At 40.8% G+C, this 209,542-nt stretch overlaps 3 protein-coding genes and 1 pseudogene across 5 annotated transcripts; 3 read left to right on the top strand and 1 right to left on the bottom strand.

Annotated features, from left to right (window-relative positions):
• The first annotated feature begins 7,189 nt into the window (after positions 1-7,189).
• Positions 7,190-7,573, top strand: SMIM28 (small integral membrane protein 28). The gene has a single exon (XM_064486424.1). It carries the CDS (start codon positions 7,190-7,192, stop codon positions 7,571-7,573), a length of 384 nt encoding a protein of 127 aa, XP_064342494.1.
• Positions 7,574-13,904: 6,331 nt separating this feature from the next.
• On the top strand, positions 13,905-14,137 carry LOC116154260 (ATP synthase membrane subunit K, mitochondrial-like; annotated as a pseudogene).
• Positions 14,138-19,285: 5,148 nt separating this feature from the next.
• Positions 19,286-25,309, top strand: HEBP2 (heme binding protein 2). Its single transcript, XM_031456426.2, has 4 exons — positions 19,286-19,474; positions 20,037-20,172; positions 20,875-21,055; positions 24,769-25,309. The coding sequence occupies exons 1-4, from the start codon at positions 19,373-19,375 to the stop codon at positions 24,965-24,967; spliced, it is 618 nt and encodes a 205-aa protein (XP_031312286.1). The 5' UTR covers positions 19,286-19,372; the 3' UTR covers positions 24,968-25,309.
• Positions 25,310-32,730: 7,421 nt separating this feature from the next.
• On the bottom strand, positions 32,731-152,683 carry NHSL1 (NHS like 1). 3 transcript variants are annotated; one of them, XM_031456428.2, is made up of 8 exons: positions 151,588-152,683; positions 87,140-87,292; positions 68,356-68,483; positions 52,711-52,903; positions 48,363-48,494; positions 39,644-42,856; positions 38,985-39,117; positions 32,731-34,760 (listed from the first exon to the last, which is right to left on the bottom strand). In XM_031456428.2, the coding sequence occupies exons 1-8, from the start codon at positions 151,787-151,789 to the stop codon at positions 34,025-34,027; spliced, it is 4,890 nt and encodes a 1,629-aa protein (XP_031312288.1). In that variant the 5' UTR covers positions 151,790-152,683; the 3' UTR covers positions 32,731-34,024. The 3 variants fall into 3 exon arrangements, with proteins under 3 accessions (XP_031312288.1, XP_031312292.1, XP_031312290.1); XM_031456432.2 differs by lacking the exon at positions 151,588-152,683 and adding an exon at positions 128,479-129,233; XM_031456430.2 differs by lacking the exon at positions 48,363-48,494 and having other exon boundaries at positions 151,588-152,682.
• Between the last annotated feature and the right edge of the window lie 56,859 nt (positions 152,684-209,542).

The raw sequence follows: 209,542 nt of genomic DNA, 5'->3' as shown, positions 1-209,542 counted from the left end.
TGGCCTTTTAGTGTGGAGGGAAAAAAAATGGAAAAGATTATCTACTATGGAGGCCTAAAAAAAAAAAAAAAGACTTTGATTGTTAAAATCCACACAGGGATGACTTTCTAGAGTTGAAACATTACAGCATTTCTGTAAGCAGTTACAGAAAATTCAGGCTATTGGCATGACAGACTAAGCACATCCTAGTAAGCTGAAAGCCACACCAGGGATCATTATTCATACAACTCTTCAATGAGTTTTTTTCTGCGTCAACTAACAATCCCCTAACTTATTTTTGACCTAATACAAAACTGACTTAAATAAGTGTTATAATATTGGAATAACTAACATGCTGTGGGACTTCAGAGAAAACTGGGATTCATTCCTAATTCAGGTGGAGGGCGGGAAACTGCGGAGTATTACAACAGGGTGGCTTTTATGTGAGCCTTCAAAGAAGGACAGATCTTGGACATTATTTGTGTTGATCACAGGACACATATTCATGAAAAATTACAAAATTTTGATCAGCAAAAGGAAGAAAACTAGTTCCACAAGAAACAACTCAAAATCTCACTAATTGGAAGAATTACGATTGTGAACATTGACTTTTTTCTATAAGCAAGACATGAAGACTTATTATAATAAACATATAGCTTCTGGCACGCTTCTCTTAATATGTGGTAAGCATGTTTACATCTTCCTGGTATTTATTTTCAGGTAATAATATCTCTTCATCTGTGTATATATTAATTTATTAACCAATTATTTTGTGAAATTTTTAAAATTTCCAATTGTTAATACAGACATCTTGGAGTAGGCAACAGATTATTTATGAAAAATTCCTACAGGTGGAATTACTGACATACTGATATGATTTTTCCTCTATTTGTTAACTTGCTCTGTTTTACTATATAACTCCCTTGACTCTACTTCTCTGTCCAACTACTGCATCATTTCTTTGATCCCCTTTCAAGCAAAATAACTCAAGAGCTCTTTATATTCTCTACATCAGTTCTTCTCCTTCCTTTTCTCCCTTATAACCAATCAGTGTCTTCCCCAACCAGTCCACCAAAACTGCTCTTGTCCGAACAACCAGTGACACTCCTTCTCTCCCATTTTGTTAAATCCCACGGCAAATATCATCCATCTCCTTACCTGATCATATAGTAGCTTGTGAGATAATCATTCTCTCCTAGAAACGTTTTCTTCCCTTGGATTCCAGGACACCACACACTCTTGGTTTCTCTTCTACCTCATCGGCCACTCAGTCTCCCCATTCTATGGACACTCATTCTCCTGGTGATCTCATCACATTTTGTAGCTTTAAATACCATCTTCCTGCCAATGAGTTCCAACAATTATCTGTGGTCTAGTTCTCCCTCCTAAATTCCAAAGTCAAATACCCAAAATCACAAACATGGCAAACTTAACACGTCCAAAATTCAACTCCTGCTTTTTACTCCCCTTGCTTCAAAAACAAAGCAACCCGTCCCATCCAGTCTTTCCCCTCAAATGGTCATCCTTCCCGTTGCTCAAGCCTAAAACAATCCTTCTTGATCTTTTTTCAATCTTCACCACTTTTAGTTCAAGAAATCTTGTTGATCCTATCTCTAAAATGTATCTAGAATTTCACCACCCCCACTTCTATGACTCAGATCCATTATTTCTCCCCTGAATTATTTGAAGAGCCCCCACTATTCTCCTTGCTTTTGCCCTTAATCCCTGTATTTATTTCCCACACAGAGGCCAGAGTGATTCTTTTAAAATGGAAGTCAGATCTTGTCATTCCTCAGCTCAAAACTACATGGCCTTTCCATTTTTGCTTGAGTAAAAGCCAAAATTCTTACAACGCTTTGTACATCCTGCACTCTGTGCAGCCCAGCCACGTCCCATGTATCCTCTCTGACCTTGTCTTCTAGTTTTTTCCTAGCTTTCCACTCCAGCCACCCTGGCCTACTATCCCTCTGAGAACTTATCAGGCATGTGATCGCCTCAGGGCCTTTGCATTGGCTATTCCATTCATTTGCCATGCTCTTCCCTTTGATTTCTTCATGGCTCAGTCCCTTAAGTCCATCAGCTTTTTACAGAAATATCACTTTCCCTGTGAGGTCCTAATTGACTTCCCCTTTTGAAAGTGTCCCCACCCCATTTAGGAATTTACTTCTTCTCTACTTTTCTCCACAGCATTTATCAACTTTTGATGTAGTGTATATGTTATTTGTGTAATATGTTTGTTTCTCTTGGTCCCCCCCAAAATCTATCTATAAAAGGAGGAATTTTTTTCTCATTCATCCAGTGCTAAAGGAGGGTCAGCATAACAGGTTCATATTTATGCTTTTGATCTAGACTTTCAATTTGCTTATTTGCTTCTCAAGAAATGAAGGTATTTAAATAAGTAGATATGCTGGAGAAGCAATTAAAGGCATACTATTGGCAAAACCACTGACAGGTAAAAAAGGCAAAACAGTGTACTGGTCACCAAGGTGCTCCTGATGTATCAATGTAGAGATACAGGACTGACTTAAAATAGGAACACATCAATGGAACAAGGAACATTTTAACCAAAAGCACAAAATCAACTTACTCCACAGTAAGAAAGGAAAGGATGAAGTTACAAAGGCATTCTACACTAGGATACTGATTGAGACGCTAGGCAACTTGGTGAAAACTCATCACAATTAACTTTGAGAAAGTGTCAAAGTATATTGGGGAAGGCAGCTGTCTTTGAAAAGGTAACAAAATCTATGGAGGCTCCCAAGAAAATAAGATGTATCTAAAAGTTTACAGAGTTCACTACCCTCCTAAAAACCTATCCACAGACGACCATGAGCCAGAGATTGAGAATCCTAAGTAAGAAAAAACCACCCCACTTAAATATTATTTCAGCATCATGACAACCACTTGGATGAAAATGATGCCTAGATGAGAAAGTAGGTAGTTGCAATATTGAGTTATAATATTTTGAATGAATATAAAGTTGAAGTTTACTCCACTAGAAGAAAGAGAATCCAACTGCTATGTCTTAAATGTTAAATTCTTAATAAGTATGTAGAATTATGCATCCCAAAGTTACCTCGGTGAATGTTTAAATTGAAAGTTTCTTATCTGAACTTAGTGTAAATAATTTTATATCAAGTTTAAATATCAGAAGGAAGACTATTTAGGTATTGGTAATTTGACTTCTTGTTTTTCTAAATTGAAACCAGCACACATTCCATCCAAACAATCTGAGCTATTGTCTCTGGCTTCTGTACAACTTTATCATTAGCATCTTTCATATAAATAATTCACCAAAATGTCATTAATGAGTCTTGCTTCTCTACCAAATGCCCATTCTCTCTCTACCTCAGAATCCAGAAATAATTAAAGGAAATTCAGCTTGGGTAGTTTTTCTCACTCAGCTATATCGCTGGAGAAGGATGTGGTAAGGGAAGGGAGAGGGTCTTATTTACATCTAAATATAAACAGCTCTTTATTCACTGAGACCACTCACTGCACTGTAAGAATGCTAGTGCAGAGAGCATCTCTGTTTAAAATCTTCTCCATACCTGATATCTGATGCCAATCCTTAGAGTGATAAAAGGCCACAAAAGCAAATCCAGAGGCACAGAATTTAAATATAGTCAGTCCCGAAAGGTCTCTCTGGTTGTTCTCTGTTCCCCGTTGCCACTCATCAGAGAACGAATTTACCAACAGCCATCAACCAAGCACATCCAAGCTGGATGCAGGCCAAGAACAAGCACTGTTGTTGAAATCTGGGCAGCGAGGTGGAAGGGTGACCGGTGCACCAGTCGGATGAAAACATGCGGGGACTCTTGAGCAGCAGCTGGAGGAAGTTTGGACATGCTGGCCGGGGGACGTACGAGTGGTTAACTAGCGAACCAAGCCTACCTCTTCCAGAAACTCAGCTGCAGGTCTGTACCTCCGACTTATGCCTTTTCTTCCCAGAGTATCTTTGTTAGCTTTAAAGCCAACGATGCCTTTATTTTTAGGAAAACTCAGTGGCATCATTTTGCATTACAGGTGTGACAAAAATGACTTCACTGAGTGGCATGGTCTAAGGAGGCAACTTAAAAGAATACAGCAAAAGTTGTATTCTTTTGACAATGATAAATTCAAGTAAAAGTTGCCACAAATATATTCTAAGAATATCTAGTATATCAAATATAATCAAAGAACACCTAAAACTAGGAGTCAACAAATTTTTATACTTTGGGGTTACAAATTTGTTCTCTGCTCAGGAAGCAATGTCTACATATACAAAAAGGAGAAACTCCCTGGGGCTCTCCAGCTGTTTCTAAGAGTTTGCAGAAGCCAAGGACCTTACTTTAGGAAGGGCAGCAGAGGGTTAAGGAGGTTTTGCCTCTCGCTAACAAATGCAGCTGCTGCTTTGCTTTGTCTGGGAAATCACCAAAGAAGTCACAATCTATGGCAGCATTAAAGAGAAATATTTGTAAAAACGTAAAAACTCAGTTTTATGATCAGCAAGGAAATGAGTGATACTGCTGTCCTTACAAGAAAGAGGGAAACAACCCTATGTTCTTGTTTTCTGGAAAATCAAGTGGTATTTAAGTTCTCTAAGACCACGTTTTACAGAAAAAAAATTATACACACTTAACGTATATATATAATGAGTAGTTAGTTACATTTTTAGTTGGATATTTCTTTAAAGTATTCCCTGAACAGCAAAGTCCTTGAGTTAATATACACATCAGAGAAACACTAAAAGTGAAAAAAAAAAACACTTTGAGAGTTGTGAACAAATTGGAATATTTGACTAAAAAAGACATCCTTTCTGCATTAAAAAAAAAAATCCATTAGCAATTTGAACCAATTTATCATGAATCATTAAATAAACAGATTAAGGATACCATCATAAATTTGCTCTAGAGCTCTGTGATCTCCTAACTAGAAAAAAAGAAGAGTTCTTTATCCCCCCAAATTGTCCTAATCTGCTGGGTTAGGTAAGGCTTTTAGTGCCACTCGACACTTGGCCAAATGGAACTCAACCAATGGAAGTGTCGATCACAGAAGGGGACTGTAGCATCTCCACTTTCACAAATTTTGCAATTAACACCGTTAGTCGCATAACTGTAAACAAGAAGGTCTATTACATAAAAACTTTTAAATAGAATATTAAGTTTCTTTACATTCTCTGCATATCGAACTTATGAGTATAATAAAACATTTAAAATTTGATGCCCACCATTGTTTATAAATGATTATCATCCACATTATTGAAGGAGAATGAGGGAAAAAAAGCTATGCAAAATGATCCGTGTTTATCAAGCCTGAAGAGTGACTGTTTAAAGTATTAAGAGATAATAACTCTAACATTTTAAATAATTCATCTAAGGGGAGAAAATTCACACAGTTAAATTGCTTTTTGACTCCGACTTGATTTTGTAATAATTGTAGTAACTTTATTTACGAGTTCATCTATTCTTATAGATTTTATAATCAGGATCTGTTACATCACAACAGATTAAGAGTTCTGATAAACCAGATTATGCATAAGAAACAGAATTCATAGTTCATTGATTCATTTAAGTCTCATGCCAATGCTCCAAAAAAAGATGTTCTCATTTCCATTTCATAGAGAAGAAAACCCAGACCCTTAGGGCCAAGTGAATGGTCCATGGTCATGCAGGTATCAGAATGTCATATTGGAATCCAAGGTCAGAGCTGTCAAACCCCAAAGATGATGCTCTGCTTCCCAAGAAAATCCTTAATTTTTATGCACTTTAAACTAAAACATATTTTTTTTTCCACTGGAGGTTATAAGGATTGAACCCAGGACTTCGTACATGCTACGCACACATTCTACCACTGAGCTATACCTTCCCCTCTCCACAAGCTAAAATAACTTAACTCATATCTTACCAAAGACAAAATATCTGGCAGTGTAAATATTAAATAAACCATTTAATTTTGAGTCAAATTAACACACCTAGTTCTAAATTCTTTGGGATTAAAAAAGATTATAAAACAACACTAGATAAGCCATTCTCTTAAGAAGTCAAGACCAGCAAAACATTTGTTTTTTCGACCAAAATCAAGGCAAAATCCTAAGCTCTCATAGGTTTATTATTTTAAGTTTTATCTTAAATCCTTAGATAAAGAACTTACTATGTTGTTTTTTAAAAACCATTATAAGACTTTGCACTGTTTCCTTTTCCTCCGTAGTAGTGGGAACTAACATTCACACTGTTGCTGTGTGTAGTATATAACAGAAAAGCTTTTCAATACTTCATTACTTTTTAGCTTTATTTAAGGCAATGTCAAAGCAATTTGGAACAGGACTTATTTTTTCATATGAATTTTCTACCTTGCTGTTGAAGTATTTATTGTTTCATGCCTATTGTATTATTTACTCCATCAAGAACCATCATCATTCTTGTAAGCTGATACTATAAAATCATATCTTTTTTAAAAAAAAGAAAGAAAAAATCTTTTAAGTTGCTTAAGAAATTATCTGCAATTCTTTTTCTTGAGAGTTCAAAATTCCCATATTTATCCTACCAATATTGCAAAAACAAACTGAGGGAATTTCAAAATCTCAGTCATTATAAGCATTGGCTATCAGTGGGGAGGGTATAGTTCAAATGGTAGAGCACATGCTTAGCATGCACAAGGTCCTGGGTTCAATCCCCAGTACCTCCTCCAAACAGAAATAAAATAAATCTAATTACCTCCCCCTCATAAAAAATGAACAAAAGCAAAATAAAGCATCAACATTAAAAAAAAAATAAGCATTGGCTAGTTGGCCATCAAATCAAATTTCAAATGTTATTTATATGAGATATGAGCAAATAACAATGTCAGATTTTGCTCCAGAATTAAAGAAGTAATTTCCGTATGATCCTTCTGTGGCAATAAAACCTTATTCTAATGTTTATTTCTAAATGTCTAATTCTAAATAAAATAAGGACATAAACAGTAAGAGTTCTCATTCAAAGAATGAGTGATGAGCCTGCCAACTAAAACTTATTCTCGAATTTTTATTTCAGGGAAATATTGTAAGGTATCCTGGTGTATTTTGACATTCTGAATTCGTACTTTATCATGTAAATGCACTTTATTTCATGTAGGCTCAAGTTCGTTGGCATCGATGAGTGATTAGAGTGATTTTTAGAGTGAGTAATGATGGTGAGAAGAATGCACGGTGAAGACAAAGACTTAGAAACACAGAGGTCTTCCTTCCCCCATGTCCTCATTCAGTTTCCTTCGCAACCTCCAGGGCACCCGGAAGATAAGTTCCACCAGGGAAGATGTGGAGCCCTTCCTGTGCATCCTTCTTCCAGCCACCATCCTGCTCTTCCTGGCCTTTCTGCTGCTTTTCCTGTACCGCCGCTGCCAAGCTCCTCGGCCCCAGGGGCAGGTGTCAGGCATCGACCTCCCAGAGCAGCCACCTGCCAGGGAGGGGACCGACTTCCTGCCGGGCTTACCGTGGAGCAGTGAGCAGGACTTCCCCTACTCCCCGCTGCCCCGGGGGGCAGCCCTCCTCCCTGCATGTTCACCGCCTTCCTATGAAGAGGCCACCAGGGACACCTCTGGGGGAGGAGGCCCCGGATGCCGGCCCTCAGCGTGAAGAGGGTTCACCTGGCCTGCATGAGCAAATGTAAACTGCTCTTGGAAACCACTGAAAACCCAGCCCTCAGTCCCTCGCAGAGCCCACCTGAGAAGGGGGACCAGGGCCTCTGGACCTAAAATGCGGCTATTCACTGGCGGACACCTGGATGAAGAGGCAAATGTCAATCTCGTTCATAAATTTTCAAGTTCTTTAGGGAAAAAAATCTCCCCAGGTTGTTGTAAAGATTTCTATTAACATATAACACCCCTGAGAAAAACGAGAAAGTTCTATGAGTTGAGGGAAAGAAAAAAAAATTACTAGTGAGCATAAGAACCAACTCTGAAGACAAAGAAAACAGAAGAATGTAGATAAGCCAAAGATAATTGCTTTTGCCACCAAATAAAACTTTCTTCCTTCACGAGTTTTTCAGGGCTTCATCATTTCACTTCTGTGTGAGGGCTTCAAGATGCACAGAGAGTTCTAGAAGGCGGGAAAACCACCTGTAGAGCTGCCGTGGTCAATGGTGGTGTTGTAAATAATGGCGAAATATGTTTCAATATTAATAATGAAAGAACAGACATTTGCAAACACTTTCGTTAAAAAAAAAATAAAGCTCTCCAAAAGTATCTCCTTTGGAGTGTCGCTCTTGCTTATTGTCTTCTGATTTGCTTCCTAGAAAGGGACAAGGATTTGGCTTAGTCATATGGGAATGTCTCACCCCAGAACATTGTGGGTTGTCTGACCGGCGGGACAGAGTGGCTGCTCTGACATGTTATTTTAGGGGACACTGTGACAACATGTGCCTTCACCAAGCAGCAGGAACAGAGTAGAAATCAGTTTTACGACGGAAAGTAAAGGTCAAAATCTTGGATCGCACGGTAAAGACAAGCACAGAGAAGCTCTAACGGGGATCTTATAAATCACAAAGTTCAAACTCTTGCTTAGCAGATGTCAAAACTTGAGCTCAGAGAGGTTAAGTAACTTGTCTGCTGTTAAATACCTCAAGAGAGGCAGAGCTGGAGCCGGAAGCCTGGCCTCTCTGTCCTGGGCTAGAGCCCCTTCCACGGTGCCAGACGGTCTCCCAAGAAAACTGGGAATGTGGAATTTCAGTCCCCACTCCTGACTGGGAGTCAGGGCTCTCCGAAGAACGGCACAGCTGAGTTTGGAACGGTTACAAATCTCCCTCTGTGATTTTCAAGTGGGCACATAGAGGTGGGTCACACACTACTTGGAGGGGGTCTATCAGGTTACCCACGGGGTCAGGAGGAGGCAGGAGGGTGACACACATGGTTCTTAAACTCTCGCTCAATGCTATAATTTTGGGGGGAAAACTATTGTTTTCACAGTACAAAATGCAAAACTAAACCTTTTGATGGTCCAAAATGAACCAAAAAAATGAAGACTCTTTTTAAACCTTTTTGACATGAACATTTTTATGCTAGATATGCAATGGGATACTGTTTTAGAAAAATAACAAAGTAAGCCAAAAGAGGATATGTTACTTTCTAAATGTAATCCGATAGAAATAATAGTAATATATTTGAGGACTGAAGCAAAATACAAACTATTTGAGTGAAAACCAATAAAATTTCTTTCAGGAAAACTGTGCTGAACAATTCTCTAATGGTCTTTAAGGGAAGTAAATAAATGGAAATGAGAAACTAAGCAGACAGCCTTCTTTTTTTAACCCTAAGAATCTAATTCTGTGTGAGACATGTTGATTCTTTCCCGACTGCCATTTCTTCCTTTTCCCTTGCTAGCAGAACCTAGACTTAGTTCTGGGAACCTGGGGCCACCTTTGAAAGGCAGATCAGATCCTTCCTGACACCAGGGGATGTGTCATGATTGTTAATCATAGTGATCTCAATTCCTTCACCAAGGGATGATTTGGTCTTTGAGCCCTAAAGGGGAGATCTACACAGGAGGAGAGGCTTGGTTCCAAAAAAGACTGCCTCATATTAAAAATAAATGCAAAATAAATACTCTCCCTCTTTGCTGGATGTCATGCATCTGCATGTGATACCTTGGGCTGCTACAGCCATCTTGTGACCATGAGGCAACATATCAGCCAGGACTAGTATTTGAGCGTGGGAGAGTAGAAAGATGGAAAACACCTGGGTTGATGACATTGCCGAGCAGCTGAATAACCTGCAACTGTTTCTATTCTAATGAGAGAATACCTTTCCTACGGTCTGAAGCCATTTTTAAGCCATGCTTGTTACTTCTAGACAAAAGCATCCCAATTGCCACAATTTCAAAGGCTATTAAGGAAATGCATTGCCATGTTTAAAAATATTCTGGTAGACTTACTTCAAATAAGTATTCAACGCTAGGATTCAGTTAAGATGTTATCAGTGATGTCACTAAGGAAACACTTACTCTAATGGAACCAGATGAAGCAGTGAAGAAAATAAACTATTAACCAGGGACTGCCAAACTACAGCCCCCAGGCCAGATGCCACTTGCAACCTGTTACAGTACATCCTGTGGGCAAAGACTGATTTTCAGATTTTGTTAATAGTTGAAAAAAATCGAATGAATAATATTTCACGACATGAAAATTATATAAATTTGAATTTGAGTGTCTAGAAATAAAGTTGGAGCACAGCCACGCCCACTTGCCTACAGCTGTCACATCAAAGTCAAGCAGTCACAACAGAGACTGTATGATTTTCAAAGGCTAAAATATTTACTATACAGTGCTTTAAAAAAAAAAGTTTGCTGACCTTGCTACAGACCAGCAAACTTCAACGCTATTTGCATGGTAGAATTACCTGAGGAACCTTTAGAAATACTGATATAAGAATCCATCTAGACCAATTAAATAGAATTTAATAGACCAGGTGATTCTAATATAAAGGCAAGCCTGAAAGCCATTTCTCTAGGTCATGTGAGTGGGTACAAAATAAAGGCGAGCATCAGCATAAACAGATGGAAGGTAATAGGTTTAGAGAAAACTCAATCTGTAAAGCTAGCTTTGAGCCATCATTTATAACCCAACATTCCCTGTAAACTCTTCCCCAAAACCAGCAGCCTAATGTGCGTCTGACGCCAATTCAATTCACGAAGCAGGATTTGCAAGCAGCATATTAGAGCAGTGTAAACAGTACATCCCTGTTTAAATGTTGACACAGTCGGCGCACACGGGTAGTCCTGTTGTTAGCACTCCAAGACAGACAGCGAAACTGAAGAAAATCCACAAATGAAAGAACCAGACTGTTAACAGCTAAAAAGTATCTGGGGAAGCAATCACTGTAGCCAGAAAAGATTGAGAATGGGAGGGGGTATAATAGGAATGGTGATTAGAATGTAGACATTTTTACTAAGTTCTGCAGTGGACCAGAAAATACCACTCAGGCATCATTTTATACAAAGGAAAAGGAGTGCAGTTTCCAGTCTGGCATGTAAGGAGCGTGAAAGTCATTCCTCCATCTTAACAACAAGAAAAATCCAAACAAATTGAAAAGCCAACTCTTTTTAAATCTATCAGAGAACTGAGGTCACAGGGCAAACCACCGGCCCCTAAATTAGAGAGACAGACAGGTACAGAGAGTCATGACTTACTGGAGCAGAAATTCACGAGCAGGAACCTCCTCAGGACCCAGCGGCGGGTGGGGAAAGCCGACCTGTAAGTGGGTTGCTGGAGCTCAGAGTAGACACTTCTGAGGCCTAAAAACTCCAGAGAGACCCCACATTTTGTGAGTTTTGCCTCTAGGAGCCCTACCAGATGCTGACCGCGGAGATCTGGGAGAAAATCTTCTCACGCTTCCAGCGGGAGGGGAAGAGGAGCCATTTTGAAATGTGCCAGAGCTTTCTGTTCTTAACAAGGTCTGCCCACAGGTGAAGCTGTTTTACCAGGGCCCTGCCTGCTGGGGTCTCATCAGGGCCTGACCTGGGGAAAGGAAATTCTCAGCTCCAGCTGCCTCTGGTCTTATACTGGGGGACGGAAATACCCACCTCCAGCCCCTTGAGCCATCTCCTTCCAATTAAGGGGGTGGGGGGAGAAAAAAAAAAAAAGGCAGAGAAGCACTTGTGAAGTTCACAGCCCAGGAGCACAGGCTCACTCAAGACTGAGACCCAATCATGAAACAATGAAGCATTTTCCCTTCCCCCACACCTAACCATCACATTATTAAAGGCCTATTTACTGCCTCTACATCAAGTTTACTTTTCAAGAAAAAATTGTAAAGCATACGAAAAGGCAAAAACTACAGTTTGAAGAGACAGAGCAAGCATTAGAAACAGATTCACATTTGGCAGGAATGTTTTGGGAATTACCTGACCAGGAATGTAAAATAAATATGATTAATAGGCAAAGGGCTGTAATGGAAAAAACAAAAAAACAAAAAAAACAAAAAAACAGACCACATGCAAGCACAGACAGGCAATGCCTGCAGAGAAATGGAAATTCTAAGAAAACACCAAAAAAACAAAAAACAAAACACCCACAAATGCTAGAGACCCGAAACATTGTAACAGAAATGAAGAATGCTTTGATGGGCTTACCAGTAGACTGGACACAGCTGAGGAGAGAATCTCTGAGCTTAAGGAAATACTAATAAAACTTCCAAAACGGAAAAGTAAAGAGGAAAAAACTGGGGGTGGGGGGTGGGGAGACTATCCAAGAAATGAGACGACTATAAATGGGGTTACATACGTGTAATGCAAATACCAGAAAAAGAAGAGGAAGAGGAAGGAACAGAAGAAATATTTGAAGCAACAATGACAGCAAATTCTCCCTAAATTAACGTCAAACCACAGATCCAGGAAACTCAGAGAACACCAAGAAAGAATAATGCCAAAAAACACTACCCCAGGCGTATCATACTCAAACTGCAGAAAATCAAAAATAAAGAAGAAATCTTGAAAGAAGTCACAGGAGGGGAAGAAAAGCCTGACCTATAGAAGAGAAAGATGAGAATTACGTGCGTCTCAGAAACCACATAAGCAAGTGGAGCAGAGTGAAATTTAAACGTTCAGAGCTAAAAACACCAACCTGAATTCTGTACCCTGCAATATTATTCTTCAGAAGTGAAGGATAAATATAAGCTTTCTTAGACAAACAAAAACGGAGGGGATTTGCTGCCAAAAGACCTGCCTTGAAAGACATGTTAAAAGAAGTTTTTCAGAGACAAGGAAAATGATATGGGTCAGAAACTTGAATAAGAAAGGAAGAGGATTAGAAAAGGAATAAGTGGAGGTAAAAGAATCATCTTTTTTTATTATTCTTAATTAATCTAGCAGATAACAATTTGTTCAAAATAATAATAGCAAAAATATGTTTGATTATAGTTTATGTTTAAGTGAAATGAATGACAGCAATGACACAAGGTACAGGAGGGAGAAATTAAGAATATTTTGTTATTATAAGGTACTTGCACTATCCATGAAGCAGCACAGGGTTATTGGAAAGTGGACTTAGATTAGTTGTAAATGTATATTGCAAACTCTAGGGCAACCACCTTAAAAGGGTTTTTAAAAAGTGTAATTGATGTGCTAAGAAATGAGAGAAAATGGACTCTTATAAAATGCTCAATTAAAACCACAAAAGCAGGAAAAGAGTGGAAGACAAAAATAGGAACAAAGAACAAGGACAATGACTAGAAAACAGTAAAAAAAAAAAAAAAACCCAAAACACAGTAGCTATTAATAATCATTTTGAACTTCAGTTGTCTAAATACACTAATTAAAAGACTTTGTCAGAGTGTATTAAAAAACAAGACCCAACTACATTTTATCTACAAGAAACCCATTAAAAATATGAAGACACACATAAATTAAAAATAAACGCATGGGGAAAAATATGTCAGCTAACACTAATTGAAAGAAAGCAGGACTAGCTCTATCAGTTTTAGACAGAGTAGATTTCTGAGCAAGAAAAACTTATCATACATAAAGATGGGGAGAGGGGGAAAGAATTATAAACCATGGCCAAGTAGGATGTGTGTTCAATGAGCAGGGGACCAGGTGAATTCAAGGAACCAGTATCAGTTCCTAATGAAATGATCCGGAGTTTTTATTCATTAAAGACTGCTCTAAAAGCTATCATTTATCAGCATACAACATGAAAAGCACTGGGTAAAGAGACAACCAGGCATTACCTCTTAGAATCCTTAAAATCGTATCAAGTACCATATGTTTGTAAAAACAAAGAAACAGATTCAGTAAGGCTGAATCACATGTCCAAGGTCACATAACCAGAAAGTAGGAGAGTTGGGATGGAAAGCCAGACTCCTAAATTTGGGTTTAAGCCTTGAAGGGGGTACCTTCTTCTGACCTGGCAGAGGGGTGGCTTTGTATGTGGAAGAACGTAGACTACAGAATTTGTGACTATGGCAGGATTAAAGCCATGGTAGGTCCAGAAACTAATGCCCAATTCCAGTTCACTGGTATTAAAAAAATTTCACCTTTTATACTCTCACAAGTAAAATGAATCATGTACTGGCCACATACAGAGGCGTTGCTATGATTGTCCTGTACTTCAAGTGCAAGTCCAAAAGAATTCCAGCTATAAAAGCAACATTAATGGATTCCAACCTGTCTCTACCTCATCTGTTAAGTTCTCATGCCTGGAAAAGCTAATGTCAACTCATCAAAAAATATTCGATTTGTACAATAAATATGAACCTGGAAAAAAAAACCCCATATTCCTAAAACATTAAATAAACAAATACATAAAAAACAATCTAAAGCAAAAATTTATAGAATGTATTTAAATATGAATTTACATTACTATAAAACCTATATTTATATAAATATAAATATAAGAATATAGAATAAATATATATATAAATAATATAATATGCAAATAATCTTTCTTAAGTGTAAATATAAGCCAGTGATCCACAAAGTCAACCCCAGGGGTAAGTAAGGAAGAATGGGTGTGAGACCCTAAAACAGGTTAGGGGACTGGGAAGTCCATCTAAATAAATGTTCTTCAAAGCATGATCTATGCAGTAGTCCTGGCTTACAAACTATTTGCTGCCAGTCTGAGTTAAGATAATTAAAGAAATTGACATAAATGTTTAGAAATATCATAGGAGTCTAACATTTTTACAAAGTCCATGCACATGATCAGTGGACTCATCTCACTGAGCATAGTATAGACCAGTTAAATAATTGTTGAACTTGTGGGTTAAGAAGCATGTAGTGAGCTAAACCAAGTCATGGGCAGGAGAATCACATATTGGTTTATGATGAACCAGAATTTTTTTTTTTAAGGGAGAGGGTCCCCCATCACAGATAGTTTGAGAAGCACTGATCTAGAAGGTGAGAAGTCCCAGGCATTACTGTTCAACTTTTCCTCGATCTTGGAGTCAATTCTTAATCTGCCACTGAGCCCTCCCATGCTTGGAACTCATCATGAACATTCAGACCCAGACAAACTCAGGTGTAGAACTGCCTGGGGTGACCAGTACTCGCGGCCCACAGACATGCTGAGAACTGACTGGTTCGCAGGTATATGCTCACAACTAGGGCAAAGTGGCTCCTCTTCTCAGAAGTGGGAGCATTGAAACACTAACACCTCTGTTCTAAAAAAGTCATTAGGGTGTTGAGTCCAATTCCTATCAATTCTTTAGTCTGTCCTAATCAATAAATAATGTAATAATTTAAGACAACAGCAAAAGTCCCATACACAAGAGTTAAAGGGACCATCTTAACTGTCCCAAGTTTTTAGGAAATGGTCCTTCAAGTGATATATTAGAAGCATTTCCCCTTAGCCACATCAAGGATTTAGTTTAAGAGGTTTTTGAGAATGTGAGCTACCTAGTTGTGGTGTATTTGGTTATCTACTTTTACTTCAAAGCGTAAACCTTTTAAAATCAGTGTGGATATCCCTGTCTGCTTTTATAAACACTCGCCACAGTCTCAGAAGTTCTATCAGCCCCATATTGATTAGAATTGATGTTTTAATTTTTAAAAACATTCCCAGCTTTAGACTTTAGCTTTCTTATCATCAGCCCCACATTCAATAAACGAATCTTCTTTTTCTGTGGCCCATGAGAAGGGTAGGTCACAGGTGCTTCTAAAAACACTTAATCACTATCCATGTGTCTGACAGATTCTGACTGGCATTCATTCAACATTTATCAAGCAATTATATGTCAGGCACTGAGCCAAGTGCTTAGTGTAAATGGGGCTTCATAGGTTGTTTTGTGTCTAAATAATGGATGAGTATTAAAATTCTCACCAAAAACCAAAGGAGAAACCAGGCAAAAGAAAAGATTACATTTTCTGTTAGAAAACCCAGTTGCTACCCATTTTATACTTATCATATGTGAGATAGTGGTAACTATAAAAAGACCAATATTTAATTACATCGTGAGTACAAGAGTGACCTCAGAGTAAATGACCTGATGTATGTAAATGACTATAAAATATGTGAAGACTGAGACCAAATTTTATACATTACTGAAGCCCACCAACACCTACTGAAGCACTATATGTAGATGATTTATCAGTAACTCTTCCAGTTATTATTCCTGAAAAAAAAATCACCTCAATTGAGTGGCACAAAAAAACAACTATTTTATTACATGTACAGATTCTGTGGTACTGAAGAGACAGCTTATGTCTATCCCATGACCTCTGGGGCCTCAGCTTGGAAGCACTGAGGATATCTAGAGGTGACTCAGTGGCAGTGGGCTGGAGTCGTCTGAGCCCCTTGTCACTCACATGCGTGGTGGTTCATGCCAAGCTGTCTTTGGAACATGGTATATTACTTAACAGTCATGAACTCATTTGGAAGAACAGGGAGTCTCTAGTGAAAATCTGACATGAAATGAGGACTAATGGTCCCCAAAAAGGAGGTGGCACTAAGTAAAATGGGTTGGACAATACTGGTGCGTCTGGTCCCTGCTGCCTAAAGCCCCAGGAACAAACTGGCCTTGGAGTAACCACATCTTTGCTGCTGCCTGGGTGACACCCAGCATCTAGCTTTCCCAGTATTTTAAACTACATCCCCAGTACATGTCTCATTAGAAAGTGAATTTTTTTGTGAAATAAAGATTTATGTCTCATTTGTAAAAAAGAAAAAAAAAAAGGTTTCCCCTCAGAAAGCATTGATACTGTAAAAGGTATGCTACAGATGAAAAGAACAACTGATTTCTTAAACAACAATGTAAATTATTTCCTTTTCCTCTTTTAAAAAAAACCTTTCTGTAAGGTAAAATTGTATTCTCAACTTTGCAAAGTTACCTAAGCAACAGATCACATCTCTTACATAAGTTAAAATAAACAGGCTATTTAAAAAAAATAAGTCAAAATTCATTATTTAGCTTTCACTAAATAATTCAAACTTAATTCAGCATAATAATAGATTTTCTATAAACACTAGAAAGTGTCATGTATCCGCAGGCCACTGCACACCTGTTTGGGCTGGGAAGGGGAAGGACAAGAGAAGGCATCAATTGCTTTAAAAGCACTAGGCCCATACAACAGGGTATCATTCAGCAATAAAAAGGAATGAAGTACTGATATGTGCTACAACATGGATGAATCCTGAAAACATTACACTGAGCGAAAGAATCCAGTTATCAAAGGTCACGTATTACATAGCTCCATTTATACGAAATGTCCAGAACTGGCAAACGAATAGAGACAGAAGGCAGATTAGTGGTCATGAGGGGCTGGGAGGTTGAGAGTGCCTGCTAAATTGTGCAGGGCTTCTGGAGTGATGGAATGTCCTTAGATGCTGATGATCGTTGTATAACAGGGAACATATAAAAATCACTGAATTGTATACTTTAAAACAGTGACTTTTGTGTGAATTATATATCAAAATAAAAGTTGTTAAAGCACTAGGCACACCCACTCGGATGGCTACAGTAAAAAGGTCAGATAGTAACAAGTGCTGGTGAGGATGTGGAGGAACAGAATGCTGAGACCCCACTGGTGAAAATCTAAAATAATGCAACCACTTGAAAAAAAGTCTGGCAGTTCCTCAAAAAGTTAAATATAGAGTTACCATGTGACCCAGCAATTCCACTCCTATGTATTTACCCAAGAGAAATAAAAACATACATCCATACAGAAGCCTATACACAAATGTTTATAGCAGCATTACTGTTTATGATAGCCAAAAGTTTGAAACAACTCAAATGTCCATTGACTGATGAATTAATAAACAAAGTATTTACTCAACTGAATATTTTTCAGCCATTAAAAGACATGAAGTACTGATACAGGCCACAGTGTGGATGAACCTTGAAAACATCTGCTAAATGAAAGTAGCTAGTCATAAAGGGCCATATTTTATACACTAAGGTCTACATATTTGTATCCCCCCAAATTCATATGTTGAAACTCTGATGTGATGGCATTAAAGAGGTGTGGCCTTTGGGAGGCAATTAGGTCATGAGGGCAGACCCCTCATGAATGGGATTAGTGCCCTTATAAAAGAGACTAGGGAAAGCTCCCTTGCCCCTTCCACCAAGTGAGGGTACCATAAGCAGTCTGCCACCAGGCAGAAGCCCTCCTCTCACCTTGCTGGCTGGCACCCTGACCTCAGACTTCCAGCCTCCAAAACTGTAAGAAATAAATTTCCGTTGTTTACAAGCTGCCCAGTCTGTGGTATATTGTTACAGCAGCCCCAGTGTACTAAGACACTGTACGATCCCATTTATAGCAAATGTCCAGAATAGGCAAACCTATAGAGACAAAGAGCAGATTAGTAGTTGCCTAGGACTGGGGGATGGGGAATTGGAGAGTGATGGCCAGGAGGTTTCAGTGCGGTTTCTTTTTTGGTGGCGGAGGGGGGATGATGACAATGTTCTAAACTTCACTGGTGTGATGGTTGCACAGCTGTGAATATATGTTAAAAACTGTCGCATGGTATGCTTTAAATGGGTGAATTGTATGATATGTGAATTATATTTCGATAAATCTCTTTAAAAAATGAAGAATAAATCTAACTGAAAACATTTAAAACCAGTAGGTCTGGCCACTCACTGTCACCACTCTCTCCCACTGCACCTTCCCAGCCAGTAAGGGCTGGTGCGATGACTCAGGTTTGGGGCTCATTTCGGTTCCCTGAACTGTCGAGAAACCAGGATAGTTCACGACTTTCTCCAGGGATGACTGTACCCCACCAACTTCCTCCCCTTAGGGTCCCTGACCGCAGTTTGGGATTGAAGCCGCCCTCTAGGCATGAATGCAGCCCCTCGCCCCTGGCTGGGTCCTGGGACCAGCCCCTGCATGGAGCACTCGGCCCACAGGGCTGTGGACAGGGTCAGATTCGGCAGGATAGTGCACCCCACCCCGGCCCCGCCCCGCCCCGCCCTCCTGCCTTTCACTCAAGGCACCCACGAGGGCGGGCCGCGGTCACGTCCCTCCCCTGGAGTAGACCTGTCAGCAGAACCGGCTCCCCGCACGGGTGGGGCCGCGGGAGAGGTACCCGGACCGGTTACACCAGAAACCCCAGCAGCCAGTTGTTCGGTCCCCCTCCGCCCCTGGCTCCTACGGTAGACGTCTCTGTGTGCCTGTTAATTAAGGGCAGGGGCAGGAGAGACCCCTAAAGAAAGCCGGCTCAAACGGGCCCTGCCGACCTGTCTCCAGGGGATACCCGCAGGGGAGCTGGCGGCCGGAGCTGCCCAGGTCGGGATCGCAGTCGCAGCGCCCCCTCCCGGCCCGGGCCGGGCGGTGTCCCGCGAACTTGGGGTTCCACTGCGGGGAGCGGGGCACTGCGGGGAGCGGGGCCGCACGTCCGCGGGGCGGGGACTCGGGGACACGCAGGCTGGGCGGCCCCGAGTGGCCCGGGCTCAGCCTCCTTCCCGGCGCAGCTCGCCAGGCTCTTTCCCCGGAGCGTCGGTGCCGCCCATGGCCGACGTGCCGGAGACGGACCCCGGGGCAGCCGAGGCCTCGGAGGCCCCTGCCGTGGAGACGCCGGGCTGGGAGGTCCCGGAGAACGCGGGCCCCCAGGTAGGCGCCGCACCGGGGCGCGGAGGGTGCGGGCTGAGGGGGTGGGGAGCGCGGAGCTGTCTTCGGGCTGATTTGCAATGAGGCCGAAGAGTCCCATAGATCGAGGTAAAAAATACAATTTTTAAAAATGCTCCGAGTCCCTGGCCGCATTGCTGCACAAACGGGACAGTTCGACCGGTGAGCTATAACTCCAGGTCTTGGCCACGTCTCAGTTTCTTTTCGGGGGGTGGGGGGGATCGATCACGTCCCAAAACAGTCCCGGCAGAGGAGGCTGAACAGTTGCTTGCTTTTAGCCCGAATTGAACCAACTCCCCCCATTCCTGCATGTGGGACGGAGGCCGCCGGCGTCTCTAATCCCAAGACCAGAGTGGCGCGGGAAGGGCCCTGCCCGGCGCGCGCCCTGCCCAGCGCTAAGAAACCAGAACCTCAGGCCCGACCCCAGGGGGACGCAAACCCTGGACAGGCCTTCCCAGGAGAACCCGACACAAGGCACCTGTACTGTTGCTTCTCACGTTATGCCTCCTTAGAATTGTTTCCCCAAGTTTTCCCTGTTCCATCCTAGCCCGGAAGTTATGAGATCCGACATTATGGACCAGCCAAGTGGGTCAGCACTTCGGTTGAGTCTATGGACTGGGATTCAGCCATCCAGACTGGCTTTACAAGGCTGAACAGCTACATTGAAGGCAAAAACGAGAAAGGTGAAGGCAATTTACCTTGTAATTATATATACTGTGTTGTGCTTGAATCCTCTGGCTTACTGAGTTTTCGCTTACTGAAGAAATACATTTTAGAATAGAAAAATAACCAGATCGTCAAAGACTTACTGTTTGAAGACGAGGACACAGCTCAAGACCCTTAGCAGCGTCTAGAGGAGGGTTAAGTACTGGGTAGTGCTTTTCAGCCTCTCGTCTCTGTGATTCTGCTGGATGAAGTGGGCCTCTGTGTAACCAGCATTAAGGCCTTTTCATGGCTAAGGCTTTAAGCTCATTTGCTGACTAGTGAGGTAAGAGACATCAGGAGGCAGGAAGGGCCAAAGAACACAAGATCCAGTCTCAAGATCTATCTTCTGGTCTGGCTCTGATGCTGCTTATATTTTAACAGGTCACCTGGCCAATCGGATGTCAATTTCTGAATTGTAAAAATAATGAACTGGACTATGGAATTTATTAATGAGACTTATGAATAGCACAGAAAGTGTTTAATGTAGGCAGTGGAGAATTGCCATTTTGCCCTTAATTTTTTTAAGATGAAAATTATCTTAAAGGTACATATTTATGTTGAGTAAATCAGGAAACTCAAATCAAAAAAATAATAGATTAAGTTTTTAAATGTAGTCATAAATACATTAAATCTGCTTCCATGGTCTCCTTTGCATTTAAATATATATTTTTACGGCACAGAGATGAAAATAAAGATGACAGCTCCAGTGACAAGCTACGTGGAGCCCGGTTCAGGTCCTTTTAGTGAGTCTACCATTACCATTTCCCTGTATATCCCCTCTGAACAGCAATCTGATCCGCCCAGACCTTCAGAGTCAGATGTCTTCATTGAAGACAGAGCTGAAATGACGGTGTTTGTACGGTAAGTGGCAGATAATTTATAGCCCTGCTGACTGCTGGTTTTACTTGCCGGCCCTCACAGTTTAGCTTCTATGCAATTTAGCTTCCATGCTTTTCACGCTTCCATAAAAACAGAGCTAATGCATTTTCTGGTGTTTTCCTAGTAGCTTAGTTTTACTTGTTACTAAGTGTCTGTTTCAAGGAATAACTAATTCATTCAATGAGAAGTTTCTGCATGCCTGCCACAAATAAGATGCAACATAAAATTATACCCTACCCAACCCCCTAAAAACCGTGAGACTCCCCCTACCTGTTATCTAGTTAAATCTGGAGAAAAAATACCTTAAAATTGTGAATGGTACCCTCCTCCCAACTTCTAGGTTCTGCTAACCCCTCACTTTTCCCTTTACTCTGCCAGCCCACAGGATGGTGGCTGCTTCCTGCAGTGATTGCCTCTGTTGGTTTACTGGTTCCTTTTTAGTTTTTCAGATCTCCAATACTTGTTCAACTCATTCCTTATATTAAATCCTCTCAGTTGGTATTAAAAAAAAAAAACAAAACCTCGCACAGTACATGATAATAGTCTCGCACATTAGAGCCCCTTTAGTCCTCTCTTTCTCACCCTCTCTTCACCACCAACCTGTTATAAGACTCTCTACTGCCTCGACTCTCACTACTCGTCCAACCCCCGCAGCTTGGGACCGCCGCCCCGCGCCTGCGCTGTCTCCCTCCGCAGGGCCCTTGCCCTTGTCACTCTAGGGCAGTGCTTTCCCATGTGACCCCCGCAGCGGCCGAGTGCTGCGCAGTCTGTTCCCTTGAGCCTTGTTCATCCTCTGACTCTCAGCATGTCACTCTCCCGTCAGGCCCCTCCTCCCGCTGCTCTCCCTTCAGCGGCGCCTCATCGACTCCACACCCCGGGGAATAGCGGTTGATGCCCGCACTGACTCACCCTCGCGTCATAGCAGACCTGCTCTGGGCGATCTGCTCACAGCGCTGCAACTATCTGTGGCCAGTGACTCTCAAATTTTGTCTCCAACCCTGATTTCCCTGCTTGTTGGGGATGGGGGCGGGGACAGCGGATAAAACTCCACAGCTCTCAGAATGAGCCTTCCCCCAGTTCCGAAACTTTCTCTGGTCTTACAGAACCTGTCTCGGTAAAGGGCCTCATCAACCTGACAGCCTGCCCAGCAAGGACCTTCGCGGTCAGCAACATCAAACACACCCTTTCCTGACAGCCAGTCCCTGGGTCCGGCCCATTCCGCTCAGAAATGATGGTGATTCTGTTCCCTCCATCCCCACCGTTACCCTCACCTGGTGGGGCCGCACCTGTCATCTTTGCTAGCCCGGTGCCGGGCACAGTGCCTGACACTCACTAGATGCTCCGACGTTTATCGATCTCATATCTTGACGTTCCCGCTTCAAGAGCCTCCCAGCTGTTCTCTCTGCCCACTGGTCTCCCCCTCTACCCCGCCCTCCACTCTGGAACCCCTGACCCTTCCTACAAGAATAGCACCAACCCCCACCCCCTTCAACCTGCTACTCCATTTACAAATCTCTGTTTGTTCCCCCTTGCTTCAGTGTGACATTCGGACTATTCACCTTGTACACGTGCCTTCAGAATGTGACCCAAACTGTCTCCCTGTGGACTGTGCTCTCCTGACCTCCAGCCCTCAATGTACAGCCCGCGTTCTTCTACACTTCTTTACCTTTGACCTCAGGCAGGTTACTCAGACTTCCCTTGCCAAAAATCTCATCTGTAAAATATGTGTGATCATAGTACCTACGTCTCTCATAGGGTTGCCATGAGGATCACATGAGTTAATTTATGCAAAATACTTGAACATGGTATTACTACCAGCTCTAGCCCCCTCTTTTTTCTCTTTCTGGAGAGCCCATTTTCATCCTTCAGGACTTAGATCCAATGGCACCATGTCTGTGATGCCTTCCTCGGTTTCACCAGTCAGCCAGCCACTCTGTCCTATTATTTAAATTCTAATGACCTATTTATAGGCTGTAACTTCCCCAGGAATATAGCAACATGTTACTCTGTCCACATCATTCAGCTCCTAGCGTGCAGAGAGGGAGGCTCAACATGTTTGTATCCTGAAAAAAAGCCATGGAGAGATCATTGCAGAACAACATGTATTCAGAGGACAAAGATGATTTCTAAGTAGGAGGCTTAGTATTTGATTTCAGGGAAGAAGTGGGGTCTGAAACAGATTTCCTTTAGGCAGAACATACTAAGAGTTGGCTATTCCTTAAGGACATAAATAATAAATTTGGAAGCCAAAATGTTTCTTAACATGTGGTTCAGAATTATCATTATCAGTCAACATGATGAAAATTACAGAACGGTTTTGTCCACTTATCTTCAACGTTTTACTTTATATACATAGTACCCTATACTGATTCAACTGGGATTTAAAAGGCTCTGCATTCCAGGAATGATTCTAGATGTCTGGGAGACGTTGAATAGAAGAGGCATGATGGTTTGTACCTTTGGGAGCTTACATCTTCTCTGAAGAATGGTAGGAATGATCTTGTCCTTTGGCACATTGATAATAAATCTTGTGCTAAAGAAGGCATATTAGGAATGTTTCTGTTTCTGTTTTTCCTGTTCTTAATCTTCAAATTCATCATGTTTACATGTGAGCAACTCAGATAAGTCAGTGTGCTGTCATGATTTAATCTCGGGGTATTTTTGTTTATCTTCCTTAAAATCTATACTTAAACTTTTATTTTCCCACTTTTTATTTAAATCTTTTGACTATCTTTTCATCCCCAGCCTTGTAGTAACTTGTTAACTGGCTCCTTCTCTCTGCAAACTAGTTCCCATCTCTCTGCCTGTATTTTTACTCAAAACTGATTGAGTTACTTTTCTGCTCAACATCCTTTGGAATAATCTCAAAAGGCCTTAGGATGATATATAAGGTTCTTCCATCCGGCTGTGACTCACCTTTCTGACCTCATTTACACCTCACTGTGAAATGCTTTGTATTTTTAGACTTCTGTTCTTTTCTTATCCCCCCAACCCCACTTTCTCTGTCCAGCAAAACCATCCTCTACTCCAGACCCAACTCAAAGACACACCTTACTCCCGATTTACTCATATCCTCAGTGTTCCCAAGCACTTTGCTTCTGCCTCTGTTAAAACTCTTCTCAGGCTGTCTAGAGAATATCCATCTCTTCCATTAGACTGTAAGTTCATAGGGCCAAAACTATGTTACATTCACCTGTAATACAGTGCCTATCCTTTCTCCAAGGAGAATAAGAAAAGGGGAAATATTCGATACAGAATGAAAAATCTGGAAGGGAGGCTGCTAAGGGAGTTTTCATGTGGTCCTCTGACCAAGAGCATCAGCATTATCCAGAGATTGTTAGAAATGAAGGCTCTCAGGCCCCAGCCCAGACCTCCTGAATCAGCATTTTAGCAAATTCCCAGGTGACTCGTGTGCACATTAGAGTTTGAGAAGCACAGAGTTAGAGCACGAGATGGTGGAAATTCCAAATCTACCCAACAGATGGGACGTACGCCTCCTCCTGGGTCCCCCCAGTGTGTGTGAGATCACACTAAGCCTGGGACCCAGAGGAAGGGAATGGTCAGTTCAGCTGTCAAGAGGGAGGAGCTTTGAAACGGCGCTCCTTCCAGGTTTCGTTGTATCAGCTCTTGTTTTTCTTCTTAGACAGACGTTCCGTATGAAACTCACTCATGGTCACTTACTTTCTCCTTTGTAGGTCTTTCGATGGATTCTCTAGTGGCCAAAAGAATCAAGAACAGCTCTTGACATTAGCAAGCATTTTGCGGGAAGAAGGAAAAGTTTTCGATGAGAAGGTTTACTACACTGCAGGCTACAACAGTCCTTTCAAATTGCTTGATAGAAATAATGAAGTATGGCTGATTCAGAAAAATGAACCCTCCAAAGAAAAGGAATGAGAAAATGAGAGGAAGGTTAATCGCAAAACTTCTGTTTAAGATAGACATCAACGTTACCTAGAAGCGAAATGTGTCTGGCATCTCTACCCGAGAGTACTGCTATGAATTAAGCTTATCTCCATTGTGCCTTTTTAATGCTTGAAGCTTTAGATACACAGATAACAGGGACAGTATTCTATAAACATGTAAGTCGGTCTTTATTTCTATGAGGCTCCAGGGAAACACATTACTTCCCGTTTCTTCACTGTATCACAATCATGTTGCCTTTTCTCTGCTTGGATTTGTGTCAGTTGGATGTTACCCACCTCAGGATATTATCAATAAAAATGTTAAAGATTTATCTCCCAATACCCAAGAGTGTTGACAATATTTCATGACAAGGAATACATTTATGAAGTTAGGGACTTCCTACTTTGTTTTGACACTCAAGAAAGACATTTTTTTCCCCAAAGAAATGTATACAAACAATCAACTTTAAAATTCACTTGAATTTTTAAAGTATTGTATGCAGTGTTTCTGTAGGTCATATAAAAATGATTAGTTATTCAAAGAGAGGGTTGCTGCAAAATCAAGGTGCTTGAAATGCTGACCCAATTGTATTGGAACGCACCTGTGCTGGAGAGGACAACATCACGATGGTGCCTGCAAGCCTGTCATGGGCAGGACCTGAGCTTTATTGTGGGCTCCTAAGGGGATGGCGGTTGTAGGTACAGAGGAGAAAAGCAGGTTGGAGCTTAGTAACTTCCCAACAGGCAAAGCTGCCCACGAATGACACTACTTCCCTTTCCCATCATTGTGTGTGTTCAAGCAGGGACCACATGATCACTTACATGGGAGATTTGAATATCCAGTGGATGAAAGGATGGGGCCAGATGATGCTCAAGGTCCTTTTAGTCCTGACGTTATATGGTATCTATTAAAATTAATCTCCCTAACCTGGACACAACAGACCAAAATACCTACAGTTAGTGGTTTCCATAGCTCACATGGATGGGTTGACTTCTGGGTGCACCCTTCTGAGCATTTCACCTGAATTCCCACATTCAACCCTCAGAACAATGCTCTGTGCCACCTTGTGTCATCTCCATCTTACAGAGTTTACATTCTAGAGAGTAAGAGGGTGCAAACACCAATGAAACAGGGCAATGAGGTAGACTGCGGCTGGGCAGAGTGTGGTGGACGTCACATCACATGGGGGGTCAGGCAAGTCCTCCCTGAGGAAGAGACATTTGAGACCTGAGTGCTGAGAAGGAGCCACTCAGATGACAGCCTGGGGGTGGGGGAAGCATTCTGAGCAGGGGTGACAGCGTCAAAGGAAGAGGCCACCTTCAGTATCGAGAACAAAGCTGCATGGACTGTTTGCTGAGCCAGGAGAGCTGCGCTTGCAGGACACAGTCTCTCTGGACAAAGAGAACGGCTGACCTTACACAGGGTTTAAGGAAGCACAAGGTTCAAGGATTAGCGGACTTTCAGGGTCACTTAGAAACTGATGGCGCTTTAGTTGAGGAGGTGAGGTTACCAGAGCAAGGCCGCTGCTGATGAGCATGATTTAGACGCCTGGTTTGGAGGCGAGGTTACTGAAGCGAAGTGGTCACGAATCACTTCTGGCACTTATTTGTGATTGTGGCCAAAGAATGGTCATATCTTTTCTGGGCTTTGGAGTCATGGCAGGCAAGCATGGAGGCGTGCCACTCAGATCCACCTTCACGAGAGGACCGCTGCCCAGCTGTGAGGGGTGGAGGTAGCTGAAGTCTGCAGCTGGTACTTTCTGCAGGATCCACTGCAGACTTCGAGATGAAGACACACTATTCTCAGAGGGTCCCTAGGTTACGACAGAGGGAGGCAGTGGAAGTGGACAGTGTGCTTTGTTTTGGCATCTGCAAGCCAAAGACTGAGCAAGGTGATGGCACAAGGACTTAGCCATTTCTGTCTGACTCAGGATCCTTCTTATAAACAGTCGTGGCTCTGGAGCTCCCTGGTGCGCTGGCAGAGGCTTTATCAGATCTGTGTTGCCATCCAATAGCTACCCTGCCCAATCCCTTTTCCTTTCAGAGGTGTGACTTCACCAGACATCTTTTGTACTCCCAACTCTGTCTCAGCATTGAACTGGCACAACTGGTATCAGAGTGGCCCAAGATCGTGGGTGGTAAGACAGCATTTTGGAACTGGGTCAGTCACTCACTGCCTGGCTGGTTAGGAAGCCCCTGTCCCTGGTGGACAGGTCATGTGTAGACAGCTCCTGGCACAAGTAGGCTGTCTAGTTATTAAAACTTTAGTCGAAACAGCAACTTAGAAGGAATGCGATGACTGGTGAATGATTCAGGTGTTCTAAAAATTGGGTGCGGTGGATGAGTACAAGGACAGTGGACTTGCATGGTTATTACTTAGCTGGATTGTTGTCCTGCAGGTGGATAATGAAAAAAAAAAGCTAAGGTCAATTAACAAAGAATTTTAAACTAATTGTGAGGGCAAGAGCCTCTTGGGTAGCTTCCTAGGAAGTCCTCACCTCATGCAGAAGGCAAGCACAGGACTGGAAGGGAAAAGTAATAACCAAGAACAAAGATTCAGCCAAGCCTGATTTGTCATGTCAAGGTCAGGACCAAACCTGGAACAGGAAATGGGGACATGTAGTGGATGCCCTCAACAGTTTTGACTGCCTAGAAGTTTCTGAACATTCTGGGCCTGCATCCTCCCCCCGTTAAGAAATGGACGATGTACCAAGGTTGCAGCCTAGCCAACATGTACCGGCAGGGGCCGGGAGAGGACCCTTGGGACTCCGTTCTGAAGGTGCTCAGTCATAGGCGCCAGGACACAAGCCTGGATAAAGGAAAGTTTATTGACTTGGGGATATTGCTCAGGATACAGGATTTAACACCCTTAGGGATGAAAGGGAGAGAAACCCCAGGGGATGCTTAGGGATGCTCCTAGTAGTCTGAAAAAATGTGATAGAAATATTGAAATGCCTGAAATGTTGGGAGAGGAAATAGAGGAAGGAAGGAAAAGGCGGGTGGAGGGGCGTGCTGGAGTAACTCTGTCACATGAGGCAGGAAGGCCCCTCAGGGGATTTTTGACTTAGTCCTTTGGGGCTGCTGTAACAGAAGACCAGCCTGTGTGGCTTAGACCACAGACATTTATTTCTCACAGTTCTGGAGGCTGGGAACTCTAAGATCAAGATGCTGGCCGAGTCAGTACCTGAGGAGGTCTACCTCCTGTGTCCTCACATGACGGAGAGGGAGAGAGAGCGCTGGTCTCTTTCTTCTTGTAAGGACACTGCTCCCATCTTGGAGACTCCACTCTCATAAACCAAATTACTTACCAAAGGCCCCGTCTCCAAATACCATCATCTTGGGTGCTAGGGCTTCAACATATAGATTTGGGGTGGGGGGCACAGTTCAGTTCAGGGGTGCCCTTTGTACTCCTTGCTCAATTGTAACTTGAATGGACAAGTATAGCAGCCCTGGTCTGAGAAGGGTTCAGCTCCTAGGATCTCAGGCCCCTCAGGAACAAGAGCTTGGTTCACACCATCAGGAAAGCCCTTAAGACCAGCAGAGATGCAAGGTGAGGGTGAAAGGAATTTAGAGTGGAGGAGGTGGCTGAGGAGGACTGGCTGTGTCCTGGAGACTACGTTCAGGAAGGTGCTGTAGTTGGTCCCACCAAACTCTTCATTTACAACTTCTGCTCAGGAAGAGAAGTCCACCAGGGCCCTTGGAGGAGTTGCTTTCCACATGTTTATGGGGGAGCAGATCTGTACAGTGCAAGGGGTGGAGTGTGGCAGGCATGGGGATGTGCCACTTAGATCCCCCTTTGAGAAAAGACTTGCCATGCAGCTGCAGGAAGTGTGCTGAGCTGACAGCCTCTAACTGTTGGCTTTCCCAGGGTCCACCTTAGCTTTCAAGCTGAGACCACCCTATACTTAAGGCAGGAAGGGTTGGTGGCCAATGACTTCGCTAAGCTATGAAACTGAGGGCATGCTCTTCTCAGGGTGGCCTCTTGACAAAAGCCAAGCAAGGCCTGGGAAAGGATCGAGCTGTTTCTGTCCAACACAGGACTTCTCTAAGGAGTGATCTTTTCCCCAGAGTTCCCCAGCAGGTGGACTCAGATCAGCACTGCAGGGTGAGCACTCTCCCTGACCCACCCTCCATCCTTTCTTCCTTTTCAAATGTGTTACAGTGTCTCCTTCCTGAGGAACCTAAACCAGCATAGAAATACGGGCACCTTCCTTCTTAATATCTAAAATAAGGCTCTAAGGCCTAAAGTAACATCTGTCCAGGGACAGAAGGAAGGAGAATGAGGCCAAATCTTGAGTGAGAGGGAATAGTGGCAGATCTTAAAGGCCACAACAAGGAGTTAGAATCCTATTCCAATGGTCACATCGTCTTTGGAGGGTTTCAAGTAGGGACGTGCTATGAATTGTTTCTAAAGCTGCCTTTGTACGGCGAAGTGAGGGTGGTTTAAGATGCACAGTAAATGCAAGAAGACCAGCTGGGAGGCCTCTACAGTGGTCTGGTCAAGAGATAACAGTCTGGACCTGAGAGGGAGCATTGGAGCTGGTGAGAAGTAACTGGATTTGTGATACATTTTGGCAACATCGTTGCCGTGACTAGCTTTTGGTTTCGATGTGGGGGTGAAAAGAGACCACAAGGATGAGCCTGGTCTTGGAGCCTGAGCCCTTGCGTGAATGGTAACACCCACTGATAAGGTAAAGAATTGGATACGTTTAAGTTTAAAACACCTCTAAATGCAGATTCTGAGTAGGCAGTTGATATACTAATCTGGGGTTCATGGATGAAGTCAGGACAGGAGACACTTGGGAATTACCAGAATATATAATATTAATGTCATGCTATGGGATTAGAAGCAGTCACCAAGGGAGAGGGTAGCTTGAGAAGAAGGCTAAGAACCAAGCCAGGTCACATCAGTAAAACCTTCCTTGTTTCCTAATACTACAAAGCAAACCCCAAATTGCTTGGGACGACATTCCGGGTCTTCTACATTCCTGCCCGAGACGACCTTTCCAGTCTCAGTCCCCACTATGTTTTTCTAGAGACTTCCTAGTTTAACTCCTTGGTTTCCTCTTGACACTTTGCTTCTGTGCCTTTGCTCATGCAATTCCCTGTTTGGAATGCCTGTCGTTTGCCAGCTTCCCTTGCCTGGCAAAACCCTCCTCGTCTGCACAGTTGGCTCAGGTTCACCACAGCCAACCCCTCTCTTACCTTCCTCTGACACCTCCATCACCCAACTGCAAAGCAGGTGAAAACGACTTACCCAGTGGGTCTGGAGGTAGACAGCCCAAGGCTGGGGCAGTGACTCCATGCTATCAGTGGATCAGGCTCCTTTCTCCTCTGCCTTCCACAACGTGTGGCTTCCATCCTTACTGGTGCCTCAAAGGGTACGAGGGTACTATTCCTCCTCCGGCCTCCCATCCATTCTACAGATACAAGGAGGAAGGGGATGGCACCCATATAAGGAAAGCAACGTTCCTGGAAATTCCCAGACTACTGCCCATGTCTCATTGGCCAAAACTGCCACACACACAGCCCTTGACTATGGTGGGTGGGGATGGGGGGTAAGAGATGTGGTCTAGTGTTTTAGTTGGTGCTTTACCAGCCTGAATCAATTCCAGGTGTTCTGTTGGTAAAGGAGAACTTGATTAGGGGTGGGTGGGGAGCAGGGTCTGCCGTGTTCTTCCTTTTCTCTACTCTGATGCTGCTATATGTCTTATAGGCTAGTTCACTGTAAGTCTTTTTCACTAGGTTTCAGGCACTTTAGTGATCTCTCGTCCACATTTTTCTGTCTTGGAACTCTCTTATCCTTACCTAGCACGTAAGAAGTATTTAATAAAGGGCTTTCTTTCAATGCTGAACAAATGACTAGAGATTGCTCTAGTCCTTGTTCTGGGAATAAAGGCTGGCCTGTGTGGAAGGTAGTTTAGAGCAGATCACTGAAACAAACTATGTTACAGTAACTGAATAAGGACCTCAAGCATCGGGTCCATGTTTTATTCCAAAGACCCTCCTTCCCTGCCCTCCCCACCCCCAAACAATATCCTAATGTCTATGAAAGTAAATTATCCTATGGCGCTCATTTCATGATGGAATCTCAGCAGTATAAACAATGACTCACCTACAATTAATGCGCTGGAAATACATTAAGGCAGAACCCATGAAGCCAATCCTGTTTCCTCTGTCCTCCTGGGATGTCCACCCCAGAGCTGGGCATGGTGTTGGACAGGGAATAAGATGGAGATACAGAAATGCCTCCTTTTCTTTCTTTGTCATTGAGTCCCCAAACAAATACACTCTCATCCCCACATGAGAAGCAACAGTTTCAATCAACAGTCTTCAAAAATAGGAGAGCAGGAATCAGATGAGTTGAGGCTGTTTTCCAACGGACAGACCAAATGGTCCTGTTTCTTGCCCAACTCTTAGAAAAAATAAGGTGGAACTAACTTAGCCCTGGGGCTTCTGTCTATGACTCTCTGGTGCCTAATGTCTCAGGGTATAAGGAAGGGTCATTGAGTCTACACTCACTGAGTTTTTAAATATCATTTGGTTCTTAAACAGTAGCAAGCCCCACAGAAGAATAAAGTAGCAAATCTGAAGATGCGATGTGGTTCAGGGATGAGTCTAGATTCTTGTCTCCCTGTATTTCATCCATGCTGTGAAATGTTCTTGCATCTCTCCACATGTCACATCATCTGAACTCTCAGTCAATACGTTATTGGGATTTTATTCAAAAGTCCATAGGACATTATATAGAGTTGCTTTTCCGTATGTCCTTTTAGACGGCACCATCCACAAAGTCTGTGATGTTCTATCTCCTCTCTGTTGGGTCCCCACCTCCCACAGGCACCTTCTGGTCATCACTGCTGTTCTGTTTGTATCCAGGAAAACATTCAACAGTTCTGTACAAGACCTATCTCATCATTCAGAAATGCATGTACAAACAACAACAGAAATGGTTCAAATGTTTCCTTTACAACTGTTTTATTCAAAGCAAATTTAAAACCCTAATATATTTTTTCCTTTAAAAAATGGAGATTTTAAAAAAAGTTTTATAATTAGTTTTGAGGGTGCATATCTTATCTTCAAAATAAACGATTTATATATTAAATTTGATATCCACGTACATTCTAATCTTTTTTAGGTAGCCATGGTAAGATTTCATATTCAAAAGCCAACACCACTTTTTCTAAAATTTAGAAAAAAAGCTTCTTGTGCCCAATGTAGCAGGCACTTGCTCCAAATGGTAAAGTCCTTTTGCCCTTGGCCAAATGGCAGGTCTTGATCTCTGGTTGTGTGAAAAGACATGATTTGTTTTCTTCAGAGAATGGAAGGAGTCTTAATTCCTTAGGTTTGTTTTTGTCTCAAAGATGTGTCTAAAATGAGTATCTAATGTTTTATTGTATAAACCTTATGATGATTGCACCTGTGCAGTCCAACTTATAGATATTTTCATACCAGAAAAGATGACAATTGGCAGCTGCATTGGGTTTAGGCCAATAATCTCAGTATTCTCATCTTAGGTCCTTCTGATGGAGGAGACAAAATTCTGATTTTATTTAACCAACAAATGAGAGTCTATGTACATGGCAGTTGGGAGGAAGTGGGGGAAGGGGGTCACAAGAATATCACATAAAAATAAATACTTTACACACTTTTCTTCCATGTCTAAAAGTGTTAAAATTCTAATTGGCTAAGATTAGAAGGTAATTAGCCAATTCAATTATTTATAAAAAAAAATATAAAAACACACAAACCAAATGATGCAAAAAAAAAATCTTTTTAATCTAAAAACTCATTTCCCAGGGCTAATTAATAGTGAAGCCCTGCCAGTTTTTGTTTATTTGACTAATAAGAGCTATTCAGTATTTTCTTCAAAGTAAGAGAATATATAATAGATTTTGATAGACCTTTCTAAATGAGGACATGATACTGCAGGCAGTTCAAGGAAAAATAGCCATAATTTTTTCTTTGGTATAACCAAAAGGATATCCAAAAGTTAGCAAATGTTGACATTTCAAGTGATGAGAAATTGCCAAATGGAAGTTTAAACTCTAGTTTAAAAAAAAAAAAGGTGTAAAAGGAAAAGCTCAACCCACAGTTCTGTAGTGCAAGTTTTTAAATTTAATTCTGAAAATAATTTTATTTAATAAGCAGGAGACAAATTCCAGCAGTGTATCACTCAGTCCTCTCCCCTGCTCTCTCCTCTCTTACCCTCTCTGTATGTGCACACCGGCATTTCAGTTCTCAAAGGAGGTCTCAGCTGCTACTCCTGGAGGAAAGTCATGAAAAAAAATTACCCACATTTCTACAGATCAGGCTGAAAGTTGTGTGTCTGTGGCTGCACAGCAGCGGACTCCGTCACAGCATTGCCACCGCCACATGTCTGTCATTTTCACAAAAAAGAAACAAAGCCTTTTTTCCCCAGAAAAAAGTACCTGAACCAACTAGTCACTTAGCCCTTTCCCAGCTTTTGGGGTTCACCACACGGCTCACCTCGAAAGCACACCTGTACATATCTGCATGTGTTCTGTGCGTTCAGAACCAGCAAATCAACCACCTCTTTCTTATAAGTAATGGTCCTCTCCCTTCTGGAACTCACTAATTCCCATAAACATAATACTTTTAAAGCAATTACCACTTCATCCAGAAGATCCCATTACTCTCCCTAGTTTAACTCTGTCTCTCGTTTCTGTACATGCTGTTTGTGTGTATGTGTGTATTTTTTTTTTTTTACATAAAAAGCGTTCCAAATGCACACACACACACCCTCCACGCCCACCCAGCATTTAGCAAAAAAAAAAAAAAAAAAAAAAAAAATCTTCCCCAGGAAGCACCTTCAGAAGTTAAGCTTCTACTTGCTTTTTAGCCACAGGGCAAGTGCCGAGTTAAGTCCTAAGCCCTCCCCTTCCGCCGCAGGGCTGGCCGAGCCCGGCCCACAGCGCAAACCCTGCGCAGGAACCACGGACAGGGCAGCGCAGGGTACCTGCCAGGCTTCCTACAGCCATGTGCTGCACATCTCCCCACATCACCTGGGAGGTTCCCATTCTTGCCCCTAACTCCCTTCCCTTGGAGGACCTCCACGTTGTTCTGAGAGATCCCTCCCCGCGGCACTGGCCGGCCCCTCCATGGGGCCAGGAGCCTGTGCCCCCAGCGAGGCAGCGGGCTCCACGCCACAGAACAGGCTGCTCTCATCCATTTCATACCCCGGCAGTCCATCCAGCGAACATCCCCTTTCAGCGCCCGGGGCCCGGGGAGCTCTGCTGTCTACGGCCTCCGTGGTTTCCCCTTCGCCCTCTGAGATCACCGTCATGGGGCTGCTCTGGATCCGGTTCCGCACGCTGTACCTGCTGCTGGCAGCAGAAGGCGGCGTTCGACTGCGGCCATACCTGGGGCCGGAAAAGGACAGACTCCGAGGCATCAAGCCTTCGTTCTTGGCCCACTCCTCCTGGGCCCTTCTGTTCTTGCTTGGGGAGCAGCTTGATGGACTCTCGGGGGTGTCTGGCCCCGGCTCCGACCTTGACCTCTGGAACCTAGGGTCTGTGTTCTTGAGCATCTCCGCTGCGGACATGCGGGCACTAGTGTCTGACCGACTCCCCTTTTTCAGCAGCAGGGCTTTAAAGTTGTCACTGCTGGTGCTGCTTTTCCGGACGCTTCTCTGAATGGATCCCACTTGTTTCTGGGAGGCCAGGCTGGGGGCAGCACCAGTGGGTGTCACTGGTGGGGAGGGAGAATGATTTCGGGAGTGGTCATCCTCTGAATCTTTACGGCCAAGGACTTTCCTCTTGGACCTGAGATTTAATAACATTAAGATAAAGGTTAATTCCCAGTGGGTCGCTGGATGTCAGCCACAACCACTCTGCTTCTCTTATCCCATACTCTGCTCACCGTCTATTATTTTTACTATGGAAAGTTCCAAACACTCAGGCAAAAAGAATAGTTCATTGTATTACCATGTGTGCCTGTGACCCAGCTACGATAATCATTAACTTATGGCCACCCTTCTTTCATTTCCACCCTCAATGGATTATTTTCAAGCAAATCTCAGCCATCACATTATTTTCCTTTGGATAGGGCAATTTCCAAAGTTTTAATAATTACCACTTATCATTTACCTTTCCTATACTGGACTGATCTGGAGTGAATTTCCCGATGCTGGCCATCCTTTCTTTCTACTCTTCCATTTCTTGTTTGGTGCCAGCACTTGACTGGGCCTAACAGACAAGCCAACTCCTAGAATACCCGCTCTGCTGAGACAGGCCCCTGTCTCAGGTTCCAGAACAACTCCACAACTCTACGTTCTCAGTCATTCTAGAGCTTGGCATAAAACCAGCCTTCCTTGGCTCTTATTGGACCATATGTCAACTCCTAGAAATCCAATTTTCTGGAAGACAAGAGTGAACCCTCCACACCAGGTCCTGTTCCCTGATTGACTTCAGAGAACCTCTAACTGATCGAGAAAATGTGAGGGGTGCGGGTAGAGTGTGAAACAGGGGAGGGGCCTTCAAGGAAAGTTAAAATTGTCTTGGGGCTATTTCTTGCCCTCATTCTCTAAGAATCTCCCCTAATGTGTTTCCTACTGAGAGTGAATCAGAGCAAATAAAGCAGATGAGCCAAGGGGCCCCTTGCTGGCCTCTTCATGATAACTCAGTGTGTGAGGAATCTCTCAGCTAAGTGTAGGTGGACTTGCTCTGTGGAAACTTGATATATTTAATAAAATAAAGATGTGGGCCTAGCTCCTTTTCTGCTAGGAAATTCTAGAATACACAACAAGTAAAGGTTGAGACGATGCTATCTAAACATAGAGATTGAGAGCTGAATCTGAGCATGACCAGCTTCTAGCTGTGTGACCTGGGACCAGTGACTTATCTATGCTGCGCCTCAGTTTTCCTACTTGTAAAATGGGAGCGATGATGCCAACCTCACAGGTTTGTGAGGATTCAGTGAGACAGATGACCTCTGGAGCCATGCTGACCTGGGTTAAACCCCACTGCTAAAGCTTCCTTGTTCTGTGACCTTAGGCACGTTAAAGTTTCTGATCCTGTTTCCTGTCTGGTAAAGGGGAATAACAGTAAACAGCTTGTACTTGTTAACAAAGGTAAACGTAGAAGCAGCCATAAAGTGTCAGGCGTAGAGCAGGTGCTTAACCATCCTCTGAGTGTCATTTAGGGAGAGATCACTCTCCCTTCCTGCCACTAGGCCAGGCTTCAGCACTGGTTTACACGCCCTGCACAGCTAGGCACGGGGAGGGCGGGCCCACGGTGGCTGCCCCAGGCTTGGTGCTCCCAGGGCTCTCTCCACGCTTCTGGCCAAAAAGAAGCCACCAAAATGGAAGCCAGGAAGTGGTAAAAACCCAATTAAGAGGCTGAATGGTGGCCAGAGCTGACACGGTGCCAGCCCCCTTGGGAGTGCAGGGACTGGCCTGCGGTTCTCTGGTTGTCAAAGAGTGGATACCAGAGAAGGTATCACATGGCGCAATACAAGAAGCAGGAGCTGATGGAGTGTGTTTCCATGTACAGCATGTGTCTTCACAGTTTATACTGTTTCCGCAGGCAGAGCTGCTCTTCTGACTCCTGCAGGTATTGGTTTGTGGTATAATTTTTTTTTTTTTTTGGCTTTTAAATGGAGAGGGTGTGCTGAGCTCCATCTAATAAGCCACAGCTATACCTGGTTAAAGCTATGGCCTTTAACTGTAGATTCAGAATAAAGAGAGGAGATGGGGATTTATAAAAGCATTGTTGTTTCTCAAGAGCAACTGCCCCCTTAAATGAGAATTAAATCTAAATAGGTAAATTCTCTGCATATAAGTATATATGTATATACACACATATACACTATACATATATACATATAAATATATATGTATAATATATATATTTACACAAATACATATATATATATATATATATATACACATAAAATATGTGTATTCCTAAGGAAGATGGCTAGGAAAAGTGCTTAAACAGTTAACACTGGCTTAAAAACTAATTATTTCAATAAATATAAAAACTTCACACCTCAACTGGTGTTCCACATTTTCCATCTGGCTTTAAATCTGAAGTGAATTAATTTGCATTATAAAATTTAAAAGCTGTTTCAATTTAGATATTCTTTCCATTAAGTTATTAGCTTAGGTGCTGAAGGATATAAAATAAAGCCCTAAAAATCACAGATCTTAGATGGGTTCCTATTATGCTTGCTAATATATTATCTAAAACTATATAACTATGTACCCAAACAGAAGTCAGCCTGTGTCCTTGCTCTCTCTCTGCAATCCATACCCTGCTCAGTCTTTACTTGTATCATGTGTATGCAGAACAATACAGACTGGCCAATTTCTACATCTGCAGTGGAAATTTTTTAGTGCCTCAAGAAGGTTGTCAAAATAAAATATAGAAGAGAACTTCAGCATTTTTTTTAGGAAATGTAGTAATTTGGCCCCACAACAGTTGGGTTTCTCCCTGAGACCAAGTATTTAGTACACAGAGCCACTAGGCAACACATCTTCTCTGGATGCTATTTTAGATATATATGCCTGCATGTTTAGCACCTGGCACATACCAGACCAAATGAAAGACATTGAGCCTTGGAAGGATTTTTTAACAGTTAAATTCCAATTGGTTCAGCTTAATTCAGAAAATACATATGGAGTGCTTATTAGGGTTCCAGCAGGATTAATGTTAGAAACATCTGTGTAAACCTCTAGAAATGCACTGAAGTTGGTTTCAAAGGATGTGACATTTTTCACTTCCTTGTTTGGAGGAATAACTTGATATCTAGCTACATTTTTATTTCTAATGAGAGCAAAGGGACCAGTCAATGTTGAAGAGGCAGTCTTTAGGGTCTGTTGGGCCATTATACCAATACTGGAGCAAAGAGATAAAGAATATAATTCTTGACAAACACCTTAATTCACCTGCTGGTTTTCCCCCACCCACCCAGGTCAGATGTTTACATGGAATCTCAGGTAGGGACTGGCACAGCCAGTGCTGTCCATGTCACGCAATAACAGTCTTTCTAGTTAGATTCCAAGAATTGGTAAAACATTCCTGACACAAGGTTACTCACTAAGAGAATCAAATGATTTTATAGATGTTTAGTTTCAGGAGGGAAAAAAGGCACCTTGATTCAGGGCAATATAAGGCCTTGGCAGCATGGGGGCATTCATCTGAGTTATCTGAAAACACTGTGTTAAAGAATCTTAGAAGGCAGCAAAGGGCTTACATAGCACATAGTTTAAAAAGTACTTGTGCAAATACAATCTTACCCGTTTTTACAATGACACTGTTGTGGGAGTGCTCGTAGCCAGAAAAAGGAGGCAATAAATAAAAGTTTAGGGCTAAATCATGTTCACTCTTCAAGGTGATCACATGTAAAAAGTGTAACAGTTCAGGCAGTTAATTTACTGTTTTGTTTTGTTTTAAACTGAATAATTTTGGATGCCAGTAGATGGCACTAGCAGTATAGAGTAACAAGCGGATTTATTTCCTCTTGCTCCTGCTTAAAAAAGATGTACTCTTTTACTGAAACATTTAAGTGGCCAAAGAAATTACACTATAAGATTCTAGTTTTTCTGTAAAATGAAAATGATAATAGCAAACAAATAAAACACTGTTAGGAAAGAAGAAGTCCTGTAGAGCTAGTCTGTGCATCTTAAGTCCACAGAACACAGCCTCCTTCATCCTGGACTCGACCACTGGCCACTCTAGCCCAACTCTTGTAAATACCCTGTCATATGACGGACACTGCATTTCCTGCTACTAAGAGCAGTGCTGACCAAAATCCATCAGCATATTACGCCTCTCTCTCCCACATTATCATAAACATTATTGGAACAAAGGAAAACAGAAATTGGAGTCAATGAAAATAAAACTATAGAAACACTAAAAAAATCCACAATTAAGTTAATGAAGCCTAATTGGGGGGCAGAAGAAACCTCAAGAAAGAAAAATACATTGAGAAAGGGTTTGGAAAGGGGGACTCATAAAGCAGATTCAAGTAAGGAGTCTGAATACCTGTGAATAGCTGCAAAAAGGTCTTCTGTGGTCCGGGGTCTACTGGGGGTCATCACCTCATCACTCCCGTCTTCCTTAAGGAAGTCACAGGCCTCCGAGGAAGAACCGACTGTGTCCGTCTCCCGCACCCCAGCTATGAAGCAAGCAGGCAGACGTGAGATGCATGAGCGGTTTGAATTTCAGTCTTTAGCCAAGCTCCCAAATATGCTTCCCTGTCATTCTTGACAACGTGAGAACCACAGGGAGAGGCAGTGGGGTCTGTAGTTTGATATTTCACAAAGGTGGGGAAAATGACATGAGCATGACAGTCAAAGCTCATGCTCTGCTGTTAAAGTCTAGATGAACTCTGACTAAAATCTCTCAAATGTTGTTGTTACAGTTCTTTGCATCTCTCCAGGAGATTACTCACTGATATTTAATACCGAGCCTGCTGCCGATCACCCTCCCCATCACCACCCCACCTCTATTGTCTGCCCTTTTGTAAGCCCTGCCCTTAGATCTAGATTTTTAAAACAATTTTCATACAAATGTCAAGTTGGTAACCTAAGTGCCAGGCAGCACAGGGAGCCCACATATTGCTGGCTTGAATGTGAACAAGCACCAGCGCTATTCGCCTCAGCTGCATACGGTCAGGGGGAACAAGAGAAAACCATACTCACGTCCTGGGTCCTGCAGGGACAGATCGCTCTCCACGCTGCCCCCGGTGCCCGGCTCCTCCTGCGTGGGGGCTGGCAAGGCATCAGGCTGCACCATGGGGACATTGGCTTCCACTCTGCCCAGGGACTTGGATCCTACAGCTCCTCCGGCAAGAACCGAGCTGCCAGAGTCGGACTCATCGGAACCTGCCCCGTCTGCACAACTCTCTTGTGCCTCTCCTCTCGTGGGGCTGGGTGATACTTCGCTCACGTTTTCTGCGGGCTCCACCGTGAAATCTCTCTGCGGAGGTGGCACCAAGAGGAATAGTTTGGGCTTCTTGGAAATGGGGGGCGGCTTCCTGCTGGGCGATGGGCCGGGAGGCTCATGGGGCGGGGTGGGCCCGGGCCCGGGTCCAGCCTCTGCATTCCCGGCGCGGCTTGGGCCGTGGCTTTGGAGGCTGCGCTCGGCCGCACTGTCCTGGTGACCCTGAGTAGAGCTCTTGGCAGGAGACAGGAGAGAGCTTGTTGCGGAGGCAGGCTGGCTTTCACTCTCCATTTCATTTGTGCTATTTCGGGACTTCAGGAAAGCAGATGGCTTTAAATGATACTGGGGAATGACTGGAGTTGGTTTTTCCTGAGATGCGTGTTCATGAAACAGTGCTCCTTCGGTTCCTGAGTTCTTCTTCACTGGCCTCAACTGCACCATCTGCAGTGCTTCTGTGGTGACCAGTGGCATGGGGGGTCTGCTGCCCTCCTCCTTGGTGGAAGGCTGCCTGCAAGCCTCCTGGGAGGGCTCTGGCTGGCCAGATTTTTTGAAAGGCCTGGCATCTTTCATCAATTTGGGGTCAAGGGGTGGGGCAGGTGGAGGCACTGAGGAGGGTAAGGCAGGTGGTGGAGGTGGCAGAGAAGCAGATGAATCCAGAACAAGGGGGCTAAGTGCCGTGGGGGGCGGAGGAAAGCAGGCATCGGTTTGGGGACAGAGGGGAGTAAGAACTTCTGGGGGTGGAGGGGGAAAGAGGGGGGAGCGAGGCAGAGGGGAGCCCTCAGGGGAATCTGCCACAGGAAGAGGAGGAGGGAGGAAAGGAGACTTGTCAGCAGGACGAGGAGATGGAAGAGAGGGCAGAGGAGGAGCGGCAAGGGGAGACACCAACACCGAATCCAGCTTCTTCATAGTTCCGCTTCCTTCTGTAGAAGTGTTCGAGGAAAGAGACGTGGAGGAGGAAGAGATGGATACTGAAGATACCAGAGAAGACTTCCTTTCTGGTACCTTGGGCTTGGGTTTCCCCTTCCCATTGGCTGGTGACATTGATTTTAAAAACACAGGCACAGGGGTGAGTGTGGTGGGTGTGTTCGACTGGCTGGAATACCCACTGGACGGAGAAGTGACTCTGTGCGACTTCTCCGGCGATGTGATCTTTGGTTTGACTGTGCCACCGGGCACTTGGGGTATCGCGGCCCTGGACCCCTCTGGGAGCTGGTGGCCAGGCCCGTTTCCAGGTGGCGCCGCAGTGCTGTTTGAACCTCCCCGACCTGGGTTCCTGGGGTCTTCCTGCACGCCCGTATAGTCTATGTAGTAACCCCACGGGTCTGTGTACTCGGACCTGACGCTGCTCGTGTCGCTCTGTGCCGGTGTGACCCCGCTCAGGGAGTAGATGTTGGGGGTGGTGGCGGAGGTCAGGCTGCTGCCCGCGCTCACTGTGCTCTGGCTGCGGGAGCGAGGCAGCCAGGGCTCTTCGAAGTCGCTGCAGGGGCTCTGGGAGGGCGAGGTGCCGCCCTTGTCGGGGAGGTTCAGCTGCAGCGAGTGCTGGAGCGAGGCGATCAGGCTCTCGTTTAGCACCTGCCCGTGAGACTGGACGCTCTTCTTGGGAATCCTGCGCAGAGAGTCGGTCCGAGAGGGCGGCAGGGGAGGCTTCTTCGCTTTCTTCAAAGAAATGCTTCGCGAAAGGGATTTGTCTTGGTAATTTGCCCGGTCCCCTGGGTTCTTCTGAGTTCTTCCATCAAAAACATTAACCACGCTGTGCCTGGGGTTCCCCAGGCCGTCGCTGCCACTGCACAGGTTCCCAGAGTCGGTGTGCAGAGACGGGCAGTAGCCATCGTGGTCCTCTGAATACACAGACGGGGCGTCATCTCTGTTGGACGTCTGGTCCAAACTGCAGCTGCTCATGTTACTCCCAGGAGTGCAGTAACCGGGAGTCGCCACACGTGGCTTCAGTGGAGACGCCCGCCCATTCCCCAAGGCGTGGTACTCCCAGGGCTCCGAGCTGCGGAGCCCCCTGCCGCCTGAGTAACTGGACTCGCTCCTGCCATCCACGTCCTGCGGGTGGGCGGGGAAGCTCAGGCTGTTTCTACAGTTATAGGCCATGGCCTGGGACCCATTTTCCCGATTTCCAGCATTGAGAGAGACCGTGGAATCACAGAGGGACAGCAGTGCGCTTGCACTGGAGGAATGGGGATCCGAGGCCTGTGAAAAAATGGTGGTGTGCCCCTCAGTCCAGTTACCACTGGGAGAATGATGAGCTTCTCTGTGCCTGGAGAGGGGGTGGTCCCTGGATTTGATCTTTGTGTACGAAGATGAGCTGGTAATCTGACCGTCCAGCTGCCCTGAACTCTGAGCAGTGTGAATCACAATAACCTCGGAAGAGGAAGAGAGTGTGGCATTTGGGATGATGCTGGTGGAGTAGGTGGCGTGAGGAGAAACCACACACGCCGGGCTTGTCATGTTCTCAGCCTCAAAGTGCCTCAGCTCCTGGGATTTGGGTCTCAAAGGTGTCCCAGTCCTTGAGGCACCTCCTGGATGCCCTAAGTCTTCATCTACATGTGGGTGACCCTGCTGGTAGGGGGAAGTGCCGTCCACGTCTTCTGCAGAGCCCAGGTCGCCCAGCCGTGGCTCGAGGGACTGAACGTTTGCCCTCGCTCCAGACCGCGGAAGACTGTGGAAACCAGAGTCACTGTTGAGGCGAGAAGGGAACACGATGCCCGCAGAGTCGCTCAGCACAGACATGTTCCCAGAGGAGCCTGAGAAGTGGCTCATCTGGGCGGCAATGCCTTGCCCCTTCTGTGCTCGGATTCTCCTCATTGAAGGTGGTACCACTTTCACTTCCTCAGTCTGACAGCTGGAATCCCTGGTTTCTGAGCGCTGCCCGGCAGCTCGACAGCTGCCAAGCCTTCCTAGTGTAGAGTAGTGGTCTGGGGTGAACACTGAGTGACCACCATCATCTTGGCCAGTGCCCCCAGAAGCTGGAGATAAAGCAGAAAGAGGCTTGTTACCTAAAAAGAAAAATCAGTGTCTTGGTTCATTACCTTGATCCCTTGCCCTCTTCTGACTCTGCTCTGTTGTACTTAAATCTTTTCTATTTGATCTAATTTCTTTTTTCCTGTAAGCATGTAATTAAGTAGTTACAATAGCTCCCAAAATGAAAATTCTTATTATCAATTTCATGTACTTCTCTAAATGTGTTCTTCAAATCCAGCTACAGATTAAGCGCTGCATATAGAATTCCCAGGTACTTCCTTTGAGATCAAGGCTGAGTGTTCCTTGGAAGATTTACTTTTTAAATAACCTCCTTTTGGTAAAGATATGAAGGTAGCCTCTCACCCACCAGATGACTGCACACAACATCTGTCAAGCGGTGACTGTCTTTCCCAAAGACAGATGAATGCAGCAGTTCAACAATAGGGCTACAGAGATACCATTTATAAGGGGTACTGATGTAAAACAGTGTTAATTACATTTTTTTTTTAATGTCAGAAGGAAATCCTAAGAAAAAGAAAGATGATTTACATGTCCATCTGTGTTTCAAACATTTCATTATCCATCTTAAGCCATTATCATCTGTCTGTTGGTGACATTCAAAATTCAATAGCAATCTGTTGTGTTCTGGTGGGGAAAAAGCAGCAGGAACCAATCCAGTGAACATTTCCTCAGATTAGGGTTATTCATTTCTTGGAGCTTTACAACCAGAGAGAATAGTATGTTTGAAAAAAAAGAAGAAGAAAAGAAGAAGAAGAAGCACGAGGCAGGGTGCACAGGGAGGGAGGGTAGTGGATGAGAAAAATCCTTAAGTGTAGGTGAAGATTTCAAGCTACCTAGGAAAGAAGAGAAGCTTAAAGAAAAAAAAAAAAAATGAAGCCAAGAACTTACCCAAGTGTATACAGGAAAAAAAATCAATCCATGCATAGTAATCATTAGGACAAATCCAATTTTGAAAAAATAGTAGCAAAACAATAACTCTTTCTATGTTGTCATTATCCAACAAGGACCTGAAAATATCTCAATCACAGGCTTCGGTGAGGCATGAGAATTGAGCACCCACTGGCATCCCTGTTCACCTGGTGGTGGGTGGGATTCCTGAGATCTCCCTCCCTGCCCCGCTTAAATTAACCATCACATGGCACATGTCTCTGACTGGATAGAACAGCTCAGCCAAATAGCAAATGGCGGCAATGTTCTTGTATCAACCGCACAGGAGATGTCGCCCTACAAGGAAGGCTGCCCAGCATAAGGCCCTTTCCCTTACTGTGGTGATGGAGAATCATTTTTGTATTTGCATCTTTGGTAGAGAGGATCTATTTCTTCCTCCTCCCCTCTGCTAAGCACGCTTACTGCACATAGACACTCACACGTGTACCTATGATGTTCTCCCTCAGAAAGAGGGGAAGTGGGCAAAAGGGTAGAAACAGAAGAAAAATCTACTTTAAGGTAAATAAAAGGTATGAGTTTTGCAGTTTAGTATTTTAGAAGGTGGGGGGTTGATCTGTAAGACTGTATCAGTTTGCAGCAGCTCAATTCCAAACATTCAAGATATCTTATTCCATTCTGAGATAGATTTTGATATCTTTTTCTTTCAAAATTATAGCAATTTGTACATGGGGTCAGTGGTAGATTATTAAATGTCTTTAAGGGCCATAAACAAAGTCGTGAGTCTCTTAGGTAACAATTTTGTGTGTGAAACCATTCTAGGCTTCTGAAAATGGGAATACAGCCATTTCTTCATCAGCCATTTCTTCACCCAATAAAACTTTCTTATTAAAATAGCAATGTTTTTCTAAAGACCTTAAAAATACATAAAAAAACCCTCATGTATTATTTATTGTAGGGACCATCATCAAAGTTCTGTTCCCAAAACAGATCCTCCAATATTTTCACAGTACAAAAAGTGTGACAATATTACAGGACAGAGATAAATGCTATCCTGATTAAACAACAAGAATTGCAAAAATGGAATTACTAACAAATATAGACCACTCAGGTCACTGTTAAAAACCTTGATGGGATTTACCCTATTTTAAAATAATTACATATTTTTTCTTTTACTTATTATGTAATACTATAAGGGATGTCCAATTAAAAAAATAGTATGTAATCAAAAAGGACAGAAACCTACAAGTTAGCTTTATTTAAAGTTTAGTGTATGAATTTTTTAAATGTCTTGTCAGGTCTAAAGTAGTGTTCTTAGTACAAACCAGCAAAAATTATTCAGAAGGGAATTCCTTCAAATAAGGCCTTATCTGCTTGGGGAGTACATACTAGAATAAGTTCCAAGTATCCAAACTACTCAGTAGCCAAACATAATTATATACCAACAAAATAATTCCATCTAAAAGATAGGATTCTAAAACATGAAACCTCGTAACAGGTTGTTCAAATACATTTCTACGTACACTTAAGATGAGAGTAAAGTAAAATTCAGAAATTTTGCCTGAGTTATTTAAATGGAAGGCAACACAACATTGTAAAATGATTATAAATCAATAAAAAATGTTAAAAAAAATAAATGGAAGGCAACAAATTATAAGCCGTAAATATGCTTTAAACAGAAAATATCATACCTTGATTTTAAAAAATTATATATTGACTAGTCTCTGGAGTCCACTACAGATTTTGAAGTAAAAACTGCATACAATTAAGCACAATTAACTGTCGAATTCTGGAAGCATCCCTGGCTAGATTTTAAAAATCCAAATCCAAAGCCCCAGCAACTTGGGCAGTGTTCAGTGGACAGGTTGCATCTTTCCTAGTGAATATCTTCCATATAATCATATTGTTTAAAATTGAATTTGTCTGACACAGCCATCCTCCCCTATGCTTTAAATCTAAAGACTAATTTTTAAGGAAAATATGAAGGTCTGTTTTTGATCATCCTTCATTAGGTTGTACAGAGCTTTCAAATCAGACACCTTACATATAAGTATAAAATATCAGGAGAAAGGACAAGGTCAAGCCCTGCCCAAGTGAACAGAGGAAGAAAAGATATGATCCAATTTTTTTTTGCTAAGTGTTACTGCATTCAAATACTACTTTCCCTTACTCTGTGCACTAGTCCTTCCCACTAGCCCATCTGTGAAACTAGAGTGGTTGTCTAATTGTCTTTGAAAAACCAAAACAAAACAACTTAGGTAGCTGTTAGTTACAGCCACTTGGATTGCTACAGATGTTAGCTGGCTGTGTCTAACTTGGATAGTAACTTGGCTGTGTCTCAGTTGACCTCCAGTGGTGACCCAGGTCGTGTCACCGACTGTGCAGTGACATCAACGGTCTCCCATCTGGCAATCCTCCCAACACAGACGACGTGGGGAAAGCGACTTTCCTCTGTTACGGGTGAAAGAGAAATGAATGTGGGCCCAGAGACTCTACCACTGGTTTTAAAAATATTAAAATTACAGAAGATATGATTCACCTAGCTGGTCACAGCATTCCAGTAAGGTCAAAGAGGCAACTGAGTTACTGGCTCCATACTGGTTGGGTTCAGTCATAAAAGTGGTAAAAGTTCCTAATTCTGAGGTTCTAGAAGTCATATTACATACAGACAGATAGATAATTCATATTTAATACTTATGTGTATGTCTATTTTTATCTAGGTCAAACTATTAGACCCTTTGCACAAAGCCATCCCAAACCTACCCATTTTGATTGGAAAGCCACTTAAATGTTTGAAACACCAACCTTGTTATCTTACAAAGGGCTGCCTTTAAAGTCACTTTTTTAGGTTAAGGCACATCTCCTAAAAAGATCAGTTAAAATATAAATGTTATGTGAGTAATGTAAGAAATTAGCCCATTAACATCTACTGAATGTTCTAGTACAGATTATTTTTTCTCAAATTAGTTAGCTGTCACCTAAAGGAAAGAGAGAGAAAAAAAAAAGAGTCTGAAAGAATGAAATACAGGATACAGAAGCCTGGTCCACTAAAAAAAGCAGCTGTGAGGGCATGAACGAAAGGCTAACTTCATAAACCCTGTGGATGTAATCTTGCTTTTGTTTGTAATAAACCCCTATGTCACGGGAAATGATGAGCACCTGTCTGTCATCTGGGTCACTGGAGTTACCTAGAGCAGAGGAAAGGTGTCGCTATTCTTGTCCCATTGTTGTTACAGTCTGGAAGGCAGAGAACACATACTGTAGGGCTGGATGGTGGTAAGAAAGAAAATGCCAGGTAAAGAAGAGTGAGCCTTGCCTCCTTAATACAGAGCATGTAGGTAGGGATGCTGGGGGACAAAAAAACACATAGGAACAATATCTGTAGCTTCTGGAAACTGAAATGCTACCTCAAAGCGCTGTAACAGATACATCACTGTTGCTAGGATAAACTTATTCTGCCTAAGAGACTAATAGGCAAATCTAGAAATAATGATTTTGAGTTTCTAGAGTATAGCCCTCAACAGCAAACACTAAAAAGGTCAGGTGAAGTAATTATAAGGAATTAAGTCCACAGGTTGGCCAAAGAGAAAAAAGGCAGGTTTTGAGAGATGTACTATTAATTTCCATACAATAATTATAACAGCAGCTATTATGTTTATAGTAGTACCAGGCACCAAGTGCTTCACCTGTAAAAATTTATTAAGTCCTCAAACAACCCTATGAGGTAGGTTCTATTAATATCACCAGCCACAGGTTTTCAAATGAAAAAGGAGACTGAGAGAGGTGAAGAAACCAGCAGGAGGCCACCCAGGGCATAAGTGGCAGGGCCAGGGTTCAGATCCAGACAGCTTGGCACCAGAGTCCCTGCTCTTGGCCTCGGCAGACATTCCTGACAGGCCACGAAGAAACAGGGAGAGGAAGTGAATGTAGACAGAGAAGAAAGAAAGGATCATCAAAAGCATATATAAAGATAGGCAGAAACAAAATGGATGTGTGAATAATGAAGTAAATAACCCTCTCCACCAGCCAAAAGAAATTTTTTGGTTGTTTTCTGTTTTTATCACAGGTTGCAAAATACTGAATCAAAAAGCTGTGGACTAGTTTCACTGGAAGTACCACTGAGGCGTTATCCATCACTGATCACCATTTCCTGCTGTCCTGGTATTTACTAGCTATGCTCCATTGCTGTCTCTTCGATGACAGAATGCCATCAATATTGTCAGTATAACTAACGAAGTCCACATTTATAATCTGAAGTCCTAGAGTGAGCTTTCGGTTTTAAGAAATCTTAAACTGTAAATTTAATTGTGGAGATGCCCACTGTGCAAGGTACACAGAGATGATGACATTATTGTAAATTTCTACCATCCCCGTTGATAGTTTTCATATACACTCTTCCCTTTACCTTCCCATCCAAATTCAATACATCATCTGCTTGGGGTATTAAGATCTGTACCCAATGCCACATTCAGGAAAGAAGCTGGCCCTCTGGGGCACCAAAAGGCTATCAGAATGTATCGATTTTATAAGCACCACCGATGAGGTTAGCGTAGTACTGGTGAGTAGCAATGAGGGGCAACAGAATACAGTTCTGATGAGCCATACCTAGCTCCTTCTGTATGCTGTCAGGGACTCCTGTAATAGTCTTTCTCCTTTTGACTTTCTTCGGTCGTCTTACCAGAGTGTCTGTGTAAATTAGAGACCGCCGAAGGCTGGCCTGGCGATCGAAATTCTCCCCTAATGTAGAGTAGCAGAACAAGCAAAGCAATGTTATTCTCAAGCAAGCTGACACCATGCACTTTCTTCCAGCAGCTCGTTGTAAAATGATAAGAAGGTATTAATAATGATGTTAGCCAGTCAAACGATGATGAATGAATGCTGAAGGGCAAAAAAGGAAGGAAAGCACATTATCGTCATAAGGCTGTTTTCCAATTTCTCTGCATGTGTGTCCTTCCAAAGGAAGCACCTGGAGCTCATTTTCAAATGCAAACTGGTGACTAACACGCTGGGAGAGTGATTTTATGTAATTTAAAAATGGATCCTTTTGGAAATGTTTCACAAAGGTCTTCTGGTCACCAAAATCACGCTTTGTATCAGCGTGTATGCAGTGCCGTCAGTGAATATATTTGATTCATCCGGTCATCTCCAGAGATGTAATGCCTTGTCCTATGGGATGAAACAAATAATCAAGAATTCTTGCATGAAGAGCTCTTTCTTCAGTCAAGGAGGCTGATAATTTGGATAGACTGTGGTAGTTGCTATGGTGTGAGATACAACGATCATGAAAAAGGAAAAGCCTTATAATGATAAAGTACTTTTATCACAATGAGACCCAGTAGTACTGCTGTTGTTAAAGCTGAACTGCTTCTCGTTGCTTTGTAATCACTTTTTAAAGCTGATCTGAATTCAGACATTTCAGGTAATGTTGCAATCAAACCGAGAATACCACATCCACAGGGCTTTTTGTTTCTTTCTAGTGTATAAGCTGTGTGATTAACACACCATGAGAAACCATAAAATAATAACGTATTGGTTATTGACTGGTCTGCTTTAAATTACTTGCCAGTTTAGTTAAAGAACGTTTTATAGCATCGACCTTGTTAAATGGTTCTTCTCCTCCAAAAGAGATTTTAAAAATACATACATACACACAAAATACATACTTTTATGTTGTAAGAAAAGTATAAAAATTATTTATTCTTTTTAGCAATATTAACACACATTCAAAGTGGGTATATTGTGAACAGTGTATCTTCTATTTTAATAGGGAAAATTGTGACTAGAACCGATAAGGCTCTAACCAAAAACAGGAGAAAAGTGCTGAATGATCAAAACACATTTCACCTACAAAGCAACAAACTTAAATAAATGCTTGCCAGCTTTTAAATGCTTGCAACTTTGTTCCTAATGGAGAAAAACTGAAATGATTTAGAGAAGACACTGAAACACCAGAAGGTACCATCACTGTGACAAAGGGGTCACCATGTACAACAGCATATATGGCTCTTATAAGGGGCAAGTCAGGACTTCAATGGTCTGTTAGTTCCCTGTAGCAGAGGAGAAACATTTTCTTGTATCAAGCCATCAAGAATGGACAAAATATTAATAGACAGTTGCATTTAGTCTTCAGTTTTGCTTTCTAAACAAAAACAAAAGATAAACCACCCAACCTCCAAGGAAATTAAGAAACAAACCGTGAGGATGGACAACTAAGAAACACACCACTAGTGGTGCCGATCTTTCCATCCTGCACTGTGACCTAGAAGGACTGTCACCCCTGTCAGACTATATGTTTTTGGAGGGTAGGGATCATGATCATGTACCTTAGTGTCACCTGTGGCATGCAGCTCAATGCTTGACACAAAGCAGTTATTCAGTAAATATCTATTGAATTGAGAGGAACTGAATTATTCCCCTGCATTGAAAAGTGGCATTAGTCAGTCATGGTTACTACTAAGAAATCCATTTAGCTAGCTCAAACATCAGTACAAAGGCAGTCTGTAAGAACTGTTAAAGTATGTTTACTCTTTCTATTTATCTTCCAGGTGGAAGAGTTGTTATCCCACATGACAGATTATGGAATATACTCATATTTACATTTTATATTAAACGTTTTTTCCTCTCCAACTCTGAGAACATGGTAAGTCCCCACAGGACTATGACTAAAGGGATTAACTCCATTTTCAAGCCAGTGGCTCATTGTGCTAATGTTCTACCTCTATGCCTGGTGAGCATTTCTCTGGATTTGAAATAATATATTCATCAGAATTCTTCCCCCTGCCAAACTGTACTGAAAACCAGAGGACCAGTGTTCATTCAAATACATGAGCACATGACAATGCCCTACAGGAAGCTGCGCTGTTATGTCGAAAGGTCTTCTAGGGCTTTAGAAACGTGTCATTTAAAGAGCAGGAAACGGTATAACCTATGTCAGTTCAACCACTAAAAGTAAACATTTTAATTTAATGCCTCTTTATACCAGAATATTAGAAAAAGTACTTCTTTATGAAATATACGTGTGTATATGTCAACACACAGATCCAGAAAATGGATCAATAAATATGTAGTTAGGTATTAGATTTGCTTTCTACATGTCTGAAAATGTTAATCACTCAATTAAAAGTAAATTGCACTTTGTCATAACTTATATTGCTCATTTCTTTATTGTCATTCACCCTCTCTGTGTGGCATTTTCAAGATCTCCTTTTAAACTCCATGTAATTCATATCCACTTAGTCATCAAACAGGAGAGAATGAAGCTTGAAGAGACTGACGCTGTCTGCTGTTGTGACAATGAATTTCACTGCAAATTATTCTTTATTCCTAAAGCTCTAGTTACTCTGCTTCAAATTGCCTAATCTCATGATAAGGCATTTTACCCTAATTCCATTAAAGACTGTCACATTTCATAGCATGATCTTCTTATCTTACAATATTATTTCAGAGGCATTTAATCATATATAATGTAATTACATTTCTACTGCATTTAATCAATCAAGTCATCTAATGCATTTTCTTGCAGAAAATATGCACCCCTGTAGTTCACTGAGCATTAAGTCTTAAACTTTATTCTGTAACATAGCTACTTAGAAAAAGAATCTTTAAAAAAAACATGAGAATCACATTCAGAAAAATCAACAGTGTTATTTGCAAAGAAAATAGAATAAAATGCCATGCTATTTCTTTAAGGCTTAATTATCAGAAATGTGGGGGAAATGTACATGGAATTTAAAATAATTCATGTACATACTTATTAAACTTCTTCAGGAATTCAAAATAGAGTTTTAAGTGTAATTTTCAAATATCCTGTAAGGTTTTTAAAAAGTCTTCAATAACTACGCAAATGTTTTTAGTCCCTTACAAGTTTCCCAGTGCCATGGCAGAAAGCTTTCTAAACAGCAGCCAAGAGCAATAGCCTAAGAAACATAGCAAAGGTGCTGTGGGTTTTCATCCTAATTTTTTATGAAAACTTATTTTTACTGATCACCTGATTTTTTGGTTTTTTTTGGTTTCAGCCCTATAGGCCATGCTTTGTATGGGCTGATTATCAGTCATAACTATCATCATCTATTTCTCTTGAACACACAGTCTAATGGCAGAAGCTATTAACTCTCTACACATCTATTTTGCATTTTGTACACTCCCTGAACCACTGACCTATCTTCTCTGCAGGCTATGGAAGCAGAACATTTTTGCTCTCTCAACAGCTCTTCTAAGTTTGTGAAATACTGTCTTTGAGCTTTAATTATCATAAATATAATATTCTGAATATAATATTCTGAAAGAACCTGAGTTTCACATTGGGCAATTAGTAATCATATTCCAGCTTAATGTAACATGTTCTAAAATTTTTATACTCAGAAGGAACGGACTATTATTTGATACTTGCAGAATTCAATTTATGGAGATTAAGATGTAATTTTACTGCCCTATCACATTTTTAAAAAGATATAGTTATTATTAATTCACTTGGTATTTTTATTTCCAGTAATTTCTCCCCTTTTCTACTTGAGAAAACAAGAAGGTAAGAAAATCTATCATTCAGAAATATCACAAAACTGTTACTTCTTCTCTTCTATAAATATGAGTTAAAATAGACTTTTAGAAGGAAAACCTAATATTTTCTTATCCAAGATCACATCTAGAGAATGTTCCCATACAGCCAAAATATTTCAAAAAGGCAATTCAATTAAAAAAGAGACACTTTTGATGAATAGCTGGACCACTGACATCACCCTTTGGTGATGCAGTCTTCTAATCTAAAAGCAACAGCTATTTGACATGCACACACACACATATATATGTTTCAGTATTCTCTTCATTAAGCAAAGAACAGGAAGTCAGACCACAGCTATTTCCCTCTGATGTATAAACGACATGCTAAGAGCACATAACAAAAAACCACAGTCACTCTCCCAGGACATTTTGAACCTGTCTGCAGAGCAAAGCATACCGGTTATATTAATAGGAACCACATCAGCCTGGACTGTTTGGGCCTGCTGTCGCATCTTCTCTTCTGGTGTTGGCAAGGGAAGTGACTTGGTCCAGTTGGTTTGAGTATTAAGGTCAGAGAAGTCACTTGAGGTTGGCGTTTTAGGTCTCCTGGTGGAAATAAGTCTTTCCTCTTCCGACGAAGAGACAGAACACTGCAGGGGAAAAAAGTAAGAGAAAGTCATAGTGTGTAAATGCTGGCAGAAACATTTAAAAATATGTTTCGGTTTTTTTAAATTAAAATGATTTGAAGCAAGTTTAAAAAAAATTGATCACATTTAGGAACAGAAGCAATGGTTTGCAAGAGAACTAACTGCTCATCATCTTGAGTGTGACCCGTAATATATGTGATTCACAGAGGCCTTAGTCTCTGAGCCATGAGGACTGCTAAAGGTTTTGCTGACCCACAAAAATCTTTTAAGTTCTTCTTCCTTTTTCTATATTTACTATGATCAGGAAGCTTATGGATTTAGTTTAACATTAGACACCCAGAGAAACACCATGGGTTTGGCCATCAGTTTCTATTTTTATTAAGATTTAGTTTCGCTCAAAGTAATTTCCAGCTTCAATCTCCTTTCCTTTAGGCTCTGACCTCAAGGAACATTTTGAAAATGACAGAGCTATTGTTGTTCAACTATTTGTGCTCTTCTGAAACCATTTATATGGAAAAAAAATCAGTGTGAAATTGTTAAATTATGAGAAGCTGACTGAAGCGCTGCTCCAAGCCTTATCAGAATCCCATGAAAACATTTCTAGCAGTGTCTGTTTTGATACAGATTAACATCCTAACTGGGGAGCCCTCTTCAATTCTTTTCTTCCCATACCATCTTAAACAGCGCAAGGAAGAAGGTTGTTTGGGCAAGCATTTTATGATGAACTTCACCATGGCTTTACGGCAGCTGGTTCTATGATGAGGAAAACTCCAAGAAATCAAAAGAAATGCACTGGTTTCAGGAAAAACAACAAAAAAGGCTAAATGACTTTTGTTGGGAAATGACAGTTTATAATAAACAGAGAGGAATTGCTCAAGTCAAAAGCATTTAAACTACCACCTAAGGTGTTTAAGACAAGTTTAACTTGAGAATGAAAAGTCGATAAACCTTCTGAAGAGGGTACCTGTGTAACTAGCACCCAGGTTAGTTCAACAACCCCCAACCACACACCCCTCAAAAGGGTAACTGCTGCCCTGACTTCTAACATCACAACTTCATTTGTCTGTATTTGGATTTCCTCTAAGGGGCATCATACTGTATTTTCTTTTACTTCTTTCATTCAACATTATGCTTGTGAAGATTTATCTATTGCTAAAAAACAGGTGTCAATGTCTTCCTGGATTTAATGCAAGTTTCTAAAAGGACATTAGTAAGACATCTACAGAAATGCACCAGTAAGATATCTCAAACACTTTCATCACTATTTACTGCTATTGAATTAACCTTCCTGCAAAATATCTGCATTTATTGTACAACTACTAGCACTCCACCAAAATAAAAAACAATATTTTTTAAATGACTATACAAGAGCTAATGAAAATGGTTTTGGTGTGGGGATAGGGTCTGAAGCTCAGTCCAAAGGCCTGAGTCTATTCACTATATACTTGACAGTTTCATGACCTTGGAGCTATTCCTAAACATTGGTGTTTCCTTGGCTGTAAAATAGGGCTATACTCCCTACCTTCCACATCCTACTCTTGAACTTAATGAGATGACAGTTGTCAAAATGTCTACAACTATTAAACGTCACCGATGTGAAAGTGTTGATCACATAAAATGCGACTTCAGGAAAACAGAATTGTGAATTGCCAAGTACCCATTTTTTTTCTTTTATTGCAAGAAGATTAACAAAAATAGAAGCATTGCAGAAATAAAAACATAAAATAAATCATATAACTAGACATCTCAATATTTTAGACTTTATATTATTAGTACATAAAATGTGTAAAATGGTAATCTAGTTTCACTGCCACCTAAGGAAAATGTGAAATGTTTGTAATTAAACTGACAAATAAATAGACTCAATTCAGAAGAAGCATATGCTACTGACATCCTATTATGATCCTAAATTGCATTGTATCCATTCATGTTTGATCTGACACTGGTTAAAGTGGTCACAATCCCTATAGATCCCTGAAGGACAAGCAAAGGAATTTTTGAGTCAGCAACAGCTGCTAAGCCATACTGATGTAAATCAATTATTTCCACCCTTTCTGCAGTTGTAACACTTGCATGAGACTTGATTTATAATACATATTATCTACCCTCATGCTGAAGATACACACACACACAAATTAAAATTTATTTTATTTGAGAATTTCATGACAGTATGTGTCAAGGTCACATGCCTGAAGTTGAATCTCAGCCTAGTAAGTTAGTAGGTTACCCTAATTCCCGATGTATACACATAGAAATAATTTTTCAGGCAATCTTGAAATGTAGCACAAATTTCAAAGGCCATACGAAGCAATTCCTAACCAAAAAAGTTTAAAAGAAAAGTAAAGCTTCAGCTTGATGGAGAATAAATAGCAGGGCGACACCCTCAGGGAGGGTTCCCTTTTCCGTGTGACGTCTGCAGAGGGAGACGACAAAGCACTGTTCTATGGTCTGTATCCATCTCAGTGGTGCTCATCAGCCCTTGTAACCTACTTAGCTTCTAGTTAACTGGGAGTGTCAGAATCGATAACTGTCATAATGAAACAGTGCTTCAGCTTAGCCTTGTTGCCACGGGACAATCACCAGGGATTGCTCCAGTATGACAACTGACAATGGTAATCTATTTTATAAAGTGCTCCCTTTATTTGCAAGACAATTTCTCAGACAAGCAGGGCACAGATAAAGTTATACACAAATGGGACTGTTATACAGTGCCACAATCTGCTAAAATTTTGTTTTAAAGTACAGGATGGTATGACTTCCAGAATGATCTGACTCCCATCCCTCTCAGTATTTATAAATACAGCCAGGGCAGAGGGAATAACCTCATGCATCTCAGTGGCAGAACATATCAAAATTACTCCATTAAGATGGATACTCCAATGCTCTGGATTTTTATGTTAGCCTCTTAACTGGTCTCCATGCTTCTGACCTTGTTGTCTACCCTTCCCTCCCTCCATTAATAGTCTACTGTTCAACAAAGAAGCCAGAGGGATTCTTTTAAAATATAAGTCAGATCATGTTACTCCTCTGCACCCTTACCATGACTTACAAGACCCTACATGACCTATGAATGTCCACTGCTATCTCTGACCTCATCACCTATCATTCTATTCCTTATTTATTCTACTCCAGCCACACCATTCTCCATCCAGTCCCTTGCACAAACCATGCACACTCCTGCCTCAGGGCCTTTGCACTTGCTGCTCCCACCACCTGAAATGCTCTTCCCTTAGACATCGTCACAGATAGCACTTTCTTATTCTTCAGGTGTTTAGTCAAGAGTCCTCTTGTTGAGGCCTCACCTGTTCACCCTACCTAAAATTTCAACTCCTCCCCAATATTTTATATTCCCTTCTCTACTTTCTTTTTCCTATTTAGTACATATAACTAGTATATATATTTTAGTTATTTATCTTGTTTTCTCTCCCATGAGAATGTAAGTTCCAGGAGGCTTTAAATGAGAACTACATAGAGAGCTATTTCATAATTTTAGCTAAAAAGGGGTCACCATTTAGTAACTGATTGCTCAGTGCCTTGCCCTGGGTCACAAGCTTTATAGGAATTGGTACCTCATTTAATCTTCACATTAGCTTCATTTTATGAATAAGGAAATGGAGTAAAGCAACTTTACTTTCGGAAAGTTCACAAGTGGGCAACTGGGATTAGAACCCACAGCTGACCCCAAAGCTTCTGCTGTTAAATGGTATAAAATAACAACTTGGCAATATCTTCAATAAGTTACTAAGTTTTCCAATCTGAAAACAAAATCTCCATTTATATCTCTAAGTAAGAGCAAAACCTTTAGAAAATCTACAATAAAGTCATCAGTGTGGTGTAGTGGATGGAACAGTATACTCTGGAGTGAAAAAACAAGAAGTGTCAGCATCCTGGTTCTGTCATTTACCAGCTGGACATTTTGAGCAACTCAAGCTAACCCTAACTTAAATAGTATTATGTTAATGGATCTCTTAATATAGGGTGAATTATTTTTTTCAAATATTGAGTTTAAAGTTGCCTTGCTTTCAGAACTTCAGTGTAGTTTTTAAACCTGTAAACTGGTCAAGAGTGTTCATTAACACCCCATATGCTTGTCCTGGAAGGAATGGACAGTCACAAATGCGACTTAAGAGACCACGATTCCTTGTGTCAAATCACTTAATGTAGAAAGAGAGATCACCTGCCACACCAGCAGTTGTCTTGTGGATTTTGGATGCTAGAAGACCTGCATTTCAGACACTACTAGGTCCTGTCTGGAAATCAGACAAGCTCCCACCAGATGGACTGCGGGGCCTGAAACATGGTCTCTTTGGCAGACAGCCAAGTTACCAAAGAGTGGGTTTAACTGTGAAATACATTTGCTCAGGCTGTTTTTTAAAATTTGCTATGCTTTAAAAAATTAGAAAACCTAATTACAGCCAGAGCTAAACTTGGCATTCATTTACCAATTATTACATAAAAATAGATACAGAACAGGTGAAACTATATAGAGCACCATTCACAAGGAAATCCCCATACATTCCAGTGCTTTTTACAGGACACTTACTTAGTCTGTGGTGTTTTTCTCTCAAGAATTAAGACTCTCATGGGTTGACTCTTGTTTTTTAAAGATTCTAGATAAGTTTCATAAGGTTCCAAAACTTTTGCAGTCTTTTCTGACTATACACTCCTTCTACCTTTATTATACTTAGACAAGAGAGATACTGACTTAATTCTGTTCTCTCCTTAATCCTTTTTTCTCTCTGAACCCAACCACCACCACAAGAACTAGGGGTGGTGGTTTTTACATCCACATTGTTCAATAATTTCACCTTTTCCTTCTCTCCTATTCAGTGTATTACCAACAACCTAGCCTCTTCATCAAGGGCTCTAAACTTTCTTACCACACATTGAATTTTAAAATATTTTGGACGTAAATGATCACATATGAAGTGAACATAAATGTTCAAAGTGATTATGTAATTTCTTATTTTTAATGATATTTTTATTACAATAAATCATATATACAAAGTACATAACATAACATAATGAATATTTAAGAACCCACTACTCAACCCACGACTTAAAAGATTACCAATAATTGCATCTCCCTCCATACTCTTCCCTGCTTCCCCTGAGGTAACCACTCTCCTGAATTTCATGTTAATAATTCCCTTACTTTTTGTTATATGTGTGTATAAATATGTCTAAATTACATATTTAACTTGCTTTGTCTTTATAAAAATGCTACTATTCTCTTTCTAGTGTTATTTACTTACCGTTATGTTTCTAAGACACATCCATGTTGTTGTGTGAGCCTATAATTAATCCGTTTCACTGAAGCATACATTCCATTCCAATACATTCATTTATCCACTTTTTTATTGATGGATGATGGGTTGAAAAAGATGTTCTTTCTATGATCTCAACAATTCAAAACTCCCCTAAGAGACTGGGTAGGAGGAAGGCGCTGTAGCTAAGGCTCAATTCCCCATACACTCACTGTTGGAGAGAAAACTGGGGCGCTGGAATCGCAGATCTGGATTTAAATCCTAGCTCACTTTTTGTGGTGATGGGTGTGTTCACCATTTTTCTTGATTGTGGTGATGGTCCCATGTCTATCTACTTGTATGTCAAAACTTTAAATATGTGTAGTTTACTTAATGTAAATTATACCTCATAATGCTCTTTTGAAAAAGAGACAGCAAGCTCAGTTTCAGGATTTAAAAGCCATGTGATCTTAAGCAAGTGATATAATCTCTCCAAGATACACCTGTGACCTGGGCACAATCCAAGCGACTCACAGAGAGCACTGAGCCCAGCCTCTGGCCCCTGAGCTTTTCCAGGTGCCGGGTGGTTGGCACCATGCTGGGACTACAGAGATCAACATAGTGGGATGCTATCTCTCCACCTAGAAGGGAAGGCAGGCGGGAAGACAGGCTCTTTCAGTGTCACGGGATGTATACAACAAGAGAAACTGTAACAAGTTACTAGAGCCACCCTCACTGTCTGAATGCACAAAGGCCTGGAAATGACAAGACCCCAATCTTCTCACCTTGCCTGCAAGAGTAGAGTAACAAGCACCACAAATCACAGAGCAGCGAGCACAGGGAGCCACTACTAACTTCTGTGTGTTTCCACTGTGTCCTGAAATTACTCACCTGGAGAGACCCAGTAAGAAATGACTGGGTCATTTATGAGTCATCATAAATGTTTTCTAGACTGAAAGCTACCCTAGGCCAGGGGCTCTGTCTGATACTGAGACTAAGCAGGACTTATATGGCTTTTTTTTTTAAAAATAGCATGAATGAATGAATACCAGGTAAGTCAAAGTCAGAATGAAAAATGGCAACAGCAGGCATCCTGTGAAGGAATTTGGGTAATTTAGCAATCTTGCCCTTTTATTTCACCAATATGGTGCAATGAAAATAAATGAACTAGAAGGTGAGAAGTTCTGTGTTCATGTCCTCCCTGGTGCATTCTGGCTCTGTGATCTTGGGAAAGTAATTTCATGTATCCGAGTCTCAGTTTCCAGATCGTTAGAATGATAGTAATAATTATTACAATATGTATTTCATGGGAATCCTTGTGAGAATGAGACATAATTTGTGAGAAAGTCCTAAAGTGTTTTACTATTATTATAAAATTAGTATCAGTATGACCACTGGTAGTTCTACACGTAGATAATCTATGAAGACATAACAATTAGAAAAATTTTAGTAATTGCTGAAACCTCTCAAATTCATTGCCTTAGGCAGGAAATTCTATGTGGGTGGAATAAAAGACCTAGAATGATTGGAAGAGTGGCTAAATTTTCATAAAACCAGACACTGCATTGAGTTAACTTCTTTGAAGCCTGGTTTGAAAAACCAAGCAGTTTAAAAAAACACTAGTCATCATCATTTGAGCCTCCGCTATACTCCAGGCAGCACACTAAGAATGTTACAAATATCACTTCACTTCAGCCTCACAACCATCCTCAAGGTGGGTAAGGTAATCATGCAATTTATTATCAAAACAGGAGCACCTCTGACAGTGAAAGGGGTGCTTTAAATAATTACACAGGATAGCGGCTGTAAACCAGGACTGTCTTGAGCCAGGCCAGAGCATGTGGTTTATAATTCTTTATAGTTGAGGAAACTGAAGCTCACAGAGGGAAGCAATTTACCCAAGGCCACCAGCTTGACAGGTGGAAAGGCTGCCCCAGACCGGTGCTCTCAAACATCACGTTCTACAAGCCTCCTACACCTGTAATTCTAGAGGAAGGCTACTGTCCTTCTGTCATGTTAAAAGTCCTCCTTCGATTTAAATATCTCTTATCAGGGAAGACTAAAACAGAACCCAATATGCCAGTTCAAAGGAAAACAGAAACTAGAAAAGAAAATTTCAGTTTCTATCAATATCGTTAAAGCCGACCGTTTATTGCCATAATCTCGTCTAATTTACCTGTTTGGGGGTGAATTTTACGCAAGAGATTGAGTAACTCATGACTGACATCCTTTCTGTTGAGACAGTGGGGCCTCTGTGAATGTTTCCCCAATTCAGTGAACAGATCATCAAACGTAACCTCGAACAATGGCAGCTGAAGAGATGGCCTCTCAACTCACAGGAAGTATTTTGTCATCTATAACTGAATTTCCTTCAAATACCTGAATAACCCCTTTGGTAGTCCCTGGTACACACTGAAAGCTGAAAGAACAAAGAAATGTCAAGACCGGAACAATACCAAAGCGATGACTTATTCTTTGTTTTCGCAGTTGAATAGAAAGGTATTTTCTGAGATTTCTGGATCCCTTTGCAGCAGCATTTTCATGCAGCATGTTTAATATTTAGATGATATACATGACATATATAGTTGGAAATATTTCAAGTATTTTTTTTTCTTGCTACACCATATCACTACTTTGAAAGATATATGTGGACATCACTAGCAAAACACCTTTCCTTATACCATAAGCACAAGTCCTACTTGGGAAATGTTTTGCATCAGGAAAATTATTCTGGAATGCTTAGCCAGAATAAATAACTAGAAAAGACATCCCCTAGGTTCTCTGTTCTAATTTATATGTCCTTAGCCTTTGCCTTATTAGCAACTCTCATTTTAGGAAAGCTTTTATCCTAAGCGCAAAATAGATGCTTAATATTTGCTGAATGCAACTAGGTGTTTTCTTCCTAAATAGCTCTTTTGATGTCCAAGCATTTGTTCCTAAGCATTTGTTAACTTACCTGTCCCTTCTACACAGTTCACTGTGCTCCTCACCATAGCCCTTCCTCCACTGGAAATACAAAGTAAGGAGTCTTCCTAGCAGAATTTCCCCTCTTATTTGACCTCTATATACTCCGTATTTAAAATGACCCCAACTGTTAGAGTGACGTTTAAGTGAATGCAGGTAGGGGTCTTGATCTTAATATGGAGACCATAAACTGTCAGCCTGGAGCCCCATGTACAGTTAATGAATTCCCATCTGATCTGAAATGCTATCTTGATCATGCGCTAAATCCCTGAAGAGTTAGATCTATTCCTGGACTTTGTATTCTGTTTTTAACATCCTGTCCTACTGGTCTGTACAGTCAGGTGCCACACTGGAGTGATTTCTGACTCTTCATGTTTTAATACCTGGTCACTGGTTCTCCTTCCTCATTCCTCTTGTATTTTACAGCTTTCCCAGGCAGGAACCTTAGACTCAGCATCTCCAGTCCTCTCCCTCCTCTTCCCATCCACCCAGATAACACCAAACTAAAACAGAATAATACTACGTAACATTTTTTGGTGTTATGTTATTTTTTAAAATTAACTTGGGCAGAACTTACAGATTTTTGATACTGAGGCCTCTAATCTAAGAGCATGGTATGTCTTTTCATTTATTCAAATCTTAGTTCTATTCTTCAACAGTATTTTAAAGTTTTTTCATATAGATCTTGTATTTTTCTTATTAAATGTACCTCTAGTTACTTTGTCTGCTATATCTATTTTAAAAAGATTTTTTTTTCTATGTAAATTGGTACAGCCACTATGGAAAACAGTATGGAGATTCCTTTAAAAACTAAAAATAGAGTTACCACATGATCTAGCAATCCCACTCCTGGGCACATATCTAGAGAAAACTCTAATTTGAAAAGGTACATGCACTCCAATGTTCATAGCAGCACTATTTACAATAGCCAAGACATGGAAGCAACCTAAATGGCATTGACATCTGAATGGATAAATAAATTGTGATGTGTGTATATATAGATATATATATACACACACACACACACACAATGGAATACTAGTCAGCCATAAAAAGAATAAAATAATGCCATTTGCAGCAACATGGTTGGACCTAGAGATTATTATACTAAGTGAAGTAAGTCAGAAAGAGGAAGACAAATATCATATGATATCACACATGGAATCTAAAATGTGATAAAAATGAGCTTATTTACAAAACAGAAACAGACTCATAGACGTTGAAAACAAACTTATGATTACCAAAGGGGAAAGGGGGTGGAAGAGGGATAAATTAGGAGTTTGGGACTAGCAGATACAAACTACCATATATAAAATAAACAACATCCTACTGTATAGCACAGAGAACTATATTCAATACCTTATAATAAACCGTAATGGAAAAGAATATGAAAAAGTATATGTGTGTGTGTGTGCATGTGTGTGTATCTCAAACTGAATCACTTTGCTGTACACCAGAAACTAACACAACAATGTAAATCAACTATACTTCAATAAAAGAAGAAAAGAAAAATAGATTTTTTCTATTATATCTTCTAACTTGCCTTTGTAGATATGAAAGTTATTGATTTCTATACATTAATTTTATGCCATATATATATATATATATATATATATATATATATACACTATTCTGTCATTAAATTCTGTTATTGATAGCTGTTTTAAACTTTGATTTTACTGGATTCACCAAGAATACAAACTTAGCACAGATGAATGATAACATAATCTCAGTCTTTCCTATTTTGAATTTTTTTATTCTACAGCTTTTCTAATTGTGCTGGCTAGTTCTTCTCATAAAATGTAGTAACAGTGACTGTGAATGTCCATCTTATGCCTCATTGTAAAGAGAACAGTCCATTAAAAATTATGTTGGACTTGATGACAAGGCAGATACATTTCGTTAAGTTATGAGTATCCACTTGTTCCCATATTATTGAGTGTTCTGATCAAGAATGGTTGTTAAATTGTATCAAATACCTTGTCAGTATCTATGGTTTTGATACGATTTTTCTCCTCAAACCAATTAGTACAATTAATGTATGACTGAATTACCTAATACTGAATATCCTTACTTTACTACTGAAATAAATTCAGGTTGATTTTGAAATATTCACCTTGTAATGAGATACTAGATTATATTTGCTAATAAGTTATTTATAATTTCTAATGCCTATATTCATGAGTGAGATTGGCCAGTTCATCTTCTGCTTTGTGCAGTCAGGTTTTAGCATCAGTGTTAAACTAATTTATTATTTTTAAAAATCCTAACTTTTCCTTCTTTTTCTTTGCTCCGGGATAGTTTCAAGCATTGGATAACCTACTCTTTAAAATCTTTAGTAAAACCCTCTTTGTGAAACCATCTGGGCTTGGAGTTCTTTTTCAATTTGGTTCAACTTTTTTTTTTCTTTTACGCATTCATTTTTCTCCAGCTTTGAGATATAATTGACATATAACATTGTGTACGTTTAAGGTATACAATGTGCTAACTTGATAGATGTATGTATTGTGAAACAGTTACTACAATAAGGTGAATCAATACCTTCATCACCTCACATAATTACCATTTTTAGGGACCATTTGATGCAGTATTTGATAAAACTTCTCTTTGTTTTTTTTACATGGAAATCATTCTGTTAAATATTCCCTCTCTAGAAGTCCTAGAGTCAGACTTGACACTTTAAATAAATTAGAAAGGCAGTTTCAACATTAGCTATATATCCTCCATCTAAACAGAAGATGATATATAATTTTTATTCCTAATCATTAAATCTTCTGCTTAAAAAATGTTAGTGATTTCCTATTAATTAGCTACACAACAAAAGCTAACTCTCACTTGGTACTGCCCCTCTGTAATCTTACCTCAACCTTCCTCCCCCACTACTCCAGTTATCACTCTTGGTGAACTTAATACCCCCTGAGCTGTTTCATCTAACACCTGCTCTGGTCCTCACCTCCAACATGCCACAGCCACCATCTCAGGGATATACATGGGACTTAATCATTACATAACGCCTGCATTGAGGTTTTAAAGCTGGTTCAATAATTGGTAATCCTACAGAATTTGCTGAAGATGTGAGAAAACGAAAAAGAATCAGGAATGTGATCAATGGTTTTGACTTAAGCAACTGGTAGAATGGAGTTGTGATTTACCAAGGTGGGGAAAAGCATAAAAGAACCAGGTATTTTGGGGGGAAGAGGGATGCGAGAATCACAAATTTGGATTTGGATAAGTTTGAGATAGCTGTAAGACAGTACGTAGAGATGGTTAGTAAGCAGATAAATGCCTGGATCTGAACTAGAGGTATGCATTTAGAAAATTTCAATACATGGAATTTAAAACCATGGAATTCAATGAAATCGTCCAAAGAGGGAATCTCTTGCTGAGCAGCAGAAGTATCAGGTCTGAGCCCTGCGGTTACACTAACATTTGGGAGAAGAACGTCCAAAAAATGACTGAGAAGCAATGGCTAATGAGGAAGAAGGAAAATCAGGACTGCGTGGTGTCATGAAAGTCACAGAAAGAAAGTATGCTAAGAAGAAAAGAATAATAAACTATGTCAAGTGCTGCTGAGAGCCTGAGTAAGTAAGATGAGGCCTGAGATTAACTGTTAGATCTGGCAAGGGAGAGGGGATGGATGGACTTAACACAAGTAGTTTGAGTAGCATGCTGGGGGTACAAGTTTGTATGGAGGGGGTTCAAAGGACATTGTAAGGAAAAGCAATCTACATAGTTCTTTGGGAAGTTATATTATAAACAAAAACTAGAAAATGTAGCCGAATTTGGAAGAGGATAAAAGGTCAAAGGAGGGTTTCTTCAAGATGAAAGAAAATACAGCATGTTTGGCTAATGATGGTTATGATGCAATAAAGAGAGAAAATGGAGTCGGCAAAAGAGGGAGGGGGAAGTGGCAGTTAAGAAGTCCTTGAGAGGCTGGCATTATTCATTCTGCTGGGAAAATACTGAGTGCCAGGCCCCGATCTAGGCATCTGGGAGGCAGCAGGGCACAAAAGAAGCCAGGACTGTCCACCCACAGTGATGGCAGGAAAGGGTGAGCAGATGTCAGAAGAGACGCAAGCAATCTGATGGGCTTGGGTATGAAAGGACAAGTCTTTTGATTGTCGTTGTTATTTTCAAGGACAGTAACTGAGAGTGAAGTAGAGAAAATGGTGTTTGGAGATTTGAGAAGGTGTGAAGCTGGGAGAGGGGAAGAGTGAAGTTATGAGTTAATGTGGCAGGATTGCTGGGCAGCCCTGGATGTTGGAGGTCCTACATTTATAGTGAGACTGGCTAATATAACCTGGTGTTTTTCTCCAGCCTTGTTTAGCTAATGAGGCTTTAGTGCAGACCAGGGGGAGAGCTGGATCAAACTAGGGGCTAGGATTTCTGTGGAAAACTGGCAGGAGTGAGGGGTCAGCAGAGGTGAATGTGTGTGCAAAGAAGTGAATATAATGGTGGCCCTGGTAACATAAACTGGGAAAGGATGACATCACATGAAAAGGGTAGGGCCAACAGCTTAGAATTCCTCACGGGGTCAAGTAATTTTTGTAATGGGATTCTAGAGGGATTAAGCTGGAAAGATAGTAAAGGGAGTCCCCCTTGACTCTCCTTTTTCTCAAACTTCAGCAAATTCTGTCAGATCCACTTTCAAAATAAACCTAGAATCTCCACCACTGCCCTCCTGGTCCCAGTCCCCATCACCTATCTCCTGCCGGCATTACTGCACTAGCCTATTGACTTGCCTTTCTGCCTCCAGCTTCAACTCTCTATGGTTTTATCTCCATACAGTGCCCACACCAATGGCATTGAATCAGATCATGCTACTTTCTTCCTCATTTCCTCCCCTGCCTCCCCATCTCACCAAGGAATAACAAATCCAAAGTCCTTACCATGGCCAACTAGGTCCTATGTGATCTGGTCCTTGGTTATCTCCTACAGTCATTATTACCTCCCTCTCCTTGCTCACTGCCCGCACTCTGGTCTCTGGCTAGTCCCCCTACAGGATAACGTATTACTCTCCCCAGGCCTCTGCACTTTTCTTTCCTTAGAAAGCTCTTTCCACAGATGCTCACCTGCAGCATCCCTACAGTCCATTCTGAGGTGGCTCTGATGACCATCTGACAGCCCTTCTTGCACAATCAATCTAAAACAGCAGCCTTGTCACTCTAAAAGTCTCCTCATCATTGCTTTACTTTTCTTCATAACACTCATCACCACTTGATATTGTATTTTACTTGTTTGTTTAGCGTTCCCCTCTGATGGCATGGACTTTATCTTTTTCACTCGATGGGTCCTGAGAACCTACAACAATGCTTGACATAGCGGACATGCTGGGTAAACATTTACTGAGTAAATGAATGAATGAACAGGCTGTCCAAAAAGATCTCAGAGAACAACCTTATTCCAGTCCCCACTTTACAGATAAAGAAAGTAATGCCTTGAAGGCCCAAGTGATGCATCCAAAGAAACACAGCTCATGGCAGAGCTGAGACAAAATCTGTCTCCTGACTCTGAGCATACCACCATCTCTTAACTTTATCTCCTGTCTCCCCTCCGTTCCTCACCATGCACACATCCACTCTTTGGATCTCTTGGTCCTTAGTACATCCTGCCTGTTGCAATAGTCCTACAACTATTCTTCTTATACACCATGTCCTTTGCCAACCCCTCCCCCATTCCCTCACTGCCCAAGTCAGAATTTCTTTTTCAAATGTTACTATATGACAAACACTTATTGTAGCATATAATATATATAAAACTTTTTATTCTGGTGAATTCTCTGTACCAGAGAACTATAAGTTCCTTGAGGGAAGTAGGGATATCTTATTAATTTTTGAATTTTGCAGTATCAGATGCATGCTATATACATTAAACATTTATTCTTCCTGGGGTGTTCCTCTCCAAGACTTCCGCCTGGCTCACTCTTTTAATCCCAGTCACCTCTTTGCCCAGGAAGCCTACCCCCTTTAATTTAAAATTGCGGCCTCTTGTTCTGCTTTATTTTACTCCTGAGCACATGTCACTCATGCAGCATCATTGCTTATTTGTTTTCAGTGTCTCACCATCAAATCAAAGCACCATCAAGGCCAAGGATTTCTTTTACTTGCTTCATTGTTACATTGTCAGCACCTAGAATAGTCCCTGGCACACAGGAGATGCTTAATAACTACTTGTTTTAAAAATGAATTATAATTCTGTGTTTAAAGTAGCTCTGAACACACTGAGGAGGGCCAAAGGAACATGTCAGGGTCCACACGATTACTGTTCTGGATGGACAGCCAGGAAGCATCAGCACATCACTGTGATGTGGTGAGTGGTGGCGAGTGTCACAGAGATTAATAAAGACTTCTGATTCGTGGTGAATATTTACTTAGTCGTAATCGCTGAGTAAATGATTCTAGAACAAACGAGCCAGCTAAGCAGCCTATCATGCACTAAACACTGCGTGGGGTGCAAATGAATAACCCTCACTCTGACCTGAAGGTACTTGAACACCAGGTAAGGTGAGGGACCCGTAGGAAGTGGGAGCAAAAGCACAGGACGTACAAAGGTAGCTTCCATACTAAATTCAGAAACTTTGTCACTGAAATTTTCCTCACTCATGCCAATAAGAGAAGAGTAGGTTATTAGAATTATAGACCAGATCAATTTTGAAATAGCTGCTTTTCCTATTGTAATAAAAAGACCTTTGTATAGCTCTTTCTCAACTTACGATAAGGTTTTCTCTGATAAATCCATCATAAGTTGAAAACGCTGTAAGTTGAAAATGCATTTAATACACTAACCTAGCAAACATAGCTTAGCCCAGCCTACCTTAAACATGCTCAGAACACTTAACATTAGCCTACAGTTAGTAAAATCATCTACCAGAAAGCCTATTTTATAATAAAGTGTTTAATAGCTCATGTAACTGATTGAATACTGTACTGAAATCAATACATTGATTGTATCCCTTTAGTGAATTCTTTGGATCCCGAACTTAACTTTCTTTAGAATAATTTTAGACTTAGAGAAACATTGCAAAGACAGTACTGAGACTTCCTTGTGTACCCTTCACCCAGTGTTCCCTAACGTTGACATACTACATAATCACGATGTATTTGCCAAAACCAAGAAATTAACGCAGGATAATACTATTAACTAAATAACTGACTTCAGGCTGATCTCACCAATTATTCCAATTTATATCCTTTTTCTGTTCTGGGATCCAAATCCAGGATCCCATGCTGAATTTAGAAGCCTTACCTTTTGATCTGTTTCTTCATCCTCGTCTTGATAATCATCACAGAGTGGACCGGAGCTGGCTGCAAAGGTGGGTCCCTGGGAGTAGTACTGAGAACTCCGGTAGCCATCCCGCCGCAACTTATCACATTCTGCAGAGGGTACGGGACAGGGAGGGGACAGAGGGCATTAAGAACCAGAATTTGCTTTCTCCTCTTTATTTATCTTTTCTAGTAATACTTCTCTAGGCATAATAAGATTCCAAAATAATAATAATAATAATTAATAATAATAAATGATAAAAAAGGGCTATGAATTAGTAAAGCAGCTACCACACACATGCCATGTTAATATACTTTGAAGGGATCACCTCTACATCGTACAACAACCCTCTGAGGCAACTTTAACGCAATTAAATTATTTACTTTGTAATGTTATGCAAGCAAGTTGTGGACTCAGAATTTGAACCTAGGTTCTTACTATAATTTCTGACACCTAACAGTTGATTATGTAATTCCATATCAAAAAAACACCAGCAATTCTCATGCGAGCTTTGTTTCCTAGACTGAGCAGCTGAAAGTGTCAAGAGAAATCATGGATTACAATGCTCTCATTTTGTTTTTACTTCTCAATTTAACTTTGATGCCAAACAGCCTATAATCACTGTGTGTAATTTAGCACGAAGCCGGGTGGCAGTCTGAGCTGCCTTCCAGTCCACGGAGGAATGGCTGGCACCGCCAAGTGGAAGGTAAGAAGCGGGCCCTGGAACCCAGGGGCACGGGGGCCACTGGCCACTCAGAGACCAGGGGTTCTCCTCAAGGAGGAGCCACTGTCCTGGTAACTCCTATCCGTGGGGGGGTGCGCAGCAAGAAGAGCTCTAATGGATATTTAAAGGCTCTGGACGGAGCTTTCCTGTTACCCAGACACCCCAGAGGAGCACCTGCCTTACAAAAGAATTTGCCACAGGGTTCCTTTAAATATCCAGCTTGCTAAAGGAGGGTGAAACATGTTTGGTTTGGGGAAAGTTTCCTCTTTGTACAGCTTTACTAAACCATGCACCTAATGGCACAGAACTAAAGTAGAACATCCTCAGAGTTCTCTCCTAACACTAGGATCTGTGCTTCTTCAAAGAGGAGAGGAGCAGTCGCTTTGGTGGAGATATAACAATTCTACAACTAGAGGATTAAAAAGATCCTCGCTCTCCTTTGCTACCTCACAGTGGGTGTGGAGAGAGAAAGTTTCCAACCCAGAACTAGAAATCAGATTTTTTTAAAAATCTCATGGAAATAGTCACGAGGATTTTTTAGAATCCAAACTAACTAAAAAATGTAGAAGTAATCAGAAGATAGCTAAACATGACTACTTCAGTTATTTATGGGCTAATTAATGTGTGGGCTGGGCTGGCAACCGCTCTTAATATTCAGTAAAATAAAAAATTAAAATTTCTGAAACTTCCAGAGCACATGTTTTAAAATGAGAATTTACTAACACTAACCCTTTTCAGTGAGAAGTATTTTCACATTTTTCTCAATATTTGACAATTTCTCTACAAAAATAAATGGTACAACTAGACCCTATACTCTCATTCTACAGAGATATTTTACATAAAGCATGATGACTAGTTTTCAAATGGTGTTCTATGCAGAGTTCTGGGATTCTGTAAATATTTGATTTTATTTTCTTTATCTTAAAGCTAACATAAAAAAATAACACTCAACTTCATGGTTTTACATGTCATTAACTTGTACTGCTAAGTTAATTTTTCCGTGGTCTAAAAAACTGAAGTCTCCTAAGGGTTCAGGGTGGACCTTGTAAAACAAACCAATAAAAACTATTACTACCTGCAACTACTTACCATGTAATTCAGTGCTTTCCAACAGCTATCAAACAAAACAAAATACAAAGTGAAGGCCAAGGCCCTTTTAAACTAAATCCTTTACTTGTTCAAAATAGTATTTTTCCCTCTTATTAACTGACCCTATGATAAGTACAAGTCTGAAATAATAAAATTTTATAATTTAAAAAAATGTGTTTTATGTATCAGGTACCATGTAAGACTGCATTTGAAAAAGATTCCTCTGCAAGGGACTGCTAAGCTAGAGCATCTAAAAAGGTGGTATTAGCTCTGATATTCTTGGCAATAATATTAAAAACATCCAAAATGCTATCATCAAAAAGACAACAAATAACAAGTACTGGCAAAGATGTAAGGAAAAGGGAACCCCCATGCATTGTTGGTGGGAATGTAAGTTGGTGCAGCCACTATGGAAAACAGTATGAAGGATCCTCAAAAAATTAAAAATAGAACTATTATACAATCCAGCAATTCCACTTCTGAGTATTTATCTGAAGAAAATAAAAACACCACTTCTAAAAGATATATGCACTCCAATGTTCACTACGGCATTATTTATAATAACCAAGATATGGAAGCAGTCTAATTACCCACTAATAGATGAATGGATAGAGAAGATAGCTCACACACTCATACACACATAGGAATATTACTCAGCCATGAAGAAGAATGAAATCTTGCCATTTGCAATAACACGGATAGTCCTAGAGAATATTATGCTGAGTGAAGTAAGTCAGACAGAGAAACACAAATACTGTATGATTTCACTTACATGTGGAATCCAAAAAACAAAACAGACCAGAAACAGACTTATAGTTACAGAGAGCAAATGGATGGTTGCCAGAGGGGGGGAGGTGGGGGTTGGGCAAAACAGGTGAAGGGGATTAAGAGATACAACCTTCCAGTTATAAAATAAGTAAGTCACAGAGATGTAATACACAGCATAAGGGATATAGACAATAATGCTGTAATAATTTTGTATGGTGACAGTTACTAGACTTATTGTGTTCATTTTGTAATATATTTAAATGTTGATTCAGTATGTTGCACACCTGAAACTACATTGCATCAACTATACTTCAATTAAAATTTTTTTAATTAAAAAGAAATTAAAATAGCCAAATGACTTGATAACTGTTAAATCTTAAAAGACCAAAATACTGCAAAATTATTATTCATATGCTAAAAGCATGAAAGGCTGGCAATTATCACCTTTTATGTGTATCACCTTTTATGTCTAGTGTAAAAGACAATGCCATTTTCGCCCATGATTAAGTTCATGTCACAAAAACGTTCAAATAGTAGTATAACAAACAGCCTATCAAACGAAACATGAGGCTGGACCTAAGATTAAATGAAGCCATATAAATTTATGGCAGATGACCAACTTTTTTAAACTCTTACCAAATTTCTGAAATCTAGTAAACTCATCAAGTTCCATTGTCATTTATCTCATTCCAACTCGAGGGGAAATCTAGGAAAATTTCCTCTTGTCAAGTTGCAACGACTCTCGGTTTCTAAAACCATGGCTTTGTTCATTAAAAACTGAGTTTATTGTCTGTAGAGTGAGATGTAAGTGAGTACAGCCATCAATAAACAAAGACTTTTCAAACACTCAACTGACGGTAACAGCAAGGCAAAGCATAACTTAAAGCCAGGTTACACCAGCAACCACAGGCGGGAAACGAGATACTAAATGTAATAGAACCTCTTTCTTTAACACACACTCCTCTTGCAACAGAAATTTAGAGTAAAACCATGTTATTGTTCCCACAGTACTGCTTGGATAAAGGTGTCACTGTTTGTTGTATCCTCTGGTTTCCCAGCTACAAATTTCCTCCTCCTTCCTTTCTTGTCAAACTATTTTCTTTACTGCAAGAACAATGGGCAAACGTCTTGGGAGACCAAAGTTTTAAATATAGAAGCAAAAGAAAAAAAACCAAAAAGACCCAGTGTCAGAGAACTACATGGTCATCTAACCAATTTAACCATCTTGTGAATTTAATACTGCTTTGGCCTCCAAATCTTCATATATTAAACCATTCTTTAGACTTTCTGTTTTAATCTTTTAGATATGTTGAGACGGTCTGCTGCAAGAAGATTCAGAGTTATTGTCAAAATAATTTGCCCTACTAGAAATCCTTGATGAATTTCCACTCTCTGTTTTGTTCCAAAATGTACTGAATCAGTCACAATGAGCTAGAACATACAGTGGTCACAAACAGTTTCAAAATATCAGTGGCTTAATGTATAACGAGAAGATTCTTTCCTTCACAGTCATGCTGGGACCAGACAGAGGGAAATTCCTCCCCAACTTGGACTTGAACCATCACACAGCAGGGCGATGAGGATGTGGTGTGCTTCACACTGGCTCTTAGAACTTCTGCCAGGAGTAACCAAGGGTCACCTTGGCCAAAGGCGAGATGTGATAACAACTCTCAGCAGAGCTGTTGCAACTCTGCATATCAATGACATTAACTTTGATGGAGGGCTCCCTATGAATAAGCCACTGTTCTAAGCACTTTACACACAGTAAATCATCCACTCTTCACGCTGTCCCTAAGAGATGGGGATAATAATTATCCACATCCGACACATGAAAACCTAGAGACACAAGAAGAAACTTGCTCCAAATGGTGGAGCCAACATTAGAATCCAGACGCTCTGGCCCCAAAGCGGGTGTCCTTTCCTGTGAGTAACTGGCTTATGGTGAGAAACTGCCCTCCTCCATATCTCTCTGTACCACACTTAACAATGTACAAAATAACACTAGCCTTTATCTACCAAATCAGTGCATTCATTTCTGGGCTTTAGTACCCTTAAGCCCCTTCCTAGAAAGAAAAGATGTTAAACAAGTTCTATTATAGTTATTTTTCCTACACTTACGTTTTCATAGTAACAACAAAAACACTATGAGTGCAAAAATGAAATAAGTAAATGTTCATTCCAAAGAATGTTGGTATTTAAGGTCTACTAAAATTAATGTCAGAGATGGACTCTTAACTCTTCCTCAAAGGGAAAGCAGGTCTGTAGGTAAAAACACTACACATCTCATGCAGGCAATAAAAATATAGTAGACTCAGCATTTTAAGATGGAAAAGAAAATCCTTTGATCCCTTCTGGAAATTACTTTATAAATTCTTACATTAAAAAAAAATAAATTCTTAAATTTATACTAATTGTACATCTTAATATATAATGGATATTACCAACACCAGTTCCCCAATGCTCTTACAGATGATGGCAGCCCGGGGTTACTGGCCAGCACTGGCAGCCACCACGCTTGCAGGGAACCCCACTCACCGTGCTACTTCAGGACAGCTTAACCAACATGCATCCTTCCTCTGAGGTTCACTTCAAATCCTCTTCTCCACAAAGCTGTCTCTAGTAACTCCAACCTTCTACGCTAGGCTGAACTCTTTAATATTATAAAACGTATCGCATACTTCTCAGATCCTCTGCTGTGTCTCACAGAGTACAAAGGTTCAACTGATGTTTTTAATGAAAGAATAGCAAAGAAAAAAGGAGTAAGGAGGTATAGTTGCAACTACTGCCAAAGAAGTAGGATCATAGTTGCAAGAAGTCATCAGCCCCTAAGAGAATTCTCTTTTCTCCGTTCCTCGTATATTACAGCCCCAAAGCAAAGCACTTATCTGTCAAGTAAGAAGAGAAAGGAATGATAAAGGAAGCATTTAAAACAAGCACTGTTGCAGTAAAAGCCAGAGGGACCAGCTAAGAAGGCTGCTTTGTCATTTTTCGGGTTGTGCTGAGAGTGGTGGTGTAGACCAGGGGGGGTTGCTGGGAAGGCTTTGGAACTTTCAGGTCAAACGCACCATGCTGGTGTTTCACAGCAGTGCAGCATTTTAGATGCACCCTATTTTCCAATCTGAATGTGGTTTCTTTTTAACAGTATTAAATCTTCCATAATCCTTGTCCTACAATTCAAGGGCACAACAATTGGGAGGACTCCAGTTCCAAAGTCAATTATAACTAATGGTCATGATGTACTGCTTCAGTGAGGATGTCCTGTGATGAACCACAGCCTAAAAAACTCTTTTTTCAGATCACTGATTTTTAAAGCCATTGCTCCTGACACTTAATAAACATTATTTCCTAAACTGAAAGCCCTTGGCTGTCATGATTTGACTTGTGTTTAAAATATCTCGGTGGGAATTGAAGGAAAGCAGATATTGTACCTGTCTTCTGGATTATGAAACACAAGTGTTTAAGTTTCTGGTAGACCCAGGTTCCCATACTTCTATCCCAGGTTTTTATCATCAGATTATCAACAGCAGGGTCAAAAGCCAGTTCTGTTATGTATCTTTGCCCAGTACCAGAGGACTAAGAACCCAGGAGACGATAAATATGTTTAAAAGAAAATCAATAATCAGTTTCAATTCAGCAACTGCATCAGGTATTATGTAGCTAAAGAACCCAGTTTGAGCTTTCAAGCAACAAGCATGCAGGAAAAATTTACTGCACTCAAATACTATACTTTGTAAACATTACAGAACTTATTTTCTTAATGAATATTAAGCCAAAATGCATTTTAAAACAGAAGGGATTTGTCTTCTAGTACATTAATTTACTGGGTTTGGCAAAACTGAACAAGAAATCCATACTGATACTGCAGTTAAGATTGTTCCTTGCCAGTCATGTAGACTGGATTTTCCAAACTTATATTTGGATTTTCAGTAAATTCTTCAAAATAGTTGTACTTGGATTTATTTAAATTGTCTTCAAGAATCAACAACTTAGAACATAATTAAGAGACTATAGATGGTCAAATGTTTTTTAAGTTATTCAATTACTTGTAGCATACCAAGTGAGTTGAAAATTTATGTTAAATCTTAGACACCATGGGTTTTAATGGACACCATATTTTCAATGGATATTGTCCTAGATAATTTGATAGCAACTTTAAGTGACAGACTCCAAATACATATGCCCTTCTGGTTTAGTATACTGCCTTAGTGATTCATTCTTTTCTCCCCTCTCCCCTGAAGAGTAAGAGCTCGTATGCAGTTAGCTATACAGGAACACTTACAATGACGTTATTATATATGAAGTATTAAATCCAAATTTATCTTCCAATAAATGCATATTTGAGTCCGTAAGACTACCTCTTTAACAATCATCATGTCAATGAAACTTTGCACCCAGAGCACCATAAAATATAAAAAGATAAGGAGAAAATATATGGCTTTAATGATTATGCCCTGCCTCTCTAAAACTTCTGAGAGTACATATCTCCACTCTTAATGGTGCACAGAAGACAAACTGTTCCAGGTGCTACAGTATAACCTACTTAACAGCGGGTAAGAAGGAAGAGAGGGCCAATCAGAAAATATGCCAACCACCACCCACGTGTAAAGGAAAAGGAAGCTTCCCTGAAGGGAATGAGTCAATTTGTTCAAGTAACCTGCAAACAGCCAGGGAGAGGAATGGCGGTCATCAAGAACTCACACTCTGAGGGTGAAGAGCTGTGTGTTCCAATCCCGGCTTGCAATGAGTTGAAGGTGAAGTTGAAGGGTACGTCCCAACTTTCAAGGTGCTTACAGTTTGGCTGACTGATTAAACAAGTTCACAAGACAGTCTAGAAGCTCTGATTCAGTGGGTCTGGAGTGCGGGCCCCGAGAGCTTGCACTTCTAAGTTCCCGAGTGGAGCCCTTGCTGGTCTGAGAGCCACACCATGAGAAAAAACGTCTCAGAGTCCAGTAAGCAGCCACAGAGAAGCAGAAATAATATGAAAGGTGGTGGACATGAAAGCCATTTGGGGTAGGCATGGAAGTCAAAGAGGAAAAGTCCTCCACTCAGAGGAGGTATTCGGTGAGGCTCCCGAGGAGGGAAATGGAATTTTCATAGTTTGAGATTTCCTACATATTCCTGAAGTGAGAAATGCTAAAAGACCCGAGGGGACAAGAGGATTAATCTGTTTCTTCTATTATGTCACAAAGGGTCCACACTCACCAACAGAATAACTTGAGAGGAAGACAGGATATAAGGAATGAAGAAGAATTTAGCTGAGAGGGTACAGATCACCGATGGAGGGGGAGAAATGCTACAGCCAGTATCTACTTTTGGTTCCTAAAGAATACTGTTTTGTTTCAGAAGCAGCTTTAATTTTGCTACTGTAGAAGTACCTGGTGTCAAGATTCCCTTCAAAAGCTTGAAGAGTTCTTGCTTTTATTTGAATGTCCTAATTCAGCTCAGCTTCCAAGAATGCTTCCTGCTTCAGGCCCCTTCCACCTCTCACCTGATTCCTGCGGTCATCTCCACCCAGTCTCCTGCTCACCTTTGATTCCTTTACTGTAAACTTTTAACACAGAACCAGACTGAACCATTTAAAAACAATGAGTCAGATCATGTCACTCCTGAGCTCAAACCTTTCCACTGGCCTCCCACGCCCTGAAAGTAAAAGCCAGCATCCTCCTAATGGTGCCAAAGCCTGACACAATTTACTCAGTGTGGGTGGTGAGCAGGTGCTCAGGGAGTTCACTGAATGAATGAACGATCAGTACTTGAAAGGGTACTGTGATTACATGATCGAGGGGCTGTTTCCATTCCTCATCCAGATGCATTTTATCCTTGACCACATTTTCCATTTTAATGAACGCAAGGCATGTGACCTGCCTTCTATCTGGCACACCAGCCATGTCATCAGTGTTTATTAAGCACAACTGGAGGGTATGGGTTGGGGCCAACGTCAATATAGAATTTATTCAGGGAGGAGACCCAATCATATGTTCAGGAAAAAGAGGGTGAGGGGGGAGCAGGTAGGGAGAGGATGAGACAGGGAAGATGATGTTCAGTGCTCTAGCAGGGTTATCTCTCCAAAAACACTTGGTCTCAGTAGAATTTCATGGACATGGACCAAATCCAGTGTTAAAAAACTAACTGCATCATGGGCAACTCTAGTCGGATGGAACAGATGTCAGAGGAAAGCTTCATCTTCAGAGAAAGCTCCCAGAAAAGTTTTGGGAAGGAGTGAGATGGAAGAGGGATGGTGAGAAGTGCTGCTTCTGAAATGGAGGGGTTTTGTCAAGGGACGGAGAAAACTGACTGGCCAAGTGCCCAATTCATAGGCCTGCAACTGACCATAGCACTCTTCCAAGTGACTCTCATTTCAATGGACTTCGTGTGTTTGGAAATAAAGTGGTCAGGATGGGGAAGGTGGAGTCCCATGGGAGAAAGTACACCGTAAATTGTGTCATCAGCTCAGCAGTCACACAGGAAATGACTCTGCTGACTAATATACTGAAAAGGCATTGAAAAGATTCTTTTCCCTCCATATCCTGGGACCAGGATCTCCTGCACCGACATTAAACACCATAGGCAATCTCATTTATGCACACAGGCACCCCCCAAAAAGGTCATTCTGATTGATATTCTCTCTCTATGATTAATTCCTATTAGAGTGGAATAAAAACCTCCCAAAAAACCTTAGGAATTAAATACTAAAACTTACCCCATTGGTCACTATATATAAAAATGGATTTTAAAAAAAGTTTCTTCTGTATAGCACAGGGAACTATGTTCACTATCTTGTAATAATCTTCAATGAAAAAGAATATGAAAAGAAATATATGTAAGCATATGCGTGATATGCGTGACTGGGACACTGTGCTGTACACCAGAGACTGACACATTATAACCGACAGTACTTCAATTAAAAAAAAAAAAAGAAAACTTACCCCATTGGATAAAACTATTTGCTAGCTTTATTTTTCATGGCCAACCATGGAAGGAATTATTCCTCAAATGTTATTTACCCATTGCAGAAAACTGGTTTTTGACATTTCTTCCCTTCACATCCCCAAATTCACTTGAGGAGACTTGAAGAACTAAAGCTGATTTAAATTAAGATGAAAGCTTTGGATGCCCACGATTAAGGTGAGTGTACTATGAGTGTGCAAGCTCGAGATGAGCACCAGCAGGGCACCGCCAAATAGGAGGTGATCTCTCGTCACTTTAGAAAGAAAGAGCCCTCTCCCTGGCAGTGGTGAAGCAGCACCAAGGTGATTCAGTACCAAATAGCCTGCAAAGGTTCTACACCAGCACCAGGGACTTCAGTTGTACAGTGAATGGTAACAAGCCTTCTCCACAGTACTTTCAATGTAGCAGCTTTATGCAGCCCCAGGCAAAATACAGCAGCCACTCAAGTTACTCACTTTAGCAGGAATTGAAGTGGAATTGCTGAAAAGGCAGCCTGGCCATGGACACAAAAGCAAAACAAAAAGCCTTTTGTTTAAACAATCCGCGGTGCTTTGTGAAGACCTGGATCATTTATTGACTGTCTTTGCTATTCTATCTTTTGTGTGTTGCTTACTGTTAAAAAAAAAAAAAGGCAACATGTCTCTTTATCTGCTAAAAAAGCAATGATTGTTGCTTCTTCCTTTGCTATTGCATCTGACTTCCCTCTCTCAGGTCAACTACTCTTTCAAGGTTGCCATACTCAGAGTAGTCAGTATTATAAAAAATGTCGTGCGCCATCAAATCCAGTAAGAGAAGTTAAACCTCCCCTTTTGTAAATCATTCCATTCTGTTAATTCCTTATTTTTGTCTTTGCTCTTCTCTTTTCTCAATAGAGAATTTAATCCATTGTTTCATCAGGTTGGGTAACTTTCCTTAAGGACAAAAATTCCAAAAGAAACCTAATTAAATGCCAAACATTACAGTAAGTCTTTAATAACATTAGCAGTTGTCTTTGAAAAGTCAACCTAGTTAAATTCACAAACACTGAACAAGAGAGCTCCAAAGGAACTCATCCTTCTCCCCAAAGCACTAGCACCATAGTGGGGGCCACATTTCTATCAAGCCTCCAAAATCCTCTAGGAAGCAACTTCAAGGTTTCTTTTGCTCCATCTCCAAATCTGTGTCTAGGAGTTGCAAGTTGAGACCTGACCTCTGCCTGAGCCCAAGTTCACTGCCTGCTGCCTCCTCCGGGGACGTGCTCTCATTCTCTCTTCATTTCTACACTCTTTTCTCCTCCTGTGGGCTCTTTTGTCTACAATTGTGTTTTAATCCACTCTAGTTTGTAAAATAAGTAATAATACTACCTCTAGCCTGCCACCACCTCAAAATACTGTCCTTGATCTCCTTGCTTTGTTGACATCATTTACTCTATTTCTTAAAAAGATTACTTGTATTATTTTTCTGCTTATAAAAATAATTCTTATCTTGTGAAATCTGGCTTCTTAAATCCAGAGACCTCCTTGAAACTGCCCACCGCTAGCTGCCCAATGACCAATTCCGTAGCCTTTCTTGCAACTCCCTGCCCATCCGAGAGGACCCTGAGGACTGCTCCATCCCGATTTATTTTCTTCTTCCACAGCTACTCTTTTACTGACTTCTTCCCGGCCCCCAAAGTTAAAGCCTTCCAGGCTCAACCTTCACGACTCCCCTCCCTGCGTTCTCTGCACCTCAATCTCCTCACCCCCGCTTTGACTGATCTTCCTCGTGGGTTCTAGATGAACTTTCTAGGACCTCCACAAACACAACAGTATCTACAGCTCCCCACACTGGGGTCACACAAATGACAAGCAAAGGTCCTGCTCCCTAGGACCTTACTGTCAGGTGGGGAGGTAACCGTGTGAACACAATGACACAGCGTATCATGAGCAGTTTAAGGGAGGCAGCTGAGGTTCTGTGGGGACGTGTGGAAAAGTGGGGAAGGGATGGCCAGGTCTGCCCTGAGGAGTCCAGGAAAGCTTTGTGGGAACCCGAGTATCCACCAGATGACCCTTACAAGGGGTCAGGAGTTGGGCGGTGAGAGGTTGTGGTTCAGAAGGGAGAGGAGGGTAGACTGGGACATGCAGTGGAGAGAAAGGGAAGGCAAGTCCAGCTGCATTCCAACGGAAGGACTTTATTCCTGCATAAGGGCACAAGGTCAGGACCATGCGCAGAGGAGCAGAGAAGCATGGGGGAGAAATGATTCGGCCGGTGAGGCTGGACTGACAGGGTAAGGTCATGAAGGTTCTCAGATGCTAAGGAGATGAGATTTCATCCTGCCAGTGATAGGAAGCTGGTAAAGAATTTTTAATGAGAGGCATGATCAGATTTATGTCTTAAAGACAACACCCAGGGACAAGGGTGAGGCTCGATGATACCACCACTAACAGTCTTGTTAGTCAGTTATTCATACTCATCTCTTGGACTAGGTTAAACTGGGAGGGCAGCCACGTCACTCAGCTCTGACTGGGCTGTAATGCCCAGCCCAGTGCCTCACTTGCTGGATGCTCTTAGACATTTTTATGCCAACACGAACTTAAATTTTAGACAACTCAGTTTGTCAGGACTTGGGTTCAGCTGTAAATTATATCTCTGTGTCAATAAACTTCACACATGTCACCCTTAAACAGTTAGGCACCAAGAGGCCAATCAGAATTTTGGAGCTTAGAAGGGAACTTGGAGATCACAAGTTGTTTTCCGCAGGAGGAAGCTAAGTAGAGGAATGGGATGTGATTTTCCAGCGTTCTCAGGCAGCACTGGAATCAGAAGTCTGGTCTCCCATCTCATTTTTCAGAATAGTTGATGACAACAGAACAAGAAGTCAATGCCCCGGTGGTTTAGGAAAGACAATTACACATCCTATCTCTGTTCAGAGGCTTTTCCAGAATAATGAACCACTCCCCTTCCGCTGTCCTCAATTCTATGCCTATTTTTGTTTAAACTAGAAAATAAGTTAAAATTCTCTATGAATGAGTGTAAGTTAATGTTTCTTACTTATACAAAAATTAAAGATAATCTTTCTTTAACCACTGGCATTCCTTCACCTCCTTTTACATATTTTATCAAAGGATTCTTCAAGAAGAATGCAAGTAAAGAACTAAGAAAAGGGTAAACTGGCTGCAAGTGCTAAATCATTGGTATGTTTAATATTTCTAAGCCCTTATCTTTCTTTTTCCTCTGTCCCTTTTGTGACCTGTGTCTTATTACTATTATTTTTTAAGTCTATTGAGGTATTAATGACCTGTTTTAGCCCTAAAAATATGCACAAATGCTGGAAGGATGAAACAATGGTTACAGATACTAGTTACACATGATATCTCATGATAAAGCTTCCTTTCTTTTCTCTCCTACACATATTTGAATTTTAATGAAATCCGGGATGAGTGAAGAGACGATTTCATGAGCAAGAGGGAAGCCAACGACTTGAGGCATCCATGAGCTACTGTGCATTCCCTCATTGGCTGAAGAAACAAAGTCTGCCTTGAGCCCTTCGATGCCCAGAGTAAGCCCTGTCCCAGTGACCTTGCTGCAAGTTGAAGGCAGTTGAAGAGGCGTAGAGATGGGCCCTCAGGCTCTGAGGTCAAAACTGGCCAGCATGGGCAGAGCAGGAAACCCGAGTTTGAGTCCTGGCAGAGTCATCTATCAACTGCAAAGTCACTATAAACTAATCCCTCAGGTTTGCCTGGCCTTGGCTTACTTACCTACAAAATGAAGAAGGACTTTATTCACCAGAGGAACAGGGAGGGCCCTTCTGGCTCCAGCATACTGAGAGTCTTTCAGAGGTTGATGGGGAGGGGGAAGAAAGACATCTTGCTCACGTGGAAGAAACGAACCTGTCACGTGTCTGTGGCTGTCACTGCCATCTGAGGATGTCCCGTTCTGGTCCTCTCTCCCTCCTCCCCACTTTATGTCTCCGGGGCATAAGGGCTGGGAGGGAAAGTGCCACTTACATCATGACAGCCACTTGGGAAAGAGAGCTGACATTTCTACCTGTAATCCACAGCACTTAAAATGCACCCTTCCCTCCAAACACCTACTGCTTCCACATTGAGGGGCAGGTACTTTGAGATACTTTATATAAATAAGTTCATTTTATTCCCGTGAAAAAAGATATTACGATCTTTACAGATGAGAAAACAAACTCAAATTGTCAAAGAGACAAACTCAAAATTAAGCTCAAATATTATATTCCTAGTACATACCAGAGCCAGATTGTGAACCTAGATGTGACCCGTGCACTTTTCATGAAACCTGGCCTTTTCCTATTAGAAAGCAAGAACAACAGGAGGTTTCAGAGAAAACTGGCTGGAGCTACTTGGAAACCTTGTCCATAATTTTGAGATACAGACCATTCTTTAACATTAAACAGGTTAGTCTGTACATATACACTCTATTGTTTTAAATCACTTTGTACAAATAGTCATTTCTTCACAATGTAAATCCTCAATTCCAATCCCTCCAGATATAATACATTTAACCTCCTGACTTTGAATTAACACAGGCCAGATCCAAAGCACTCCTCCCTGTGCTCACACCTCTAATTCTAGAGCTACAGAGCGGGCTGACCTAGTAAAATGTATTTCTTCAGGAAAGAGAGCTGTGACTAGAGAATATTTCTAATATCAACAACAGATGCTCTGTGAACTAACTCAGGCAGGAGTTACATAGATACAGTAACCAAACTGCACAGTAAATGTACTGTGAGAAATTATGTTTCTCTCCCAAGTTGGGCTTTTTGGGGATGAAGCCTTAAAAATAACATGTCATTATTTCAGCCTGTAATATGCTTATAATTGTCAAATGAGGCCAACAGGTTGTAAAGAAATAAAGCCTGAACCTTTCACTGAGCCTGAGCACACCTACCCCATCCCACAGGTTCCCTTTTCCCATCGAACTGGGGTCCTTTTAACACAGCTAAAAACTATCCAGATAAAAATTTAGTCAGATAAGGTTATTCGTCATCACAACTAACGCTGATGAGGTTCATGAAGGGTTCGAACAACTATGGAAATTAAAACAGTAGAATTTTCCTGGAAATTCAGTAAAAAGCTGAGTGAATTCTTTATGGATCCATCTTCAGAAATTCACTGCTCATTTCTGCCAGATTTCCTGTGGAGCCAGTTATCAAAATACCCTTTTTAACTCTTGGAACATGTTTGTATTGCTGTTAGCAGTAAATTATTACCTAAATCTCTAGCAACCAAAAAAAAAAAAAAAAAAAATCAACAAAACCAAATCATTTGATCTAGGAGCATGGCTACCAAATTCTATCAAATTCTCCAGAGACTTGCCCCCTACAACAAATACAAAAGATCTCTGCTTCGTTTGGACCAGAATGGAAGCCACCGGCTCTGGGCACTCCACAGGCCACTTTATACACTGTGAGAGCCCGCCGCCCCTCCAGTGGGGGATGGGAGAGCGGGGCTCTCCCAGTCCTTTTCTTTTCTGGCTGACTGAGCTCTCCCCCACGTGCCCAGTGTACCTCATACACATCTCCACTACACTACTGTCTGTTTACTTCAGTCCTGACAAAGACAGCAAGCTCAGCTCTTTAATGTTACGGACCCACAACCTTTAGTCCATTCATTTATAAACTGCCATCACACAGAATTGATTCTTAAATATGTATTAAGTTCTGTCTATTACCGACCTTTATATATTCACTCAAGCTTAGCTTTTTCATAAAAATATTTTCAGTAAACCCATGCCTTCCTCAACCACTCTACTGACTCATAAACATTTCTGCATTACTTTAAAACAAGCAAATGTTTACAACACTTAGCTATTAATTTATTAGTACTCACTGTATCATTCACCTCTGCATGCAGCCACTATGGAAAACAGTATAGAGATTCCCTAAAAACTAAAAATAGAGTTACCATATGATCTATCAATCCCACCCCTAGGCATATATCTGGAGAAAATTCTAATTCAAAAAGATACATGCGCCCCAATGTTCACAGCAGCACTATTTACAATAGCTAAGACATGGAAGCAACTTAAATGTCCATCAACAGATGACTAGATAAGGAAGATGTGAGATATATAGACACACACACACACACACACACACACACACACACACACACACACACACACAGAGGAATACTACTCAGCCATAAAGAGAGAAATAATGCCATTGCAGCAACATGGATGGACCTAGAGATTATCATACTAAGTGAAGTAAGTCAGACAGAGAAAGACATATACTATCACTTATAATGTGGAATCTAAAATATGACATAAATGAACCTATTTACAAAACAGAAACAGACTCATAGACATAGAAAACAATCTTATTCATTTCCTAAGGGGGGAAGGGGGTCGGGGAGGGATAAATTAGGAGTTTGGGATTAGCAGATACAAACTACTATATGTAAAATAGATAAACAACAAGGTCCTACTGTGTAGCACAGGGAACTATATTTAATATCCTGTAATAAACCATAATGGAAAAGAATATAAAAAAGAATATACATATATATGTATGTATAACTGGATCACTATGCTGTACACCAGAAACTAATACAACATTATAAATCAACTATACTTCAATTATTAAAAAAAAAAAAAAAGGATGAGGTTTCAAATGAACTTGGACGGACAATCTTATACAACATCATGCTTTATATAGTGCCATATATTCAGGGACTGGATTTTTTCTTTTTAATCTTCACTGATAGTAAGGCAATGGATACTCTGCTGTGTTTATTTCAGGTTGCTAACATGACATAGGGGAAGTGGTATGTGGAGTTCTGCACATGTGATTAAAAGTAAATAAATGAAGAACAAAAGAACTCAGATGTCCTTTCTCGTTTCATCTGTCTCAGCCACTGTTCTCCAAGTTATCAGTCATCTAAAATCTCTTCAGATGCATTTAAATCCAAACTTTAAAAGTTGTGCTCTAAGAATTTTCCAAACTTATTAATTTTATTAATAGTAAATCCCTTCGATGAGCCATTTTAGGGCATTTAAGCAATCACTAAAGCATTTAACTCTTCAAAATAAAATTTAAGTGTAGGCAAAACCAGTGGTGATGATATTTTATAAGTATCTACTGAACAGTCCAAAAGAAAATAAAATCAGGAAAATCTATCTACAGATGTGCTGTGTTCTGAGGGAAGAAAAGAGAGGCTCTAATCTGGTACTTGAAATACATGAAAGAGGGAGTGAAGCACAATTTCCTGCAGACTGATCAAAAAAAGGCTGGGCCTGGATTTTCAAACTCACATACACCTTCCCGAAGCATTCTCTACAAGCCAGACCATGCAGAGCAAAAGTGCTCTGTTTTTTGGAGCTTCAAGAGAAATGTTAACAATGGTACTGCCTCAGGGGTTTGTCCTGGGAACCGTGCCACTTAATATTCTTATTAATTCTTTGGTGGAGGAAGGTGAGCTATAAGTAGAGAAGCTCTTTGTCAAAATGTACTAAAGACAAATCACTAGGAACAGAAAGGGTGTAGAAGAAATTTTGGTTGGATTTAGGTACGTCATGAAGGCAACAGAAGTCAAAGTACACACAGAAGAGCCCAACTAACGTGATTCTTCTTATTTAAGCTTACAGTCACGAAATATGTAAGTTCCTCAGGCTAAATGAGAAAGGGAGCTCATAATGTCCCCCTTTCTGGACAGTCTGATGGCAATACTGTAAGATGCAAGATAAGATACAAATGACACATAAGACTGTGAGATACACACGAGATAATCGAAGCATTACAAAAGATTACATGAAGAATTAGGCCATGATCTAAAATGTTTGTCTAGTTCTGTTCAGAACCCCAAATCTACTGCGAGTCTATGACAGCTATTCCTTGTCTAAGCAGAAATTATGTGCTTTCTCTAATTCTAATGCAGCAATTTTGGCCACCTTTCTTGAGTATTTCTCACAGTGTGATTTGCACTCTAGATATAAGTATAAATTTCTCAAGAGCTAAGACCCTGCCTGTGAATCTGCATTTCTGCCAGAAAAATAGATTTCCAATGAATGGTTGTTAAAAGCAGCAGTTAAGAACGTGAGCTCTGCAGCCTGAGACTGTCCAAGTTTAAATCACGGCTCTACCATTAAGAAACTTTGAGATCTTAGGCAAGTTTCTAATCTTTGTGTCTCCGTGTTTTCATCTATAAAACTGGCATAGTAATGATTTGTAGTAGGATTACGGTGACGATTAAAGGAGATAAGACGTGCAATGGTTTAGAATAGTACTTGGTATATAGTTGAGTGTTTAACAAATATTAGCTAGCAATCACAGTAGTCAGACTAACAGTACAGTAATAAATGATTGATATACAAGTAAAAACTATCATAAAAATTAGAGGGGTCCTCATGCTGGATTTCCCTTGATTCAGTAACAGTATTTCTCCCAGACTTAAGTCTTTTACAATTAGATAAAATATAGGCTGCACAGTTAAATTAAATTTCAGATAAGCAGAACAGCACTTTTTTAGTATAATTACATCCCAAGTAGCACGTGGTAGGAGCAGCATCTGGTAGAACCACAACGCTGCTTTGTTGTTTTAAGTTTCTGAATCTTAAAAGTCACTTCTTCCTCTTTTAAAGAACTTCCTCCCTTCTTTATCACTTTTAGGAAGCCCTCTTTGCCACGCACAGACTCTTCTTAACAACAGCAACAAGTTGAGGTAAAAAGGAGAATTTTAAACGAGATACAGGCGCACAGTCTTCCTGGATCTCCCACTGGCCACAGCGCACTCTGCTCACCTGGGCTTAAATTAGGAGCCCAGTTGGGTGCTGCCCAAGTTCACATCAAACCACTCTGCTCTCCTTCAAAGTCTATATACATGTAGGACCCCTTTCCACCCACCTTGAACTAACTGAACAAACCATTTCAAAGTACTAGCTTTAACAATTTTGCTTTGAATACTTCACAATGGTTTAAAAAAGGCAGTGGAAAATTTTCCCATATCAGCAGGGGTTTGTTTATTTTGATTAAATTAGTACTGATGGTTTAAACATGCTAAAGCATTTCTAGCCCAGAATGGGCTTTTTGAAGATAGATTTGCATATCTGGAAACAGGCAGCTTTCTACAGAGACCAGGACATATTAGGCATATATTAGATTGTAAGTATTTACAGTATCTTATAAAGACACAGCACACTGTATGCTCGTTATAAATAGTCTTGCTTTACAAAGAGCAACCAAATCTATGCTTTCAATTCTAACAGTCAGTAATTCAAGAACATCAAGCTTGCAAGGTGCCATCTTACCCCTCAATACTGATTTGAGGTTGAGCTTGGCTTGGCGGTGCAGGTCCTCAACGCAGGGGGGTCTCGTGGTGGGAAGGAACACATTCTCCTGCTGGTGCCACGGAGCTGTGTAGTGGACTGTCCATCGACTTTCCTCATCTAGGTTAGAAACAGCTGTAGAAAGAAAGGCAGAATACATTCAGATGTCAAATGAAGCTTCATTGGCTCCAAATGTGTTACATCAAGATGCAGTACCTAGCACATCCACAGGTAAAGGCCAACAAGGGAAAAATGCAGCAAATTCTGATTAAGATTCAATCTTAAACTCCAGGGTCCTTCCCACGGTGTTTTGTCTGTTTGCTCAGTTAATTGCTTCCCAGCATTTTAAACCCTCCTTCTACTCCAGTGTTAGAAAATGATTGACAAAATTGATAAAGACCTCCAATTTTGGCTTCAATTTGCCATGACAAATATTTGTTATTCAATTGTACTATGTCATCGCATTAGTAAATGCTAGATTGTCAAGACAGAAACAAATTTTTGACTAAGAAGTTGGGACCAATTCTTTCCTCTCTAAAGTATTATTTTAAAACATCACTGTTATAAACTCAAATTTTTAAAAAAATTAGCATAAACATTCAATGTAATACATTTAAATGGCGTATCTAATTAAATTAGAAATCAATTTGTGCTACAAAATTTTCTCTGTATTTCTTGCTTTCATGGAATATTTTTACATTAAATTTTTTTTTTTTAGAAATTCCAATGCAATTGACTTTTCCCAGCCAGCATAATCCAATTCAATTGAATTTTCCCAACACATAAGAGATGAGAACATGGGGGGGGGGGGGCAGAAATCACAGGTAATCAGGAGAGAACACTAAATCTCTTGTGATAATTTTCCTTTACTCCTCTTGGGATCACTTTGTCTATTTCATTTTTCCTGACAACACAACCCAAGATGGGGTACCAATGGATCATAATGTGAAGCTGACAGCACCAAACGAATGCATAATTTTTTTAATACCTCATATATAAGTGCCACTGTAAGCGAGGCATAGGAGAGACTAGAGAAGTTTAGGAGAAGGACCTTGTGCTGAGGCATTTATTGAGGGCTGACAAGTCTTGACACCTGTAAAACCAGCAGATATAGAACTGTGAGTCAGGGGCGAGCCTTCCCCTAACTCTGACTTATGCCACAGAGTGCACACTGGACATACTCATTTCTACAACATAGTACGTCCCCGGAAATGAGACCATAAAGTAGATTCTCACAACAAAATGAACAGGCATGTGTGAACCTGCCTATTTGAACATATTTAAAATTAACTCAATGTACGTAATAACACAGCTATTATAAAGATCAAATGAACTAATAAATGTTGTCTTAGCTTATGAAATAACTCATGGAAAGAATGGTTGTGGCAAGAACAGTGAAATTACTCAAAAGGAGCCCCTGACCTTTAGAACCATCGTTGAAAAGGAACATGGCCTTTCTTGGTCTCCCTGGGAACCTGCCCACCCCATGCACCCTGGGGTAAGGTCAGCACTCACCCTGTATTCCATCTTCTCTACAGCTACTGAATTCTACAAGCCTGCCTTTAAATAATTCATTTCTTAAATCATCCCATCTCCAGTTTTAAGATCTGAAAAAGTTGTCGAGAGTAAGTTCTAAGAATTCTCATCACAAAGAAAAAATATTTTTTATTTTCCTTTTATTTTGTATCTATATGAGCTGATGCATTTCACTAAACCTACTGTGAGAATCATTTGATGGTGTGTAAGTCAAATCATTATGCCATCTACCTTAAATGTATATAGTGCTATGTCAACTATATCTCAATAAAACTAGAAGGAAGAAAAAATTTTAATCATCCCACCCTCTCCATAAATTGCTAAATGGGAAAATAAGAATTAGACATCAAGTTTAAAACAGAAGTGTCCTGTGTGCTTTCTGCTTTTAATGTTTGCTAAAAGCAGCATGTAAATTAGGCTCCTGGCATTTCACATAATCTCTGTTGAACAAATGTTTTGCATGGTGCATACATAGAACTATCAATCTTAATATATAAAGTCCATGGAGACCTGACTTAGCTCTTAGTTATGTATCTGAGAATATTGCACAGGATGGAACTCAACAGATGTCCCCCACAGAGCAGCCCAGTTAATGACAATGTTTTCCGCTGATGTCCATTTATTTGAAAGACTGAATTACCATACTTCATCGTTGGAAAATACTGAAAATTGAAACTCTTCCTATTTGCCAATTACAAATCAAATTCAAGTAATAGGATTCAAGTCCGTGTAATCGCACCATCAGCCCCACCGTACAGCTATCAACTGGCTCCCGTGAAAGAACAGTTGTCTCTCCCCTGGTGTATCTCACTCTTGCCAGGGCAGATTTTAATCAGTCCATCCAAAGAACCTTTGACCCAGAGAGCTGCAGAAATAAGCCCGGAGTGCTGTTCTTTTGCTTTCTCCAAAGTTTCTCTTACCAGTGCTCCTTGGCATTTAAATCCATTGGTCCAAAAACTAAAGTAAAATAAACCAACAACTAGATAAAAAAAACCCCACGTATTTATGAAAAAAATACTTTCTAAAGAATGAAGGAGCACCTGGATTAAAGAAACTTAAACCAATGGTAAGTACACAATGAAGCCACACCACAAAAGCTGTGTCCTTTACAATGACCAACGTCTAGACGGAGCCTGTCCTTGAGCTCTTAAACACCTAACAAAGAGTTCCAGAGAGTTTTAGAGGATCATCCCCACCAAAAATATGTGGTACGTTACCGAGTCTCCTCACATGTAGCCAAAGAATCAAAAACCATACACTGTACATCATGGGAGACATAGAGTAAACACAAGGGTTCCCCCTTCTTCAAAGGGTTCCCCCTTTTGAGCTTCTCAAAAGAAATGAATTCGCCTAAAATCTCAACCATAAATAAGTAAGACATGCTAAAGATCACATAATTCTGCCCTAGAGTTACAAAAGTCTGAGGCATTTGAACAACTTGATATAGAATGGAGTTTAAAACATGCCAATTATGCTGTTTCACACTGTTAATTCCGTCATGCAAAAGGGTGAAGTCGTCTATAAAACACAAACACGCACGCTCACACACACTCACATATAGTCGGGAGAAGAGAAACTACTTACTTTTCTTCTTAAAAAGCTTAATTAAAGACTTGATCTTGGTATTAATGAAGACCACCATTTCCAGGATGTCTACATAGGGCTTAGAAATTTAAATCACATTAAAAGCTCAGTCCAGCAGACAGGTGGCAAGCGGCTTCCTTCTGCTCCAGATTCTAACTTTCTTCCTCTGGTCTCGAGTCCTTAGACATCTGACTGGGCTGATGTAACTTGGAGGTTGAGCTTATTGTCAGGCAGTTACAAACCATTAACAGTCCTTGAACCTGAAAAGCTCCCACTGAAACCTAATCTTTAAGGCTGAGAGCCGCCAGTGACAATGGGTGCGGGTGCGGAAAGAAAGAGAAAGCCAGTCACAGTTCTTATTTGCATGATAGCCACATCAGTTTTTCTGCCTTGGTGCTCAATTATTCAGTTTTCTCCCCAACAAGGAAGAAGTTTCTCCTCTCTGGAGTCAACAAAAATAGCGCAAATTTTCCTTTAGGGAAGTTGAGGTGAAGCAAATGTGTTCCCCATTTTCACTGGGCCACTATGAACATCCAGATCGTTTTACTGGAGCTGACAAGTCTTAGAGCCAGTCTGTGTTGATTCTTTGACTCTCCAGTTAAGTCAGGAATTTGAACTGATTGAGGAGGGAAAAAGGAGCCAAACTATTGTTTCCCGGCCACGCCCCCAGGCTCTGCCTCCCACACCAAAGGAACGTTTGCAAACAGTAAAACTTTACAATAGGATCTCCATGGAGCTGTAAAAGATGACTTGATTGCATTTTCGTGCAAATTAGTACGCCCTGTCTTCTCACCCAGTTTTTTTTTCCTTTGCCAGTGATTGAGAAGCACATTGTCGTTGTTGCAAAGGGTAATTTTGTTTGCACCAAGCTGCCACAACTCTCACCCCCCCACCACCAACAAAACTCTTTCCCTACTCAAAAGGAGAAATTAGATGATAAAGTACTCTAATCATTTAAATCTGTATTTTAAGTTTAATTATCATCTAAGAGCCAGGTTTTAAAAATCCCACATCAAACACCCACCATGGGAGAGAAGAGGAGTAATTTCATACAAACATTATTTGAGTGTCTCTTTAACCTGAATACACCGTACTGAGTTCTGGTTCTTTTGCTCATTTGTAATTAGCCACAGAGAATTGGGGAAACACAAACAGAAGAGAATCAGAAATGCGGTACAAGCAGGCACTAGAAAAATACACTCCAGGGGAAAGGGACAGGAACAAAAAGGAAAAGAACACAGATCAGGAAATATTATGGAAAGGGACAAAGGAAAAGAATGCTCCTCACATCTCTCCCCACTTTACGGCAAAACAGTTTTTGAAACACGTTAGACAGCCTCTTATTTCATAGCTTTGGGCCAGACTTACAAATGAGTGGAAAAATGCAATAACCCACTAATTCAAAACATTTAGTTTATAACAAAAGCTCTTAGTCAAAGAATAAAATTTATATAAAGGGCTCCCTCCAGGGAAAGCTTTGGAATGATCCCTCCTGAAATCATCCCCCACCCCTTAATCTTCTTTTATAAACAGCAACAAAAGCAAAGCAAACAAACAAAAAAACCAAAACACACATATTATCCTACCCACATCCATACTATCATGGATTTCCAACTTGCATTCTTTCATCCCATACACAGCTTCATTTAAAAGTAATTACATACATAGCAAGATGGCAAATGAGGACTGGGAGTGTAAGTTAAATTATATAGCTGCCTGAAATGAGTGTGCAAAGTTCCCTGTAGGAAAACAAATTTATAAGCAAGAGTGACCTCACTCGGCTTCCAGAGCTGCCTCTCAACTCATTGCATTCAAGACAGGTAGTAAGCCGGTTCAGGACTACTGTTCAATTCACAATCTGCAAGTTTCTGAGGTTGAATGTCACCAGGCATACTTCCAAACTGGAAACAGTGTGTAGCCTTTCACATATGCAACAATGGCCCTGGAACATTGATGCAGTCATTACAAAGGTAAATACTGAGCACAGACTAAGTGAGTGCATTTGAGATCCTGGCTCTCTTGGAGCTTACATTATTTGACAAGAAACCACAATTATACGGTATATTAGAAGGTGGTGAGCGCAATGGCGAAATAAAAAGTTGACTAGGATAAAAGGGATTTGAGGGGTGGGGAGGTGGCCAGGCTGCAGTGTCTGAGTCAGGGGAGAGCTCACTGAAAAGTGAGATTTGAGTGAAAACCAAAGGAGCGACAGTAATAAAAAAAATCTGTACAGTGAACTCCTCTGGCTCTCATTTTAAAGAGGTACATTTACGGGGTAGTGAGACATTTTCAACCCACCAGGACTAGTCAGGGAAGTGCTCTAGGAAAATAAACTATAAAACTACGATACATAGAATAGATAAACAACAACTTCCTGACATATAGCACAGGGGACTATATTCAATAACGTGTAATGGCTTATATTGGAAAATAATCTGAAAATACATACATATGTATAACGAATCACTATGCTGCACACCAGAAACTAACACAACCTTGTAAATCAACTGCACTGCAATTGAAAAAAAAAAAAAAGAAAGAAAATGAACTGTAGTAAGAGTCACACACGGGGTAATTTCCTTTCTCATTCAATATTCAACCTGATATTAAGTGGCTACAGTTGTGTAAAGATAATGCCACTATTTGGTTACACGGTGATCAGTGGTAAGCCTAGGGGTGGAAAGCAGGCTTCTGTCCCAGTGTCTGGGACACTGTCCTCTATGCATTATTTCATGCTGCCTCCTAACTCCTTAAGTCCACATCTTCAAGAAGGAAACCACATGAATTATGGTATTATTGTGTTACACATTAGGTTGTGTTTGGAAAGAGCTTACTAATTATAAAGATTTCCCCAACGCCTCTACTTTACATCCTGCATAGATGTATGAGAATGGGGAAGTGTTTTCATCTAATAATTTGCATTGCCTGGATGTCACAGTTTACTGAAGAGTCATGTTTTTACCAACGTGTTTAGCATTTTTTAATGGCTCAATTTATATATTCAACAGAAAATATATAAATCCATGGTACTAGTTACTCCAACTTTAGCTCTATTAGAGTAGCAACAATTTAAAAAAAAAAAAAGTTCTACTGTCCCAGACATGGAGACTTAACAGCACAGCACAGGAGTGAAGGGTCACTCTGGAGCCATCGCACCCAGGACACTGGCCACTTACTGGAGGAGTGACCTCTTCCTCCCTTGGTTTTCTCATCTCTACAATGGAGAAAATAACACTGTTTATAAGGTTAAGATGAGAATTTAAAGAGTTATTGTGGATGAAGTCCTTAGAGCAGTCCCTGGTATGTGGTAAGCATATATAAGCATTTGTTAGAGACATGAACAAAATCTCAGCTAAGCTTCATAAAGGGTCAGTCATGCTTTAACAGAAGGGAAATCAACTTCACGACCTCACAGCTGTCTTTCTCCTTGCCTTGGAGTTACACGGCCAGCTCCACAGAACGGTCACTCCAAACCTACCACTTCCAGTTCTGGGGCACGTATTACCTTTCCTCCTGCCTAAAATTCTCTCCTTCTCATTTAAAAAAAAAAAAAAAAAGTTCCCAGTGGTCACCATGAACTCCTAACTAGTACCAGTGGTCTTCTCTCTCTTCATCTTTCTAGTTACCTTTTTCATCATACTGCTAATGACTCAGTTCTTCATCAACACTGTAAACCACTAGTTCCCTTCCCACGTCTGATTGCTCCTTCTCTAGATTCTGAGGAACTCTTATCTGGCTTCAAAAAGCCAGTCATTAAAACTCTGTCCTGTGCTGTTTCCTTACTCCTCCTTGAAACCTTAATGATTTTGTTGGTGTGAGGCAGGACTTAGCAAGTTATGGCCCTTGGGCCAAATCCAGCTGGTCCCTTTTTAAAAGGTTGAAAAAAACTTAAAAGAATAGTAGTTCATGACGTGTGACAGTACATGAAATTCAAATTTCAGCCTCCGACAACAAGGGTGTGATGAGCACCACGACGCCCATTCGTGCACCTCTCGTGCATTGCTGCTCTCGCGCTGTACCCAGCAGCAGGGCCGAGCCGTTGTACCGAAGACCGGACAGCCCACGAAGCTGAGCACATTTCCTCTCTGGACCTTTAGACAAGGAGGCTGCTCACCTGTGGAAGAAGCTCTCCACCTTCAAACACTCTGCTCAGTTTTCATCTGCATCTACTGATTTTCACGGGCCTGTCCTCCAGTTCCATCGTGCTAAACTCCACCCAAATTGCACATTATCTCAAGCTGCACATCTAATTTAAGCCAGTCTACTTAAATCAGCTGCTTATCAAGAACTTTCTCATTTCTATTAGGACTGACAGTCAACTTTTCAATGAACCAGAAACGTACATTTTAACTCCAGTTAAAATGAGAAAACTGAGATCTAGACTCAGCATCAGGGTGTCCTGGACCCTCTTTCACTAGCGCATATTAAGTTTTGAAAAGATATCTTTAGTCAGTACATTCAAGTTAATATATCTTACACAAAAGTTTTTATTAGAGCCCATAAATAATAAAAATATTTGAGAGTAAAAATCTTCAGTTAGTACATCCAAGTTAATGTATCTTATATAAAAGTTCTTATTAGAATCCATAAAGAAAAAGTGTAAGAATAAATCATGGTTCTCTGAAAATACTGTCAAATATTACAAAGAAAAATATGCTCTCATATCACATGAATAATCCTGGCAGCTTATGTTGGTCCAGAATTTTGAAATTCTATACCATTACTATTGTATAAATATTGGCATCGTTCTTCATAAAATTCCAACATTTCTTCTTAATCTTTTGAAATAAAATCTTATTTTTAACCAACATTTAAATTTTTCTTCTAGGAATCATCTGATTATTTCTACAGTTACCTGATTACTTCCCAGGAGCAGATATACAACATACCAGCAAAGAGACAGAGGGATATTTTGCAAAGTTTTAACTGTAACTATGCATTTATGTTCTGTCAGTCAGCAGTTTTACATCAAGCATTTATTAGCTGCCGTGGGTTAGGCACCCAGGTTAAAAGTAAAGCCAACATGGCCACTGACTTTCTTAGGAAGGTCATAGTCCAGTGGGGAGGACACACCCAAACAGATAAAAATAATAAAGTACTGAATGAGCATGGGGAAAGAGTTAAGACCGTGATGTTAACTGGAAAGATGACAAAGGGCATGCAGCTCACTTTTTTAAATTTATTTTTTATAAACTAGTTTTTTATTTGTGTTTGAAAGTTAGTGAATTTAGCTTTAGATCCTATGTCATCATTTGAGGTTATTAGGTCAGGAAATATTGTCATGGTATTGCTCCCTAGAGAAGAATTCAAGCAAATCCAAATATACTTTTAGTTACTGGTAGACATTTAAGCTTTTTAAAAATGGGGTTCTAACATTATGTAAGTTTTATGAGTACAATGTTATATTTCAGCTTCTGTCTGAACCACAGCCTGCTCACCACCAAAAGTTTCGTTTCCATCTATCACCATACAGTTGACCACCTCTACTCAATCTGCCTTCCCCCGTCCCCTACCCCTCTGGTAACCACTACCCTGTTCTCTGTATCTGTGCATTTGTTTTTGCTTGGTATGTAAGTACGCAAGAATGTTGATTGATTGACTGATTGATTGATTGATTCTACATGAGTGAACTCATACAGTATTCATCTTTCTCCATCTTATTTCACGTAGCATGATACCCTCAAGGTCTATCCACATTGTTGTCAATGGCAAGATTTCATCTTTTTGTATGACGGCTGAGTAGTATTCCCTTTGTGTGTGTGTGTGTGTGTGTGTGTGTGTGTATTTATCCATTCATCTGTTGATGGGCACTTAATGGCACTGGGAAAACTAGATAGCCACAAGCAAAAGAATGAAACTAGACTATCTCACATCACACACCAAAACCAACTCAAAGTGGATTGAAGAATTGAATGTAAGAAACCATAAAACTCCCAGAAGAAAACAGAGGCAGCACACCCTTTGACATCCATCTTAGCAACATCTTTCTGGCTCTGTCTGCTCAGGATCTCATTTAGAAGACAATAGCCATTGGAGAACAGAGGAGAGGGGACCCTTGGGTAGAGCACAGCCGGGGACACACGGGACACGCGGAGATCTGCAAACACTCCCGTGTAAGCTGAGGGGAGCGTGATGCTGGGAGAGGTGGCAAAGGAGGTGGAGAGAGACGCAGGGGCCTGAACTTAAAGGGCCTTGCTTGTCATAGGGGGTGGAATTTAGAAAGTGGGCTAGGGAGTCACTGAGGGTGGTTAAGAGAGGAAGCTTCATGGCCCGCGTGGCACTGTAAAGAGATCACCAGTGAGGGTGAAAAGTGAGTTCGAGGGGGCCTGGGTGGGCTTGACCGGAGGCAGGGAGAGAAGCTGGGGACCTGGGGCAGCAAATCCTGCCAACGGTGAGAAGGTCAGAATCCATTCTTCCGGAGGGTGGTTTTTCCACAGCGCCCTTGGTGGGGGCAGCCCATCTTTGACAGCGCGTAGCATGTTTCAGGAACCATTACATACCTAACATATACAAATTAAAGAATTAAACCCTGGCTGCTTAATGAATGACTCTGTCACCACTCATGCTTTCATTTGTAGTAAACCTTAAAATACACCCTCATTATTTTTATTAAGGACAAAAGAGTATATGTGCAAACCTAGAAGCCTCTTAAAAGCAGAGCTGCCTAAGGCTCCCCAGACCCACAGAAAAGGCCTTTGCCCCCTTCTTCTTCCCCATCTCCACAAAGCTTCAGCCCTCCTTGGTGCATTCAGTGCAGTCAGGGCTCTGAAAGTCTTTATTCTGCATCCCAAAACTTTCACAAACTTTGTTAAACAGTATTTAGTAAAAAGGAACATTTTCAAATACTAAACACAGGAGTTCTAGGCAGAAACGAGGCATGATTATGTCATATAATATGTAGACACATTTAACCACACCAAACTGAACAACTGATCAAACTGAAAATGGAATATATAATCAGTAAAGATCGTGGTGGTCTCCTACGTGGGAAGGGGAGGGACGGGAAGGAAAAATCAGATGTAACGGAGTTCTGGTCAGAGCTCCAGGTTCTGAATGATAATTTTAAGCACTTCTCAACGCAACTTCAAAACAGAAAATTTCTCAGCCCAGCCTTATCTATGCTTTTACTGCCTGTTGGTATGTTTTATGTTATTTTTAAAAATCAAGCTTAACATCTGAAATAGAAGACTGTACATGACTAAGTTAATTTAGGTGTAGTTAATTATCTTTGTGCGTGGCTAGAATACTTGAAATACAATGTTTAAATCCACAGACACACCCATTCATTCTTGTGCTTTTCAGACTCATTGGACTGGAAAACATCATAGCAGAAAGTATGCAATACAGGCCCACTGTATTGTATAAAATAAACTGTGCACACTTAGTGGTAAGAGATTTTAGAACTGTATGAATATTAACTAGCAACATAACCTACTTAATAAATATTCATAATAATGCTTTAGTAATAGTCTTACAGATAGCTTAGGACTAGCCTCTGATTATTAAGGAGTCATGTCTTCCCATAACTTTAACTTTTGGAAGTAAGAATTATGTCTCACGTTTTAATAAATACTTTGACATTGAGATAATTCTATATAGCCTCTAATTCTTATCTATGAAAGTAGCAATCATTATTGAAGCTGCAAAGCAAATTAATAACGTAGGCAGAAGAATTACTACAACCAATGCATGTGCAAATAAGAGTAAATTTTAAAAACAGGGCTGCCAAATAAAATATAGGATGCCCAGACAAAGTTGAATTTCAGAGAGAAAAAATTTCACAATTAAGGAATTTTTTAAAAATCTACCGTTAAATTCATTTGCTAATACAATTGTAATACAATTTAAAAACTACCCCTAAGCATTTGATACAAGAGATGAAAAAATATACTTTACATTATTCAACACAAACTGAATGGACTATAGGTTCTTGCTGTTTGGTATTTAATTGATTGGGGACCGAAAGATGAGTTGTTTACTTGTGACTAAAGAATCAATCTTTTATTTTTCACATCAGGCATTTTTCTTAAAAATTACTAGTTTTCATTTCTCAGTAGTCTAAGATCTTAAACATGTAAAACTTTTTGATTGACTTGTCAGTTTGTATGCCCTTACTGAGGAGCTGCCCTCTAAGAGGACTGTTAAGAACAATTGCACGTGGAAGGACCAGCCTGCTGTCTCTCTAATCCAGCCGATGCTAATGGGACAACCGATGTTATGTGGCTTCTGATGTGATCAAACACCAAGTATAAACATCACCTGCGGTACACTGAAGTTAAACATTTTTGAAAAGTTAAGTTTTTCCAGTTTACAGGAAACACCAGAGCTGGAGCTAGAGGAAAAATCAAGAACAAGCACTCAAACTAAAAAGTGGGACCTTTTGCTGGCCTGGCAGCTCCCATAAATCAATTAAAAAGTAGTAACAATAAAAGGAATGTGACAGATTGAACGCGATTTAAGGAACATCAAAACCAGATGTATGATCCTGGATAGGATGCTAGGTTTGGATAAACCAGCTATCAAGAAAGGTCTTTTTCAGACAAATGGGGAAATCTGAATATTCGGTGAGTGTAATCTTTCGCTTTTTACGGTTGCATAATGAGGTTAAACACACACACACATTTGAAAGGTAATATTGTAGAGACGCTGCCCCAGGATGAAAACGTGTCTGATGGCAGATGCTTACGCAGAATTGTTTTTAACTGTCCCATGAATTGTTACTTCACAAAAGTGCATTAAAAATCACCAATATTCTAGAACTTCATTGGTACAACAGCCTTTTCTTTCTTCTGCTTCAGAATTAATCTTTAATGATGAATCATATGGCATGTTGAAAACAAGACAAATGGAAATCTCTCTTCTCATCAATATATCTGCTGGGGGGTGGCCAGGGGTAGAAAGGGAAACCTTAAGAGATGATAATGCATCAATTCTTTAGAAGGAACTTGATCTGGCATCCGCTTTGCCACTCAATTCTGATGCTAGGAAATACCCTTTACTCCACATGTGTTGAAGCTAAAGGCTTCTGCTGTGGGTCCTAGTTAATAATTTAATCTAAAACCATTGCTACCATCTGCTCGGTCAATTTCAAAACGTCTGTTGTCACTGTGACTAGTTTAGTCAAGTCCCAGTATTCATGTGACAAATGCTGAACAAATGAAAGGCGAGGCAGACGGAAAGCATGCTAGGAAGAAAAGTCAACACCCCCAGCCCCCCATCAAAAGCCCAAAACACAAAGGGAGCCCTGCTGACTGAGCAGACAACCCTGCCCGCAGGGATGGAAGGACGCACTGTCTGTAACGCAGGGAATGTGACAATCCAGAGACTGTCCAGAGATGATGGACACGGGTGGGGCGGACAGGGGAGGGCTGTGTGAAGGGAATAAGCCATGAGATGGGAAATACCAGCAGGTAGGGATAGAGCAAGGGCAACTTGACAAAGGGAGATGGCATAGCCATCTAGAAAATTAGAGCTGAAAAGAGCCCTAGAAGGCATCCAATCCACTCCTCTTATTTTACAAAATAAGCAGCCTGCAGTAGGTCACAGAGCCACACAACAGCTGAGCGGATCCTCCATCTCGTGTTTCCAAGACACCAAGCTCCCCTGCCTCCACTGCAGGGCTGACGGGCGCGGCCCCAACCTCCACAGCATCTCTCCCTCTCTGCCTTTGTTATTCTTCCGCGGGGGGTGCTTCATCCCTGACTTACCCACTTGGCATGCCCCTATTCATTGTTTAGGTTATAATTCAAATGTTAGTCTTCCTTAAGAACCATTCCTTGACAGAGCTTTCGTAATCCTTTATTTCAAAAACATACGTCATTTTACTTCAAGGATAACTTCCTCCAAAGTGAACTATGTCCGTCCTGCAGAAAGAGAACGGATAATTTCACTAACTGTAGGCTCATATACTTATACTTAACCAATTACTCTTCACGACATGTTGGATAGCCCGAATCCATCCACCCTGGTGTCCCAATTCATCCAGTTCACTTTACTTAGACTATATTCGGTATATAAAGGCTCATTTCAGGAGAAAAGGGATGTCCATGAGTGGATCGACACAGCAATTAGGTCAGTCGTAAAGTTAACTCACTTTACCTTTCCCAATACAGTCATTTAAAACACATTTTCTGAATGCATATTAAGGGCCTGGCACATCTTTAGAGAATAACTTTCAATCACTTGGAAATTAAAATATATTTTCTGTGCTATTTAAATTTAACATAATTATATCCTTTCATAATAAAAGTAATTTAAAGGGAAATAAATTTTAAAATTTGAAAAGAAAAAAAATCAATGTAACCTTCCTTCTAAATCTTCAGGGAAGAAAAAAAAAAATCTCATCATGGAAGGAAAAGCCAAAGTATAATGTAATGATGTTGGAGATCTAATTTAAGGGAGTCGTGTGATTAGTTACAGTGCTTTATATTCTGAGCTCTCCTGTACTTTTTAAACTGGACAATGTTAAGGACCTGCTTGATTTATGGTTTTACAAAACCTACAAAGAATCTTCACTTGAGAAGAATTTTCTACCTAGAGAAAAACTGAGAGCAAAGGATGCTTCCTAATCAAGATTACCAGAGGAAAACTGACAAAATAGAGTAGAAGGTTGCCACCTACAGGGGGACGCCGTCCCCTCAATGAGACAGCGGTACTGGAAAATGATTCCTGCCGCTGACCTTCGGAAGAAAGGGCTCCGGTTTAACACACTCATTCACGGTCATGTCTCAAAAGAAGGCCCTCATTTTCTTCCACCAAAGAAAGGCCACACTCTATAATCTCTGTGCCCCTTTTCAGTCTCAACTTAGACAAAGTCGATCTCATACCTCCAGGAAGATTTGTGAATATTCGCACACGACCTACTATCTGCGACCTAGCTCCGATTAAGGAAGCACCTCTGAGTTACATAAAGCATTTCTAAATCAATGAGGGGGCATCTACATGTGAATAACTAGGGCTAAGGAAAAAGAGGTCCACATCAATTCACAACCCAAAGGTTCAATCTTACAACAAAGGAATCCAAAGGAGTGTTTTTCCATTTGGGGAGCAGATGATTCTGAAACCATATTGTCCACAAATGCAAAAAATATTTAATTTTAAATGAACGAGGGAAAATCAGACTTATCATTGCCTAACTTCTTCCTAATTAATGGTCAGTAAGTATGAAGATTGAAAGAAAAGAATCACTTGAGCTTATTCTTTTGCCGTCGATGGAACAATCCCATAAAATGTTCAGCTTTTCTCCTATTTCCTGTGATTTCTTATATTGTTTCGCATATGGTTAAGATGAAGGCTACAGTTAATAAGCTGGCGTGATCAACTGCTTCTGTTAAGAGGCCAGCTGGTTCACATGCAGAATGATAATGAGACAAATTAAGACAGACCGCTTTGGTTTGCTGATGAACTGACAGCAATACTTACAGTTAAATGTCTCCAACTGTATTTGGTTTTCTAGTCATGGTAAAAATTGATCTAGGCGGGGGTAACATTTAGCTGATGAGTGCTAGGTTTTATTAAAAAAATTTTTACATTGTCCTAAACCACTGAATAAACAGCAGCAGAACTCTTCAGAGAAACCATAGCTCCTTATTGAGCATGAGTGCTACGAAGATTTTGTAATTATGGTAGACGTGCCACAGCAGAAGCAGAGGAAGGAAAGTCAGCCTGGCATAAAGTGATACTCAGAATTAGTCTAGAAAGTACAGAACTTTCATTTAAGTTAGGCAGTCAAAGACTTTTTATTAAAATTGAAGTATAGACAGTTACAATGTGTCCATTTCTGGTGTACAGCATAAGACTATTGAAATGAATAAAACTTTCCCATAAACTCGATTTCTCATGTACTTTCACTGATTTTTCTTTTCAATTCAGAGAGATATTTTTAAGAACAAAGGACAGCAAGAGACAAGGACAAGAACAATGATTATTGTGTGGAGACACATGTCCAGTATCTCCAGATTCTGGTAACGTAATATTTCTAAAGGATTTCACCATGTAGATTTCTGAACTGACACTGCAGAAGTGTCTCCATGCTTGTCGGCATCCCCTGGTACCAGAGGGCAGTACAATTGGACACAGCTGGAAGGGAAGGGAAGCGTGCTGACTGCAGAGCCCACATAATTAGGACTCACAAAGAATCTGAGAAAAATCAATGCTAATCAAAGCAATAATGCTAATACTAGGTAAGAGCTGCCTGCTGGCTTCGTGGACATGATAGGCTTAGCTCCTCCATGTGAGCGTCATGGCAGTTTGAAACGGAAAACAGAAAAAAGTAATAATAATAATAATAATGAAATTCTTCACGTCTTAGCAAATAAAATCATATTAGGAAAGATTAAAAGATCAGCAGTCTTCTTCATGTGCCTAAACAATATTTTTAACATGTGGCCAAAAATAGGAAGCATGCATTTATAAAGACAGGTGTGGCTATTTCATAATTCGGTCCACTGTTTATTTTGTGTGTGTGTGTATGTGCGCGCGCGCACTTTTTCTACTAAAGAAAAAAGGTGAAGGGAGTAGAAATCACTATGGAAATTTGACTGGTAACGCAGACAGACAATCAATGTTTTTCTCAACCAGCATAAAAAGGAAAGAAAGGTATTTGGGGAGAAAATAAAACAAAGAAGTTCTTACAATGTCAAACAGTTTTCCCAAACCTCCCTCAAAGCGTACAACAGTTCTCAGGAGACTCAGCTCTGTCCATTTTTTAATCACCTTATTGGAAACACCTACCTCTCCGTGAGTGGCAATCCACACAAACCATCACATGATAAAACAAATTCAAATGAAGCTGCCACAAGCAATTTTCATTAGCACACTGTATTTAATTAAGTGTACATTTAGGCTATTGAGGGCGGTCCTAAATAACTGCACTTCTCAATATCTGCCATGATGCTTGCGTGCATTCACTTTTAATCCGTCTAGAGTTTAATTATTTTACTATAACTGTTTTCTAAAGAGAACTACTCACCAACTGCACCCCACTGGATAAAGGAATCAGCCGCAGACTCCAGAAAATAGATTACATTCATCATCAAAATACACCCCGGAGCAACTTTGGAACACGGGTCCCAGCATGACGTGTCATGTTGAAATAGGACAAAATTCACTTCGCTCAGTAACCTTCCTCTTCCACTTGTCGATACAATCACAACTGCTCGTCAACAATGATAACTCTATATTCTGAATCTTCTAGCTTCCCTTAAATTCTTTAACCTCACCACTCCCCTCCTCACCTCCTCCCCAAAAGCAGCCTCTTCTTTCTGCAGCTGCCGAATGTCACAAATAGCTTCTTGTATCATTTAGCTTAGAATGCACCCCAAACTAGGCATGTTGAATGGCAATATGAATGCTTCATTCAGAGAGAACTAAAATGTGTAGAATGTCCTGAAAACATCACAGCGGCCAAGGGGATCATTTAGAAGTCCTGGAGCAGCTTGCAGCAGCAGCCTGCAAATTCTCCTCAGGTCTATGCAAACGGCGAGAGATGGATTTGATAAGATTCCCAAGGGGAGCAAAGGAGGACTAATTTCCCCAGCCCGCCCTGTCTACATGGGCTTTCCCTAAAGTTGCCTCCATTCCCCACGACAAATTTGCTTTTCTTCCTGCTTTCCTAATAAAATGTACTTTCTCTCCATCTATTCACCTCTAGTATCAATTATCCATCATTAGGTTAATTCCAATGGTTTTTAAGTTGTTTGGCTGTTTTGTGTATTCCGCACATGGCGAAACCCCTCTGATATTTCTGTAAGCTCTGGGCGGGCCAGAACCAAATCCATGCAGACCTCTTTGCACGGGACCAACCTGGCCAGGCAGAGCCAGATGCTCGGGAAGTCGATAGGGTGACAACATGTAACATTCAAGGGCACATTCAGAGAAAGAGGGTAATGACCCACCTTTATGAAGTGGGTAGGGGAGGGAAAGAGCCCAGAGAATTTAAAAGCATTTGTCTATAGCACCACAACTGTCTAACCTCTATGAACATTTCCCTTAAGAAATAGCCCGCAAATACTAAACAAAAATTCCCACACAGATTATGATTATCATCTCATTATACAAGTCATTCTTTGAAACACTTCCCTGTGTGCCAAAATCGGAGTTTATTTTCTTGCATACCCAGGATATCGGCAACCCAGTGATTACTAGAGATGACAAAAGGGGAAGAGTTAAAGGGAAAACCTCTTTTTTGGTTGCTATTAAAGATGAGAAACAGAAGAACCAGCGGATTACTTCTCACTTGCTCTTTCCCATCATACTTTGAGTCTCAGATTAATTACCGTTACTTTGGGAAAGCAAACCTTTCCTGACCTTCTGAATCTGTTTATACCTTCTATTATTCACTCTCATCGAGACCTGCACTTTTCTTTCATAGCCCTAGTACTTGTTTTCGTGTAGTTATTGGTTTAGTGACGAGATGTCCCACTAGACACAGGATCTAGACTGTAGAACAGAGGCCGTGGCTTAGTGGGTCTGCATGGTTTGGTGCCAAGTATGAGATCTGATACACAGTAGGCATGCAATTAGTATTATTTTATTAAAGGAATGAGTTACAGGAAGAAAAGCAGTTTAAACTAACTGAGTCAAGAGAATGTAGCTTTACTCTATGGCATTAAAAAATAACTAATGTTAAAGTATTAAGTACGGGTAGAGAGCTTTTAACTACAGACTAAAGTTCATTTAAAAATAAATCATTTTGCCCCTTTGCAGCCTGGTCTCCTTTATCAGAGATGCTACAGACCAGGCACTACTCTAGGCACTGGGGAGACACCAGGATGAAGACATTTTCTTCACAAGACCTTCCTTGACCTTCCATCTCCTAGGCCCTGTCCCCCGAGGGTGGGTGACTCACTCCTCTGTGGTTTACCCATTCCATAATTGTGCTCACCCATCTCCCCTGCTCGGACTTCCCCTCCTTGAGGACAAGAACTAGGCCGTTATTGGCTTTGGAGATGCCAGTAAATTTGTTGACTGAATGACAAAATGAATCTATTCCTTGTCTTTAAGGAATTCTATTGAATGGAAAAGCTAGATAAAATAAAATGGTAATATGATACATTTTAAAATAATGGGTAACCTCTAATGGGGGCTAGGAGGAAATGATATGGGAAAACATGCCACAGCAGGGTGACACGTGAGCTAGGCCTTGATGGGTTTGCTAGATAGACAAGGATATGAAACACATTCCAACCAGACAAGAGAGCAAGAACAAAGGCATGAAGACGAGAGAGAGGTGTCTGCGTGGGGGAATACCGAGTCACGTGCACAGCAGATGGTGCATGTTGCCTCCAACAGCCCCAGTCAAACCTCCTTGCACAGCGCACTGCACGTGAGTGGCTGGGAGCTGGAAACCACGTTTCCCAGACTCCCTTGTACCCGAGTCTCGGGGTTTGCAAAGCTGCTGCACCTAAACTTGGCTGAGGACTTGAGTCCACACTCCTGGGGCTGCAGCTAGTTCTGGTGGTGGGTCTGGCCGCTGAGGCACTTCAGTAGGAGAGGTAACTGAAGTCTCAGGGTCCAGTCCCTACTTTCATGGAGATGGTACGCAGGACTAGGGACGCTCATTTTGCCGTAAGGCATACAGCTGAGGCAATGTGGTCTTGGGTCAGATACCTGGGTGCCACTTTCCGCTTGCAGCAGAGATAATGGCTCCCTTGGTGAGCCAGTTCTGAGCTGGTATTTGGGAATCATTCCTGGAAGTTCAGCTTGGACCCATTCCCCAAGCTTCTCCAATGATCTTTACACCCCGTGTTGACTCCTTTTTGCTCACATTGCTGCCTGCAACTGAACCTGCCTGAGACAGTCTACTGCCCGGCGGATGACAAAATGGGGTTCCTAGGGGTGGCAGGGGGGTTACGGCCAGAAAAGTAAGTCCGGGCCAGTCAGGAAGAACCTCACCTGTCGAGTCAAAGAGGTTGGACTTCATTCAGTGAGTAATGATTGGACATCAAAAGTTTTCATACAAGATAGTCATCCTGTGTTTTAGAAAAACTTTAGAGACATAGAAAAATGCACTGAAAAAGTAGGCAAATTCTATAAAACCAAGGTAAACTAATGTTGATGAAAGAAAGAATAGGGGTCAATAGTTTGTGCTCCTTATGTTAATGACTTCCCCCACGCATAACCTTTGGCTGGATCCTAACACTGTCTTAAATGCTATCTACTCCAGGTAGGACACCAGCAGTCTGGGGAGCAGGAAACAGTCACCGGCTGACTTGGGTTAGCCTCTAGTCTCGTCAGCCTCTCTTTCAATTTTATACTGTTCAGCAATTCTGAATGAGGATTTTAGTTCCGAATTATTTCCTACCTTAACAGACTGATTTTTTTTTCTAAGAGTAGCTCTGTATGGTCATGATCAAAGCCCATAAATAAAAATAACATAGCCTCTGTATTTACTTTATAAATGCTGTCTTTCCCTCAATGTTAATTACATACAGCTCTGGAACACTGCATCAATTCTGATAAAGAACACACAAAAACTCTATCCACTGTCAGTGTTTAGGGAAAGAACATCAGATAACTGGAACAGGATGTCTATTTTGTTAAAGCAGCTACGAAGGCAGTGCCAGAACAAGTCGATGCAAACAACAGAATCCACTTGTTACGTTAAGCTGAAAGGAATTACTGAAGGATATTAAGGACTTTCAGAATCTCCAGGTGGCCAGAGGATAAGTTTACTTACTGCAGTCGGGACTGGTACAATGAAACACTGCTGCTGCTGCCACCTGCTGGTCATCATTGGTAATCACGGATCATGTACAGGTCTGGATGCCAGGTGTCCACAGAAGCCAATGTCAGAAAAGCAAGAGACCAGTGCTGCTGGGCTTGCCAGTAGATCCAAACAGCCTCCACAACTACTGCCTAAGATTCCTCAGTTTGGCATCCAAATTCATTGCACCCTAGCTGCAAGGGAGCCTGGGAAGTGAGGGTGTTAGCTGAGCTAACATGAGAGGAGAGCAAGTCAGGCCAGACAGGGAGCGAGCTGGGAGCTGGTATGCCGGTGACAGCCTGCTGCAGGGCTTCTGGCCAAGTTCTTGAGAAAGAACAATTAGTAATATGCTCCAAAATCAACTGGGATTTGGGGCCATTTATATCTGTTTTGATCCAAATGTAGATACATGGTCATTTTCATCAGAACTTCCTGAATCAGAAGCTGAGAAAGTTCGAGGATTCGCTCAGATTGCATCAGTGGCCCACAAGTAGTATTCCACCTTGTCGCCTACTATCAGTTCAACACAGCCCAGGATTGGTTTCTTTCCACAGACTCCCTTTCTTGAGCACTTTAAAAAAAAATTACAGATTTTTAAAAAATACAGGCTCAAATGAACATTGTATAAGAAAAATAATAGCAATAGAGATGAGACTAGAAGGTACACAGGAATGATTTTCAAGAAACCAGGATATTCCATGGGTTGTTGCAATCTGACTTCACAAATTCAAAGAGCAAGTTTAACAAACTCACTTTTCCAACCACTTTATGTAATTAAAATTGGGGGGAAAAGCAACAGAAGCAATGCTAGAAAAGTTTACGTTTGGCCTTAATTCTCTACTATATCATGTGTTCCCATGGAGAAGACTGAATATCTAAGCAATGATAGAGTAACTCCAATATTTACACATTCTAAAATACCACTGAAGAATACAACACTCCACAGGTGAGCATCTAGGACAAAATACAATTTTTCTGAGTGTATTGCACAAATAAGCCTTCTCTGAATGAGGCAGGAAAAAATGCTTTACCATATATACAGTAACATCTTTGACAGTATTTTTTTCAAGGCATAATTTATTGGTAAAAATAGAAAGTGAATCTTTTTTAAAAAAAAATCCTATTCTGCTATCCAATTTTCCTTTTGATCAAGTGATGGCCTCAAAAAAGCTTTATCAAGAAACAAATGGCAATCAAATGGAATTTCTATGTATCTCATAACTCAGAAATATTTATTTCTTCATAAACACTGATATTATAATAATAAAAGCATTAAATACTAATGTTCCTATCCAGTTTTTTAAAAATCAGAGAAACAGCATCTTGGATGAAGAAAGTAATTTGCTGCCATCTCGATACATGAATAATTTAATTTTGCAAGGCGAGTGTGACATTTGTACAAGATGTTTTTTCAACTATCCGTGATACATAGTCCCCATTAGGAGACTAGCATGGAGTAGGGCAACTTCCACAAATAATCCTTGAAAACAAGCACAGTGTCTGCAGATTGTCATCTGGTGCTAGCTTTCCCTCGCCCTTCATGAATGACCCTCCTCCACACACAGCCAGGGTGTTTAGCAGGATGCCTGGAGGAAGGTCCAGAACCCTCACACTGACCATGCTTCTTACTCCCTCCGTTTCAGGATTCAGATGGGGTTGATCAGCAACTCTCTGCTTTACATTCATGTTACTGAAATGTTCTGTCTCTAAGAAAGAAACACGTCAGACCCTGTTGATGGCAGTGTGGACAAAGAGTTCGTGACGTTACATAACAAGATTAAAAAACCTGGGTTAACAAATGACAATAACTTTAGGCATAAAGTCAGGACATTATTTTCTTAATTAATGAGTTTCATTCCATCCCCCCACTTCACCCTCTCATGATCTCTCTGTATAACATCTGTAGTCACCATCTTCCCACCAAACAACACTGGATGCCGGCTCCGAACATCCCTGAGAAGAACCACTCATTTGGGCAGAAGGTACCCATCAAAGCCAGGAAGGGAAGTCTGTCCACCAAGTCTTGCAGATTACCCAGCGTATTTTTGTATTATGAGGAAAAAATTATCAGTTGGGGGTTGGGGGTGGGGTGGGCAATGGATTGATGAGAACTTTTCAAGGTAAAAAAGCTGGAGCAGAACAGCCGTCCGGGACTAGAAGACAGTGCACCGAGCAGGGCGGTTCCCTGGACTGGGAATTCCTGGTGTGGACTCGTGATCATGAAGCACTGGGACAGAAGAGTATGGGAGAGCATGAAATCTGAGGACAAGAACGGGAGCCCTAACCCGTGTCCACGTGGCAGGTCTAGCCTGGTGCCAAGCGGCAAGATTGCTGTGTTTTAAAAGCACACAATAGTCTTTAGGAAAACAAACTAAAAATAGCAGCTAGAGTTAACAGTGCCTACTCCGAGCTGAGGGTTTCTGGGCACCATCTCATTCCACTCACCGGTGCTGACCCCAGCCCTGCGGTGTCTGAGCTGCTGCTGTTGAGGAAATGGAGACTCAGTGAGGAGCTTTGCAATGTTCAAAGGCCACAAGCATGTCAAGTGGGTGGGGCATGAATTAAAGCCAGGTCTGGGATGCTAACCACCTCTCACCTCTCCGTGGGCCCTGTGGGGACACCTACGGCAGGAACAGAGCAGAGAGCCAGGCCCCATAAGGGGCAAGCAAAGCGGGAGAACTGAAGGCTAAAATTAAGCATGGATTTTAAGCACACTTTTTATTGGGCACAGAAAAGTCCACAAATTTTAAGTGAGCAGATTAACGAACTGCCACAAAGCGGACACCCATATAATCAGCACTGAGATCAGATACAGAAGGTTCCACCCACAGAGGGAACCACCACCTTGACACCAACACCAGAGATCAGTTTTGCCTGTTTTTGAATTTTATATGATTGGAATCATACTCTTCCGTATTTGGCATATTTCACTCAACTTGATGTTTGTGAGATCCATCTGTGTGGTGGCAGGTAGCAGTAGTTTGTTTATTCTCATTGTTGTATGGTAACAGAATTACTTATCCACTGCATTATGAATGAACTTTTTGTTTTTCTCATTGTGGGTTACTATGAAAAGTAGAACTGTGAACATTCTCATGCATGTCATTTGATGAACATGTTTACATCTTTACATTGGGTATATTCCTTGAAAGGGAATTCGCTGGTTCATGGGGTGTAATTAGTCAGCTTATATAGTAGATACTGCCAAAATTTTTCCAAAGAGGAAAGACTGAGGGATTTAAAGGTTTTCTTCCATAGCAAGCAGGTACTCAAGTAAAAAAAAGAGTTTTAAAATATTGAAGGATACCATAAAAATTATCACAGGACCACTCAAATATCAGAAATAAATTAAAAGGAAAGTCTGTCTTTGAAAATCATCTGAATGATGGAAGTCCTTCTTGCCAAAGTTTCATGTAATAAAAGCCAAAGAGAAAATTGTTTGAAAGGGTTGCTGCATAGAGAAACTGGGCTGGCTACACACTGATGGAGACAGAGGAGCCCTGGGCCAAGGACTGTCATTTCTAGTCTTCAGCTTGCTAGATGAGACCTGGAACCTTAATGTCTCTGGACCTTGGTTTTTCTTTTTACATCTGTAATGACAGAATCACATTAGTTGAGCTCGAAGTTCTATTTGGGGCACGAACTTATGTGATACAAATAAGAGAGATGATGTTCTGGCCTGTCAGAAACAGCAAGAATTCAGTCCTGTACACTCTCTAGATAATGAATCCCAAGTTAAAAGACATAAAATCATGGATATACTTTTGTTGCAAAATAAAAGACAAAATAAAAATAGACGTTGGCTAGGCAGACACATGAAGGAACGCAGGGGAGTTCTAAGGACAACTTAAGTGTCAGAGAAATATTTGGAAATCTGATAAGGAAGTCTTTTAGGGAAAAAAGAGATTTGAAAATATTTAGCCAAAATGACCACAAGATTAAAAATAAAATTTTAAATATGCTCTTTAGGTCATAATGTTAAAGCATCACATTTTGTCATATGCAGTCCCCACTTCTCTTCCTTCTTATATATGCCACGTCCCAGCCCTGTCTTCTTTTACCCAAACACCTGCAGTATATGAAACAAATTCCAGAGAATTTGTCATTTTTCTCCTAGTTTTATTATAAGCCATTTCAATAACTATGTTCCTTTATACTTTTCCTGGAGTCAACAGCTTTTCTTTTTGATTTAAAAATAAAAATGTGCAAGCTTACTAATTTTCCTCTGCATGCTGTTTTGGCTACATCTCATTAGTTTTGAAATTTAACTTTCTCTAATTACTACTTTCAAAACAACCGACTTTCGTATTTAAATATCTTCTTTTCCTTCTATTTTTTAGCTGTAATACTAATGAGTTTTAAAATCACCTGATACAGGGTCTTACACTGAATAAAATCCACCTTGATAGTATCCATAAAAAACTTTGTCCATCTTGGTCTTTTTTTTTAAATTATTGAAGTACAGTCAGTTATAATGTGTCCATTTCTGGTGTACAGCATAATGTTTCAGTCATACGTATATATACATATATTCATTTTCATATTCTTTTTCATTATAGGTTACTACAAGATATTAAATACAGCTCCCTGTGAATCTTGGTCTTTTTTAAAAAATTCCCCCAACATCTATCCTGCTTTACACTTAAAGATAGGCCTTAAAAAGGTAATACACCCTGTCACGTGGCCTCTTTGTCTCTGCGGTGCCGTGTTTAAACAAGAAAGCACACTGAGCCAGCTGTGTAAGCAGCACACGAATCAATGTTGGCGCCCCTCTCTGGGCGCCTCCTTTTTACCCTATTGACATATGAGGTCAAGACCAGCGCTGTGAGGCTGCCCTGGCTTTTGTACAGATAAGGATTTCTTTCGTAGTGCCGTATTTTAGAAACTAAAGTTCTCTAGAGGAAAATACACTCAATGAAGTACCAAAGCCCTAACAGACCTTTGGACGACGTTCCGATGCTGCTCTGAGATGGCAGCGGGGCACCTGAAGCAGGGGAGGCTGGAGCGCAGCAGCAACAAAGTTTCTGTTCTTTTTCTAAGTTTCAGTTGACGTAAGAGTCATAGGTCTTTTAAGCCTATTGTACCATGAAAACAAATCCTCTCGTTTTCATTCTCCAATAGCGGCTGAGTTTACAGCAAGTCTGAGCTCAGCCCGATTCCCAGTGCTGGAGCCCATGCTGAGAACATTTGCACATGAACAGGAGAAAGAAGTGGGTACAAACCAAGGTCCTTACCAATCCACATAGGAAACCGAAAACCCAAAGTGCAAAGACCCCCACTGACGCTGCAGTGTAACCAAAGCGGCACATTTCACACACAGCACAGAGAGAACGGAAGTCATCAGTTACTGCGTCTAGCCAGGTTCCAGGCCAGCTTTACATGCATTATCCCATTTAAAGTTCGTGAACATCCTAAGAGTCAGGGGATTACCATCTGCGTGTTAGAAGTGAAAGAGTTGAGACGCAGGGATGTTACGTGACTTGCCCCCACTGCCACACAGTCCCACTGGCAGAGTCAAAGTCATCAGTGATTAGACAGCTCCACACAAGAGCCCATGAACCGGAGGCCAGACCTTTCTCCTAACCTGTTTCTCCTGCATTTCTCCTCTGAGCTTCACGGATTATTTTCCAGTTCATACTTTGTAATTTACTGGGAACTGGTAAGTTGTACACTTAAGACTCAGATGAGAGGACCATGGAGAGAAAGCGAGTTATCTGACATAATTATAAGGCTTTATAAGTAAATATAATGTCAGATGATTATAAGCCTAAAAGATCAGGATTTTGTTTTTGATATTACTTTTTAAAATACATTCCTAATACTCAGAGAAAAACTGGAGTGATTGAGAAGTTTAAAAAAAACAGTGGTAGAATGGAGAAAAAAAAAACCAAAGGTTTTTCCATTCAGAAGGAAGGGATGAAAACATACTTAGAAGGGGGGGAAAAATGGTAAGCAGACTTGGGTTAACAAGTGTGCCAAGTGTTAGGACCAAGGAAGAAAGGACGTGGAGGGTGACAATTTAGGAGCCAGCCTGGTCTTCAAACACCACTGGGCAGGAGGTTTGCTCTCATACTAAGTAAATGTTTTTTGTTGAAAAAATAAATACGCCAGGACAAAGAGGAGAGAGACTGGCTTAGAAAGCAAGAAAATGTAGACAGTATGTGAGTGATGAAATGAACGTGCAGAAGGTCAAACCAAACTCTCACTTCCAAAGTCAAAATGATACCTCAAATTCATTACACATATGAAATGACCAAAGCAAGCCAAAAAAAGAACATTTGTCAAGTTTTTAAACTTTGTTGGCAGTGCTGGCCCACTAAGTCAGTAACCCATTCTTTTTAATTTTCATTCTTCAACCAGCCATCCCAAGAATTATTTATAACGTTGTTATTTCATGTTTTGAGAAGGGTAGGTGTGTCCTCTAGAGAGATGTAGGCAGGAGTCAGTTTCTACAAAGGCAAGGAAGCAGCGTTATCGACTCTTAATTTCTGACTCCATTATCATCCTACACAGACACAACTGTTCTCTCTTTTGATACCAAGTCAACCATTTTCGTATTTAATATGGACAAATTCACTACACGGACAAAACACGGCCCGGACTTAAGTCTTTGACTGTCCTGTACCTCACAAATAAAATGAATGGCTTTTAGAATCTCAATAGGAGATTCCAGTATTTCTTAAATGAAGTCAAAATCAGTATATTTCAAGCACTTGGGGCGTGAGGGGTCCTCTGACAAGGAGAATGGCTCTCTTAAAGGCAGTATCAGGAAAGTTACGCTGAAAAGGAAGTACACGTCTCAAGTGTCCTACTTTACACAACGCTTGGAAAAACTAAGAATGAGCCTCTGATACCGTACTACCAAAAACAATCCTCATTCCTCTGATTTATTATTGTTAACCTTCCCTGCACGAAGTCAGCATACAATAATGTAGGATCCCCTTGGTTGATTTTTCCACTGGAGCTCTTGGAAGTCTAAGACATACTTGGGGGCATGCTTCGGGTCAACTGTGATGTTCCAGAGGTCAGGCAAGCTCTTGGATCAGCCAGAAATAAAGATCCCTTCCAGCTGTCAGAAAGAGCATTTAATTTTAGTGTCTGTCAAACACAGTCCATTCAATGTTAAGGTCCACTGGAAATCAAGCCTTCCTAACCAAGAAGCTCTCACAGCCCAGCCCCACGTTTCATGTTGTTTTCTAGGTGGAGTAGTTTTCTACCCCTGTGGTAACAAATTACCATCAACTCAGCACCTTAAAACAATAGCCACGTCTTTATCTCACAGCTGTAGAGCTCTGAAGTCCCACAGGCTTGGCTGGGTTCTCTGCTTGGGGGTCTCACAAGGCCAAAACCAAGGTGTCAGCGGGTGTGTGCTCTTACCTGGAGGCTGGAGAGGAAAATCTGCTTCCCAGCTCATTCAGGCTGTTGAAGTCAGTTCCTTCCCCCGGCTTCCCAGGGGCTCCCTCCATCTTCAAGCCGGCAACACGGAATCTTTGCCACACTTAATCTCTCTGATTCCTCCTTCGCCTTAGCTCTGCTCTTAAAGGCGCGTGTGATTACATTAGGCCCACCTAGCTAATCCTGGCCAATCTCCCTTTCTTAAGGTCCCTGAGTAGTAACCTTAATTACATCTGCAAAGCCCCCTTTTGCCATGTTGTGTAACACACTGGCAGGCGTGACACCAGGTGCTGAACGTCACAGGGGCGAAAATTTCCCTATCACAGTCAGTAGAGCAGAAAAGCAATTTTCCCTGATTTGAATCCCTCAATTCCAGAAGACTCAAACAGACGGTTTTACCTCGATAGTCAATTATGGATCAATCATTACATTGCTTATCTATACGTTTCTTGAATGGGTTAGTATTTTTAGTGTGTACTGCCCTTCCAGGTCAGAAATACTGCATCCTTCGTCCTGAACACCTGGCTGTGTTTAACAGCATCCGTGTCACTTACTCCTGTGGAATACTGGGATTCTGCATCCCAGACATGGTTTTCCCAGGTGAAATTCAAACCATTCACGGATTTTTTTGACACAGCTACTTCTCCTTCCCAGATAGATAATTTTACTTGAAATTCTTAGTGCATTTCAATTCCCGAGAAATTACTGAAAGAGAACAGCTGAAATGAGCCCCAGGATCTCTGGTCTGAACAGTTTATAACTTTATACAAGGGCAGGGTAGGTAACGATTTCCATTTTGCTTCTAATACTAAACCAGATGACACACCAGAATTTCCTTCATATATTTAAAGACTTTCAAACATTCATGAATTAATTCAACGAACATTTGTGTGATTTTTCAGCATCAAGGATAACGGATAACTCACGTGCCCTGCCTTCTAGGTTCTTACTGCCTCACACAGGAAAACAGACAGCTGTAGGACAGTGTGAGAGGCAGCACACGGGAGGGGTTGAAAGCCAGCTTTGGAATGTTGGTTACGGTGAGCTTCCAAGAGGAGGTAACATATGGACTGAGTTCTGTCCGTCTGATCAAAATATTAGATAGAAGTAACAGAGAAGAAATAGCTGAGGGTCCTGGTGCGTGCACAGATGTGCAAAAGCAGTGAATGTGGATGAGGGAAGAGGCTGGTGGGAACTGAGGCTGAAGAGGAAGACAGGGAGGTTCTTTCATGAAAGGCTCCTCTGCATCATGGGAAGGAAGTTAAACTTTATCCTGAAGCCAGCGGTGTGGTGAGGGGTGGGGGAAACTGAAGAGTTTCAGTCACACAAGAAACATGCTGAGGTCTGTCCCATTCCAAACAGAGTGTGGAGGAGGGGATCAAAGAGCAATTAGCCTAGAATCAGAAAGTTAGGAGCCTGATAAACCAAAAAAAAAAAAAAAAAAGCACGGAATGTGAACAGTCATCCACTGAGGCAGTGCTGGCCCAGGGGATGAAGAGGAGGGATGGGTTCCGGAACACATTAAAAAGGTGGAGTTGACAGGAAGAGGAGGAAGAGAGAGGAGGAAATGAAGAGGATTGCCAGTTTCCCTGCTAACATTCCAGGTACTTCATCTCATTTGGTTCCCGCAGAATCAACCCATCAAGTAGGCAGGGCAGCCGCTTCTACTTATTAGATGGGGAAATGGCTCACGGTGGTTAAGTGGCTTCCTCACAGTCAGTAAATGATAGACTCAGGATGGGAAAGCCTCTCTGGTTCCTAGGTTAAGAGTCTTTCTGCTTCACCTGCAAAAATTTCACTCTTGGTTAATCACGTCTGCAGATTTCAGGCTCCTCATCCTGAATGTGCGCATTTTAGTAAGATCTTAGCTGGCCATTAAAATGATGGCTCCACCACTTTCATTCTACTGAGCCAAAAATACAGCCTATAGGTCTAAGTTCCTGTAACTTTCAATAACTGTAACAGTTCACAGAGATAAAGGGGAAGTCTTCAATGCAGCTAAGCGCACAATCACTCAACAGATATTAACAGAGCACCTCTGGGTACAGTCTGATGTAAGGTCCTGAATAGTAACCAGCTTGTGCTCATAGTACCTAACAGGGACAGAAAAGTATGGTGACCAAATTGTAAGTATATTCACAGAGAAAACGGGGAACAAATGTTTTAACAGTAAGAGAATGAAACGCATAAAGGGGAACCCTCGAAAATAATCCAGGGGGTCTGAAAACTTAGATAAGGGATGGAAAGATCAAATGAGATGAAATTTCAATAGAAATAGTTAATAGATTTTTAAATTTTAAATAAATATAAAAAGGAAAAGCTCCCACATTTAAATGACGGTTTGCTGAGAGAAAAATAATCTCATATTTCTAAAGTTAATTTTAATCCCTTTTATTTTTTTGTTTACAGTCAATTGCCCATTCATGGGACTATGCAATGGAGCTCCGCCCCACCCCTTCGATTGAAAACTCAAAAGAGGAGAAAGTGCTTAAAGGATGTGTTTCTCCTTGGTGAGTAAATCCTCAGTCCTCTAGGAGAAGTGTAACCACTTCAGGACGGTGCTTGAGAGGAGCCGGCAAGGAACGGGCCTTTTCCCTAATGGTGACCTGCCACTTCAAAGACCAGAAAGGTACCCAGGAAACACGTCTCCCTCCCTGTCACCACAAAGTCTAGACTCGTTTGTTCTGAATGTTTGAATTTCTAGAAACACATTAACCTTTCTCCTCCTTTATGATCAGCTTCCCCCTCTTACAAGCCATTGATGATTGAAATTGTAGCATTAGATTTTTCCATCAGGTTGCTGCAGAAAACGAAACTTTGAAAGTTACAAATCTTTCTTGCTCTGCTTTTTGCCTTCATATTTTCAGTCCCATTGAAAGTACAAAAATCCCTTTTTCTATTTTAAGTTATCCTCAGAAAAGTCCTCCCCCCCCCCATGAGAGTGATGGCTCAAATCCTTTTCACCTGAACTAGGTTAAATATTGCATTTCGTACCTTTAATCACAAATACCGGTTGGAATTCTTTCTTGGTCAAGTTAATGGGATAAGCCCGCCAGGAGCTGAGAATCTAACAGGGAAGCCACGGCACCTATAACTACCCACAACGTGATATACGTCCCAGAAAACATGCCGATCCCACTCCGTGAGTGAGCTCAGAGCCTGCCCTCCATTTTAATGATGCTATGAAAGAAAAAAAAAAGTCGGGGTACTATAAAAGAGTGAAATAACCAGCACTTACCATGAGAGGACTTTTTGATATTTCTTATAACAGACCGAAGCTCAGCAAAACAAATACACGCAAAGGAATAAAAACTGAGCTGCTTATTAAACACTTCAGTTAGCTTCCGAATTTGGACAGGCCCCCTGCTGTTTTGTCCTAACTTAATCCCTATCCAAAAAAATAAATAAATAAAAGCCATGGGAATCAATCTTCCAAAATTCCAACAGAAACGCTCTCTTACCAAGCTTACTTCACGAAGACTAAAGGCACATCTCAATAACTGTATTAAATACACAGATAGCTACAGATTGGAACTGCCTTCCTTCCCACGGCAGAAAAGATGACAGTGTCTCACTAAAGACCATTCTTTCCACGAGCATCGGACAAGAGCATCACTCACCTGGGGCTGTGGGTCCAGCAGGGAAAGGTTTTCCTTTTCTGCCAGACTAAAGGACTGGACACAACAACAAGTTCTGTGGGTTAGAAAACCACCTTTCTCCCCTAGGATTTAGCTCCGGCCTCTGATTGATGCTCCCAAAATAAAGAGAGGTTGCCAAGGCATGGGCTTTCACTCGGAGTGAAATGGCGTTTTGAGCCATTTGTGTCACATGAGCTCACTTACATTTTGAAGGGTTCACTCTGGATGAAAAGAGATTGTCAAGGGAAGCTATGATCGTGGTGCAGGTGAGACCCAGGCAAGGAGCTGGCAGTGGAGGTGGTGAGAGGCAGTCAGATCCAGGAAGATATTTTTTAAAATGAGTCAATTGGATTTTCTCACACCTTGAATAGGGGTACGAGAGAAAAAGGAGTCACACACGACTTCAAGGTTTATGGCCTGCTCAACTGGAAAAACGGATTTGCTGCCCTTGGAAATGAGGAAGCCTGCAAGGGAAGAGCTGTGGGGACGGGGCAGTGAGGGGGTGGGGTACCGGGAGTTCAGGAAGTCGATCAGACGTCCCGTTGGAAATGTGGAGTAGGTAGCTGGTCAGTTACACTTGAAGTGCAGGGAGTGATCTCAGTTGGAGACAGAAATTGGGGCGTCAGGAGGACATCACAAACACTAGATTCCCTTACTGGAAAGCAGCAAAGGACCCTTGACACCTACCAGAGAATTGTCTTAGAATTAAAGCAAGAATTCTCGTTGTGCAGGGAGGGAAACAACACTCTGGCAGAAAGAAGCCAGTTCTCCCGTTTCCCTGCGGGGCATCCATCCAGTCGGACCTAATTTCTGACATCACACAGAGCTGCTGGGGGCCGGTACCCAGCGGGAGACAGAGAAAGGTAGCTGCTCCCCATGCATGGAGCACGAGGGTCACTTTCCAATATCGAAATGGGGGAAAGGGAAAATTAAAGAAAATCTAGTCACACACTGTCCAAAACAGCAGTCTGGGTGAACTTCGGCGTGTCACGTGCCAGAGGAATCTCATCTATTATGGGGGCTCCTGTTTTCCCCTCAGCTCACAGACACTTTATCTTTTGCAGATAACAAGCCAACAATGGATCTATTCAACAATTTCGTGAAGGTGAATGAGAGGCGGGGCGCAACTAAGACAAACTCATTTTCAGCCAAATTTACTATCATAAGCCAAAAAGCTTATAAACAAAGATCTATATAATATCTGCCATACGAATGTTAACTTTCTATGGGAAACAGAAAAGGCAGTTCGATGTTCTCAGTGGGTGACTGAAGAGAAGCCTGTTCCTGTCCTAGTCTTATAATCTCAAATCTAAAGTGACGGCAAATATCAAACTAATGTTTGTTTTAAATCACACTGAAAGCCATCAAACATTCACTCATCTGCATTCAACCCTTTCGGTGTTTATGGACTCTGCATTTTGGGAGGATGGACATCAGTGTCACCTTTCGAGGATGCTACTTTTTCTTACTTACCTTGTAATTTATGGACCATTCAGTTGGACAACTTACACTCACTAACCTGTTCTCTCTGAGGTGGAAAATGAGCTGCCAATTACCAACAGAAGACAAAATAGAGTGAAAAGCGAAATACCCCAAAGGTTAAGGAGCCCTTGTTACCCATTCCTCAACAGTCAACATGAGATGAGGACACTTCTATCTATGAAGGATAAAGCTACCCATCCACCCATTCCTCTCATCAAGACATGGAGATTTCTTTTTTTTTTAAATACAAGGCAATTTTATAAAAGGCACCGTAGAAGCAGTCCAAATCTTGTTTTAAATTTTCATTAAGTACTTGTTGTGCCAGGAAATATTTCCAAAAAGGAAAAGTTTCGTCTCAATTGCTGTGGGAGCAAACACTTCCGCTGGAGCACTTAGAACCGTGTCCAGATGCTCTCCCTGGCTTCCTGGGCTTCCAAAATGTTTGTGTTGCTACAATGCTCATTTGCCAGTATGTGTGATTTATGATACTCTGTGTTCATCTGGATGTGTTTACACCACTGTGATTCCAGAAAACTTCACAAAAGTTGGTGTAAATATGTTGCAATGAAAACCCAGAAGTGTATCTGCCTTTTCAGTCACACCACATTCACAAATTATGGCACACATTTCCCTTCACTTTCACAAGCCCAAGGTAAATCTAATCAGTAACTCTATGATGCACTTTGAGAGGTCAAATCTAAATAATATTACTACATGCTTGTGGGAAAATGTCCAGCATCTTATGTAAGTTGTTACTTAATCCTCAATATTTTGTCCAGTAGAAGCTACTCTCACAGCTAAGGAGATCTTTACTCAAGCTTATATTATCAATAGACAGAGCTGAGATTTCTTGAATCGTCTTCACTCACCTGTTAATGCTTTGTTATCTGGGTCATCATTAGCAGGGAAACCCTTTGAAAATTCTGTCTTTCCTTTGTTTTCAAAGTCGGTATCTTGAGGAAAGAGGAGCTCCTCGCCACCAAAAGCAGGCATAAGCAGGAGCCCCTTTTGAGATGACAGGAAAACAGCTGGAAATCTCTTGAGTGCCGAGGAGACCTGGGCCTGGGAGAAGTCCAGAAGCATGGGAGATGGAAGGCTTTCCATGGAGTGGAAGGTGCTTGGTACATAATCAGAGCCCATCAAAATCTGATAAGTAAATAAATACTTACACCCCAAATTCTATCAAGATAGTTTGATCTGATGTGATGAACCTCAGAGGTATTTCAGAATATCAATAAATTTTGGATGAATCTAGATATCACCTTGGGATAATACTGGTCTTTTTGTACATAAAACCAGGATTCTGTTACAGCAATAATTTTCTAGTGGAAAAGAAGGGACCAGAGCATCCTTTGTCCTCTTTTTCCCCCCTAGTTTTATTTTATTATTATTATTTTTTATTTTATTATTATTTTATTATTATTATTTTTTAATGGAGGTCTCAGAATTGAGCCCAAGATCTCATGCATGCTAAGCATGCACTCTACCACTGAGCTATACCCCTATTCCCTGTCTTCTTAAAATTAGGAAAGGGTGTGGATAAAGCAAAAACTCCAGACTTGTAAGCCATGGCTAAGGAAGGAGAGACGGGGTACCATCCAGGGCTGGGTGCTTCCACATGCTTTGCTTTCTCTTGCCACAACACCTCACAGGCATCTTCTGAGGCTCCCTTTTCATTTGCTGAGGAATCTTTTCTGTTTGAAAGCAGAAAAGTCACTGCTCTCAACTTCTTAGTTTCCCCAGCCAATCTTCTACCAACTCCGGAATCTCCTGGACTCCTGCCTCCTCCCGAAGCCGCCTTAACCAATCTGGATGCCCTCCACTTTCCTCTCCTAAGTTGTGAGGCAAGTGACAGCGCATCCTGCCCTCACTCCTCCGGAAGTCAGCGACTTGGGAGATGCCTGTGTCCCGGCTTTCATTCTAAAAGTTTCCGAAGCTTGCCCAGTTTCACTCAGTGAAATAAAACCACGAGCAGCATAGATGTCCTCTTATGGTCATCAGAGGAGAGATTTTCCTCTTTTATTTGCAAATGCTGTCTTGCCAAACTTCTCAAGAACAAACATGTAATATATAATCTGACTTCTGAAAACCATTCTCCACTTAACTGTAAATTCACTTACACTACATTTCAACTCATGGTTCCTAAAGCTCAGTTTATGCTATTTATAACTTTTTGTTATAAGAAGACATTCCAGTGAAGAAATGGCAAAGAGCACTCACATTTTTCTTATTGTGCAAGACCCCTCCCACCCCACCACCCTAATTAAGCCCTCGGTCAAGTCCACAAGGACTTTTGTCTCAATGGCTCTCAGTGTTAGCCCCATTTTGACAATATCAACAATAAAGATTCTAAACCCAATCTAAGCTAACAAAACCTGATAAATATGACATAATCAGCCGATGGAGGATGAACATTGCAAACATGATACCAAATAGTTTGTCATTATACTGCTGCCTGTCAATGAAGACCTCTTAATTTCAAATGCGATTGCCATATATGGTTTCATAAAACAATGGACATTTTGCAATTTAAGAATCTCCATCTTCCTAGAAATCAAAAGCTTCACAGATAAACAAAAGCTAAAAGAATTCAAACCACCAAACCATTTTTACAACAAATGTTAAAGGAACTTCTCTAGTCATCAAATCATAAGAAAAGGAGAAAGAGAGAGAGAAAAAAAATAAAAAGACCTACAAAAGACTGCCTTGGCAGTTCGGGGTCTTTTATGGTTCCATATAAATTTTGGAATTGTTTGCTCTAGTTCTGTGAAAAGTGTTGTGAGTAGTTTGACAGGGGTTGCATTGGATCTGTAGATTGCATTGGGTAGCGCATCCATTTTGATAATGTTGACTCTTCCAATCCAAGAGCATGAGATATCTTTCCATTTCTTTGTATCATCTTCAATTTCCTTCACCAATGTTCTACAGTTTTCAGAGAATAGATAACCTCCTTGGTTAAGTTTATTTCTAGGTATTTTATTATTTTTGATGCAATGGAAATGTTTATGCCAGTTATAAAATTCTGTTTTTTGAAGTAGGGAAAAAAAAGTGAACGAAGGGCTGCAAATGGCAAAATATCCTTCTTTCTTATGGGTGAGTTGTATTCCATTGTATATATATATGCTGTATCTTCTTCATCCATTCATCTATTGATGTGCACTTAGGATGCTTCCATATCTTGGCAATTATAAATGATGTTGCTGTTAATAGCAGGGTGTGTGTATCTTTTTGAATTAATTCTTTTTTTGTGGTTGGCTTTGATAATTATGTAAGTTTAAAAAGTTAAAGCTCTAAACATTCTTAGAAACAATGAACAGTACATATATATATATAAATTTAAAAAAATTTTTTAGATGTGTAGTATATTGTGTATATGTATTTATATGCAATACATGTGCAGTCAAATTATAACAATTCTACATAATTAAACTGAAAAATGGAAGAAAAAAAAGAATCTCCATCTTCCTACCCTGCATCCCCAATGCGTTTAATCATGTAAAAGCTATTAATTGCTTAAAGACCCTTAGGTTGTTTCAGCAGAATTTTCTTCTGATGTTCAAAATAGAAAAATACATACCCCTGCAAACCTCTGTGCCTGGCTGATGGTGGTGACAGGATGTCCTGAGCGGTAAATCACCTTTATCACACTGGCCCATCTGCTTTCATCTACTAACTATCACCTTTACTAACATGTGTGCAGATTACCGATTATACCTTTGCAACTAGAGGGAGTTCAATGCTTCTTAGGTATAACAGAGCTCCCCCAATGGGCAATTAGAGGAGGAAAGGAAAAACACTGGAAAAGAGGGACGCAGAAATGAGCAAAGAAAACAATAGGTAAAAATGGGATATTCAAGTGGGGAATTTAACGGAAACCTTTGCCAATGCTTTTGGGAATTCGAGTCATCTGATTTGGTTCCACCAAATTACCCAGAGCACTGTTCTTGCACAGAGCATGCCCCACAGACAACCTGACCCCCAGCTCTGCGCGCCTCGGGCAGCAAAGCTCTGTTAACTGCTCTTTCATTCCTGAAGGATAGCATCTCCTAGTTTTTATTAGATCATCTATTCAGTGTGGTGATCTGGTTTCCACTGCAACATATTTAAAAGCAAGATTTTGATTAGTAGTGGAAGGAAGAAAGAGAACTGGAAAGCATGATAAAGTTTTCAAGAGAAAGACAAAGGAAATAAAGAGCCAGCTTTGTTTGGTTTATTAAATTTCAAGGGCTTTGCCCGCCAGTTTGAAAAATGCATGATATCACCAGTGTGTTTATTAAAAGTGCTACTTTAAATTGCAGATTGAGCAAATGTGAATTCCCCTTGGTAACTGTAGGATATTGGATAGCAATTATATGCAATTTTTGGATGAAAGGAGGGGGAAAGAATAGGGGAGACTTGCAGGACTACGGTTCTAAAGGCGGCTGCTAATTTAACTAAATTTCAGAATCTGATTGTATGATAATAAAATGTCCAGACTCACACAGATGCAACATCCCCAGGGTCACTTTGCATTTTGATTGTTCAAATCTCTTAAAATGATGCTCAGAATTGAACAGTAAAATAGCATAAACTTGGCTTACTTGACAGTTTATTACTGGATTGAAGAAAGGGTGGGGAACCTTCCAGAGCAAATGGTTGCTTGCTAGCTAACTTGAAAAATGCACTTGTTTCAGCACAGAAATAACAAATCTGTTTCTGATTCCAGACATTATTTTCCAAATGCTGCCAAGAAAAGAATCTAAGGAATTCTTTTACATGCACAACATACACGAGACAACTGGCAAGAGGCCTGTGATCGGTTCCAGGGCGCGCGAGGAGGAAGGACAGAGCTGAGTCTCTAGGATGAACTGCCCTCCTGGGAGCAGAAGGACATGCTTGACATAGTTCATAGCTGTAATCTCCAACATAACTCTGCTATTATTAGACAACCTAAAGGCTTTCCTAAATCTGTAACTTGTGAAGCAGGAAAGGAAATAGACAGGACCCCACCATGCTGAGTATGCAGGCAGCTGAGATACGCCCACTCTGCACAATGCACCACTTTCCCAATCCATGAAACTTGATTTCTAGATCTTGGACAACACAGAATAAGAGGGAGGGAAAGAATCCAGTCCAACACCAAAGCCAGGTTTAAACCCCTGGAGAGAATGCTGATCAGGTAAAAATCCAACATTAAATTCAGAAACTTCAGACCCATGATGGTCACGAAACATACTGAAATTATTCTCAGAGCACAGAAAACTCTGTGTATTAATCCTTTCCATATTAAGAGCAAGGACATTTTTAAAATAAAACCTTGTTTTTAAACTCAACCCACAGAAGTCTCCTGCTTTAATGTTTTAAAAATTATGTAATGATCGAGCCAATGATTCAAAAGTACACAATTTAGCACACATCACTTCTGTTATATTAATAAGGGAGAAACTTAGCAACAGAATCCACTCTGGAGAGAAGGAGATAATAGGAAAACGCTAAGAGACTGAGTCATCCAACAGACCAAGCTATCTAACGCAACTGTTTAAATTTTTGGCTCACACTGAGTTGACTGCAGTGAACTAAATTCAATTTTGTTTTTCCCCTCCTCAGCAGGATCAGAGTTCATGAAGGAAACTGGATCGTTTATAGGAAATAAAAGGCGGAATTCTCTTTTGCATGACTGACCAGAGTGGGTGAACAGTCAACCCTTCTACCTACACCTACAAACTTGTCTTAAGTTTGCAATGCTCCACGTTTCCAATGCATCATCAAAGCAGGTGCACTGGACAGTCACCCTTACAGCTCTCCATTAAACGCACCCCCTATAATGCGGCCCTCAGTCAGTGTGCCTTTGTGCATGGTCCATTCTAATATGGGGTGGCTAGTGTCCCTCCCAAAATCCATGTTCACTAGGAACCTCAGAATGCGACTTTATTTGAAATAAAGTCTTTGCAGATGTAATCCATTAAGATGAGGTCACATACTGGATTAGGGTGGGCCCTAAATCCAATGACAGGTGTCCTTGTTTTTTTTTTTTAAAAAAAAAACATGTGACACAGAGTCACAGAGAGACACAAAGGGAAAAAGGCCATGTGAAGACAGAGGTACTACCACCAGCCATGAGATACCTGAGGCCACCAGAAACTGGAAGAGGCAAGGGAAGATTCTCCCCTAGAGACATCAGAGGGAGCATGAACCTGCCAACACCTTGCCTCCAGAACTGTGAGAGAAGAAATTTCTGTTTTAAGCCACTCGCTTAGTGGTTAATTTGTTACAGCAGCGCTATGAAACTAATGCAGATTTGTCCACTAGCCAGTGCCAATGTTCTGCTGACCAGTCTACACTAAGATTACCACAGGAAGCAAAATTAAGTGTTTGAGCACTTCACTACAACTGTTTGACACTGTGGCACTATCGCACAGCACGTGATTTTCTGTTTCACAAACTGTGATGGGTTGGAAATTAAGAGGAAAAAAACTGTCTTCTCAGTAAGAGATGCGCTGAAGAGATAATTAATATTTATAAAGATGAAGCTGGTGCACTGTAATTAAGAAATCTGCATTTTTCTGGATCATCTCAGAGAAACTTAAACTATGTTCCATGAAGCTTTAGAGGTAAAAATATTTTATTCTAATTTTTGAAAATAGAGCAATCCATGAATGGTATACAGTATATGCCTGGTGTTTCCTGTTAATCATATTATTTGATTAGCCGGACACTCACTTCCCAGGCCACTGATTACACAGTGAAGGGACAACACACCATGACTTCAGGAATGACAGGGACCCTGGCGGAACATGAGGGAACATCCTCCCACAGCCTGGGAGCTTAGACGTCGCTCACACGAAACGTACCTGGGCAGAGTCAATGTATCGGAACTATTTCCATGGCGATAGTACAGAATGACTGTAACTATGTGAACTATTACAGCCAACAGCAGTGACAAAGATGACATCTCTCTTCAAAGAAGGCACTTTTTCTAGCACTAAACTGACCAAAAGCTGAGTAGACATGACTTCAGAAAAGACAGTCTAAATGGAGAAAAGGAAGCCCTCCATCAAGGGGGGAGGCTGTCTGATGTGTTTTCTTTCAACAATCAAAAGAAATACATGGGAACATGATTTGACCCAAAAGAAGGGCAGTCGTGTTTCCTCTAACATCCACACTAATCGAAACCACTAACTCAGTAGTTCCTAAGACCTCAGGTAGCCTCAGAAACGGGCCAATTAATGAAATCCTCTGAAGAAACAAGAGGGAAACACAAACATAGTAAGAACACAAAGCTCTCAAGTAGCCCTTAATATTCCTGTGTTTAATCTCACTCACAATGACTTTATCATGAGTTGGCCTCATATGCAGGACAAGGGCAACCTAAAAATCATTACTGTAAACCAAGAGGCTATAAATCACAGGAAGAGAGCCAAATGTCAACTGCTGTGCTGGCTGCTGGGAGATCAGAAAGCGGGCTTTAAAGGGGATTGTGGATTCCTGATTAGAACACACACTTCAGCATAAAAGCATTCAGTTGTCATCACGTGCCATTCACTTGACTCTCTAAAAATTTCCTAAGTTACCACGGAAACTTAGAGTCCATGAAATTGATAGATTCTTTAATAAAATGGAATTGCTGTTATGGGAATGGGTGGAGGCAAACACATTGATGAAGCAGAAGTCGTGCCCTGCAACAACTCCACACCTGCATTCAATTAAAAATCCTAAACCGGAAGCTATCATTAGATCATAATGATTTCAACTAGACTGTGGAAATTACACTAGGGTAGCATGCACCCTTGTCCAATAATACTAAATTTTGGCTTTTCACAGTTACACTTTTTCCCAAGCCGAAAATTCTTTGAGAAACAGCATCATGAGAGCTTATAACTCATTTTATCTAAAATTATTTTCCCAAAATATTCAAATTCATTTCAGCCAACGAACCCCTTAGAAACCCACTTCAACTTGATACACTCTAGAGTAAGAATTAGTTGAATTCTTAGGGAGAGAAAGCTGTGATGTTTTCTTCTGTTTTTACCCCATCAATTTTATCAAATTTGTACCAACCATATAAATAAATATCTCAAACTTAAAGTTTAATATTAAAGACATTGGTGGTTTTTAAGGTGTCCGGTTAGGGTTAAAACTGAAAAGGCTGAGACTAGACAACCCTCGTCTATACCTCAGTAACAGAGTGAGGACAAAGGAGCCAAAGCAAGCCGAGATCACTTTATTTCCAAAAATTGAAAAGCTGTCAGGAACTTCACATCAACAGAATGACATACACTGAAAGATATGAACAAAGTAGTCTACTCCAGTTAGAAGGAAATTCATTTTCACTCCCCCATTTCAACAATCTCATAGAAAAACACACTCTCAAATGCTGAAATTAATTACATTATGACAAGAGTTGGAAGAAATATAGAGTTGAAGAAAAAATAATTGCCTAAGAAGAGAAAATGCTCTTCAACTAATCAAGGAATCACTACATATATCCATCATCTTCCAGTACTTCCCAAAGTACTATAATCAATAAACACATTGTGAGAACGAGAAGTGTGTTCCATGGTGAAATTAATTTCCTTCCTGAATTCACACATTAAAGCTTAAAACAACAGAATCATTCCCCCTTTCTATTCACTCTACTCCTTTACATAAGCAGCTCATCCCATGAAAACATCTCTAACAGGACTCATACTACTGTAAACCACTCCCACTTAAATTATTAAGTTTCTAAACTTTTAATTACTTTCGTCTCTGACAAAACATGTACAAGACACATCCAAACAGAGAAATCTTTTTGTCTGAAAGAAAATCCCACCTCCCCAGCGGGAGGTCTTTTTTCCTGTTTGCAACCAAAAAAGAACAATGACTTTTTCACTTTCATACTTAACAAAACTCCCCCAAACTTTGATCCTAATAGAACCAGCCCTGTGATTTAGACTCTGAGGCCAAATGACCATTTTTCTAACTACCACTTTCCAGCCCGAGTGGACCCCAAGCCCCCTCACCTTTCAGGCAGAACATGGTGAAGCAGTTCCATGGAGGGGCTGGTGCAGCCTGCAGCGCTAGGCACAGCTGTCTCCCAGCCCACCTCCCCGGCCCTCACTGCCAGAGAGCGGGGCAGTCAGCCAGCGCCTGTGATTACAGGAAGCCACTGCCCAATCCCCAGCTTTCTGGGCTGAGCTGCTGACACCTCCCTATCTGTCACGCGTTGTTTCACACCCTAGAATGGGCCGGGATCGTCTTGGAAAGTGAGGGGAGCCGGGGGTGAGCCGTCGCTGTCCGTCCAGTCCAGGGCGGTGGAGCACGGGGCAAGCCCAGTTGTTTGTCTTATCCGTCAGCATTTTCCATTGCAGCCGATGTAGCCCCTCATGTGATCGACAACACAAAAAAGAAATCACTCGATTTGGTTTAACTGTTTGCTATTAATTATCAGGACTATTCTTTGACTTCAGCATTCCATTCCTAGTTGCACTCTTTTTTTCTCCCCCCTGATCTGGAACAACTCCTATACTGGTTCAGAATTAGCACTAAACATTATGATGTGAAATTCTGTGCACAGCTGTCTGAGTCTACCTAAACGTGTGGATGTGTGTGAAGTGCTCAAAACAGAGTAAAGCACAATGGAAGTGTTGACTATCACTATTACTACGACTAAACTACTACTACTACTTTTTTTTTTTTTTTAGATTGTTTGTTCTTTAATGGTGGTACGGGGGATTGAACCCAGGACCTCGTGCATGTTAAGCTTGCGCTCTACCACCGAGCTCCACCCACCCCCCACTACTACCACTATTACTATATTTGTGTGTGAGGATTAAAAACGCGCAGGGTGGCACACTTCCATGGCATGGCAGTTTTTCACATGAGGAAACAAAGATTAAAGTATTGAAGCTGACATTGGAGTATGTGAATTTCTAACACTGTTGCAGCCCTAATCAGAGCATTACGCATCTCCTCCTCCTCTAGAAAGCTAAATTCACTCTGGCAAGTTCAAGGTTTACTTTACTGTAAACCCTTTAACACAGGTTGAAAGGCGAAAGAAGGAATTTTATTGCAGATCTGAAGAGAAACAGTCTACAGACGTGGCCTCGGGAGCACCCTGCCTGAAAGTGCCGTCTGAACCGCCAGCGGCCCCCCGACCCTCTGAGACTCTCAAGCCTCCTGGTCACAGGAAGTGACCATTGTTCCCAAGGCCTGTTGCTGTGTGCAGGTCTTCCTTTTGACTCCACAGGATACAGGAAACTGACTCACAGAACCAGTTTATCTGTCTGTCTGTGTCCTGGGGTGCCTGCTGCAGCCCTTGCTACCTGCTATGGATGCTCTGTGTCTTCTGGCTTTCAACATGTGGCTCAGAATAGCCTAGCTCTTTTCTCATCTTCCAGTATCACCAGCAAGGCCTGGTTAATAAGTTCCCTACCATGTGGAAGTCGCTGTACTAGTTGCTATGATCACAGAGAAACCCAAGAGATCCCAAGCCAGAAGCTGGTTGGGATGGGGGAAAAAAAAAACCTGCATGTGGAATGACAAACAAGGATATTAATTCTTAGAAGAGAACTGGAAAAAACCTCAAAGCATCTCTCACTAAGGAGACCAATTCAGAGATGGTGAGTTGCCCAACTAAGTAGCAGCCACGTCAATATCAAAGTCAAACCACCTGACTCAGCCTTTTCCATCGCACCATGTGACCCTCCCCACAGAGGCTCAGAGTCATTCTTTATTCTTTCCTGAGTGGTCTTCCACGCAATGTGTGAACTGCAGAAATATTCCTTGTGGGTTAGATTCAACTTTTTAAATTGCACACAGAGAGAGAAATTCTACACTGTGGAGAGTTAAGATCTCTGAACATAGATTAGTACACAGGGCTTGGCGTGGTTGCATGTGTTTCACAGCACTCAATGAATAATCATTGTTAAACCTTTTAATATAGAGATAATCTGATATGCCACAAAGAACCCTGAATTGGAAAGTAAAGAGAACATGACCACAGCTGCATCTGTAGCCTTGTCTAGCTGGTCTCTACAGCAGTTCCTACCTGTAAAGATGGGGCTAAATTAACTCTAAGTCTATCCTTCTAACCTACTCCATTAATTTTTTTTGCTGTGACATATATAGATATAGATATGTATATTAGTATAACATAGATAAGCATTTTGTTAGGTGTATTATGTCAGGGAAAAAAGACAATGCAAAAGGTAAGTGGGTAAATAAATAACTATAATACAATGTGATAAATCATATGATAGAAGAATGTGCAAAATTCATAAATGATCAATGATACTTCTTGCCTATTACCATCTAATCAAGCTACTCTTGCTAACCAGGTTAAAATACCTATAATTTAATGTAAGGAGTTGAATAGTGTCCCATTCCCCTCCCACAAGGCTCCTGTCTACCAGAACCTCAGGATGTGACCGTACTTGGAAATAGGGCCCTTTGTAGACATACTTATGGGAAGGATCAAGATGGGATGATACTGGATTAGGATGGTGTTAAGGACAATACCAGTATCCTTATAAGAGGCAGAAAAGGACAACAGAGACACAGAGAAGGCCACATGAAGATGGACGTCAAGACTGGAGTTATGTGGCCACAAGGCAAGGACCACCTAGAGCCATAGAAGCTGGGAGAGGCAAGGAAATGTTCTCCCCCAGAGCCCTGGGAGGCATGTGGCCCTGTAGACACCTTGATTTCAGACTTCCAGCCTCCAGAACTGTGGCAGAATAAATTTCTGTTGTTTTAAGCAACCCCATTTGTGGAACTTTGGTACCGCAGCTCAAGGAAACTAATACATTTAGCAAGGTAACAACTGGGGAAGAAGGGATGTGATTTTTTTTTTTCCTTTTAAAACTGACTTCAGTTTATGATCACATGGGCTTAAAACCTGCTTTTCCCATATTGCTGTACTTACAGTGGCTAAATTTTTACTGAAAAAAAAAAATCCTTCCATAATATAACTAACACTGCTCAAAAGCACAAATACCATCTTCTATTAGATCAGTGAAATCATAGGTATCATCCTCTGAAAAGTTCACAGCATGAAATGCAGGCAGTGGAGATAGAACAGGCTTTTATTAATATTAAATCAGATTGTCATTAAAAAAATAAACTCACTGTCTTCACTACCAAACAACTGTGAATATATCTGAAAAATAAAACATGAAAAGGCATACAGTTCAAATTAGGAAAAATATTAAGAACTATTTATTAAAATTACTATCTGGGGATGGAGGTAGTGGGGGGACATAGATAGGTGAGGGAATTAAGAGGCACAAATTGTCAGTTACAAAATAAATGAAATGTACAGTTTGGGGAATATAGTCAGTAATTACATAATAACTTTGTTAAGGTGACAGATGACAACTAGACTTACCATGGTGATCATTTTGAAATACAGAGAAATATTAAATTACTGTGTTGTGTACCAGGAACTAGGGATGTATGTACAACATGAGAGAGAGAATTAACATGGCTTTATGTAAATATGAAAGTTGTTAAGAGAGTAAATTCTAAGAGTTCTCATCACAAGGAAGAAACACTTTTTCTATTTCTTTAATGTTCTGTCTGTATGAGATGGATGTTCACTCACTTACTGTGGTCATCATTTCATGATGTATGTAAGTTAAACCATTCTGCTGTGCACCAGTGCTGTATGTCAATTATATCTCAATAAAACTAGAAGAAAAAAATTATTGTTTTTACCACAACGGATCATTGCTACTGAAGTTCAAAACTAAATCCTAAGGAAGCCTATGTGAAGGGAGTGGGCCAGGATGATGCTGGCTTGCAGGACTGACCAGCCCTCTGGGCAGAAGAAAGGTCTCCCTTTGCCAACCATGACCTTAGAGCCCCAACCACATTTTTCCCTTGTTAGCATTACAACATCCAGCATCAGCGTTAAAGTTTAACATTGTTACCTTGGCCAGAGGGAGTGGTAGCCACACATACAGCCAAAAATGTCTAGATACTTACGTCTTCCAAACCACTCCAGTGCTATTTCATTGGCCAGCTAAAAAATTTTGTTTGATCTCAATAAAATAGTGGGGAATGTGGGTAAATTAGGAATTAATTTGCATAATGCATATAGCAAGTGAGCCTAGATGGCCTCAAAATTCTACTTTGTTCCTGGCAAAACACAAAACAAAAATTATCCAAGAAAAACAGGCAAGCCGTATTTTTTCCTCCTGAATCCTGATTGTGACTCTTAACCAAAAAGTCAGATGTAGATGGAAAAACCCTTATCCATACCCATTCGAGGGGCTGTTTCACATCAACTAGAAAGGTATTCCATCAGGCCTGACTGAGTATGAATAGCATATAGAATATGATCTAGCAAGGCCTGTTTTCAGCCATATATCTCTAGGCATATCTCAGTGCTTTAAAAAACTGAGGAGCCGTAAGACATGTTCCCGATCACCAGTGCTCCCATGTACCCCTGTATTGCTAGAGACTGAAGATGCTGAAACCCTCTGATACTGTTCATATTAGGATGACCAGAGGAGAAGCCCTTCTGGTGGCCAAGGCTGAGCGGTACCATCTGAACATCTTACCAAAGTGTTAGTTAGTCCCATCTCACCTGTTGTTCTGGAGTATTTCATTCTTACAATATGCTGAATTGCTCAGAAAAGAGAGAGATTCAGTCTGGGTTTTTCTGTGTATATATATGACTATCATAAGCCCAAGATAAAGAAGGAAAGAAAATGACAGCATTATAACTTTGAGTGACCACTGGTGGTGGTGCCCTAGTCTGGCCACCTCTGAAGGCAGCGCTGGTTCATTATCTAGAATCTGGAACATAGGACTTTGTTCCAGACACTTCCCCCTCCTAACATCGTCTGACCCTATATCCTGTTGGATTTTTCTGCCCGCTGTAGCCAGGGCTGACCTACTTGATCCCGAGGGCAACTTTCATCTTCTCTGCAGTCAATTTTCCATTAGGAGATGTTTGAATCCTGGCTCATTAAAGAGACAGGTTACTTTGTGCTGGACACAAACCAATCACAAAGCTCTAAGGCAACCCGCAAACACTGCACTGGGGCTCTTCAATGGCTTGTAGCCTTACGTAGCCTCATTCACATCACTGTGTTTTCTCCTGGAATCATAGAAATTCTGCTCTAATTGACCATTTTAAAATATGCTCTCCTGAGCCAATCCTTAGAGTTATTTCCATTTTTTTTTCCTTCAGAGCCACCTCTAGACTTCTTAACATCACAACCAAGAAGGCAGCCCCCATTTGGCTCCTGATCAAGAAATGTGTCTGTAATCTCATTCATGGCACCCTAGCTCTCCTAACACCCAAATGATTTGATTCTTTTTTTTTTAAAGAACCCTTGGGCCCCTCTGGTCCTATTTCCCCCGAGAATGAGTGTCCAAGTGGACCTGAGCTCTTAGCTGAGATAATCCGACAGCTGCTCCTGATCCCTGTAGGACGTGCAGAGTTGCCTGGACTCCCCTGCTGTCCACTGGCTCTGGTCTAGCCCACTCAGGGGCACAGCTTACCCCCCAGGCAGCGGCAGCAGGAAGGCGCCTTCCCTGTGACACCTTGCTCCACGCATCCAGTCTGATGAAGCTTCCAAAGGTAGTGCCTACGGCTAAGATGTTTCTTCGAGTGCTAATACTCCTCTATAACTTTCTAGTAGTTTGTTCTTTCTTTCTGAGTCTTCTGACCTCTTAATCCACCTCCATACCTGCTACATCTTCCCCAAAGAGCCCCAGTGCCTCCATTCTCTCCTTTTGCAGGGAGAAAATCATGTTCCCACTTATGTAAAAAACACAAGGTAAGAATAAACCCCAAACTCCTCATCTAGCAATAAAGGCTCTTTTGGACTTGAATTCAGTTCTTTTCCCTAACTTTTCTGGACATATCCCTTTAAGGGGCCCCATCAGTAGGCTCTGTTCCATATTCCATATGGCCTTGTAGCTGCACTGTCCTTGATCAGACTACTACTTTCTTTGTCTGGAATACAGCCCCCCTCCCACAGCCTGTTTTTTTAATTTCTCTGAAGCCACCTCTGACCACGATTCTCTCCCCCAGCTTTATTTATGCAGCTCAGACAGTGTCACATTTCTGTCTAAAATGAGAGTTCCTCAAAATAAGGACTTGCTCATTCACACTTAACCTCCAGTGCCCTGTGAGGTGCCTGAAACCCAACAGACAATCAATGCTTACAGAATTATTATCTTTACTAGTTCATCCAAAAGCAAATAGTGGAGAATGTATAAAACCTGGAAACCTGGATGAGATATCTAATAGCATAATGATTCTCATGAAAAGTCATAAAAATATTTAACATCCTGTAAAATTTGATAAATAGATACTATTTCCCCACATAAAGCTGTATTAAAACTCATCATTAAAGAATAGTTACTGAATAGTTAAACTTATGGTAGAATTTTTATAAATCATCATTTCTTTAAAGATTAATAGTCCAAAGAGGCTTCATTTTCAACACAAACACACCGTTCTCTCTCAAGGCACATTCACCAAACTCAGAAAGCAGTTTTTTCTTCTCTCATTCAGCCCAAATTAAATGTTTGAAGGATGATAGAAGTGGAAAAGGGGGGTGGGGGCAGGAAAAAAACAGAATTTTTCTGGAAGTATTCATACAAGAATGTTGAAGTCAGTGTGTCCAGCTAGAGGGAGGACACCAAAAGATGTCATAATAATGACCCCAGATCCCCTTTCTTAGTGAACTTACAATGGAATGTATTATAGGAGAAAAATAAAACCACTAGAGTGCAAATTTCATGCTCTTAAAGCTTTGCCATTGTCAGGGTGCCTAATATATGTATACTGTATTTTAGAGAGTCTAGGTTAATGCACACAAAAATAACCTTACATCCTTTCACGCTGTATATTTCATCCATGTGTTTGTTGAGGGACTGACTCCCAGAATACACATATCAATGGCCACCCTCCCCCTCCACAAAAAAAAAAAAAATACAACTAACCTAAAATAAAGAGGTCATTTGTATCATTTTCTCCTAAGCATCTGAGTAATCTGAAGAAGTTGAAACAATAATCAACCTTCAACTACAGAAACAGGTGCAACTCTTCCACCCACAAAATCACCATCCTAAATCACTCTAAAGAGAAGTCAGACTACAAAAGTATTCAAGATCAAGTGCCAGCCAACCAGGAGGAACATAAGTTCTGCCACAATTTACTTGTTAGTAAAACATAAGCCCATAACCAGAGTAACTGGACTGTAATTACTTTTAATCATCAAGCAAAAACATAAAAATTAAAAGGAAGACACCAAGTTAAAAACGCCCAGGCTACTGATAATTTCTGCACAATCGAATACTTTAATATTTAAGTTACTTAAGATTTATAAATTTAAAATATTTTATTTTGAAGCCAACTCTATTTGAAAACTTCAAAGCTCTCTGTAAAGAACTAAAGAATTTCCATTTTAAAAAGGTAGTTTATTTCTGAAATCACCACATTCTCCAACTTGTGACCCACTTAAGCCTTGGGGACAACGCTTAAAGGAAAGAGCTAACCATTTCCCTTTCAACAGCCAAGTCTTCTGAGCAGTCAGGCAGTTTGAAACTTCAGGAACAGCAAGTTATTTCAGGACCCATAGGATTTACAACAATAATGGTTTAAGGAAACCACAGCATTTAGGCTCCTTCAGTCTTTTTCTCTGTTCTTAGAAGTTTAAAAATAAGCAAGAAAATGATTCTTCAAATTGGCAGACCAGTTTCAGGGTGGCATCTTGCCGTGGTGCATGATAATCACAGAGCGACAAGGTCCGCAGAGAACAGAGCATCCCACAGAAACAACTCTGTTCTGACCCTCCTCTGAGATCATGACAAACAGCTCCCAGCCTTTTCCTTTTTCATTTTTGTTTTACCTCTTCCTCTTTCCCTTCCGGCCCCTACCCCGTTCCCTCTCCCTCCCTCTCTCCTTTTCTTAACATCAGTAAAGTTCTACTAGAAGTCACCCACAGTTCTGTTGATGGAAGTAGCTGGCATTTACTTCATGTTCTAATTTTATTTAATGAATCCCTGCAAATTCAGCTATTAATGATAATAAAAACCCACAGTCCCTCCAGAAGAAAAAACTTATGTCAAAAACAGAATACCAAGTTTACAGTTTCAAATGCACTTATTTCTTTTGAGGCAGGTGTGCTTCTGACGGCTCTATTAAGTTATTCAACTGTCTCTAAGGACTTCAGTTCATACAAAGGAAAGGCTGCAGCCTGGGACCCTTGGGGTTTTCTGTTTGTTTGGGGGGCTTTGTTTTCGTTTTTGTTTTTTCCTTCAATTATTTAAAATCTGAATGAATTTTGCTTTTGTAAGTGGAGTAAAAGTGACACTGGAGAGCCTGTGTTCAGGGTTGATGCTGTCCCTCTGTTGCCTCTGCCACCATTAGGAAGTGGCTTGTCTTCGGCACATCTATTGAGAAAACTTTCTGTGTGACACAGAGTGGGTGAAAAGCTTCCAAAACCTGTTCTGTAAGGTCAGCAAAGGAATCTGTCACTTGACCTTTACAGGGCAGTCGGGAATGTCAGAGCTAAAGAAACTAAGAGAAAGAAACACAGCCTCAGTACCATTTAAAAGAGGCGAGAGGGACATAAGAGCACAGCCTAACCGGGCTGCTCTCGGCTGTGAGGCCGTGAAGCAAGTGAACTCAGCTCCCCGGGTCCCCGCTTCTCATCGGCCACACGAGGTTATCCTCCCAGCCCTAACCAATTAGCTTTGTTTTTTAAGGGAACTCTACTTGGATCTCTTCATAACTCCGATTTGGGGACTATATACCAATATTTACTAAAATGCTCTCAATGGCACTGAGAGAGGAAAATACGTGGTCATTGCTTCCATGAGCTAAGAGTTGCTGAAGTTGGTTTATCTAGGTATATACAAAACAGTCAGAATTCTTTGAAATTTCACTTCATCCAAAAAGAAAGATGTCTTTACAATTGCCATCATCCCTGAGACTCCACAAACACAACACAGCGTGAATGATGTTGGGTGTCCAAAGCTTTGGATAACAGGAGTGAGCATCTTTTATCAATTCTCTTATGTTCAGAGAATTTCAGCAGACTATTAAAAGGTCATATTAAAAAAAAATGGTCCTATTAGTTTTGAGTGCTGGGATATTAGTGGTTTATTAGAAAATTCACACAAAAAGCAGGAGTCAAATCAACTTTTTAAGTGACATTTTATACAATTTGCATTTGTGTTAATGAGGATCAAATGTCATTTAAAGTATTTGGTTAAAAATGTTCAGTGGAGTAGAATTTCAGATGATAGAAATACATCTTACTACTCAACTATAAGAAAGAATAAAATAACACCATTTGCAGCAACATGGGTGGACCTGGAGATCATCATTCTAAATGAAGTAAGCCAGAAAGAGAAAGAAAAATACCGATAAGGTATCACTTATATGTGGAATCTAAAAAAAAAAAAAAAAAAAAAAGACACAAATGAACTTATTTATAAGACAGACTCACAGACATATAAAACAAACTTATGGTTACCAGGGGGAAAGGGGGTGGGAAGGGATAAATCAGGAGTTCAAGATTTGCAGATACTAACTACTACATATAAAATAAACAACAGGTTTCTTCTGTAGAGCACGGGGAACTGTAGTCAATACCTTGTAGTAACCTATAATGAAAAAGAGTGAAAACGAATATATGCATATTATATGTAAGACTGAGGCACTATGTTGTACACCAGAAACTGACACAACATTGTAAACTGACTACACTTCGATAAAAAAAAAAGAAACATGCCTTACCATCACTATTTTTGGACATTTTAAAAAATAAGCAATGATGTGAAGAAAGATATGAAATTGAAGACATGGAGAAGCAATTTCAACCATATGAAAAACAAGAAAATAAATTTGGTGTCCAAAGATCAGATGGAGAGAAGGGAGAAGTCAACACATTAGAGAAAGTGGTTAATGGTGAAACCACAGCTTGAAAGTTATTGCTTAAGTGAAACAACGCCATAACCCTACTTGCAAAGTCAGAGTGATTTTATAGACATGTTTAAATGTAACATTTACAAGAAGAACTGGGGCGCCCAAATACAGTCACAGTTCTATAACATTAATGCAAACACAAATAGTGCTTTATTCGACTGTAGTAAAAGGAAAAGCCAACAGAAGATAAATGTGCAAAAAACATATTTACATATCACAGAACATCCCACTTATTAAGAGATCACTTTTCTGAAAAACTCAGCCACTCAAAATATGGCCAAGATGCAAGAAGCCAAAATGGTCTCTGGACAGATGGTAAAACTCACAGGATTGTGCCTTAGGATTGTCTTAAAATCTTCCGGTCAACAATATTATAATAAACCAGACCCTACACACCAAGGTAACGTATTAGAAATAGCAGAGCAGAGAGTGGTGGGGACAAGATGCTGGCACAACTACACAGGTGAAAAGAGAAAGCTAACAGCCTCACAGCAAAAGAGGAAGAAAAAGCAGGCAGTGGAGACCCACTTTGTGCCAAAGCAGAGATCCTTACAAACCTCAACAACCACCAGGGTGTCACCAGCTTCTTACAAGGTTCAGCGACTACTCACAGTGACACCAAGGCATCAAAACAAGCTTCCACTGTTCTCTGAGGATCGAGCAGAGACACTACCCCGTGTCCTGGAGAAAGTGAGGGACTAAGTCTCAAGAAGTGGGTTCAAGTCCAACTACACCATTATTATCTACAAGGCTTCAGGCAAGTCACAATCTCTCAGGGACACCTTTCTCAACACAAAAGGGGGTGGGTGACACCACCTGTCCTGCCCATCTCACAGGACTGTCAGGATGGTGAAATGAGACCATACACGAGTGTACATGAATGAGTACTGGGTAAACCATGACCTGCAAACAGACTCTATCCACAGAGCATGCTTTAAAAAGATGTTCAATAAAACTTTTAATTGTTTCAGAATTCTGAAGGATGAATGAAGCAAGCTCCTGTTATACAGAAATACAAATAATAAAAGGCATCTTCCTCTAACAATTTGTGTAAGCTAACATGTAGCCCATATGAACACAATAGAAAATTTTCTCTAATCATCAGGTTTTCTTTTTTTTTGCAATAACTCGTTCCAAAGAAAATGCAGCTTTTCTTCCAGTTCAGGCATAGGATCTCTTGATACATACACAGGTTAGAGTCCAATGATTTGAAAGTAAAGTTAAATGGACTGAACTTCTCAACTAATTTTCCTCTATGGGGGGACGCGGACAGCAGGCCAGTAAGCATGACAGAGAAATCTCCAGAATAAGGCAGAAACTCACCAGACATTGCTACTCAGGAGCCTCCCCTTGGGCTGGCTGGCAGGGGCATCGGCAGGCCCTGCAAGGCTGCGCTCCAGCAGGGAGCCAGGCCCACACCGGAAATCGCTCCGTCCTGCCAGCGAGTTTTCAAGCATTTTCCCTTATCCACCGCATGGCCCTGGTCTAGGCACACAGGGGACACCTGGAGGAGGACTCACTATGGCAAGTGAATGCTCAGGCGCTCACAGCGTTTGTCAGCTTTCAGACCAGATGGTTTCCTGAGATGCACCACTAATCTACACGGCCTCTCAAGGTGCTTCTGGTGTGCCAGGCCTTTCTACAACAGTGAAATGACAGTGGATTATCTGCAGAAATGCCATTATAACATGTGAAGGAGCTAGCTGGTGTTCAGAATGGTAATCCCTACCAACAGAAGTGAAGTCTACTCAAGCCACTATTCTGCCCATTGAAGGCTGTAACCTAATCGAGAGTGATAAAGTCAGTTTAGTAGGTTGGGACTGACAACTTCTGTCTAATAAAACAGAATAGAATAAAATCGAAGAGAAAATAGTATCACATGTAGCCACGCAGTAAGGCTAAGTAGTTTCACAAAGTTTTTGTTTCATTATGTATGTGTGTGTGTGTGTGTGTGTGTGTGTATATGTGTGTGGTGTGTGTGTATATATGTGTGTATGTATATGTGTTGTGTAGACTACAAGCAAATGTAAAGTATATTTGTTACTCTGGACACAGACAAAACTTTTGAAAGTCACTGACTTGAACAACTACGATTAAACTTCTTGGGCACTGAAAACTTCAAAGCATTCACATCACGGGCCCACTGTAAAAGATTCTTTCCCCCATTCTGAACAAGCATTTATGGGAGAGAAACCTAGCTCAGCCTCCTCAGAAACTAGAGGGAAACCTACCTACCGGGTTTTTGTTCGGACCTTTATTAGCTGGAGTTGGAAACATAACCTTCAAGATTTCTAATGTCAGTGACATAACTTCCCTGGTTACAATGACATGAGCACGTGGTTACAATGACACAGATCAACTGGGTAAGCTAACACATACCCCAGTGTGTGGGATGTAACCAAGGTCTGACCATTCAAAGGAACGCTGAAGAGAGCAGTCCCAGTCGTTCTCATTTCATGAAACACGCGAGAACATCCCAAATGCAACAAGCTGCCTCAAAAACTGCTTACACACCAAACAGAACTGGGATCCTTAGCACAGAACGATGTTCAGACATTCATGCTTAAGGACGAAGAACTGGACCTAAAAAGCTAACAAGGAAAGAAAGGACTTCAACGATCTTTTGATCGTTGGAATAGAGTGTGTTGATTAACACTGCAATACATTACTTTAAGGTGAAAATCAAAGTTCTTTTTCCAGGAACTGAAAGTACTCTATGTACTTTCCACTGGTGAAAAAAAATGATGTAAATAAATAACTACCAGTCAAGATGACCACAGCAACCGAGCCAAGAACCAGCCACAACCCCCCACCAAGGTAAACTCACAAATGGCCTTTTGTAAGCTTTGTGAATCCCCAGCCACTCAGGACTGAAGCAATACACAACTGTGTGCAGGTAGGAATTCTGGTTTATCTCAAAATGTAATCCAGAAACACCAGTTACCCAGTTTCTACTTTAGCTGAGGCGTTTCTAGTTACAAAGTGAAAGAGAACCTTCGGGAGTAGAGGCAAAGGATTTGTACCAACAATAAAATATATTTATTCTCACTTTCTCTTTTGAAGTTTACTGAAAAGATAAAAATAAAGTGATATAGTTACTTGAAATCTCAACTGCTTGGGGCTTTTACTTTTATAAAGGGTTTTTTTTTTTTTAGAGAAAGATAAACACATACAAAACCCAAACCTGACAGACAATTCACTTGTACCACTGAACTGATTTTAACCAGTGAGTCGATCAGCCTTTATCCTTGCTCCACACCTTTTTCAACCATGTACAGACTTTATTAAGCTATTTCTTAAAAAGAAACAAGCCTTAAATATGACAAGAGCATACTTAGTCCTGTAAGGGGTATATTCAGAAACATGACTGAGTCCCAGTAGACTGCCATTAATTACTTCAGTGATTTAGGAGATGGGGTCAGAAAAGGGTTGGCAAAAAGAAGGCAGAATCGAGGTATGGAGACTCATTGCCTCGTCTCCCCTTATATCTTTATCCCTGCTTCTTCTCTCCAGTCTCTTGCCACCTTCTCCCATTATCTTCCATTCATTACTGTCCCCAGTGCAGTCTTTTTGAAAAACCAGGAGGGCATGAAAATGGCAGGGTAGAGGCGCTCTTCATTCCACCAGCCTTAACAAGCATCTGCTGTAGGGAAGGCGCTGTGGGTCAGGTCACTCTAGGTCACTCACAAGTCAAGCCATTTTCACACTGAATCTAGGAGAGGCTCACTCCACGTGGCTCTCTCAAGGTGTTGCTTCACATCAGGTCTGTGAGGCAGTAGGAGCTCTCAAAACACGAGAATCCATAATGTACACCCAGATCCTGGGAATGAGTACTGAGGGAGAGAACTAACTGAGAAACAACAAAGTCCCCAGCTAACAAATCCTCCCCCAGGGAGATGGTCTCAGACACCTGCTCAGCTAGGCAAGCGCTCACCATATAGTGTATATACATCCTTAAAGAGCCAAAATGTGATGCATCCAGCACAGTGATGGGTTCTAGCAAGAACTAAGTAAGTCATTGTTGATTTAATATCTCTGGTGACTAGTCGGTCATCAGATGTCAGCCATAAATGGTAGGGAACACCCTGCAATGTTGCATTTGATGGTACAGAGAAGAGGTTCAGTAAGGGCTGAATATAGGCAGACCACAGAGACATCACTGCAACCAGCTTCTGGTTCCCCTAGCCTCACACCACACAAATCTCAATAGAGGAACAATGTGTTTGTTGATTACATGTAAGTTCCCAATCACATTTATTAAGACAGTAATCACCACAAATATCTTTACTTAGAAAGACTAGAAATATAAGGTGAAAATACTCATATTTCATAAAGCTAGAAAAAGTCTAGAAAAAGAAAATCACAGACGCTTTACTACACTAACAAGTAATTTCAAAAATCTATGACTTTCCTAAATAAAGAGGCCCCAGTGTTGAAATCTGTGGTTCCATAACTGCTTTTTCTTGGATGCCTACATAAATTGCTTTGACCAGCACTTTTGTCTCTTCTCAACCTCTACCGGGCCCAGACAGCAGGATTTTAGTTCTGAACAGTGCAATCCATTCTGCATGCCAAACCCAGGGCAATTTCCTTCAGCACTGCCTTGACCAGGTGTTCAGACAACAAATACTTAACTTACTATCTGCAACGTGCAAGACACTGGATAAGACACAGGCTAGACTTAAAAGAGCTTCAAATCCAGGAGAGGTATGAAGCACATACCCAGAGTCTCAAAGTGGAGCATTTGCCCTTGAAACAGAAGTTACTGAGTCCAAGACCCCAAAATGCCCCGAGTGCTTTCAATGTCTTTCCCCTTTCTGAAGAGTTACATACTTGGTTCTGTCTCACCACATCTAAGTTTCTCCACCCAGTTTTCAGTTCTCCCTAATGATCTTCCTTGATTATCAAGACAACTATTATTTCTACTGAGTACTTACGGTATCCAGACAATATTTCTTAAACAAGTCCATTCACATGACGTGCCATTAACAGCGTCTAGCCATGGCAAGCACCCAGGGGTGACTGATTTAGACATGACTTTCAATTTAGAATTTTAACCATTTCAGGAGCTGACATAAAAACTGAGGTATAAATTACTTGAAAATTATGTAAAGGAAGTGACAGATTCCGTTTGGGTTCCCTAAGTTACACCAATACTTTAAAGTCAATTATTTCTATGCAGAAAATTCTACAGACTAGTATATATACTGTAACTAGGATAAAGACATCTTTTGACCCAGCTGACTGTTAGTGACTGCCAACCCCATGGACGGTACCATTAAATACAACCAGATCCAATCTGTAGGCGGACACAGTGTCTGTAAAACATACACTCGTTTATTCACTAAACAAGCTGTACCTGCTACTCATATGCATGATGAATAGACATCATCCTTTCACAGAAATGAAAACTAGAGCGTGACCCAACTATGTGACTTACGTTAAGTCACACAATTAGCAAGTGACTGAAGCCAAACACCGCGGTCTCCTGACCTAGTGTTCTTTGCATTGTTCATTGTCTTTCAACTACAATTTACTGAACACTTACTACGTACCAGGCCTGGGCGAACGCTGATGTCAAAACAGACCAAAACATCACTCCTACCTTAGAGGTTAAATTCTAGTCTGAAAAGACAGGCAATACTGAAAATAAATGCAGAAAGTATAAAGTATATTCGATGGTGGAAAGTGCTTTGGAGTAAAACAGCGATAGGATCAGGAGGGTCAGGATGAAGGTAAGATGTGACAACTTTAAACAGGGTCCCTGACAGTTTTTCAGCGAAGACCTGGCAGAAGTGAGAGAGGGAGGGAGTCACGTGCACAGCTGGGGTTCTAGGCGGTGGGGAAGGTCAGGCTGCACGCTGCAGCAAGGAGACTCTGTGGAGAGTGGAGGGGAAGCACAGGTGTCGAGGTTGAGGAAGCAGTGGGGTGAGGGAGGCAGGTCACGTAGGGCCTTCGAGAACATTGTAAAGACGTTAGTTATTAAATTGTCTGAGAAGGGTTTTAAGCGGTGAAGTTACCCAGTTTGACTTACGTTTGATGATTTACAGGGTCGCTGAGGCTGCTGGGTTAAGATTGGCCTGACTTGGGGTAGGGGTGGCAGTGGGGGGCAAGAGTGAAAGCAGGGAAGCAGGGATGAAAAGAGCGCTGTAGCACCGAGCTGCCTCTCCTCACCAGGCACGAGTCCTCCAGCCCCTGCCTCATCTCTGTTCACTGGGTCAACCTGACTTGTGGTCAAAACAGTCAGGATCAAACGCTTCTACAAAGTGCCTGATACATGCACGGCTTGAGTGGAGTAAACAGCAGACTGCCACCAAAATGCTGTTCCCACAAACTGTACCCCCTCTTTTGCTGTACTTCGAAAAGTCCAGAGTCGGGAGCACTGGCAAGATTACATTCATCACTATAATCCACAAAGTAAGTGCACAGTGCTACCTATAACCCACCATGCTTTAAGCAAATCCAGAAAGTACTATACGGCATGTTGGTCTGGGCAAGCAGTGCTATTAACAGTGTCCCCGAAGAGTTACATTCACCCAGTCAGCAACCCTTTATGGGACACTTAGCTTTTGGGATAAAAAAGATAAGTAAGACTTGGTCTCTGTCCTAAGAGAATTCACAGTCTAGCTCAACTCAAGACACAGACAAGTAAACAAATAAGTAAAACACAGTGTGTGATAAACGCAACTACAGAGGTATGTCGGAGGTGGAGAAATAACATAGAAAAAAGGGAGTCATCAGCTCTGCCCTCCAGGGACCAGGGGAGCCTTCACGGGGTTTTACAGGAAGCCCAGATGGTTAAGCAGGAAGTCAGCGGCAGAGGAGGGGACCAGAGCATCCTGACACAGGGAATGGAAAAGGCAGGGAATGGAAAAGGCAGGGAATGGGACAGGAATGTTCTGCAGCTGTGAAAGAGCTCTGGGTCTGTTTGCTATTTCTGGAGTTTTTTTTAAAAGGGGGGAAGGTGCAGATCGAGGAGGTTTCATGCTATGTTAAATGATAAAAACCTCATTCCATGTGCACTGGGAACCACAAAAGAGTGACCCCATTACACAGGAGTCCCCCTTTATCCACGGGATATACGTTCCGAGACCCCCAGTGGATGCCTGAAACCAAGGATAGTGCCGAATCCTACATACACCCTGTTTTTCCTACACACACATAACTGTGATAGTTTAATTTATAAATTAGGCACAGAAAGAGATAAACAGCAATAACTAATAACAAAATAGAACAATTATAACAACAGACTGTAATAAAAGTCATACGGATGTGGTCTCTCCTGTTCTCTCTTTCAAAATATCTTCATGTACAAATTTAATGTCTTTTCTGTCTTAATTAAGCACTCATCACACACTGTGGCCCTAACTTTTGCAGTCTGAGGTGCGACAGCAAAACCAGCACGGATTTCTTTTTCCTTCCTCACAACTTCACAGATAGAAGATTCCTTCTTACATGGATCTCAACAATCTCAGTTTATGATTTTTTTTCTTCCCTGATCAAGTCAAGAAGTTCCCCCTTTCCCTTACAGGAACCACTTTACAACCTCTCTTTGGCATACCCAAATTGCCAGCACCAGTACTCTTGCACTTTGGGGCCATTATTAAGTCAAATGAGGGTGACTAGAACCCAAGCGCTGTGATACTGTGACGGTCGACCTGATAACTGAGACCAGACAGCTACAAAGTGACTGACGGGCGGGACCCGCTGGACAAAGGGATGATTCACGTCTCCAGCGGGACAGCGGGGCTCGATGGCGGGAGACTTCATCATGCTATTCAGAACGGCGTGCAATTTAAAATGTATGAATTATTTCTGGAATTTTCCATTTAATATTTTCGGACCACAGTTGGCCACAGGTAACTGAAACCGTGGAAAGCGAAACCGTGAATAAGGGGGGACTATTGCGTTTGTATTTTAGGAAGATTACTCTGATTGCGGTGTCGACTCAAGGATGGCTCAAAGACGGACAGGAGTACAGATAACAAGAAAGAGGAGAAGACCATTCAGAAGGCCAGGCAAAAGCTGATGAGGGCCTGGCCCACAGCGAGGGTGGACGAGTGGGTGCAGACACAACAGCCTTCAGGTCAAACCGACAAGATCAGAGCTAACTGAAGCTTTTGATAGGAATGGTTAAAAAAAAGCTTTTAATTTGATAGAAAATATGATAGTTAAATCCCAAACCCCAGAAATTACATGGAAGTATAACACTTTCCATGAATATCATATAATACATAATTATATAAATTGCGAGACATAAAAATTAACCCTAATTAATGTGCAGTGTCTTTTAAATTTATTTTTTAAATAACTGTTGGAAAAGATTTCAAAAAGGTTTTCAAAACCAGTAAAGACATTTTCATGAAAAAGCACACAGGTTGTATTAACGATACTTCAATTAATTAATTAGCTAATTAATTAAATTTGAAAGAAAAAGAGAAGAACACAGGTTACTCACTTCCAAACTCAAGCTGTGATAATAAGTGACTTCCTGCATTGCTCTGACATATTCCTAGTAATCTAAATAAGCATTTAACTCTCATAACAAACTTTTAAAAACAAGTAAATAAAGGAAGGTATTCGATAAAATGCCATTTCAATAGAATGTCATCAATTTAATAACAAATAGAATCATTTTTGCAATAAAACAAGGCAGCGAGACAACAGAGATTCCAAACTTCAAAAGAAAAAAATAAGCAAAGGTTAATAAAAAGCAGTCTCCCTGAACCAGATAAAATATTACGTGGCACTCACTGCTGGTCTCTTTCACAGAGTATCAGCTTCAGTAGAAAGAAAGAAAACGTCACATTCATGGCACTGAGAATATTCTTCTTATCTCTTTTATTAAGACACCAAGAAAAGCTCCATTAACTATTTTTCCAACATAACAGTGACCCTCAGAATAAATACTACTTATTCAGTTTCACTCTCAAATTTGAGGTGCTGCTTTGACAACACTCGTCAAAACTTTTAAGATTTTTTTAATGCCACAAAGGAAATGTTCTTAAATCTCATATGTAAAAGATTTTATGATCAAAAGTAAATTACAGCTATTTACACAGAAACGGGACCTTGACCTAGCTGCTTGTGGTCTGCCAGGCTATTTTTCTCCGTTGTAGTATCTGAAGTCACTGCTAATCTAATTACGCACAAGGATTCTGTTTTCTGCAATTATTTTATTAGGGAGGACATTTGGGGTGAAATTATTTTAAATCCAGCCAACTCCCACAGTCAACAATTGATTATCTAGTATATAGATTTTTCATTACCCTTGATACATAGTAAGGCCATTTCTGGTCATTTTTGTAGTTTCTGGGAAAGGAGGGAATAAAATTCAAATGATTCAAATTTTGTAATGTTATCAATACACATGGTAATGTCCAGAAGAAGAGAATGAAAGCATTGTTTAAACTGAGGCTTTGCATGTCAATTACCCAATCTGCTGACCTGCCAATACCAGGATCATCAATCATGCCTCTGCCCAGCTGAACAGAGAACTGGGGCTTCAACAAAACATGCTCTGCTCAGTGAGAGGATGCCCCATTATAATCCCACCTCTTTTGGTTTTATTTGACAAGAGAAGAGTAAGTGAGCAAGATAGGGGGAGCGCAGAATAAATACTGCTTGGTCATTAGTTCCCCTTGAGATCCCTCCACAGTGCTGGAAACAAAGCAGGAGCTCATTAAATATTGTTTAAATCAATGCAACAGCCAGAAGACCATGCGAAACATGAAAACGCTCCAGATAAAGTATCTTTTCATCTAGGCCATTTTACACTTTTCCCACAATGATCCTGCATTTTCTCTTTAGTTCTCCCTTAGGTGTCTGATCTGCTTCTCCGTTAAAGTATGAACTTCGTGACTTCAGGGCCTGTGTGCTACATTTCTTTGTATACCACACACACGGTACTCAGTGAGAATTCCTTCCAAACGCTCTCACAACTCCACGTGAAAAGTGACACGCTGTCTCATCTACGATGGACTTCCACTTTCTGACTTCACAGGCATCTAGTGCAACGGCTCGGGATCACTAAATGGAATATTCAGAAGGGCACGCTTCACACCCTTGATTTTTATGGCTAATTAAGTTGAAACATCATCTGCTATTCTAGTGGGTCACATTACACTAAGAATATAAGGACGGATCATTGCTGTTACTCAATTCATTTTTACCTTCCAGAGAATAACCGTCAATACAAGAGAGTTTTGAAACTCACCACGTGCTAGAACAAAAGAAAGCATACAGGTCCCTATTTGTGGTTGCTTTGGGCTTATCAATATGTATCTCCTAGTTACGTTCCAGGCTCAGGAATTTTCTCCTGAGCTTCTTAAGTGTAAGTGACAACATCGAGTCGTAAAGCTGTGAGTCTGTGCACTGACAGATCTCCATGAGAGTAACCACCTAAAAACTTCATTTTGAGGTCACTGATACGCAATTCAGCCTGGAGACTCACTGTAAAAAGAACTTCTAAAACCAAACTTGAGAGAACTGGTTTATAAAATGAAAGTGCATCTTATGCAACATACTATCCACACTGTAAGAAGGGATTCTGTGGGCTAATTGTGCAAAGCAATGGGACTGGGAGATGGTGGGCAGGGAGCAGGGAAAGCACTCTGGCCTTGCAGCAGCTGCTGGCTGGGAGGAAGAAAGCCTGCAGAACCGGATACCCCATCAGACAGAGATCCCTCGGGGGGGGGGGGGGGGGGGGGGAAGAACACGGACAGGACTACTGAAGCGAGGCTGACTTGTTAAGCTACACTGCCCTACCTCTGGCTGTCACTGCTTCATGGTGGTGTATATATGCAGGGGAAAGGATGAGAGCAGGTTTTTAGAAACCTGTATAAATCAAAAAATGTGACTATAAGGCAAGGGGGTTGGGGAGCAGGCTGAAAGGAAAGTGGGTTTGGATGCTTATGGTCCAGGCAGACAGATCTAAAAGAAAAGAAAGATGCCACACGATCCCCATCAGACCAATTTGTCTTCAATGCATATTTATTTGCAGCTGAATCCTAATATGGCCATTGGGCATTCTTAGCACTGACTGATAATCCTTGCTAGGCTTGTAGCTTATTTGATGCTCCTAAAAACAAAGCAAAACAAAACTCCAATCCTGCATAACTTTTCTGAAAGATTTTTCCTCTTTTGATCTGGAAGTGTAAACAAACGTCACTCTGTATTTCTCCAAAGGGAAGAATTATGAGGAATAAAGATCAACTGTTATAATGCCCCTAAGGCAACAAACATATCAAAGGTGGGAGCCAATTTTCTTTTGAAAGTCAAGTATGAAAACAATCTAAGACCAAGAATTCTGCTCTATAGGCAGCTTTTTAAGGATTTCCCCCTAACTACATAAGTCAGAAGTGCTAATATTATCCATGTTCAATTATTTCTAAGAACCACATAAATTTACAGATCATATTATGCCTCCATTTACCTTCATGAAGCTACTCTATTTCCTATTACATTAAGGGATAAAGGGCACAATCTTTTGTATTGTTACATAAACAAATCCTCCTTCCCTTTACAAGTCACCCCTGTTCTTCACAATGATGTCTTTATTTTACACAAGTCAAGTGTACAGTATTTGTTTCATTTCCCAACTAAAGCTAATCCATGCAAATTCAGTCGCTTTCCCTTTAATGTTAATTTACATGGAGCAGCTATGATAGAAATCCTAAAGGGACAGGCTCACATGTGTACAGTCTTTAACAGAAACTTGACTGGCGGTTGATTTAAAACAAAACAAGTCATAAAAAAACAACCTCTGGCAAAGGCCAAAGGAATTAAAACTACACCCTCTCTCAACCACAGCACTACTGTACCCACCCTTCGAACATTACAACCCACCCATTTACCAAAACCACAGCTTATTCCTGATTTAGAAAAGTAAAGTTCATGGACTTAACTAAACTACACAACTCCAGCCAGAAAGCAAACGCGTTTTCTACGCCTGGCAATTACACAGCATCTGAACTAAAAATCCGCGTATTTCAGCTCAGTATCCGCGGACCGCCGTCGACCACCTTCCTGACATGATAAACAACTGACATCTTCAAAGGGCATGAACGAGTCCCTCTTGTGCCATAGTTTAACAGACAAGAGCAAATGGCTTAACACGCATTATCCATGAAGCAGGGTGCGTTTAATTCTCAGTGCGGGGTGTGTAATTACTGTACCCGTAAAGCACAGATTGGACTTAGCTGACTCTCTCACACTGCAGCAGTTTTACTTCCCCAAAGAAGGGAGAGGACAGGTCCCTGAAAGATTTCAGAGCGGTTTTTCTTGGCACGGGAAGAATGTGATACACAGGGAAAACACAATCACGTGGAATGTCTGGACGAGGCTCCTTTGTAAGTCTTAAATAGCGCTCCCCCCGCTGGGCTGTGCCCCAGCGCTGAATGGAGAAACCATTTTAGAGCCTAACAATTCGGGCTCTCCGGCAAACAATGTAAGAGGAAGACCTCAGAAACTCTAAATACAAAATAGGGGTGTGTTTAAGAAATACTGAGGCAACCCCCCCTTTTCCACCAGGACTGATACTTCTTTTTCACCCTGAAGAAGGCATAACATGCTAAACCTGAGAACAGGGACCAGCCTTGGTCTGAAAAGGAACTTGAAAGAAATCCAAAAACTCCTTCTGGTCACAACACCAAGGGCCGGCGCTTCATGTGTTCATTTCCTCGATGTCACCCCAACACCTGTTTAATTCAAGGGTTCGAGTAATTCACCGGTCTTCTTAAAGAAAAATGCAACTAGACCATCCAGGATTCCCGAAGTTTTCTCAGGGCACTGTTTCAGAAAAGAGCTCCACGTCCTAACTTCCAACTGCCGTAAAGAGCAGAAGATTCCTTCTACGATGGTGGTTTACCAGGTTTACCACTGAACTTTTCACAAGTCACATGAGCATGCGGATCTGATGAGGAGGGGGAGAGAGTGCTGAGGACAAATAACAGCTATTTTATTCCTCTTGGAAGGACACAACCTCAAGCTGAATCTACTGGAGGAGCACTTTTATGTTAGACATGGAAGCAAATGAGTGACACTGAATTCCAATATAAAAACACACAAAAATCCTCATGGGGCCAAAAGTCCTGAAGGGAAATCAATGACAGAAACAAAGAATTCTACATAGCAAATTTTTAAAACTGTTTAAATGAAAAAAAAATCAAGTCACCTTTCCCGGGATGGGTTCTGTATGTCCAGTTTTCATCATCTGCTTCCACCTGCTGCCCACAAACTGAGAGCTCTCCATCGCTGCGGAACAGCCTCTTTGTCTGCCTGGACAAGGAGGAGAAATTTATCCAACTCACAGCACGGGAGAGGGAACCTGGATTTGACTTGAGTCTGAAGGAACCTGAAGAGCCTTCCTTTTTCATCTTCTTTCACATCAGAATCGGCTGTAGACAAAGGACAGCCCAGCAAACAAAAAGCTCGTTTTAAAAAATTGTTCCAGGTCCTTTAAATGAACCTGCTCTTTCGCACTTATTCAGACAATACTGAGAGGCAGGCAGGGCATTCTGCTCAAAGACTGCTCTGTGTCACCCAATTACAAAGAAAAGGAAAATGAAGGGTTAGGAAGCCAAAAAAAAAAAAGAAAGAAAAATTTTTTTTACCCTAGCCACATTGTGGTACTTGGTTTCTAGATCAGAAATATCCAGAGTCTCCCCTAAAAAAATAAAAATAACTAAAAGTATAATTTTAAAAATGAAGCAGGGTGTTCATTTCAGGAACACTTGTCAGGACTTGGCGAAGAGCAGAACCAAAGCACTCCGACTCTTTGGTGTGTACCTAGCATCCCATACTGTAATCCTACTCCTCTCCCAGGCATCTTTCCCCACAAGGGCAGAAAGCCAGCCGTCTGCTGCAGACAGAAGGAACTCCTCAGGCTGGAGAACAAGATTCAGCATCAACCCAGGCCCTCAGTTTAAAGTTCACCCACACAGGTGACTTGGGAGAAATCAAAGAGTTTCGCTCACTTGTCCCAGCACAGCGCAGAATCATAAACCGCCCACTTGCCCTCCTTCCCGTCTGTGAACTGCTCAGGAGCCACAGGACTCCACAAACAACAAAGCAGGCTGCGTTGCTATTGCTTGGATTACAGAGCGAGCGCTCCCGTGAAAGGCGATAGGCTTTCCGGGTGCTGAAGGCACCTCATTGGAGACAGAAAACCCCGCCTCTCCCCAGCCAACACTTCAGAAGCAGCACAAACTTCTGAACTCCAGCAAAGCTACAGAAATGCAAGTCTGTGCAGAATACAGACTTCCAGAGATTTTTTAAAAAACCAAAACCTTGATTAATTATCATCAGACCACACTTCTGAAAGCAGGGCTGTGAGAAGAAGCTTTCAAAGACTGTGTAGTTATACACACATCTAGTTCTCAGGTGGAGTTGGGAACGTCATCATTTAAGGAAATGTACTTCCAAAGAGAATAAAACGACCCAGCTATTACGTCACTCCTGGCTTTGAGCAAAGGTGAGAGGCAGCCATTCTTGCCCCTGCCATTGTCTCTTCTGTCTCCCGGAGCTCCTGCCTGCCCCCACCTCCAGCAGCCCCTGGTGTGTGTTGGGGAGGTCATTCCTCTCTAGCTTTGAATAATCTTCCTATCACAGATAACCACCATCTAAGATCTATACTAGTAGCAATTAGCTTCAGGCTCTTACCTCTTTGTAAACCCTAATCAGGGCACGTGAAACCCCCAGAGCCACATGCTAGAATGCATTTGGGTGCAGCATTTCATCCAAGGCCAACATAATTCCATGGTCTTAGACATGTTAAAAGCTTCTGCAACTTCCCACCACAGAGATTTGGGTCAGCATCCTCTCCCCAAAGTGTCACTAAGCAACAAGTAGAAAATTGGGTCCATCTCACTCTCCTGTACTCAGCATTCAGCAAATATATTAAAACTAACAAATTGCAATACAAAATAAACTTTGACTAAAAATTATAAAAGCAGGATTTTACATCATACATCTACTGCAATTCATGGAGATTGCAAGAAAAGGGCTCCACACACTTACCAGGACTGGGACATTTACAGAAGAGAAAAACAGAGCAGCTGCCAAGGGTCTGTAGGATGGACAGCTCCTCCTACCATGGAAACCTTGACAGAGAACAGGCAGTAGGACTAAAGGACAAAGCTATGAAATAGTCCAGGCAGCAAAAATATGGACTCTGTACAAAACCTGAAAGTGTTCCCTAGAAATCAGGTAGTTAAAACCCCTCAATTTACTGATGGAGAAATTCAGGTCCAGAGAACATATGTGACACACCAATGTCACATGAAGGATTCAGTAATGGACCGAGTCACGTCAGAAACCACTGGATTCAAAGCTCCACCACTTACTAGGGATGCTGGCTCTGCCACCAAGCACTCTGGACCTGCTTTCACTATTAAACTGGAATGATACCTCTACTTTGATCACTATTCTAAGAGCAGAAATGATATGATTACATATAGTACCAGTGGGTAACTTCAAGTTCAAATATCCAACATTCTTTTTGAGTCAGACACTTTAAACAACAACAACAACAAAAAATCATGCTGGAAAATACAAAACGTCCCGAATAGTGCTCACCATTTCAGAGGTTCATAGGCCCCCCTGACATCCACGTATGCATGCTCTAAGGATCCATGGACCCCCAACAAGGAATACAGTGGTCTCCCACTAATGTCTACATCTTGCGGTTACACTTTTAATTTAGAAATATCTAAGCCCTGAAATAAATCTTGTGCTGTTCTTTATATTCAGGAAGTGCTGTTAAACACTTTTCCCAGCCTAGCTTTCTCAGCGTACGCACGGGTACACATACAACAGCACAGATGAACTGCTGTTTTTACTAACTGGTGTGTTTTCCTCCGGTATCCCCTGTTCCTACACACATCTGGGAAAGAGCTGATGGGAGGGGCTGAAGGAATAGTCACTGCCAAGCAACCAAGAAGGAAAACTGGTCCATAACTCTCCCTCAAAGCAAGCACACACTTACGCTGGACTTCTAAGAAACTTAATGGATTTCCCATGATTCACAGGACCTAGGGATAAGCTTGCATACAACCAATTCTCCATCTACTAGCTATTCTGTGTTTCTGATATTATATTGGGCTTTGATTATTAGTATCTTCACTTATGTAAAAGAAGGTCAAATAAATTAACTACTTTCACAACTGGATCAGAGTTCCCCTATGACCAAGATAAAATATGATGCCTTAAATTAGCTTCAGAGGAAATATTTATATTTTAACTACCCATGTTAGATATGTACTCTAATTAGCTGAGAAAATCGTAAGTGAGCTGTTTTGGAAGCTGTTACATTCATTCAAACTACATTTATGCAACAACCATGATGAATCATACACTTGAATTATCTGGAGTATCAACCCTAAAGCCATAATAAGCTCTACCCGCCAGCCCCTAGAATCGGGGTTACGGCTACTTTGGGCCATGCATGTCATGTGTATCATTGCTAATCTTCACAGTAACCCCACAGTGGAAAAATCCCTACTTTGAGAGTATAACCTGTTTCTTCAAATAGCTTCAGCTGTCATCTTCAGTGTAATAAAACATCTTAACCATTTTTCCCACGAAAATCTACAATCAAATGCACTCTTCCTAGACCTTTGAAACAGACATGCTGAACAGCTTTTATCAGCATTCCTTGCTGTGCAGTGCTTTCCCACCTCCCCCTCACCGTCAGGCTGTCAAAGTGAAACTTCTGCTGTCATCTTATGTGCCAATAGCTGCTCCCTTCCTACCATTTTGCCCCTGCTGAGCTCCAGGCATCAGGAAACCAGATAAATAATCTTACTTAAATTGTAGTTTTCACGGGGTTGATGAGCACTCTCAGAGGGAAATCTGTAGCTCTGGTAGAAGGGCTTTGTCACCACTGCATCCTGGCCAGCGCCTTTGTCCTTTTACTGTCGAGATGGATGTTCAGGAGTTAAAACGGTTGGAGAAGCAGCCTCTGGATAACAACCCTCAGGTGGACCTACACCAGCTTTATGATTTATTGTCTCTTTCATATTAAGTTCTTTGCACTTGAATGTGGTGAGAAATTTATCCAATGCTACTGACAAAAGGACAAGAAATTATGTTATTTCAGGAATGATTTAAGTAATACATTAAAGAGAAGTTAAGCATAAAAACTGGGAGGCACCAGAATATATAAATAAGGGAAGTTCTAGAATCATCTTCTTTGGGAGTTTCTTAGTCAAATTATACACATTAATAAAGAAAGATTTATTTATATTTCTACCAAAAGTCAAAGGGATGGATTGAATGCATTTGAAAAGACCCTGCCAAAAGACACATTATTTCACATTTCGATATATACTGACATCCTTAAAGAGGAGTTTAGCTCAAATGGAAGTGTTTAATTTAATAAAAATTGTTAAAACACGACGGGACACAGGCTTGGACAAACCTCTCAACCCAATCAGGCATGTAATTGCTCCCTTACCATCTGTGTAAAATGCCAGCCAAGAGTGGGCACTCATTTCAAGTGCTGTCAGTGTTTGTGGCCTCCAAGGCCACAAAGGAGCACTATGACTGTTAATTTCCACATGTACCTTTCCTGCCCTGACCCTCTGCTTCAAACCTAGAGGGACAACTGGAACAGGCAGAAACCTGACATCAGAAACCAGTGGAGAACAGCACAGAGCTGGCGGGGTTGCTGGCTTGGCTGGGAGTGGGGTGCACAACAATGCTTATGAACAGAGACAAAGGTGGAAAAAAAAAAAACAACAAACGTACACCACTGTGAGGAAAGTCACTCTGAACTGTGTAGTGTTCTAAAGCAGCCCTGACCGGGCAGGAGCAGTCAAGTGTGTACCCTATCAGATTACCACGGGTCACCCAGACAACGCACGGGGACCTTCAGCTTCTAGGACAGGGTGCAGCAGTTTTTCCAACTGTCATCTCTTGTAAATAATGAAGAGTAGATGTAAATGAAAACTTTCTATGAGACAATTTGTACACACTGATAATGAAAGCTTATCTCAACATCTAGAAGTAAACAGTTTGAGCCAGACTTGTATAACTAACAACAGAAAAAAACAAACAAAAAAAAACCCATTTTGCTCCCAGGGCCACAGTACGCCAACCCTCACAGTACACTAATCCTCCTTCCTTGTCCACCTCCCACCCTCTATGGAATTAAACAAATGATTTACTCCAGAAGGAAGTCATAGAAGATGAAACACTGCCAAGTAGCTATTCAAGAGACAAGCCTATGTTCAGGGTTCCCCTCAGCTACCACTGCTGGCAATATCTAAAAGAAAGAAAAGCACTGCCTTTTCATTAAGCTGTAGCTTTAAAAGTCAGAATAGGTCCCTTTCGATGGAAGGAGGAGTGTTTCCCTCAAATGGAAAGATACAATGCAAGCATTCGTATTTATGCGTCATCACAAGACTACAATCCCACCATGTGATGTCTTCTTGTGTGAAGAGGATTCCTGACCAGTTCTGACACTAAGCTTTGGCTGCACTGTTCCCAGGCGATCATGTGATGCAGGAACAACATGGCAGCACATTACGGCCTCAGGCCCCTGGGTGCGGCGCACTGGGAGGGGATATGGCTGCCCCTGGCCTGCAGCTGTCACTGCTGGGTACTGGGGACTGTCAGGGGCTTGGTGAGCAGTTGACATGCAAGAATGCAAACTTTGTCCCAACCTTAACCAAGAAAATGTCCCCAACCAAGAGGTTCAGATGAGATGCTCCCCTAAAACTGAGAATTGACTTTGAAATTCTTCTGACATAAGAAGATCAGGATGAACCTACTCTGAAACTGAAATAAAATTCCAAATTAAAAAAATTTTTTTCTTTCAATCACGATCTCCTTTGTACTTCATACCTTTCCTATGGGCTCTTCAGTGATCATCTTTGTAATTATTACCACTTTTTTCCTACCTACTCAACCAGTTCTTCACAAACTTTGTTGTACATATAAATCATAGGAAATCTTATTTACATGTGGAGTCTGACTCAAAGTCTGGAGTAGGACCTGAAATTCCCAACCCCTAAAATCGTTCAGGTAGGGCCCTGGACCACCTTTGAGTTAGCACGATACTAGACTACAATGCTCTCTGAGGGCATCTTTTTGCCTCCATGCCTCTTACCTAACAGGCAGCCAGCGTTAACCCATGTTGGACAAAAGAGTGAACAACAGAGCCATCTATTCATTTCTGTGTTACCTCTTTCTTTTGATCTTAGCATCTAGAGATAACTAGACCTTTGTAACAATCATTCTTTTATCACTAAATTCCAAAGAGCAAAAGTAAAATTTGTAAACTGACAAAATATGTATAATCTGAGTTTAAAGGTTAATAGCAAGTTTCCATCATTCACAGTTACACTGCTTCATGCTGAGAAGAAAGAGGGCATTAACCGCTCAGCTGCATGCTCTCCTTAACTTGTTAGGGCATCTGCAACGCTCCCATCCACCAAAACTCCAGAGTCCAGCGGCCCAGCCCAGAACCTGGGGCGATCAACAAGGAGCCAGAACCAGAAGAGCAGCCCACAACCTGCCTGCTAACCCACACAGACAGGCCGGGACCTCCTGGGCTCCGCCACGTGAATTTAGTTGCTCTGTGGCAGTGGAAATATTTTTTTACATCAGTTTTGCCTGGTACATGTTTAAGACAAAGACTTTTTCAGTCAACCTTAACTGACCTTCTAAAATGTTCATTCTACTAGGCTCTATCTTTAAAAGTATGTTCACTATGGCTCTATAGAGCACACTGAATATATTTGTTTTTTAACAGACATTTTATCACCTGAGCTACCTTTATTACACTACCATTCCACGCTAAACATGTGCTAAATATTACCGATACCAGCAGTGATTCCATTGAGTCAGACAAATCTCCCTTTTAACGATATGAGTAAACAGAATTGGGTATAAAATACTTAAAACTCATTAATTGGTGATACCCAATTCAGTACCCAAATTCAAGTACATCTCCAAATAAGGGAAGAGACAGAAATGCAAAAATATATATATTTTTTAGGATTATTATAATTCCCCTGACATTAGTTTTTTGAGTTCTCCCCGGGGATGGGAAAGAGCCCAGATAAAGGAAACAGTTAAAATATTTATTGATCCTTTGCTAAGAAATCAGCCCAGCTGACTGATTCTGAAGCCCAAAACATACAGCCCTGCCCTAGAGGGTATAACATTTTGTAGGAAACAGTATGCACACAGCTACTTTTAACATAATGCAAAAAAAGAAATAAAACAATAAGGGCCTTGAGTCAATCCTCTGTGGGTCAGAGAGGGTTCTTTAGGGTGAGAAATACCCTGAGATGAGTTTCCTAGAGGTTAGGGGAATGTGGTCAATCAGTGGTGTCTTGCTAAACCAGCTCTCTGGGGTGGGGGTGGGGAGTGCGGGAAGCCCTGATCTATAGCATTTCCATGGTGTAAAGCCTCCACCATGGCCAATTTCACAACCAGCTTTCTCAAATCCTAAAACTTTTAAGAATTACCTCTCACGGCCAAGCAGATGCTGGCTCCAGTACACCACTGTATTTAGCCAACAACTTCACTGAAAACTAACAGCCCTATAAGCACTTTTTTAGTATTAGTAATGGGATTGGGGGAACCTGTACATCTTACCTGATAGGGAAAAAGGGTATGCAGATATGATCACAGACTTGGAGACAGGAGATTACCTTGGATTATCTGGGTGGGCCCTAAATATACCTTATAAATGATCTTTGGAGAAAGAGAGGCAGAGGGAGATTTCAGACAGAAGAGGAAAAGTGTTTGGGTTGAAACACTTATTCCCCAGAGTCAAAATGAATGTGTTAAATCAGGAGAGCTTTTGTCTGTAATATGCTTCTCCAAGATAACACTATCAAAAAGAACTTCAAAGAAGGATGAAGTACTTCCACAAAGTAAACACTAGACCCTTGCCACCGATGGCGGACTGGAGTGGGTTGATGGAGACTGGCGAGCACAAATGAAGGCATCAGGTACAGAGATTCCGCCTGCTAATCTCCCTCCTCCCAGCCCAGCCGCTCTGCCGTCTCCCTGAAACACAGGGACAGCCACCACAGGGCTGCCTCAATGGGCCCCCAAGTGAGCAACACCCTCAGGTCTCTCTCACTCCTGTGCTCAACCCTCTGTGAGACAAAGACACCAGGGACCCTGAAAAGTAAGTGACATCGTTAGCACTCGATAATTGGGAGGTTATTTTCATCAGCAGGACCGTACAGAGGTGACCGCTGATCAGGACTTGAAGTAAGGGTGGCTGGTGGACAAGCAGAGACGTCGGAGAAGGCCAGAAGCAGAGGATTAAGACTGCGGCTGCGTGTGTAGGAAGGGGACAGGGAGCTGCCACAGAGGGTTAGACTCCCACCAGGGACGTGGTTCACTCAATGCCAGCAAATTAAAAGAACCAAGCATGCAAGGCTTACCTATAAAGACAAACTTCTCAAGGAACTGCACTTGTGTCATTTTCATGGCTGTTAGGCCCATGCCTCTTCCCAAATGATGTGAGGCAAAGAATGGTTCGAAGAAAAGTGTGAGATCCTGACAGGTTAAAAGGAATTGCTACACAAATAGCCAGATGTAGCTGCCTTACCTCGTAAGCAATGACAGGTACGTAAAAGGGCCAAAAAACAAACCTCCACATTTCATCATCACACACACAAAGTGTGTTCCAGCATTTTCTAAAGTTTACTTTGCTGATAATATTCTGGGTGGGGGGAGGGGGCAGAAATGAATGTAGAAGAAAAGTACCGGTCACTGCATAGTCCCATAAAATACACATTATTGGTAATAGCTGATAAGAAAATGCTCAACTTAAAGTAGTTACAATCCAAAATTAGAAAAAAAAAGTTAATGGTGTCATATAACCATAGTACAACACTGCTTATTCAGCCCATAGAAATCATAGTTGGCTTTAGCCTGTTATCTGAGGTCAGATCAAATGGTGTCACTCAAGGAAGTGACATCATTTAAGAATTACCTAAGTCACTTAAGAATTAGTACATAAGCATATGCTCAGCCATTTCCAGAGGAGACACCCTCTACAAAATGAGATTGCAATGATGCCTGAGGAAAATTCAAAATCTAATTGACCTGAGGGACAGCCTCATACTGATGTATAATTAAGGAATCAGTAGCCTAATAAAAGGTTTTGTCACCAGCCTAGTAAGGTGGGAGACAGGGATGAGGACAGAGGGGATGATCACTAAGCACTCGCGGGTGACCAGGGTCCAGAGCTGAGCACAGTACCTGGGACACTGTAAGTCCCCACGTCTGATGGCCTCACACTGCTCAGAGAGACACGAGAAGGATCAGGCCCGATTGAAACTGTATGAGCTTTTTAAAAACCTAAATGCCAAACAAAAAACCCAAAACCCAATCAACACGTGACCTACTGAATGAGAATCCTTTATAAAAGATGACTCTGATGTTCACCCATGGCTGAGGATCAAGGCACTATTACAGCTGCAGCTGGGCCTGACCCAGCCTGTGTCTCCCTGAGCAGTGCTAGGCAACCCGGCATTTGGTCCGTGTAAGGTACGGCCCCTACCCTCAGTGGAGAACCACCGATCTTTGAGAAAGTTTACATTTTGTTTACAGATAGAGCTAAGTTAAATACTAGCTCTGTGTTTCAACTGATAACATTTAAAGGAAAAATAAAATGAAGGAGACTACCATTTGCCCAGTCCTAACTTTTTAAAATGTTTAGAGGAGCATCAGATGCAAAGCATAACTTAGCTCCCCAGAAGCTCCCAGGAAACACTGGAGTCAACAGGGTCTGAGCTTGGGGGACGGGAACCCAACTGAAGGACCAAGAACAGACACTGCCTTTCACAGTCACTAGGAAAACTACGTCATACACTCACGCTGACTGTTTGAGTTACAGGAGCTTGGGACTAACGGAGACCTTGGAGATTATCACACCATCCACTTTCACCTCATAGATGAAGAAACAAAGAATCCGAGGGATTGTGAGTGATCCTGGGACACCAACTCCACGGCTGCAGGAATCACATCTAAGTAGCTGACAACTGACACACCGACCCCCTAACAGACATGCCATAAAATTTTTAGAAATTGTCAGGTCATTGGAGAAGTTGGGGCCCAGAGGCAGGCACAGTTGAAAATAATGGTGATGACGATGACACAGATGTAACTACACTGAAAATAAACTGATCCTAAGAGAGAAAGCAATGTTCCCAGGGCACGCTTCTCCAATTCTCTGGTGCCTGAATCCCATCTGTCTTCACCACAGTTCTGAATGGCCAGAGTCATCTGTCTGTAGAACAGACATGAGGTATTAAAAAAAATTCTTTCTGTGATTAACACAGCTAACTGATCTCTTAAAATGGGCTGTTGTTATTAGTATTTTAACATCTGGGCTGGAAAAAAGGCTTCGGAGAGAAGAGGAAATTAACTTTGTCAGGTTTGCAATATTAAGTGTAAAAGGTTTAACTTTGAGCAGATGGCTTTATTAGAAACAAGGCTTTTTGCCTCCTTTATGCTCCATTGAAAAATCACATCTGAAATCCTGAGGATGGAGCCATCATCAAAACACGACATGGTTTGCCTGTGGGTGACCAGCAGGTGGCAGAACAGAACAATCTATCTTCCATAAAGCCCCAGGCAGGAGAGGCTTGGGAGGATTCAGAGATGGAGCGTTTGCAGTATTCAAACACTGGCCAGGAGTGGGTTGGGAACCAGCAAAGAACCTTGCATAAAGCTAAAAACCTGGGGGTATCTTATAAAATACAGTCAAGTATCCACTCACTTCACTGACCGGCAGGTTAACATTCAGAGTGTCTTTTGTACTTACAAAGGCCAGATGGGTGAGGAGCCAAATCAAAAATATTTCAGAGGGTGGTGTCCACTCTTAGGGACACACTAGTATCTGTTATCAGTGTTTCCCAAACTGGCCTGATCATTGGCATGACTTGGGGGGTGCTTATTAAAATACATACCCTGGGGCCCCACCCCAGCCACAGGCTCTCTGGGGAAAGGGCCAGGAAAGCCCCTGGGGGGCTTATCAGACAAGGCTGGGGACCACTGGCTGTGTACTACCTACCAGGGCAGGTGCAGGTCAGGGTAAGCAGCAACCTCTCATTGTTCAGCACAGGGTAGTCCCCACGGCTGCCCAGCCAGCCTGCCCTTCAGCTTGGAGGCCTGCCAGGCTGCCCCACCTGGACCTCCCTGACCCTCCTTTTCACCCCAAAACCTTATTTACCCCATCTTCCCTCTCCTGCTTCACTTCTGCCTCCTGATCTCCACCTGCAACATGAATGAATTTGCTCCTACTTCGCATTTGCAGTCTCTCTTTCTCGAGGCTCCTCCCTTCCCCACTACTTCAAACAACGAAATGCCTCCACCCCAGGCGCTCTGCTCCCCAGCACGTCATTCTGTCTGGAGTCGGGACAGTCCAGCTCCCCCTCCTCAGCCCTCCCTCTTCCTCGGCCCCCTGCACCTTGGCACTCACTCTAGTCCTGCTAGTCCCTAACACCTCGTAAACGGAGAAAACAGCCTGACCACAAGCCGGATAGCCAACCTCTACTGGGCCGCTCTGGCCTCTTTCTACAGTATTTCTTTCCATTCTTATTCTGCACACTGCCGGACTGTTCCAAACCACTAGGTTTTCCTTTAAGCCTTACTCTCATCTTCACCCCTCAACTCATAATAACCTCTCTTTAAATAAAACAACGGTCAAGAGTCCCTCGACCTTTCTTCCTTCTGCTCCTCAGGAAAAGTCTAGCAACATCCAGCTGGGCTTGATCCACGCGTGCATTCCTTTCTGGCCTCTGCATCCTGCCGCGTCAGCCTCGAGCCACAGCCCTGACCTTGTCCAACGCTGCTCATCGAAACCAGCTTCTCGGCCTTCGATTTAAACTATCACGACAGAGTCCAGCTCACCTCCTTCTAGACTCACCTCAGTGCCCCTTCCTCGGTAGCATCATTTCTGACCCTCCAAAGTGGCTGTCTGCTTATGACACAGCCCCCAAGAACTCGCATGGCCTCCTGAAGCTGGTCATATGGGATTCCTGCATTTGCCTCAGGTAACCGATGTCTAATCACTCACGTTGTCCCTCTCCGTCCACCGATGATGGGCAGTTCCTTGAGAAGAAAAATTTTAACTCTGTGGGTGTTCAGTAAAAATTTACTGAACGGATCATGTAAGAAGGAAGATGTTAATCACTTCCCTTCCTTTCCTCCTGGACAGCCCAAGGCAAGCTGCTGCGGCACGGAGAGGGGACAGCGCCAATATATGAATCAGGCAGAGCTGGATTCCAATCCTGATTCCAACATATATTTATCGACAATTTGACCTTGGGAGAGCCTCTCTGAACCCCATTTCCCTACAGAAAACAAACAAAAGCAATACTGCTGCCACCTAGTGGTGTTATGAGTCAAGCCTGTAGCACTGTGGGAGGCCCTCAATCAGTATAGGGAAATCATCATTGTCAGGCCTATCTTTTTGAGAATTTGCAAATATAATCAGAAAAAAAAAAAGAGAGAGAGAGACTATTGGTACCAGTTTATGAAAAACAAAACAAAAAGAACTGATAGTAAAAAGATTACACAGTGGCTTCAGCTGCAGAAAAAAGGGATAAAATTACAGAAACTTTCAAATATGATTTAACTTTGAAAGCTACCACTTGAAAATACTTGGGTTTTCTTAAATACAATTATTTCATGACAATTAATGCATTCTCACAGTCATAATGAAAGAGAATTACTCGTGACCCTCAAGAATATTGTGCTATTCCCCTAAAACATTAAATAAGCCAGATCATCTTTAAAGAACACATAGGTAGTTTCTAACAGGCATACATTGACATTTCAACATACCTGTCAATCTAGACTGCATGAAAGAAAATCATTAAATGAACATTGTAGAACAAAGGCTGTTTTCATACAGTAGTGACTGCAAAAACTATGTAGCAAGAGCTAAAAGTTAGGAGGTGTCAGGTACACACGTTGCTGTTCTTAATGCAAAATGTCTGTGAATATATTTCAGTTGGGTGATCTCAACATTTTTTTAAAACATAGTGAGGCATACTGAACACAGTAGCTAGGAGCTATTTTATAGCTTTTGAAAAGAAACTCTGATAGAGCAAAACTTCTGCCTATAGACAATAATGAACCTTTCTCTGGTGGTATCACACACACATACATTCTAGGCACCAAATGCCGCAGCCACAGGAAATCAGTTGCCCGCAGTCTTAAGAATCAAAGTTTACTTGCTTCCTAATTTTCTGTCATGGCCTCCCCTAGCCATACTCTATCACAGCAATTCATTTAAAAGTTCAAAAATAGAGGTTTGTTTCATGGAGCCTTGATGAATCCCATCTGAAGGCCATTAAAACACACACACCCACTTCCACACAAACCAAAAAAATCATTAGAATTCAAGGACTCGTTAAGTCTTGAAGCTGGAAGTTATCCCAGGAGTAAACAATTCACACTTCCCATTATGCACAGAAAGAAGGTAGAGAGGTCTGGTGATTCAGCCACTGTCCCCGAGGCAGTCAACGGCAAGGCCGGGACTGGAACCCTGGTCTCCTCGCCCCACCCGCGGTCTGCCTGCTTCACCGCCCTTCAGGTCTGGCTCTGAAATCAGTGAGTCCCCCTTGATACTCTTCAAGTCCATCAATGAGTCACGTTTCCGTTTCCTCCTGCTGTTCCAAGTCGTCTTTGTTAGCACAGAGTTCATTCATTCACAATGATGCTCACTCACAGAACAGAAGACCAGCACACTTAGGAATTATGACTTCCACGCCACCTACAAATCAGGGGAGCCAATGGCTAACTAAACCTAAAAATAAAAAGAAATCTAACTCTTAGCACTTAAAATACTTCCTTTTAACCTACTGTAAAACAACAGCCTTTTTAGGAGATGAAAAGTGAGTCACAGCTTTCATCCAGCAGACGGGCTCCCCAGGCACAAACTCACGCACATTATACACATTATACTTCATGCGGCTTTTTAAATATTTACTTGTTAGCAGTATTCTCCCTTTCAGGTCAAAGATTATAGTACTTAGCAACACAAAGAAAGAGGAGGGATACAGTTATGAATTAGTAAACTGCTTTGCCAAGCCTTCCATTTCTTAATTCAGTCCAACTTCAAAGGGGAAATCTTAAAAAGAGGTTCAGCTGTCAGAAATTAACCCTCAGAAAATTACTGAATCAAAAAGTGACTTGGCCAGTCCTCCCCAAACTGGTATTAAGGAAAAAATGCTCAGTTGTAGGTATAGGAGCAAAAAGTCTCTTCCTATGCAAATAAGTTTGTTTAATCAAACAAAGTTTTAAAAAGATTTTTTTTGTTCTGTCAACCACAGGACTTTCCCAGCCTTTGATATGCTAATACATGCTGTAAATTTCCAAGGAGGGGGTGAGAGAGGATTTCAGTTTATTTGATCACATTTATTATCTGGAAGGGGGAGGCTGGGAATAAAATATAAGAAACACACTACCCTGGTCCTTTGCTTCCAGGCAGCAGAGTGAAGAAATGGCTTTTCTAAAAGCACTATGTATACTTGTTCTATAGTAGCAGAGAGAATAGTTAGACTCCCATTCACAACCATTTCAGGGTAAGATGAGAGTCTCTATTCAGTCAAATGGGAATCGGGAGGAGGAGCCCTAACAGAGCTCAAGCACTGAGAGCTTAACTTCTCGTGGCCACCAGGGCTGCCAATTCCCCTGGGCTTCAGAAATCGCTCCCTGGCTCTCAGCAGAAACAGCCCCTATACCTGTTCCTGAGGAACGACTCAGAGTAGCCGTGTCCTTTCCCTGAACTCTTTGATGTGCATGCTCTAGTCTATTCCAATGGGTTTTAACCTTAGCTGTCCATCACAATCACCTAGGGAGTTATTAACTCTACAGATGTACGGGCCCAAAGTCAAATCTACAGAATCCAACATGACTCCCAAGGAGCAGCAGCTGGAGCCGAAACCGCTGTTGTGCTTCCTAGGAAGACGAAGTCAGAAGACAACTGATAGTGCGTGGACCATAAACCGAGCACATTGACATTAATAAGGGAAGAGCTACAGAGCACGATTTTAATGAATCTCCAAGCTTACAGACAAATCGATAGCATTCGCAGGTGGCCTTTTTCACAAAGAAACAAAAATGTATTACTTTGAGAGGAGTAGGTGCTTAGAACAAATTGTGCGCCCCAAAGCCTGTTCAGGTGCAGAGGGCTACGGCTGGGTGTCTGCTGGTTCACATGAGCTGAATCCGTGCCCCACCCCTACCCCAGCCCATCTAGCGCACGAGCCTAATTCAGGACACATTTCATTAAGTCTTGAACCTTTGGAAGTCACCTGAGAAAGTCAAAGCCAGGAGTGTTCACTATGCTAAAACCAAGACTACTGTATGCCTGCCAATCACTTACATGAGATGAAAATTGATTTATGAAAACCAGCTTCCTTCCCAAAATATATTTACTTAGTCTTTATTATACACGTAGTCTCTAAGCACTGTATATCAGAAGAAGAAACAGACACTGGTACAGGGGAAATGGGGCACAAGGAGAGCCTGTCCCCAGGTCTTGGTGAGTGGGGCACCCTGCCAAGTGTGGACAAGTCAAAAAAGGATTTTGATGGCCAAGGGGATTGCTAACTTATCATGACCTACCTCGAAGCAGGTGAAGAAATCAAACAGTGTTTCATTTGTTCATGTTTAAGATTAGAGAGGGGTGATACATTTGGCGAAACATCCAAGGTTCTTGAAAGAATCAGCAGCACCACACAAGGACACCCCAAGAAGTTTGCTGCAATTAATTTAGCAGAGCTGCTCCAAAGAGTTAATGAAGTTGTGCCCATTGTTCAGTTCACATCCACTTCCCACCTGGAGTGGATGAGTGGGTGACCACCAAGGGGCTCCCAAAGCTTCAGTGAGATAACCCTTTAAAATAGTTTCTAGAAGCAGCGGCAGGAGCAAATTATTCCTACCCTGCATAAATTAAGCTCAAAACAAACAAACAAACGAAAAACCTCTCAAGGAAAGTTTCAAGTACATAGAATTCCTACCTTGCAATAAAAAAGTTAAGACCTCTAAATATTGAGTAGAACACAGACACCTAATATGCCACACTCCCAGCAGGTCCTATGTAAATGGAGTTCCTTTTTCATGCTATTTTAATATTAACATTGCCCTTCTTGCTTCCTTTAGCAGCTGCACATTAGGAGGACCCAGAAATGAACATTACAATCCATTAAAGAACAAGAAGCAGGAGAAACCTCCATGAAGCCATTCAATAAGCAGAAGACACCTGCAGGCAAAAAGCAGCTCAGCACACGCACCTCCCTGCATGCATGCCATCTTTCATCCCCAAATCAACAAAAGGAAATACCGTTCTCTTGTGTAACACAGAGCCTTGTTATCAATTTGACAAAGTTACACTTAAATAGGGAGGTCTCTATTAGGTTTTCCAACAGACCATCTTGGGTTAAAAATAAGATAATGAAGAGATATACAGATTTGCAATCAAAAGCCAAGGGGTAATAGACATCATTTCTAATAATGTGAAAAATCTAACGTAACTTAATTACATTAACATATGATTCCCTATTTCTTAGTTTTCCAACTCCAGATGTAAAAACAAAACAGTGTTTATTTTACTGAGCTAGGGAAGCATTGTTCCAGTACCTTAAATCCTCTTATAAAGACCTTAATAGCTTAATTTTCCTGCATCAAATGGAAATGAAGGAACACATAGAGTTAACAGGTACTTACTGAGGACCACTGTGTACCAGGTGGACTGGGAACTACCGAGGACACAGGATGAGTAAGATGTGGTTGGGTGCTCGGTCAGGAAGGCAGGAGAATGTGAGTTAGCAAATGATACACAACTTTTCAATTTGTGAACTGCGTGGTTTTACTTTATGTACACAAGAAAAAATGAGTCATGTATTAATGTTAAACTTCCACTTTGACTTACCCAGTGGAAAACAACTTTATTTCCTTAATTTCTTCCCTTTCATCTCTTGATTTTCAATTTTTGTTTGGGGGAAGGTGGGTCTCTTTCACTCTCGCCCTTATTTTTAATTTTCCTGCATTGATCTTTGACTTTCTCATCTCCTAGTCTAGTTTCAAACTCACGGCATTCTCAATGCTCCTATCTAGGCTGGTTAACTGTTTTCTCAGGAGTGACCTTTATTATATCACTGACCTTTATTGAATGTGCTCGCCTTGCTTTCCATTACCTGATTTTTCTTCCTGATTTCCACCCAAATGAATCTAATTTCTACTCCTATTATTTCATTAACCCTGGACCAATTTCTTTCCAAACCAAACAGGACCTCTGTGCCTCTTATTGCCATTCACAAAAAATTTTTGACCTGTTATTGTTCATTTAATTCAGTAATGGAGTATGCCTGCCAAATCCCATCTTAAAAATTCCAGGAGATGGCCTGATTCCTTTTCTGTATTTTCCTGTGTTTAGCTGAGATGTTGAATTCATTTTTCAGTGGGGTGGACGTGAGGGATGGGGTGGCTGTGGATTCAGACAGACCGAGGCTCCTTTACTGGTTCAACGCTATACACATTGTACAAATTTGAGGTATACAGAAAGATTTAACCTGCCTAATTTTTTTCTCTCTAAAGTCAAGCAGGTTTGTGGAAGGGTTAAGTTAGGTAATGTATATAGAGCATTCAGCCAGACACTCTGCATGCCTCAATGAAGAATGGGTATTTTAAACAGCACATCTTTGAAGGAAATAGGGGATTCCCCCTTCATGTAGGACTATTCCTTCTGTTTTGTTTTCTTCTCAAGCAGACATTCTCTTCCCTTCTTGCAATCATGAAGATACAATCTATGTTGTTGCCTCAGTTTTTCCAATGCATAGTTCTTGTCTCAATGCTCAGCAACACAACTTCACAAAGTGTGCAACTGCTATGTTGACATATGTTTGATAAATGTTTGCTGAATCCATTTAAAGCCAACTGCTGTATCAGATGGTCACTTCTCTTTCGCAGTCTTCTTTGCTGGCCCTCCTTTTCTGACTGCCCATCAAATAGTGATGTTCATTAATGGCCCTTTCCGGAATTCTCTCTTCTACTCCCTGGTGATACCTTCTAGTCAACATGCCTTCAAACAACATAACATATTACAATGACTCTACAATGATGTTTTCAGCACCTGCACTCCAGTTACCACGCCCAGCTGCTTTCCAGGCCACCTTCATCTGACTATCTTGAAGGCCCTCTAACTTAGCACTTCCAAATCAGAACTTATAACCCTTCCTCAAATGTAGTTGGTCTTCTAGTTGGTTAATAACAAAACCATTAGCCCCTCCAGCCAAGACAGAAAATTTGAAGTCAACGCAGATTCCTCCCTTTCCTTCTTTCCTTGAATCTCTTTAATCCATGCCCTTAATTCAGATCCAAGTTAAATGAAAGGATTAATACAGTGTCTTAGTCACTGCAGGCTGCTATAACAAAAATGCTGTATGTGAGGTGGCTGAAAAAGGCAGATCCAGTGTCTGGTGAGAACTTGCTCCCTGGTTTGCAGATGGTGGTATTCTTGTTGAATCCTCAACAGGGCAAAGAACAGAGAGGAAGCAAGCTCTCAAGTCTCTTTTTAAAAGGGTACTAATCCCATTTATGAGGGTTCCACCCTCATGAACTCATCACCCCCAAAGGCCTCATCTCCTAAAACCACAACATTGGGGGTTAGGATTTCAACATATAAATTAGAAGGGTACCCAAATATTCAACCTATAACATACAGAAACAGATACTCTGAAAAGGACCAATGCCTATCTGCTTTTATCTACCTTTCCCTCCATTACCTCCTGATTCTATTACAGTGGGCTTCTAATGGTTCTCCCTGCCTCTTTTTTTCTAGTCCACCTAACCAGTGATGGCTTCACAAAACCTAGAAGGTAATATCCATTTCCTTGGAGTGGCATACTACAATGCCTGTCTCAATTTGGTTCTCTATTAGTTGCCATCCCTTAGCTAAAAATAACAGCAATCAGCTGAAACAAACTTAGGGAAGTATTACAAGGCCAAAATGGCAGCTCATAGAAACCAACATTAAGAATACAACTGGTCTCCAGGGAGAATTGGAAATGCCATGTCAGGAATCCATGAAGTTATTTCTCTCCAGGTTTTATTCTTTATCTCTGCGAATCAACTTCCTGTGCTCCCCAGTCCACAGAGTAAGACACTGGCTTAGAGGACCTCTTATGGGTTGAATTAAAAGATTCAACCCCTAAAAAGATATGTTAGAACCCTTCCCACACAATTATACCCAAAGCAAGCAGAAGAAGTCAGGAGATGGTGTGATGGAGTGGCTTCTGATAAATAGGTAAATCATCAAAAGCAGCAGGAAATGAACAATGTCAGTCTTCAGTGGGAGTAGGACCTCTCCCCGGCAGGCATCTTGGAACTGCGTGGGAAATTCCGGGTTGTCATGTTGACTGGGTCACATCACTGGCATTTCGTGGGCAGGCGGCAGGGAACACTGGACATCTTACAGTGGGTGGGACAGTACATGGTCCTACATCCCTCAAAGATTTCAGCAGTTCTAGACTTATGACAGTTAAAAAAAATCTTCCTCGTATCATCTGAGGTTAGAAACTCAATTCTATTTTACATAAAAATGCAATATTTGTGCTTGACTTTGATGTATGCTAAAGGTTCCAGAAATACAAATGTCATTAAAATTGAAAAGATCATTTTGATTTGCTTAGTCTGGAATTTTATCAAGAACTGTTCACCATTTCTGAACATTGCGTCACTGACAACACCTCCACGTTGGAGACACCAGCTTCCTCATCATGATCATTCCACAAACATGGGAGCATCTAGTGTTTCATTACATTCTCTAGCATTGTTCTGCCTGAATAATGAGTACAAAAAGCTACAAATGACTTTCTTTTTAGTTCTCCTTACATTACCTTTAGGGCATTATATTGACTTTTTAAAATTGTGTGTATAAATGATCAAACAGGGGGTCACCTGAGAATGCCTAAAAAATTCCCATTTCAAGATAGGAAAGGACAGCACAGAATACTTGTTATATCATTGAGAACCGCTGATCCAAAGATGTCCTAACACTTCAGTGCTGCTGCCTGCCTGTCCCAACTCTTCGAAACCTTGCTGATTTTTCCTAATAGAGACAGCCTAGGGCAAAACTGTCTCCCACATTCCTAGAAGATCAGCTGCCTTTCTTCTAAGTACCACAAAAAAATACCCGAGCATGGACTTTTTCTCTACAGTGCTCACAGATTCAGATTTCTCCCAACAGACTAAAATGACGGCAGCTTTTCCTGGTAGTGGGGCTGGAGAAACTACACAATTCTACACAGTGCTGAATCCTGCCTCTGTCCCTAAAAGGATGGCAGCATCCTCATACCCTAAGCACTACAATGAAGATGAAATTACAGCAAATGACCTTCTGCACATTTCTTTTTAATTCAGGTCACTCTCATGTTTTCCGTCATTAGACTGTGAAAAGTACAGGAGTCCAAGTTCAGAGCTCAGAGCCCTGCTTTCTGTCAGACCTCCTGTTTGATCATCAGCAAATCACCTCCTCTCTCTCTGTTCAAGTTTATCCAGCTATAAAATTAGGAGATTTGTTTGTTACCTCCCAGTACAGGGACATATCATAACCTAAGAAAACATTCTGCACTACCTAATTGTTTTGAATTCTGTTATATATCTTTTCAAAACAAATGTTATACAATATGGTGTCCTATGGTAACCTGTACTATATGAAAGAGATTTGATATTCTTTAGAGTCTTTTTCCCTTGTAAATACATGCAGAAATAACGGTGCTAATGAAATTAGAATTGGCTTATCTAATCAAGTGTGTAACCCAGATACCCTAGAAACCTCCAGTTTCTCTTTGAGTGCTTGAGATACCTTGAGATTATCAAATGACAGATGTTCAGTTTGATCCAATAGGATCTCAAGGCATGGTCTCAGGTTGGGTTAGGTTAGTATCTGCAGGACTAGAAAGTAACTTTCCAATGTCACCTATATGTCTTTTTTTTTTTTAATTTTTATCTCTTAATGGAGGGGCTGGGGATTGAACCCAGGACCCTGTGCTTGCCAAGCATACACTCTGCCACTGAGCTATACCCCCAACCCCGTCACCTACATGTCTTTGCTGTTAATTGGTGCTGAAAAAAAAAATCAGAATATGAAGCTCTGGATACCCCAGTGAAGAGTGCAGCAAATTTAAAATGAAGCAATACAGATGTGTTTTGATGCTCTCTGTCTGGTTTCAACTTGATTTAGCAATGCCAACTGCAAAAATTAAGTGTTTATTAGCACTATAAAGGGTCATTAAACTCTAGGTTGAGTGAGAAAAACCTAAGGGCTCTCTTTCCAAATGTTTTTAAAACTTCAACTTTCATTTTTTAATCAAAAGAGAACGTTGCTAAGCAAAATCAAGTGCAATCCATGCTTCCTTGGGTTCAGACCATTTGTCCCATTATATTACAATAAATTTAAATGGAAAAAAAAATTTTGGCACTTTTTTTTAAAAAATGGAGGTACTGGGGATTGAGCCCAGGACCTTGAGCATGCTAAGCAAGTGCTCCACCACTGAGCTCTACCCAGTCCACCCCCTAATTTTTGGCACTTTTAACAATCCAGAATTTTACTTGAGATTTTCTTATCTTATAGTTTTTAGTAAACAGAGAATTCAGACAATAGATCTTAATATCCTCATTAGAATTTCTATGTTTGGCAATTTTAGGGATCAAAAGCTTTAGTTTGTGAGATGGGAAATTTGTTTTCCAATAATCCAAATCTCTAATATCTCAAAATGTTCTTTAGAAAATCCATCCCACAAAAAAAGGCCCCTTCATTCTGTAACATGACACATCTGCATGTATGATTGTGTATCAGAATACACCATCTACTTGAAAAGGGCTGCCTCCGTTTCTAAGTCATTTGTTAACCATCTGAGAACATTTTTTCATGATGATTATGAAAGCATCAAATTCAACAGAAGGAAAAGGATCCTATTCCAATATTATGTGCCTTCATTACCTTTTGAGAGATTAAATGTACAGGGTAGAATTTGGAATAAATGGAAAGGAATGACTGTAAAGTCTGGTTGCACTGTAAGTCTGAATCATTTATCCTGGAACTCTGATCTAAAGTAAACCTCAGCAGGATTGCTGGGAATCTTCTGATTACACTCCTTGGCCTGATTTTTAACTCTTTCATTCTAACATAGCAACCATATCCACTGTTATTTTTAAAATCTATTCTCTCCAGCTTTCTGTATACCCAAGCTGAAGTGAAATCAACTCCTACGTCATTAAGGAAATGTCAAACGTTCTTGGTAATCTGTTGGGAAACCCTTTAACCTTTCATTACACGTTCAATTCCATCCTCGGACACGTGTTGCTATTGCTTAACTGCACCTGCCATGCAGAAAATGCATGTGAGAGGAATACTGTTTTTTAAAAGAGGGCTCTTTGGTAAAGTTAAAATACTGACTAATACTGACCACAGGAGTTTTTCCTAAATCACACAATAGTAACTACAAAAACTCAGGAATTCACTTATTTTCATGACAAAAACTAAAACTAAGGTTAAACAAGAAGGAAATGTATATGCTTTAACTTTTTCGCAAGACGACCTATTAGATTACAAACCCCTGTAGCACAGTAAGTGTATCATTTCTCCCCGGGACTACAATGAGACAGCACCCTGCATATACTGAAAAACAGTAACTAAGAATTAAGTTGAAAATTTTTTAAGATGTGAAGCATCAGGTTTATTTTTAAAAACTTGTTATTTTGAAATCATTCTGAATTTACAAGAAGGTACAGAGAAATGTACAGGGAAGTCCCATGCACCTCTCTCCTCAAATCAACATCTTACATTAACTATAGCACAGTACTGAATCCAGGAAACTGGCAATGGGACAATCCACACATCTTATTCAGATTTCACCTGTTATATATGGGCTCACTGTGTGTATGTGTGTAGCTCTACGCAATTTCACGTTACTTTGCAGAAAGAACCACTACCACAATCAACATGACATCACCATTAAGACTCCCTCATGCTACCCCTTTATGGCCACACCCACCTTATCCCTAATCCCTGATAACTACTAATCTTTTCTCTGTAATTATGCTATTTCATCAATGTTATATAAATGGAATCATGCAGCATATTTCCTTTAGAGACTGGCTTTTTTTTCCCCTACTCAGTATTATTTCCTTCTAAGTTCTTTTGTTTTGTGTATCAATGGTTAACTCCTTTTCATTACTGAATATTAGTCCATGGTAAGGATGTATCACAGTTTGTTCATGAAAGATATCTGAACACTAGGAAGTTTTTGGCTCTTACAAATAAAGCTGCTATTAACGTTCACATAAAAGTTTTCATCTTTCTGGGATATATGCCTAAGGGAGAGCAAGTCCATTTTAGTTTTAAATAGAAGTGCCAAATTATTTTCCACAGTTTCTGTACCAGTAGTGTAGGAATGGCCCAGTTTCTTCATATCTTCACTAGCACTTGGTATTATTTTTTATTTTATTCTGAATGGTATGTAGTGATTTCTCATTATGACTTTAATCTGCATTTCTCTAATGGCTAGTGATGCTGGACATCTTCTCACATGTTTATCTGCCATCTGTATATCCTCCTCAGTGAAATGTCTGTGCACATCTTTGCCTAGTCCTAGTCCTGAAGATTTTCTCCTATGTTTTTCCCCTAGAAATTTTGTAGTTTTATGTTTTACAGTTAGGTCCATGATTCATTTTGAGTTAATTTTTGTACAACGTGCAAGGTTTAGGTAAAGGTTCATTTTTAGTCTATGGATGTCCAGTTGCTCCAGCATCATTTATTAAGCATATTTGTGTGGATCTATCTCTGAGTTCTGTAATTCTGTTCTACTGATCTGTTGTCTACCCATCCTCAGTATCACAACGTCCTGATTGCTATAGCTATATAGTAGGCCTTAACACCAGGAAGGGTGATTGCTCTCATTTAATTTTCTTTTCCGTAGTTGTTTTTGGCTATTCTGTGGCCTTTCACTTTCCATATGAACTTTAGAATAAGCCTGTCTATTTTTATTTAAAAATTACTGAGATTTTGATAAGAATTTCATTAAACCTAAGATTAGTTTGGAGAACTGGCATGATCTTTAATATGGCAAATCTTCTAATCCACGAACATGGTATGTCTCTCTAGGTATTGAGGTCTTCTTTGATTTCTTTCATTAGCATTTTATAATTTTCAGCATACAGATCCTGTACATGTTTATATTTATTATTTCATTTTCTTCACAGCAAATAAAAAGGCATTGCATTTTAAATTTCAGTTTCCATAGAAATGCAAATGATTTTGCATGTTAACAGAATTATTTTTAAATGTTTACTCAATCTAATTCCAGGTTTTTTCCAAAATTTGGGGCATTTATCATTTTCCATGGGGAATATAGCAAAGAGAATCCACCTCGAACTGAATATGGCATGCTTTTTGTTCTTTTCATCATCAGTATGCATAAAGGCTTAGAATTACATCCTCATCATCAGATGTATTAAGAATGCATGCATTGTAGACACTGTTGTGCTGTGAGAAATTAAAGCAGAATTACTTTGAAGACAGTTCGTAAGTCGACATTGGACACCATTCTGGTTAAGCAAGCGAAGCGCCCTCAGAGAAAGCTCTCCAAACACAGAAATTGCCCAAATGAACAAAAATTAATTTGGCTCACACTGCTATTCACTGGTCTCAGTTTGCTTTTATAGAAGGATGTCTTCCAGTCCCAAAATTAGCTACTTAAACATCTGGCCAAAAGGTAAACTATTAGTTTAAAGCTTTTAAAATGAAAATGTTTGCTGAGAAAAGAATAACATTTTATCCACCTCTAGGGGAGACCATTTGAGGATTTTGGGCATTCTAAAAACAAAGCATCACTCAGTGCTCTAGGCCCCAGCATTCTGAGGTCATTGTGAAGATTTCCGGTGCCTCCCTGGGTAAGCACTATGAAGTCTGGTGGCACCTGCACAGTAGGACTAGTGCTTATGTGAGAAGGTCTTTCACCAAAAAATTACTGGACACCTACTGTGTGCCAGACCCTACGCAAGGTGCTAAGGAACAAATGTGAATGACCCTGGCCCTTGTCCTCAAGAGGCCCACAATCTAAAGACAGGAGGTTGACTTAAAAGTTACCATTATAAATTCTTACAGGTATAACCAGACCTATTTTAGTCCAAAATTCCCTTCTCTCACTTTGAATCTCTAATTCTAAGAACATCTCACCCTTTTAAAATGAAAACACATCATACATACTAAATGCTACCAAGAAGTCTAGCTACAGCTGCAGGACGAAGTAGGTCAATATAAATACCAGATTGATTTTAATTTTTCTTTTGAGAGAAGAAGCGCACACCTGTACCAACCACATACAGAAGAGAGAACCTGTAAAATACACTGTGAATTTTAAGCTTAACTGGAACTAACTGAAAAGACCACACAGATTCTAAATAGCAGAAGTGTGTGGGCAAGGTGGCCACTTGGAATGGAGGGACTGGAGTCTTTCAAAGATGAGGGAACAAGAGCTAACTGAGTTCAGGATTTTCCTATATATTGAAGCTTCTTTTCGAAATCCATGCAAGAGAAGTAATCATCCAAGGCAGGAGTCCTTAACCTTAAAAAAATTGATGAACACTAAGGATACTTCCTGCAGAAAGCACCTCCTCACCCAAATGTTACCCCTGAAATCTGGCTTAAGGATCCCAGCTCTACAGCTCAGAAACAAAGGTGCTGAGACTCTTTCCAGCTAACCCCTTGCAGAGGGGCACACTGCCAATATCCCACACCTAGCATAATGCCTGGCACAAAGTAAAGAACTCCATAAATATCTGGTAAATTAATAAATTATGTATATGTTATTTGTCCTATGACTTAGTTGTGGGAAATGACTTCCAACCTAAGGAAAATACCTGATTGCCTTAATATTAACTTTGCTGACACATCCTCTTTACCTTTAAAACAACAACAACAAAAAAACCTTTTTATCTTGAAATAATTACAGACTCACAAAAATTTGCAAAAATAGTAGAGATTGGTGTACTCATCACCCAGCCTCCCCCAACAGTGACATCTTACATAACAACAGTGCCTTATCAGAGGCAGGAAGCTGTTTGGCACAGCAGTTAGCAGGGACAGCTGACCGAACTCAGATTTCACCATTTTTTGTATGTGCTCCTCTAATTACCTTTTCACGTAAACAAATAAAAATATAAATACTCACATTCTCACCTCAAAAGAGTTCACCAGAATTAAAATACTGCAGCCGTGAGAAATAGAGCAGATCTCTCAGCTCTAAATATGTGACAAGGCATCACCGAGCAGAAAAAAGGACAAAGGTGTCAGCTCTCTCAGCCTTGTTCCAGCTCCGCTCACCTGTCTCCCCACCATGACTTTATTATTTGATTTAAAAGGTATTTTTAAGACATTAGGCACAACCATAAAAGCAAGTTATCATCAGAGTGGGGCATCATCTAACCAAAATGATTTTGCTTCCAGAGATTAGGCCCAACACCATCTTCACCTGATTAAAGTTTATTTCTACACTGTTAAGGGTCTGTCCACACAGCAGCCTCTCCTCTGAAGGAAGCTGCTTACAATGCTGGGAGGAAATGGGCCAGGACTCTAGAACTGCCACCAAGCAGGGCAAAAGTGCAGTTATGTGGAAAGGACATGAGTCCTGGAGCCAGAAATTTGAGGGGTTTTACCATTTCTTTCCATTCCTAATTGCATATCCTTGAACATCTCAATTTCTCTGAACTTTCACTGCAATGCAGCAAGAATTACTGTTCTGCTTGTTCAAAAGGGATTTTGTGAGCTCAAAATTAATAACATGGGTGAATGGGCTTCACAAGCAGCAAAGAGCTTCATGAATGCAAGTCTGGATCACGCTCTCCAAGCTCTTGGCCAGGCCTGCCCCCTCCCACAAGTCACAGCCTACACAGGCTCCTCTGCTCCCTCCAGCTTGGAGAGCAGAGTCTGAACCTTCTTCCTCTTCCTCTTCCTCCTTCCCTTCCCCTCTTTCCCTTCTTGCAGCCAAAATACTTCCTTCCCCACAAAGAAGGAACTGTTACCATTGTCTCCTTCCCATCTGCTATAGAGATAAACTATCAGCCAGCATCACATTTCAGAAGCACAAAATGATACAAAGTCCCACAATGCCCCTGAGGATGGATGTTTTAAGTGTCCATTCATTTAACCTACATCTACTTATTCAGCATTTTGCCCATATCACTCCAGGTCAGTTCTATAGGCTAGGACCGAATCTCCTTTGTGTGCCACCCAAGGCCCTACGTGAGAAAAGGGCCCAACCCATTTCGTAGGTCTCTTGCTGCCAGCTGCCTAGCATCTTGCCCCCAGTGTCTTTATCCCCCAGCACACAATCATGCTGTGTTCTGTGACTCAGTGCCCCTGCTCACCTCTGCTACTTCCTTCATCAGCTAAGATAGGATCTTCTCAAAGAGGAGGTGCCCCAGAGTTGGAGAAAAACTCTCCACTGCCACCATCGTCCCTTGTGTACCTGCGTGAATGCTCCATGTTGTTTAGCCATGATTTCCTTTTGTTTATCTCTCTCTTCCATCTCTTTAAGAACAACAGTACCGTATTAGATTTTGTATCTCCAGAAACTAGCACCATGTCTGACACTCAGCATTCAAGCAAGAAAGTCATCCATTCATTGAATGCAAGTCATAGTGCTAATTACTTCTAAATATACCATTATCTGATCAACCAAACACAAGAAAAAGAATGCATTCACCTAGATCCGCACTGAAACATACCGGAAGACAAAAACATTTTATCTGGTCCATAAGCAAAAAGGCAAAGAATCTGGTAGCAATATGATTTTCAACTTACACAGGACATTTCAAAATTGTATTGAGTAGGAAGGGAGACAGAATATAATCAGGATTAAAATTTTGATGCTCTGATTCTTTCTTCTGTGTACAAAACTTGGAAACAAGAAAAACAAGCTGCTTTGCACAGAACAAAAGTGGTGATGAACACCTCATAAATGTGAGGACTGTCAGTGGTCATGACCACACAGCGGAGTTTCTTGTCTGTGAAGTTAAATGCTAAAGTCTGTTTCACAAAGACAACTACTCAAAGAGAACACAGTCCAGAGACCAAATGGATGCTCTGCAATGTCTTTAAACTCATACCTACTATGAAATCAAATTAAGAGTCCCACGATCTAGTCTCCAACGGCCGGTGGTCCTTTGAGGTCCTCTAGGGAGATGCCGTGGTGTTTCCCAAGAGAGCCAAGTGAGGAGCCGCTGCCTCCCCAGTTTCCCCGATGCTGACCTTCAACCCTGATGCTGACCTTCAACCCTGCCAGCCTCACTCACCGCCCAGCCACAGGGCAGAGCAGCAGCCGCTCAGCAGGGAAAATGTTCTACAACACTGAGCCCCAACAAAAGAATTCTAGACCAAGACACTGCTTTGTCCAAGCACATATTTTAGTTTGCAGGAGCAGCAATCATATTAGAGGGAGGCTTTAGTTTGTCTGAAAGGCGCTAACATGTCTGTTTGTCAGAAAATCATGATGAAAACTACTTTGAATGACATGTTTTTCATACCAAGCAATTTCTGAAATAAAGGAGGTCAGTTTTCAACAACAAAGGAGCCTCAAGATTTTTAAATCTGAGCACCAACAATCCAAACACAAAAGCTATAATTTACACATGCAACAGAATTTTAACAGTTGGTCTTTTAAAAAAATTAGCTCATTTTCAGGCTCCATATGCGCAAATCAACTTAAACTTGTAAGAGTAGAGTTGAAAATTTTATATACATGTTTCAATGCAATACGTATCCAAGAATTCCTGCTTTCTCTATAAAACAGGCACTGTTATAATGTGATATGTATGGGTCTGTAGCCCAAACCTAATGATCTGATAAGGCTTGTTACCCATACTGAAACTTTTGTATCTACTAACTTTTCATTTTATTTCAGTTCACATTCCATAAAGAAAATTCCTGATCCATTACTCTGGATGACAAACTCCTGTTCCAAAACTATTTGGAACAAGGATGATTTGGCAAAAAAAAAAAATAGAGCAGAGGGGTCTCCTTCAACTGTGTACCATTAAAAAAAAGCAAAAAACAAAAAACCCTCTACAATTTACAAAACGAAGAACTGTGCGAGTTACATCATAATATACAAATAAATTCGGAATAAGATTGAGACCATCCTTCCCTCCAGGGGCATTAGGAAAAAATCTTAAACACAGAAAAGATACTTACGTGATAGGAACATTTCATTCATACCCTATTAGCAACTCGAAAATGCTGGGCATATGAAAAGAAACAGTGGTTTTCAGTATACTCATGAGCCTCTGACACTGTCTGTAAACTGACATGCATATATGCAGTTTTCTGTAGAACAGAGCTCATCCAAAGAGTGCACAACCACAAAAAGATGAAGAGTTGCTAATACAGACAATACATGCTGGAAAGTCCCCAAGAAATATGTTACTTCCAAATAAAGTGATCAAGAAAAGTGGATTTTCCATAGGCCTCAAAGGGGGCAGAGTTTCCCAGGCCAAAGCGAAGAGAAATGGTTCATGGAATGGTGGGAGAGTGAGCCAGGGACCAACGCTGTGGCAGAGCGTCAGGCCAGGAAGAACGCAGGACACAGTGCAGGCTGCTCGGGCAAGCTGGAAACACATCACCGAGCGTGACACACAGTCCGAGAATCAGACTGCCCGGGCTCAAGTCCCACCACTGCCACTGAGTGTGACCTTGATCAAGTTTCTTAACTTTGCTTCCCTCTATAAAATGGTGATACCTCGGGCGTGTCATGAAGATTAAACAAGATAATGAACGTAAAGTGCTGAGCACAGCCCCTGGCACCCAGCAATTCTCAACAGCTACCATTGGTAGGACTACTACCATTACTGCAGTGCCACCACTGCGACACCCCCAAGAACGGCCCATTTTTATGGAGAGATGCACTCAGCTGCAGGATGTATCGGAGGCTCCTGGCATCTCACCACACTGCTTCCTTCCATCTGTCCTGAGGATTTACCAGGACACTCTCAGCTTTCTTCCCCCTTATCACCCCAACCTGCTTCACCTTGGATAACAAGAGAGGGGTTGGCTGTTTGCCCCCGACAGGATTCTACCAATGCCTCCTCTCAAAGTGCTCCAAACAAATTTTTGAGCCAACTAAGACTTGAGAAGAAAGACAAGTTAGGTCCAGGGGCTATGTTGGCTAGGCATTCAGTAGCAAATACTAGAAACACAACTTAAAAGACAAGCAGAAAGTGCCGTGTCCCAAGACAGATAGTTCAGAAGATGCGATCGCAAAACTTTCCTCCCAGTTCCACTCTCCTCTGTGTTCATTCTATCTCTTGATAGCGCCAACCTAAGACTCATGGCTGATTCTCACTGGTTCAGTGAACCCGAGGTGATGGTTCTCTCCAGGCCTGGGGTGCATGCCTACACTTCACTCAGCTGGAAGTCTCCCCCCAAAAAATAAATAAATAAACAGAAGTTAGGAGATTAGGAGATAAATCATGATTGATCTTATAAGTAAATCATGAACAGCATATCCCCCTATTTAGTACCCGACTTCCCAGTTAGCCTTGGGGGTGAAGACAGCCTCAAGCCCCAGTGCTGGGCATGACGGGAAAGAGCCAGTAGGCTGAGAGGTGTCTGCTTCTGAAAATGGGAGGTCCTTCTCCCTAGAGCTGAGACAGCCGTCTTATGACCAGGAAGTAACAAGCATAAAGGGGAAGTCTGCACATGGAAGGCAGATAAACCTGAGCCTTGATAACATCACTGGGAAGCTGAGCCATGAAAAATGAGGAAAATAAATCCCTGTTGAAGCCACTTTCACTGTATTTCTGTTACTTGCAGCTGAGAGCATTCCCAACTGAGCCGGCAGATGAAGGAGCCAGTTTCTTTCTGCCCTCCCTTAGTGTGTTGTTCTTATCAAAAGGGGGAGACAAGTGCTGTAGGGGGCACAATGAGAAATAAAAATTTGCAAAAATAAGAGGAAATTCTTCCCAAAAGTCCTTCAGCAGGTGTCTTGCCATATCTTCAGGGCCAGCGCTACATCATATGCTTACACTTCAACTCAAATGGCAGGGAAAATGGTATTTCAATGATTTACTCCTGAAATGAGGTCACTTTCTGAAGATGAAGAAAAAAAAAGAGGTTCTGCTACTAAGTATACAGTAGACGGATGCCTCGTAGGCAACTCACAGTGCCAATTACACATAGCAATTAACAGACAGCATTTTAACAGTGCTTTTCATATATACATACGTCACTAAAGGAGAAGGTTATGGGTGACAATTTCTTGGTGTACTCTGGCTGCTTCAGTGGGAGAAAAGCAACTGAATACTTACCATCATTTCAAATTAAAAGCATTATTAAATACATATGAGTACTAAGTGTAGCCCCAGAACATGTCATATAATAAAAATGTATCCAAAAGCTAACCATTTAAGGTTGTTTAAAAATATAGAAAAAAAATGCCATATAAAAAGTATGTTGAAGATCTTGTATATTCCTGTTGGGAGGGTACATTAGTACAGCCACTTTAGAAGGCAATTTGGAAGTAGCTACTAAAATGTTAGATGCCACAATCTATGCCTCAAATATTTTACTTCTCAGTATCTATCCTGGAGAAACACTCATCATACGTGCACAGGAAGACAACTACAAGAACTGCGTCATAGTCTGTAATACCCAAACAACAAACCCCAAAACAAAAAGGATGGCAACAACCTAAATGCCCAACCACAGAGGAATGACTAAAACTACGGTGCAGCTACAACACAGAATACTCTGCAGCAGTGAATAAAAACGGGACAAGTATAAATGTCCTCGTCTGTAACAATCTTTAAGATGCATTGCTTTTTTTGGGGGGGGGGAGTAATTAGGTTTGTTTGTTTGTTTGTTTGTTTATAGAGGAGGTACTGGGGATTGAACCCAGGACTTTGCGCATGCTAAGCATGCATTCTACCACTTGAGCTAAACACTCCCCACCCAAAGATGTGTTGTTCTGATCATCAAACTTGCTAAAAGACTTTAATTTAATTATTTCAACTACTGAAAAAGAAATGATAATTATGTCATATCACAGAGGTACTAATTATCTTTAAAATGGCAATGATGTTATAATATCTATAAATGTATCAAATTAACATGTTGTACATCTTAAATTTACAGTTACAAGTCAAATATATTTCAGTTAAAAAGGAAATATTCTCTTAACAGCAGGAAGTTGTAAAAGCAAATTATAATAGTATGTGCAGTTTTAAGGATAATTTCCATAAGTAAATACAAATGCACAAAAAAAGTATGAAAAGATATTGTGACTGAGTGAAAATACCGAAACCTCTGAGGAAGGAACTATGAAAAGCGTAGGGTGGTCAAGGAGAATTGTAATGCTTGAACATTTTACTGATAGAAAGTTTCAGACACAAGAAATACATATTTATAATTGAATAGACACACTAGTCTTTCAATCATCTTCCTTTTTAACTAGTCTGACACAGCAGGATCCACCTTTTACATGTAGACTTTAAACATATCTTCCCTGTGCTTAATGAGCTGGCTTGCAGAATTTACATAGCACTAAACAAAATAAATATATGCTTTCAAAAAATTAACTTCCCTTGCTGATCCACTATGTTTATTGGCACATACATAGAATGCAATGTTACTCAGTCATACGAAAGAATGAAAAAATGTCATTTGCAGCAACATAGATGGACCTAGAGATTATCTTATTAAGTAAAGTAAGTCAAACAGAGGAAAACAAATATCACGTTATCACTTATATGTGGACTCTAAAAGAAAAAAAAAAGATACAAATTTTATTTATAAACCAGAAATAGATGTAAAGACATAGAAGACAAACTATGGCTACCAAAAGCAAAAAGGGAAGAGGGATAAATTAGGAGTTTGGGATTAGCAGATATACATTGCTATAGATATAAACAGGTAAACAACAAGGACCTACTGTAGAGCACAGGGAACTATAGTCAATTTCTTGTAATAAGCTATAATGAAAAAGAATCTGAAAAAATACATATGTATGTATATGCATAACTGAATCTCTTTGCTGTATACCTGAAACTAACATTGTAAATTAACTAAACATCAATAAAAACAAATAATAATAATAAACCACTTGACTAAGGGAAAAAATATCTTTTTTTTAAGGAGAGGGCACAGGAGATACCACCTTGAGTTTCAGCCAGACTACAAAGCCTGTCCTTTACTGTGTTTGTGTTGGCTCTCTATTGAGAGCTAATGGAATTAGAGGTAGATTTAAAGCAAATCCTTAGAAACTACACCAGGCCTGCCCCCCTTTTTTTTTCTAATGGAAAGTTTACAGATTCTAGAGGAAAAGTGAGACTGCTACAAACAGGTATGGAAAGCTGCTTAAATGTTGGCTGGCATCATGCTTTTAACAAAATGCTGGCTAAAATACTGGCTATTAATAAAACAGCCTGCAACAAAGCCTAAGCCTAAGTTTTAAGTAGTTGTTCCCACGCTGGCAAGTCTCTTGTTATTCCTGAGTGAGGTGGAGTTTTGGAGGATGACATCTGGCCTCATGCCTGTCCCCAAATTCAGAACCACTGATTGACGTGTACCGTGAGCAAGTCACTTCAGTGACGGCCACCATGGAGGGGAAACCTGTGCCTGCGTCCAAGAGCGTGAGCCAAGTTTTCCCCTGCTGACAAATTCAGGCAGAGGCTCTTTTCCATTTCATCAACACTCACCATGGGAATGGAATGCCAATAAAACTGAGGAAGTATAAAGGTCTAAGAATTCGATATGAGGAGGAAAAAGTACAGCAAGCAGAGAGCTGCACACTGCGAAATTCCCCAGAGGCATGCTACCTGCCTGCTGCCGACCCTTTGGGGATGGATGACTGGGCTGCCCTGCATCCTGTCTTTGGTGCAGGTGGGGCCACCAGACTGCCACTGCCTCCGGGTGCTCCCCTAAAGCACCCTGGAATTTGTGGACAACAGAATAGAGGGGAAATGTCTAATAAGGACATTGAAGGCCCTGGAGAGTGATACGGGAGGGGAGCTGGCAAAGCTGAGAAGCAGGAGGAAGATGGGAATGGGTCAGTGCTGGACTCGCCTCTACTCTGGGATGGCCGGAAACAGGTGCTGCCGCTTCACTCTAGAAATCACTCTCCAGAAGGTCTGCATAGTTCCCTCATCCCTAATCAGGATCCTGAAACCCCCTTCCTCCAAGGTTCCCTATCTCTGGGGACATCCACATTGAAGGACACTTTCTACAGTAATATTGTGTGCTGTGGCAGACACTGCTGGTTTGCCCGCCCAATATCCATTTCCCACTTCTTCCTTCCTACCAGTAACAACCTCAATACTGTTGTGGATGATAATGTGCCTAATTTAAAATAACTGCACTTCCTTTCCTCCCTAATAGATAAGGCCATATGCTATAATTTTGGCCAACAGGATCTTAGTGGAAATAGATGGAAGGGGCTGCTGGGAAATTTCTCTGTAAGATGAGCCAGTGCAGCTGGTGCTCACCCTCTGCTCCTCCTCTTCTTCCTGCCTGGAACTCAAGACCGATGCTGAAGATGAGGCAGCCATCTTGTGACTGTGAGGTGACAAAGACCCACACTAAAGACAGCAGAGTGGAAATGCTGGAGCCGGATGACGCAGCTTCATGAAACCACCACAGCAGCCCTGGGGTGCCTACTTCTGACCTCATCACAGGAGGAAAGTAAACACCCAGGTGTCTTAGGCACCACTGCTGGGGATGTGCAGCTGAACGACACACGAAGCAAGGGCTTGCTGTATGGCCAGCTTTGTTCTGATGGAAGTTACCCACTGAACCCTCTCAATAACCCTACATGGCAGTTACCACCTGCATCAGCATTTTCAGCTGAGAAGACTGAGACACAGCCAGTTTCAATAACATGAGCTTCTAGATCACAAAGCTGGGAAGTAGCAGAGCTGGAATCTGAGTTCAGACCGAGTAGCTCCAGGGTTCTGGGAGTGAGAAAGCCCATCCCTTCCCAGGCCTCAGCATCCAGCATTCTGGAGACCCCGGACCCCCAGGTGGCTGCAGGTGTGAGCCAGGTCAGTGCCATCCTCCCATGCCTTCTCCGCCCAGGAGGAGAGCCTTCCAGCCCCAGCAGCCCTCCCGGCAGCAACCGGACAAAGACTGCAGTGTCACGCGGCTCACGCACGGTCCTCTCACTATATTTTTAAAACGATGCCTTCCAGCCCCTCCTTGTCAGTGCAGCTATCTTGTTGGTGAAAATGGTGATTTTATTCACAGACATACCCCCAGTCTTCTTCAGCTACAAAAAGACATGCAAGTTATATATGAATGGAGGTGCCTAGTTTAAGAAACCACTCTTACGTGGAAATAACCCAAGCAAGCAAGCCCTGTTAAGTAAGTAGGTAAATAAATAAATACAATTTAAAAAATAATTGGAAGAGGAATATGCAAATTCAAACGAATGCCCACTGACTTAAAGCGCAATACCCAAATTTATGTCAACACCTATGACTCCTGGCTGTGGCGCCGCTGACGTGGAGACAGATTTAACATTCTATTCCCAAATATCTGCTCTAATCAAATTCACTGAAGTCCCAGAAATGATAAACCTAAAGTCTGACTTGCTGTTTTCTGAAGCAAGGCAAATAACAAATTCATACACAAGTTTTACTTCTCATCGATGTTTCTGAAACACACGCGGACTCCGCAGAGCAGCACGGCTCTTACTCTCAGGCGGTTGCTACTGAAGGTTAAAAGGCTGCAACCGTGACTTCATACATATCATGTGGCTCCGACACCGCACGTCCTGAACACTGAGAGGCCAGTCAGTGAACAACAGTAAATTCAAGGAGACTACTCACTCTGCTGAGCAGCAGAACTTACAGTGAGAGCAGCACAGGCTGATTCTTGACATTACAGCTCCTCTAGTGAGGAGGTTGGGGGTGGGAGGGAGGGATGGAGGGACAAAGAAAGGGAAGGGGGGAAGAGCGCAGAGGAGAGGAGAAAGTCCATTCAGTGCACTTGCCACTGCAAGTATTTAGGCCAATGTTTAGCAAGTGCAGGGCTGCCCCTGCAAGTCAGGCCAAACCAGACCACAGGGCCCACCTGACAATCTGAGACTGAGGTGAGAGGCCCAGAACAGGTCTTGCTAGATCTTTGGAATTTGTGAAATCAATCTACATTCCCCTCCCCTCCCACCAAGACTACAGTAATGGGAGTCAACTTTTCAGGAAAAACAATCTTGTCAGCTAGAACCAGGTCAAAGAGACACAATGAACTCCAGCCACACCAGTCACTGTTCTGAGGATGGATCTAGTCTGGGGAGCAGAGGTGAATCTCTCCACCACTCATCAAGCCACAAGCCAGAAGGAAGTGGTCCTTCAAGCTCTCTGGGAGGGTCGGGGCAGGACCAGGAAGCACCAGTGCTGCTCTCCTAGGGGCAGCAGGGAGGCAGAAGTGACCTACAATGCGGCGCTGCACCTCGTAAGGTCACCATCTGTTTGGGAAGACAAATTACCTCACTCACATGAAGCAGGAAGCAAATCAAAAGAGACTGAAGTTAAGTGCAAAAGTGGGGAGGGCAAGTCAAATATTCTAGCAACTCAAGGGAGAGGAGGAAGACTACAGAAGAGAGAAGGGGAGCCCACATGGCCAGGGTGCGACTTACACATGGCGGAACATGCTGCTAATCAGAGCAGGAGAGGAGATCTTTTCCGTAAGTGGGAAGAGGCAGAGGTAACATGTCTGTGAAGTCAAGTCAGTGTTCTGACTTGTTGCAAGAACTTCACAGGGAACAAGATAAACCACAACCCACCCCTATCCTGTCCCCCATGAAATCCGTTTACCTCCCAGACTCACTGGAAAGGTGAATCAGTCAGTTGTCTCCCCCTGTCTTTTTCTCTCTCTTTCTCCCAACCCCGACCATCCACAAGCCACCCTCTCCACTCAGTGATGTCAAGTTCACCTTTCATTCATTCCTCCATCTCTTAATCTATTCCTTCCTCCCTCCCTCCACTATTTATTTGCTCATGGAGGAAGCTCTGTTCTCCAGGATGTAAGTCTGCCACGTTGACAACAGTTAAGAAGAGAAAGTCATGCTTGTGAAACAAATAGAGAATAAAAAACAGAACAACAACAACAAAAAAATTAAGATACCAGACAGCTATTAGCGAAGCTCAACGAAACTTTGGAGTATGTCAGGAACTCTACAGAACGGCAGGTACTGCCTCCACGTTACTCTGCAGGACGGGCTGAGCATGGAAAGATGTGCTCCCCGCTCCCACCTGATCCCAACACAGTCTGATGCTGTTCAACCTGCCGTGAGCCCAGGAAGGCACCGAGAGGGAACAGCACGGTGATGACAGCTTCATGCTCACATCTGAGGCTGTTACACTGCAGTGTTGACTCTGACCACTAAACATTTCCAATGAAGCTTCTTTGTGTGTGCCCACTCTTGGGTTTTGACTAAAACCCTGTAGATACACAGAGGACAAGTGAATGAGAAGTTTCAAAAATAGAAAACACCCATTAGCAAATGCATCAGTTGAGGATATATGGATACTTTCATATGGGTATGATTTTGTCTGCTACTATTTAATATGCATTAATTTACAGAAATATATAACGGAATATTCTTCCTGAAGGGCAAAGCCATGCAAACAGTCTCAGTAATGCTAGAGAAGGAACACCTGTTCTATCAGGACTTCCTAATCAAGGCTGTGCATCAGCCACCCAAGGAGATTCTGCTGAGGGCTGCATGCCCAGGCCCCGACCCCTGCTCCGGATTCCCTGGCACGAGAGTGGAGCTCAGGCACGTCGGCTCTGACAAAGCTCCTCCAACTGGTTCTGACACACGGTGAAAACCTGGCTGACAGCAGTCTTGAATGACTGAGAACATTCCGGGCACTCTTAGCACCCTCATTAGTACTTGTGCTCAGGTCCCATCCTATTCAGAAAAGGAAGCACTTTTCAAACAACAACTATACCAAGCTGGGAGCACAACACTGATTGAAAGTACGATTTTCTGACTAGCTGTTTAGGTCACTGCAGAAAAACCACTCACCTGTTTAATACGACCAGAGAGGTGCAGGATATCTTGACAACCAGTAATGAAATCCATTTTTTAAAATTTTAACTATTGTACAGCTGAAACTAATATAATATTGTAAATCAACTGTACCTCAATAATAAATAAATGAAGGCAGGCAGGCAGGCTCAGAAACCACTTACGGTATTGAGATGAAATATTCAGGAAAGGCAACTGTACAGAGACCAAGGGTAGATGAGTGGTTGTCTAGGCCTAGAAATGGGACTAAGAGCCAGCTGTAAATGATCACGAGGGATCTTACTGGGGTGGCGGGGGAGGGGGGGGATGTTCCAAAACTGGTGATGATAGCTTTACCAATTGGTAAAGTTATTTAAAATTACTGAAAATTGTTCACTGGAAATGGGTGCTACATAAAATGTACCTGAATAGAGTCTGTTTAAAAATATTTACCTATAATATTCAGAAGAGGGAAGGTATAAAGGGAAATATAGAAACACCATTAAGGTGGGGAAGAATGTTTTTCCTTCTTTCTTCCACCTTGACAGAATTTTATGCTCATCTAAAACACTTCGGTATGAAAGAAATGATGACCTGCACAGAGCAATCTGCCCGGAAGAGGTCCGCCTCCAGTTACATGGAGACCAAACAGTAGGGCCAGCCTGACACCTGGCAGAGCTAGCAGTAAGTGTTTGCTAAATTAAATTTGTAATGCTTGGTACTAAAAATGCACATGCACAATGTCATATGTCAATTATATCTCAATAAAGCTGAGGGGGCATTTAAAAAAATAAGTTATTAAAAAAACATATAAACCATCACCTACAAATGTTCGTATGTCATGACCCTCTCGTTTCCTGAGTCATTGCCAAGCCTCCTGGGCCTGGGTGTCGGGGCTCCTCCCACTTCCTCTGCACTGTCCACTTCTACGAGGGGGAGAGAGAGGAGGGTGCAGGTTACTTAAAATAATAAAATGAAAAAATGTGGAAATCCCAAACGGTCCATTGACATCTCCCCAAGGTAAGTGCCTATTTATAGAAGAACAGAAGAATTAACGTGATCATTAAAACCTAGTTTAATTAGAAGTAGAACAAAATTCACAAACTCCAGCAGTTACAGGAGGGACTGATTCGCTGCTGCTTTTCCTACTCACCATTTCCACCTAATTAAAAGGCCTGCCAAAGATACCCGCAATATGTGTTTAAGTGGAAAAGCAAGTTCAAACAGTGCATATAAGTCCAAGGATGCTCTCCACGAAGCTCTGAAATCATGCATTCCCCTTTTTCTAGGGAAGGGAAGGGGCCCACAGTCTTTCTGTAGGACACTCATCAGTCATTGTGCTCAAGCCCAGAAAAGAGTCCATTATTCCAAAGAGTTTAAGAACTATTTCTTCAGAAAGAAACTAAAGCTATAAATGAGCTGACAAAAATCAAAACCATATCCCACTCCAGAGAATTAACTGATCTGAAAATAGTACAATGTGTACAAATGGATGATAACAGTGCAAGAGAAATTCATGGGCCAAGAAAATCAGAGAGAGTGGAAAGATTGGAGAAACTAAACAATATGAACCAAAATCACAGAAATACTCTTTTTAATTTCTAACAATTGAAGGACACCAGTATATAAATCAGTAAGAAGCAATCTTCAAGTTAAAGCCACTCAAACAAACAAAAACAATGAAACAACCATAACCTAATGGTCAAGTTTTTAAACTGTATTAAAAAAAAACCAAAAAAAAAAAAACAAAAAACAAGATACTCTGTAGTGCCTGCCAAGAAAGATGAGATAACATTTAAGATGCAAAGAAAAGAATCCTTCAGATTTAGGTGAAGAGGAAGAAGAGCTTGGAAGAAAACATGCACAAAGGAAATTATCACCACAGGCCCAGAACTGAGGTAAAACTTTTGGGTTTTTTGAAGAAAGAAGAAAGTATTTCATGACCTAAATGATCTGAAACAATTTATCAACCAGACCAACATCTGAGAAGGTCATAACAAAAGCAACAGAGTAGAAGGGGTTTATGCGGAGACTCATGATCCCCTCAAAAGAATTTAATGTTAGCAAAATGTTGTAACTGAGTCGATTATTTTAAGAAGAGCAAGGGGTTAAAAACGTAACTTCACAAAGGAGTCTGTCACTATCACGGTAGAATATGACTTATTCAAAAAGCTAAACTCTACATCAGTTCTAGAAAAGAGGTCAATAAAAATAAAAGAAGAAGAATTAATTTAAACAATTTTACTACAAATACTAATGGGAAAATGGAAAGAGAAGTATTTCTCTTTTTGTCTATAATGCTACTCAGAAAGCATGATGAAATGCAAACCTCTGACATTAGACAGACACACTTTTGAACTGTGAGGGGAGAGGATTCTAGAATTTAAAAAAACATGTAATAATACTCCCGATCAGCGCCCCAGCAAGTACGGCCTCCTTGGGCTCCAGCATGCAAAGAAATGCCGACTAGCGTCTGAGTTGGGGAGCAGCTACAGACGCCTGAGACAAGTAGGTGCATCTCTCAAGTTCCTCCCGCCCTTCACAACCCTGTGAGCCACTCAGATTTTCAAATACCATCCGATGGTATTTTCAAATACCATCCGCTGGGTATTTAGAGCAGAAGTGGGGATCAGAGGTGGGAGACCTAAGGACAATTCCAGCAGGCTCTACAGACAAGCCACAGCTGAGGAGGAGAGATGGGTAAGGGAGGGGACACCACTGTAAGAGCAGCCCTTCCGGCCTAACCTCCCAAGGAGCTCGTCTGGGGGGGAAGGGTCGGACAGACCAGGCCACAGTAGCACCAACAGGAGCATCCTCTACTGTTTTTTCCCAGAGTCACTGCTGATATAGTAACACCAGAGTTAAGGAATCTGAGGAAGATTGACCCTAAATAAAGAGATTGTTAAGAAGGATTCACTACGCTACCGAAAGTACACAAATCAAATACAGCAAAGTTCAGAGCTACCTAGATAGATAAAGTATGTATCATAATCTTCCAATTTAGTTCCGTAGAAAAATCAAAGTTTAAGTCCATCCCAGAAGGATGAAAGCAAGAAAATGCAAACACTGTAAGGATAGTGGAGAACAGCACACATTAAGTACATCCCCATTACATCCGGTAGCTTATCTTGTGAAATATCTCAAATGTAAAAGAAAACATAAATAGAATGAACTTCCTATTTTTTAAAGTACTATTGAATTTTTTTTTCATGTAATTGATTGCCTATCAAAAAGTGCACACAGTCTAAAAATTAGGGGATATTCCCAGGTGTACCCAGTGTGTACAAAAACCATTGTCACTGTCACAGCAAGGCCACGCTTCAGAGCCAGCCACAGCAAGGGGACAGCCCTCAGTCTGCTGGGTCCTTCTCCTACGAGCCTACGAGACATGTGACTTGGGGAACTGCGGCCAGAGTCTGAATGTCTCAGCTTCTTCCTCCATCGGGTAAGAATAATGCCACCTAACTTGCAGGGATCCTGTGAAGATTAAATGAGACAAAGTACATAAAAGCAAAGACCATGGTATGTAGTGGGTGTCCCAAACATGCTAGCTATTACCAAATCAGACAAAGAGCCTCAAAGAGCATTAAAGCAAATCTATTTCAAAATATTCTGGTCTAGCCAGCAAATAAGTAAATACAAATGAAAAACTAGCAGCAATGTAAACAAAAGGAGGAAAGCTGGGATGACGTGGCCAGAGGGACCTACGGGAGGAACTACAGACCTGAAAGGCCCCTGCCAGAACAGGATAGCTCGAGCAGACAACGAAGTTCACCTAGAATAACCTGACTGCCACAGAGGGGTGAATGAAATAAAACAAGAGAACACACTTGATTTCCAATTCTAACCAAATCACTTACAAAAACGGATCATGCACTCAGTCAAAAATCTGGCCTACATTAGCAGTTCTCACGACAAAATTCGCTTTTAAAAAACCAGTCTTGAATAAAATTAAATATATGAAAACTGAAAACCAAAGTGTCTTAAAGACTGAACCTGGGAAAAATTCATAATATAATAAAATATTTTTTTGGTGGATGAGATAACAAAACACACAGAAAGCTGCTAAGCAGTACAGAGGAGTTCAGTGCTCTAAGACTACACAATTATATTGGTAACAAAACTAAAAGAACAAAGAAAATTGTAATAAACCAAGCCTCTTAATGAGGAGCTGAAGGAGCAAATTAACAAGCCAAAACTCAATCAGAAAAGGCAAATTCAATAAAGAAACAAACAAAATAGAGAACGAAAATGCAATGAAACTGACATTCAAAAATAGATGATTCTTTAGAAAATAAACAGTCAATGTATAAAGTTAATAGATTTTTTTAAACTAAGACGAATGGACAAAACTATAACTAAAGACATGTGAGTAGGAAATACAGCAATAAATTGGATAAATAGAAAGTCTATATTAAAAAAGAAGAAATTTAAAAATTTAACAAAATTCCATTCCCCAAGAAAGATTCAAGTGAAGGAACTGAAAAAATCTGACAATCTTTCAAAGAATCATTCTTATAATTAAGGTGACCATACAGTATGATGTTTAAAGTCCTCATCTCAGTCAGTCCGTCCTGGTATTCGACCAGGACACTCTATCAAACCCTGTCCTACATTAAATATATTCACATAATCACTCTACCTATGATAAATTATAAAAACAGTCAAGCTGAAATGTTAATTTATCTTAAGAGAAAATATTTAGATCCCAAATATTGGAAGAGAGAAGAATGAGCCATATTCAATTCTAGCCATAGGACTAAAAACTCAATAGCATTTTCACAGAAGGAAAAACGTCATCATTTCTCATATTAACAGGAGATTCCACTATCATATAGTATTTATCTTAGTAGATGGCAAGAAGGCTATAAACCTCAGCCTTTCCAAACATAAACCTTATTGAAGGAAAACAGTGATGTGGTGAAGCAAGTGTCTATCTAAAAGTGCTAATGAACATACACTTACAACCAGGAATCATCCCCATGCCAACTGGAAAAATACTTTGAGCCATTTTAAATTAAAACAAAACAAAATGAAAAACAGCAACAAGGTAAGAATGCCATGTGTCCCCACTCCTAGTTAAGATGATAATAACCACTGCCTTCAAATCACGTAAACCGAGAAAAGAATTTTATTGTATTACTTACTTCATTGGGTTGTTTGGAGGGTTCAGTGAGTTAATAAGGAACTTGCTCATCACCATGCCTGGCGCAGAGTAAACGAGTAAACTGTCAAAGGAATTCAAGGATAAGTTGTCCAGAATCAGGGTACAGGGGAGGCAGCAGGGAAGCAGGGGATGATATAAAGGAGAAGTGCAGAGGTAAACAAAGATGAACAGTAACGTACTGGTTCTCACATTGCAGGGGAGGACGTTCCAGGAGTGCATATTCATTTACTCTCAAATAAATAAAAGGGGCAGCAAGCACAGACCAACAACAAGAGTTTGTCATGAACCCAGAACTATGACTGATCTAATCATGCATTCGAGTTCCAGAGGGTGGGGGAGGGAGGCTTAGCTACCTTAATCACTCCTGGAAAATGAACGAAATTTCCTAGTCAGTACAATGAATTCAAGTTGAAAAACATCTATTGATCACTCACTATAATTATCAGACACTGCACTCATTCCACAAGATACCAGAAACAAATACAAATACAGTCCTCCGAAGGGCATCACACTCCCGTGAGGGAGAGCACAGCCACACAGGAGGCTGCCGTGGGGCGGTGCTCCCTTAGCAGTGGGGCCCAGGCCAGGGAGGGGTCAAGAGCAGGCAGTACGCAACACTACCGCCATGTCCAATGGATGAGCAGGAAAGGAGAGTTCAGGGAAATGGAGAGCAGGTACAAAAGAGAGGGTGTGTTCAGGGAGATACTTCTAGAAAAGAGCAGTGAGTGATGAGAAGCCACTAAGGAATTTCAGCAGGTGTGGAATGTGGATTTACAGGCAGGTGGATCTGAGGGTGAGCAGGTGAGAATGGGCGCTGAAGGCCAGTTAAGAGGCCCTTGCAGTCGCCTAGACCAGAGAAAATGAATGCCTGGACTGTGCAGTGAAGTGAGGCTGGCCAGGGCAAGATGCTTGGAAAGACATCTTCAGAGGTAGGCGGGTAAATGACTGCCAGAGGCAGACAGACAATGGAGAGTGGGAGCTCCAGCCTGCGGTACACTCGAGGGCGTCAGCCCTCCATGGCGTGCTTTTCTACAGCTGGCAAATCAAGCCCAGTATCCTGATCACTGAGGAGGGACAATCTTTGGACATTAGTAATTGATTGACCAGATGTGAGATAGTGAGACAGGATGTCTCAGACGTTAATGTGCACAGAATTATGTAGAGAGCTTGTTAAAATGCAGGTTTGAATGCAGTAGGTCTGGAGCAGGGCTGGGGCCTCTGCATTTCTAACAAGCGCAGGTGACACTGATGCCACTGGTCATGGACCACACTCTCAGAAAGCACCAGGAGGCAAGAGTAGGAAAAAGAGAAGGAGGGGCAGCAGTAAGAGTTCACTGTATGACGTAAGGTGACTCGGGTCACTGAAGTCGGATGCAGGGGTCTGGTGTGTGAGTCTGGAGTTGGAGAGTTGAGAGTAATTCCTACAAGCACAAAAAAATAGAACAGATGAAATTAGATTTCCCAGGGAAACTATGTTATGTCAAGGCAGAACAACGGATGCCCCGTTCAGCCTGAGTGGGCAATTAATATTGCTCAGAAACCCCATGCTGACTGACACTCAGATTCCAGTTTAAGGCTGCCTCTGCTCAAGAATGGCCTCCTCCCCCATATCTCCCGCCTGGATTAAATAAAATCAAACCTCATCTAACATTTCTTCCCCATACAAATGAATTTTATTATTTCCAAAAATCCAAAATGTCAGCAAGAGAGATGTCTGCAGAAACTGGCAAGTTCTTGGAAAGATCCATCATGAAAACCAGTTCTTAAATATCTGTACCTGTCTCAACTACTCTGAATTATAGGTTTTCTTCAAGTTCTGCCGGGGGAGCGGGGAATAAATGACCAGAAAATGAACTGTTAACTCTCTAAATAAAATTTCAGGTAACCATGCATCCCAATCGTGGCCAGACATTGCTTTTCCAGAGCTGATGTCTTTTTCACACGTCAAGTCTAGAACTCACTACCAAACACTTCTGTATCCCTGTAGGAATTCTTTTCTTTATCTCTTGATACTCAGAGAATAAGACAGTGCCATGAACACAGTGTAAGCTCAAAAGTATCTGTTGAATGTTGTTTCCTCAGCTTTTCCCTGTGGAAAATTACTGTTGAGGGGTGCCTGTCCCCTGCCTTCACCATCAGGGCAGCTCTGTGACCCTGCACGGAGGCATTAGTGGCTACAACAATCCATTGTTAGAATCAAGAACAGGCAGTAAGCTGTCTTCAGACAGTCTGGTTTTGACTGATCAAATGATCCCTGGCTCTGAGGTGTCCAAATCATTCCATGTGCCTTCTTAGCCAACAAATTAACGTTGATCTGGGAAAGAAACATCTGGAAATAACCAACCAGTCCTGCCTGATCGGTCCACTTAATTTAATCTAAAGACTGTTACTCAGTTTTTAGAACCAACTCTTTTAGGTGGGATGCTAACGCAGGAATGTCTTTCCTCCTGAGGCAAAATCCCAAAACAGCCATCGACATTTTCCCACAGTTGATGTCCATAGACGGGTTGCTTCTATAGTCTATAAATTTTGCTAAATCACTAGACATACCATACATATCTGTGAAGTGCCCTTGGGATGGAAGGTACATTAAACCGCTAAACTGGGTCCTTTTTGCAATAAGCTGTTTTGCTGGGGTTTCAGCATCAATTCCTCTTTTCTGTGATCCTGGCAGGGGAGGAACCTCTTGAGGAAAATACTCCTCTTTCCCTACTGCCTTTGACAACCCCGGAGGGACGAGGGGCAGCCAGGGACTGAGTGTACTGCTTACAGTCTCCAAACATCTCTCCATCCCGGAGCCCCTGTGCGTGCGTGTGTGCGTGCCTGCGTGTGTCACGGAAGAAACCAGAAGTCAGTGAAGCATCCCGCTCCTGGCTCCATCTACTCCCCAGTCCTGGCAACCTGAGTCTATGTCATAAACATTCCCTCTCTGCCTCTGTGGAGCTATTTGGTGTACAGATTCAACCAAGAGCAGATCGGTAATATTCAGGGAAAAAAAAAATCCAGAAAGTTCCAAAAGGCAAAACTTGAATTTGCTAAGCTGGCAACTATTTAAATAGCATTTACATTGTATTACATATTATAAATAATTCAGAGATGATTTAAAGTATGGATGTTCGCAGGCTATATGCAAATACTACACCATTTTATGTAAGGGACTTGAGTATCCACAGATTTTGGTATCCTTGAGGGTCCTAGAACCAATCCCCACACAGTCATCCTAAGGGATGACTTTAATGGGGAACTAAAGACAAGGATAAAGAAACAGCTCACTCTTGCCAGAAAATTTAAAACAGAGCTAAGTCTTCAATGTAGGAATTGAATGTTGCATTAAAGACCTTATGTTATCAAGTCAGTAACTGGCACACAGACTTTCAATATACGATTCAAATTTATGCCTCCATCATTAAAAAAAAAATTTATGCCTCCATCAAGTTACAAAATTTCTAAACAGGGGAATGAGAACACAAAGGACCCACTCCCCCATTTCCCAGGTTAATCAGACACTATTTCCCATTCCTGTATTCCTACTATGAAACTTACATCCTCAATACTCTCTTTATATACTTCTTTCAGCACCTTTTTTTTTCTTTTTTCTTTTTTTAATTGAAATACGGTTGATTTACAGTATTACTAGTGTTAGATTCAGGTGTACAGCAAAGTGATTCAATGATACATATTAATTTTTTCAGATTATTTTCCATTATAAGTTATTATATGAAATTGAATATAGCTCTCTGTCCTATAGAGTAGGTCCTTGTTGTTTATGTATAGCAGTGTGTATATGTTAATCCCATACTCCTAATTTATCCCTCCTCCCTTCCCTTTCCCCTTTGGTAACCGTAAGTTTGTTTCCTATGTCTGTGAGTCTGTTTCTTCAGCAACTTCTATAATTAGAAATTTCTATAGCTTTTTTGTATTTTGTAAAAAAGATGACAATGATCACATCTGAGGCCACACAAATAAGTTAAAATATTTAAGTGAAACAATGTAAAATGTTTCCTAGCCAGTCTTCAAAGAAGCATTTTTTCCTGAATAGTGTCACAATTTCCAAAAAAAAAATTAAAATACAGTAATTGTGTGTATATATTATCTATATTAAAATTTAATCAAATAATGGTAAAAGTCATATACATATATCATGTATAAACCTTATCATATAGACAGACACAACAAAATGACTCTCATCAAAGAATAAAGCAACTGTGCCCATTAAAGATTATGACAAACTACCATAAGTTAATACTAAACACTCAAAATCTAAATGTTCAACAATAGGGAAATGGTTGAATTATGGTACATACACAAGATAAAATATTATGTTTCCATTAACAACCACAATTTAGAAAAACAGGAGGAAATGTTCACGGTAATAGTAGATTTAAAAATAGAATATCAAAATATAATAATCTATACATAAACACACAAATGCATATAAATCTCAACTACCCCTCAAGATCTACATTAATATTAGAAAAAAGGCAAAACATAACGAAATACATCAACCTCATGTAGCAGGTTGCTGAATTTTCTAAATTTTCAGCATTAGCAAATACTTTTATATAATCAAATAAACATTTTAATGGTGACTATCATACTTAATAATCAAGTCTAAACAAAACATTTTTGTATATCATATGCACATTCTTACTCCATCAGTACACTTCTGAAAATCTAAATTTCTGATGTGCACAAAATACCTAAAACAATGTGAAATTTATCTTCTACTTTCCCCATAAAGAAATTTGGAACCCTTGATATTTCTTTTCTTTCTATGGTCAATATTAGGATTAATGAGATGTTGATGAGAAATAGTCTTCTCTACTCAACATTTCTCGTTGCAAAAATACCAACCTAATGTCAAATCTATTCCCAAAAGGAATAGAACCATAAAATTCTACACCTAGAATAGTCAGTTCCCAAACAACTCCCTATGCAGTTTGTCAATTTCTTTAAGTTAACATAATCAATGAAATTACCTTTCTTTTGCTCTATATTTTAGGGATGAATAATTAATATACCAAAGGTTGGGTTGATGTATACCAACAATTTTATTATATGAAAAGTTCCTGAATCTATTCTCCTTTGTACATGAAAACTAGGTCTGGAATAGCAACTCCCCTATTTGCTTCCTCTGGGTTCTCTATACAAGAGTTACAAAAAGTTTAATAATGGTAATAACAATAAGTTATATCAACATAGCCCACTGTATAGCACGTGAGACTACAATATGGTAGTAGTTTGACCATTAATTCAGTTGATCTTATTAGGACAAAGTGTGCCTCACATCTACACACACACACACACACACACATCATATATATATATATATATTTATAAATTGAATGAGCTCTCCATTCATCAAAGAAGAAAAATATCTTAACTTCCATAATATTAATCAGAATGTATCAGTAGTATACTAGATACAAGAAATTCGCTTATATGAGCTCTATAAGTTATTTAAAATATTTTTGTCAGCATATTTCATCTGGAAAAACTTACTCTAAGTTTTTATATATATACACACACCCACAAGTACATACATACCACTAGACAGTCACCCATTAGGATCAATGTTATTAATTTCCTATCTCCATCTTTAATATGTGTACCTAGGAGAATATAAGAACGTTTGGCAGCACAAACAGCAAGGCCAATTTGGGTTGCTGTATGAAGTTGATGACTTATAGCTTTATCTTCACACTTTGTAACACTGTATCCTACCCAGTTAGGTTAATCCCCCATTTCAATAATTTTCCCTGAGTACCCCAAGAAGAATTATTCAATATGTAACTGGAAACATGATTTTTAATTATTTTGAAATATTCTGAAATATGATTTTGAACTATTTAAATTCAAGTTACTTACTTCTGTGTAATTAAAGCATGTTCCTCTATTCTTTTTCCCCATTAGCCACTGACCGAGACTAGAAGTCATTTAAAGCTGATTAGCAGGAACTGTTACTGCAAAAACTGAGTAACTCCGCATAACTGGGTGCTTAGTGAATACTTATGAGATAAATGGATGCTGAATAAACTCAACATTTTCATCAAACACTGACAGGTTTAAGAAGAAAACATTAAACATGTCATTACGGGGCTCAACCACTTCCAATCATCCCATATCAGCCTCTGAGAGGCACCAGCAGAATTTTAACGATAAAACAGTTGTCTTCCATGGCTGCAACTTCAAAAAAAGTGTTCAACACTGAAATAATCTTAAGAAGCCCCATTGCCTGTACATATAAGAATATTCTGTCCATAATGCGACTGAATGCAGGCAGTCTCCAAGGGGGAGATGAGGGTTTCTACCTCCCTCCCATCCGCCCTGCCCAGAAGCTATTCTGGTTTGGTAGGGTAGCAAGGAACCGTCATCCCTATTTACTTCAATGAAGGCTAAATCCCGTTATGACTTAAAAGTATCAAATTTATTTGTTGCTCAATAATTTTTGTATCAATATTACACTGAATTAAAAAGAAGGAATTGCCAGATTTTTTTTTTTTTAAACACAAAGATTGAGTCGTGGAGGCATTTGTGGTAATAGGATTTACCTAAATTACAACAGCATTTGTGGTAACAGGAGTCCCTTCTAACCTGATAGGAAGAGTAAAACCTTACTTAATAAGCAAACAGATGACAACAAGGACCTACTGTATAGCACAGGGAACCATATTCAATGTCTTGTAATAAACTATAATGGAAAAGAATCTGAAAAAGAACATATACGTATATGTATAACTGAATAATTTTGCTGTACACTTGAAATTAACATAACATTGTAAATCAACTATACTTCAATAAAAATAAAATTAAAAAAATAAGAAAACAGATAGCAATTAGAAATTGATTTCTATGAAAACAGGCTTCATAAAATGTAGTGTAGTCTGGAGAAAAAATGACCATACTCTTTAATTATGCATTTTTCAGATTTTCTTCAACAGAACACAATCACTTTCTCCTGAAAAAAAAAAAATTCTATTAAAATATTCTACACTATAAAACCTTGTAAACTGTATATGTTGATTACTCTTTTCAAAGCTGTCTTTGAAAGAAATAATTATATCCTTGGATAAATAGCAAAATGAGTTTTTTCAATATGCTGAAAAGGAAACAATTCTGAAGTTATACAGTTTCCACTTTTACAATCAATTTCACCTCAGCCACATGGCTGACAGCAATTCTCAAACAATTTAGTATTTGTCAATCTGTGAAAATATGCTCGAGCTAAGAAATGTGTTGTGCTTATCTGAACCTGATTCATTATTTTATTCTCAACGAGAAAATTATATTTATTGTAAAGGAGGTATAAAAGTTAAGTCCTAATTGAATCCACATCAAAGGAAAAAAAAAACTTTCTATTTAAATGGACTGAAAGCCTTAAGCATTCAACTGACTTGAGAAAATGAAACTTGGTTACACTATTCCAGGGGACATTTGCATCCTTCCTCAGAAAGCCCTCATAGGACCTTTCATTGCACTAACTTCCAGCCCTCTGCTGCTTTCCCAGTCACTGTGGATCAAGCTGAATATTAATGAGTAAAAGAGGCCAGAATATAGGAAGCTCAGCCAAGAAGACTAGGACAGACAAGAAAAGAGCTCACTATTTTCAAGAAAACATCTTTTAAGAGTTCTGGGCTCCCAGAAGTCAGGCCAAAACAGAGAGAAACTGCCTTTGGATGAGGATAAATAAGTCTGAGCCTTGCCCATAGGGGATGGTAAAAGACTTTTCTTCTCCCTTTGTACCATCTGTTTTAATCAAGTTAAATCTGGGTTACAGCAGAGTCATGCTCACATCAGGATTATTTGATTTGTCCAGAGAGGAGATACAACAAAATGCACAGTGTTCGTGATTAGGAACTTAAAGGAAATTTATTATTTTTTAACGGCAATCTGGAAACCCTGTCAAGTTACTTCTCTCCACCTGCTCCTGGGAACAATTAAGGATATTCCCTGAAAATATCTTCAGAATGAAAAACATATATATATCTTCAGGATAAAAAGCATTATCTAAAAACTTGAGAATGTGGCATAAGCAAATTTCATTCACCACGAAGTAAGTAATTGCCATGTAATAACTTTTACTCACTAACTGCTTAAAATACTGATTATATAACCTTCTCATCCTTACACACAGACTAATTTTTAAATTTTAGCTACTTAGCTTTTTGTACAGAATGTTACACTTCATCACACAAGTGAAGGAGTATTATCAACACTTCAAAGCTGTCATCATTAAGACTCACTGTATTACGACTGTACTCTCACAGAGACACGCAGACAGCCCTATCCTTGAACAGTGTCACCATGCAAATTTCCCCCTTCTTATTGTCTACAGGTGTTACTGTCAATATCAAGGACTTACTCTCTGTATCAAGTGTCTGTAAGTTGTGTGAGGGTGTGTGTGCGTGTATGTGTGTTTTAGTATCTTACAGCGTCTTAGTTCTCATCTGGTCCACACCCTTTTGTATGGAAAAAGACATTCTCAGTACCAAAAGTTCTTTTACAATAAATACAAAGTGGCACAGCTTATCAGCTGTGAAAGGAACCTAGTACTCTGACTTTCAGGCTAGAGCCAACTGAACTTACTTTATCATTTCTTAGTATTTCTCAGTATTTTCATAGCACCTATCAAAATGCCTAGGATATAACAGACATGTTAAAAATATTTATTGGATAATAAAACAAAGCCACCTTCAGTCTTGGGCCCATCCAAGTCCATGGGCTGATATATTATCAGACGGAACTCTCCAAACATATACAAACTATCAGCTTTGCTGGTACCGACTGGTAATGTTTCTACCTGGTAAGCAAAGTTTCCAAAATATTGTAGACCTGTTCAAAAGCGGAATTGAAAAGTAAAAGAAAAATAAAACAGTTCCCCACCTAGCCCAAACCCAGTCTCAGCTGATGACCATTCTTGCCCCTCTTATTTGAAAGAAAATAGAGGCAGTCAGGTGAACACCTTCTGCTTCCAATGTGTCCCCCACCAAACCACCCATCACCACCTCCCCCCAAATACTTGCACCCCACCCTTCCCTCCACCCTTAAAGAATTAAGTGTCCCTTATTCATTGTCACATTCCTCTAGCCTGTGAAGATGTGGCACCCCTTCCTACTCCTATCCAAAAAGATAACCCCTCACACTGTCTGCTCCCACCTCCTCACGGAACGTGGGCCATCACATTCTCACTCTACTATGTAATCAACCTCTATTAATATTTAAATGCTTCTTTCATATGAAAAGTTTTTTAATGGGTTATAGCTAAGCTTCTTAATTAAGCAGTTTAGCTCAATATCACCATCATCTTCCCTCCCGTTCCCCTGAGCGGACTACAAGTTGACCTCTACTTCCTCCAAATAACTGCGTTTGAGAAGACCCACGATCTTCCTCCCAAATCCAAATCGATATCCCTGACACCTTAGCAATGACTTCTCCGGGACTTTCTACTCTACTGACCACTCTCCTCTCCTTCCTGAAACTCCTCTCATGGCTGCATTAACACTGTCTGCTCTTCTGGTAGTTGTTCTCAGCCTACTTTTGGGAATCAATTTCCTCTAGCTATCCCTGAAATTAAGTTTTTGCTAGGGCCTGCACTCTGCCTTTTTCTCATATTTCCTAAATGCTCCCTGAGCAATCTCAGTACCACCATAGTGTCCAGTACCACCTACTCTCTGAGTGTTTCCAAATCAAATTCACAGCTCAAGTGTTCTGGCTATTGGCTACCAACACATTCAAATAGATCCCCGCAAAGGTTCTTCAAGCAGTCAGTTTCTTCATTTTTCTCTCAAAAGAGCACCAGTTCCCTGAACAGGCCAGGTGCTCACATTTCTGAGAGCTTGGCATATTTCCTCTCCTGAGACACCCTGCCCTTGACTAGCTATGGGTAGACTACAAACATTCTTCACTTCCTTCTCATTCATCAGCCTAGCACCAGAGATTTTACTAAAAAAAAAAAAAAATCATAATAAAAAAAAAAGACACTTTCCCAGCCTCTCTTGTAGCCAGGGATTGCCAAGTAGCCCAGTTCTTGTCAACAAGACATGGAGAGAAATCTTCTGGGGGGCTACAGGTGAGACTTTTCTGGGAAATAAAAAAATATTTCTTAGAAGAGAGAAGAGAACATATAACACAGGTTCTCTCTAGCTGTCTGGCCTCTAGCCCTGCCCCCCACCCCATATCCTGCCTTTACTCAGTTCTGTAAAGACAGAATGTCTAAGCAGCAGTTTTCTTGAATTATTGCCTCTGAGTTGCTAAGACCAAAAAGGCAATATGAGATAATATCCCTAATCATACAGCTGACAAAAGACTTGTATCCAGAATATATAAAGAACTTCTATCACTCAATAATCAAGAGACAAACAAGCCAATAAAAATGGACAGAAGGCTTGGACAGGCTCTCCCCTAAAGGACATACACAAATGGCCAAAAGTAGAGGAATAGGTAGTCAACCTCAAGGAAGTGAAAAGTCAAACTACAATAAGATATATCTTCATACGTAAGAAAAAGGTTAAATTAAAAAGAATGGCAATATCAAGTGTTAGCAAGGATGGACAGCAACTAGAATTCTCATACATTCCAACCACTTTGGAAGAATTTGTGGTAGTTTCTTATAAAGTTAATTATATACCAATCCTTGAACCAATCAGTTCCACTCACAGGTATTTACTTGAGAGAAATAAGACTATGTTCACCCAAAAGTTTATAAACAAATGTTCACAGCAACTTTATTCATAATAGTCCAGAACTGGAAAAATCCCAATGCCCATCAACAGGGGAATGCACAAGCAAACTTAGGTCTATTCAAACAAGGGGACACTACTCAGCAGTAAAAAGGAAAGAACACCAGTGCATGCAACAGCATGGACGAATCTCAGAGATACTACATTTAGTGAAAGAGGGCAAACACAGAAGAGTAGGTATAACACAATGCTATTATGTATGAAGTTCAAAATTAACACATGGTGTCTCTCAAGGAGGGTGGAGGGCTGTTGGCTGGAAAGGGGCACAGGGAAGCTCAGGTGACTCTTCAGGGTCATGAATATTCTTTATCTCAATTTGGGTTTGGATTATTCATAAATAGAAATTTCCAAAGACTCATCAAATTTTACATTAAGATCTGTGCATTTCAATGTTTGTAAATCATACCTTAATAAAAAGTAAGCTTTAAAAAGTAAAAAAAAAAAAAATTTTAAATTAAATTAGGCAAATACCAAGTGCCAGGTGTTGGACAGTTACCTGTGACTCACAATGACCATAAAAGTCAACAAAAAGAAATCACATTAGCTGAGATGTGAGGCATCATTTCCATTTCATCCTCTCCCCCTCCCTTTCTTCATTTTTATATCAGAGAAATCAAAAGTGATTGCAAATTACTTAAGAAGTACTTCCCTTTTCCCTGTTAATCTCCAAAAATCTGAAGTGGTAACAAACTCCATGTTACATGTTCTGTAACATATTACAGACTACAACAACAACAACAACAACTTAAGGTATCGTGTTTTACATTTATCCTAAATGACTGTTTTTAAATCATTTTTCAGATTGAGATCCAATTTAATTTACCTTATAAATCATACTATATTGTACTCCCAAATTCATATAAAAAATCATTTAAAAAAAACTAGAAGTTTAGAGAATCTAATCACACAAATATTTACTGAATAGTTAGCACTTGGCTGTTATAGAATACCCCATTCTACACAGAATGTACATTTCTCCTCAAGATGTAAGACTAAAAGGAGCATTTAGTAATTTATAAAAATACATTCTCTAATTTAATGCTTTCCTATTTTACACATGGAAATTTTTTTTTTTAAAAAAATCACTGAATTGGAGTCATAAAGAGACACTGAAGGGAACATGGAACTTGGATACACCCTTACAAAATGGGCTTAACTTCACAGTAGAGATTAGGAAGAACAACCTGAGCAGAAAGAACGGGACTCACAAAAAGTTTCAAGTAAGGAATAAAGACAAAATACATAGGGCTGTGCGTGGTCTCCACTGAATGGCTTAGAAATCATGGAAAATTAAGCTAAGGAAGGAAGCGGGTTCCAGATTGTAGGGAACCATGATGTTTAAGAAAAGAACTTCAGAGCCAATCTGGGTAGAGGGCATAGCTCAAAGTGGTAGAGTGTATGCTTAGCATGCTATAAGGTCCTGGGTTCAATCCCCAGTACCTCCTCTAAAAAAAAAAGTAAATAAATAAATAAGCCTAATTACGTCTCTCCCCCTCTAAAAATAAATAAATAAAAGGGCCAATCTAATTTTTTTAGAAAATAAAAGGAGAGGTATGGTGATGTTTTAGGAAATTTATTCTAGCAACAATGTAGAGTGTAAAATAGAAGGAGGGTAGGGAGAGGAGCAGAGGAAGGTGGTAATTAGAGGGGAGATCCAGAAGGAGGCTGAGCACAAGGAGAGAAGGGCTGTGGGTCTGGGAGGGAAAAATAATAAAAAGGGAACTCAAGAGTTCAAAGAAAGACACTATAATTAAAGGGTAATCATTCTCAAAGCATTTTACTCTAAGACTCTTTTAAATATTGGATCTGCTTCATAAACGTACTCATCAAACACTTAAGTGGTTATTTTCAAAAGGCTGACGAGCAGGGTATAAGGATAGGTAATCTGAACACATTAGGTAGAAGACATGTCAGAGATGAAAGCAAATCAAGACAAAACAATAGCTAATAAGTGCGATGATGGCTTTTTAAAATTAATAGCAGCAACCATTCATTGAGGGCCCACTATATGGCAAGCACTACACTAGGCATTCTGCAGACATCCTTATTCCTCACAATTCTGAAGATATCATCGTTCCATTTTTTTGTATTTATTTTTTTCGATTGAAGTATAGTCAGTTTACAATGTGTCAATTTCTGGGGTACAGCATAATGTTTCAGTCATATATATACATACATATATTTGTTTTCCTATCCTTTTTCATTATAGATTACTACAAGATATTGAATATAGTTCCCTGTGCCACACAGAAGAAACTTGTTGTTTATTGTTCCATTTTTTACACATGGAGAAACTGAGTTGCAAAGAATTAAGTAATTAACCTGAATGAGGGCACATCTTTAAAACTGGTAGGGCCAATATTCAAACTAAATTAACTTACATGTTTAAAAACTACATGTATTGCATAAGGTGGAGATAAGCCTGTATTAGCACCTAGTTAACCCTAGGCACACAGCATGCCCTCAAAAATATCAAGGTTAAAAAATATAAAATCAAGATGATGGTGTAATTAGGTACCATTTTAACAGAATGACTTATACTTTTAATAAGAGATAAAACTTTATTTTTAATATTTATATCTATTAGTCATTTAAAAAAGGAAATCAGAAGAAGATAGCACAAAATTTCTCAAGAACATTATTTTCATATTATAATATTTGATAAGAAGCAATTTATTCCAAAGTGTCAGCCAGTCAGTTTAAAAATCCATCTGGTCCAAAACCTGAAAAATTGTAACAAACAAATAAAACAGTGTTTTTAAAAGGGAGATTCAAGTATTGTTGTGTTATTACTACTGCTTTATTTCAAATTCTGATTTTGATTTGGAGGAGCAGAGACTATGAGAAAAGGAAATAAGGTGACAGATAAAACGGCTAAGACAAAAGATAAATTATACTTTTTAAATAAAAAACTAACTGCAAAGTACTATATATAAAAATAAAATAGATAAGCAACAAGGTCCTACTGTACAGCACAGTGAACTATATTCAGTATCTTATAATAAGCTATAATGGATATATAATTGAAAATAAATACATATATGTATAACTGAATCACTTTGCTGTACACCAGAAATTAACACATATAAATAAACTATACTTTAATAAACTAACTTAAAAATTGATAATAAAAAAAACTACCTTAAAAATTGACATGTGTTGAATAGAAAAACAAGATTGTACTGTATAGCACAGGGAAATATATACAGGATCTTGTGATGGCTCACGGCGAAAGAGAATGTGACAATGAATGCATGTATGTTCAGGTATAACTGAAAAATTGTGCTCTACACTGGAATTTGACACAACATTGTAAAATGACTATAACTCAATAAAAAAATGTTAAAATAAAATAAAATAAACTATGAAAAAAATTGACATGTGTTTTCTATATAGGTATATAAATATGAAAATTCATCTTCTAGTTCAAAATTCTGGTTCTAGAGTCAATTAGTATGTGTAGAGTACTCACTACGTCGGGGCAGGTTGAAGGAATTTTACATACTCCAACTCCTGTCACTCTAATTAGCTGATATAGGGGCCGTAGTTTTGAACGCTAAACATCTGAAAGGCCTCTGAGGGCTGGTCAGGAATTCTAGAAGAACAGTTACCTGTCACTAATGAACTCATTGTATGCTTTACACAGGCCCTCAAAACCATAAAGGACAAAAGAAATGTTTCAAGGTCTTATCTTGTTATGCGGTTTCTATTCTAGGAATTTCTCTTTTTGGTGTTATTTTATGATTTGATGATAGGGTGACATAACGATCATTTCCAATAAGGTTCACCAACACCAGCATGATCTAGCAGCAATCCGGACCAAGTTTAGCCATCAAAGCATTCCTCGGAAGCAGCAGGCAGCCTGGACTCTGCTCTGGCCCTTTCCCACCCCTCTGCATCCTTCACTACCCCTCCCTCTGCCAGGAAGCTTCTCCTCCAAGCATCTTCCTCCTCCATTTTGCTTAAAAATGCAGAGGCCTGCTCGGCCTATTTAAAATTATACCCCACTCTCTCCTTGATTTCCATTACCCTGCTTTATTTTTCCCACAGCACTCATGACCTTACAACCTACTATACAATATCCCCTTTCTGCTGTTATTTTCATTGTTTGCCTGCTTCTGTACCACAGTGCAGACTTCCCTACAGCGGGGATCTTGGTCTTTTTGTTCACTG

This window comes from Camelus dromedarius, chromosome 6 (genome assembly GCF_036321535.1).
Source record: "Camelus dromedarius isolate mCamDro1 chromosome 6, mCamDro1.pat, whole genome shotgun sequence".
Lineage (NCBI taxonomy): Eukaryota > Metazoa > Chordata > Mammalia > Artiodactyla > Camelidae > Camelus > Camelus dromedarius.
The sequence above is the reverse complement of the archived record's forward strand: the minus strand, read 5'-3'. Positions and strand labels throughout refer to the sequence as shown.

Excerpts from the sequence above, each read along its gene's own strand:
- HEBP2 (XM_031456426.2), top strand. The coding sequence starts at position 19,373 with ATGGCCGACGTGCCGGAGACGGACCCCGGGGCAGCCGAGGCCTCGGAG. Across the intron at positions 19,475-20,036 it reads CGGAGAACGCGGGCCCCCAG|CCCGGAAGTTATGAGATCCG; the intron begins GTAGGCGCCGCA and ends GTTCCATCCTAG. Across the intron at positions 20,173-20,874 it reads TGAAGGCAAAAACGAGAAAG|AGATGAAAATAAAGATGACA; the intron begins GTGAAGGCAATT and ends TTTACGGCACAG.
- NHSL1 (XM_031456428.2), bottom strand. The coding sequence starts at position 151,789 with ATGAAAAAGGAAGGCTCTTCAGGTTCCTTCAGACTCAAGTCAAATCCA. Across the intron at positions 48,495-52,710 it reads GGTTCCTATTAATATAACCG|GGGAGAATTTCGATCGCCAG; the intron begins GTATGCTTTGCT and ends ACTCTACATTAG. Across the intron at positions 42,857-48,362 it reads CAGCATACAGAAGGAGCTAG|CTTCTGGGGGCACTGGCCAA; the intron begins GTATGGCTCATC and ends CTTTATCTCCAG.
- SMIM28 (XM_064486424.1), top strand. The coding sequence starts at position 7,190 with ATGTCCTCATTCAGTTTCCTTCGCAACCTCCAGGGCACCCGGAAGATA.